At 38.0% G+C, this 278315-nt stretch overlaps 24 protein-coding genes across 56 annotated transcripts in view; 15 read left to right on the forward strand and 9 right to left on the reverse strand.

The window, feature by feature from the left end:
• Positions 1-351: 351 nt before the first annotated feature.
• si:dkey-12h9.6 (macoilin-1) lies at positions 352-18298 on the forward strand. Of its 2 annotated transcripts, XM_044107284.1 has the most exons (13): positions 352-561; positions 3689-3744; positions 3870-3989; positions 5803-5944; positions 6090-6216; positions 6705-6828; positions 8219-8400; positions 8815-9292; positions 9361-9519; positions 11542-11712; positions 12990-13116; positions 13698-13872; positions 15676-18298. In XM_044107284.1, exons 1-13 carry the CDS (start codon positions 427-429, stop codon positions 15864-15866), a joined length of 2187 nt encoding a protein of 728 aa, XP_043963219.1. In that variant the 5' UTR covers positions 352-426; the 3' UTR covers positions 15867-18298. The 2 variants fall into 2 exon arrangements, with proteins under 2 accessions (XP_043963219.1, XP_043963220.1); XM_044107285.1 differs by lacking the exon at positions 3689-3744 and having other exon boundaries at positions 15676-18297.
• Positions 18299-19208: 910 nt separating this feature from the next.
• Positions 19209-29818, reverse strand: nrbp1 (nuclear receptor binding protein 1). 3 transcript variants are annotated; one of them, XM_044107296.1, is made up of 18 exons: positions 29665-29818; positions 25601-25859; positions 25287-25409; positions 24649-24750; positions 24472-24561; positions 24266-24306; positions 23970-24064; positions 23770-23853; positions 23618-23676; positions 22914-23012; positions 22687-22819; positions 22291-22381; positions 22090-22140; positions 21308-21443; positions 20984-21037; positions 20826-20889; positions 20640-20695; positions 19209-20569 (listed from the first exon to the last, which is right to left on the reverse strand). In XM_044107296.1, the coding sequence occupies exons 2-18, from the start codon at positions 25829-25831 to the stop codon at positions 20474-20476; spliced, it is 1605 nt and encodes a 534-aa protein (XP_043963231.1). In that variant the 5' UTR covers positions 25832-25859; positions 29665-29818; the 3' UTR covers positions 19209-20473. The 3 variants fall into 3 exon arrangements, with proteins under 3 accessions (XP_043963231.1, XP_043963230.1, XP_043963229.1); XM_044107295.1 differs by lacking the exon at positions 29665-29818 and adding an exon at positions 26062-26676 and having other exon boundaries at positions 25601-25856; XM_044107294.1 differs by lacking the exon at positions 29665-29818 and adding an exon at positions 26062-26676.
• Positions 28289-39250, forward strand: capn3b (calpain 3b). 2 transcript variants are annotated; one of them, XM_044107293.1, is made up of 23 exons: positions 28289-28826; positions 30798-30867; positions 31905-32023; positions 32658-32791; positions 33066-33234; positions 33440-33523; positions 33614-33705; positions 33821-33898; positions 34114-34274; positions 34351-34520; positions 34607-34618; positions 35229-35437; positions 35548-35584; positions 36010-36033; positions 36687-36773; positions 36873-36947; positions 37032-37089; positions 37173-37237; positions 37834-37902; positions 37983-38061; positions 38170-38286; positions 38544-38602; positions 39134-39250. In XM_044107293.1, exons 1-23 carry the CDS (start codon positions 28509-28511, stop codon positions 39158-39160), a joined length of 2313 nt encoding a protein of 770 aa, XP_043963228.1. In that variant the 5' UTR covers positions 28289-28508; the 3' UTR covers positions 39161-39250. The 2 variants fall into 2 exon arrangements, with proteins under 2 accessions (XP_043963228.1, XP_043963227.1); XM_044107292.1 differs by having other exon boundaries at positions 28290-28826; positions 36870-36947.
• Positions 39251-39497: 247 nt separating this feature from the next.
• Positions 39498-51422, reverse strand: LOC122825754 (zinc finger protein 106-like). 6 transcript variants are annotated; one of them, XM_044107288.1, is made up of 22 exons: positions 51335-51422; positions 50872-51067; positions 50714-50775; positions 50046-50249; positions 48043-49233; positions 47646-47964; positions 47499-47565; positions 46763-46917; positions 46611-46671; positions 44461-45121; positions 43775-43824; positions 43564-43697; positions 43329-43463; positions 42781-42897; positions 42501-42692; positions 41495-41557; positions 41213-41332; positions 41042-41113; positions 40896-40967; positions 40652-40798; positions 40168-40268; positions 39498-40061 (listed from the first exon to the last, which is right to left on the reverse strand). In XM_044107288.1, exons 2-21 carry the CDS (start codon positions 51001-51003, stop codon positions 40212-40214), a joined length of 4011 nt encoding a protein of 1336 aa, XP_043963223.1. In that variant the 5' UTR covers positions 51004-51067; positions 51335-51422; the 3' UTR covers positions 39498-40061; positions 40168-40211. The 6 variants fall into 6 exon arrangements, with proteins under 6 accessions (XP_043963223.1, XP_043963221.1, XP_043963224.1 ...); XM_044107286.1 differs by lacking the exon at positions 39498-40061 and having other exon boundaries at positions 40092-40268; XM_044107289.1 differs by lacking the exon at positions 39498-40061 and having other exon boundaries at positions 40092-40268; positions 50872-51032; positions 51335-51392.
• churc1 (churchill domain containing 1) lies at positions 51174-53286 on the forward strand. 4 transcript variants are annotated; one of them, XM_044107299.1, is made up of 5 exons: positions 51174-51263; positions 51651-51700; positions 51776-51911; positions 52700-52770; positions 52860-53286. In XM_044107299.1, exons 2-5 carry the CDS (start codon positions 51662-51664, stop codon positions 52950-52952), a joined length of 339 nt encoding a protein of 112 aa, XP_043963234.1. In that variant the 5' UTR covers positions 51174-51263; positions 51651-51661; the 3' UTR covers positions 52953-53286. The 4 variants fall into 4 exon arrangements, with proteins under 4 accessions (XP_043963234.1, XP_043963233.1, XP_043963235.1 ...); XM_044107298.1 differs by having other exon boundaries at positions 51190-51263; positions 51635-51700; XM_044107300.1 differs by lacking the exon at positions 51174-51263 and adding an exon at positions 51433-51453.
• A 1459-nt stretch (positions 53287-54745) lies between these two features.
• Positions 54746-63180, reverse strand: ttbk2b (tau tubulin kinase 2b). The gene is made up of 16 exons (XM_044107301.1): positions 62934-63180; positions 62577-62699; positions 62381-62490; positions 62124-62271; positions 61418-61491; positions 61181-61321; positions 60986-61090; positions 60761-60826; positions 60344-60436; positions 60130-60255; positions 59872-60029; positions 59400-59589; positions 58282-58496; positions 57733-58192; positions 56097-56794; positions 54746-55486 (listed from the first exon to the last, which is right to left on the reverse strand). The coding sequence occupies exons 3-16, from the start codon at positions 62447-62449 to the stop codon at positions 55153-55155; spliced, it is 2877 nt and encodes a 958-aa protein (XP_043963236.1). The 5' UTR covers positions 62450-62490; positions 62577-62699; positions 62934-63180; the 3' UTR covers positions 54746-55152.
• Positions 63181-65546: 2366 nt separating this feature from the next.
• mideasa (mitotic deacetylase associated SANT domain protein a) lies at positions 65547-78327 on the forward strand. 2 transcript variants are annotated; one of them, XM_044107302.1, is made up of 13 exons: positions 65547-66047; positions 66494-68250; positions 71306-71509; positions 72775-73117; positions 73198-73264; positions 73354-73496; positions 73584-73687; positions 73780-73855; positions 73926-74014; positions 74517-74660; positions 75263-75397; positions 75506-75672; positions 77348-78327. In XM_044107302.1, exons 2-13 carry the CDS (start codon positions 66742-66744, stop codon positions 77616-77618), a joined length of 3252 nt encoding a protein of 1083 aa, XP_043963237.1. In that variant the 5' UTR covers positions 65547-66047; positions 66494-66741; the 3' UTR covers positions 77619-78327. The 2 variants fall into 2 exon arrangements, with proteins under 2 accessions (XP_043963237.1, XP_043963238.1); XM_044107303.1 differs by having other exon boundaries at positions 65687-66047; positions 73587-73687.
• Positions 78328-81530: 3203 nt separating this feature from the next.
• LOC122825762 (apolipoprotein B-100-like) lies at positions 81531-96164 on the forward strand. 2 transcript variants are annotated; one of them, XM_044107305.1, is made up of 26 exons: positions 81531-81675; positions 81960-82004; positions 82722-82834; positions 82935-83080; positions 83227-83374; positions 83732-83884; positions 83982-84106; positions 84269-84354; positions 84450-84897; positions 84980-85094; positions 85177-85323; positions 85415-85626; positions 85719-85938; positions 86030-86203; positions 86289-86486; positions 86592-86759; positions 87183-87385; positions 87531-87701; positions 87793-87923; positions 88012-88213; positions 88306-88478; positions 88568-88743; positions 88841-88956; positions 89470-89843; positions 89955-94654; positions 94775-96164. In XM_044107305.1, the coding sequence occupies exons 1-26, from the start codon at positions 81561-81563 to the stop codon at positions 95891-95893; spliced, it is 9978 nt and encodes a 3325-aa protein (XP_043963240.1). In that variant the 5' UTR covers positions 81531-81560; the 3' UTR covers positions 95894-96164. The 2 variants fall into 2 exon arrangements, with proteins under 2 accessions (XP_043963240.1, XP_043963239.1); XM_044107304.1 differs by having other exon boundaries at positions 81532-81675; positions 87180-87385.
• Positions 96165-97888: 1724 nt separating this feature from the next.
• LOC122825767 (rho-related GTP-binding protein RhoB-like) lies at positions 97889-102549 on the reverse strand. The gene has a single exon (XM_044107315.1). It carries the CDS (start codon positions 101993-101995, stop codon positions 101372-101374), a length of 624 nt encoding a protein of 207 aa, XP_043963250.1. The 5' UTR covers positions 101996-102549; the 3' UTR covers positions 97889-101371.
• Positions 102550-103056: 507 nt separating this feature from the next.
• On the forward strand, positions 103057-121936 carry pum2 (pumilio RNA-binding family member 2). 9 transcript variants are annotated; one of them, XM_044107311.1, is made up of 23 exons: positions 103057-103204; positions 105351-105714; positions 106395-106463; positions 106978-107083; positions 107646-107737; positions 107820-107992; positions 109057-109351; positions 109440-109563; positions 109676-109783; positions 109887-110032; positions 111501-111621; positions 111787-111927; positions 112027-112323; positions 112460-112687; positions 113425-113692; positions 113787-113916; positions 114019-114153; positions 114284-114421; positions 115564-115689; positions 115935-116006; positions 116843-116964; positions 118631-118823; positions 119399-121936. In XM_044107311.1, exons 2-23 carry the CDS (start codon positions 105364-105366, stop codon positions 119531-119533), a joined length of 3570 nt encoding a protein of 1189 aa, XP_043963246.1. In that variant the 5' UTR covers positions 103057-103204; positions 105351-105363; the 3' UTR covers positions 119534-121936. The 9 variants fall into 9 exon arrangements, with proteins under 9 accessions (XP_043963246.1, XP_043963242.1, XP_043963244.1 ...); XM_044107307.1 differs by having other exon boundaries at positions 103058-103204; positions 107550-107737; XM_044107309.1 differs by having other exon boundaries at positions 103069-103204; positions 107550-107737; positions 109440-109533; positions 112030-112323.
• A 1014-nt stretch (positions 121937-122950) lies between these two features.
• LOC122825768 (syndecan-2-like) lies at positions 122951-127262 on the forward strand. 4 transcript variants are annotated; one of them, XM_044107316.1, is made up of 6 exons: positions 122951-123054; positions 123156-123256; positions 125042-125120; positions 125254-125324; positions 125431-125545; positions 125624-127262. In XM_044107316.1, exons 2-6 carry the CDS (start codon positions 123191-123193, stop codon positions 125776-125778), a joined length of 486 nt encoding a protein of 161 aa, XP_043963251.1. In that variant the 5' UTR covers positions 122951-123054; positions 123156-123190; the 3' UTR covers positions 125779-127262. The 4 variants fall into 4 exon arrangements, with proteins under 4 accessions (XP_043963251.1, XP_043963253.1, XP_043963254.1 ...); XM_044107318.1 differs by lacking the exon at positions 122951-123054 and having other exon boundaries at positions 123070-123256; positions 125636-127262; XM_044107319.1 differs by lacking the exon at positions 122951-123054 and having other exon boundaries at positions 123070-123256; positions 125257-125324; positions 125636-127262.
• An 849-nt stretch (positions 127263-128111) lies between these two features.
• LOC122825770 lies at positions 128112-129388 on the forward strand. The gene is made up of 3 exons (XM_044107321.1): positions 128112-128476; positions 128569-128692; positions 128946-129388. The coding sequence occupies exons 1-3, from the start codon at positions 128266-128268 to the stop codon at positions 129268-129270; spliced, it is 660 nt and encodes a 219-aa protein (XP_043963256.1). The 5' UTR covers positions 128112-128265; the 3' UTR covers positions 129271-129388.
• Positions 129389-130418: 1030 nt separating this feature from the next.
• Positions 130419-137739, forward strand: laptm4a (lysosomal protein transmembrane 4 alpha). Its single transcript, XM_044107320.1, has 7 exons — positions 130419-130646; positions 131644-131764; positions 132707-132783; positions 133588-133710; positions 135590-135685; positions 135874-135972; positions 136821-137739. The coding sequence occupies exons 1-7, from the start codon at positions 130476-130478 to the stop codon at positions 136893-136895; spliced, it is 762 nt and encodes a 253-aa protein (XP_043963255.1). The 5' UTR covers positions 130419-130475; the 3' UTR covers positions 136896-137739.
• A 470-nt stretch (positions 137740-138209) lies between these two features.
• On the forward strand, positions 138210-143878 carry matn3a (matrilin 3a). The gene is made up of 7 exons (XM_044107322.1): positions 138210-138907; positions 139757-140236; positions 141116-141691; positions 142451-142576; positions 143107-143205; positions 143344-143413; positions 143499-143878. Exons 1-6 carry the CDS (start codon positions 138739-138741, stop codon positions 143397-143399), a joined length of 1506 nt encoding a protein of 501 aa, XP_043963257.1. The 5' UTR covers positions 138210-138738; the 3' UTR covers positions 143400-143413; positions 143499-143878.
• A 4099-nt stretch (positions 143879-147977) lies between these two features.
• ttc32 (tetratricopeptide repeat domain 32) lies at positions 147978-150300 on the forward strand. The gene is made up of 3 exons (XM_044107325.1): positions 147978-148137; positions 148327-148493; positions 149347-150300. Exons 1-3 carry the CDS (start codon positions 147989-147991, stop codon positions 149472-149474), a joined length of 444 nt encoding a protein of 147 aa, XP_043963260.1. The 5' UTR covers positions 147978-147988; the 3' UTR covers positions 149475-150300.
• A 606-nt stretch (positions 150301-150906) lies between these two features.
• zpax1 (zona pellucida protein AX 1) lies at positions 150907-155399 on the forward strand. 2 transcript variants are annotated; one of them, XM_044107323.1, is made up of 21 exons: positions 150907-151071; positions 151149-151222; positions 151293-151388; positions 151465-151589; positions 151668-151811; positions 151883-151942; positions 152025-152189; positions 152256-152352; positions 152423-152640; positions 152710-152866; positions 152933-153141; positions 153216-153333; positions 153405-153604; positions 153678-153792; positions 153860-154029; positions 154092-154189; positions 154249-154379; positions 154457-154646; positions 154714-154855; positions 155131-155245; positions 155313-155399. In XM_044107323.1, exons 1-21 carry the CDS (start codon positions 151052-151054, stop codon positions 155384-155386), a joined length of 2718 nt encoding a protein of 905 aa, XP_043963258.1. In that variant the 5' UTR covers positions 150907-151051; the 3' UTR covers positions 155387-155399. The 2 variants fall into 2 exon arrangements, with proteins under 2 accessions (XP_043963258.1, XP_043963259.1); XM_044107324.1 differs by having other exon boundaries at positions 150912-151071; positions 155131-155221.
• Positions 155400-157581: 2182 nt separating this feature from the next.
• LOC122825775 (zona pellucida sperm-binding protein 2-like) lies at positions 157582-162433 on the reverse strand. 2 transcript variants are annotated; one of them, XM_044107326.1, is made up of 21 exons: positions 162289-162433; positions 162152-162210; positions 161969-162055; positions 161766-161887; positions 161545-161688; positions 161366-161458; positions 161107-161280; positions 160793-160895; positions 160313-160533; positions 160013-160169; positions 159730-159941; positions 159549-159663; positions 159272-159471; positions 159086-159200; positions 158842-159011; positions 158681-158775; positions 158465-158595; positions 158199-158388; positions 157946-158087; positions 157775-157871; positions 157582-157679 (listed from the first exon to the last, which is right to left on the reverse strand). In XM_044107326.1, the coding sequence occupies exons 1-21, from the start codon at positions 162309-162311 to the stop codon at positions 157606-157608; spliced, it is 2724 nt and encodes a 907-aa protein (XP_043963261.1). In that variant the 5' UTR covers positions 162312-162433; the 3' UTR covers positions 157582-157605. The 2 variants fall into 2 exon arrangements, with proteins under 2 accessions (XP_043963261.1, XP_043963262.1); XM_044107327.1 differs by lacking the exons at positions 161766-161887; positions 161969-162055; positions 162289-162433 and having other exon boundaries at positions 157588-157679; positions 162152-162200.
• Positions 162434-163962: 1529 nt separating this feature from the next.
• Positions 163963-167971, forward strand: LOC122825776 (potassium voltage-gated channel subfamily S member 3-like). Its single transcript, XM_044107328.1, has 2 exons — positions 163963-164101; positions 165782-167971. The coding sequence occupies exon 2, from the start codon at positions 165786-165788 to the stop codon at positions 167280-167282; it is 1497 nt and encodes a 498-aa protein (XP_043963263.1). The 5' UTR covers positions 163963-164101; positions 165782-165785; the 3' UTR covers positions 167283-167971.
• A 20810-nt stretch (positions 167972-188781) lies between these two features.
• On the reverse strand, positions 188782-208130 carry apobb.1 (apolipoprotein Bb, tandem duplicate 1). The gene is made up of 30 exons (XM_044107329.1): positions 208025-208130; positions 206961-207174; positions 205880-205912; positions 205674-205786; positions 205440-205585; positions 205189-205336; positions 204632-204784; positions 204272-204396; positions 204090-204175; positions 202379-202823; positions 202158-202272; positions 200834-200980; positions 200533-200744; positions 200256-200451; positions 199981-200160; positions 199668-199871; positions 199396-199563; positions 199092-199297; positions 198818-199000; positions 198605-198735; positions 198321-198531; positions 198074-198246; positions 197651-197811; positions 197448-197560; positions 196985-197358; positions 190532-196465; positions 190309-190420; positions 190193-190216; positions 189920-190106; positions 188782-189840 (listed from the first exon to the last, which is right to left on the reverse strand). The coding sequence occupies exons 2-30, from the start codon at positions 207013-207015 to the stop codon at positions 189604-189606; spliced, it is 10572 nt and encodes a 3523-aa protein (XP_043963264.1). The 5' UTR covers positions 207016-207174; positions 208025-208130; the 3' UTR covers positions 188782-189603.
• Positions 208131-217797: 9667 nt separating this feature from the next.
• hpcal1 (hippocalcin-like 1) lies at positions 217798-229660 on the forward strand. 2 transcript variants are annotated; one of them, XM_044107333.1, is made up of 5 exons: positions 217803-218246; positions 221954-222046; positions 224754-225247; positions 227545-227650; positions 229060-229447. In XM_044107333.1, the coding sequence occupies exons 3-5, from the start codon at positions 224870-224872 to the stop codon at positions 229155-229157; spliced, it is 582 nt and encodes a 193-aa protein (XP_043963268.1). In that variant the 5' UTR covers positions 217803-218246; positions 221954-222046; positions 224754-224869; the 3' UTR covers positions 229158-229447. The 2 variants fall into 2 exon arrangements, with proteins under 2 accessions (XP_043963267.1, XP_043963268.1); XM_044107332.1 differs by lacking the exon at positions 221954-222046 and having other exon boundaries at positions 217798-218246; positions 229060-229660.
• On the reverse strand, positions 229578-236624 carry pdia6 (protein disulfide isomerase family A, member 6). 2 transcript variants are annotated; one of them, XM_044107331.1, is made up of 13 exons: positions 236484-236624; positions 236045-236186; positions 235324-235381; positions 234434-234560; positions 234211-234317; positions 233988-234112; positions 233626-233740; positions 232665-232805; positions 232087-232171; positions 231895-231967; positions 231650-231808; positions 231457-231553; positions 229578-230280 (listed from the first exon to the last, which is right to left on the reverse strand). In XM_044107331.1, the coding sequence occupies exons 1-13, from the start codon at positions 236500-236502 to the stop codon at positions 230209-230211; spliced, it is 1320 nt and encodes a 439-aa protein (XP_043963266.1). In that variant the 5' UTR covers positions 236503-236624; the 3' UTR covers positions 229578-230208. The 2 variants fall into 2 exon arrangements, with proteins under 2 accessions (XP_043963266.1, XP_043963265.1); XM_044107330.1 differs by having other exon boundaries at positions 233988-234115.
• Positions 236625-239187: 2563 nt separating this feature from the next.
• LOC122825781 (potassium voltage-gated channel subfamily F member 1-like) lies at positions 239188-253665 on the forward strand. Its single transcript, XM_044107334.1, has 2 exons — positions 239188-243189; positions 253525-253665. Exon 1 carries the CDS (start codon positions 239397-239399, stop codon positions 240894-240896), a length of 1500 nt encoding a protein of 499 aa, XP_043963269.1. The 5' UTR covers positions 239188-239396; the 3' UTR covers positions 240897-243189; positions 253525-253665.
• Positions 253666-257246: 3581 nt separating this feature from the next.
• Positions 257247-263107, reverse strand: si:dkey-90m5.4 (leucine-rich alpha-2-glycoprotein). 2 transcript variants are annotated; one of them, XM_044107339.1, is made up of 3 exons: positions 261476-263107; positions 258441-261336; positions 257247-258362 (listed from the first exon to the last, which is right to left on the reverse strand). In XM_044107339.1, exon 2 carries the CDS (start codon positions 261332-261334, stop codon positions 260330-260332), a length of 1005 nt encoding a protein of 334 aa, XP_043963274.1. In that variant the 5' UTR covers positions 261335-261336; positions 261476-263107; the 3' UTR covers positions 257247-258362; positions 258441-260329. The 2 variants fall into 2 exon arrangements, with proteins under 2 accessions (XP_043963274.1, XP_043963273.1); XM_044107338.1 differs by lacking the exon at positions 261476-263107 and having other exon boundaries at positions 258441-259757.
• Positions 263108-263251: 144 nt separating this feature from the next.
• The window catches only part of LOC122825782 (rho-associated protein kinase 2-like), a 36169-nt gene continuing 21105 nt past the window's right edge, over positions 263252-278315 (reverse strand). Inside the window, exons 15-33 of one of the 3 annotated variants that reach the window (XM_044107336.1) lie at positions 277024-277270; positions 276274-276380; positions 275996-276155; positions 274974-275134; positions 274233-274417; positions 274013-274082; positions 273729-273832; positions 272373-272559; positions 271522-271615; positions 270759-270853; positions 270277-270465; positions 269298-269466; positions 268110-268177; positions 267931-268019; positions 266444-266522; positions 266069-266333; positions 265610-265886; positions 264463-264553; positions 263252-263764 (exon numbers count right to left, since the gene is read on the reverse strand). In XM_044107336.1, the coding sequence (XP_043963271.1) occupies positions 264520-264553; positions 265610-265886; positions 266069-266333; positions 266444-266522; positions 267931-268019; positions 268110-268177; positions 269298-269466; positions 270277-270465; positions 270759-270853; positions 271522-271615; positions 272373-272559; positions 273729-273832; positions 274013-274082; positions 274233-274417; positions 274974-275134; positions 275996-276155; positions 276274-276380; positions 277024-277270 (2580 nt within the window). In that variant the 3' untranslated portion in view covers positions 263252-263764; positions 264463-264519. Of the gene's footprint in view, positions 264263-264462; positions 264554-265609; positions 265887-266068; positions 266334-266443; positions 266523-267930; positions 268020-268109; positions 268178-269297; positions 269467-270276; positions 270466-270758; positions 270854-271521; positions 271616-272372; positions 272560-273728; positions 273833-274012; positions 274083-274232; positions 274418-274973; positions 275135-275995; positions 276156-276273; positions 276381-277023; positions 277271-278315 lie in introns of all 3 variants that reach the window. The other 2 variants (XM_044107337.1, XM_044107335.1) reach the window with 2 other exon arrangements.

Below are 278315 nucleotides of genomic sequence, written 5' to 3' on the forward strand. Positions count from 1 at the left end.
CTGCCTGTGGAAATGCCTTCTTAGCGCTCCCACCAACTTATTATATTTCTTTTTGTTTGCCTCCATCTACTTTTTTTTATTCTGTCTTTCTTAAAATTAGTTTAATATAACTAGTCTACTTAGTATCTAGATCCCCTTGGGTGCAGTAGAGCTCCATCTTTACAGTTAGCTTGGCTTAACTGAGTTTAAATGGAGATACCTCAAAAATAAGCCTCTATTTGCTGCAGGAGTTAAATGGGTAACACTGTCGGTGTTATGAAAACTAAAATATTGAATAAACATGTCATTATTTTTGCAATTTTAAACAAAAACAGCAACAGAAAAAAAAACAGTTTGGAACCCCTGGCTGACGCCAGTCTCATAAACATTTTCTGGCTCTGGGACTAACTGTTGAGGATTGCTGCTGCACATGATAAGCCCCACAGGATGGCAAGACCGGCCTTATCGAGACCGACCAAACCAGAGGACCTTCGCTATCGCCGGACCCGCTGGCAGACGAAAAAACTCATCCCCCTTATCTCCCCTCTGCTCCAACTCGGCTACTCTGTCCACTCTCAACAGGTGCTGTTCTTATTAAGGCAGAAACAGGAACTTTGCATAATGTTTAACTGTAATAGGTGAAGAGAGACTGTTTTGGCAAGCATGGCGGTGCTGCAAAAACTCAGGGCAAGTGTTTATTTTAAATGGGAGACGTCTGTTATCGCATGGAAAGCGGGTTAATTTCAATACAATGGCAGTGTGTTTTACCATGTGGTAATAGGAAATATAATGTTGAAGTTTGGATGGATTATTTTATGAATGAAAATGAAAACAATTAAAATGCGGAGAGGAAACTTGAGATTTGCTTGTTGCTGAAAGAGACAAAAGAGTGGCATTGTTTCATTAATTAAATGTACTTGAATTAGAAGTTTTATTTTTCTCCATTTTTGAAGAGGATATTTATTTTACACATTTTGAGGTAACAAGTGGTCTCGATAACAGATCGTATCCAGCTTTATTTTCCTTTCCTGTGAAATAACCCTGTCATATCTGCTATCCTCCCTCTCTGTGAGTTTGCACCTCACATATTGTCAAAGGATACCTGGCCCTGCAGGCTGTGTTTGTTCAAAGGGTTATTGTGCCAAAGCATATATCCCTTTTGACCTCTGCTAATTACTGAGCATCTCCAACAGCCAGGAGTTACGAACCAGACTCTTCTCTTTCCGTCTCTAGCACAAAGAGGTCTCACCTTTTATGCCGGGTTAATAACCAGCAGAATAACAACACAGATTTATGCAGTTAGTGTCTTTATTGAAACTGACGGGTGAGTCAGAGTACATCTGTGACTTTAAGATAATCTGATCGGTGCATCTGTAGGAGGTGGGACTCCAGGAGGCCACATCGCTGTGGCTGCAGCCCCAACGCTGCTGAGTCTTGGGATGGCTGCTTTGCTAGTCATTACAGTTTGGCTGGGGGAAAAAAACCCAGCAAAAAATCAAAAAAATGAAACAATAAATTCTGCATTTTCCAAAATATTTCTTGCTATCATGGTTAAAAAAACCCCAAACATCTATGGCACAAATAGTTTGCTACATATATACCTCCATAAACAGCCTCAGCATATATTTTTGCACTTACTGCAGAGTTTGTTGTCACAGGCGCTGGGACAGTCACCGCAGGATGTTCCTGACTTGTAGGGATTAGTAAAATTGTAGTTTCCTCTGTTTTACGGACCCGAGGGTCGTAACACACTGCAAAGCAGGCAAAATGATTAAAATAAAAATAGTAAGATAAATAAATACTTAGATACAAACCTTACATTTGTAAGCTTGCTCTCTGGAGCTTGCAGGACTGTGTTTCATGGAGCAGGTTGCTGCCCATTTCTCAGCATTGGTTGCAGCCTGTTTGTTCCAGCTCTGCAGAAAAGGCAGAAATAAAACCTTAACAGATAAACAACACTTCTCCAATATTTAGATGACCAAGTTTCCCTATTTTTTATTATTATTACTTTTTTGTATTGCAGTGAAAAAATTTTATATTTAAAACTGAGAGTAATGTCATTCATTTTAGACATTCATTACAAATTCTTCACAGGAAAATTTTTTTGTCTTCCTGTGTGGGGAAATGATTTAACCAGAAAGCCTTAAAGACTAAGATGGCGATATCAGAAGCAATAAGCTCTTAATCATTTTCTGCTCTGTTTCATTTGTTTTACCATTTTCATCATGTTGCTGGCAGTAGGTTGGACACCTCTCCTCAGAGTATTATGCTTGTTCACAATCTCAGTCTGCTCTGTCGAAGTTGTGCGCGTAACGCCTAAATAAGAAAAACAAAATATGTAAAAGCAAAAAAGAGCTGAACATCACAGCAGAATTTCAAACAATACAACTTTATAAATTGTAGTAAGTACTCACCCTCTGTCGTTTGTAATTTTTAGAGACAAGGGAGAAAATGTAATTATTATTTGCGAGATTAATGAAAAAATGGCAATGCTTTAATATAAAATTAATATTCTATTTACTCACTTCTGCCAAGGTGCCAGGCACCTGAAGGACAGCCTCAAAACCAAGGATACACAAGAGGTAAAAAGAACGCATGGTTGTGGTTAATTTAGGAATTGTCCAAGTTGGAAACCTGCAGATGTGACTTTTATATGTGCAACACCAGGGTGACATGCGATGACTGAATGCATAAATTCAAGTTCATTCCAGTTTTTAAGAAAACAACTAGACATCAGATAACACAAGACCTGTGGTGATAAAGAGTCTAGTTTTCTACTTTGATATTGCAGAGGACCCACTGAACAGAATATATACAATAGCCTAAGATATCCAAACATGACACTGATAATGCCGTAGTTCATTAATATCCACAAAAATGCTGGAGCCAATCAGCAGTCAGTTTGTAAGAGCCAGGGAATGCCCTGAATAGTTGGCCAAGGTCACCACATTACGTAAAATATTTAAGTTTGATACCAGATAAATTTTTTCTGTGTTTTTCCTAATCCTAATTAATAAGTTTTCAGAAATCGTAAATGTTTATGACTGAAACGATTAATTGGATTCATCATGACGTATCTTGATGAATCAATTATTGAAATAATCATCAACAATTTTATTAATTATTATTTATTATATATATATAAATTCCAAACTTTTCAGACCAAAAGTTTGGACACACATTGAATTTAATTAGACGGTGTGTCCAAACTTTTGGTCTGTACTATATATATACACATTTTACATTTAAGATAACACCTTGTCAATATGTTTACCCAAAACCTCCTCAGGTGAGATAGTTTTAGCTTTACCTGATCCAAATTCACTAAAGGAATGCTATTCTGTTGCATTTTAGGCAATAAAATTATTATTTTTGTATTTAAAATAGGAATTGAATTATTTATTTGCATCATTATTGCATTGCTAATACTGTATTAAAAGGGTTTTAGTAGCTGAATAAAAAAATCTGTAGGAAATGACATTTAAAAAAAAAAAAATCTGATTAATTGATTATTACTGAAAGTTAAACCTAGCAAAAACTGGCCAAATTACACAATTTTGTTCACTCAAAATGAGGTAATATTGAATTTTACTCCATGCATTCAATAAAGCGCCCTTCTGTAATTCACTGATGCAGAGCTCAATGCTACAAAGCGGCTCCATGTGTGCTTTGTGTTGATCTGCTCCCCTCCTGTGATAAACACTTGTAGGTGCAACCTGCAGTGCGCATGCGCAGACATTCACAGACCTCATTGCAGGTTAGAGGGTGAGCATCATCATCCTCCATCCAAACACACGCACACACACCCAGAGGGAGGGATACCTTCGGTTTGTTTAATTTATTTCTGCCCTCTTTTTCCCCCCTGGCTGCTGCTGCCGCTGCTGTTGTAGCCGCAGCGTCAGACATCAGCGCGGAGGGAGCAGAAGCCATAAGATGAAGAAACGCTATGTGGACGCGAACAGGCTCCGGAAGATGAGAAGACTGAAAATCACGGAGAAGCTGTCTGAGAGGTAGCCGAACCGAGCCGAGCCGAGCCGAGCTGCTGCTGCTGCTTTTGTTGTGGCGCCACGTCTCCGTCTTTGTGTGCATTTCAGCCGTCGTCTTCCCGCCTGCTCACCTGGTCTGCTTCACATCTTCTTTCTCTGTCCGTGTTGTCGCATCTTTTCTTCTCAATGAGCCAGTCTCCTGCTGCAGGATTAACTGGAGCCTCTGCAGCTGAATTAAAAACAGGCGCTGGGGAATTACTGTTAACTCCAGCCTACATTGTTTACAGAAAGGCAGAAAGCAGCAGCTGTGTGATAGTTCATGTCGGCCTGCTTTCCCTCCAGGCTCCTTACATTTATTACATTACCTTATTTATGCATATTTTTATGAATGTGAAGTCAACATCTTTAGCTTAATCCTGCTAAAGGATTAAACTGTATTGGGCTAAAATTTGACATTTGAAACACATTTATAGGATTCCAGAAAAAATTTAAGAATCTTTTTTTTTCTTGACATCATTTTGAGTTCAGTTATAAATCTTCAAACATGGAGTTGTTTTGAAGTAGTTTTCTTTAGCTTTTTTTTTTGTTTTACTCTTATTGTGTTATATAGTATGCACGTTGGTAGAAAACATTAAACTAATATACAAAATAATAACAGAAAAATACAAATATTGTTAGTTTTATATCGAAATATAATAAAACATGTATAGCATAAATATGTAATGCATTATTTTAAAACATACAAGCAGAAATTTGAAGTTAATGAGATACTTTTGCATTAAAATACAAAACATTCATTTTAAGTAAGCGATAGTTTGGGTTTTACTGCTCCACTCAAAGGAAAAAGCAAAACTAAGTAAAGGAGAAAAAAGGAAGAAGATAGTTTGTGCAGTTAGTACATTAAAATGATAATGTTTATATTGTTTAAATATGTGTAAATGTCATACTGTTAGAGCTTTGTACAAACGGGAGGCTGTATGTTATTGTTCAATAGTTAATGCATAATTTACATAAAAGGTTTTGACTGTTGACGCATGCCCTTCAGAAAAAAACGCGATTTTAAAAGCACTTACTTCATTAAATATGTAAAGGATTTAAAAATATAAGCTAATAAGCTCTGTCTGTTTTTTAGAGCTGCTGTTGATTGAATAAAAAATGGTGCGAGTTCTTATTTTTGATACATTTATCCTTTAGGTAAACAATGAAAGTCAGATTTTTACGTATTTGCCGAACAAAAACAAGAGCCCATGCTAGTGTCTAAAAACAGGAATACACGTCATGCAGCTGTGGGGATAAGAAAATCAAAGCAACATTTATAAAAGCAATCTAAATTAACAAATCAAATGTTATAGCTATTTTTGTGAAATATCTGCATGTTTCTGATGCTTTTAAGCATGTAAGCACCTTCAGAAAGAGACGTATGTAGAGCAGCAGAAGGATGCTGTGGTGCTCCCTCTCTCCTCCAGATGAAATACTGCCATGGCAACCAAACAAAGAAGGGGTGATGTGACGGCAGTCTGGATGAGCAGAACAAAGGGCGGAAAGCCCCGCTTGTGTTTGGCTGCCTAATAAAAATGATCATCGGGGGACAGTGGTTGTTTTTTGTTGCCTCTACTTAAAGAAATAGACTGTATTGTTAAGAGGCAGCTGCTTAGTTGTTGTTTCTGGTCTGTTTTTCATTTCCAGTCTTATGTTTGTTTGTATGTAACGCTCTGACGTAAGCATGAGACTCCATAAACAGAAAGAAGAGCAGTCATTTGCTCATTTCTAAATATGTTTTAGTATGTATATAGTTGAATGTTAGGAGGTTTTTAATGGATTTCACATGTCTTTTCAGTGCGTACACCTTCCTGAAATTCATGGTGATGTGGACGCTGGTGCTGCTGGCAGACTTCATCCTTGAATTCAGATTGGAGTATTTGTGGCCATGCTGGCTGTTCTTTGGGAGTGTGTACACCACTTTCCACTGCCACGGGCTGGTGAGGACTCCCGCTGTGTGCTCTCATGTTCTGTAGCCCCAATAATGAATGGAGCTATAACAAGACACCATAACTTTTTTTCTGTATTAAAAAAAAACAAAAAAAAATGTCTGCAGCGAACTAAACTCACCTTGTTTGTTTTCAGGTTATTTGTGTTGTTTTTGTTTGTGCCGCCTTCACACTGGACATCTTTTGTTTAATTTTTGTTCCTTTGCACTGGCTGTTTTTTGTGGCGAGCACCTACGTTTTATTCAACTATATATGGCACACAGGTGAGTTTGTTCTATCTCTTTACCCACTGAAGTAACGCACACACACCCCTACACCCCCCCACACACGCCCACACACACACATATATATATATATTTGACATATATATGTCAAAGATATGAAATCTGCCATCCATCCATCGTCAGTTGCTCAATAAATGTAATTGAATTATTATGATGGAAGCATGTAAGTCATTCTGGCTGTTTTGCATAATGTTTTTCCACTCTGCTCTTGTATTGTGCTGCTATTAGACCAGATTCTCTTCCTGGACTCAAATGACACATTTTTTTCATCATTTCCTACAACAGTCACACATTCTAAATTGTGAGACAACAGAAAAGAAATAGGTTTTAGTTAATCCAAAAGAGAAGTTATCATAATCATTGATCTTATTTCATATTTTAATTGCATCATAGAGCTTTAACTTTTTAACACAGTGGTTTGAAAAGTGTCCCTGAACGCCTCCAGTAAATCCTGTTTTCCTTCCCAGAGAAAGGCATCTGTATATCAACGGTGTCCCTGTGGATCCTGCTTGTCTACACTGAGGCTTCACTTCGACTCAAAGATCTTAGTACCTCTCATCCCAACCTGTCTCATCTTTTTGCTGCACATTGGTATGCTGCTGTGATATAAATTTACCTTCTGGCTGATACAGTACCCGCCATATTTATTGGTAACTCTGGTAAAGATGTATGAATAGCCTTAAGATACTTCAGCATTTATTGCCGCTGCGTAATTTCTCTTGGTATTTTCACATAAGATCTGCTAGTCATTTGCATCCCGTTTATTAAACTTTCTTTAGTCAAAAATGCATCACCAGAGTCCTCTCCTATGCTGTCTTCTCTTCAGCTCACATGAAAGGTTTTCTTTCATGTGAGCTGAAAGGTGTTAATTTAGGTCTTGGTGCTGGGATGAAATAGGATTGATTTTACATCTAATGAATCATTTTAGTGTCAATTTGACCACCTTATCCTAATAAAAGACCTGAAATTCCAATTTTCTTGGAAAGGCCATCCAATTTGTATTTAAATAAGGCCTGATAGTTCAAAGGAGTGCCACCACTGTGTCATACTCTTGTGCAAATTTTGCCCAAACCGACATTTATAAAATTCTAGCTTCTTGAGCTGAAATTTAACATGGCCTGCAATCTCAGCAGAGCAACTTGGATGATGTAAAAAGATGGTTGTGAGTTTATTGTGGGACTATAATCTGAAAGAAGCTTTAATCTCACCTGACCCAAGTTCCTTTTAAAGCATTAGTAGCATTTAGCCGACTCTGCACAATTAGATTGGCGATGGTAGGACAAAAAATATCTTTTTCCTGGCATACTTCTCAACAAAGAGCGGCTTATAGACAGTGTCTACTGGTTGTTATGAAGATCTGCAGAAACCAAAACATGCAGGTAAGCACACAAGTATTCATATCCTTTGAAGATTTAGACGTAAAATAATTTTTAGTGAGCCAAGAAGTTGATTTCTGATAGATGAGGTAGGGATATCTAAAAAGATGATAAAATATTATAGATTGAGAATCAATCGCTATCGAATTTATTTAGATTTTTATTTAAAAGCTGAATATCAAATATAATTATTATAAGAATCTTCTAGTAAGAAGAGTCAATGCTATTCAATTAAAAGACAACTTTAAATATACATCCAATAAATATAAATAATATATTTTGTTGTCTTTTCTGTTTTCAACATTGACTAAGAAAAAATTACTTTTGTGTCATATTTATTCTCCAGTGCTGTCAATAAATGTGGTGGGTTCTGTACTGTTCATTACTTAAAAGTTGATCAGCAATAATTTTGTTATAATTTTGCATAGATCAAAAAGATTGTTTTTGCACCACTTGTTTTATGGTTAGTAAAGATTGAGGTGGTGCAAAATTTGACACAGTTATTGTCAATTTTGCACTTAGCCAAGCTGTGGCTCTACAGTCTCCTTTGAATTTACATTCTATTCTTCTAACTGCTTTGTTTTTCCTCGTTTATCTACTTTCAGTATTGGCTATCCTGTTGTTTATCTGGGTTTTGATGCCACCTGCTACTTCACCAACATTTTCAAGCTGCGCATACAGAAAGCCGTGCAAAGCGAGAATGACTTTCACATGCACCTCCTTCAGCACTCGCTCCCACCAGGTCTGCAGATTTACTCCAAAACCAGCACAGATGGCAGCAGCAGCAGTAAGTCTGGGCACCTGCAGCAGCACTTAAGCAACACTTCATGACCACCTTTGTAACCAGCTGCTTTCTGACTTTTTATTTGTTTCTTTCGCTCTGCACGAAATGCATATAAAACATTCATGCTTTTCCACCATGAAGGTTTGAGATGGCTCTATCAATGGTTTTGCCTTTTTATTCTTGGTTTCATTCTTTAAAATCTCTGGTACTCATGTAGGAAAACTGATTTAGACTAAATTAGTAATAAAAAAGTTATGTAATAAACCACTGTATTTGATTTACTTGATTTATTTCCTAGAATTTCCGGTTTTTAAATGCGTCTCACGAGTGTCATTATACAAATGTCACTACAAGCTGCAGTTTGCATTTGTAAAATCAGAGAAGAGACCTTTAGTTTTTCTTCCTGCTGTTTCACAGCCTCTAAGTGGAAGGTCAAGCCTGAGCCCGGTCAGTATCAGTGTCAGAACGGTGCCATGGTCGCCCATGATGACGCACACAGCGCCGACTGCCTGCAGATCCGCAGTGAGGAGCGAGCGGCCGAGAAGGCATCACAGGAGGTGAGGTCGGCCGAGCCGAGCCGACGACCGCCACCTCCGTCGTCATCTAAAAGCGTTGTGGCTGAGTCCAAAGATCAGCTTCACAGTGGGGAAGGAGGACCAGAGTTGTCCATTACCCCAGAAAATCTACCTCAAGAGGATCAGGGAAGCAAAGCCAACCGAGCTGCCAAGAGCGCCTCCCCAAAAGCCCGCAGAAGCAACACAAACACTCCTTCACCTCCTGCAGGGAGGCCTGAGAAAAAACAGAGGACAAACTCAAAAACAATCAGCCCCAACAGGGATGCAGCGGACAAGAGCGCTACAGCCTTACAGAATTATCACACTGATCAAATCAGCAAGTACGTAGCTGTTTATTGACACTAGATTGGGCTTAAATTGGTGCTGAGGTGTTTCTGCTTTTTATCAGACTTGAAGCAGAGCTGAGGAGGCTGAAAGGGGAGCTACAGACAAGCAGGCAGAGCGAACAGGAGCTGCGAAGTCACATCTGTAACCTGACCAACAACGAAAGGAGCCTGAGGCCAGAGGTCTCCCTCCTCAGACAGTCCAACATGCTGCTGCAGAGCAAGTGAGTGATCCACTGAGCTGCACAAAATATTAATTATAAACACGGAAAAGTATAAAATGATACCAAAACCTGTCATCCACCAGTGGATGACAGGTTAGATAATAGATAAGATTTTCAACAAATATAATCTGTTAATAGTTGATGAATTATTTAAATAAATAAGGTTGAAATTAGTGGAATTAAGGTGGAAATGGGTTGGAAGAACCCTAATTCCAATCCTCTTTCCAACTCTAATGCATAGAAAATACTTTATAAATCACTTAACGGTTTAGCACCACAATATATTAAAGATCGGCTGTTATTGTATCAACCTTCCAGACCCCTCTGGTCTTCTGGTACTGGTCTGCTCTACATCCCCAGAACCATAAATGGAGAAACAGCATTCAGCTTCTATGCACCACAAATCTGGAATAAACTTCCATAAAATTGCAAAATCTAGATTAATAACCCACACATGCTTTTGACACATAATCAATGAAACATTAATCAACAACTTATCGATGGTATTTGACTAAATGTAATCTTTCAACTGTTGACTCTGTGTTTTATAACTTTGTGTTTTATAATGTAAAGTACCTTGAAATGCCTTGTTGCTGAGAAATGCTATACAAATAAAATCTGATTTGATTTAGAGTAAGTTATTGTAGGCCAGCATGCTATTCCCAGATGCTATCAATAGTATTTCAGCTAGCTTTAGTTTTGTAGCTAATTTTTGTTTGTATGTTGTTTTTTCACTCTGCATGTAGTACTTTACTGTTGATTAATATGCTAGTGCTAGCCTACATCCTAGCTAGCTTTAGGTTTTTAGCTAGCCTTTGCTTATGCGTGGAGTATGTTTCTCTAAGTCAGCATGTTATTGATAGCCTAGATGTTATTAGTATTTTAGGTGGGTTTGTCTTTTTTAGCTAGTTTTAGTTTTTTACTCTTCATGGGATGTGCTATTGTAGGTCAATGATGTGCTATGCTAGCCTAGATGCTATAATTATTTGTTAAAGCTAATTTTAACTTTTAAACTAATTTTAGCTTGGACATATTTTATTTCACTCTGCATGGAGTAGGTTACTGTAGGTCAACATGTTAAATGTTACACAATTTGTTGAAAATTTGTTGAAATCTACTCATCTTGGTCATGACAATAAATTTTATACTTTTATACTTTAAAATTTTTCCAGTATCTAAAGGAAGCAGCACATGAGGGACTTGGTTATATAAAATTGCATTTATATCTTAGGTTATATATTAGGTTGGTTTATGGCTCGTGCTTTTTCTGAAAATTGCGTTCTTAGGTTTCTTTTGATGCTATTGGGGGAGACGTGCATTTCTGTAATTTGAGACAGTTTTCTTTGCCATCCTGAAATTTTTGTGGCATGCTACAAATACACATCATTATCGTACAATACCTCTTTTTTATGAGGCTTTTTTCAAAGGCCATGGTTGAAAACTTAATGCAAGCCAAGCTTTGCTTGACTTTGAAATGTTATTGTGAAGTCTTCAAAAACTTGGAATGTTAAAGTCTAATTTGAGATAAGTATAGAAAAATGTTGCATTTTGAAAACTTTATTCCTTTTCCAATATCTACAAGAAAAAAAAAATCTGAATATCTAAAAAGTAAAGTTTTGGTTAGCAGGCTCACACACAGAAAGCTAAAAGCATTTAATTGGCAACAAAGAAAAGTGATGTGTATGCATTGCTGTTGGTTCATTAATTTGTTTTTATTTAAATTTTACATGTTCAGGTGCTGTAAAAGCTTAAAACTGAGAGTGGAAAATAAAATTTGTTGAGTGTAAGATAGTAAACAAAAAGTTTAAAATTCTGTAAGTTATTTTCCTACAACTAATTCACAGTTAAAACTTACTTTAAGCTATAATTTGAGGACTCTGAATAAAACACATTTAAATAACTCAAGAAATGACATAATGCTGGTTGAAGTTTTAAGCATCCACAAACATGCTTTAATGCACATAAAATTTTATCCTTTGTGATCAACGCCTTTTTATGATCAGTCTCTGTTTCTGCCTTCAGGATTCTGTGCTTGACTAAAACCAAGCAGAGAGACAAACAGACTTCAGCGCTGCTGGAGAAAAAGACCAGAGCTGAAGCAGAGGGCCGACTCTCCGCTGAGAAGCAGCTGGCTGAGCTTCAGGCTCAGAAACTGGAGGAGGCGGCGAGTGCAGCACGGACCCTGACCAACAGGTAAACCCCTCTTGTCTGGCTTTTCATTGTCCAGAAGTGACTTGGCGCCTTAAAATCCTACCAACAGTTGGGGAGAGTTAAGAGGAAGTCTGACTTTTTTTGTTCAACAAACTAGGAATCTAAACACGGGGTTTGACACTTCTATGCTGTGCAGTGACAGTAACATCTGGATTATTAGCTGCAAAGCATTGAACTTATAATAAAAGCATAACTGAGGTCGTTACATTTGAGCCCAGTGGGGTTTCTGTAGTCACTGTGCTGGGCTTATGAAACAAACCTTAGTGAGGTCAGGCTTTCATCAACAACAAAAACGCTATTTTTATCCTTCATAGAAGGTTGTGCATGCCTTTATTGGAACTCATCTTGATAATAGTAATACCCTGAAAGCAGGCATCAGTCAGGCTTCATTACATCAACTTCCTGTTATCCAGAAAGCTGCTGCTGAGACCATACTAGCCCTGCTTCCGCCTCTGCAGCTCAAGATTGTTTTGAAAATTAGTGAGTGTTTGCTCACATTATGTAATTTTTATTTTCAACGGGATATTCAAGGATCAGTCCCTCCTTGAATATCCTTTTCAATTTGGTGCAGATCAGATGATATATATGGAAAGTAGAGTGTAATGTGCTAAGCCTAATTGTTTTTAAATGTGATTTATACAGACAAATTGTTGGCACCCTTTAGTAAAGATGTGTAAAATACTCAAAAGGAATTGTTTGTTCCAGTATCTCAAGAATTAGTAGCAATATGAATTCCTATATATTTTGAATTTAGCAGTTCTTTTTTAAAAGTTTTTATGTGTACTAGAAGCTTAATGGGGTCTAGGAACTTTAAATACCATTTATATAAATACCAGAAGATCAAAAGAACTGTAATTTTTCCAAATGTAGAGAATAGTGGACTGAAAAGAAAATCTTTAGTTTGCATAAATTGAAGTCAAAAGTAGCTGCACATTAAATTTTAATGTTCTTTTTCTCTTGGAAGAAGTAAACGTGTTTGGTTACCATTTTGCACACTGTCTACATGTTGAGTTCTGCTTTGCAAGTTACAAACTCTACCCAGTCAAAGCCTCTTTTTCTGCTCTTAAGTCTTGAAAAAACAAATTTTTGATTTTGTAACACTTCTGCTTGCTTTGGTTGTTTTGTTTTATATTCTTGTCTTTTATGAATACAACAAAAACTGCAAATGTTCTGTTTTCTTTCTGTGTGAACTGGTCTGCTGATAATCCCGCTCCTTTTTCTCCAATCCAAACTGATAATCTCTCCATCTCCTACACCAGGCAGGAACACTGTGAAACCCAAATGTTGAGGAAAAGAGTTAAAGATCTAGAAACAGAGTACAAACAACTGCAGCTGGAGTATCAAGTGAAAGAGAGCCGTGTGGTAGATCTAGAGAGAGAGATCGAGGTATCTTTTTCTTCTGTTTGGGAATGAATTGTGAGTTTAAGTGTCTGTGAGACCCAAATGATCGTGTACGTTGTTGTCCTGAATTTGCTCATGATCTGGTTTTTGCTTTTTGAGTTGTGTTTTTTGTTTGTTTGTTTATTTTTCTTTAGCAAACTGAAAGATTTTCATCTGAGATTTTTTTTATTTTATTTCATTTTGGCCTTCAGTCAACATGATGCACTTTGTCATTACATCAGTGAGCAGTGTTACTGAATGGATGTTTGGTGTGCACGTTGTGCCGTGTTGGGATTTGATCTCGTATTAGTGAACATACACTTCACCATGCATGCTGAGATCAAAGCCGGGTCTGTTGAGAAACCATTGCACCTACCTTTAAAAGGACTTTGCGACAGTCAAGTTAAAATTATTACAACTGTTTTCTTTTTGTGGTATAATGGTTCCCTGAGCAAAACCCCACATAAAAAAGAAAGAAAGAGGAAGAAAAGAAGTGGAAGAAGTTGGGAAGTCAAAGGAATGACTCCATCTGGTGGGCTTAGTTTAATTAATTTGTTTTTATCTGCTGTTTTGCGTTCTGTTTCCAGGCATTGGGGAAGTACCGGTGTGTGGAGAAAGAGACAGACATGCTGCTCTCCACGTTATCAGCCATGCAGGAAAAGGCTCAACATCTGGAGTACAACCTGAGTGCTGAGACACGCATCAAGCTGGACCTTTTTTCTGCTCTGGGTGACGCTCGCAGACAGCTGGAAATTGCTCAAGGTTTAAAAACATTTTTCATTTTTACATTTTAATACAGACCTGCGACAGACTGGTGACCTGTCCAGAGTGAACCCCGCCTCTCGCCTGAAATGTTTGCTGGAGATAGGCACCAGCACCCCTCCCAACCTCACAATCGACAATGGTGTACAGAAAATGGATGGATGGATGGATGGATGGACATTTTTTAGACATTTTCTCTAACAAGTGGTTTAAAATGTTAAATCTTTGATTAAAAATCTTTGCTTATTAGTCTACAAATTCATTCCTAATTCATTACTTAAAAACTTTATGAAACAAGCAGACTGAGAGCTTTTACCGTGCATCCACTGAAATGAGTCAGGCTTTTAGAAAACAAAAGAAAATCCCTCAAATGCAGACGATGTGACAAAGCCTAACCTCTTCAATATCTCATTAAAAGTTGCTATGAACTATTAATCGCATATCAATACATTAAAAGGGTTGGTACAACTGATCAAAGCTTAGCTAGATTACCAACAATCTAGAAATATGAAAATTTGTCTCTTCATATTTCATCCAATTTTTGTTTTGTAATATCTGTTATAAACTAAAACATAAGATTACAAAAAAGTAAGAAAGAAGCTGTTTTGGCTGCTAACCCGTAAACTAGTTAACAGACTTTTCATTCATTTATAATGAGCCACAGACAGCAAACTTACCAAAACTAAAAGTTTAAAAATTAGCATATTAAACTATCCATCCACCCATCCATCCATCCATCCATCCATCCATCCATCCCTCCCTCCATTTACTGCTGGTGTCTATCTCCAGCTAACATTCCAAATTTTATTTTTTAGATTTGGATCACAGCAGAGCATTTTACTTCAATGAAAACTCATATACAACCCAGCTTTCTTCATAATGAAACTGGTACAAAAATCACATCTGTATTATCATATTTAAACTAAAGTCTGCTCTGAGTGCTACCAACCATGTGCACAATTCGGAGGCGTGAGCACCGAAATAAGTAGCATTTATTTATTGCGTCATTTAATAGTCATAATAGTTGTACTATAAGTATCACATTTGACTTTAAGTTGTTTGAATTGTAGCCTGGAGAATTCACAATTTACTTTTCATACACGCAGTTTGGAGGTGTGTGTGGTTCTGTGCAGCTCTAAAGTGCGATAAATGAAAGAGCTTTGCCTCTTGGGAATAGACAACGTTTTTTTGTCTTATTTGGATTTAAGGAAATATAAGATTTAAACACATTTAACAGACCAGATGTCCTCAATCATCACAGATTGTAATGAATAATTTATGATCATAGCAATTTAGGATTTTAATTGAACAATTTAGAGCAAAGCAAAATACAAAAATTATTTTGGATTTAGAAAAGTATTCTACTTCTGCAGCATAATTTGTAGGAATGTTTTTTTTTTGCAAGGTTACATTTGGCTTTTTCTGTTTTCACTAGAAAGCTGTGAGAAGTTCATAAAGCAGGTTTGGGTTGGAAATTGTTGGAAATCTGTGTTGATATTTTTTTGTCTCATAAAATGCATCATATCTATTTGATTAAGTCTTTTAATGTGTCACCTGCTGCAACATGTGCAGAAACTCATGAAGTCATCGGCAGCAGCACCCGGATGACTCATGCAGCCAGACTTGCAGCCATTATTCACTTAGTGCTGTTTTTGTGTAAAGATGTATGACGAGTAGCAGATTGAAAATGACAAAGAAGGAATGTCATCCTTATGTGTTTATTGTCTTATAAAATCTTAGACTGTGGATATTTGCTGTCTCTTTCAATGTCCATGTTTTTATCCGTGTTTTTCTGTCTTGCAGATAAAGTGAAGAAGCAGGACAGGGAGATCCGCGAAATGAAGCAGAAGATTGCAGAGGTGATGGCGGTCAGCCCCGGCGTATCATACGTGGCTCCGCGGCCCCAGGTACCTCAGTATCTCACCAAGCTACTCAACTCTGAGCGCTACATGCTGAATCCACGAGCACTGATGTACCAGTGTTTGAAAAAATAAAATAAAAAAAAGGACCGAGTGGATCCCTGACGCATTCTCAGCCTTCCTTGCCAGGACCAGAAGAGTTTTTTCATGTTTTTTTTTTTTAAGTACAGAGCTAAAGCAGCGTGGTGAAAACGCATGCGTCCAATTACCAGTGGAAACAGCTACAAACCTCCTAAAGTCCAATGCCTTCTGCTGCACTGTTGGTGCTAACTTGGTGTTATTCATTATATTTCCTGTTCTCCTCCCATATCAGAAAGTTTCTCTTACAAAAGCGAGGTATTTTATATGCAGAGCTGCTAACGGCGGCATCGTATCCATCTTCATTAAATGAGAGAAGCACAACATCGTTGCTTTTTCAGGCCTTGCAGAAGAACAAAACTTTAGGTCTGGCGTTTGATGTGGATGTTCAATTGAAATGACAACAAAGGAGTAGAATACACATCAGAAAGTACATGTCTGAGAAAGAGATGCAAATTTTGTCATCTTTGGTAATTAAATTCAACAAAGTGAAGTATATAGAACAAAAACAATTCGGTAAAATTACATTTTTGGAGGTACCGTTTGTGAATAATAATAATTATTTGGTAAAATCAGAGGTTTTCCCCACTCAATAAATTGAACCCTTTTTCTCACACTTTCTGTGTGAGATTATGATGCTTCACAAAATATTTATTAAAAACCTTTTTAAACATCCATCAGGGGTCCTAATAAATGTGGAGGCACTGCTATCTGACAACAATTGTATGTTTTATGCTTTAAAGAGTGCAAAATCCAACATATTGCAACTCAATTTTTAATTCAACTGCACTATTAAATAGGCAAATTAAAGAAGTATTGAAAAGTGTATTCTTTCCTCTGAATAATTAATGAGAACTTTCCAATTTAAATTGTTTGAATAAAAGAAATAGTACAGATGTCAATATTTAAGCTAATTTTAACCTAAAGTCCTAATACGTGTGTGTTTTAGGACAGAGAAACTAAAGCAGCTGAATGGAAATTTAGCCATAATTTAACTTCAAGTTTACAGCTGTGCCACTCTGATGTAAACATACATATTTGATGTATTGGAAATTTTTAGCCGTAAACATTTTTTTGTAAATTAGTTTCAGTTATGAAAAGTAAAATTTAAAAAAAAGAAAAAAAAAAGAAAAAAAGATTTGTTGACTGAATAGTCTGAGTCCAAAATCGATTTAGTTGATGAACTTTATGTGAGTTTTGAATATAAAATGTCTTTATTGGATAAAATATAAATAACACGTCCAAACGATTTACTTTATATCTATGAGAACATAAATGTGATTGATGATTAATTATTTTTGAAAGCAAGCATGAAACAAGATGTTCTTGTCAGCTTGTGTTGACTGTAAATAGAGGATTATTTGGATTATGCTGAAATTCAGATCAAAGTTTTTGTTTTTTTAATCTAAAATTACTCAGTGTTTTGGAACGAGACCCTTCAGATTTGGAATATTTCTACATAACAGATGTTAGCTTTGTTATGAAGCTTCCTGGCTGCAGTCTGGGAGACTCTTTGGAGTATTTGATTGTCTCACTGTTGTAACACGGAAAAGGAGGAGCACTAAAAAGAAACTGCAACCCATGTTTCAGAAGACATTTTGACGCTGGAAGCTCGTGTTTGAACTGAACTGAACTGGCTTTTGAAGTTACAAATGAAAATGTGTTCACCAAACATGGCTCACGGATTTAATTACTGTGCCTATATACGTCACTTTCAAACTGGGAAGTAAAACAAGAGTTTAATGTGAATGAGTAATGTGTTTGAAGTGCTATGTACTGTTTTTGTTTGGATTTATTTTGTACTCACTGTACAGAACTGAAAATTCCCACGCAGCTGAGAAACTCATCGTTGAGACGTGGCCATTTTGGTAGCTTTTTATTTACAGTGTCTTTCTAGGGTGTTTTATATAAAAGCTATTTTTTAGTCTTCGCTGTTCTTCTATTTTAACTGCTGTAATTTTGTACGGCAATGTGTTTTGTCAGCATGAAATGTGTTTTATCCAAGTGTTGTTTGAGCACACATTGTGAACTTCTGTACATGAATATTCTTGTACAAGGGCTAACATTTGTAAACCATTTTGGATGAATAATTGTTGAATTCAAACAGTGATGCTCTGAGGTTAGAGGTCACACTCCTGATACGCCAGGATGGGGTTTTGTATAAATTATTTAAAATATTCAATTTTGTCCCTTTTGTGTTGTCTTTATGTAAATGATTTCTACTGGGGGCTTGAAGTTTTAATTTACACTTCAAAAATATATCATCAAAATTAGCTTTTTTTCTGTAGGATTTCTAATTCCTAAACATTTGTCAATATTTTTCTTATTGTAATTCTAAGTAATTTCACACTTCTCAGTTTTCCATTTATGGGCAAATGTTCTACAGTAGTCAGGCTTTTAATCCAAAAGTGAAAGGATGGTTGAAACTTGGATGGATGAAAAAACCAAGGGGGTATTGGATGACATACGAAAATGTGAATGGATATACAAATGGATGGACTTATGAGAAAATAGATGGATGGAGGATATAACCAGTTAATAGATGCACAGAACAATAAAATTGCAGTGCTCAAGTTTGCAGTATGTTTAAATAGATCTGTTAGCTTTGCTGTGTAGTAGGAATGATTTCTGTTTCTTCCTACTTTTGGACAGTTGTTATAATGCGTTACCATGGCAACAAAGTGGGGGGTTTTTTATTACTGGAAGCAGCTGATCTGTTTTTGAGATGCAAATAATAATTAAAATACGACCCAAAGTCTTAGAGAAGCTGATAATGAGGCTTCGATAATGCAGAGCAGCAACCAAAGAGTAGAGAAAGACAGGAAGTTTAAACTCTTTCATCGATCACAATGGGAAATGATCATATGGTCAACTTTTGTTACATGTTTTTTTAGATGTATATATATTTGATTCAAAATGTATATATTTTGTAGTTCTGGGTTAATTACTGCTCTGAGTGCGTTTTCTTTCAGGAAACACACTCCTTGATTAATAGGTTATTAAACTAGTTGACAATTATTTCAATAATGGATTAATCAAAAATAAATTCCAGCTATTTTTTTCACCCCTACTGGAGATCCATTCTGCATATCATACTTTCATTTGATTACATTTAATTTTCTTTTGGGATACATATTCTTGAATTGACACATAAGAACATGGCTGGATGGAATAACAAATAGCTTGACAGATAAAGGAGTCATTGATAGAGGGATAAAACTGACTTTAAATCCAGAACAGGACAGTAAATAAAGTCTGAGAAAACAAAGGAAAAACTCCATGTTGTGTTGGAACCCTGCTTTTTATACAGCTTTCAAAAATTGAGTCAAACACATCAGGTGGAGATAATGTGATTTTTTTTTTTTTTATTACCATTTTTAGTTGAGGAAGTGAAAAAGAGGGTAAAAGCGTTGTGGGAACAGAACAGTGTCCAGCATACAGAGTACATGATGGTTACAGGCATGCCAGGCAGTCCCACACTCGTATCTACAGACCCTGTCAGGAGGTGGTCACAGCGTGGAGGACGCAGCTCAGGCTCCCCGACATCTTTATGCTCCTCCCAGCGCCGCATGCAAGCCAGAGCCCACGGCTGGACAAGTTTACAAACAGAAAAAGAGCAAAACCATTTTCCACTTATCCAATAGAAGTGGATTGAGCCAGTAACTGAAGAGCAACAAAATCTACTTCCTGATGAGCGAAAACGGATTCCATGCATTGCTTTTCCTTTTGGACATGAAGCAAATGTGTATTCACTGGTGAAAATCCAGAACTTACGGAGGGAAAAATTAGACCTAAGGAGAACTGGTTGTTGAGTGCTGCAATGCTTGCACTTGGTAATTTTTCATAGAAACTAACAGATTGATTTAAAGAAAAACAGGGAATAAAATCATATAATCAGACCCCGTCTGTGCTGGAAGTGAAATAGATCAAAGAGAGATACACAAATAAATAGATTTCTATATATATCTTAACCTGCTGATCTGATTGTGTTGCAGCTGAAGGGTTTGACTACATGTGTGATAGTGGAACTATAAAGCAAAACTGAAACTGCTTGTGTTTCTTCCCTAGTTTTCCACCTGAAACTGATCCCAGGTCAGCAGGCACCTCAAAAGTTTAAACGACCAGATTTTAATCTCACAACACTATAAACACACGCTTCAGTTTGTCGGGACAGCAGACAGACACACAACTCCATTAAATGACTTGAGAAAAAAAAAAATTAAAAAGCAACTTCAACACTGACTTAAGGAAAATACTGCTGTTATCCATTTTATTTAGCTTTCTACTACCATTTCCTTACCACTGAAAGAAACAAAGCATTTGTACTTTCCATTAGGCTTCAATTACAATTTCCTCTTTCAGAAGAGAAGAAGATGGCTGTATGTGGTGGGAGAAATTAAAAATAAAAATAAAGAGAGACCAACAACCACTTAGTGGCAGCTTTTCCCGCTATAAGATACAAGAAGATGCTGCAGGATCTGCAGTCAGACCAAGGCTGCCCTCTCAATTCTCACTAAAGCTTTACAGCGATGTCAACGTGAAGCGAAAGCTAGTCCTGCTGCTGAGGACGAGGAGGGCTCAGAGAAGGCCTGGCGAGTCCTCGGCTACGATGAAACGGTCACCGGATTGAGAGAATCGTTCCGGCTGTAGAACTTGGAGAAGGCCTCTTCGAGAACGCACGCGAGCCGCGGCTGATCGCCCTGCAACGGCGAAAAGACGAAGTGAGAAGGATTCCACCGGGGATTTCTACAGAGAATCCTCTCTGCTCACCTCGCTGATGAATCCCAGCTGGACGAGCTCCACGGCCAGCTCCTGAACGTTCTCATCTGTGCAAAAGAATAAAAGATCACAAATTAAAGGTTTTTTTTTTTTTATGAAACATGACATGGGTGCACTCAAATTACTTTTAAACCGTGGAATAACCACATCTAGAAAATTTTCTCAAGTTTTACTTACTTGGTAATAAATCACAACTCAAGTGCCTGTTTAGTTTATCCTCAAGTTTTAACAACAACGTCAGCTGAAAGAAAAACAAAATAAGTCAATATAGTTTGAGTACAAAAAATTTTCCCAACATTCAGAAGGAGAAAATTTTCCCCTCAACTAAAACATACGTGGTGCTTGGTGCCTTCATCGACAGGCTCGATGTTACACTGCATCTGGAGGACCTGGCAGCGCAAATAAAAACATGTTTCAGACTTCTTGCATATTTCTGCCATGAAATAATTAGAGCTAAGTAAGACGGAAATCCATGCCCAGACAACTTGTTCTTCAAAGAATAATGTGGACACTTTTCATCGCCCTGAACAAACCGATTTGACACAGCGGCTCAGATATTTTCACTATACCCTAACTCTCTGACTTCTCCCTTTTAATGATGTCAAAACAACAATGTGAATTTGATGCATTAGAAGGTGCCTGAGGACTGCAGTTCCCACCTTTCTGGTCTCAACCTCTGCAGGTTCAGGTGTTGGGGATTTGACTGAAGGTGGGACAATGGGTGACTTAACAGCTTCCTGCTGAGGTTGCTGTGGACGGGGCATCCCGAAAGCAGTCAGTGGATAAATCCCATTCCTGAAAACATGAAGAGGGAAAGCAGTAAAATGTTAGAGCTTCAGAATTAACAATAAAAGTGACAAAAATAGAAAAACTCACAATTCCTTTGCTAATTCTTCAGGACACCAGTAACAAAGAAGTTTGATTTTAATCAGGAATCATCCAACAATAACTGTATTCAATCATGTTTTCCAGTTCATTGAACTTTTTTGATTGAACAGTGGAGAAGAGTCAAAGTAACACTCCGAAGAATAGTTTTAGTTTTCAGAAATCATTCCTTGAAATTTATTATCATAAATCAAAATATCACGCTAAGAATTTTTTTCATGTTGACAGTAAGTAATATCATGAGAAATATCACACTATGTGCCCTGCAACAAACTGGCGACCTGTCCAGGATGAACCCCGCCTCTCGCCCAGAACGTTAGTTGGGGATAGGCACCAGCAACCCTCCCGACCCCATTAGGGATAAAGGGTGTATAGAAAATAGATGGATGGATGGATATCACACTATGAACCCAGAGATGTAAATATGTTCACAAATGTTGATACTCAAATCCAAACGGTTGCTTTAAGACGTTGGAAGTAACTTCACCGTCACTTTTTCCAACCAAATGAAACCTAAAGTGTTTTAGAAATTAGATTAGCAAAATAAATCTATTACCTCACATCTTCCAGAAACTTGTCCAGTTCTAATGCAGGAAACTGGGAGAGCCTGATAAGAAGGTGGAAATAAACAAATAAAACTTGTGGTGGTTGTAGCTACATCTGTATTTATACACAAGATTGTTGGAGTCTGAAGCTGCTCAGCAAACCAAAATAGTCAAAAGTTGCAATCAATTAATCTCCAAAGTGAAAGACTTACTTCATCTGAACTCCGTTCTTGGCTTCAACAATGACCAGGTTGGGGTCCATGTTCTTCGTCATCTCCTCTAGAGCGTTTTCTGGAATCATATCTGCAGAAACAAAAATGGAAATCTGTCAATGCTTCCTCACAGAAAGAAAGCTGAAGATGGAAGAAGCTAAGATTGGTGAGAAAGCAGCAACAATACAGAATTTATTCCAACACTGAGCTAATCTTTGCCACAAATCCTGAAGCTTTAATTTCTGCTCAGCGCTATCAGATTTACAGCTGAGCAGCTTCAGACTCCAACAGCAGGTAATGTTTCTGTAACCCAGAAAATGCAAATAAGCGAAGCAACTTAAAAAAAACTTAACAAAATAAACAGATAACACAGTTTGAATGTGTGTGCTGACGTACGTTGGTGGCTGACGATGCAGTGTGCAGCTAGCAGCTTGAGTAAGGGCACCTCAAACAAGGCAGGGTGGAACAGCAGCTCTTTGGCTGTGGGTCTTTTGCTCGGGTCGACCTCCAAACACTTCTGGATGAATTCCTGAAAATGTGAAAATGACGGAAAATAATAAGACGCAGAGTTTGTGCTGCTATAGCTGACTGAGATCTTAAGCTAGGGCTTATTCTTCACTGACCCGCTGCAGCGGGTCTTCTAGGGACTGAATGGCACTGTTTATGGCTTCTTGGGACACATACGACGAATCTCCATTACTCTGGATTTCCAAAACAGCCATCTGACAAAAGGATTGGACAAAAAAGGAGTATAAATCAGCGTTCATATACTTTTCAAAGTAATCTTGTACAAGTGCACTAGTCTATTACTGGCACCAAGTAAGCTAAAATATAGCAACATTTTATGTTTTGAAATAGCTCTCTTACATACACAGTATAAACCTGACTGGTCTGAGAAAGTTACAAAAAAATCTCTAAAAACATTCTCGCCAAGTTTTCTGGCATTCGGCTAAATAGAAATAATTGTGGTAATTCTAACTAACCTAAAACAAAAAGAGTTTAGACTAACTTAACTTCTTTTAATTATCTTCATCTTTTTATTATCTTTAAGTATCTGGCCTAACCTGAAAACATTTTCCAAAATTCCATTAGATTTCACTTCATTACAAAACTGTGAGGTCTGAATGTTAGCATTTTTTATACAGAAACCTAGCAAAGCACTTTGAAAACATCTAATTGAAATTCAAGCTTTTAAAGATTTCAAGACCCGTACAAACCCAAAATACAAAACATGAGTGAAGAGTGTACTGCTCTCACTACTAGTGATTATTTAAAAAGAAAATACTGAAAAGAAATTGTCAAAAACATGAATCTCATTGCCTCTCACCTCTAAGGCGCACATTCCAAAGGAATAAATATCCACCGCTGTGGTAACATTGGCAACAGCTGGAAGCAGAAAAAGGTAAATTCATAAGAGAGAAAGAAACCAAAAACAGAACAGAGCTGCCTGACATTATTTTGAACTTGGCAGGATCTTGCCTCCATATTCTGGAGCAAAGAAGTGGAGGCTCTTCTGCTCCTCCCGGCAGGTTTTCACATGGTTATTGATGGTGTCGGGGGCAACTAAAAGAGAAAAAAGGAGGACACTCTGTAAACTGTGTCTGTAGAGATACACAGTTCTGAACTTGAGCTCATAAAACTGATCGTATTAATTCCAGAAAATGTGAGACGAGGCTCACCTGAGCCGATCTTGATGAGGCCGTTGTGCTGGATGAAGATGGTGTCACAGGTGAGGTTGCCGTGGATGATGGCAGGTTCACAGGAGTGCAGGTAACTGGAGGCCATCACACAATTGTTACAATGACTTCTATACAAGTTGCCACCTTAATAAACACCTAAACTTAGATTGAAATAAATATTCTATTCATGTTTATGTTGCACTGCATTAATAAATAGCTGAGCTGACTTATCAAAGTTGTAGCTCCTTGTAAAGATTTGTTCAGAAACAGTGTGCATCTAATTACAGCCAACTAACCTGAGGGCAGACAGTATCTGCGTACACCAGCGCTTCCAGGCCTGTCAGAAAGCAAACAGATTAGCAGAAATTAATTCTTGGCTAAAATATGTCTAAAAGAAAAACAAAAACAGGTTCGACGGGATTTGTATTTTAATCCGAGTTATAAAGCCAATTTCAAAGTTGAGGAATTTGAACATCTGGCGATGCAGTCGAACTTTTCAGACCTTTTCATTCATGGTTTTGTGGTTTTTCTTTGTCTTTTTCAGGAACTGCTTGAGACTGCCTGATGACATGTACTCAGTGATGAAAATGACCTGCCAAAAATATGTAACAATCAAAATGAAGACTAACATTTTGTCCATGTGATTTTTAAAAAAAGTAGTAGAGACATGTTTTCATACCCTGGCTCTGTTTTCCTTCACATCTGCCCAGTACTTGTGGAACTTCACAATGTTCAAGTGTTCCAGCTGGATTAAATTGTCAAACACAGCTTTCACCTTTTCCTGTGATATAAAAGAGAAAAAAAGATACTTTTAAGTACATAGTCAAGTTGGTTTAAAAAAAAAAAAGATAAGACGACAACACTCAATTTTATTCCCTGTAATTTTTCACTGAATCGGTCATGGCGCAAGAATAAAATGCAACTTCTGCCGCTCTTAGTGATGGTGCATTCAATTTGGAGTCCTATACTGAACACCCTCAAAGACAATATTCCAACTTTAAGTATCCGAGGTCTTCAACCCAATCTAAAAATTTACTGGAAATCAGCCCTAATGTGTGACCAGAAGGTTGGGAACCTAAACCTTTCAACTATTTTTTCCTGTCAGTGAACGCACCATAACTAGAGACCGGATCGTTCACTGGAAAAAATGTGACAGGTCCTCTGAAGGACAGAGTGCCTGTGTTAAGTGCAATTTCTAAAACGCTAACACATAACTGTCTGTATTTACAAAACCATACAGCAACGTCTTCCTTCCTAGTGTGTAAACAGTAACAAGTCTGACTATTTTAAACTTGGATGTCTTTCAACGCATTTTACCTCCTGCAGTTTGAAGTTCTTCCTTTCTGAGAACATGACTTCATTCCACACCACCTCAACACCTTCCTCTGTGTCCATGGCCAAGTAAGCATTATCGATCCCAGGCACATTACGCTGATTCACCTTTAATGAGCGAAAGAAAAACGATTAGAGATTAGAGATTCCAGTTAGTAATCAAAATGATGGTGATTACAAGAGACTATTTGAGCTGCTCTAACCCAAATTTAAAATGAACAGTAAAATCCCATCTCCGTTTGAAAGACAAATTTCCCAGTTTTGTGCAAACTTAAATGAAGATACTCAGTCACACACACCTCTTCCCTGCGTTTCTGCCAGCGTCCACACGGGCTTTCCTCCAAAATCTCTGACTCATCCTCGCTCTCCTCTTCCTCGTCCTCCGTGGCAGCAGTGGGAGGAGGCTGGGTCACCGTGGACACCGGCGGCGACACTGATGCCACCGCTTGGCCTGCGGGCGCAGCTGCCCCCGAGTCCGGCTTCGTCTCCTGGGCAGGATCCGGGCCCTGCCTGCTCTCTCCCTCAGACATCTTCTCCGCTGTCAGGCCCAATAGCCTGCTGCATGAAACAGAAACCATAACATAAACATATTAATTACCTTTAAAACGAGCTCTACACATTTTAAAACTAGCCTGCAGAAGAGAATGACAAGTAGTTTTTTAGGACAGCAGCGACAGAGGAAGTTAGCATTAATTCTCTGTCTTTAACAGTTAAACGTATCTCAAACAAAAGTGAACATACTTTATAAAGCAGTACTTGCCTGTAAAAAACGACAAAACTGACGATTGCAGCTCCAGTTTATCAGAGTCCCGCTGCTACAGACCAATCTTGGCAGAATGTTAAGTCCTATTAGCTTTAAATGCCAGTTTCCTCAACGGAGAGACGGCTAACCCTGGCGCTGCTAGATCCTTGGTTATGGTCAGTTACGAACTTAAGAGCAGAAAACCATCACTTAGTTTGCAGCAACGTTCAAAGCAGATTGTTTTTGTTTCCTGAAAACGTGTATTAACGATTTAACTTTCTTTAGCTACCAAGCAAGCTCGTTGCTAACCAGCAACGGTTTCAGCAGCCCACCGCCCCTTTGCTGCCTCTCAAGACTCCAGCCTGCTAATGTGTGCTCTGAAAATAGATCCTGTTGTTGGTTTTGAGAAAACGACACAACACTGCAACAGAACTAATCGCGTTTACTGGTTGTTGACATCATAACAGCTCACAAAACATCGATATGAAACACAGAAAAGGCGGTTAACTGTGTCAGATAGTGTTTCTTCGGACACAACGGCTGACGACTTGAGAGCTAGCTACAACATTTAGCTACTTATGATGGCGACAACTTCCAGATGCACACTGCACTAACGAACCGAGGCTGGTTGCCAGGTACAACTCTTACTATCCCCCTTTATGGCCTTCTAAGGAAGGTGGAACGAAAATTGGAGTCTACACGAGAAAAATTAATAATGACTTTTTCGGAAAAGTATTTTTAATCCTTTTTTGTACATATACCAACTTTTCGCATACAGATCCTTTCCCCATTTTTTGCAAAATAGCTCATGCTCAGTCAAATTGGATAGAAAACAGTCTTTGAATATTAATTTTCATTGCTGATCCTCTTCTGTTTTGTAACCTTGAGCAGGTTTTTTCCCAGAATTCCCCTATATTTATCGGACTCCATATTCACATCAATTCTAGCAGATCATCTTCCGTATTTTAGCTTAAAGAAAACATACCCACAGCATGATGCTTTCTCCCTAATGTTTTACTGTGGTGTTCAATGTTAGTTTTCTTTTTTGTATTTACATTTCCTTCTTTCACATGTTTGCTGGATTAAAAGATTCAAACAGATCTTCTTAGTGTACTCTTTAAACAGTGGTTCTCTCTTCTTGCCACTTTAATTAAGAAACATCTGAAATGCCATCTGAAGCCTTGATCTTTAATGGGCTATAAGAATACAAATGCAGGCCTGTCTTTTAGAGTTTAATTAGTTTTTTTAATTAATATACATATATTCCTTTCACTTCATCATCAGACACTGCATTTTGTGTGTTTTTAAAAATAAAATCTCCCCCCAAAACACATTGAAATTTGTGGTTGTAGCATATAAAATGGTCTCAAAGTTACAGACACCAACAACAGTCAGGAGAAAACTAAAATTTGCGCAACCAAAATAAAATGTAAACAGCTAAAATCTGGCATTAAATAACCGTAATTTGATCAGAAATTCTATGGTGCAGAACATTAATACTAATGAGAGAGACACATATAATGCAAACTCCAGCATCATCATGGCGTGGAAAAAGTGTGAAGATTGTATGGTAAACCTTTTGTCTTGATTTCTGCAACTTTCCTTAACTTTTAGGCCACAAGTTATTTAGGGTTTTTTGTTTGTTTGTTTGTTTTAGATTGTTTATAAAAACATAATCATACTTCAAATGATGACTGTGTAAAAATACAGATTTTTCTCAAATCTGGCAACCTTGTCCTCAACCGCCCTGTGTTTGTATTTGTTATGGACACTGGCTGAGCGCAAATTCAACCAATCAAAAAGAGATAAACCATGATTGGTTGGTTTTCTGGGACAGAAAAAGAAGCAAAATATATTTTATTCCACCAGGGGTCCCTATTGCTACCATTCATTTAATGTACCTTACCCACTTAGATTATTTTTTCACTGCGGAGAAGACTGATGGCAGCAGATATGTAATTTCAGATATCAAGATGTTAGTGTTTGTTGTAATTTTTATTTAGTCTGCAATACTTGCAGACTAAATAAAAATTCTTTATTAAAATCTAGCTACCAAACATGGCTTTGTGGGGGAATGTATGATTTCGAATATTTGTTTAACTATAAACAAATATTATAGTTATAGTATAGTTATAGATCAGCGTGTTTCATACCACGCTGATCATCTGACAACTACACTGTAAACTTTGGATATTGAGAACCTCTGAGAAGCCTCCTCCCCTTCTTAAAAAGGTTTATATTTAGGTGCAGCTACTCCAGGGGCACTGCTAGTGTGGGAGTGTGGCTCTTAGCCCATAGAAACAGTATGGGCTAAGAGGATAACTCTTGCTTTAGAAAAGAAAGGAACTAAAAGTGATTAGTTTGGGACAACACAGGAAGTTTCCCAGGGTTATTTTGCAACTTCACATGTTGTTTTAGCAAAGAAAAGTCCCCAACTTGCAGTAGTGACACTAGAGGGTTAGACGATGGAGGACGGGAACCATCCAGAGAAGAAACTTGTGGTTGAAAAGACTAAGGTGAAAGTGCTTCATGACACTGAGGCGTCACTGGAGGCTGATGGCAATGTGGACTACGGGATCACAGGAGCAAACTCCATCTACTCTGCCATCCTCAGCAGAAACGAGGCAGTCAAAGATGCAAAGCGCCTGAAGACCTTTTTGGAGCTGAGGGATAAATATGTGACAAAGCAAGTTCTTTTTGAGGACCCTCTCTTCCCTGCAAACGACTCCTCACTTTTTTACAGCCAGATGCCCAAAATGAAGTTTGAGTGGAAACGTCCCTCAGTGAGTACCCTTCTCTGTTTTTGTCAGAAGCGTCAGGATATGCTGCACATAATGGAGTAGAGGCTTTAAGTTGTTTTTAAAAAGCTCTCCACAACAAACCCTGTATATCTCAACACCTCCTCTGCAGCATATGGGTGAAGCATTTGGTTGATATGACAGCAATGAGAAGCAAGTGCATGCTTGTGGGTTATCACCTTCCAGTCATACTCTGCAGACTAACACTGGAAAATGTAAAGGCAAAGTTACACTTGTATAGTTTTCTGAGACACACATGAGTTTGAGATTTGTCTTTGATCACATGTAACCTTTTGTAGCAGGTGTGACAGGAGCATTTGGCAGTTACTAGCATCATTTGAGAAACTTACACCAATCCAGAGTACCGGCCAACACACTGACACGGATCTGCACACTAAAAACAAACAGACATTGCAGAATCCTTATCTAAGACCCAAGCTTACAGCATTAAACACCCTTATAAACTGTGGTTTAAAAAGAAAACATCCAAAACTTAAAGAGCGCTGCAACGGAAGGTCAAATACACTCACTGTAATAGAATAATCTAACACTGAAAGGAAATGTTACTGAAGCATTCTTCAATTTATGCTTTACTTTTGTATGCTGACCAGAATTTCTGGTTCTTTTTGTTAGTAATCATTAATTTTCTGTTTCCTGGGTGAATAAATACAAATTCACAGAAAGAAGGTAAAATAAGCTTTAATTCTGACTGTTAAATGTTGCAAAAAAGAGTATTATCTTGGGGTCATAAGTTCTCCATAGCAACCATAGGATGCAAATTAAAGTTAGCATGTGAAGTTCTCTGAATTCTGCTGTTACTCACAGTTAAGAGTGGTGGAGGATCTGTGATGCTGTGGGCCTGTTTCTCTTTCAAACATCCTGGAAATGTTGTTAAAATTAAATGAACAGCGTTTCCCAAACCTGGTCCTCAAGGCACACTGCCCTGCATGTTTTAGGTATTTCCTTGCTTCAGTCCAGCTGAACTCAATTGATGACTGATTAACAGGCGGTTGTTAAACTGCAATCAGTTGAATCTGGTACATTAAAGCAGGGAAACCTCTAAAACATGTAGGGCAGTGTGCCTTGAGGACCAGGGATGGGAAACACATAACAACTAATGTTAGATTTAAAAAAAAATGTCATGCCTACTTCTGGAAAAGTTAAAACGGGTCATAATTTGTTTCTTTTTTTTTTTTGTGAGAATGAAGATCCAAAACATTGACTAAATGATAAAACAGATCCAAAATAAACCTTCATCCCAGTTCCCCCTACACCTAATTCTACAGAAAACCTATGGAGTGAGTAGAAGAGAAGGATGATTTATTTCCTTAATAAATAAATAAACATAACCAGACTAAATGTTGGATTTTGAATATGAAGTATAAACATGAGTTTCAAAGAAATCATTTTTGAAGACTGGAAGATGAGAAAATTGACACCAACCTGCCCAGTTTACACAACTATCAGAAGTCAAACAGTGTCTTTCAAGGTCAATCAATCTTTTTTGGATAAAAGTAGTTCTCTGCATGGATGTTTGGTAATTTATGTAAAAGAAACGTTTCTCACATTGTCCCTCCTAACTTAATTTGGAGTGTGATTTCTGCACGATCACTGATAATTATTGCAGCTTGAGGCATTTGGCTGAGATTAGTGACACATGAATCCCTTCCAGGGGGGACAGCAGTGAAGCAAGCTCTAATTTAAGAACGTGACTCCAGCTTTTAAGGCCTCTGTGTTGGTAGCTCATGTGTACAGGATTTCAGAGTTTAATAAATCCCTTGTTTACTTTTGCATTTTCTTACCTTTAAATGCACCTTAAAGTGGTTTAAAGGAACAATTTTGAATCAAAATTGTTGGCAAAATCAATTAATTTAACATATTACATTGTTAAACTTTGGCTTTCTACAGTATTGCAGTTAAATCTAAGTTGATGTTTGATAAAACGTTGCCTTCCAGGAAATCTGTGAAGATCCCCAGTTCATCGTTGATGGAGCCAACAGAACCGACATCTGCCAAGGAACTCTGGGTAATTTTTAAGCTGGTCCTGCTTTTACAGGCAACGTTGCATTAGCTTACTGCTTTTCAAAACTGTAGCATAACCCCACTCCAGAGCAGTCTAGAAAATTATATAATCATAATTTATTTTAAACATATAAAATGCAAAAAAATATTATTTCTAAAAATGCAGATTTTTATCTTTGATTTATAATATTTTATCATTAGTTTTCCATATTTACAGCTTTTGTGGCTTATTGAGGTACTGGGAACCCATAAAAAAGCACACATAAATATAATAAAGAGGTCAGTTTCCTTCTTTTTTGTCTCTAACCAATTTTGTGTCAGCATTTTAAACTATGATTATTTAACTATGGGCATGGATAAAGTAGCAAACAAACTTCTACATTTTTAAAAATTACTGTCACAAACATATTATCAAAGTTGCTTTGAGAGTGGGATAATTCAGTTTAGTTTTGAGAAGACTTGTTTAAAAATGGTTGCACAGGTTGAAAAGCAGCAAAATGTTCCTTTACAACGATTCCTAAAGGAGACAAATGTGAAGCTTCTGATCTCGTCACCATCAAAATGTTGATTTTATACAGAGAAAATGACCCATCTACAACTAATGTTTTATTTATGCATAATTTATAATACCTGTATTTACCTATAAGTTTACATTAGGTTATTAGTTAAAAGTTATTAGTTTTTCTATAATTTGTGGGTCAATAGTGGCTTGACCCACAATTGTGGGTGTTCATAGCAGATAAATTTAACATTTTAAACATTTCGTCTGACTTGGATGAAAATGCAAAGTTAGACAAAATATTCTCTTACTGAATTGCATTTCTGAGCAAATTTTATTTATTTCTGATCTACTCATTTTATTTCTACTTCTGTTTAAAGAGTAATTGCAGCTGATGCTCAAGTGAAAGATGTTTGAGGACTTAAACACATGGAGCAACTTTCATTGTAACTGTGGATGAACACCTGCAGCAATGTGGCTCAAAGTCAAATGTTTGCTTGGAATAAACCCACAGTCCTCATAGATCATGAATCTGTTGGCAGGAGACTGCTGGCTGCTCGCCGCCATTGCCTGTCTGACTCTGAACGAGAAGCTGCTGTACAGAGTGATTCCTCCAGATCAGAGCTTCACTGAGAATTACGCCGGAATCTTCCACTTTCAGGTTTCATATCAGTGTTGATGCGAGGTGGAGCTGGAAATGAAAGTTTTTGGTACTGTTGTTAAACACTGTCACCTTCCTAAAGTAATGAGCTGTGTCAATGTTTGTACAGATGAGGACAAATACTGTTATTTGGCTGTAATACGCAGCAATTTTGGAGAAAACTGAATACGGTATATGAGACCAAACACCTCATACTATCAAGCAAGGTGGTGAAAGAGTATTAATTTGTAAAAACAGCACTAGTTAGTGTCAGTGGTAATGTTTTAAAATGCAAGGCCCTCAAATTCAGTGACCTGATAAACTAAATTTACATAAAATTTGTGCTTAGAAAGATCAGACCCATTAAAAAATAAATAAGGTAATGACATACCATAGATTACATGTTACTTTATCTAGTTTTCACAACTCACTGTAAAAAAAAAATAAAAAATAGTGCTAAGAATACTGATAAGAGAGTTGCATAACTCCATGCAAATATAATTCTTGATTTATTTTCCTAAGGAAACATTTTTAAATACACTATAGAGATATTTATTGGCAGTTTTAAGTGAAGATGTCTAAATATACTCTCACATAAAGGTGGTGGGAATTCATCTTTGACTGGTGATGGATTTCACATTTTTCTCTCACTTAGTTCTGGCGTTATGGTGAGTGGATCGATGTGGTTGTGGATGACCGCATCCCCACCTGCGACAACCAGCTGGTTTTCACCAAATCTTTCAGAAAGAACGAATTCTGGAGCGCTTTGTTGGAAAAAGCGTATGCCAAGTAAGGAGTGTCTGTCTACGAGGTTCAGCCACGACCTTCTTGTTTAAAAGCATATTTATAATATATTATTTCCTGGGGATCAGATGCAAATGCATGTCATAAAGAGCTTTTATAAAGGAAAGCAGGAAACCAAATGTCTAATCAAGATGTACACATTTTGGCATGTAACCACAAAACCTCTCATGTTTCCTGAGTTGGCTGCAGAAGCTGTGATGAAAGCCTTTGAGATCAGACACCTCAGCAATGCTCTGGGAATGATTGACCTCTCTCTCAGGTTGCATGGATCTTATGAGGCACTGAAAGGGGGAAACACTTTGGAAGCCATGGAGGATTTCACAGGTGGAGTCACTGAGTTTTTTGAGCTGTCCGAGGCACCTGCTGATCTCTTCACCATCATGAGGAAGGCGCTGGAGAGGGGCTCACTGATGGGCAGCTCCATAGATGTAAGTGTTGGAGAAAACACTCCATCTTTACTGCAAAAAGCAGTAAAAAATTCAGTAAATGTGTCTTTTTCTCCCTAAAGAAGCAAAAAAGTGGGCCTCCTGTCAGCTGAAGAACATTTCACAATTGGTCTAAATCACTTTGACCTACCTTGTTGCAAATAAACTTTACCAAAAAAGCACATCTTTGTTTTGATGTGTCTGCCAGGTTTCCTCCGCCAATGAAATGGAGTCCCGGACTGACCAAGGGCTGGTCAGGGGTCACGCCTACTCCATCATCAGCCTGGAAGAGGTGCAACAGAGATTTCCTTTGAATGCAGACTTATATGTCCTGGCAGTAGAAGACATTTCTAATGTGAAATGGGATGTGGTGTTTTCTCAGTGTGACGAAGTCTCAAAGGACTCCAGAATCCGCCTGATTCGTCTACGCAATCCATGGGGATTTGTGCTCTGGAAGGGTTGCTGGAGTGCTAAGTAAGATGCAAAACTGCCACATGGCTTCTGCGAACTAATTTAAAATCAAGTATGAAAGAGTAATTGCACATTAAATATGTAAAGTCTACTATTTTTCTGCTGATCTTTTTCATAGGTCAGATGAGTGGTTGACTATTTCTACTGCAGACAGGGAGAATTTGAAAAAACAGACGGTGGAGACAAGTGAGTTCTGGTGAGTGAAAATGCTGTAGCTGCATCGTTATCATAGCATTTCCTCTTTAAATGCAACCATAACATCTGGACTAGGCTGGATTTGTTGGTTTGATCCTACAAAGTAATGTTTCTTCACAATTGTTACAATGAAAGTCAGAGCAGAAATTGCTCTCATCTTATTATAATGTGATTAAGCTCTCCTTACAAGCTTTCGTTTTGGTCTTTTTTTACCAGGATGTCCTTTGATGAGTTCAAGAAGACTTTCACCAAACTTGAGATGTGTAACCTCACCCCCGACGGACTGCAGGATGACGTACGGATGACCTGGACGGTTTCGGTCAATGAAGGTCGCTGGGTGAGAGGCAGCTCTGCTGGTGGCTGCAGGAACTTCCCAGGTTTGCCCTTTCAATTAACAATTATTTTATTAAACTTAAAAAAAAAATCTAGTTTAATATCATAAATTCTCTGTAGACACATTTTGGACAAACCCTCAGTATCGGCTTCAGCTCTATGAGGAGGACGACGACCCAGAGGACGGGGAGGTGGCCTGCACTGTTGTTGTAGCCCTGATGCAAAAGGGTCGGAGGATGCAGCGCCATAAAGGAGCAAAATTCCTTACCATTGGATTTTCTATCTACAAGGTTGTGTTTACATGACAGATTTATTCTCAACATCAATTGAAAACACTAAAAACTCTTTCAAGTCTAAATTTTGGTTTGTTCTGCAGGTGCCAGAGAAGGTACAGTATATCCGTCTTCAAGAATGATCCAATCAGGCTACATGTGTTGACTGAAGTATGAGAGGAGAACCGGTAGTGGTCAAACATACACTGCATAGACCTTAAAAATGAAGCCATGGCAATTTCTCTTAATTTTTTTATGTTTTAGCCCTTAGAAAAATATTTGTAAACTTTCTTATGGTAGTTTGTCAAACCTTAACAGTAACTCCAGCAAATAAACATGTAAATTTCTTAGCAAACCCATAGATTACCAATGTAATTTATAAGAAAAAAAACAGGTTAAGATATTTCTTATTCACTGTTGCCATTTGCCATTGAGCTGGAATGTCAGACAAGTCAAATTTAAGCACTTTTTAAAAATAATTTATATTATTCATAACCTTAAAAGTTAACTTAAAACTTCATAGAAAAGGAAAAATGAGGGATTTGAAATAACTAATGCATCATCAGCATAATGAGAAACCACTACCAATTTTACCAGTTTTGCTAATGCTTGTGAGAATTTTATCTCATTTCAATATTATACGCTTTCAAATTTATTATCATTTTTTATTGTTACAACATTTGATGCAGAGTTCAGTCACATCTCAGGATTTTTTTAAATGTGCAGATGCAAGGCCAGAATCAACATCTGCAGAAGGACTTCTTCCTCTACACGGCCTCCACAGCTAAATGCAAGAGTTACATCAACCTGCGGGAGGTGTCGGAGCGCTTCCGACTGCCTCCGGGAGAGTATGCCATCATCCCCACGACCTTTGAACCCCATGAGGAGGGAGAGTTCATCCTCAGGGTCTTCTCTGAGAAGCAGAGCACATCTGAGTAAGTATCCCTGATGCTCCAGTTATTCTGAGGTCCAAAGTTAGAGATTCAAATTAAAAAACTAATTAAGAATGAACGTTGGTAATTAATGTCTGTTTTTCTTTCCATAGGGAAGTAGGGAGCACCATTGAACGTGATCAAATAGAGGTTTGCACACTGATGGTAGATTTACAGTGGCTCATGTTGTAGCAGCTGAATTTTTTTTACATGTTTACAGAACTGTGTAAGCTTCTATTTTACTAACTTTTCCAGTTTTTGAGGGATTGAAGGTTTAGAGATAGGTGACGGTTAAATGTTAAGGCCAATGACTTTAGTAAAATTCATTTCAGTCACAGGGACTGAAAATATGCTGCTAAATCTGTATCAGAAATGAATAGTATAAATAGACTGTATAATTAAAAAATAACCCAATAATAATAAATTGTGCTATGTAGGGACATTTCTGGGATACGATGAAATTTAACTGTTAGCTGTGTCTTACATTTATCATTGCTATTCATTTTCTTGCCATTAATTCATGTGTCTTCAAATCTATTTATCAATTTTTTTCTCTGTTCCTCCTTGTCCTTCAGCAAGACAAGAAAAAGAAAAAGAAGGTAATAAAATAAAGCTGAAATTCCTGGATTTTGAGCTAAATTTATTCTTAACATGCATGTCTGTGAATAAGTAGCCCCCACCCTCCTTCAGAACTTTTACTTTAATTTTTGCTTAAATGTTTTGTCATTAAAGAAATGTTAATTTTAGACAAAGATAACTTAAAACATACATAAAATGCAGATGACCATCAGTTTGTGACTGATGTTGTGTTTTTATTGTTGATTCTATGTTGCATTGTGTTTTTGTGTTTGATTTGATGTAAAGCACTTTGAAATGCCTTGCTGCTGAAATGTGCTATACAAATAAAGTTTGATTTGATTTGATTTGAATGGAGCACAGTAAAAATTCCTGATTGAGAAGCTTCAGAAATGCTTTACTCCAACTATTAATTAGGTTCTTGATGTTCAGCAGTAAGGAAGTGGCAAAAAGCTTACCATGTCAGTGAAAACTACAGCAAAGGAATTAATAACTCTCTGTTGTTCAGTGTGAGATGTTAGAACTGCAATGAAAGCTGAATTTATTTCAAGGTTTTCAGACATCTTTTTTCCAGAGGTGCCAGTATTTATTTAGGTCATCATTGTTATATTATGCAATTAAGTCTTTTGTATTTTTTTTATGTCCTCTTTCACACTGGGGGTGTCACACACGCCAGCCTATTGTATTTGTATCAGACATAGCTCACGCCAACAAAGAAATTGAGCACGACGGCATTCAGGGGGAAAAGAGGAAGAAACCAAAGGTAATAAACTTTAATGCTTTAATGCATCTACATGTGCAAAGGAAGTATACTTTAAAAAAATGCTTGTGAATTATTTTCTTCTCATCCATTTGCTAGAAGAAGCTGCTGCAAGCCGAGGAAGAGACTGAGGAAGAGAAAAAGTTCAGAGCCATTTACAAACAGATTGCAGGCGAGGTGTGCATGCAGGAATGAGGCAGATTTACAGAAACTATCATGTCTTGGCTGTTTAATCAGACAAATATCTCCTCCCTCCCTTAGGACATGGAGATCTGTGCAAATGAACTCAAGACGGTCATGAAGAACGTTCTTTCTAAACGTAAAGGGCTACAATTTGTTTACAGCATCCATGTAAAGTTTTTATATTCTGATCTTCGCTTTTTTTTTTAAATGATTTTATAGATAGTGAGATAAAGACAGAAGGCTTCAGTCTTGAGACGTGTCGAAGCATGATCGCCTTAATGGATGTATCCTTTAAAATGCTAATAGCAGGAAGTTGTAAAAAACATGGAGGGTGTTTTCCTGCTGACTCATGGATTCACAGTGCATGAATTCTCTATTTTAATAAAGATTTTGGGGAAATGTGGCACAACCGGTCAGAAGGTTGAACAAGAATAAGACTTCGCAACATGATAGCATTTCCAAGAATTGCTCAAAAACAGGAAACTGTTATGAAAGACGGATTTTAGTCCTTTAGTAATTTCAGTCAGGGAGAAGTTATTTTTTCTTTAAGTGGCTTCATAAACTCTGTTTTGTAAATTATTATTGTATTAATTTCAGGACTTTCTTTGGTTCAGTGTGTTTTAAACAACATAAATTGCTGGAAGAAACAGATAAAAATCTATTTTAAGCACTTGACTTATTGAAACACCAAGAACTGAACCTTTTAAGTTCTTTTGATTTTTACTTCTATAGGAACTTTTTATTTTAAAGAAATTGACTATGGATTGTTTTAGCATCTCAGCATTACTACAATTATTTCTAAAAATGGTCTTGCATTTCCTTCATTAGAGACAATATCTAGGTTTGTGAACTTATTTTTCTGTGACCAACTGTTTCTCAGACTGATGGATCGGGCAAACTGAATCTCCAGGAATTCAAACACTTGTGGAAAAAGATAAAAGCATGGCAGGTAGGACACATTCAGCTCTGGTTTAAGGTCTGGTGATATTGGCGGTTTTTTTGGTCCAAATATCTTCTATTTTTTTCCAGCTCATCTTCAAACAGTACAATCAAAACAAGTCCTGCTCCATCAGCAGCTTTGAGATGAGGAACGCTGTCAATGATGCAGGTGGAAAAGAAACCATTTAATCAGCTATAGATACCGATATTTGGTCTACATTCTAACTGATTTTAAACTTAAGTTCCTGGGCTTAAAAAAATGTTTCCGTCTCTGCAGGGTTTCACCTCAACAAACAGTTGTACGACATCATAGCCATGCGATACGCAGATGAACACCTCAACATTGACTTTGACAGCTACATCTGCTGTTTTGTGAGACTGGAGGGGATGTTCAGTGAGTCAAAATATTTCAACACTTAGTTTTTCATTCTACAGACACCAGAAGAAATAGAAAATCACTTTTTGCCTTTTTACTAAGGGACAAAGCGAAAAATAACAAAATGACAAGAATCAATATTTTTCATATTCCACATAGGAAGCCAAAGGTCCCATTAATGGATAAACTAGATCAGAATAAGTTGCAGGAATCACAGCACGAGTGGAAAGATGATAAAAAGAGATCTGATTTGGCTTCATCTGTTTGTTTTTCAGGGGCCTTTAACGCCTTCGATAAAGACGGAGATGGAATAATTAAACTAAATGTCCTGGAGGTAAGTTGCTTTGTTTATTTCTCTGGTTTAAGTTGTGTTTTGTGTTTCACCTCTTTAAAACTTAAATCTGCATTTTGTAGAAATCAGTGATTTTCTTTTGGCATAACCCTCAGAGGGTATTTGACTGCTGATAAAAAAATTACTTCTATTTAATAGCCTTAGCAAGTTAAATATACATCTTATAAGGTTCACAACAGGCATTCTGTTATCAAACTTTTGAAATACACACGATAATAAGTTGGGAGTGGATATTGCAGCAAGAATTTTTAATTTGTTTTGAATTGCTTAAACATTCAAATATTCAAAGAATCTGAAATATTTCTCACACAAAAAAAGTCTTTTCCACTGGGTTTGCTGGTTTCCCTTTAAGAGGTTTGTTGTTTGGTTACAAATTACAAAAACAATTGTAGGATGAATCTAAATCCAATTTACAACTAATAAGAGTTTTAAAATAACGATTAAATTGTTTGGATGGCTGTTAAATACCACAAAAAAAGGTAAAATAAAAATGTTTTTTGTGTTTTCTTCCAGTGGCTTCAGCTGACGATGTATTCCTAGATGAAGATTACCCGGCAATCTACTTGATCATTAGTCATTAAATCACGTTTCTGTACTGTTTATGCCATTAAAGTGAGGTTTTGACAGCAAGTTTAGTCTTCATTGTGGCTTAAGCCTTTAATTTTAGCTTATCAAAGTTTTAAATTTCATCTCGGGCTATGAAAATATTTTTAAAAATGTGAACGTAAATGTTATAAATATGAAAGAACCTGTTTGCTAAATCTTTCTGGAAAGAATATTTAAAAGAATGAGATAAAACATGTTTGTTTAGCTTTATTTCCATACACAAACAGCACATATAATTGTTGAGCAAAACGCATAAAGAAAGTGAAATGAATAATGGAGTACTTTCTTTATTCCTGCAAGAATTACATGGCAAAATACAGAATTTAAAGAAATTGTTGCTATAAACTAGTAAACGATTTACTCTTTCACCAAAAAAAAAAAGATCAATATCAGTCTGATGGATATGAAAGATAACTTCAATTCATTTTTAGTAAGTATTATAATCCTTAAAAACAGATCAGTATTGTTACACCAGTTGGGTTATATTAGTGTAATTCTTATGGATGACTAAATCTGCTGAATTCTGACACAATTATGTTTATGTTTACAGTGTAAACGGCCTCTAAACTATAAAATTGTGCTGGAGCATGTCAGCATAATTATTTGTGTACAAATAATAATGCTTAAAATTGTTTATTTGTAGAAATTATCTGAAGGATTTGCTTCATGTATGAAATAATGTCAACTCAATATTAACTAAAATTTTGTCAAGTAGCTGGTAAAAATAAAATAAAAATAAAAATAAAAAAAAGATTGATCCTTTCCACCATGTAGACATAAAAGTACAGAGGAAATACTGTCGAAACTGAATTGAGGTCGCTCTTTCCGTCTGATACTGCAAATGAATTCAGAAAAAAGTCAGATGTGATGATTTAAACCCTGAATTTATTCTACAATATCAGTAGCAGATGTGTTTCTACAAAGAAAAGAGAAAAATGCACAGATTCTTTGCACCGTCTTCTGCATAGCTTCAACTGCCCTCCAGTCAAGGCTGCTGCTTGCAGTCACTATCAATGTGGTTCTGCATGTGTTCGGGCAGCTCCTGCAGGAAAATCCCAAACATAACTTGGCAGCTTACAAAGTCAACATATTTATAGGAAATATGATGCCTAAATGTTAAGAAAAGCTGAATCCCTTTGAAGAGAAGAAAAGTCTGAAGCAGAAAACAAAACGTTTTAAAGCTCTGAGCAGATATTATAAGAAATGCAGTGGGTCCCATTATTAAAAAATCTACTCTTCCTATTTTATTAAATATTTATAAAGCTCATAAAATTACATCTAAAAGCTCTGCCAAAAGAATTATGCTGCTTGAACTTTTAATATTTTGTCTTTAATGTTACAACACAAAGTAGTGCTTTACTGTAAAGTGGGAGTTTTATAATTAAACGATTATATTATATAAACTAATTACCTGAAAACACTTACCTGTCTGACTGACTGCTGTGTGCTGAAAAAATGGTTGCACTCCTTCCAGCGACATTTGACCGTCTGCAAATTAGAGTTGCTGTGGTCTTGGATGAGGTGCTGAAAGAGATGCTCCTGAATGCCAAAAATCAGGGAGCAACTCTGCCACTGGACAGAGGACAAACAAAACCACATATTACACAGAGAAATGGGAAAAAAGCCACTGTGAGACGGTTAAAGCTTCCCGTCTGTCTGCAGTTCTTACCCAGCAGCGGTAGTTTTTCATCAAGTTGAGTTTTACAGCTTGAACGCTGCCGTCGTAGCAGCCTGTGTAGATCTGTGTGGAACAATTTATCAGTGCATCTGAAAATCCATAATTTTAATACTCAAGGCTCATTTTAATCCACCTACCACACTCTTGTGAACAGCCATGCACATCACCATGTCACTGTGACCCCCGTAGACCTGCAGACGATCATGGGACTACAAAAACAAACCAGGCAGCATGTTTGAAGTGGTTTCATCCCCACAAATCTGACTGACATAATTCACATAGAAGCAAATCTCAGGATTAAACGATACCTGCAGCTCATAAACACGAACTAATTTATCCAGGCAGGCCGTCACCATCACTTTCCCCAGAATGACGATGGATGTGACGGCGTGGCCGTGACCCTTGTAGATCCGAACCAACTCCCCCGTCTGTAAGGATCAACAACAAGAGAGAGCATGAAGCTGAAAAGAAATACAGATTGCCTTAACAAATTAAGGTTTATAAATCATCATCTTACTGGTTGGACCCTGGAGATAATAAATGTGAATGTGATTTATTCAGAATGTGGCCAGTTAATGTGGAGGACTTACATGGATGTTGTGGGCATGGACAGATGTGTCACTGGAACCACTAAAAACCAGATCATTCACCACCTGAAAAAACAGAAAAGTAAACTAAAACAAACAAAACAACAGATCTAGACAGCTAGAGAATAATACGGTGTAAAGAAGTTTAAAGGAATGCTGCAAATGTTCTCAACTCATGAATAACTCAGAAGTGGAAGAACAAACAAATTTTATTTAAAATACATTTTAAATATCCAAAACAAACAAACTACTGAAACAACAAATAAAATGAATACTGAAGTCTGTCCAAACAAAACTGCTGGTTGAAACCAATGTACCAGACAGAAGCTTTCTGTCACACAGTCTGACCTGAGAAAATCAAACAATCATGCAAATGGAAATCATGATGCGATTAGTTAATTTATTGCGACAGGTTATTCACAGACACACTTCATCCAATCTGACTGAGTCGAGCCATTTTTCAAAGGAGAACAATAAAATCATTTAGCCTCCACATATTGAAGGGAGGAGGCCCCGAGAAAGACCCAGGACCCGCTGGAGGGACGAAGTTTCTCAGCTGGCCTGGGAACACTGTGGGATTCCCCTGGAAGAGCGGGAACAAGTGGCTTGGGAGAAAGAAGTCTGGGCCTCCCTTCTGAAGCCGCTACCCCCGCGACCCGACCCCAGATAAAGCAGAAGAAAATGGATGGATGAAGTTGAAACATGTTGGTTTAATACATCAAAAGCAGTTTGTTATTACAAGATAAAATATGAAGAAGTTCAATTGGTATCAATTCCTTTGCAAGACATTATATTATAATGTCAAAGCCATTATGAGCGAAGATAAGGAAACAACAGGAAGCTGACTATTTAAACAACAATTTGCACTCTGAATCTTTCCCTGAAGAATACCATCTCTTTTTTTACTTTTTACTTGCTCTTTTTCATCTAAGTGCAACAAAAATGATCCTAATCTAGACCCAATAAGAGCAGAAACATGTTACAGCATTAGACGGCGTGCTCTCGTCACCTTCATACAAAGCACAGTCTTGGTGTGACCCTCCAGCGTCCGCAGCAGCAGGCCGCTCTTGGCGTCGCGGACGCTGATGGTGCTGTCGTACGACCCGACCAGCAGCAGGCGCCGCGCTCCCTCCTGAGACGTGCCGAGGCAGCTCACGCCGCGTGGGCCGTGGCACTCCAACACGTCCAGTTCCTTCAGCGTCTAAATGACAACATGCAGGAAACAATGAGGATTTCGCCTTTTTCTGCAGCCTCAAACGGTTCAGATTTGATGGAAAATGGCTGCTGACCTTCAGGTCACGGCTGATGACGCAACCGCTGGCGAGTCCAACATACAGAATATTCCAGGCGATGTGCAAACACAGCACTCTGTCTGGTAGAGTGATCTGGTCAAGGCACTTTTTAGACTACGAATAAAGAAAAATAAAGACATCAAAAGTATAAAAGAGTCACTACTGATAAATAATTTCTAATTTCTTTCAACTTTCAGGAGGCTAAGGGTTATCTGAGGAAAACTTAATAAACAGTCTTAATGTAATATAATGACTCAGTCATCCACCAATAAAGTAATCTTTTATATTAAAGATCTGAAGAACAAAAAGCTTTGCACATTAAACAGTCCTTCAGAACCTAACTTTAAGAATTTAAATAGTTTCCTACAAATGTATTGTAGGAAACTATTGGCAGAAAATCTAATTTTATATACATAAAACTGCTAAATCCATGAGATGGATGCATGCAAAGAGGATTGAAGATCGAACTAAAGAAAGAAGGCAAAGAAGGAAAGAAAGGAGAAAAGATTTACCTTGTTTTTAATGTTTTCAGAGACATTTCGTACCTTTATGCTGTAACAGCGGATAGTTTGGTCACTGGATCCGGTGTAGAGGCGTGCCAGCGTGTTCGGTAGAGACGACACCAGCAGACAGTTCACTTTGTTTGTGTGACCCTCAAACACCGCTTCACACTCTCTGGTCTGAATTAATAAAAACACATTTTTTAAGACTCCATTCACGTCTGAGACAATAAGGCTTCTCTGTCTCGTGAAGGCGGCTTTTGAATTTCCAACATCGTACCAGCAGGCTGTAGGCCCGGGCCGTGTTATCTCCTGAGCACGTGTATAACTGTCCGTTGTGGATCTGAAGGCCGTGGACGGGGCCGGAATGACTCAAAAAGTCCCCTAAATAAGGATCCTCTTCTTCCACAGACTCTGGAATGTCATCATGTTTAGACGCATCATTTTTTCAATGTGGCACATTTAGAAAGACAAAAAAGAGACACCCTTACCTGCAGGCTGACTGACATCTTTTTTCTGTTTAGCTGAAGTCACAGATTTCCTGAGGGATTGAAGAGACAGAAGTCGGCAAAACAGGCACATTCCAGAAAACAGGGGTGTCCACACTTTCTCTCACTTGGGCCAAAATGATTGAGTTAAAAGTATTAGCGAGCCAATGGAAAAAAAAAAAAAAAGAAAAAGAAAAAACAAATAAAGTAGCCAATTTTTTTCTCTTTTTTGATAGGAAAGGGATGTTATTTACTGTATCGTGATTCAAACACTTATAAAGAATTTTATGTTATCAAAAAAAGACTCGTACCTTCAGGCTTGGTTGATAAAATTCATTTTAGTTTTGAAAACAATTTGGGTGACTTTCTTTCAAAATGTTCGCTATATTTAACTGAGTTGAATAAATTAAATAAAAGCTGATTTGGGTCCAGCAAAGTCAGCTATTAAGTAAAAGTCTCTCAATAGATGTGGTTCCATTTATTATAAGAAGTTGGTGGTAAAAAGATTATTTTGTGTCTGACTTAACATTTTGCTTGGTAAGAAAATTATGTTGGAAATAATATTACAGAGATTAAAATGAAACAGTTCAAGGAACAAGTTTGCATCATTCCTGAACTGCATTTGTTGCGCTTTGGACGGCCCTGCCATAAAAGTTCCCGTTTCCTTCAGAGACTTGACCCCAGCTCACCTCTCTGTTTCACATTGCTGATACGTTTGCGTGCTCACACAGTTCAACTCCATGCTCACAGACTTCTGGGGATCTTCGGGTTGCTCTGGAGAAACTGTCTCTGTTGAGTCCTCACATTCTGATTCCTCAATGTGTATGACATCCAGTTTGGAGGCATTTACCACCTCCACCGAGTCGTCGCTCTCGTTGCCATCATCATCCTCATCGTCTATGAGTGACGCTTTCTTGTGCTCTTTTCCAGGCTCTTCTCCTACATCCTGTTCTGTGCTTTGATTTTCTTCTGCTCCTTCCACAACATCCAAAGATTGTATTTGTTTTTCCAAAACCTTGGTCTTTACACACGTCAACCTGTCCCTCGACTCCTGCTCTTGCTGCCTGGCAGAGGATTCAGGAGGAGGTCCGTGAGATGAAGTGGGGACCTCTGCGGTGGGTTGCAGAGCAGAGGGTACGAACAGCTGACTCGTCTGTCCCGTTGCGACTATATAATCCACCTCTTGCTTCAGCGACCCAGCCGGCCGGGTGAGGGGAGCCGGCTGCGGTAGAGTCATTAAAGAGGGCAGGGTTGCTGCAGGCTGCTGCAGGTTCAGTGAGGAAGGAAAAGAAGTTGATAGCACAGTGGATGCAGAACCAGGTGAGAGGATGGTGGCTCCAGAGTATCCTTCTGTTAGAGATAATTATTATCTTTTAGGAGTCATAATGATCAACTATTTCAATTTATTTGAATTGTTAGTGTGGAAGGCAATCTGAAATGAGCAAAGCAACTCATTGGAAGTATTGGCAGTAACTACTTATATTTACTTGAATAAGTATTTTTTTAAAAAATACTTTCGAAAGTATTTTTACTGAGATGTATGTTTTTTAATTTAACTTGTGCAATTTTATAATGAAAAATGCAGGCCTGGACAATAAATTAATAATAATAAATATTACGACAGATCAATATCAATAGATAATACAACTGATCCAGAACACCACAGCATTCTGGGAGATGGAGACAAAGAAAAGCTTTAACCACTCAACCTCGCTTAGAAAACTGGGTGGAATCAACCAATTCACTCACTCATGTTGACAAACCCCAAGACAGAGGGGTTAAAAAGCTCTCTAATATCTTGGAGACCTTTGGTCTAACACAACATGTCAAACAAGCAACACACACTCAAGGACATACACTGGACCTGGTTATCAGTAAGGGTGTGAATATTTCCAATGTCTCTGTAACTGATGTCGAATCACTTCGCTGTTATCTTTGAAAGTTGTTTATCTTTTAACCCACTGGGACAAACAGCGACCATCACAAAACGTTCTCTCACTGAAAGCACAGCAGAAACATTTAATCAAATTTACTCTTCTTCCTCACCCTTGAGCTGTAATGACATAGATAAGTTGGTAAATGATTTTCAGTCTAAAGTTTCAGATATCATTGATTCCGTTGCCCCAATTAAAATGAAGGTTGTGTCTGGTAAGAAGAAATCTCTGTGGAGAAATGCACAAACAGTTCGATCTGCAAGACAACTCTGCCGTAGGGCAGAACGAAAATGGCGTAAAACTCAACTTCACGTTCATTATGACATCTATAAAGAAAAACTACGTTACTATCATTTATCAAATGATTGATGTTTTGATCAGGACTTTGGTACATTTACTTTGGTAGCTTATCAAAGTAAATTACTCTTACTCCAGTAATTTCTTGGATGGCTACTTTTTACTTAATTAAAAATATGTTGAAGTAGTGCTACTCTAATTTGAGCATAATTTTTTTCTCCACCCACCTCTGAATGAAGGTGAAGTTTTTATGGAGAGGTGGAGCTCATTTATTCTTATCTCTAAAATGTTTTGTAAGTGTGTATTACAGATTTTTGACAAAACGTTATGAGCAAAACAAAATCAATAACTCTGCCTCTTGAGAGTTGAATAAAAATGCATCTTGAATAAAAATACAGATACTTCAAATATTTATGCTCTCCTTTTTAATGAATTTAAAGTGAATTTGTTTTTTAAAATCAATTTATGGAATGGCCAATGGCCAACATTTTTTCTTAAGTTGGTAAAAGAAGTTTCAAGTTTGCAATCTTTCATGTATCATTAGATGAATCAAATTACACGTTTCACTTTCGTGATTAAATTACTTCATATAAGGTGATTTATTTTACCTTGCATTCCTTGCAGGATCTCAATCCGTTGTGTTCTCAGGTTGTTGACCTCAGCTGTAATCTAAAGGAAAAGAAAAACAGAGGAAAACTTAAAGTTACTACCTCTGAAAGACAGAATAAAAGATGCTGCATTTTTCAACAGCTGGCAGGACCTGTTGTTTCAGAAGCAGCAGTCTTTGGACCTCTGCGTACGCAGTTTGCAGCGCATTGCGGGCCTGGATCATAGATTGTTCCAGTTCCTGCAGCGAGTGGCTCAGTTCATCCTCCCTGAGCGAGACAGCCAGCAGCTGGTCCATCTGACTCTGGTCTGCATGATGATACAAGACATTTAGAAATACAGCACAGTACAATCCGAACAAACATTATCAAGTGCTATCCACAGTTACTTATAAAATACACACATTTCCTTCAGATTGAAAGATGGAAAACATTTTTATTAAAATTCAAAACTAATCAGTCAGCACTAATGCATATTTTCCAAATTATCAAATTTTTCAGTTCATTTTTCAGTCAACAAACAATTTCTATGAAGGTCAGGCTCCAATTACAAGGCCTGCAAAAAAACCTGAAAGCATAGACAGAAGAAAAGATCAAGTCTATATTTTATCATGCTAATCTAAAAAGGACAATGCTTAGACCATATTTATTATTTTTTGTAGACTGTAGCAATCTGCAGTGTTTAAGAAAAACTTTTGTCTAACCTATATAAAACAAATAGGTAAAACAGTGATTTTCCATATTTTAGGCATTATGTTCCCTACCCTAAGAGAACCTGAGGAAACAGCAAATACAAGCTTTTTCCTGTCTGATTTGTAAATAAAAAACCTTTTGAATTATTTATGTCCCAACAGTTTATAGGAGACACATAAGCAAAAGATTTTCATGTACCTAAATTATCCTTTCTTGATTTTGTTTTCTTCTTTTTACAGCTTGGTCTGTTAGAAAGGCCGTCTTCCTGCAAAAATACCCAATAATGAACTTCCACCAATATAAAAGGTCATCAAATTGGATACCGCAATTTAAAGCCCAACTTACTTCCACCATACTGACTTTCCTCTTCCTGCTCACTTCTTCGTTCCCATCCTCCAGTTTTGGTTCCACTTTCACAGAAACCATTTTTGGCGTCTTGCTGCTGTAGCTTGCCTGGGGGACGTCGGGTTGCTCTGAAGAGTCCTGTGTCTGGGACTCTGACTGCGTTTCAAGCCGATTGCCTTGTGAACAGGGCAGAGCAGGAGACGGGACCAAAAGGCTGTCTGGAAATGATTCCCAATGGAAACCCTCAGATAGAGGCAGGTCACCTTCTTGCAGAGGGCGTTCAACGCCAGTCGGCTGGGTTCCAAACTTGATTCCGAACCTGAACAAGAAACGACGAGAGGTCATCAAGAGGTAAAGAGATCAAACTAAACACCTGGTGCCAGGAGAAGGTCCTCACCGAGGCAAGCCTTTTAAGCTTTTCCTTTTCATATCCCAGTTCAACCTGCTCTTGGCTCCAGATAGGTGACGCAGCTTGTCCAGGATTGGTTTATGAATGGTCTCTTTCGCTGCTTTAGCCTTACTGGACTTGTGGGCAACCCGGACTTTAGGAGATTTTGTAAAATTGAGCTCAGCGGGCATCACAGAGGTCGAAGCATTGCTGGCCTCCTGAGACGTTGCTTCATTGTCTTTTAGTTGCGGACTTAGTGTTTGTTTGGGTTTTTGTCTTTCTTTGTAAGTTGTCTGTTTCTGGTTAGGGGGAGCGATAGTAGAAGCATGGGTGCTGGCCAGTTCAGTCTTAGCCGGAGTTTTTGCCTGCTGGTCTGCAGCATCTTGCTTCTCTGCGCAGCGATCCTCAGTGTGGTTGTTCCCGTTCTGCCGCCGAGCTTCTCGATCCGCCCTGCATGGCTCCCTGACGCCCAGTGCTCTCCTGATTTGCTTCAGCATGGAGCCAACACCAACATCCCCTATAGGAGCCGGACTGCCGGATTTGTTTTCAGAATGCCCTGGAGCCAAACTGTTTGAACTTTCTAGCCGAACTGAGTCGGTTTTCGCATGTTTTGGTTGAGCAGAATTCCCCTTCTCTGATTGGTTCTGATCAAGCAAGTTGGCTCCATCTTGAGGGAGTGGCCTGCTGGTGATGGAACAGTTTCCCAGCGGTTTCTGCTGGTTAAAGTTGCTCTGGCTCACTGTAGGCATCATTTGTTTCGACGGGCCAGCTGAAGGACTAGGGTAGCTACATGGACTAGATTGGAACCTGTTCATTTTCCCTTGGTAATACTGGTTGTTGGCAAAGTAACCATTATGCCATTGGTGGTCCTCATGCCAGCCATATTGGTGATGAAAAGGTTGATGCACAGGAGCTCTTGGCAGATAAGGTGGTCTCCAGTTCTGATTAAGAATTGGTCTGTATAGAGGCGGGGTCTCCAAGAGGAACATTTTGTTCTCCTTATTTTGAATGACACCATAGTTGCTTCCTGGGAAGTTTGGTTGCTGCCACTGATTTGGAGTTCTCATTTGCATTTGTTTGGGTTGTATCGTTCTTTTGGAGTCCAGACTCTTGTTTTGGACACCAGATTGTTGCGTCTCTGCACACCTTTTCCTGGTTTTTTGTTTTTGTTTCTTTTTAGTCTTCCTATCTTCCTTCTTTCTGAAAATACAAAAACCATTTTTTATATAATCAATTTCCATTTAGCTACACTTTCCACAATTTAGTACAAGGCATGCTTTAAAAGGTTGCTTTTACATTTCTGTTGCTTTTCATGCAACAGGAATGCTGGACAAAACTTCTTTATAGAAGTATAAAAACATACCTCTAAAAATAAGTCAATTTCTTCCCATTTTAATTGGAAAAAACGCAAGAGTTTTTAAAAGAGCCCTGTTTAATTATTTTATTATATAAAGCAAGGTATCCCCCGGAAAACTTGCTAAGCCCGGTGGTTGGGCTCTAGGACAGTCATTCATCCAGTGGCCTGCTGTGTTTTTGAGTTAGAAAATGCTTAAAGTAGACAGGAAATTTGAAAATATCACTTGATAATTATGTGTTATTAAAAGATTGGAAGATTAATACCTGAACACCAACTATAAAGTCTTAAAAATGCAAACATTTAAAAAAAAAAAAAAAAGCTTAAATAAATAAGCAATACTTAGCCTGGTGGGGCACAAGTAAAGACTTATAATAGACTGAGGGAAACCCTGTAAAGTCTTCTAATTGTACATTTATGAATCAGTATGTTTTATCACATAACTAATGTTATGTTAAGTGTCGAATTGTTTTTGGAATAAATTTATTTTTTATGATGTGGATCCCAGGAAGAGCAGCCATTGTCACAGCAAGGACTTATGGGACTCCAAAATAAACAAAACAAACAAAAATTCAATCTTAGTATTTTATTTTTGTTTTACAAAATAAACTCACTTTTTTTCTGCAACAGCAAAGCATTAAGCAGATGAAATTCTTACTTCTGGTTCCTCAGTGTCTTGTTTCTTGCCAGGATGCTCTGTATAGTAGCTGAGCTGAGAGTCTTGACCAGAGAGACAGGCTTAACATTTTTGCTCTTCAGGTTCTTAAACCGAGTTTGGTGCTGAGATGTTAGGATATGACTGCCGTATTCGTTCAAACCCAATGAATGTATATTGCATGCCTGGCAATTGTGAAAGGCATCCCTATTGATATAAAGACAGAAATAACATCAGATATAAACAAAATACAGACGGACTTCTAGCTTTCAAACAATTTGAGATTTTTAAAGGATAATACTTTATGACAAAGACGCCATCAATACAATAATATAAAATTATAATCCCTGAATGTTGCAAGTTTGAGTTTTATAAAGGCTTGTTATAACATGCATGGGTACAACTTTAGAAACAGGTTAAAGAAAAGACCAGGAAATAAAAATATTTTTCCCTAATAATCCAGATGTGGAAAATGTCAAACACTAATTCCTACAACATGGGACCTGTTCCAATACTGATGAAATGCTACTGATTTCTGGGTAGGACTAGTGTGACAGGACCTTTCTGTTTTAGTGAAATCATCCATTATCAATGTTATGATAATAATAACCATAACAATAACATAACACATAGAATATTCATTTTTGCTGCTACAAAAAAATGGTACTTACTTGCCCAACACCTTCTCCAGCTCACTGTGATGATCCATGCTGTGCATATGATCATGTGCTTTCTGCAGTTGGGGAGACAAAAACAAAGTTAGATTTTTTTTAATGGGAAAAAAATTAAAATAAAAAAATCTAAATTTGTAATAACTACAGCCACTTACATCTTTTAAATATGAGTTGCGACATACAATGCAGTAGTTTTTCTTCTCCTTTTGGAGGGACTGTGCAGGTTTCTTCTTTATTGGCTTTTTTGGTGCTTTCTGCATCTTTTTTTTGTTCTGTACGTCTGCCATGTCTGAACAACTCCAATCCTGAGTCCAAACTGCAAATACTCACCGTCTCTACCTCGTTTTTGTACTGGTTTAAATACCAATAATGTTATTACAGAGAAAGACTAGTCAGGAGGAAAGCTTGGTAACATGTTTCAATTATTTTTAAACAAATAAATCCATGACAACGTGGTTTTAAACTGAAATCTCTGAGAATTTAGTTAGCAGTTGCACATTAACATTCGAAGCGATTCCAATACAACGGTACACTGATTTAAGAACATGTAAGTAATTTTTGATCGGATTTTCAAATGTAACAAAACAGTAAAGTTATTTAAACAAGTCTTGTAAATACCTGACAAATTTCACATGGCTCCAAAACCCTCCTTTACGCCACCGCCATGTTTGCTGACGTATTTTACGTCCAAATTTACGTCGACCAATAGTTCATTCTTGTTAGCACCGGAAATTCCAGTGAGTAGATCTACAAAATATAGGAATAAAATAGTTTAAAGTTATCCGTACCATGTTCTCACATTGGATGTTCTATAGATCTGATCAATGTCCTCCTGCGAAAGAGTGGATACTCCTGAAAAATTTTTAGCTAAATGTTAGCTGTTAGGGGCTTATTGTTGTAACTCTGTTTTTTGTTTTGTCTTATTTCATGATAGTTTAGGTCAACATGTGCAGTGGTTGTGTGCATAAAGAATACCCGGACCGGGTAAGTTAAAGCTGCCGATATATCTCAAAAGTTTAATTTAACGTGGTGGCGTACGGAAGAATTATGTTGTTTCAGGGTAACACTTGTCTGGAGAACGGCTCCTACTTGATGAACTATCTGGGCTGTGCGAACTGCCATCAGAGAGACTTTGTGCTGATCAGCAACAAGGCCACCGAGGATGATGATGGGGAGGAAATTGTCACATATGACCGTTAGTGTCCCTTGTTGTCCAATCACGAATACATTATATGGACTTTTTGAGCATTTTGTAACATTACAACTACAAACTTGATTGTTTTTTGTTAGGATTTCGTGTGATAGAAAGTGTGGAAAAGACATTTTTTAATTGCTTTAACGTATAATGATCTAAAAAGTGTGGTGTGCATTTTTTAGCCCCGGTCGGTATGTTGTACTACAATCTTTTTGCTGCAGTTTCAGTGTATTGGCAGAGAAAGTGTGATTTTCGATGTTAGTTCTCCACCAAACCTAACATTATGCACAGAGGTAATAGTTTTCCTTCAACACTTTTGCTACTCTTCCACAAAGAAACAGATTTCAGGCGAGCAAGCTGTTCCAGCTCCTCCAGAGGGACTCTGGGGCCCTCTTGGCTGCTTCTCATATTGTTTTCTTTGCTCACCTGTCAATTTAGGAGAACAACTATAGTTTGGTTGTTCCATTTTCTTAACATTTTAAAACAGTAGATTGAAAATCATATTATTTTATGCCCTAACCCTTGTAAAATTTTCTCTACATCTATCTTCTTGATGCTGTTTGTTGATAAACATTACTCAATATAAGCTCACTATAAAGGTGATTAAAGTTTTACTTAGGGGTATCAAGATAAAGGGGGCTTCAGGTTTTAATGCTTAAAACCTGAAAATTATTAAGTATTAATTAATGCATTACTTAATTAATGCCTTACTTGTCAGACTGTCTTTCCAGTAGTCGGTAGTCCATAACCAGCACTTTGAGGAAACATCCACTTATCTCTGTTTCCAGATGTCTGCAAAAACTGTGACCACGTCATCGCCAGACATGAGTACACGTTCTCTGTTGTAGACGAGTATCAGGTGAGTAATGACATCTGATTTATCTACAGTGCTCGCTTGGATCCACAGACTAACTCAGATGGTCTTGCATCCCTGTTCCGTCGGTGCAGGAGTACACGATGCTCTGCATGCTGTGTGGAAAAGCTGAGGACTCCATCAGTGTGTTACCAGATGACCCCAGGCAGTCTGCGCCTCTCTTCTAAATATGAGAAACAGAAAACTGCAATTTTCAGCTTCTTACCAACATGGAGGACACTGGCTGTCCTTTAAAAGGTTCCAATAGCCAATCATCACCCATTGAAAGTGAATACCAAGCTTTGCTGCTTGCTTTGAAATAGTTTTGAAATGCTCTTTGTGATGTTGGCAGTTGAGCAAAATTTTATTAGAGAAAAAAAATCCTCTTTATTTTAATTGATAATTGACTTTATATAAAGATTTTTGTATTGCTGCATTGGATTGAAATCATTTCAAAAGATGTGCTGCTTACCCTTTCTCACTTTGGATATATTGTAATTAAATGAAATCATTTAATGAAAACTGCTTTTTGTGCTCTTTGTCCAATATTAACATTTGGTTAAATAAGAACAGAAGCAATGATGAGTGGAATGCTATTTTTTAGCGCTATATAAATTAGTATATTATTGAAAATCTTATTTTAATGGTTCAGAAAAAACAATCAGATATATTTAACATCTAATACTAAAATGTTATATCCTTGTAATGGTTAATGGGGAAGACTTGCAAACAAAGCTGTACACAAGCATGTTAGTGGAATGTTGAGTGGAAGACCAAAAAATTAAGGTACAAACTTTACAGACTCATCGTTTCCAGTGGCCTCTGCTATCATAATGGGAGATACTTTACAGAAGGCAAACATTTCTGTATTAAAAATCTTTTATTATTTTGTAATATTTAAAATATCTATGAAGCTCAATTTCTGGTTTTCATAAACTAAGAGTTAATTGTCAAAATATATATAAAAAAATACTTACAATATAACTTGTATAGAAGATACAAGTTTCACTTTTTCAATTGAATTGCTGCAATAAATTTTTAAATATTCTGTTAGTTGCACCTTTATACGGCAATTTTTATTTCCTTTTTAAACTCAACTCCAACAAAAAATCTTGAAAAAACAATGTTCTGCACGTTGCTTGACAGAGGTAGAGTTAAATCTAACAGAAAAATTAAGGTTTTCAGGATTATCCCCCTTTTATGCATCAAAGCAAATGATGCTAAACCTTCAGCTGATTTTTCCTAAATACAAATTCATCAAAACATGTTTAGCTGGTGCATTTAAGGACTTAAAAAAAATTGGAATTTCCATTTTGATGTATTAAATCAACAGGGAAAAACATAGGACTAATCAGTATTTGAGCCTGCAATCAATGGCCAGAGCCACCTGTGGTAAAACTTAAGATTTCAATCACAGTTAAGGAATGGATACTAATTATTTTAAACATAATTAAAATCCAAGAGGTAAAAACTGAGTGGCCAGACTCTTCTTAGGCATTTCTTCCAACTCCCTCTGTTTAGAACAACAAATCAGCTGGATTGGTGTATTTTACCTTTATTGAAACATCTATTGTGGTTCTATTTTCTCTGACTTTCTGTCCTGCTATATAAGTGGTCAAATATTTTCACCAACCATCCGTCCCATCCACTCCCCCTGCAAGAATTACCCAGAAACAAATAAAAAACAAAAAAAAATCTTCCAACATTCACATTGTTTTGATCAGAACCAGTTCAATAAAACACAGATGCTTCAACAGATTGTACAAATAAATAAATTCAAAACAAAACAAAACAATGTTTGCAAGGAAGAAGCTCATGCATGTTTACAATAGTGCTCTTATCGTACATTCTTAGAAGCGGATGGCTACGTGACGTGACGTAAAAGCATACAACTACACTAAGATAAGTTAAATGAGCAGCTCATTATTAATTAGCAGTTTGACCAGAGTGAGGTCCGTATGCTGCATGCTCTGGCTCTGTACATGAATGCTGATCTATATATACTGATTGTGGGGTTCTTTAGTGTTTCTACAGTGAATACATGGTTTATATATTTAGTGTTTTTTTCCTAATAGTACATATCTACAGTTAGTTTTATTTTTTTTACATATCAAGTATTAAACATGATTATTTTGGTCTCATTAGGCCTAAATAGGGTTTTAATGGAGGAGTGAAATGAGAGGTAAAAGTTGGCAATCTCACAATTTTCTCCACTTTTTCAGTTTCATATCCGAATAAATAAATAAATACATTTTATCATACATTTTACATTACATACAGTACATTCCTTTCAGTAAATGTCATATTTACACATGCTATCAGGGCGTAGGCAGCCTTAACGCCACAGGTGCAACATTTTGGGACCAGTCAATTGTGTGGGGGATGCAGTCATCGAGTCACTTTCCCAAAGGCTTTCCCTCTGGGGCCGGGGCCCCAGAGCCCCGGCCCATACGAGGCCCTGTCCTGTGGCTGCGCGTGTCGCGGCGGGGGGGAGCCCGACAAGCTCGACGGCGAGCGGCTACGGCCTGGCAGAGCACCGCTTTCCCTGAGCTCCTGGCGGGAGGGGGAGGAGCTTAGCGAGCGCTGCAGGGAGGAGGAGGAGCTGCGGGGGCAGGGAGGCGGGCTGAAGAGCATCCCGCCGCGGTCTTGCATCAGCTGGGTCAGGCTGGCCAGGAAGTCGGCATCGCTGGTGCTGCTGGCACGCACCCTCAAACGCCGCCGTCTGCAGAGAAACAAAAAGTGAAGACAGTATTTGGACCAGGCAAACCTGAAACTATGCCACTTGAGGACTTCTGGGAAGAACATATTTACAGATAAATACTTTTTGTTTATCGTAAGTGCAAAATGTATATATTTCTTGCAAAGGCTTGGCTTGAATACTGCTTTGAGAGTGTTGTTTATTCAACAAGTGGCTTTTTTGGGGGGCTTTTAGACTCCACTTAACTATTAATTGATTATTATATTAGTTGATTATTTCAATAATCGTTTCAGTCTTACTGAAGTGTCAACAGAACAAAATTGCCCTTCAAAATGTATTAACTCATTAGGTTCATTCAGGAAAAACAATTAGGATTTTGCAAAATATAAAAATGTGTCAAATGTTTGCAGCATTTTTCAATATGGGACCACTTCAATAGGAAAGAGCAGCATCTGCTTAAAAATTAAGCAAATTACACAAACAACCATGCAAATGAAAATTATTGGGTTCATTTTAATTCATCATGCGATTACATTACTGGTTATTGTGACAGACATACATTCCTGCCTGACTCTAATCCCAGTTTGATGGCTATAGGAGTCATTGGGAAAGAGACGCAGTCTTTCCCACGTACCTGCTGTCCACAACTGGACGGACGGGGGGTTTCCCCGGAGGCGGCCGAGGCAAAAACCTTCCACTGAGCTGCTCCGGCAGAAATGTGGCGCTGACAGGGCGAGGGATTTTACTTTTGCTTCCGGATGAGGAGGACAGGGACAGGGGGTCTTCTCCCCCACAGTCAGACCTGGAGCCGCGCTCCGAGCACAGCCTGTCTCTTGGCAGAGCACAGGGCAGGTTATCACAGGACAGGGAGGGAGAGGGCGAGTGAGTGGGGGAGCCTAGGAGTGGGCTGCTCCAGCGGTGGCGTCGCTCTGCGTTCGGCTCCCGGCTCGGCGAGTCCAGGGGGTTGCTGGGATCTCGCACTGGGATCCGGCTCAGTCTCGGAGACGACGGGGAGTCTCTGCGCTTGAGCAGAGCGGGAGGAGCTGAGGAGGAGACTGTGACAGTGCTCTCCACGGCGCCCCCCACTGGATCAGCTGGAGGCTGATGATTGGGCTCTGAGGAGCGGTCAGGCAGGCCGGAGTCACTCTCAGGGTCTCTGTCGTTGGTCAGGTGGGATGCGGGACCTTTGGCAGGGATCAACTCTGGCACCGAGTCCAACCTCTTCCTGTCCTTTGAGGCGTCCTCAGCAAGTTCCTGAGATTTACAGCTTGGTGCGTCTAATGAAGCCGCATCGTTCTTCCTCACAGGAGACTGTGGGCCACTGCCGGAGGTCTGAAAGCAGGTACAGACATCATTAGACAGAAAGAAGAGCTTAAAAATCACAAATGTTCGAGTGCGTGAGATTTCAGTCAGGTTTTTAATTTTTGTACGCATTTATGAGCTCGTGAGCAAACTAATGTCTAAGTTTATGTACATGATCCCCTCTAAAGTATTCCTACATCTTAAACATCTTTATATTTTGTCACGTTTCAACCAGAACTTTCAATGGATTATCACATTCTATTTTATAATCCACCACAAATTTGTGAATAATTGCAAAGTTTTTGTACAAACAAAATTCCTAAAAGTTGCTACAGGCTCAGGAGGAGTGAACGTTGCAAGTCAGAGTTGATACAATCTGCTGGGCTTCGTTAGAAAACTTTTCAATCAATTTCAGAAACAAGCCGAACTTGAACGGATTGTTTAAAAACTACAATCAAATTGACTGACTTTGAATCTGTCTGTATGACAAATGAATTGACTTTTTTTCTAAAGTTCTTTGAGAGGACATCTGCTGTGAATTTGCACTATGTAAATTAACTACATGGAAATTTTAACTAAAAAGCTCAAGAATTGGACAAACAAAAGTGTGATGTGGCAAACCAAAACTAAAGGTTGGTTTTATATGTGTTAATTAAGCTATTTATTTTTCCAGAAATTCAGATTGAGATGTTTTAGATAATGGAATAAGTCTAATAAGTCTGAAAACTCAAACTTCTATACTTTTCCAAACTGCATAGAAATTCTGTTTAAAAACTCATTTATGAAAGTACTCCTTTTAATGTGTAGCTAAAGTCTAGAAAGAATAATGTGCTCTTAAATATTTGATGACATCTCCATTAAAGCTGAGCTTGCTCTGAGTGCAGCTGACCTTAGCTTCAGACTACATTGTTCAGAAAATGTTCCTGCTGCTGCAGCAGTTGTTTGTAGAAAATCTCTTTCAATCCTACCTGCTCCATCTGGGATCTCCCCATCAGGACTGAAGGTCCAAGCATCCCTGGCAGCCGGCGGTGGCCTAGCAACCAGGTTCCAGGCATGGCCATCTGCGACAGGATGGGGCTGCTAGGTACTGTAGAACCGGTCTGGCCGTCTTGCTGCTCAGCGGACTGATTCTCCGCTCTATCAGAAACGCACGGACCCGACTTGTCTTCGCATTGGGTTTCCGCCTGAGGTTTGCCTGCTCCTGAGCTGTTGGCCTGCTCCAGCTCCAGCATTACCCATTCCTGAGAGTCGGCCTCCTGAGGCACGGGGCTGAAGTTGACAGCGACGAAGCCGCTGCTTGCCGCTGCTTCCTCCGGGTCGGGGGTCGCCGTGCCGGACTGCTCCTCGTTGAAGGAAGACGTCTGCTGTACGTTCTCAGGAATGGGTTTTTCCCCAACGTGACAAAGGACCGGCCGCTGTTTGCCCAAGCTGACAGAAAGAAAAAAATAAGAGAATTGTGAGATTTTTTTTCTTTAGATTTTAGTTTGCTTATCTTGATTTGTAAAAAAAACTCTTACTAGGCTTCAAGGAAGCGTTCGATCGTGGGCTTTGGTTCAGGCGCCAGTCGCTTTTCGAACGCCAGGCTCTGGCTGTGCCTCATCCGGCGCAGGAGTGGCGCGGCTCGGTCCAGGAACATGGTCTCTGATCGGACCCGGCGTGGAGAACTCTGCACTGAACCGGTGTTGGGACTCTGGTTCCCCTGATTCTGACTGTGTTCATCTTCACTTACTACCTGAAGAACATAGACAAGAACACGACTCAAAGAAAAGAACTGCACCACAGAAAACTACAAGCATGGATTATGTTCTACAAATGAAAAGAAGAGCAATAGTTATATTCCTCAACAAAGAGGTCAGGCTCCTATGTGGAACATAGCAATGACTTCAGGAGTGCTGGACAATGACCGCACACTGTGACTGCATCTGTGAGAGTTCATACTACATGTTTGTTTTCTAGGCATAGTCTGTAAATCAGTCTGTCCAGAATTTCCCCATTGCAAACAAACAAAAAATTGGACCATTAAAACCATTAAAATTGCTAATTTTGTGTTGTTAATTTAGAAATGTTTGCAAAGAATTTTGAACTCCTTTAACAGTTGTTGAATAGATAAATTTATAGAATAATAGATGGAATAATCAGTTAAATGTTAGCTGCATTAGTAGTCAGACTTGTCTGATTATAAAGCTTTGCAGAAGTTGTTATTGGCTTATCAATGTGGGAAGCTACAAATTTCAGCTGAGATTGTAGCTGGTGATTTCAAAGCAACCTCTCAGTGACACTGCAGCTGTTTCCAGTTCAACATTAAGCTTATGGAATTGCATCAACATCAAATCTGTGGAAAGCTTAAGTTTATAAAAGTCGAGAATGTACCAGGACACCAACCAGTTTTCACGAGCTTTATCATTTCTGAGGAAAAGTGAACAAAGAAACGTATGAAGTTTGTTGACGGCTACAAACATTATACGGTTCATCTGCAACTTGCAAAGGAAATTTATGTGTTTGTAGTAGTCAGTAAGTGTAATTTTGACCCAGGGAGAACTACAGAAAATCCATAATAGATTCAAACTTATTGTAAGAAAACTGTTACAATGCATCAAAGCTTCATAGAGACCATGCACAAAACAACAACCCTGACCTTCCTGATCATCGGCTGAGGATGTTTAAGGTTGCGGTTGCGGTCCATCTCCTCCCACACATCTCCACCAGCGGTGGTCGGCGTGGGGATGGGGAGACAGTTGTCGGCGTCGCTGAGGCGTTCCCCTTGAAGCACATCCTCTGTGTTTTCTCTCTGCAGCTCGCCAGGCAGCACCGAAGCGTTGGCCATGCTGGGGAAGGATAAGAGCGAAGGTCACCCTGCAGCTCATTTCCACAACATCATTCAGAGTCGTAATTTTCTCAAGGATCTCCGAGTCTGCACATTTGTGCTCTAAAAACAGAGCTGCACACTGGAACCCGTTTTCAGCAGAGTGTGAAGGAGGACTGGATAACATGAAAACTGCAAAAAAGTAAAAAATAAAAACCTGCCTCAAGGGAATAAAAAAAAAAAAAAAAAGAGAGTTAAGGTTCAAATGTCAAATATGACAGGAGCCTTTTTTAGCATCCAGTACCCGAGGTAAGCTGGGGTGAGGCGAGTGAGCTGCTGAGCTGTGTTCGCTGCAGCAGTGATGGTCAGCACATCCTCTGAATCACATTTCTCCCAGTCATAGGGGTCGTTCTCCAGCACATTGTGGTTCTTCATGGCCTTCTCAAACACAGATGTTAGGAGCTGTCTCATAAAAAAAATTTAAACATAAAAACTTGTATCAGCATTTTAAGCATGGAAATGAATAAACAGAACATGCAAAAATATAACAAGCAAAAAGAACCTGATAGTCGGGTTTAGTGAAGTAATCCAAGGTTAAGATGTGATCCAAGAAAGTGCTGAATTCTGAAGGAAGGTGCTTCAGCATGAGACGGTGGTCGTACGTCTCCTTTAGGTTTCCTACTTGTTCCTGGGATGCGAGAGGGGTTAAAACAATGAGTGGATGGATGTATCAGTGCATCCTAATTCTACAACAAGATGGAAAAGTAAGCAAGTACTTTGTCCTTAATTTTTCTCCAGGGAAGCTGTCCGACCATGAACTCAACCAGCATGTAGAAGAGGGACCACAGGTCGTCATGGCGACCCATCTCCTACAAAGATGCACAGACAAGAATAAAGGAACAGAATAGATGCAGCTTTTACAATAGTATGAATCTAAAACATGTGCTATTTATGATCCAGCCAATATGGAGTATATTTTTTCAACCGGAAAAATTGTAAGCGGAGCATCTATTCCTGCTGAATTTGAATTAATAGCAACGGAATTCATTTTATTTCATTTACATCTGGTAACTGCCTCTCTTGCTCTAAGGCTATGGCACAGGTTTTTTGTTAGTCTCTAATAAAGACAACGATAAATAGCTGCAATTATGGGTGAAATTGGAGAATGCATAAGTAACTAGGACAAGTCTCACCTTATTCTTATGAGCATTGATTGAGGCATATCGCACCGTTCCTCTGAAACCAGCCACAGGACGAGGCTGAAAGAGAATTAATGCAAACTCATGCTGTAGTATCTATCAACAGTCAGTTTTTATTTTAAAATGCTAGAAAATCCCATTAATTAATTTATCAGCAGATTTTTAGTTTTTACTTTGAGAACCCAAAAAGTTATTTGATGAATCTATTAGAGCACTTACTGGACGGACTTCTTGGTTGGAGTTGGTAAACTGTCGAGCCAATCCAAAATCTAGCATATAGCAGCATCTGCAGGTACTGGCAAGTCGTCCCATTGCAAAGTTTGACTGCAAATCAAACAGAAAACTAAGTTTACAATCATATATAAGAATGTGTTTGCAATAAGCAAATGATATATTACACAGAATTAAACGTACAGGTTTAATGTCACGGTGCAGAAAGCCCACAGAATGGATGCTCTCAATGGCCTCTAAAATCTGCTTCCCCAGCCTCAAAGTCGTGGAAACGGAAAAGGTTCCGCGGGTCATTGTTCTGCGCAAATCTGCCAGATTTCTCCCCTTTGGACCAGATATTAATATTGATTGTATCATCATAGTTGGGATGCAGTAGGCGGACAAAAGGCATGGCAAATATTGGGACAACGAGGGTCTCACCTGCAGTTCCATCACTACATAGTTGAAGCGATCATTCCGACCGCAGCCCACGAAGCGACAGACATGGTCTTTTCCTGTTTATAAAGGGAAGATACAGTTTTACGTACGTCAGTTAAAAATACCTTACGCTAGTTTCAGTCTGCAAACACAAGCAGACGCTATTATTGTCCTAATAAACAAAAACTTGTATTAAATCCATTTTCAATCACATCTTTTCCAATTCTGCACTCCACTCCTCTGTTAAAAGCAATGGGACCAAATACAAAAAGAAACAATAATAAAAACAAAAAGGACTGCACTGTATAGAGCATTTATTAACAAAACTACACTTACCAAAATGTTCAGTCAACAAACAAATCAACAAACAGGTTTTCCATTATTTACAGAGAATGGTATAATTTTTAACAAACCATTTTTGTTAAAATATAAATATTTCTCTTGATAATAATACTGGAGCATGGCCTTATTTAAATTTGGGTGATGTCAGTGTTATTTCTAATCAGAAACAAAGACCTTGCTAGCAGGACCTTAATTTTAAATCTTCCATGGATGCAAATAATTTTGATCTTAATTTGTGTAAGGTATGGCTATAGTGTAATCTGAATTTGAGAGCTGAGTCAAGCTGAAAATTAAATAGTAATTTTCTCATTATTTTTTTTAACTCTCTGGGTTATTCTCCATGATGGTGTGATTTAGCATAACTTACCCTGCAGCTTCTTCAGCACAGCCACCTCCATCTTTAGCACCTGCTTGGGTTGCTGAGCGGACTCCACCTTCAAGGCAACAGTGGCCTGGCTCAGCTGATCCAGGACTTCATAGATCTCCCCAAAGCCGCCTCCTCCTATTTTCTTCACCTGAAATCAATATTGGCAAGTTAAGCCGTGATATTTTCTGAGTAAGAAATGAGGAATTCCGAAATTGAATTCATCCACTGAATTATGACTTCACATCAACGACACCCACCACTTTCCACCTGTCCCTGACCATATCTCCCACTGACAGGATGTCCGCGTGCTCTCCAACTCCACTCATCCTGATTGCTCTCTGCTGGCATCAGTGTCACAAGCACTTCACTGAAGGAACAAAGAGCACCCCTTAAAATTCACGTCAGTTTGTCCACACATAAAACTGCGTAATTTATAATGCAGCAAACACTGACCTGATAGCATTTTACTACACCCTGGTAGTCTTTATGGACTGCGCCTCACGTTTCCAGGGCAGACTATCAAAACGTTAGCTAGCTTGATAGTAGAAAGATCTCTCCTAGCAGGGTTTAGTTTATCTAAAGCAGTGGCAAAACACAGCATAGCTAACACAAAAGAGCCACAATTCACAGACCACAAAAAGACCCAAAAAGCCTGATACAGTAAAATCTCTAAAATTGTTTATTTCGGTTGTTTAACTGCCTCCGCTGGTGCTGAGAATAAGCTAATTAGCATGCCTCCTTATGGATAACCGTTAGGAGGCACACTTCTCCGGGTTATTTTTTTTTTTTTTTTTTTTTTTTTTTTTTTACCTCGCGTCAATGCACCTCTGCGACACCAGTTAAAGTGTACCATCCAAGCAGTCTCCATGCTTCCAGCCGGTCCAGAACCAGTCGAGTCATTCCAAGTGCCATCTTATTTACCAGATGAAACATCGGTAGTGGTGGACCATAGCTGAGATTAGCTGTCCGCGTTAGCCAGAGAGCTCCTAAGGAACGATGCCTTGTTGTTGACGCCACATGTCTTGAGGCTTCTGATTGGTCCGCAAACTCCTGCATCCGCGATGAGCTGGGAATCGGGAAATATAAGGGAGGGTATGGCAAGTTAATATGGCATAGAGTACCATTTCAGGAGCAGTGGCCATTTACTATGTAATTGTTCTCATGAAAATAAGAAGCTTAACTAAATTAAAACGCCAGTCTTGATAAGGTTAGGGTTAGACTGGCTGAAGGAGTCTGGATTGTAGACCGAAATCAACTTTAAGAAATAAATTTTAAAGCTGTCTTTAGACATTTTCACCTAAACAAATGGACAAAACAAGATGAATGAGAACATTTTTTCCCAAATTGTGGATGAGTTCAGACTGTTTTTTTTTTTTTTTTTTTACCTTGTTGTGTTTTAGGCTTCATTGAACTTTTAAAGACACATCTACACTTCTATTACATGTTACTGGGGGTTTTATGTCAGGCTAGCAAGAACTAGAACATAAGTGTGAAGTGTAAGAAAAATTATAAGAGGTTTACATTTGTCTATGAGTAAAAATGTGAAAAATGTGGATTGCATTTTTATATACTAATTTTTACACTGTTACGCCTCAATAAAATGTAGTGGAACTGCCTTCAGAAGACAATCAATTTGTGAAAGTTCACCTACTGTTAGTAGGGAAAAGAGCAAATGTGTGTAAGGGAGTGTATTGGTCAGAAAAGAACAAAAAAATAACTTGCTCACAGTGAAATCATGGCAGTAGCTGAATCATACTGTGGTGATGTCTTTATTCAGCAGGGACTGAGAATAAATTATGCATAAAATAAGGATACAGCAAAATACAGGGCAAATCTAGAGGTGCAAATATGTTAAATGCTTCAAAGGATTTAGGACTAGGACAGATTTTCATCTTCCAACATGACAAATAATATAAACATATCCAAAGCTAAAAGAAATAGTTTGGCTAAAGATATACTCATGTATTTTAAGGACCCAGTCAAAGTCTACCACTAAATGTACAGAGCCTATGAAGCCTAAAAATTGCAGTCGATGACGTTCTTCTTCCAATATGAGTAGAGATTAATCATTCGTCATAATAAAACTTTATAGATTAAATAATGTAATATAAGATGAAGAATTCAAGGAACATCAATCTTAATAGTTTTATTGAACTGTAACCCGCAGAGTGTAGGAGTCTCAAGAGCAGATTCCAGGAACAACCTCTGTGATCTCAGGCTGGAAGAGTGCAATCCTAGAGAACAGCTAAAATACAAAATAAATAAATAAATCTTCAGCTGCCTGTTCTCCTGCTCCTGGATCTGGGCAGGAAGTATCACTGCCCAAATGGAAAAAGTGAGGGGAAGTCAGTTTGTATATATATATATATATATAGACAGAAAAATTTAGTAATGTTGAAAAGTTTCTTTATTTAAGTAACTCAATTCAGTAAGTGAAACATAACATACAATATAAAAGCACACAGACTGATGTTTCCAAGACTTTATTTGTGTTAGTTATGATGATATTCTGCTCATGGCTAATGAAACATGACATTTAGTGATTACACATTTTCACTATGAAATTTCTTTCTGACTGGAATTAATATTAATATTTTGCTGAGGCCTAGCCAGAATCCCCATGAGCTGTAGAAGAGGGTGATTGTGAAGATGCCCCACAAACACAAAGGCTTGGAGCTCATTATAACACAGAAGTTGCTAAATTACACTTTCCACAACAAGTGTAATTTAGCAACACATTTTCAAATTTTCAAATTTGTTGTCATATAGACTGCTACAGGAGATCTTTCCTGTTCACAGTCATTACCATCTATGAAGATGTCTCAGTTAATATGAGCTACAAAAACATTTCATTTTCCTTTGGGATCAATAAAATCTTTTTGAATTTGAATTGTGTTTGATTACTGTAATCCATTTTTTGCAAAATAAATAAATAAATAAAAATAAATAAATAAAAACGTATTGAAGAAAAGTTTATGCTAATTTTACACTGATTTATTAACTTTTGACAGATGTTTTCTTAAACCTTTTGCTTGAATGAGATAGATAGATAGATAGATAGATAGATAGATAGATAGATAGATAGATAGATAGATAGATAGATAGATAGATAGATAGATAGATAGATAGATAGATAGATAGATAGATAGATAGATAGATAGATAGATAGATAGATAGATAGATAGATAGATAGATAGATAGATAGATAGATGCTTGAATTTGACCTCCGTAGTCTCCGTAGTTATGAAATCTTGACTGCGGCTCAACAACGACCTCTGTCAGCGTGACAATACTCCGCAACCGGGACAACCTGAGGGGAAAAACAAACGCACACTGATACATCGACGGGCCTGATCAGGCGATCGGATTGGACAACAGGATGTGAGTTGAGCTGTTTTGGGGTGAGGCGGTGCGTTCAAGGACATCACAATTTTTCCACATCTGCGCAGTTACACAGCGCTCCAAATGGTCCAGAAAAAAACCCTGGCAGCACGTTTTACCCTAAGCAGAAGTTTTTAAATCTGAGATAATACCCGCAACCGCCGCTGCACGGCAGCATTTTCACGCATGCACCCGTCTCATCTGTGTTTCACTCGGTGATGTGGTGTGTAGGCAGGAGGGGGGGAAAGTTGTGGACATGTTTTCCTGGAAGTGCACGGTTTTGCGGATACAGTGTGCAACAGTGTAACTACGGCGTTAAGAAGCCTCCCGTTGCCCCATCGGGACTTTGGAGCGTCTTTCCGTGTTGCTGTCAAACCGCCTGATCGCCATATTGTGCGCAGCGAAACTCGATGGAAACTTGTCAGAGTTGTGACATTTGCTGCGCACAAGCTGTCTATGGAGCTGCGTGGAGTCGGCTTTGATCGAAACCTTAAAGTGACTCCATGGAGCCGATCAGAGGGTCGTTTTTGCACCATTGATCAGGTAAATTGAACCCTCTGGGTTTTATAATAACGCTTGTTAGTCTGCGGTGTTGATCTAGAGAGCACGCAGCTCCTGAGTCGCTTCCTTATTGCTTGTTTGCAACAGAACATTACTGGCTATCGCTCGGGTGATTGCAAGAGCCCCTTCGTTTCCTGTATTTCTTGTTAAGCCAAATGGCAGCTCCGCTCCGGAGGCGCCTCCTTGTTTTCTGCTACCTTAAAACTTCGGTTTGCAAATGTCTTCCGTGCACGCACCTGATCGCATGAATCCAACCATGGACTAGTTTCCCCTCTGCTTTATAATTTCACTTTTCACACAAGGCCATTTGCTGGTGTAGGCCTCAGTTTCCTCTTTGCTGCTGGCGACTGTAAATCGGCTGTAAACTCGTAGTGTTCCCCCCTAATAGGAACTAATTCATGAATTTTATTCTCTCTGTGTTCTGTAAGGTCTAGCTCCCCTGAAGATGTTGAGAAGAATGGACAGCAGACCTCAGATTTAATTGCTGAAAGACGACTGCATGTTCCCCACCCTGCACTTTCCTTTGGGATTTTATGTTTCCTCCGAGATACCTCTGTATACACAATTAAAGAATTTCTCGACCGCGGGCAGCGGTAGCACACTAAGGAGGGATACACCAAGTTTTGCACGATTATAAATTCAGTCGAAAGCCATTTTCTAATCTTAGGAGACTGCTATGAGTCTTCCTTCTCAGGTTAATACTGACAAGAGCAAACACCGGACTCCAGTCATGAAAGATGGAGTGCAGCACCCGGGGGAGGTTTATTATGGTATGGGCTCTCCTGCTTTAAAAGGGAGCCATAGTGACTCAGCAAGCGGGTCTGGTGTTTACAACCCAGAGAAAGGCCACCAAAATCTGCCACACTATCAGCAGCCTTCTGCTGTGAAGTGGATGCAGGACCCCTTACAGACACCGGGGTGGAACCAGGAGGCTCCAGTGGCAGGTTGGGGCCAGAGCTTTGGCCCGTACACAAGTAGTGTGAACATCAGGGAACAGATAGCCTTCCATAAAGGAGTTCATGAAGGCCTAGCGATGCCGATGGCAGCGGAAAACCAGCTGACAGCCCCCGCTGAGGTTTACAGAGACGCCAGCCAAGCTCAAACTCAGGGAAGGGGGCTTGAATGGGAGCAGCACCCCACTGCTGCTGCTGTAATGCATCAGGCCCAGCTACAAGCCTATCAGCATGGCCACAAGGGTGTGGATCTCCAGGGGCAACCCCATGTGCCAGCTCACACCATGCAGGGGCCCATTCTGCAGCCTTTCCAGACCTCATTCAGATCCAACAAGCAGCAGTTTTCATCAGGTTACTACTCCATTTTCCCAGCAAACAAGGGAATAATCTACGGAGAGCAGCCTAAAACTCAGCAGCAGATCCTGCATCAGATGCAGCAGCAGCAAATGCATCACCATCAACAGCAGCAGCAACAACAGCAGCAGCAGCAACAACAACAACAACAGCAGCAACAGCAACAGCAGCAACACATTCACCAGCAGCTTCAGTTGCAGCAGCAGCACATGCAGCAACACCAAATGCAACAGCACCAAATTCAGCATCAGCAACAGCAAATGCAGCAAATACAGCAACAGTATCACCAGCAGCAGCTGCAGGAGCAGCAACTTCAGCAGATGCAGCAACAGATACAGCAACAGAATGTTCCACAGCCTGAAACAACACAACCTCAAGTCCAACCAAACCTGCAGCAGCAGACCCAAAGTTTTGGAGCTTATCCGCCTCCTGACCCTCTTCCACCAGACTCTGGAGCGAACAAAGAAGACACACAACCAATGGAGATGCATCCAGAAGCCCAAACCGGAGACGCATCTGCACTACCCGATCCGTCCTCTGAAAAGGTTGCCACCACAAATCCTTTAGACGCTGTGGACTCAGCCCCCGCTGCCCCTCGGCGCTCGCGACGCCTCTCCAGAGAGGGAGAGTCCCCGCTGGGTTCTCCTCCCGGAAACATGTGGTCCCAACCCTCCAAAGAGCCGCTGCTGCCTCCGCCGCCACCGCCCCAGAATGGAGTAGCAGGTGTCACAGCTGCAAAAGGAGCGGACAGCCAAGCAGCAACAGGAGGGGTCATACAGATCACCCGCAGGAGGAGGAGGGCGTCCAAAGAGATCAACTTGGAGACCCTTGCTCAAAAGGCTTCGGAAATGGAGTCCCTGCCTGCTAAAGCTGCCAAGGTTCTTTTTTTTTTTTTCAAAATTCAACATTTACACTCTTGTTGTATCTACTTTATTAATTTATGGTGTAAATCTATAGTTAGGATGCATCAGTGTTTTTCTTAAATATCTTATCTGGACTATTGACATGAAATACCCATTGGATGTCAATAACAACACATGCAATCCACAACCAATGAAATCTATGCAAATAAGCCCAGAAATCAGGTACTGTGAAACAGTAGAAGAAAAACTTACCGTCTTTATATTGGTAGTTACAGTTCAACACCTCTGCTGTGTTGTGTATTGCCCAGGTGGAATTTTACAGAATGTCTTCAACTGTTAAAGGTTCATTAGGTCTCTTCTAAAAACTGATCTTCAGTTTTATCTAGATTTACGGTTAGTGTTGTGTATTTGGGAAGAGATTAATTCTGTTCTCTTCTGAACACTCTTTATTCACCTAGTAAATCGAGCTTTAGCAGGCTTTTTCCTCAAGAGTGGAGTATTGCGCAGTGAGCGTTCCTTTAGGTTGTTTTGGTGAGTCCATTATTTATTGTTTTATTTGAAACAACAATAGTTCCAGGTCTTTGTACAGCTCTCTACACGTGGTCCTCATCTCTAGGACAATTCTTCTGATTATACTCTGACTAGCTAACAGGAATCATGTGAGTGGTACCTGGTCATCCTTGGTTTACTATGAAATGATGTTATTTCCACTCCTGGATCCCTTGCCCTAATGGAGTTCACTGGAACATGAAGAAGCTAAGAGAGGCATCTGTATCCAATTCTATCGTAGTAGTCTCCTACAGTAAGGTTGTAAAAGTTTTAAAAGAGAGAGCTTGTTGTCATTACCTATTGAGAAATTCTTGTACTTTTGCATTTTGAAACCTTTTTATAGGCCATCAATTAGGCCCAAACCACCTGGCATCAATCTGGAATTACAGAGGCAAGAATTTCTTTATAAATACTGTCAGATTTCAGGCATTTTCTTGGCTTTCTCTGCCAGTGTCATCTAGGTTTCTGCAGGATCTTAAAAAAAAATCTAAATAGCTGAAATTTAATCCCAACATTTCCCAGAATTTCCACCTTAAAACTTAAATTACTTTCAGTTGTGTTTCAACTTTTTTCTTCTATTTATTTAGATTTCCGTTTGAGAAAATATTTGTTTAGGGAATAGAAATCAAAAACAGTCTTTCTACCGTGTTCGTTGCTAACGGAGAGTGTATACTTCCAAAGGTCAGACTTTGAAAAAGACATCCATTATGGCAACTACAACAATACAGACAAGAACTGCAATAAAAATTTATGTAAGTTGTTCGGGGGAAAATAGAATTGAATAAAAATGCCAGAGCCAAAGACACCAACACAACAAAGTTAATGAATTTGCTGTTTTTTTAGTTATTCACATCCTAAGTTTTATTCTTAAATTTAATTTACTAACACTCACACAAGTCCTGTTTGCTACACATAATTTAAATTAGTGGGGTAATTTGATTTCTTTGTATGTGTGTAAAATAGAGTGGCGGCAAAGAGGGAAGTGTGGAAATCGATAGTACTGTAGCTCACAGTAGATTCATGATAGATGAACGGCACATAAAAAGAGTCTGAATTGTCTTGAGTCTGGTGTAGGAGCTGCTAGCCAACAATCCCTTGACAACTACAGTGACAGTCAGGTCGTCTATTTGAGTTCCAAAGCAGCCAAGCATACGCTCTCAGTTATAGCAGTAGTCTTGGCGATGGCGATGGACTGCATGTTGGATTTGGCACTAACTGGTTTTCATAACTGATTTGATCAAGTGATGGAAACAAAAGAAGTTGATGTGCATTATATCCTGCATTATACATGGAGGGAATAGCAAAGGTAGCTTATTTGGGCAAGTGAAAGCATATTTTCTCATTTGGCAAAGTTGGCACAGCTGTATAAAGAGGAACAGCCTTGTTTCTATGCAGAACTTCCCTACCGTTTATAAAACTTCTGCAGTCGTCTGGTTTCAGCTCTTTTAAAGAGATCTCCGCTATTTAATTTGTACTTTTCCACGGCGCTCTGCTATAAACTTCCAACAGCAAATGTAGCTCAAGATTTCCTGCTTTGGATTTATTCAACACTGAGGGTGTTATCTTTGTAAGACACATGATGCTGTCGCTGGTCAGGATTGATCATGTTTACACAGTAGGCGTTGCACTCTCTTAGACGTTGTTCCTTTAATGCAGACTGTCAATATATAAACACAAGCACACAGAGTTCTCTCCCCCAAAGGGGTTAAGAGACTCATTGCAGGTTTGAGCGCGGAACGTGCGCGCTCGATGTACAGTTGGAGCGGCTGCATGTCTGCACACCTCCACATTCCTCAGGCCTCTTTTCTGAAAGTTGCTCAGTGGCGGCAGGGAGGGGCCGAGCTGTCAACCTGCACGCTCCCGTTCTTCCCAAACTGGTTTTGTGCAGCCAGCTCACAAGCCGGAGCTGTTTGGCCGTGTTTTATTTTATAGTTGGGACATTTTTTGTTGTTGTTTCAGATTAGGAGAAACGGTGATCATGAATGCTCTGAGTATGCCTCAGATGTAAAACGGTGGAAGTTGTTTGTAGTTTTCACTTCCTACTTTTGAAATCCTGGATCAGTTCAACCAAAACAAAACAAAACAAAAAAAACTGTGTCAGTTCAAGCAGATATGCCAGGGTGCTGTTTTCTTAAACAGAAACATGTAGCTCTACAACAACATAGCAGAAAGCATAATGCCTGTTTTACATTTCACTTTTCAGTGAAAAAACGTACTGGTGAGATGCAACTATTTCTTCTTTGTTTCAACATTTAAAGCCTGTCTGACTGGCCAGTTTAATATTTAATCTGCTGAGAAAGTATGAATTAAACCTGAGAGATACTCATGTTTGGGAAAAAAATGAATCACTGTTCAAGTTTTTTTGTTATTGCACCACATTTTGAGATGACATGCACTCTCACCTTCTTCCTCTTTTTATTTGTTACTCACTTTTTTTTTTTTTGAATATTTCCCTCCACTTTTCTGACCTGGGTGTTTCTTATTCTCTTCTCTCTTTGTCTTCTTTCTATACCCTCTGCAGGAAGATGCCCCGTCCGCCATAGTGCCCTTGGTGATCCCAGTTTCTGTGCCTGTGCACAAGAGCCAGGCAGAGTCTCAGGGCGGCTGGACTCAAGGCCGGGTTGGCCAGGGCGAGCGCACCGCGGGTCAGGCGGATCGAAAACCCTCCGTGATCGTGGCTCGCCGCCGTTCGCTCAGAAACTCTGTGACCGAGAGTTTTGGCCAGGTTGGTTCCATGTTGCACAGTTTTCATCGTCTTAGTGTTTTTGTAACTATGTAAAAATATGGTGAGACTGGTTGCTTTACCGTGCAGTGCAGATTTTCTTTACCAGGTTGGTTTGTGTTTTCATGGTCTTTTCAGATCATGAAAGGACCATGGCATTTCAGATCATGAAAGACAAAATTATATGAGAAATTATGATTTGAAAGAAATCTGTCTAAACCAAATTAGCCAGATGTAACCAGTAATAGTCCCTGAAGCCTAATAAATGGTTGTGCTGCTGTTGGCAGCTATAAATGAGTAGCATTCATTCATTCAATTGCAATGAGTCTTTACATTGCTGTGGTGGAATCTTGGCACTCTCCACTTTGCAGAAAAGTTTTAATTCTACTACATTAGGGTTTGTTTGTTTTTTTAACCATGAAAAGCCTGACTAACTTCTTCCCGGAGCATTTTAGACAGAAGTTTGATTAGGCTACACCAAAATCCAACAGTTTTGTTCTGTGAACCATGCAGAACAAGTATGTTGATCTGAGTTTCAGATCAACGTTTTGCAGCGTGGCGGTCCCTCACCTTTATGTCACAAACTGATCGTCAGACATCCTCCAACAGGATTTTCTGGTAGAGCGTTATGGGGCTGGTATGCTCCCGAAGCAGCAATGCAACAGTAGAGTAACACAATACAAAAATAATTTTTGATTGTTTGTATGATGTTGTTTTCTTTTTTTCCTAAAATACACAACGAGACGCATAAGGTTTGAAAAGTTTCACTTTTGTCTCCTCACGCCACACATTGTTTTGCAAACAGTCTTGGGGATTAACAAGATGTTTTTTTTGGAAAATGTGAAATGAGCCTTTTTATTCTTTTTGTCCAACAGGGATTCTTTTATTGAAATTTTCCCCTTGATACTATTTTTTTTGTCCATTATGTCTTTGTTATCACTTTGATGAATCTTTAGATCAATATTGGATTTCAATTTCATGTACTTAGGGAAAGTTAACACATTTAATTCTTAATTATTTGAAGCCTTCCTGCTCCGGTTGGAGGTCTAGTGACTTGTGTAAATTATTTATTTATTTAAACTTTAAAAGTTTAGTTTTATAATAAAATATTTTATAAAGATGTGCATGTCCTTTATTTTAATTCATCCCTAATTTGTGCATATTATTGCATAGTTGTAGATACCATTGGCATCAGAGTTAGAAAACTTTAGGAGGAAAACTAAAGGATTTAAATTTAAAATGTTCCACTTTCAACCTCATTATTCCAGGATGCCGAAAGCGATTCAGGAATGGAAGAGGACGGAAAGGCTAAGTTCAAGCGCCGGACTCGTCCAGAGCCCCTCATCATCCCTCCCCACAAACCATCCACCTTCATCCCCCCATCCGTATACTCCAGCATCACCCATTACCAGAGCAACCTGCGCTCTCCGGTCCGCCTGCCAGATAACCTACACTCCCTCCCCCCCTATACGCCTCCTCCCATCCTGTCGCCTGTCCGAGGAGGAACGGGTCTCTACTTCTCCGCCTTCCTCACCAACATCGCCGTAAGCAACCAGATCCTGCCACCTCCAGCTACCCCAAAGTCCGCAGCTCGTAGCCTGCTGCGTTCCAGTAAGTCTTGGATGATTTCTGCACATCACCTTTTTTTAGAATAAGGTCTAACTTTTTATTTATTGATTTGTTTTTCTTAGCGAGTTCAGAGATCACACCTCCAGTCTTGCCCTTGATCACTGATGCCACACCAGTGTGCCTTGAACCGTAAGCTTCACATCACAGATTGAAACAAATTTCTGTCTTATTCTTCTCCCTTACATCTCTATTTCTCTTTGTTCTGTGTTGGGTTGCAGCCGTATCAATATCGGGCAGCAGTACCAAGCAGAAATACCCGATTTGCAAGATCAGCCATCTTCCCAGATGGACCAGCATAAAGCCGACTTGGTCTGGCATCCTCTGAATAACTCCAACCAGAAACAAAGCAACGAGGAGACCAGTGGGTTTCTCTCAAGAACTACTTTATCAATCTTTTATTAACTTCCCCTCCCCCTCCTAATTTTTTCTCTTGCTTCATTTTTTGCAGTAGAGCATTTTATGAACTTGGCTTGTTCAAGTGTTTTCAGTGGAGGAGGAACCAATCAGGAGCTGGCTTTACACTGTTTACATGAATGCGGAGGCAATATCCTTGTGAGTAAAGAGACCAGTTGAGACTGATGGGAGCTTTTATCCCAAGGTTTATCTGCAAAGTTTATTTTACATTAACTCTGCTTAATATTAAGGAAACAATGGAGTGTTTGATGCTTCAAGATCCAATTTTCCCCAAAGGCCATCACCTGGCAGATTATCACTACTCAGGTAAAAAAAAAAAAAAAGCCTTCATAACCTTTCAGTTTCTTTCTTAACACAAATTTTACTACCTTCCCAGGCTCTGACAGCTGGACAGCGGAGGAGAAGTGTTACTTCAACAAAGGGATCTCTGCCTACAGGAAGGACTTCTTCCTGGTGCAGAAACTGGTGAGGGTGACGCTGCTGTCATGCACGGGACGCAATTATTTTTATTATAACAAGAACACTAGTCACGCTTGTTAAAGCATTTTAGAAATAAAATGTAATGGAGAACATCCTTTTGCAGATAGGAAGATCTTTTTCCGTTTTTTTGTTTTTTTGTTTTTTTTTTAGTATTTTTGAGTTTCCTTAAAGTTCAAAGAGAAAAAAATCTGACTGAATAAATCACATCCTCTCTGCGGCAGGAAGTCTGTGTTTTAGTATCAGAACAATAACAGAGGCATGAGCCAGAGAGTTGGGGAGTTTGTGTTGCGTCTGGGAAAGGTCTACAACGTGACGTAATTATTTTCTGGTTTAGTCCAGAATTGGTATCCTGTCCTAAAAGTTCGTCCGTCCGCCCATGTTGACTTTCGCTGCCTAAGCCATCCTTCCTTCTTTACAGTCTGTTTGTTTTGCATTTAGTCTCCTCTAATTAATTACTTGGATTTGCTTGTGTCGTTGTCTTTTGTAGGTGCAGACTAAGACTGTTGCTCAGTGCGTGGAGTTCTACTATTCATATAAAAAGCAGGTGAAAGTCGGTCGAAACGGTATCTTAACTTTCGGCCCCCCAGATTCGCCTGTGGAGAAGCACTCTGAGGCTGTGGTGGACGTTAAGGTAGTGTTGAGTGTTTGGTTTCTATGTTTCCTTTTTCCATAAGATTTGGACAAGTGTGGCTAAAATATACAATATTATTAAGCACAAATTATCTGAATTCAAGGCACAGGATCATACAAGTGCTCCTGTTTTTTGATGCTACAGATGAAGTCTCCTGATATTTAAATATTAGCTAAAATAGGGGTTCACTTATAGTCTGGGTTATTCTGTAAAGCACAGGCAGAAAACACTGGCGAAAAATTCTTATTGTCCAACCTTACACCTCCTTTGGATCCCTTATAAAGCAAAAATATAAAACATTTTAAGGAGAGTTTCTTTTGTTCTTTTTAGAGAACTAGGAATACAGACTGACCTACTTGAGAACAAAGGCAGAAATGATATCCAAGTGGTAAAAGGGCACCAAAACTGATTAAGCAGGGTAATGAGGTGAAAAAGCAGAAGTGATAAAAGTCATAGAAAGTCAGGAAAAAACTACATATTTACTTACACACGAGTAAAAACCTAATTATAATCTCATGTTTGAACATCTACAATAACAACATCCCTGACCTTTTTCTTTTTTCCACCCATTAATTTATTGTGTATTGTGGGATTCATGGCAGAGCTCACATCAGCACAGATTAGCTCATGGGGAGGCAGAAGAAGAAGAAAAGAAGGAAGTTTCTTTTTATGACGATAGTCAAGAAACCAACCAGCAGGCGAGGGTGACTCAGTCACTACAAGCTCATGACTATGTAGTAAGTACTGTGCAATTGTCTTCATTCAATGAACACCCCTTTACGTTCAAAAAGAGGAAATCGTCAAACTCTCTTTGCATAGTCAAAACTCATACGTTGTCGCTTCAGACAGGGACAGTTCTGGTCATCAAAGAGCCAAACCCAATGAGTAAAGAGGCTCATCAGTCATCGGTGCCTCACAGGCCTCGGGCTGAAGCCGCCGCAAAGAAGCCCAAACCTCCACCAAAACCGCCGCAGGACCCCAATGAAGTGTTTCCATGCAAGAAATGTGGCAGGTGAGGTCAATTTTCAATCTGTTTTAGAAGTTTGTTAGATTTGCTGCTAAAAGTGATTAGTGTGACATTTGTATGTTAAAATTTGCTGGACTTCATTCAGCTTTAGAACCCCTTCACTCTAGATTAGTGCCATTCTGTAGTTTCGACGGTCTTTAAAACCATTTAAAATTTGGAAATTTATGAATATGAGCTCTGTGATCTACAGAACTTCCTTCTAGATATGAGGTTTCTGCACCCCCCACACTCAGTTTCAGTTTTAGTTTGGAGTAGAAGACCCTTTTTTTATCACTTTATTACTGTGAAAGGATGCAGGTGGGAGGGCTTCCTGTACAAGTTAGTGTAACCCTGAGGACGCTATCTCATCATCAGTCATTTTAAATCAGATTTTCACTGATCACACCTAAGCTCTGAAACCTGAAGTTGTCTTTTTAGAGTTGCGATGCAACTATTTAAAATTCATCAACCATCAGGAGGATTGAAGATTGATACCATTCAAAGTATTCCCTTTAAAAGTGCAACAGTTTCAATTTCCTCTGCTCAGTTAGCAACAACCTGCATGCATAATTTGGAGGTGTATACACACTTTTCCCCAGCTGGAAGCCCACTGGAGTCTACATCATGGTGTTGTTTTAGTTTGATATCAAGGAGTGCTTACATGCAAACCGCAAAATGAATTTTAATGTTTCACTTTGCAATTAAAAATGAGTGCAAAACTTTATAAACGTTTGTCTTTTGATGGTGCTTGAAAATATCGTTTTAAACAACAAAACAAATGTAGTTTGCTATAGTTTATCCTAATAAACAAGGTCTATGAGGATAGTCACAGTATGATTAAGAATAAAAGTAAACATTTGTTAACAAGGAGGTTAATCGTGTTTTAGTTTTGTCAGCTTATATTTATGCAAAAGAAAAAATATAATTTGGAGGGTCAGGAATGCAGATAATAGGGAAATCACCTATTAAGATGTGTAAATAAATTTGTGAAAGACATATCTATATTGCTTCTTCTGACAACCACTAGGTGTCACTCCAGAGCAGCAACCAGCTCGGATGAAACTCAAGTAATCAGAAAATTAAAACATTTTCAGGTCCAAGAACACAATACTAGTAGAATGAATTTGTAAAGTTTCTACATTAATTCTTCCTCTTTTATATTTTGATGTTACATGCTCCTTTACATACAAATGCATCACTTTAAAACAAAATAGATATAATTGAAAAGTTATATTATTAAGTCGGTTAAAGTAGTTTGACTACTATTTAAATTCATTACACACTGTGATGTATTTCAAGAGTTAATTTTGCTGATTAATTGCTACAGGTAATGAAAACCCAAAACTCTGTGTGTCAGAAAGTTGGAATATTTCAGAAGATCAATAAAGAATATATTTCAATGCAAAAATTTCATTATATTACTATCATAATCAGCAGAATTAACAGAAATAATTTTGACGGCTAGTAAGGCTTTTTTTATGCTTACAAAGTAAATTACTCTATAAGTTCACTTTATGCCACTCTATTAAATGTAAAGTACAAGCTAAGTAATGGAAGCCTTAATGTTTTGGTTTCTACCTGAAAAATCAGGACTTTTGTCTGCAAGTTGCGTTAAAGATGTTGATTGTCCAGCTTTTTATTGAACTAATACACAATTGTACGGGATCATGTTTCTATGTAGGGTGTTTCATAAAGTGAAGAGTAGAAGTGCCCACATGAAGAGCCACGCGGAGCAGGAGAAGAAGGCTGCGGCTCTGCGGCAGAAAGAGGAGGAGGAGAAAGCAGCAGCGCAGGCTCGAGCCAGGAAGGCGGCGGCGGCAGCAGCAGCAGCTGCAGCGGCGGCGGCGGCTCATCAGGGAGGAGAGGGGGGTGGAGCTGCACAGCAGGGGGAGAACAGCAGCCAGGAGGACTCATCCGAAGGCGAGGATGATGATGATGAAGACTGGCACTGAGTATGAACAAAACAGGGAAAAGAACCTCAAAGCAGGGGAATATTATGCAAACTGCATGCAAAGATGAACAAATGGATGAAAGGGTTAAAAAAAACAACCAAAGTGTTGCCTGCAAATGGGCAGAATAAGCACAAAAACTTTGGTTTTCATGTCTTCCTGTTAATCTTTACACTGTTTTTTTTTTTTTTTTGACCAAAACTGTCTCAGTTTGACTGTTTTCCAGCTTCACACCATCAGCCTGGCTGTCACACTCCACATGCTCAGATACAGCGTCTAAATACTCAAGAGTTTGTTTTTTGTAAGACGCACTTACAGAGTCTCTGTGCTTTTGCCAATATTGCCTTTTTATATCTTTTTATTTAATTTCAAATATATCAAATTATTTTGCGTTCTCATCTTGTGATCGAAACTATTAAGAGACAAGATCAGTTAAATCTGTCCTTTATCAGCTGGAGCCCGTTTGACTAAACTTTGAAGGGCTTGAATGTAAAAACTAAAATGGGCTCAATATCAAAATTTTCCCAGATTATTACGTTTGTTCTAGACTTTATTTTTAAAATTTCTATAATGGACCTTTTTGAAATAAAAATGTAAAAAAACTAAATATTTATGATACAGCATTTGCAATGATCTTGGTAATATAAAAAATAATCATGTTGGCTTTATTATGGTAAATTGAAAGTATATATTAAAAAGTCTATTGTTCAGAGAAGGCCATTTGTTTTCTGTCATAAATTGAGCACATTGTTACTGCAAGATCTTGTTGCTCCAGATGCGGACTGTGGTTTTTTTTCTTTATATATAATTGATCTGATGCATTTATTCCCAAGAAAGGAAGATGTGCACACATTGGTGCTGTTAAGTTTTGCACTTTTGGGAATATTTGGAAAAACTGCAAAAGAACAACCTAAATAGCCAAGATTTAAACGAAATTACAGGGAAAGTACACTGATAAAACAAATTTAAATTTCAACCAATAAGGGGCGCCACATGCAGAGGCTAAAGTCCTCAACTTAGTCGTCCCAGATTCCCTGCCCAAGGCCATTTCTGTATGACATATTGAGGGAGTTTCAAGACTCCCTCAATAAAGGAGTCTAGTACCTGGTTCTGCTGGTACTGACATCCCAATATGCCTCTCAGATGATCTTAGTCCATATTCTGGTGGGATAGACATATTTTAGCAGGAAAGTTTCCTTACTATCATATATAAACCCTGCCAATTAATGAATGGTCATGGGGCGAGTAATGCACAGAACAGGCTAAGTACTGAGGTACTTATTCTTTGAGAAAATTTGGCTGAGCTAACATGTAGATTTAGTCAAATCTATGTAACTAATGTACTCACCTTTCTCTTTTAGGGAATGCAAAACTTTAATGAATCCCTATTTTCAGTGGAATCCAACACTAATTTGCAGTGGGCACACAATGAAACCTCAATCAACTCAGTGAACTTTATCGATGTGAAGACATCTCACCCAAATACATTTGTTTACTCAAGCACAACTCTTGCAGGAATTTTAACGCCACTTTGAGGCTTAGTTGTGCGGGTTGGGTGGGATTGCGGCTGTTCTTATGAGCAGTGGATGCTTTTGTCTATACTCCACACTTAAAATAATCAACCAAACTTTATCTGTTTTTCAAAGTTTCAATGTTCTCAACATGGGCTTCCTTCTATGATGCATAGTGTAATCTGTTTTTACAGTGCTCAGTGCTGAAGTCACACTTGTGCAACAGCAGACAGACAGTCCTACTGTGCTGATTAACTTATCTTGGGTTCAGTTTTGCAGTAAACCTGATCTCAGATTTTTTTTTCTTTTGAGGTGAAAGTTCAATTATGCCCTTTTTAACCCGAAAGCCAAAAGTGTTGCTGTTGTTATTTTAAAGATTTGTTAATTTTATAATTTCTTAAAAAGTACTGACATCCCATGTCACGCAACAACCGTATGCTTTAGTGGTTTTTAATTGGGATTTTATGTAATAGATCAACACAAAATATTTCATAGCTATGAGGTGGAAGGAACCAGAATAAAGAAAAAGAAAGAAATCCCTACTATAATAACTTATGTTTCAACAATTGGATAAGTGATAACAGCAATCCAACTCCTAAAACTTTTACAATTTTAAATTGTAGCGGAAAAAGCGACAGAAGCATGAAGGCATGAATCCTTCAAAATCTCAAAGTTTTTCCCAGCTGTTGTGTTTTGCATCATTCTCCAGCAACCTGCTTAGACCATTACTTTGTAGATGTAAAACAGTTTTAACTGCTTAATAAACTAGGTTTAAACTAAATAAAAAGGGAAAAAAATGAGCATAGAAATATTTTCTAATTGAAGGTATGTCCTCTTTTCCTCTTTGTTTGGCTGAAAGTAATCTTATAACACAACTCTTTCATGCCTTTACTGTTTAAAAGTAACGATCTTGGTTTGTTGTTTGGGAGCCTTCTTATTTAACAAGGTTCTGCCATATTTCTACCCAGACACCAACCAATTTTCTCAGTGGTTGTTTTTCGGCTTTCAATCCAGCTTTTAAGTCGATTCCACGGTTTTTAGTCCGGTTGAAGTTCAGGCCATTCCAGGAGCTTAATCCTTTCCAAAACCAGTGTTGCTGGGTGTTTTGGATCGCACAGCTGTGTGCAAGTCTCAGCCAGTAAGCTGATGATTTCATAAGGTTCTGATAATGCAAGAGGGACCTCCTGAATTATAATTTATGATAAAATCTGGTACTTTTGAGCCAAATGGATAAAGGAGAAATATTTAATTAACACCCCAAATATAAGAAACTATTTATGTAAATGTCTTTTAAAGAGATTAAATATTTGCTTCTTTAATTATAAATGCAATGCTCTGCTATACAAGAGCAAAAAACTTGCATTGAATTCAGTGTATTGCAAAAGTCTTCAAACTCTAACGTTTTCCAAGTATGTCATTGGGATTTGCACATTTCCTGTGGTAAATCAACACAAAGTATTGCATAATTAGAAATTAGAATAATAATTAGAAAAATATATTGATTTAAGCATGTTAACAAATAAAAGCTGAAAATATAGCAGATATATGCAAAACCACCTTTAACCATTTAGAAACTCATTTTTTTTGCATTTTCTGCTTTGCCAAAACAAAAAAACTTAAGCTCAAATCAAATGTAATGGTTCTGCTACACTTTCACTGCTAATATAAAAATCCGTCAGGATGAATCCACAAAATGTGCTCTACTGAGTGCTAGAAACCCTCCGTCCGACAGATTATGACTCAGGTCTTGATTCTACGTCAGTGTGCTTCAGACTGTTTGACAGCTATAGGTCAAAGGTTATCATCCCTAAACCTTCTTTGTTGTTTTCGGAAATATCAACTATCAATACAATCACATTGTATTTTACCTATAAATCTTCAAGAAATAAATGTAAAGTGTGGTTAGTTTCAAGGTTTGCTGAAGGAGTTTCTTGAACATCTGCTTTGAAAAGTTCAAGACCTCTCTACCTGAAGACAACCTCTGTGACTTTAAAATGAAAAACAAAATTATAAAATTAATAACTGATAAATCTATTTGTGTGCTGCACTTTGAGGAAAACAAGCAATAAAAGTTAAGGATTGATAATAAATTAGCCATGATATGACACTGATCTGATTACATGATGTTCTGATTCCTTTTATTTAGTTTTACGGCAAATAGAAACGATTAACTAACACATTTCTAAGAAAATAGTATCTCCAGCATTCTCAATTAACAAGCCCTAAATAGTCCAGAACCAAACTTAATGAAAAAGGAGGGATTTCACACAATAATACTGAAAACCCCCACCCAATGCTGACAGACAAGTCTGTTTTACCTTTGGCCTGCCACAAGGACGGCTCAGACTTTGGAACCAGGGCAGCATATCTACAAGTCGCAACCAGTCATATACTGTAAGACTGTGGACTATAAAAGCCCACAGACACACACATAATGATTAGTCTTCAGAGAAAGAGGGAGACTCTCCACATCCTGTCGGAGCTAAAGCCCATCATGTGGGGTAACAGGCTCTGCCTTTTGCTGCTTCTGGGCACCTCTACCCTCGCCCGTAAGTACATCGCTTTCATGTTGCGTTTAATAATAATTTAAATGTATCATTCATCGGTAGATAAAATTGAAATCAAAAATATTGGCTAAATTTTATTATTGTGTTTTTAAAAATTTAATGACCAACAGGTCATTAAATTTTTGCTGCTAAATTGTTAGGGTCAATTTAACAATTAAACATGCATCTATTTTTCCAACAAACACATTAGTTAGTAAATAATTTTAGTGTTAAAAATTTTATTATTGACCTTGCTTGCCAAGCTGAACTCCTGTTTTTGTTTTCAGAGCAAGATGTAGGAGGTTTGGAAGAACAATCTCCAGTTTGCTTTTGTGAGTTGTCTTACTTTTTAAAAAAAATTTTATTTAATCAGTTTTGTGATGAGACGTAACCAACTTATTGAACAGAAAAAAGGGTGAAAGCTTTGATGGATGCATCTTTGTGTTTATTATTTATTTATTGTTTTGTTCTTATTAAACTTAAGCATCATATTATTTAACCATCGAGAAAATTATTAGGGGTAAAAATAAGTATACTTTTTGCTAAAAAGTCAAACTGATTATAATGTACTAAATAATATGTATTATAATTTAAATAACTGTCTGGTTTTTGCTGAATGCTTGCAAATAGAAATATAAAATTGTTTTATTACTCCACATAAGCTTGATTACAAAATTGTTGCAATGTTTTGCTGTCTGAAACTTTTGCAAAAATCCTAATTTAATACAGTTTTTAGGTCTATTTTTTTTACTGTAATTTATGAAGTTTACCTCTATGTGTAAAATTATTAAGAGCAAAAAAAGTAGATTTATACTTCACATGATTATAGTGTGTATATCAGAACATGCTACAATGTACTAAGATACAGATAAGAAGAGAGTATAAAAATACAGAATTTCATGTATACTTTTTCAAAACTTGTAATGTTGTAAGTTTGTTTTAATTTAATCAAATCCTAGTTTTAGAGAAGAACAAAATATGTTTATGAATGATTTTGTGTATGAAAGAACACTAACATCTTCTAACTGGGTCATTTGAACTGTTTTCAGTGGCCAAAAGATACAAGAACTTCGGACGGTTTGTGTACAACTATGAAGCTGAGACCCTGAACAGTGTAAATGGAGCATCAGATGACAAGAGTGGACCCAAAGTCTCCTGTACAGTAAGTCTTAAACCTGTAGTTATAATTGGGAAGTCCAAAAACTCATGTTACTTTTAACGTGTAGCAGAAGTAACAACAAAACGTTTCATTTGCTGCACAGGTTGAGATTGATGTGCCTCAGACGTGTCGCTTCATCGTCAAAACAACAGATTGTTCTCTGAGCGAAATCACTGGCGTGGACCATGAGGGGAACCCAGTGTATCGTCCCGCTGCTGGTTCAGAGGATTTCAAAGCTGCAATGGCAAAGTAAGTCAAGTTGTTGTCTCTCCAGGAAAGATTTCTTTTATTGTCTGTGTTCTTGGGTTCAACATCTTGGCACAGTCACCAAGAGATTAAAAAAAGCTGATGACCCAAATGCCAGGTTGGAACTTAAAACCTGTACCTGTTGCCAGGAACATCTTGAAGGTTGCAGTGGAGGGACACACTGATGTTAAGCTGTTCCCTGAAGAGGGTGAGCCTGTCAACATCCTGAACATCAAGAGGGGAATCATCTCCACTCTCATGGTGCCTGAAATTAACAAAGAGGAGACCAAAGAAATGGTACAGATTTCTTCTTTTTTTTTTCTTATTTAATATTTCACTCTTTATAGCTTCCAATTATTTCATGCCAAGTGGAGTTGATGAAGGTTGTGATGTTGAGTCACACAAAGATAAACAAGTTGCACAATGGGTTGATAAGACGCCCCAATAAATCCTGCCCTGTAATATCGTGTTCTTACAGTGACAATCTCCAAATGCAGGTCAAAGTCCGAGATAAGTTATCACCTTTTGGCAACACCTGCTTCCATAATCATTCATTTTCATTGATTATCTGATTTAGGGACAGAGGGAACAGTTGCAATCAAACTCTGGCAACTTTGTTTTTGAATCCTCACAAAGCCTCTTGTGGTTTTTCAGCCCACTGTACATGGAGTGTGCTCCTCCGACTTCACCATCAACCTCGGATCGGACGCCACAACCGAAGTGACCATCAACAGGGATCTGTCGAAATGTGATGGCTTTGTAGCCCGCAGACAGAACACCAGCCCTCTGGCCCTCATCTCTGGCATGGTGAGAGCTCCTGCTGCCTCTAGCTAATGTCTATATCACCTACATAAAATGTGCCTAAAGATCTAGTTTTGATCTATTTGATGTCTTTTGCTTTCAGAACTACCCTCTGTCCAAACTGATCAGCAGCACTCAGACTTGTAACTACAAATTTGACAACCAGAAAAAGCATGTGACCAGTGGATCCTGCACAGAGAAGCATATCTTCCTGCCCTTCTCTTACAAGTAGGTTTTCCTGTTGCCATGCTGCTTTTACTGTAATAGATGACAGATTTGAAAATACATATTTTTGGAAATTTTTCAAAAATACTTTTCACATTTGATTAAATACCTTTTTTTCTTCGTTTTTTTTTTTTTTTTTTCATTTTTACCAATTCCTGGAAAAAGGAAAGAATATGGAATTTCAGCAGTAGTGAGCCAGACTGTGACGTTGAGAGAAACCTCCAAGATCAACGACAGAATCTTTGACCACAGTAAGTGCTTCGTTGTCCAGAGCATTAATTTAAACAATTACCAACCATATTCACATTTCTGCAGTATTTTAATCAATTCGGTTAAACCTACGCAGATGAAGCTTTCAAACTCCTGTCCATGGATGTTACTGATGACAAGTCCCTGGTGCAGACCAAGGACGCCGTTATTGCCACAATGCAGAAGCTGAACACTCTGTCTGAGACCAATGAGGGTGAGGAGCGTGCCAGTCTCTTCCACAAGCTGGTGTCTGAACTGCGTGGCCTGAATGCCGATGTCCTGGCCTCCAATGTGGATGAGATGATGTCAGTCTCCAGTATTCTTACCTGGCAAGCTCTGGTTCAGTGTGGCACCCCAGAATGCACCAGCAGCATGCTGAAAATACTCAGAAACTTTGACCATGCTGCATATGACGTCGATGCTTTCGTCTATGCCCTGGGAATGCTTTCAAACCCCTCCCGCCTGATGGTGCTAGACATGCTGTCAATGGCTCAGTACAAACAGAGCAAACCCATCATGTATGCTCTGAGCAATGCAGTCAAAAGGTATGTGGGAGAAGTTGAACACTCAGTTGTAATTTATGCTTTGAATTAGTATCTAAACAGCTACTTCTTCATGTGTCTCTAGACTGTACAAAGCTGAGGGAGTCACCCCAGAGATCACAGCTGTTTATGAGTACATGGAGTCCCTCCTGGGCGCAGAATGCGCAGGCGAGAAAGAGCTGACCTTCCTAACCCTCAGGGTAGGTAACCATCTGTAGACATAACTGTCAAAATAAAATGGTAAATATAAAAACTAACATTTACTTATGCTATTCCATCCAGGTCGTTGGTAACATGGGAGATGCAATGGAGGCAGCTAACCCTGAAATTAAGAACATCCTGCTGAAGTGCATGAGACAGCCTGCTACCAGTTTGTCTGTGCAACTGGCAGCCATCCAGGCCTTCAGGCGCATGTCCGTGACAGATGAGGTAACAACATTTCTCAGCATTTCCAATTTTGTAGTGACTAAAAAAAATACAGCTACTTTGAAAATTAACCACCTGCTGTTGTTTTGTCCAGGTCCGCTCCAACATCCAAAGGGTCTGCCAGTACCCCAAGGGCGCCGTGCAGAAACGCCTGGCGGCTTACCTCATCCTGATGAGGGATCCTCAGGACAGCGACTTTGATATGGTGAAGAAGCTGCTAACCCAGGAGCAGAACACGCAGATCAAGGCTTTTGTGTCCTCCCACATCCACAACATTATTAGCTCAACTGAGTCAGAGACAAAAAAGTGAGATTTTCTTATTCTGTGCTTTATTTTACAGAGGCACCACGAAGTGCTTTACTAAGTAAATTAACTATAATGTAAATGCATTTTTTTAGACTTGGTGACAGAATCCTCCAAGCTTTGGGGAACACTGACATTTCCACGCACCATGACTACACCACAAAGTCTCGCAACTACAAACTGGGTATTGCACATGAGAACACGGAGGCCAGTATTCAGGGCAATGTAATTTTTGACCCCAACAACCAGTTGCCAAGAGAAGTACTGTTGGAAACAACGCTGAAAGCTTTTGGGTACAGCTTGGATATTTGGGAGGTAAGCATAGCTCCCTGGCCTGTGTTGGACATTTTTGAACAATCAATACCCATTCACCCTGACATATAAACTAAATTTGCATTTCACATAGTTTGGCATGGAGGGAAAAGGCTTTGAGCCGACCATCGAGGCTCTGTTTGGCGAGAACGGTTTCTTCCCTGACACCATTTCTAAAGCTCTGTACTGGGCTGAGGGCAAGATGCCACCAGAGGTTCAAGAAGTTCTGGAAAAATGGGTTGCCCCCTTGAAATCAGGAAAACAAAACGTATGTACTTATTTGTATTCAGCATTTGCTGCTAGCTCAGTTTGCCTGAAGCACAGTGTATAACAGAGTTGCTTTTCTTCCTAAGGTTCCTGAAAACCTTGTGGGAGAAATTGTTCGCAACTTCAACAAGCTGATGAGCAACCTGCAGAGTCAAGAGTCTCCAGAGGCTATGGCCTACCTGAACATCATGGGAACTGAACTGGGTTACATCAAGGGCAGTGATTTGAAGTTCATTATTGAAAATGTAATCATCAATGCAAGAACTTTCATGCACCATTCCAAGGTATTGATTTGTACAACAGTTTTCAATATTTTCCTAACATAGCTTTAGGTTTCTTCCTAAATACAACAATCCTAGAGCTCTAAAACTGTTTGTTCTTCCTTTCAGTTTAACCTTAATAGGTTCTCAAACTTTGACACAGAGATGTTTGCACACTACATCTTCATGGACAACAAATTCACCTTGCCAACAGCATCTGGTTTGCCCATGACATTCGCTCTGTCAGGCACATTTGCTCCTGGTGCCAAAGGAGGTCTTCACATCGCCCCAAACATGGTAATGCTTTTAATCCTTGTCCTCCAAAATAGACTTTCATCTCTTCTGATTTTCATTTAGTACCTGCCTACTTCAAATATAGCATTTTTGTTACATTTTTTTAATGAGTTGTCGACATAAATGTGTTCAAATCTAATAAAAAGGATCATTTATTAGAGTAGATTAGGACTAGACTCCAGGAAAGTAACTTTAAGTAATTGGTTTATTATGACACATTTCAAACTGGCACATGGTTGCAATGATGGTTGCAAGGACAGCGTTTCATTTCCAACATTGAAACGATACAAAATAGCAAAAGATGAAATACAGAATGAGAAACCCTCTCAAAAACATCTTAAACATACTCTGAAAGTTCACCATAGTTATGGTTCCAAACAAGCCCAGGCTAGGAAATGTTATGATGTCTGTTTTCATTCACAGAAGGAGCTGGTCTTCAGTCCCTCTGTTGGAGTTGAGTTCATGACCCAGATGGGAATCCACTTCCCTGAATATGTTGCCTCTGGTGTTGAGCTGCACACCAACATGTTCCACGAGAGTTCCCTCAAAGCCAAGATCACCATGGAGCAGAAAGAACTGAAGCTCTCCATTCCAGCTCCAAAGGAAACCACAAAGCTCTTCAGAATCAGGTGATCTTCATAGTTAATAAAATTGATGTTTTAAGCATTTTAAACTATGCAAGTTAGAATTACGTGTACTGTGTCACCAAGTGATACATTCCAGCTCATTGTTTTAGGTGATTAAACCTTTCCTGTTGATTTTCTTATTTTGTAGCAATAAAGTTGTGATTGTGGATGCTAAAAAGGCCACAAGGATTCCATACACACAGGGCGGATCAAAGTGCAGAACTCTCTTTTCTGGTATCAAATATTGCACCAACGTGCTTTACTCCAACGCCCGTGACAAGAACACTGCTCCCTACTTCCCCCTGAATGGAGAGACAGCGTAAGACACAGTTTGGACAACCCTTGTTTATCATTTGCATTCACATACCACAATACCTAAAATTAGTTTTTTATGATTGTTTCTGTTTTAGGTTTGCCCTTGATATTGAGCCTACTGAAGATATCTCTGAATACACAGCCAGCATTGCCTATGAACTTCTCCGTGAAGGAACGGATGGCAGGCAGAGTGTGGATTCCTTGAAGATGTCCCTGAGAGCTGAGGGTATGATTATTTTGTTGAAGACTTTACATAAGATTCCACATATTTGCACCAATCAAAAATAAAGAGAATATATCTTTTATAACTTTAGGTGCTAAGCCCACAGAGGCTACAGCTACTATGAAGTACAACCGGAACAGGAATGTCTTCACTACTCAAATCCAGATACCTGACATTGATGTTGAGGCTGGGATTAAGATTGGCTTGGCAGATAGCAGTGCAGAAGGCAAATCCCTCACCATCGAGTTCTCCAACAAGAATGTGCCACAGCTATCCCTGATTGGTCGTGCCAAGTGAGCAAACCCAACCTCCAAACATTCACAACATTGATTTTTATTTTGATGTGTACATGTGACAATTATTTTGTTTTTATTACTCTTTGCAGACTTCAGGCCATGGATGATGGGTTGCTCCAGGTTCAACTTCTTGTGCCATCGCTGAAGATTGATGCCACCCTTGGTGCTACTGTAACCAAAGCAGATGGGCTCACTTTGCAGATCAAGAGTGATGTAAAGCTCCCAGAGATTTCCTCCATGCAGGCGGTCACCTTCAAATATGGTAAAAAAATCAGCACTGGTCATATTCAGAGAAAGGTAATTTCAGATTGCAATCCCAAATTTAAATAGAAAACAATTTTTGTATTTTAGGTGCGAAGGAAACTGAGGCCTATCTGACATCCAATGTGAATGCTGACACAAAGATCCCAGTGCATTATGCTAAAGCCCTCCAGGCATGGCTCAGTTTGCTTGCTGAGGACCTCTTGGAAAAGAAGGTTGTGAAGACCGACATGAAACTCCGTCATATTGTCAACAAAGGAGTTGAGGTGAAAAGAATAAAATTCTACTATAGTTTGCTTGCTTCAAGTTTATGTAACGTCTACATATTGGCTTTAATCTTTGCTTTGTATGTGGTTTGAACAGGCCACCAACATCTGGATTGACAAAATCTCTGAGGATTGTATTTACATGAAGACTCTGATGAACAACATTGGCAATATGGAAATGCCATCAGTGCCTGAAGTCTTATTCATGAATTTGTAAGTAACTTTACATGACCATGTTCACAAATACAGTGTTATAAAAAAAAGTATTCTGTTCCTTTTGCATTTTTCTGGTTTTGCTCTTTTGTCACACCTATCAGTCTTAGATTATCAAAGCAGAAAAAACCTGACATGAATGATAAATGTAATTTTGAAATAATTTTATTTATTAAGAGATAAGAGGAGTTTTTTTTTTTGGTTCAGGTCTGATTACTACCAGAGCTGTAGAATCATTAAAACTTTTAAATAGAACATGTCTAACAAAAGGAGGAAGGCTCATTGTCCAGTTCAAGAAATTTAAGAACAAATGAGAATATTGTGGCACTGTGGCATTGTTAGCTTTTTTAGATTTACTGAGGTCATCTTTTTCTGATATTACAATTTACTTGATGATCAGAAACATTTAAGTGTAGCAGACGATACCTGCATCTGCATTGTCTTGAATAAATAAAAATAGCCTGCCTATGTATGCTTGTGGTTTAACGTATCCTGTTTTTAATGTTTCACCAGTGAAAGCAAACTCAGATACCAGTTCAACCAGAACCGTTTCATGATGACCGTCCCTCTGCCTCTTGGTGGAAAATCTTCTGAGGAATTAGGCCTTCCACTTGTTGTCAGAATCCCAGGCTTTTTTGTGCCTCAGCTGCAACTGGACGTTGACCCACGGGAAATCCAAATTCCAAGTTTCACCATCCCGTCTGAACATGATCTCACTCTACCTCTGATGGGACTGTTTGAAGCCTCTGCCAAGGTCAACAGCAACTATTATGACTGGGAGGGACTGATTACAGCTGGCAATAACACTTCTAAGTCTCCTGAATACGTGGCTAGGTTCAGTGTCATGGCTGAAAGTCCAATCAAACTGCTCTCCTTCTCAACTGACGGTAATTAAAATGTTTTCTTCTTAAATAAATAAAACATTGGCTAATTTTACAGAACCAGCATTAAAGGGGACTCTTAACTAACTACAACTTTACCAATTTGCTTCATTTTAGGTGCCACCAAAATCACAGACACAGAAAGGGAAACTATTGAAGTCACACTCGATGGATCCCTGACACACATGCTCATAAACACACGTTTCAGTGTACTGGAAAGCATTTCTGTCAAAGACAATGTACTGACAACAGGCCACTATAGCATCTCTGCCAGTGCTGCTCCAGTGGGTCTTGACACATCTTTGACTATTACCACCCAGTTCACTCTTGACTCTGACACTTTCTTTGGAGATGTTAACACAGATGGCAGTATCTCCATTGGGTCAAACATCGCCACCACAAGTTATCTCTACACCTTCTCTATTGAGCCAGCCAAGAAACAAGCAAAAATGGACAGTACACTGATGGTAAACTCTGGCCCAAGGAAGCTCTCTCACAAGATTAAATCAACTTATGAAAATGATGAATTTCTATTTGAATCAACCACCAGCATGGATTTTAACCTGGTTGAGCACACCACAAAAATCAATGTTAACTACAAGGATGTCAAACTTACCATCCAGTCTGACTCTGTGACCAGGGCTCATCAGAGGATGATTCGTAACCAGATTGCGTTCTCCATGTCTGACGGGCAAGCTTCCCTTAGAATTGAGAACCAAGCTGAAGACACACAGAACCGTTTGTACTCCTTGTTTACTGGAACAATGAACCCATCTGGTTTGGAGATCAATGCTGATGCCTCCATGAAGATCTTCTCTAGCCTCGCTTCTCACAAAGCAACCTTGTCATTGAACACAAATGGCTTGACCACCAGTTGCACAACAACCGCCCAGCACAGTCCATTCACATTTGAGAATATTTTCCATGCTGGAATTGGCGCACCAGGTGCCACGCTGTCTCTTAAAACAAAGGGTACCATTCAAGACAACATGGCTGAGCTCAATGTTGAGGGAAAGCTTTCAAGCACAGAAGTATATATCAACAGCATGTATGAAGGCAGCCTGTTTGACATCAGTGGGCGGAACAGAGTGAACCTCAGGCTGAACGAAGATGGGCTGGTCTTCTCTAACAACATGGTTGGATCTTTTAGGGAAATTAGGACAGAAAACACCCATTCTTTGTCTCTTACGTTAAGATCTTTCACCCTACAAACCAAAACAGACAACTTCCTTGACATGAGCAACTCCTACATGCATGACATCACAGTCAGCATGGAACGCTTTACAGCCTCAGCTATGGTAAAAAATGAACTAAAGGTGATGGGAGTCAACTTTGAGAATGATGCCACATTCAAGGCACAACCCTACAACGTGGAGCTGGCTGGGACACTGAAGGGGAGCTTCTCAGAAGAAGAACTCAAGCACGTCTATGAAATCCAGTTTGTTGACTTAGTCCTGTCTGCAAAGTGCAATACCAATGGAAAACTCCTGGGATCACACATGACACATAACACTGACATGGAAATTAATGGTCTGACTGTCAAGTTCAGTAATGTGGCCAATTTCAACTCACCATCTCTTCGTGTGGACAGCACAGTTAAAACCACTGCAGCACCCTTCACACTCAATATTGATGCTATTTTCAACTCAAATGGTGAGGTGTACCTCTTTGGAAAACATAGTGGTGAACTGTACAGCAAATTCCTCCTGAAAGCAGAACCAACAGAGTTTGCACAATCACTTGAGTACAGAGCCTCATCCAGCCATGAAGTGACGGACAGACCTACCGTGAAGACCAACATGAACAACAAACTCAACAGCGTACTAAACCTGGTACAACAAGTGGTCACATTGGAGCTGACCTCCACTGTAAACGAACATACCTTCAGACAGATGTTGAGTGCCTCTAACAATCCAGAGAGAATTGCTGTTGAGATGAAGGGAGAAGTCTCAACTCCCCTCTTCAGTGAGTCCAGCCAAGATTATGCCATCTCTGGATTTGTGAAGTATGACAAGAACAGTGACAGCCACTTCATTCAGATCCCATTTATTGAGCACCTTCCCACAGTTATTGAAAACATGAAAAGCACAATGATTAAGCTGATGGATCTCAGTACTGAGATGCTCACAGAGGTCAACACCAAGTATGAGATCAGTGCTAAGTTTCAGGCCAAAATTGAAGAACTAAAGGAAGCAGTTGACAGTTTTGACTTTAACCTCTTTGTCCAAGACCTGAAAGAGTTTATAACATCAGTGGGAAATTTAATCATCAGTGTAATAGACCAGCTCCCTACTGACAAATTTATTAATCTGCTGACATCTATCAAGGAGACTGTTGGTGCTAAACTGAAAAAATATGACATTCCAACAAGGGTTAATGCAATTTATAACAAAATAGAAGAGTTCCTCTCCAACTATGAAATTGAAAAAATAATTGGGACCATCATGGATGAGGTTGTAAAGATTATGAAGCAGTTTCAGATCAGAGAGAAGCTTCAACAAACATTTGATGTTCTCAGATCAGTTGACATCCAGCCTCTTTTTAACAAATTTATGGTGCCTGTAAAAGAACTTTTGAATGAGCTTTATTCCTTTGACTTCAAACTGTTTATTGATGATTTGAGTGACTTTTTCACAAGAACAATCAAGAAAATTAAGTCCTTTGATTATGATTCTCTTGTGGTGGAACTGAAAGACAAAGTGGCAGAGATGAGCAAGATTCCTTGCTTTGGGAAACTGTATGGTCAGTTCAAAGTTACTTCCCCTCATTACAACCTCATGACCACAGCTAAGCTGGAGAACACCACAACTGCACCAGCCACACCAGAGTTTAAAGTAAGCCTGAACTCATCGGCTGTTTCTACTCTTAAAGTGCTAGACTTCACTGCAGTTGCTTCTGCACATTTTGCCGCTCCCAAAATGAGCCGTCTGACCATCTCGGAATCCATTAATGTTCAGCAGTCATCTTTCACTCTTGACCACAAGGGCACAATGAATTTTCATGGCTTATCAGCTCAAGCCTCTAGTGAAACCACGGCAAAAGCAACAACAGAGCTCTATGTGGCACAACTTGTCAACAGTGGATTTTTGGCTCTGGAAAATGGATTTTCTGCCAAAATGGGCACTGCCTACAAACACGATTTCAAGTTTCCACCCCTCAACATCCTCAGTGAAATGATGATTGATCAAAAGACTGTCTTTGGACTTGAACATGGCAGCATTCATCTTACCTTTAATAACTTGGCCAATCAAAAATACAAAGTTTGGAATTTCGCAGATGAAGCAAGACACAAGAGTGACATCAAGATAGAAATGGATCTCCAGAATATCAAAGTGACTCTCACTGGTGACACCAGTAGCAGTCTTTTAAATATTAAGGAAAGTTTTGGTGCTGATATCAGTATTTTCCGCCATTTCCTGATTGATACCAAGTTGGAGACTGATACACCTTTCATTAAGGGCAGTGTGGCAGAGCTTAAGCTTCATGCTAAGACTGAAGACATGAAAATTTATTTCACTGCATCTCACAATGCAGAACTAGTTGGCAACATTGAAGGAACCCTTTCAAACTCTATACTCACTCTGCTCTCAGCCACAGAGTTTGAATTTGATACTAAGAACAAAGGAAAGGCCGAGATTGTTCTTCCATTCAAGCTCTCTGGAAAAGTTGACCTACAGAATGATATTGCTTTTACTTTGAGCTCTGAAATTCAGAGAGCAAGCTGGACCAGTCTGGGCAGGTTTAATCAGTACAAATACTCACATTTGTTCTCCATGGACAATGGTGACAGTGAACTTACTATCCAATCAGAAATCAGTGCCGAGGCAGATCTTGAAATGCTGAAGAAACCCATCACTATTCCTGAAATAACTCTGCCATTTGTTGACATGAGGACACAAAGAGTGGAGAGCTTTTCTCTGTGGGAAGACACTGGCTTGAGCAACATCCTTACCACAACTCAGCAGACACTGGACATCAACTCCAAACTCAGATATGTTAAGAACCCTGAGATGATCACAATTAACATTAATCTGGATCCAGTCATCCGGGCCATTAATTCCAACATGAGGACCCTGCACAAGAAAATGCTCATAGGCAAGGATAAGGCTGCCACCATTCTTGCTTCATCTTATGACAAAGCAATGTCAGAGTATGAAAAATACAGCATTGAGTTGCCAAAAACCATTTTAATCCCTGCCTACAAAGTTCCAGTGATGAATGTTGAGATGTCCTCCTTCACAATCCCCCTGCCTGATGTCACACTTGTCACAATGCCCTCGCTGCACATCCCATCTGCACTAAGCAAGCTGACTGTTCCAAAAATCACTCTGCCTAAGATTCCGAGCATCAAGATCCCAGTGATGGGTGATCTGACGTATGAGTTCTCAATGGTAACAGAAATGATCACACTTAAAACTGATGCCAGCATCCTCCACCAGGATGGCCTGAAGGCCAAATTTGATGCCTCTTCAATGTCTGGTTTTGAAATTCTGACTGGAAAGATTGAAGCCAACACCAATGTTAAAACAGAGGGAGAATTTAAGGTGGTCTCTCTCCTTTCTGTACAGCACTCAATGCTAGAAGGAAACCATGAGAGCACCATCATCTTGAGTTATGAAAATGTAGAAACATCTGTGAGCAACGCAGCAAAGATCAATTTGGCTTCACTCACTATGGAAATCAAACAGGAAATTAAGGGAAATCCAGTAGATGGCATTGTTGTCTCCATGTCCACACCTTCTGCAGGACTCATTGGTGTACAGATGCAGACCAAGCGGCCAGCACAAGTAAAAGCTAGACTCTACGGTCGCTACCCGGTAAGAGAACACATATACATTTGCTCATTAATAAAAGCTTATTTTCTGTTCATCTAAGATATATGTTTAATTTTTTATTCTCTAATTGTATGTTTTTATTTATGCTTGTCCTCTCAACAGAGTGAACCAACAACAGACATCAACATCTTGGGTCTCAAAATGTCTGTAATGGACTCTGAGAAGCTGAATCTTCAGACGACCTGGAATATGGAGATACCATATGAGATGATGCTGGGATTTAAGAAACAGGTGCCAGCATCCATGGAAATGGTCTCTGATGTCGCTGTGAAGATGAACAACAAGATCAACAGGCTTGTTAGGAGTCTCAAGGGGTCATTTGAAAAGTTAAGAAGGCAGGGTAAAGCAATGTTCAAGAAGGCTGTTGAAAAACTGTCTGATGTTACGTCTTCTGACTTTATGATAACTGTCACAGATAAGACCATTCTGATTCTCAAAGAGTCCCAGAAGAAGGTTGAGCTTGTTCTTGATGCTGTGATTAAATTCTTGAGACACACCAAGTTCCAGATCCCTGGCTATAAACAAAGGCTCTCTGGACTGGAGGTCTACCAGGAATTCAGCACTTTTGTTGCTGATGTATCTGAAGAGGCTCTTGAGAAGTTCCCTGAGTACTTTGTCACCATCTTTGCATCGGTCTTTGATCACATCCAAGCCGTAGAATTCACCATCCCTGGCTCTAACAGCATTGTCACTGGTCAAGAACTTTTCGATGACTTAATGATTGCTTTGAGAAAAATTCAGAAACAGCTGATTGTTAGCATAAGGAAACTTGGAGACATCCAACTGGATGACATCATTAGAAAATTCTCAGAATTCATGCAATTTATTGTTGAACAAAATGAAAAGTTTTTCCAAACTCTAAAAGCCCCAAATCTTGAGAACATCTCCAGCTTTGTGATGGATGCATACCATGATGCCAAGAACTCTGGTTTTCTGGCCAGTGTTGCCCAACGGGTTGATGAGATACACATAATCATTAAGGAATATCTCAAAACTGTGACTGATAAAATCCACAGCATCATGGCTGATGTGTCAACTTCACAGCTTAGAACAGACATCCAGTCCTGGATTGACTTATCCGTTAAACGCATCAATGCTTTCCACAACAGTGTCATTAGGATCCTCAAAGAAAAAAGCAAGAATGTTGAATCATATGTGAGAGTAAGTGACCGACAGATAGAGGTTGACATTCCTTTACCATTTGTTGCCAAATTCAACTAACTCACCAATACAACAAAATCTATAAGCAAGTATCTGAATTAACTACCTTTCTATCACAGCCAACCAACTTAATAGTTAATTTATTGTCATAAAAAAGCTAAACTCTACAGTCATATGGATGTCTGTTTTTAGTACGAGTCTTTGTGCTGTTTTTCTGCATAATTTTGTTTTTTTCATGGTGGACTAAAAAATTTTCTGATCCAACTGTCCATCCTTTGTGTCTTGTACTATTTAAACTCGATGTGGCCACCAATAAACTGTTTGTACTGCATATATCTCTGTGCATTTCTTAGACCATGCACTGCAAATAATCTTTTTAATTCAGTTCATGTCTGTAGCATTAAGTCATGTCTATCCAGTTTGATTCAATTTAAATTAATAATGCAGATAGATTCAAATCCACACACATTTCAATCAACTTTTAGAATAATAAAGTCCAATTCAGTTGATCATAAAAAGCCAGTGGATAAAAAAAAAATGCATACAGAAGCCCAGTTGATTACTCTGACACTGACTGTGTGGTCATACTAGACAACCATCTGAAGAGAAACTCCTGCATTTTAACAGGAAGAAACCTCCAGCAGAAGTAGCCTTGGTATCAGCATATGAAAACTGTCTGATGGTTAACAGAACAGGAAGTGATCACAGAAATAACTAAATCAGAGCTCGGTGTGCTTTTCCTAGGAAACAAAAATAAAACTCTTTTCAGGAAAGAAATCTATACACAGAAGCAGTGGGTCGGTAGTATCTTTTCTGACAATGGTGTGCATATCCCTTGAATCTTTTCATATTTAATCAATTTACAATCACAAACTGGGAAATATTCTGTAATAGGCCAACACATCGTTGCCTTTAATTGCAATAAAAAGAAGAAAGGATACATTGTTTCCTAAGCTTTTATTGTTAACTCAGATTCCACAACAAAAAAAATCTGTCACAATCTTTCACCTTAAAAAGTCACATTATGAATTATGTGGGAAATTCTGGAAGAAAAGCTGTAATAGGCTTTTAAAGACTTAACAGGGAGGTAGAGATTCAGCAGAATAATGGCCGTAACCATACAGCAAGAGCTACAAAGGACAGCTTTAAATTAAAGTATATTCAAGTGTTAAAAACCCCAGACCTATCCAACTGAGAATCTGTGTTAATAATTGAAAGACCTTTTGTCTGTGAACATCATTCAAACCTTTCTCTCTAGTAGTGCAAAACAGGTGAAGAAAACAGGGAAAAGTGTGGGTTCAGAAAACCATGTACCATTTTCTTTACACTTCATGGGTGTGTGCTACTTTGTGTATTGGCCTATGACATAACCTTATATTGAAATCACAAATATGTAGTTGCAACATGGTAAAATGTGCAATGCATGAAGACTTTTGCAAGACTTTTGTTGAGAGATTTTAACTTGTTTCAACTGTAAAACTAAAATTTTATTTTATTTTGGATATCAGAAATTGGAGTTTATAGTAGACTCCAGCCATTTGTCCTTTATGCTCCCCCTATGCTAAGATCTATATTTAGTCAAGACTAAAATAGTATCTGTGGCATTCATAGTTCTTCTTGTGAAACAAAGTGGAAGAAAGACTTGCACAGTGTCTGCTTGGAGGCTGCTAATAGAAAACAAGCAAAAGAATGAATTATTTGCACTATATTTGAAAGGTAAATTACATTATACTTGTATGTGTTTCACATTAGTAGTAATAGAATAAAACTATCATGAAACTATGTTTTGCTTCTCAGGTCTGTCTTGTTATGTAGATTGTGTAAGGGGTGTAACCATAAACAATAAAATACTTTTTTTTTTAAGTTTGAATTTTTTTTTCCTGAGTCATATTTGCAATGTTTAAGCTAATAATCCTAAATATGAAATTGTCAAAATATGTCAAAAGAGATATAAATTCAATAAATCAAACAGTTCTTTGTATGTTTCAGTATAGAAAACAATGTTGATATACTGTATGTGTAAGTAACACGATTCAAAGAAGTCAAATTAAACAGTTCATGAAAAATCACTTTATTTAGATTTCCACTCTTTCCTTCTCAACCTTTTTCTCTTCACAATATTTCTAACGTACCATTCTAGTACAACAAATACCCATAAATAGAAACGTCTTGCACATCCTTTGTTGTCCTTCTCCACATTTTAGTAAAAATAAAGATTAGAAAAACCTGCAGAATTTGATCTGTGTAACGCTGCTGTAACCCAGAGGCACATCAGGGGGGCCAGTGTGGGAAAATCAAGCAGTTCAGCACAATGCATTCCTGTTGTGTAAGTCAGCAGAAAGCCCAGCAACGGAAGACAGCGGGGAGTGCAACTTTTACACTATTGTGTCTCTGGGTAGATTCAGAAAACACTCACTGCTTAAACCTTCGAACATGCAGGTGATTTCTCAGCAGCAGAAATAGGAAGTTTCACAAACTTTCTCCGCCTAAATAGATCGTAAAAATCATGAAGGGAAATTTCCTGAATCACCAGAACAGCAACAGTGTCAGTAATCAATGTAAAAAAAGCTTCTATTTGAACAAGCAGTCCCACAACTACACAAGAGGACAATTACACAACAAGTGGAGCAACAGATGAGCTGAACTTATTTCACAACAACCAAAGGTTAACTCAGATACATTAAATTCTATCCCATGAGCTTTCAGACCAAGTAAATTTAAAGTACATTCATAGTCGCAATGGAAGATATTTAGATTTCCGTTTAAAATACTCCTGATGCAGTTTACGTGTTACAGCAGGTTTATCGATTCACATTTAATTTTGACACCTTTGTACAGGCTGGTGTTACCAGAGAAAATATCAGTCTTGAAAAACACAAACTTATACACTGAAGTGCTTTGTTAATGTAAAATACTATTTATCTGAACTCCACCACCACCCTCCACACACACACACACACACACACACACACACACACACACACACACAAAACAAAATCAAAACTGGATTTCTGTGACTATTAAAAGAAAACGCACCCTTACGAGATACCAAATCTTCATAGTAGTTTCTAAATAGGAAAGTAACAGAATAATATCTCTGAAAAGCTTAGCTTTAGCTACTGTATGTATAACTTGGTTTAATTGTGCTGTAAACTAACAGGATTATACACCGACTAATCAATATGACCAAATCTGAAGGTATTACTGTAAACTTGACACTAGCCCTTTACAGAAAAGACCTTGGAAAGAGTCAGGCATTTTGGCCTTCAGGAACATGATGGAATTGTTTTTTCCTACTATGTTGCATGAGAACTATTAGACAAACATGCCAGGGGCATCTATCGTACCTGCTTTGGCAACAAACAATTTAAAGTAGAGCTTCATGGAAATAGGTACGTCTGAAATCAAATTATCAATAAAGGAACACAGAAAAATTTTTCTCACTTTCCACAATGTTTCCCCATCATCACCTCCAACCTCTAAAGCTTTAGTGTCTGAATTATTAAGATCTTTGTGCAGTGCAAGAATAAAAAGTCAATTCAAGCTACCCAATAAAAAAAATGCTCATCAAAAAGCGCAACATAAATACTTGGCACCTGAAATAATACTGCCTGCCAAATCGTTTATCTGAACACTATCGCACACACTAGTAAGGTGATCACAATGGCAAAACAATATACTGTCAAGCTCTAATTAAAAGGTTTTGACACGCTGTTATGATTTACTTAAACAAAAGTTGGTTACTCAACCTAAATAAATTAATTCTACTCACATGAAGTCACTTTGTGGTATTTTGATCTGATCAAGGATCATAATCTGTCATATTTCATTAGTCAGTGAGAACAAATGCATATTAGAACCAGAATTAATGGAAACATGGTGTGACACAAAGTCCTTAGAAATATAACATTTAAGGTGTGCTGTGGTGGCGCAGGGGTTAAGCACAACCCATATATGGAGGCCTTAGTCCTTGACGTGGCTGTCGCAGGTTCAATTCCCGGTCTTGTGACCTTTGCTGCATGTCTTTCCCTTCTCTCATTACCCACTTTCCTGTCAATTAACTATCAAATAAAGGCCAACAAAACCTTTTTAAAAAATGTAACATTTGTCTAAATTAAATTGAAGTAGAATGGGACCAAACAGCAATGAATACAACATTATGGAGGAGCGAACAAACATGAAACCCTCTGAAGCAGCTCCTTTGTATACTGTATCTGCTTTAAAAGACCTTTGGTTAAGTATGCTGTAAGGCAACACTTGCTGAACTAAGCATGGGTCAGTTACTGATGTCCGGGTATTAAAAAATTAACAAAAAACTAACAAAAAGGAGAAAACCACAGACACACGCAAACCCACCAAAATTTATCAGTACTTTCCTATAATTCAAAGACTTGTTGAATTCATTTCAGACAAAGTTCACTGGCTGTTTGAAACCAAGAGTAATGCAAAGCTGTCCCCACCTTACAGGTTTTTATACAAACTCCTGCTCAGCTGGCTGAAAGCAGGTTCCTATATTTTTTCTCATACTTGCAGAAAAGACAAACTAGTTATGAGCTGGCTAGCAGGTACATTTTAGATTTTAGTTTGATAGTGTCAAACATTTCTGTTTATTTCAGAACCTGGCTATGCACTCTAATACACCCAAGAATAGTACAAACCGGTCAATTTGACCACTAAGGACCACAATTTTATGAAAAGTAAAAGAAATTTCTATTAACTCTTTAGAAAATTTTGGTGTTACTGTTGACCCCAAAGCTGCTTAAGACATGTGAAATAATCTAAATTCTGGGGCAAAATGCAATGTAATTCTGCGCAAATCACGTAAAACAGTCCATCTATTCTCAGCAGCAAGATATGCTAATCCTTCGTTAACATAAAAGCAACAGAAAACTTGTTCAAAGCTTTTATCTAGTGCTTGGGTGCCTCACCCACCCTGTCCTACACTCACCCTGGGCAACTGCCTACATCAAAAACACTGATTTTAATTGAAAAAAAAAAAAAAAAAAACCCAAACCAACATAAAAACACTATACAGAATACCATATGAATTTCTTTGAATTATAATGATTACCGTGATGTGCAATTTCACAAACTCGATGCAGATATGTTGCAACACAGTTCAAACTTAAATTACAGAGTGCAGATTTTTGGTAAAACAGTTAATGTAAAAAAAAATAAAATAATAAAAAAATACTTTAAACACAAAAATAGATCAGTTTTTGCAAGCCAAAGGTTTTGGCTTGTAAGCCAGCCTCAGGTAAGGCCACACTCAGTGAGCAGAGGATAAAGTTCTCCAAATATAATGAAACTATTTGTGGTTTGTTGTTTTTCGAACAGACTAGGATCAGGTGACCCAGAACGAAGATGCTCAAACCAGTGCATTACACACCAACACCCACATGCAATAGTGCTCTAAACAATGCTTTTGCAGTCACTGGTTTTGGTTCAGCTGAAGGCATGTCCAACCATAGACCCCCAGGGGAAGGAAACGTCTTGTATGCTGCAAAGGTCCTCCGGACCTTGTAAGCCACAATTGACTCACAGCATCACACAGCATTTGAAACAATCCCCCGGTGTGGAGCGTTTCTGGAGGGTAGCCCGTGTTGCGGTCTCGAACACCTCCCAGATGCCCTCTTTGGTCCTGGCGGAGCACTCCAAGTAGTCATACGCGCCTATGCGCATGGCCATTGCACGACCATCCTCCGCCTTCACAGGCTCTAGTTTCATCCGGGAGAGATCGTTCTTCGTGTTCTCATCGTTGCGCAGATCTTTCTTGTTGGCCACCAAAATGATTGGCACGTTCGGACAAAAGTGCTTGACCTCAGGGACCCACTTTTCAGAGATGTTCCCCAACGAGTCCGGGTTGTCCACGGAGTAGCACATGAGGATGACATCAGTGTCGGGGTAGGAGAGTGGGCGCAGTCGGTCGTAGTCCTCCTGTCCGGCCGTGTCCCACAGAGCCAGCTGGACCTGCTGGTTGTCAACCTCTATGTCGGCCACGTAGGTTTCAAACACAGTCGGGACGTAGACCTCGGGAAACTCGTCCTTGCTGAAAACGATCAGTAGACACGTTTTCCCACTAGCGCCGTCACCGACAACCACAAGTTTCTTTCTCTGGACAGCCATCTGGGTCGCTTCTTGGGTTTTCTTTAAACGCGGCATCCAAAATAACGTCTGGACAGAGCCGAACTCTGCTTTTAAACTCGTCCAGGAGACTTGTTAGGCTGTTTCTGCCAGTAAATGTCCTCTCCAAACTCCACAGCGTTTACAGAAACAACGGCCTTGTCTTTATAAAGCGGGGCTGGTTTCCTAAATATAACAATCCAATCGGAAATAGGGAGGTGAGATCATAGTTTGTAGAGGAAAATGTGATTGGATCTCATTGGTTTCTATTGAGGAGAGGAGGGACAGAATCCACAAGGACCCACCCAGGTGACCAAACTATATTATTAGGATGTCTTTTATTTATCAGTTAAGTTAGTCACAGTTTTGAAAAAAATTAAGACAAAATTCATAATATAATTTTTTTATTATTATTATTATTATTATTATTTATTTATTTTTTTACCCAGACTAAAAATAGAGTTTTCTCAAAGCAATATTATAAAGATTTTCAATTGAACATGTTGCATATTTATGGGATGCTGCTTTTCACATTATAACTTAGATTCATAATAAATTGCTATCTAGGGCAAACGTGACAATTAATACACAAAAAAGGTGCTAAACATAGAATTATATGTTCGAGTAGTAAAAATTAAATTGAACAAAAATAGACAATTAATGAACAAAAGCATTTACATGTTTGTTTATCTATACCTTTGTATAATTTATCAAATGCAGAATTAAAAATTGTGTTGTCATTTGATGTTAGTTCCTATTTAATCAAATTTTTATTTTAACTTTTCTCAAGAATACCATGATATTGATGAGGTGATTAGTTTGCAAATGCTTTATGGTCATCGATATGATTTACGATGTTTGATGAGGAAGTCAGTAAATTTTTTAAAATAACAAACCAGAACAAATTAAATATTAAATTAACTTAATCATATGCTAAAAAAACAATCCTGTATAATTTCAGCTCAAAATTTGGACACTTGACTGTTTAATTTTGTATGTAAAATGGTTCAACAAATTAGTTTTCGGATTGTAGCACTTTGGCCCCCGATTATGTTTGGGAAAGGACACTTTGATGTTAGACGTAGATCTACGTAGTTCACGCTATTTACAGGGAGGGGGCACCAGCGTAGGCAAACTCTTAGCTCTGAACAAGCCTTGCTAAAAATCACCGTTCTCTCCACGGCAACAAAACAATATAGAGTAGGGTTGACGGCCACAAGCACAGAGGCTCCATCGACACGACAAGGCGTGAGTATTTTATATATATTTTTTACCATATTTAAGTATAATTCAAGCAAAAATCTCGTAAATTAAGATAATCGATGGCGGTTCTAAGCCGCGGTGTGGGTATTTCTCTTTTGTTTAGCGGTTAAGGCCCCTCTGTTTGAGACTTGAAGGGGGGCCATGTTGTTGAGTGTTTGGCTGATGTTTAAGCTCAGACAACAGCAAGTTGGCAATTAGCTCTCTTGATAGCTGTCGTTGGTTTTAAATTGCTTGCCAATAACGCTAAATGTTACTGTACAATTACACCAACAACATTTTTTGTCGTCACTTGTGACAGTGTCAACGTTAACAATTGACCATTGTTGAATTCGCGATTTTAACCTAAAAATTTAGCGGTACAAACCAATAATAAACACAAGCAGGCCCGCGGCATTTAGCATTGGTTCGTTAGCCGTTTATGTTGCTAAAGCTAATACCCATTACTAACACAATGTAACGTCAGTCGTGCTCTATTTCGGATATTAAACATTCCTCTATTACGTTATTATATACAATAGAGATCTTAACAACTCGACATTTGGGCATTTTCCACGGAAATCCCCAATAAAACCGGTCAAAGCTACTAAGCTGGCTTGGATATTAGCAACGGGCTTGCTACCTAGCTTAATATAAGCTTTTGTTTTTATTTATCATATCAATAATAACTAAATGGTGAGTGTAATTAGACTTTTTGTGCATTAAAATTACATTTAAGTTAACATTTTCCATATATAATGTCTCCAACTGTTAGAATATTTAACCACTACCGCAATATAGTTGTAGCGCAATGTTAGCTTAGCACTAGCTAAATGGAAGATTGAATACATTATATAGTTTTTTTCCTGCTTTTGTTTCTTATGTTATTCATTCCATATGTCTGCCACATCACACTCCCAAAATAAAACTAGTTTCCTGTTATGCAGGAACCACAGTAAATGACATAAAAACTATCAACATCTATGGCTTAAAGTTAGCAGGTCAGGAATTAGTCTGAACCCAGCGAATACAATGAAATTACGCCGTATACTTAACCTTGTTTGGAGTGTATCATCCCCCAACAAACCATAGGTTGTCTAAAGTGATAATGAAGTGCTTACAAGTGATGATTGTAATGTTTCTAGAAAAAAAATTACATCTTTAACTTGTGAATGAGCATCAATATAGTCGGTCTTGTTTGTGCAATGGTTTCTGGAATATTATACAGTGCTATTGTATGTGAAGTTGATGCCACCATTTTTCCCATTTATAATTTTAAAGGACTTGATATTTTTCATATTAATTTATCGCTAGTTATTTCTTAATGTTATTACAACTTTTAAAATATCTTTCTGTGATCCTTCTTTATCGACTGTTACCATTTCCTCCTTATCAATAAGGTTAAAATGTACTTGCAGCAGTACTGTGGCTGTACAACTTAAGTGAAGCTAATACAAATTAGCAAAACATCAGACCCACTATAAGAACTTTGCTGTGTGATAACCGTATGTAAAAATGTTTGAATATTTATGACAACTCATTAACAAAACTGAAAATCGCAAAGTAAAAGTTGAGGTTTTTTCTGCTCCTGAAATGTGGAATATATTGATTAGTTGTTATAACGTTTATTTATTTTCTTACAAGCATTTAAGTAAAGAATAAACATTGTTTTGTAGCAAAATCTGGTTTGTCAAGCTATCTACTCTGTTAGCCAGACTACAACTTAACTGACTGCTTATAAATGCTTTAAAAACAGCTTTACCTTCATAAGAGAGATTGGTGGCACTCCTTTAATTTCCATACCATGCCTCTTCTCGCTCTTTTTTTTGTACGTGAGGGAGAAACAAAGTTGCTGCTGACTTATTTATGCTCCATAAAGTTCCTCTAACAATCTAAAAATAGTCACAAAATTAGTTGCATTGGGAACTTGCTTGTTCTTTTTTTCTAACCAGCATCTCAAAAATCTTGGTATATGATGGCAGCAGTAAATTTCCAATGTATTTTTCTTGTAGAATGTACAGTTAAACACATAACGGCAATAAATTGGAACAAGAAATTGTTTCCAATTTGGATAGTCAAATGCTTCCATTTGACTATCCAAGAACAAGAGGGTGCTCACAAGGGTCTGACCTTTTACATGTTGCATTTTTCTTAGGCTTTCCCGTGGAATGAGCATTCCATGCAGCATCCTAGGCATGAATGACGTGGGTTGGCAGGAGACGAGAGGTGGGATGCTGCATGCAAATGGTGCTCCTGAATCAGGGGGTGTTCGGGTTCATGGCGGCGGGCCCCTGACTGCGGTTGGGGGTGGTGGACAGGCTCCTGGGGGGCCACATTTACAGGGTATGGATAGAAGTTCTAACCTTACCCCAGGTACGCCACAGCCTCCGCTCAGTGGAAGATCTCAGGACGACGCCACAGTTGGATACTTCTTTCAGCGGCAACCAGGAGAGCAACTTGTGGGTTGCACTCCTAACAAGCACCGTTGGCCAACTGGAGATGCTAATCATGTTGATCAGGTAAATCGTGACTAGTAATGTACTGATCTACTCTTTATTATGTGGACATTTCTTTTTTAACTTCTAATCTGTGTTTTTATTTTTGAACTCAATATTTTTATATTAAATGCTTTTAAGTTTAGTTAAAAAAAACAATATGGATAAAAATAAATTAAATTGATGTTGTGGAACTGTAGATCTCGTATTTCTACTCATGAGTTTTTCCCTGGTTCCTTTTTACAGTTTGAATGAACACAGAATATTCATTGAAATACGAATGTCGTCGTATTTCAGGATTGTATTCTAGGATTGTATTAACTATTACAATCCTAGTAGTTAATATTGAATTAACTACTTATCAAACAAATCTGAACACACAATTTGGACATTTTACTAGGAACTAAGATCCTTGAATAAACGCTTGTAAAATTGGTCCTCTGTGATTGACTGCTAAATGAAAGAAGTTTATTAGAGTTCAACATAAATCACCCCTTTTATGACCAGAAAATATATGGCATTTAGTTTATTAAAAAAAAAAAAATTTTACATGCACTTCAATGCAACACAAAGATCTATTTTTTTTGTAACGGTTTCTTAAACTGATATGAAAAAACGAGTGGTAAAACTTGAAAAAATATTTTTTGTGATATTACAGGAAAATAAATATGTTTTTACAAAACTGTTTTTTTGTTTTACTTTAGATTCGAACCGTAGATGAAATGAATTATGACTTTCAAGCTCTTGCTCTTGAGTCAAGAGGAATGGGAGAGGTAAGGCATTTTAAATTGGATCTGTTATCCCTTCAGGATCATCTAATTGATTTTATCCCCAAAGAGAGAGTCTAACTTCTGATCCTCTACAGTGATCAAGAATACTTCCATAATTTAATCAGTATCACCTGGGAAAACAAATTGTTTTGGCCTCTATTCAAAATAAGAGTAAATTTCCCTATCCTCTATTGTAAAAACAATTTCTGCATATTCAGCCCAGCTCTACAGGTCGTTTTTTTTCTTCATCTTCGTGCTACAGCTGTTGCAGGGATTTGTGGTGTTGTTAAAACATTAATTGTTTTCAATTAAGCAAACGATGTGTAAAAAAAGTGGCTTGGTACACAAATTAATACAGAGGGTAACTCTATAATTGGATCAAAAGTTGTTCCAATGGAGGAAGCTATTAACCTTTTTGGGAGATCTGTGTATATATTCACACACATTGCCGATTCATTCTTGCTGTAGTTTTTTTATTAACGGTGGGAAAAAATGTTTTATTCCATCTTTCTTTAAGCTTTTGCCAACAAAAAAGATCTGGGATTCTGATGAGCTAGCCAAGGATGGGCGGAAAGGGATGCTCCTTGGTGAAGAATGGAGGGACAATGCATGGGGATCGTCTCGTAAGTGGCTTTTATATCTTTAATGATGCAAAAGTCATTCCAGCAGCAGCTAATTAATATCTTTGTTATTGTAGAAGTAGTTGTAACGATTAATGTATCTTTTTTCTTAAAAGCATAAACAGATCTCTGTTTTGCACAACCAGAAATATTTCCAAACAGCCATATTTGTTTGTGTTGTAACCAAGGTAAGAGTATCGGAGCCTCTCAGACATCTTACTGGCATTGTCTAGCAACAGTGGGAGGAGGGACAAAATATAAGCTGTTAAAACAAGACAACAACTCTGAAGAGCTAAAGTGGATTCATAAGGAATGATTTATAGTTACTCATTTATCATAAATGTGATACTGAAGGTTTAACATGAGTGTATTCTTTCTGGTTACCTGAAAGCAGATCAAAAAATTGATTTGCTCAGTTGTAGAAAATCAAATTTTCTCTACCGTTCTCATTTTTGGACCTTTATTCCAGATCATTCAGTGTCCCAGCCAATCATGGTACAGCGGCGGCCTGGCCAGGGTTTCCATGGGAACGGTGATACAAATTCTGTTCTTTCACCTCGCTCAGAAGGTGGAGGTCTGGGTGTGAGCATGGTGGAGTATGTCCTGAGCTCCTCCCCTGGTGACAAAATGGAAGGTCGCTACAGGAACGGCGGCTACGTAAGTTACCACTTGTGTTTCTTTAACTATCATTTTATTTTGTCTGTAAAATGATTCTAAACTGAATCTTGCTAAATCACAGGGTGGAGGAGATACTGATCAAGATGGAAGAGAGAAAGGCGATGTACAAGAGAAAGTGTCACCTTTTGAGGAAGACAAAAGCCCTGAGATGAAGGTGGGAGAGGATAAAGATCCAGCTAAATCCAACGGAAGAGGTCTGCTAAACGGCATGGATAGAGACTGCAAAGACTTCAAGTAGGTCTTCTTGCCTTAAAAGCATCCTACTGCAGTTTGTAGAAGTTGTTTTCCTTTTGAAAAATTTCAAAGCAATTATATTAGGAAAGCATCAATCTGATTTCTGTAGCTCATGTCTGATTCACAAAGTTTTGTTTTGCCAGCACAGATTTCAGCTCAATTTTTAAAACTAGCATTCAAGACATTAGAACATCAGTAGCATATTTTTTATCTTAGCCTCCCTGTCTTGAGCAGTCAATTATTTATATTGGAAGCAAAGCATTCAATATGCTTCTTTTACAAAGCATTGTAAAAGAAGTCTGTAAATAGAGGTTTTATTATTATTTTAAAAGGTGAGGTTATACTAATTAGATGAGAGCCTTTACTCAGTTCTTTTTACATCTATGCGACCTCAGTGAGGGTAAAATATCTAGCTCTGAGTCTTCTTCACTCAGTGCCAGTATTGTGGAGCTCAGTATGGCCCAGTCACAATAAAAAAATTGAAATCAGAACCTAGCTATTGTCAGAATACAACAATCCTAGAAACCAAAGTTCCATAACTTAAGTTGTTCCAAACTGTGTGATTACTCTTGATTCTGTATGATCTACTAATGGTGCACCAATTGATATCAAAATAACCCTGATGTCCTTGATGCTTTTATCTATTGTCTTTAACACTATTTAACTTTTTCTTCTGTTTGGGCCAAATGTTACAATTGGGGTTAGTACAACATCAGGATGTCTTAGTTGTCACTGCTTTGACACAGAACACGGAGCATAAAATCTTGATAAGTTTCTCTAGAACATAGACCCGTTTAGATATATTCAAGCCTGTTTGAGTTATCTGATTGTCTCTATTGTCTGGTGTGGGTTGTATCTCTCCACCCTCTTTCTCCTGTCTCTTCTAAAACAACATTTCACACCCAGACAACCTTCTTAAAGGAAAAGTTTCAAAGTAATTGTAGGTTTGTGAGGGTAAAAGAAAAAAGTTTAAAACAGTTTTTTGGCGAAATTACAGAACAATTTCTGTTTTCTACATAAAAATATCTTTAATATCATAGCAACTTTATGTTTTGCTTTCACAGTCCAACCCCTGGGAGCCGTCAATCTTCCCCTACCGAGGCCGTGGAGAGAATGGGTCCCACTCAGACAGGTTTGGAAATGATGGGACAGCATCATCCGCATGTCCTCCAACAACAAAACCCAGCCCAGAACAAGATCCCTACTGAGGACTTCCAGAGCCAGGAGGCCCAGAACATGGGCGGCATGGAGCATGGGTGTGGCGTCGAGTCTTTACAGTTTGATTACGCTGGGAACCAGATCCAGGTCGACTCGTCGGGAACTCCAGTGGGATTGTTCGACTACAGTTCTCAGCAGCAGGTCTGTCTCAGAGCAGAGTGGATTTCTAAGATGTGTCCAGCTGTGTGCTCCGCAGATAACAATCTGTACATGTCTGGGTTGTTTTCAGTTGTTCCAGAGATCAAATACCCTGACAGTTCAACAGCTTACTGCAGCTCAGCAACAACAATATGCCCTGGCTGCAGCTCAACAGCAGCATCTTGGTATGATGGGCTGCTCAGCTCAGTGTCTACGTAATTATGCACACTTCAGCTACTTTGTGCTCTAATTTGTCTCAGTTGCATAGTGTTCTAAATGAGGTTTTATGTGGAAACATCAGCAACATCACTCTTCTTTATCTCCCAGCTGGACTCGCTCCTGCATTTGTGCCAAATCCTTACATCATTAATGCTGCGCCGCCTGGAGCCGACCCATACACCGCCGCCGGTCTGGCTGCAGCAGCCACTTTAGCAGGTGATCAATCAGGCCCATATTAGCTTCAGCTTGTTTTAAAATTTCTCAGATATTTTCCATGGATGGAACTTTAATGCAAACTTTTTTTTTTTTTGCACATCAGGCCCCACAGTTGTCCCACCACAGTACTATGGTGTTCCTTGGGGTGTGTATCCAGCCAATCTTTTCCAGCAACAGGCAGCATCAAATGCCAATCACTCGGCTAATCAGCAAGCATCCAACCAGGGACCAGGACCAGGCCAGCCACAGGTAAGAGAGGAGTTCTACTTTCTGTTTTAAACATTTTTGATTGAAGGCACACTTTTTCTACTCAGAATTTGGATAGTAGGATAATTACAGCTTTTCATACGGAGTGTTTTAGTGTTTTGACCAAAAGAAACAGACAGATTTTGTTAAGAGCTTCAGGAAGATTTTTTTTTTTTTTTTTTTTTTTTTTGTAATTTTTTAAAATTTTTTTTAATTTTGTAATTTTTTTCAATTTTTTATAACCCCAATGAAGAGTAATTATGCACTATAGATGTATTCACCGTCTAAACCATAAATTTCTTGTTTTTATTTATAAAAAAACAGTTGTTATCTGAAGCGCAAAAAAATCTGAAATCTTTTATGGTATTTTTTCACATTGACTTTTGGCTTTCCTAATCAGTGCTTCTTGATACAAACAGTACTGCTGCAAAGTATTATCATTGGAATATTGACACAAATTCAAGATTTAAACTTTTAATTCTAACATTCTGAAGACTCATACGGGATTATTGTTGTATCCATTGCCTGCATGCAACCTTCACATGACAAACCATACCTACAGACTTATATATACAGTCTGTAGGTATATAAATATACATATATATTTAGTCTCGGCAATCTAGACTAAATATACATGCAACTGTTCTATGAAAACAAACAAAAGCAAAATAATCACAATAGGTTGTTAAATACTTGAGGCCTGGGCAGAGGTTGACCTAAAAAATATACACCCAGAGCCTCATTGGTTAGTGAGGTTAAAAGCATATCCATGCAAGAATTGCCTAGTCAAAGTATAATCACTGTCTATGGAAGGACTGTATTTTGCTGCTTAGCTGAACAAAGCCGGCAGAGAGATGTCCTTAAAAGACATAAGATTTTCTCCTGGGGCTCAAATAATAATAATAAAAACTTGTTGTTACAAGTAAAAACAGTTGTTGATTTTTTTCACATTTCACATAATTATGTGAAAGAAAATATACAAAGGGTTTGATGATGTTTAACCAACTGTTTCCTAGAGCTGTCTGAAAACCTGTTATTCCGGGTCATGCACACAGACTTCAACTCTGAAGTTGAAGTCTGTGTGCATGAACATGAAAGATGAATGTATTCATGTTTCAGATTAACACATTTTGAAATAACAAGTGCTTTAATGTTTGTTTTTTATGGGTATGACTTACCTCAATGTGGGTATCAATTGTTATTTCATTTTTTATTTTATTAAATTTTTTGGTCTGTTTGTTCTTTCTTTAACTACCAACCTGTTAGGGGAGCACAGATGAAAATTAGCTCTTGATTAATATACACTGTCCCTTATGAAATAATTTCAATTAAATTTTTCAACCACTTATGTGATTAAAATGGTTTAATTTAGTGTAAAAGGACAGAAAAGTGAAGATTTGCCTTTCAATGAGTACATGTCTGAGTTAGTGGGAGAAAAAATAATTTAAAATTTTTCTCTTATCTCCTTCAGGTGATGCGTACAGGAACCAACCAGCGACCTCTTACACCGGGACAAGGTCAACAAAGTCAGCAGGAGTCATTAGCTGCAGCTGCTGCTGCAAACCCGGCCCTGGCTTACGCAGGAATGCCTGGTTAGTACAGGGCTTTGTGCAGGCAGGCACAGTCTGGCCACCTTCAATAATCGTTTGTTCTCTCTTTGGGATTCCAAAAGGACAGTGCGGTTAAGACTTTAAACTTTATTCATGCCAACATTAATCTTTTATTTTTGTTAACATTTGTTTTTATTTTCTGCCTAGGCTACCAGGTGTTGGCCCATGCCGCCTATTACGACCAAACTGGAGCCTTGGTAATGGGTCCTGGAGCTCGGACTGGTCTGGGTGGCCCCGTTCGTCTTGTACAAACCCCCCTCCTCATTAACCCAGCAGCAGCACAGGCTGGTAAGAGTGTATCCTCTTCTGCTATAGATGTTGGTGGGCAGAGTTTTGGTGGTCCAGTTTCATGAAATAAATCCAACTAACACCACCGTTTATCGTCAGCAGCCGTGTCTGCATCCGGCTCCGGTAACAACATGTCTGGACCCCCAGCCAACGGTCTGTACCGCTCCATGCCTCAACCTCAGCCTCAGCCGCAGCAGCAGCAAGCCCCCCCACCCAGCAGCGGCCTGACCTCCAGCTCGTTCTACGGTTCTGGATCGGTCCCAAACACCTCCCAGAGCAGCTCTCTTTTCTCTCATACCTCTGGTGCGCCGCCCAGTTCCTCCCTGGGTTTCAGCAGCACAGGCGGCTCACTTGGTGTTGGTCTGGGCTCTGCTCTTGGAGGTTTTGGCTCTTCAGGTCAGTGGATGAATAAAAAGCACAAAAATCACCATCTTAATGATTTATCTGCAATTTATCAATGGCGTTGCTTTTAGTTTTGTTTTAGGTCAAAGTTTCTAACTTTGACCCTGTGTTTTTTTTTTTTTCTTTCCAGTGTCCAGTTCAACCAGTAGCAGTGTGTCTCGCAGGGACTCTCTGTTGGCGAGTTCTGACTTGTACAAGCGCGGTGGCAGCAGTTTAACCCCTATTGGTCAACCATTTTACAACAGCCTGGGTTACTCCTCTTCACCCAGTCCGATTGGCTTAACACCAGGTCACTCCCCGCTCACTCCTCCACCCTCCCTGCCCTCTTCTCATGGGTCATCCTCCAGCCTTCACCTAGGTAAGCATACAGATGCTCTGCAGATGTTTTTGTCTCAGATTTTTCTGAAGCTGAAACAATTAAACGTGGTTAATCAATTAAAATAATTTTCAACTAATTTAGTAATTGATTAATCATTAGCTGGACTATATTGGCTCAAAAAGGACCATTTGCTAAAGAAACAACAGACTCGGAACATTAATTGACTCAAAACTGTATGAAGCATACATACATTTTGCATTTCAGATAATAAAAAAAACGTTTTAAATATATTTTACCCAAAATTCCTCATTTGGTTCAAATTTAAATAAAAAAAAACTCCTATTAAATACCTTTTTATGTATCATTTTATTAATATTAACATCCCCAGTGTGAGGCTAATCTCTTCATTTTGTGTATATAGTCTAGCAGGAAGGGTTGAGCTTTTTACATGTTAATAAAAGTAGCTTACTACTTTTATACTTCTAGTATATTAAAAGTAGTGTGTGTATATATATATAATCAGGATGTGCCAATTTTTCTTTTATTCATTGATGAATCGATTAAAAAAATAATTAGTTGCAGCCCTAGATTTTTCTTTAATCAGTGTTGGGAAAACTAGGAAAGCTGCAAGTTTTAGTTGAAGTCTTATGCCAGACCAAACATCAGTTTTTTTCCTTCTGTTTGCAGGGAATGTCCAGTTACAGCATTCATGTACACAGAAGCAAAAACAGCTGTGCATAATTTAATAACTGGAGTGGTTTGTGTGTTTTTCTTAGGTGGCTTGACAAACGGCAGCGGGCGTTACATTTCTGCTGCTCCAGGAGCCGAGGCCAAATATCGCAGCGCTGGCGGCACGTCCAGCCTGTTCAACTCCAGCAGCCAGCTGTTCCCTCCCTCTCGACCCCGCTACAGCCGCTCTGATGTCATGCCTTCTGGACGCAGCCGCCTCCTCGAAGATTTCAGGAACAACCGTTTCCCGAACCTCCAGCTCCGTGACTTACCGGGACACATGGTGGAGTTCTCTCAAGACCAGCACGGATCCAGGTGACTGACAAATTTAAGCCAAACTAGATTTTTTTTTGTTAAAAAGAGAACCATACAACGTGACCATTACTTCTGATTATTGTGTTGCTACTAGGTTTATTCAGCAGAAGCTGGAGAGGGCCACACCCGCTGAGAGGCAGATGGTGTTTGGAGAGATTCTTCAAGCAGCATATCAACTAATGACTGATGTGTTTGGAAATTATGTCATCCAGAAATTTTTTGAGGTTTGGAAATATTGTCTCAGGGGTTTTCTTTTATCAATTCTACAATGAATCTTTATCTTTTTGCATAATATATCTATCGTAATGGTTTTTCATTCTTCACAGTTTGGAAGTGCAGACCAGAAGCTGGCTTTAGCAACACGCATTCGGGGGCATGTTCTCCCCCTGGCTCTGCAGATGTACGGCTGCAGAGTCATTCAGAAAGCCTTGGAGTCCATTTCCTCAGACCAGCAGGTAATTGTAAGTGAGCTTTTACTCTTCTAACAGTTTTTCTATTTAATTTGTATATCGTTTCACACACTTTAATTTCAATTTAACCACAATATTTCCTCCTCTTGGTTTGTGTATTTGTTTATTTTTCTCCCCTCAGAGTGACATTGTTCGGGAGTTGGACGGCCACGTGTTAAAATGTGTGAAGGACCAGAATGGGAACCATGTGGTGCAGAAATGCATTGAATGCGTCCAGCCTCAGGCTCTGCAGTTCATCATTGATGCCTTCCAGGGACAGGTAGCATTATTGCTATTTTATTACTATTACACAAGTTTATCAGCTTCAACAAAGGCTCTTCCTCCGTTGGGGATGTTCAATGTTTTTTAAAATCACTCTTTATGCCATTCTTTATATTTAATGTTATTTTAGAATTATGTTTAATTTAATTCGGCAAATAATCTCTGCCAGGAACTATCTGAAATGATCAATATCCTGCATGTTCAGCTTTACTTTTAGGTGGTCACTGATGAATGAGGAGTGAGAATATTTAGTCATTCAGATCCAATTAATAAAATCAGCCTTGGTCATGACCCCGCTCTTAATTAGGACATAAACAATTAATCAGATTCATTGTGATGAATAGAATTTTAAAATCATCGTTAGTAATTGATTAATTAACTGAAGTATAAAGACTGAAAAGGCCAGTTGCCAAAAATAACAGTGTGTTATGAGCAGTAATTTAGCAAAAACTGCAAAAATATATACATTTTGCATTTACAATATTAAAGAAAAGCCTTTGTAAATTTGTTCTACCCATAACTCCTCAGTTGGCTTAGTTTTATCTTCAGCCAATTCAAATCCTGTTTTTAAAAAAAATCTTACTGAGCAAAATTTGCTCTCCATTTATTAATCCATTAATCCAAAACTAGTCAACAATTAGCCCAATATGTATTGATAGCTTAGACAGAAAGGGCAGAGCTTTTTACATGTAGATTTTCATAGTATTACTGTTTTTTTAACTGCATTCTTTGCTATAATGAAGTGTACACTAAAGGAGTTATTACATTTTTGACAAACTGTCTTACTTTAAAAAGTAATTGAATTGTTTATTTGCATATAATGTATTTCTAATATTATATAAAACAGACTTAAATGAAAAATCTACAGAATGTGACAATTGTTATTTATGTGATTGTCAGAATAGTCAAAATAGTTGCAGCCCTACTATTAATACTTGTAGTCAGATTACTTTAGTCTGAAAATTTAGTGTATTTACAGCTGCTGAATATGATTAGGTTAAGTGCTATGTAGCTAACTCGAAATAGTTCAAAAAAGTATTTTGGCTTTATTTCACACAAATTTTAGCAATTTCGTTTATCATGCATATTCTTTGTTTTTGGCTGTAATGCTCTTTAAAAAGAAATCCCCTTGTTTTGAAGGTTTTTGTCCTTTCCACCCATCCTTATGGGTGCCGAGTGATCCAAAGGATTTTGGAGCACTGCACTCAGGAGCAAACTCTGCCCATCCTGGAAGAGCTGCATCAGCACTCTGAACAGCTGGGCCAGGTGAGCACACCCACTCCTTAGTTTCAGAATCACACCTGGAAGCTGTAACGTTTGTTTGCAAGGTTCGACGTCAGATGTGTCTTGTGGTCTCTGCATGTCTCCTCCATGTTTGAGCATTTCACTGTCATTGTGTTTTGATACGTGTAAAAGTCTAAAGATGAATGTAATTGAACTGTTAGCTGTCATGACATCTTGATGTGATTATTTAAACATCCACCCTGCCCCCCCTCACTTATTCCATCTAGAAATATCAAGGCGTTTCATTGGAGATGACACCCAAAACATATTATACAGTGTCCCGTGATGCACTGTTCAAGGTCAGAGCAATTTGCCTCTCTTGCGGATGTCCCCATTCTCCTCTCCCGTTTCCTCCTTTTTGTTTTTCCCATATATTCTCCAAAAATGTTAACATTTAGTTATCAAACTCTCAACTTTCACAAACCTCTTTTTAACCCACTGAACAGCATTTTTATTTTCTTTTGCTTCCTCCCTTCTTGCTCACATGTCTGTCTCCCCGCATTTTGCCCACAGCACATTCTGATCAATCTGTTTTCTTCTCTTTGCTTTATTTTGCTGAAATTACCCTATTGGAGCTACCTGAAAACATCAAAGCTCTAAATTTAAAAAAAGAAGCAACACAAATGTATTTAAACAGATTGATCTAGAAATTAATGTGAGGGCAAAAAAATTAAAAAAAATCAAGGTGAAAACTACAGTGGCTTCCCAGCAAATTACTGCTTTAATAAAACTGGTATTTGAGTCTTTGTTTATTGCTTGGTAAGGGTGAGTTTTTGTCTCCATCTTGCCACTAAAATCACACCCATAACTGTCTATCACCTATTTCTGAAGGGGCAAAGATGCTATTGGTTGCATTGTCTGGTTAGCAACCCTCCAAACCAGCAGCATCTATTTTGTCTGACCTTCCGCAGTGATGTAGTATTTGACATACTACAAATGGGGGTGTCACTCATTCATCAGCCTGTAGAAATGCATGATTATTTCTCACCAGTTGAAACCAGTGGTGAAACTATTTTTTTTGCATGATTGTCAATTGAAATTAAAATCATGTTTCTATGATTTTTCTGTTTCTTGTTTTGAGTAATTCTGTTTCAAACTGCTCTGCTTGTGCTTACGTCTCCGCTGCCTCCTGCAGGATCAGTATGGTAACTACGTCATTCAGCATGTGTTGGAGCATGGCAGACCAGAGGACAAGAGCAAGATAGTGGCAGAGGTTCGAGGAAAGGTTTTGGTTCTGAGCCAACATAAATTTGCGAGGTAAGTGGGGACAAAGAAAAACCCAGAGCCAATAGTTTAATATAAGCCATTTCTGGTTAAATTTTTAGCAATATCTAATTGATTTCACTGTAAAACAAAATACTATGAATGCTTGAAGTGGTTCTAGTTTATACTGTTGTAATTTTGCATTTGCACAACTCAATTGTTGTATCTGTGATTTTACTTTGGTAGTAAATGTTGATTTTTTTATTTTTATTTTTTTAATTCCAATAAACCTCCAACAAACCTGGCATTTCATTTAGACCATTTGGCTTTTTTTTCCATAGATAAACCTTATATTAGATTACATCTAGAGCTGGGCAAAATGATTTAAAAATAAAATCTCAAAATTTTATTTGATGTTTTCTGGTCCCTTTCATTTCTTAAAAAGAAATGACAAATAGCATAAAATATTTTCAGAAACTTTCTTTTATTTCAATCTTGCCTTCTGCCAGTTGACCGGAATTCAAAGTCAGAATAAATACAAGCTGTAAACACTCTGAACTGTGGAAACACAAGCAGATCACTGGTGGGGGAAAAAAATCCCAGTTTCTTAAAAATAAAATTTTCATAAACAAAAAATGTAATTGAATTGATAATAGATTTTTAACCCTGCCCTAAATACATCTGAGCATTTTACAGTGGACTCACTCACATCAAAAATAAACTAGGTCTCTGCAGACTCCTGATGAGGCCTTCTATGGTGCATCAAGAATTCATCCTGTCTTTTAGTTCTTTGACTATTTTTAGTTTCTGAAAACCTGCTGTGGTTAGATTGTGGTGGATAATTATGGTGGTGGCAACATATCTGGGTCAGATCAGCCTACACTTGGCCAAGAGCGCTCATAATAATTTAATGCAACATTCTTTGCAGTGTAAAAGGAATCTCCAAGCAGCTGAAATGAATCATATAAATAAGGTGCTACGAGCAGGACACATGGGATAGGTGGAGTAGCAACCACAGCTCCAAATTGCATATAGCCCTGTCCACCAAAGGAAATCATGCTCTTTAGGCTGCAATCAAAATGCAGCCTAAAAAGCTGCAAATCAGTTGTGGAGTTGGATTTATCAGACTAGTGGTGGTAGGGGGTGAGGGGGGTGAAATTGAGCCACTGCACTTTTAAGAGTCACGGCTCAACTCGGGATGATTGATGAAAAACAGATGTTGGCTTTTATGTGCATGGTTACATTTAACTGCACTTGCTGGAAGCTCTGCACAGGCTTCAGTGCTTGATTGCAATTATTTGTATGGAAACTCCATAATGAGGAAATGCACCACTACATGCAGATATGACGCATGTAGTGGTGGGACAGTCAGGAAGGGAGAGGGGAAGAAGTGATTTAGCGAGGGCCAAATACGGAAGAACATCGGAGTTTCTTACAGCCAAACTTTCTTGGAGGTTCTGAAGTTGGTAGAGGTGAAGTTTGTGTAAATGTTGGAGCGCACTCAGTAGTCCTACAAAAAGCAGTAATCATTTGCTAAGTAGGTTTATCTAATTGATAATCTGCAATAAGACAAAGGTGAAACACTTTGTTGGATCTCTGTAAATTGTATTGACCACAAATCGGGGAAGAAAAACATCCAGACCAGATTTCACCTTAACATATAAACTGTGCCCTTGCTCAGGCGTTGATTTGTGTGTAACAGTACCTCATGTGTCCCCAGTAACGTCGTGGAGAAGTGTGTGATCCACTCCTCGCGTGCAGAGAGGGCCCTTCTGATAGATGAGGTGTGCTGCCAGAAAGACGGGCCCCACAGCGCCTTGTACACCATGATGAAGGACCAGTACGCCAACTATGTTGTCCAGAGAATGATTGACATGGCAGAACCTGCTCAGCGGAAAATCATTATGCACAAGGTAAGCACAGCGTATGAACATGACAACGTGATGTCGGAGTCATCCAGAGCAGCTAGAGCCTCCACAGCTGGGCAGCAGCTCATGACTCAGTTCCCCTCTCCTTTTAAGCTACATTCTCAAAAGAGATCTTAACCATCTTTCACAATCTGCTGTTCTGTGCTGCTCTTTCCCCCCCCCCCCAACAAGTAAAGGGATAACATGACACCTTTTGATCCAATAGTCAAATTGTGGATAAAGTATAATAAATCCGTGTACATCAGCCAAGTTCACAAAGCTAATCTGTGGTTAATTTTTAGAGGTGAGAGAAGTTTGAAGATTTTTGTGAAATGTATGTCTGAAAATGATTCAGGGAAGTAGTAATTATGATTTATTTATTAAAGTTTTTTTTTCTAATTTAATATTCCATCTCAGTCTGTGTAAATAGAAATGAATAAGAAGAAAAAAAGTTATAATTTACAAAGCCAAAATGCTCTGATGTTTATCAGAAATGTCTTTGTTTTTCCCATTTCTGTCTTGTTTTGAAATTGATTAATAATTTTTTTTCTAATGCGTTTTCTTGTGTCTTCTTGTCTTAGATCCGGCCTCACATTGCCACTTTGCGCAAGTACACATATGGGAAGCACATTCTGGCTAAACTAGAAAAGTACTACATGAAGAGCGGCGGCTCTGAACTCGGCCCCATCGGCGGCCCCACAAACGGACTGATGTAATCGACACTCTGGGTCCCCTGAAGAAGTGGAGGAGTTTGAAGCCCAAACCCCCTGTCCTGTGAGACCTTGCTCCTTTAGCCATAGGCCTTTGATGCGATCGGTCATCCCTTTTCTTCTCTAGGTTGGGGGGCTATTTACCAAAAAACAAACAAACAAAAAGACAAGTCAATTTCACCTAAAAATGCTGTGACAACTGACCCCTGCCACTCTGCCACCCCTGAGAAAGTACCCAGGGGCCACATAGTCAGCAGGCTACCTTCTGATTTTTTTTGTTTAGTTTTTTTTTCCTGGGTAAAGCACAAGCCCGTTGTTAATGATGTAATCGATGTATTTGACTGGTTTTCATATTGTACATTTAATTTTTTTACCTTGTAAATTTTCTGTAGAAAAAAAAAAATGAAATTATTACACATTTGCTGAAATTTACAATTCTTACAATTAACACCAGCAAGTGACTTTATAAAGCAAAACTGAGTGATTCTTTTGAAACACAATTCCTATTGTTTTTCTAGCCAGAATTAATATGTCAGCTGTCCTGATGGAGTTCTAGGTGATTGAATTTTATATTTGTATAATATCCCACGCACAGTACAGGTGTTTTTTTTCACATGCCAAAGCAGCTAAATGAGTTAGTTTTCAAACGGCACTAAAGATTATGGATTTTTTTGGGTGAGCAGTGTGTGCCACAGTTGCCCTGAGGTCCTCCAGACCTTATTCCTTCAGCTCGCCGTTGGGGATTGGTGCTTTAGACTTGGGTTCATGTTCCACTTGTGGCTTTTTCTCGCCTCCAGACTTTGTCGGGGGAGCCGCGTGTTTACGCCAGCAGCTCTGAGTGGACCTCGCGTTCCGGTACTATGGGCAAGTCCGAGCTGCAGCATTCATGGAGCCCCCGTTCTTTTGAGCCGTTCATGCATTTTGTCGTTCTGGAGTTAATGAAAGTAAAAAAATAAAATAATAAAAAAAAAAAAGAGCTTCAAATAGATATAAAAAAAAAGAAGTGGAGCATGAGGTTGGGTTGTACAGCAGGTTTATTCTTAACTTGAGAGCTTTTACCTAGGGGATAGCAGGGTTGGGGGCAGGAAATGCGTTCGCATGCCTTGACGGGTTTTAATCCTTGGAATGATTATTTTGTTTTGTTGTTATTCCCCCCCCTTTTTATCATGTTTTGTGTAACATCTGTCTCGTAGTTGGAGATGATTACTGCCCTAGAAAACAGTATATTTACGTACTGAATAATCATCTCTTGCGTAGAAGTAGTTGAGCGACGTATAGCATCTTTATGTACGAGTAAAATTGTTGCTTATTAGGTGAGATGGAGGCGGCTTGCAGTGAGGATGAACCTCCCACCCATTAGAAGGTCAGAGCAGAGTCCAAAAGACAGGAATGGGATAAAAAGCGATGTGGAGCTCATCCCATCTTTTTGTCTGAGGTGAAATGAACTAGAAGTAGTGAGATGATTTAAGGAAAGGGATGTTTAAAGAACTTCTTGTATCTTTTTTTTTTCCATTTTAATATATAAATATATATAAATAGTTTCTTTTTCATTTGGTTGGGTTTGCAAGTGCAGCGGTGGAGGCCGGCAAAGGCCATCAAAACTTATACAATTCACCTGTAATGCTTGTAGTGATGGCTTCTTTGCTTCTTATGAATTGTAGATTACATGTAGTATATGTGCAGTTAATAAGTGTAAGATTATTAGTTAAATCAAAAATATGTTTAGCTGTGGTGTTTTTTGACAGGCCTTGCTCTAAATTTGTAGTGATGCTTTTATTTCGTCTGTACAGTTGTACATTTGTAAACGTTGATGCTGTAAATGGGATGTCTTTTACACTTTTTGAGGGGAGGAAAAAAAAGAAGAAGCAAAAATTGTGCATTTAGATACGTGTGTGTATATTCATCACTCCTTTCCCTTTGAATATAATGTATACAGTTTTTTTTTTTTTTTTGATTAAGTGGTATTTTAAAGAAAAAAAAATATGGCTTTGCAATCTGGCATGATATTTTTGTTTTGTTTTGTTTTTTAAATCTGTTATGGAAAGGCCAGCCTCTATTTGTACTGAAGCTGTAACATCAACCGTTTGTCTCTAATTTGTGACAGTCTACTAAAATTGAGATTGCATTTAGTCCTCTCTGCTACCATGGAAACTTCACAAGATATGACGAGAATTATTTTTGTACAGATGAGTGCTGTGTTTTGGAACAGCCACAACCTTGTAAGCAAAAGCAATGTAAAATATTGTCAATTATATAAATATGAACATATGAGTTTTTGTCACACTGTCAGTCATGTACATTTTCAGGTGGCCTTATGTACATTTCCAGATGTTAGATGAAGAAATCAAACTCATTTTTTGGAAGCAGAATTGTGACTATGTATGATTAAATTGTTCTTCTAACATTTCACTCCATTTGTTGTGGTTTTTCAATTTATGAGTTGGGGAAGAGGGGTTCAAAGTGCGGCATATGGGCCATTTGTGACCTTAATAAAATAACACGTCTTGGGACTACAATTAAAGACTGGTAATAAAAATTTATATGCCAGCAGAGGGAGCTGGTTTTCTTTGATACTTCTCATAAAAGGCACTGGCCATTTAAAAACTTTATAGAAAATGTTAGTTGCAACACAATGTATTTCTTTGTTTTTACAGTTTTAATTTGAATTTCATAGCCAACAGGACAAATATCCAGTGACTTTTTTTTTTTTTTTTGTCAAAAGGCAGACTATTCATTAAAGTTGTCTCAATGCAGCAAGCATTTCTTGACAATTTTTTAATATCCCATAAAGGAAAATGTTTCCATCCTCTTTGTAAAAGTTTTTTTTTATTTTGAAGCCTAAACATAAGAATGAAGTAGTTATATATAGGAGATAATGATCAAAAATATAAGTTGTAATCTTTCAAAAGACCATATTACATTTGCAACTCCAAACATTTCATTTAGGTGAACTGCCGGCGGAAATGGATCTTTGAATGGTAAAGCTTTCAGACCTCTATCCTAGGGCCATTTCTCAAAATTGGGAAGTCATGATTACGTAGCATTCAGGTAATGCAGATGATCTCATGTGGATCATACGGTGGCAGAACCTATGGAATAAAATAATTTAATCTAAAAAGTTTTGAATAACTGGAACATCTACCACACATCCAGAAAGGTAAAATAAAAACTTGGCTCTAGTGGAAAACACTTCATGCAGATCGTTTATTTACATATATATATATATAAGAAAATTATGAACTTAAAAAGGTTCTCATGCTTTTGAGCCAGATAATGATCCAAAACATACCGACAATTGCCCACAGCTTTTGTGCAAGTGATTTTAATCAAAGTTAATTACTTAATGCGGGATGCAACCAAAGTTCTTAGAATAAAGGGTGACTTTTTTTTTTGTTCCAAAAAGAAAATTTGAGTAATATGGTTCTGCTGACGTTATTTTAAACCTATCTGTGTGACAATAAATTCCACAAGGCGCTGTTTATTGGCTTACAAGCCAACCTTTATTAAAAACAGTCTCCTCCCATCAGGTACAGTGTGTGATAATTTTCACTGTGGGTGGGGTTTATGAGGTTGAAACCAGCTGGATCTGTAGATCCAGTTTGTTTTTTGCTATCATAATTCTTCTAAGAAAGGAGGAGAGAGACGCGTTAAGAAAGGCTAAAGATGCGGTTATCCCTGACAGTGTCCGTGGTTTTAGCACTGGGATTAATACTTCCTGAACGGGCGTCGGTAAGTCACTTTCTGCCTTTATATCTTATTAAACAGAGGAGACATGGTGGTTACCTTCGTCTCACGGTTACCTTTCTCACTTCCTGTTCAGCAATAACTTCGAGCCAAAAATGTCTCCGAGTTGAAACAGTTTGGAGATTTTAAACTTTCCAATTAAAGCTACATTTCGGTGACTGAAGGCACTCACTGGCTTATGTGCATTATTGATTTGTTTATTGGGTGTGGTACAATATGACAACGTTATGATAAAGGCAGCTATGCTTACAAATTTAACATATGCACTCATATATTTTTAGAACTCAAAAGAATGCTGTCCTGACACACCTTGATTTTTCTTTCACAGGTCTTGCAAAATGTAAACGCTAAACTATTGTTGGACACACATACACACACACACATACTTACATATATATATATATATATATATATATATATATATATATATATATATATATATATATATATATATATATATATATATATATATATATATATATATATATATTAATGTTTTGTTCCAAAACATATGATTAATGTTTTATTAATCATATGTTTTGAACTTAAATAGCACACTTCACTTTAAGATTTTAAGAAACTTTGAAGTGAGGAAATTCAAGGTTAATTTGTTTCGCTTTTTTGCTGTCACAATGCACCAGTTAGAAATAGCTGACATCTCACAAGTCATAAATTTGTTTCTTAAGTTATAGCCACAAAAGTAAAAGAAGATGTTTGATCACATTTTCTTTGCTATGCTTTGAATTGTAACTTAAAGCAAAATGGAAAAATGTGTGCTTCAGAGATTTTTTTTTCCATGTTTTGGCCTCAATCTTCAGTCTATTAGGATTTTATGTGACAGACCAGCACAAAGTAACATATGTTGAATGGAAAGCATATTTGATCATTTTTTTTTTCAGTATTGCCCCAGATTTTCAATTGCAATTACATCTGAATTTTAACTAGGCCATCCTAACATAAGAATGTGCTTTGATCTAAGCAGTTCTTTTGAAACTGTGGTTGTTTACGGCCATTCTCTTGTTTGCAGCCTCAAACCACTTTTACTTCCAAGATTGTCAATGTATTTAACTCCGTCCATCTACTCATCAATATTAACTAACTTGCAGCTCCTTTATTGCTGTTGAAGAAAAGTATCCCACAGCATGATGCTGCCATAACTCTGGTGTGTTCAGGTTGATGTGCAGGGTCAGTTTTCATTCTCCAAGATGCAATACTTAGTGTTGGTCTGTCACAGATAAATTCCAATAAAATATGTGTAAGTTTAGAAGATGTAAAGTGGTGTGAATAGTTTGAAACTGCACTATAATTATATGCAGTTACTGTAGCTTTCCTAGGTTTATTGTAGAGCTGTTAGTGGGTGTGGGAAGTCTGACACAGATCATGATGTGCTTTGATATTTTCCTGATAAGTATGTGCAGCTTTTGCAGTTTTATGATATGCATTTTTGCATTTATCAGTTCTTTACAGACCAATAATAAACAATATTTAAACATCTACATTTATGTTTGCTTCTGATTTACAAATGAATTTGCAAAACCCCAAAAATTGTTGCTATCTTAAATAGGTGGAGTTATGCAATCATCCACTGTTATTTGCTCATGAGTGTTTACTGGTGATGACTACCTGGATCATTATGGGATTGTCAGGGGAAGTTTGTCTCCTTGGCAATATTCATTTCCTTATTGCTTTGTTATCTTCCTTATAACCTTGTATTATTCAGTGACTTGTTTATATGCTAAAAATATTCATTTTTTCCCTCCATGAAATAAGCTTTATGGACCTCCAGAGGACTGGGAGGGATCTGGATATGACCTGGATGGTTCTGGTTCTGGAGATGATCCAGAACGAGGTATATTCAAGTGCTTCCTTTGACCACCTATTATAAAGAATAACTTTAATTTCTTTCCCTAAATATTCTCAAAACACTTTTGTCCTCGTTTCTCATTTGCTTTCTTGCCTGATGAAATTACAAATCTCCAAAGAAGGGAATAACAACAATCCTGACCCAGATATTGTACCAAACCCTGTAAATGGAAACACAAAATCTGCCAAAGTATGACCCATTTAAAACTATATATATATATATATATCCTGTTTCATTGCATTTGAAGTGGTTGATTATGCAGGAAATAATGCAATGTCTTTTTGTTTTGCTTTAGAGCTCTTCGGTGCTGAATGCGGGGAGATCACACAGGCATGACATAGATGCTGCAACGGAATTGGTTGTTATCTCAAACAGCAGCAAATTACTGGAAAACAAAGAGATTGTTGCAGGTACTGTGGGATGCATGCATACTGAAAGTGAAAAAGCTGAATTTGAATTTAGCTCAGTTGTTTGGTTTACGTCCACAGCTGTCATTGCAGGGGGACTACCTGGAGCAACAATAGGAGTTCTGCTATCAGTGATCCTGATTTACAAATGGAGGAAGAAACACAAAGAACATATTCAGAACAAGGCTTCAAATGAAGAATATCACAAACCCACTCGGGAAGTAGCTTTTATTTAACTGTCACATCCACGTTGGATTGAAATCTTTAAAATACCATGGGGTGTCTCCGTCTTCCTGATTGTATTGAGCTGCTATTAATGAATTTTCTCAACGGAGAAAATTATCAATGTTTTTATTTCTTGCACTTAATTCAAATTTTTCACTAGAAAGTGTTCACACCCATTCACTTTTCTCCTATATTAGCAGTTTTAGTTCTAAAATAGATTTTGAGTATTTTTTTTTTCCTTAAAGATCCTAGATTTTAACATTTTTTTCCCCGGATTTTTGGCTCAACACAAGGTCTACTGACCTTTTCTTTGACTTTGTTGGTGGAGTTCTGCTATATGAATTGTCAACCTTGAGACCTGTTTATGCGAGATTGTTCATTTCCAAATCATGTCCGTTATATTAAATTTAGCAGAGGTGAAGATGGATCTGAGTTCAGATTCAATTGTACTAGCAAAGTTTGTGCATACTTGTGAACCTATAATGTTAACATTTTTATATTTTCTTTTTGCAAAAACACCTTAACAATGTGTGCACTTTGTCATTATGAATTATTTTTGTACAAATTTTCCATAAAAACTCAAATCTATTTGGGATCAGACTGTACTGTAGCAAAATAAGTGAAAAAGAAGGGGTGTGAATACTTCCTGGAGGTACTGTATCTGTTAATGTAACGTTATGTCTGTGATAAAACGTGATAAAAATGTTTCAAGGACCTCATTCTGCCTGTGTTTTAGAAATATCTAATATGTGTATGTAGTATTAATTAATCTAGAAGTCTAAAGATCAATAACAGCTAAGCTAAGCTTTGACTTTATTTACCCTGGATATAACCCTTCACATTGGTTTGAAATGAGATGCAATGCACGATTTGACTTATCAGTCAGTAGCAATTTCCAATGTTTCTTTGTAGCACAATAAAAAGCATGAAGGAAAAATGGGGTGGGGGGGACTTGTGGCAGCTTGTATCTCTTTTTCAGAGCCTTTTAGGTTTTTACTACATTAAAATGTTGATAAGTTTGTGTTGTCTCTGAGATTCCTGAGAAATAATAATACTTAGATTTCTAGATTCCAGATGTTGGTTTTATGTATTTTGTTTGCTTTCTGGCACTTGCAAAAATAAAATTGTGGTGTCATTAAAGTCAGAACTGATGGCTAGTTGTTTCATTCTATGCAGTTTATGTACAGTTGTGTATGGGCTGATCCAGTGCTAAAAGGGCAGTGCGAAAATGCTCATCCTTCCCCTTTATTTTGCTAAATTGTACAATATGTTAAAAAGTCTTCAATATAACTAGATTTTTAGTGTTTTATAATGTACTACTTCCTGAATAATGTCTCTCATAGTGTGTATGATTTAATGACATGATACCTCTTAAGATATTGGATGAAAACTTATTAGAATTGGCAATTTGTGCAATATTAAAACTACATATGTCATATTTGTTTTCTCACATTTTTGTTTGCACATAAAGAAATTGGAACAAATCTTGTCTTAAGATGCTTAAAGTTGTTTTTGTGTGAATGCAATGCTGGTTCATCACTTGAATTGGGAACTCTTGAGGTTGACTGTGTGTTGTGGGTCCATGCAAACAAAAATGCAGCTTGCATTTTTGTTTGCATGAAATGAACCATTTCCATTGTCCAGAAATGGACCATTTCCATTTCTGGAAATGGTCAGAGACCTGGACTGAACTTTAAAAGAAAGAATAGTAAATATCTCCTGAGAAAACTGTTAAGACTTTCAAAAAAGGTTTGTGTAACTGTTTCCCAGGACCAAGCGTCGTTAGAATCAAGAAGATCATATCATACAATTAATATTGTTATATTTAATAAATCAAAATGTCAAAAGTGTATTAATTTTAGGTATTCCGTTCATAAAGTTAAACATATTTCATGTTTTCATACAGATAATAAAACCTGGCGATTATGACAGAGTATTGCAGCATACTAAAAAAGCAAACATTTTTAATGTGGGCTTAATGAACAAATATTTTCAATACCTTCTTAAAAGTTATTTTTCAAAAGATACTTTGCATCTGATTAAAGCATGGCAAGCAGCTGGCCACTAGTACTGAGCCTTTAGGCAAGATTTGTGAATTTGCACTTTATAAATAAAATTTTTTCTATTAGATCTACTTTAATTAAGTGTCCTGTTAAGTCTTTTTCCATCAAAAAAAAATTAACAGGACTTCTTTATTTTAATCTTTATTATTCAGAAGATCATTGTTCATCAAGCTTAGTATAAAGTTATTCGTCCTTATAAAGTTGGAACTACATGAGTCTGGCATAAGAACAACTAATCCCACAATGCACTACAGCAGGAAAAGGAGGAGCTTTACTACGTTTCCCATAACGTTACACACGGATACCCCGGCGCCATTGCGATAGTACGAAGAACCAGTAATCAGGATTCCACAACGTTTCTTTCCAACCGCTGATAAAAATCAAGAAGAAGAAGAAGAATCATTCCACTACATTGACCGCACGAAGAGAACCACGATGGTGGTGTATTGTTGGGTTAAAGGGTGTAAAAGCAGAGGCGACAAAAAAGTGAAGAGGAGTTTTCACTACATCCCCAAAGTCAGAACAACAGAAGGTGAGCAAACTTTGCGACTTAGCATCGAGCGTCGACAAGTGTGGCTAGCTAATATCCGGAGGAAAGAGCAACCTTCCAGTACATCACGGATTTGCTCCGATCACTTTATTAGCGGTAAGGACATTTTTAAAATGTTTTGGAAAATAACCATATTGTCAATACTGTCAGTCAGTATTCAACTGGTTGCTGTGAAAAAACTGTACCAGGCAGACCTGCAGATTTGTACGACAGATCCAACCCAGATTGGGCCCCTACCTTGAAGCTGACCAAAGAAGCAACTCCCGAGGAAATTGAGCTAAGAAGGAGACTCTCTGAAGCCAATTTGAAAAGGTACATGATTTGCTTTTGCAATCAGATTATGTAGTAATGGTAATTTGATTTACAATATATGGGAAAAAGTTTTTGCTCTGTGATTGTAATTATTAATACATAATTAATAAAATGTATAACACAAGTAAATACCCCCAAAATAAATCCAGATCACAGTGCCATGATTGTATTGCATTATTTTAGATACGTCACGCATTTATTGTTATTGTGCCTTAATATGAGAATTATTCCAGTTTCCTTGTTGTTACGACAGATATCAAAGAGCAAAGTACCGATCTCACAGAAAGAACAAGATCAATGCAGCCACTGCCTTGCTGGATCATCATTATGCGCAGGGAGCAAATTTCACTGCATCACCACTTCCTGGTTCAGCTTCAAAGCTTCCTGGTCCTACCTCAGATCTTCATTTTGTCAAAACATGGATAGTAATTCCTCATGAACGAATAGTAGCTTCCAATGATGATTGTATAAGGGGAGAGGTGGAGAAGACAAGGGCTGAAACAATTAATCACAGCGATGATGATGATAATGATGATGATGATGATGATGACTCGATTATTGAAGTAATCATTGACTAATTTTAGTCCAGTTAAAACTGTGAAAAATAATTTTTAACTGGATAATACAGACTCTGAAAATGTTATTTTCTGAAAAACAACACAATCGGAGTGGATAATGAGCTAAAACTGTACAAAAACATATATATATATATATATATATATATATATATATATATATATATATATATATATATATATATATATATATTTTGCATATAAGTTGAAAAACCTACTTCATCTGTAAATGTGTGCTACCTACAACCTAAAATAAAATTTTCTACATGTTTTGGGCTAATCCAAAGAATTGTCAACAGATTAGCTTTAAACTGAATGGATAAATCAAACAGACTGAGCTGAGCTTTTCACATGTTGACATTAAAAGTATTTTTGTAGTTACAAATGCATCCTTTGCAACAGTTGATCACATGTACACTAAAGGAATGGTACGTTATTGCACTTCAGGCAATAAAATGCTTATTTTCTTGTTTAAAAATTAATTTAATAAATTTGTTTATTTGCATTGTTTATGTATTTTTAATGTCACATAAACTACAAGAGCCTGCATTTTCAGATTTTCAATGTTAAATGTTTATAACCTTTTTCCATCTTAAATTTACTAGAAGTCAGATGATCCAAAACTGACCTCTTGTTATTACACTGTCAAGTAATAAAAAGTTTTCACATGCTTTTATTTAAGGAAGATCGACGTCAGCTGATACTTTTGTGGGTATTTTATTCAAAGCAGATAAGATGTGGGAACATAATCATACAAGGGTGCAGTTTCGGGGAGACAAGGCACTTATTTCACATAGAGAATATCATTAATACCATACAATGATATGCCAACACAATCACAACAGTTGTTTCATAAGGAGGACATATTCATTTATTCTCTCGAATATAAACTCTTCTACATGATCAATTAAAATGACCCCTTTTAAATGACAGTTTTTCCTGAACATTGTAAATATTACACTTGTGAAATTGATTTAGCCTCCTTTGTACCATTGGTGGCGTTTGTTCTTTAAATTTTGACATAAAATTCCGCTACACTTTGCATTGTATTATTTAAATGGTTATTGAAATTTAAAAGCTAAAAACATTGATGGGGGAATGTAGACTGACGTTACGACAGATGGTTTGTTTTTAATCTACCTTGTGCGCAGCCGCAGATCGTCGGGGGAAGTGGTGGGCGTTTCTCCGCGGTCGTTAGCTGACTGTTGATGCTGAGAAGATTTTTCCGACGTTTCCTGCCAACTCTCCAGATGTTTCTCCCTACACTCGTAGAGGACATGCATCACTTCAAGCCAAGCCGAGATAGACTGTACACCACCCGGTGCTGTGGATGTTGCCATGTTCGGACTGGGACTATCATCCTGGGAACATGGTATATGGTGCGTAAGATGGTTCTCAATAACGGTCAATACGCCAGCGTTAGCCTGCGTCGTTCGCCTGTTAAGTTTACATAATTAAGGAGTTACATTAACCTTGCAGTTTATTTAAGATTACTGCTCAGCTCTGATTAGATTTTGGCTGTTAATGTGTATTTAAATCATTTATGGCCTCAGGATTCGACCGTGAAAAGCCTGTTTTATGTCGAAGTGACGCTAATGGGATGCTAATGTTAGCTATAGCTAGCTAACTTATGTGGCGTTTCTCGTGGATGAACCTGCTCAAGTATAATATTAGACGTAACATTCAAGAACTTTTTTTTACAACAAATGCTGTCCGTGCATGGTTGTTGGAAGTATTTGTGTGAGATCTAAAAGTGTCAAACCTGTGACATTGGGCATAATTTGCCGATATTCCGCTAACTTCTGCATGACGATCGTCAGATAATAAGATAAGAATCAGCAGAAGCACATATTATAAGGAAGAATATTTGCATTTTTAGATACCGGAAAAATAGGCTTTCTTTTGGTCCATATATAGATATGTAGATGTTCAGTGGATTAACTGCTATAAGCAGGATGGCATGTTTACATTTTCAAACTTTAATATATGCTTACCAAACTGAACTAAAAATGTTTTCCAGGAGCTGCTGTGATGAAATATATTTTTTTAAACATGTAAAATTAATCCAGTTCCTTATATATTTCCCAGCATTCTAGAACCTCCTTCTTATTTAAAGTGCCAGTCAAGCATTACTTTTATATTGGATTAAATTCACATCTCATCATCAACACCCCCCCTCCAAAAAAAACAAAACAAAACACACAGTCTCCTGTGTGTCTTAAGTTCTTAGTGTCCTCTGGTTTTTTTTAAGTTCCTGTTTTTTCTTCATGCATTATCTGCAGCTTGTACTTCATGCAGCTTTGAAAGCGAATTCAGATTAATCCCAAGTTAATTTCAATTCAACTCATGCGTTATTCCCTGCTTACCTTTATTCAGGTGGTCAACCTGTTGATGGGAATCCTGCTGACCGTGGCTGTGACACACCCAGAGAACGTACCGACTATTGACCTACAGTATGAGGTCATTGACCATTACTTTGCTTCCGATAGGATGTCCGGTAAGCAAAAATATAATAATTTGATATCTGCTCTGTGTGCAAACTGGTGGATTTGAATTGGAATTTGACTATATGTTTCTGTATATAAGTTAGGATTTTTTTTTTGTAAAGTGCATTTAAACATGTTTTAAATTAGAGCTATTTAAATAAACTGAATTCATTAAATGTGGAAATATAAGTAGTAATTTGATAGTAAACATTTGCGTTTATTGTTTTGAGTGCTTTGGAATATTAGGACCTGGTAAAGAATGGACTTTGACCTGGAACCTTGTACTGAAGCTGCTTATATAACCACCATTGAGGTCACTGTCTGGAATTTTCCAAAAATACAGAATGTTCGCTAACCCTGCCGAGTAAACTTTGAATTTAAAACCAATTTAAAGTCATGTTTTGTTTTTCTCTCACATTCATGCTTGGTATTTCTAGTATAACACTTTGAAATGCTAGTTCTATTTATACAGTAGTTCCAAATGATCAGCTCCAGTAGATGGTGCTTTTTGTCCCTCAAAGCTGTAAGAAGTGTCAGATGGGGTCATACTGATGCCCAGATTGTTGCATCGCAGATTGTTTTATCTGAGCTACAGAATAACAAAGAGTTGATACAGACTGCAATACTGCAGCAGCTCTGGCACGAGCCACCCTAGTGCAAGAGTTAACAAAGTGAGAGGATGAGAGAAAAGAGGATATGAAAGGTAGACCATTTAATTATCTTAGATGGTGTCTTTCATATTTACTGACTCTGCTGAAAGAGATCGACTTAATGTTCCCTAGAGCTACTCTATTAAAGCTGAGTGAGTTGGCTGTCTTATCGAGTATGCAAACCCCAGCTGCCTCTTTAAAGCACAGGCAAATATACATTTAATCTCGACTCTAGGCCTCTACCATGCACTAAGGCTGTACTGTAACCAGGATTCACCGATTGTATCACTTGCTCTTTTGTAGAAAATGCCTGTGTTGGATTTGCCATCTCTCTGCTGATGCTCACTATCAGTGCTATGATGGTGTACGGAGCAATCACTGTAAGTCGTGGCAGAATTAACAACATTTTAAAAGGTTTGTCTTTTTTTTCTGTGGAAATATATAAACCGTGGAAGAAATTCAGCTTCATTTTTTTTTCTGTGAAAGTTAGCACAAAATAAAGCTTTTATAAATGGTTGTTGAAAGGAATTGTAATGTATCAGGTTTGTTCCACACCATGCTGTGTTTTCACTGCGTGTCATGTTTACCTCGCAGGCCTGCCTGATGGCAACAAGGAGGACAGGTTTGATAGCTTTGTCACATGAACCTTCATTAAACTGCTAGATTTGTTTTGCACAGTTAAAGTACGACTCCTATCTGTGTGCAGGAGGAATGCAGATTGTTCAAAAGTCGTACTTTAGCTGCCCTATGACACCTTTCCAATAAAGTGTTGTAGAAACCCTTCTGGTATAGTGTGGCAGCTGTCTCCAGATTTGAGAATTTTTTTTTAGGAATATAATGTTAATTCAAATGAAGTAGGTCCCATCCTAAGTGTTTTTTAAAATATTTTGAAGTAAAATCCAAACTGCTTAGTTACTAAAGGAAGGACCACCTTGCTTATTTTGATTTGATGTATTCTAGCATCATATGAACCTATCTTATACTCCTTTAGAAAAAAAACCCTCATAACCAAGAGACCTCAGAATGGAAATAAAGTTTGTTCATTTGAATAATTTCTCGAATTTTTATTTTATGATGTCTAGAGGTCGGATGAAATTAAGCATTCTGGTCCGTCCAAATTCAGTAAAGATGTGTCCAAGTTGTTGTTTAATCTTCTGTTTTCCAACTGTGTCCGCCTTCTTCAGCACCGTGATGGATGGCTCATCCCATTTTTCTGCTACCAGCTGTTTGACTTTGCTCTGAGCTGCCTGGTGGCCATCAGTTCTCTCACTTACCTTCCCAGGATCCGGGACTACCTGGAGCAGCTGGTCAGTCCCAACAGTTCACTGTCGGGTTCCACCTGTAGTCATCTTATGTTTACTTTCACTTTTTGGATTTTTATGATTTTGCTGTTGGACTGTTTGACTCATTCAGCATTTCCTGCTTTAGTGCTTTTCAGCATTTCCTGTTTACTAATGAGTGAAATAGGATGTTTCACTCATTAGTAAACAGGAAGTCAATTTTATTCTGCAGTGCTCACAGTTGATCACTTGTATTTCCTTTGAAAAAATGCCTGACTTGTATGAGAGAATCCATTTTCCTTGACTGGATGGTTCTCTTATTTATGGAAACCTTTTCAAATGTTGTGATATTACAGCTGGAGTTTTCATTGTGTTTTATTAGGATTATATAAAACAGCTTAGCACAAAGTCATGCATATCTTAAAGGATAAAGAAATATAGTTTTTAAATAATTTGTTACACATAAAAAGTTAGTCTTTCGTGCATTTATTTTAAGACCCTCTAAGTCAGCACTTTGTAGAATCTGACATAAGCTGCTGCTACTATTGCAAAGTTGTTTGATTATATCTCCACTAGATTTTCACATCTGCACACTGAAAGTTGTATATCTTTCTATAGCATAGCTATAGCTCAGTTATATTGGATGGAGAACATTTATGAACATCAATTTTAAAGTCTTGCTACAAGACTTTGACTGGGCCATTCTAAGACAAAGATTTTGTATCTAAACTTGACGTGCGTATGTCCAGTCATCAAGAGCTACTATTCTGTAACATCGAGGCTACATTCACATAGCGGGCAAATGTGACCCTAATCAGCTTTTTTGCTCACATGTGACCGATATCTGACCTCAATTCGGATCTTTTCACCAGTTTGTGCCTTTGTGCCACTTGCGTACTAAATCTGATATGGTTCCATTTGATTCTCCACAAAAAAAAAAAAAGGTTTCAGCAAAAAAACATTGGATTTGAGCATCAAGATCTGGTATGTAAACGTAGCTACTGATGCCTCCCTGCTGAATCACACCTGAGTAAAATGGCTGAATTGTCTCATTAGGATGTCATCCAAACCGTTCAATGGAATCAGGTGTGCTGGAGACAAGAAGCATCTTAAAGCTGAAGCTCTGTCCCAGTGTCAAGGTCTTGGCAACCTTTTAAAAGTTTCTCCATCTGTCTTCTGAGGAGCTCTGACTAGATTACTTGTCCCATAGTATTATGATGCAACCACCATTTTTTAAAAAGTGGAGATAGGTGAGAGTTTCTGGTATTCACTAATGTGCAAACCTCTTTGTTCTTCACCGAACAGCTGCATTTATACTGAGATATTAAATGACTCCTGAAGTCAAATGATTACACCAGATTGTATTTTGGGGGTATTAAGGTAAATGGGGTAAGAAACAAATGCATGGCACACTTCTACATTTGAGTCTAACATCACAAAATGTTTTTTAAAAAACCCAAAAAAAAACCTTCACGGTTTCAATATTTTTACAAGGCATTGTGAAGGATGCTTTAATAAATCTGGCAATTTCACATTGTTATTGTTGACAAATAGATAAGTATGAGATCTAGGTGCACCCAGCAACTGTTTTTAATTGAAATCAGTTCATGTAATCAGGCCTTGGGGTCATTAAAAGCAGAATTATTTAAACGACCTGAGCAATCTTAGCTTCCATGCACACAAACTGTACTCCTGAAGGAACACACTGTTGAAAGGAATATTTATGATTCTGCAATATTACACCAACAGAAAGATAATCTTCAATTATTAGCTTTGTATTTATTCAATTTGTCTGCAAATAAGTACCATCCACCTGTCACAACAGAAGTTACTGTTTTTACTGTGCAAATTAAATTCATATTGCACAACTTCAATTGTTTGTTCTTTTTTTTTTTCTGGTCCTCAGCCGGATTTCCCGTACAAGGATTATCTTCTGTCTCTGAACTCAAGCTGCCTCCTCCTCTTTGTGCTGGTCTTCTTCGCCTTCCTGATCATTCTCAAGGTAAAGCAGTCAGCCTGCTTGTCAAGATTTAATCCAGATTATATCTTCAGTATATCCTACAACCAATCAGCATGTTGACGAGTGTTGTGTGGCTGTTGAAGTGAATAGGTTTTAGGTTTTTGTATTTACAAGCATAAAAAAACTGATGATGTACATGTGTAAGTGTAGCTCTTTGTAATGGCTTCCAGGCTTACTTGATCAACTGTGTGTGGAACTGCTACAAGTACATCAACAACAGGAACATGCCAGAGGTTGCTGTGTACCCGGCTTTTGAGACCCCTCCCCAGGTATGTGTGAGTCGCAGTCAATATTTATGGACACTAATTTGCTGATATGATGCCATCCTGGTACGAGATTTCATAGGTGTAATGTCAAAGTCGAGCCAGCAGGTGGCTCACTAAACACATTCAGGAAGTTTGTCATGTTGAAAAACAGTTTGTGTTGTCACAAATAATGCTTTTGAAAGGCTGCTCTGGCTGTCAATGTTACTATTAATTCAAAATAATATAAATGTTCATGTTAATGGTGTTATGGCAGCTACATAGGTCCTCAGGTTTTGGAAAAAGCAAATATATTTATACTTTTCTACACTTAAAGACAATAAAAGCACCAGTTAGTTTTGGAAAGTTTGAATGTATGTACGAATGCATGCGGAGTATAAGTAACTGCACACATCTTCGAATCATGTTAAATACTCTCAATAGATGGAAAGATCTTTTTTGTTGTTGTTTTTAATTTCCAAATATGTGAAATTCCCCAGGTAAATAAAAGCAACAATTTTCAGTCTTATAATGCATTACAAAGGCAGTCATGTTTTTACCTGAAATTATAACTACATTTGAAAAGTTATTATATAGTTCAGGAGCCAGATGCACATTCTAGCTCAAGAGACAAAACATCCATGTTTTTTTTTTTTGTTTTTTTTGTTTTTTTTTTTTACTTTAGCTTAAAATGTTGAAAGTTGGATGTTTTATTGTATTTTCTTGAATCCATATTTATTGGTTGTACATGTTTAGCTACTACATTTAGAAAGTTAATCAGGTTTTCTAGCGTATACATTAATATTTTTAAAATAGTTACTGTTTTTTGTGGAGACTTAATGAATCTAACGACTTCCTTTGCTTTTCCTGTACAGTACATTCTGCCCACCTATGAGATGGCAATGAAGATGCCAGAGAAGGACCCTCCTCCCCCTTACATGCCAGCCTAGTCACCAGCCGTGTCACCAGGACATGCACATGCACACCCAGCCATCATATGCATTCCTACATGCCCCCCCCATCTAAACACCATGAAGCCCTTATCCTTCTCTGAACCCTCTGTGTCTGTGTGAATCCTTTAAAAAAGTTCTGTTCAATCTCTCCGCCGTATTTCTTTTAGTGTTTATAGAGCATCCTGGAGATGTGATGGGGGAAAAAATGTGGGAAAATTAAAATGTATGCGATAATGAATGGATGAATGTGGTGTTTGAAAAAGCATTGGAAGGAACCCCCTTTACCTTTTCTACCCTAAGCCCTCAGCCCTTTTTTAAGTCTTAGTAAAAGGGATATGTGAAAAAAAAATTGCTTGAAATTTGCTCATCAATCCAGCACCATTTTATTGATAGATCAATATATGAACTACTAAAGAATTGTTAAACTATGACAATCTGCTTCTTAGAGCTCTTATTGTTCAGTTGTATTGCAGTTTTCTGCTGTATAAGACCTAAAATATTCCACTTCTATTCTGATTTGAATCTTTAGCACATTTTTTTGTCTGTATTTATTTAGCTTCGCAGTAGTACGGTTCACAGTGCCATCACCGCTTTGCTGCAGTAGCGTTTGAGCAAAGCTGCTGAGTTTTTGTTTTTTTTTCAGCTGGAATTGAAGGTGAGAAGAACACTGATCGTTTTTTTTCTCTCCCTCTTTCTCGCCTGATGTGTGGAGATTAACGGCTAGTCTTGTGAACATTAGTTGTTGCATGCTTATCAACGTGATCCTCCCATTGCTTTATTGGTAATGATTTAAATCCCTGTGAAAAAAACAGTTGACTAAAATAAATATGTCAGAACAATGTGAAGATCTTTTGACTTTTCTTTCCCCCACTTATGTCCCAAAGGCTCATCTTTTACACCTTAGACTTTTATAGTTTTCTTTTATGCTATTCCCTTAAATTTCTCTTAAACTGGCATGAAACAATCTTCTGTTTAATCTCAACTTGCACATACACTCCTCAAATCTGTTTTTTATGGAAAACTGTCTAATTGAGACATAAGAAGTGGTAGAAGATGATCCGGTCGGAAAAGACCAAAATTCTACTTCTTAGCATCCAGTCAAACAAATACTAATCCTCATTATGAACAAGGATGGTCATGCTTTTGGGCTGTTTTTTTTTTTTTTTTTTTTTTTTTACTTTTGAGCAAATACAAGAAAATTGGTAAAAGTCCAACCCCAGCTAATGACTGGTAAAGAGAGTCCAATCTGTTGGACTCTCCATGCAGTTCAACATATGCAGATTTTTCTCATTGATGTTTGGGATTATTTTTTGCTCAACTGGAAAATCAGATATTTAGAAATGCATGCTGTATTTCCAGATGCCACATTGACCTACCTTAGTTTTTTTTTTGGAAGGATTTTAAACTAAGATGAAAACTTCTAAAGACCAAATATAAAAACCATATGAAAGTATGAACATGATGTTTATTATAAAACTACACAGATTCCTACTGTTTATTGTAAAATTGAAAAGAAAAAAAAATGAACGGCTTTCCTTCACAGGAAATATTTTAAAAGAAAATATCCATGAGAAAGGGAAAAAAATAAAAGGATGAGCAAATGCATTAAACATGGCTTAAAGGAATCACACTTGAGGAAAAACAGCCTTTTAGACCCTCCTTGACAAATATGTGTTCTCCCTATCCTGCAAGCCCTTTGGATTGGGTGGGCAGTCTGACGCGTCCCTCTTCAGATCCTCTCATATGTGGAAGTGGGCGATCCTCTGCAGAGCGGAGCAGGATACTCCAGAATCCCTGACCTTGAAAAGACACAGACCTGGCTCTGCTAAATGATTTAAAGATGAAGCCTTTTCCCTGCAGCCTTCTCTTTTGTGTTTCGCTGCTGTTTTCTGACGTTGCACATGCAACCTACCACCTCAAAGCAGGAAATCACCAGCTGAAAACCGCACAAAGTTATGCTCAGACCAGACACAATGCTCAACCACTACTCAGGACCCTGAATCCAGCAAGTAAGTAAATTATAAATCCAGTTTCTTCTTCAGAAAATATGCTTTTAGATGGTAGAGATTTTGTTTTGTCATAAAGCATAAGTTGTGTTTATGTTACTTCTAAAGCTTTAGCAGGAGAAAATATTGTGCTTCTGCAACATATATAAATTTTAATAGCAATGTAGTTTTACATAGTTAAAAAAATGTAGTCAACTATCCACTCATCTTATTGAACATTTTTATTCTGTCACATTTTTCAGATTTTATTTCTAAAAAGCTTCACAAAATTATGTCCTATTTTGTGATGCTCTACAACATAAAATGCTAATAAAATGAGATTTTTAAATATGACTTGACAAAAATGTGAAAAGATGAGCTTAATTGAATTCAAATTTATCTAATCAACGGCAGCATATAAAATAGCATTTTGTTTTCTAGCCACAGGTTCATTTGCAAACCCAGTCCTTGGTTAGATCCTTCTTAAAAGACGACAAAATTAATGGTGTGAATATTTCTGTAAAGTAAAGCGTGTTAAAAGGCTACAATAGATGAATATTTCACCCACTATTAAGTGTTTAAACAACTGCATTTTATACTTTTTGTGAGGCCTTTGCATGGTGATAAGTCTTCACTGGAGGGTTTCACAAGCATTTTACCATAAAAATCCCTGCTTGTTTGAAACATCTGCAATTATCAAATATTTAATTTTTACTAATCATGTGTCTGTGTTCCTGTGGACAATAAAACAATGTCTGATTGTCGTTAATGTAACTAGCGTTAACTAAAATGTCAACTTACAAAACCTTCATGTTTGCCTTCCTTCATCTTTCTAATGTTCTCTATCACTTGTCCTTTCTGGTGGGCCTGTAGATCACAGAAGTGATTACACGTATAGAGGAAGGTATCACTACCACTACCAGCCACCAAGGATCCCTCCACCGGTAGTGTATCGACCTCTTCCTCTATCTCCACCAGTGACTTACCACAGGCCCCCGGTCCCCATGCTGCCCTATCACCACAGGTTCAATGGGCCAGCAGCACCACACCTGCATCACACATACAGAGGTTTATCTCCACCAGTTGCTCAACCACATCCCCAACATAGAGTCAAAGGCCCATGGCGGTACAAACCAAAAGGTCCATGCCCTACAAAGTCAGCACCAGCAGCAGCTATTTTAATCCTCCCCACTTTTCCAAGACATACAGTGAGGCCAACTTTCCCTGCAACCACAGAGGCACCAGTGACATTCGTCATGACCAATGCGTCACCAGTGGAGACCCCTGCTCTTTGGAAGCAACCGGTCAGTACCCAAAGCGGCCTCATCACCACCATCAGTCCTGTGGAGACAGGTAGAATATTACCAGTCAGGATTGCTTTCCAACTCAACCAATTCTCCTCCATACTTTCAAGGTCAGATGTACTTTTGCAACTTTGGTCAGCGGTAGACTTGTCCTCTTCCCTAGGAGTTGGAGAACAACACTGGTGCCGCTGTCTCAAGGACACACACATACTGAGACGATAACTGACAATATCTCCTAAACACATACAGTGCTGTATTTTAATTAAAACAAAAATGTCTTTGCCCCTTACTAATTTTTGCAACCCTTTTTGTACACTTTTCTACAGTTTTTAAGTTAATATGCTGAAATCCTAATTTGAAGTTCTTCTATCTCGTCAGGGTATGTCTTGTTTTCAAATTTGTTCGGTGGTCTGAAACATTAAAGTATAACAAAACTAGAAAAAAGCAGAAGAAATCTGTAAAGGGGCAAATACTTTTTTCATAGCACTGTATTCGAAAAATGTGAAGAGATCTTCCATTGACTTCCAGGTTAGCTAAAATGAAAAGCAGAGAGGATCTGACTGATGAGCTGCACATAGTTTGTTGTATAACGTGCATGATGTTGTTCAGAAAGGAATGCTAACACTTATGTCTTCTTGTTCAGGTGTGATGTCTCTTTTAATGTTGTGCATATTTTCCTTAAAGGAAAGTGAGATGGGTTGTTGCAACTCTGAAATGATACATTGTATGTTATTCAGCATACATGTCATTTTTGTTCAACCAAACAAGAGATGCACTATCGTTTCATTTAGTTCCTTTGGGAACATGCTGTACATCTGAAACTGTTATGTTTTAGATGATTTTTTTTTTCACCACTTAAGCCAAACTTTAGTGTTTTTTATTTATTATTAAATGGACTTATTCTTGCCATGGTTTGGTTGATCACCAGACACAGACTCTCCGTGCAGGAGTCGCCCCCTGGACCTGGTTTTCATCATTGACAGCTCTCGCAGTGTTCGTCCTGCTGAGTTTGAGAAAGTCAGAATCTTCCTGGCCAACATGGCGGACACCCTCGATGTGGGCTCAGATGCGACAAGAGTGGCTGTGGTCAACTATGCCAGTACAGTCAAGATAGAGTTCCTGCTCAAGGATCACTTCAACAAAGTTAACTTGAAGAAAGCCATCGCTCGAATTGAGCCCCTTGCGACTGGCACCATGACCGGCCTCGCCATCAAGACAGCAATGAAAGAAGCCTTCACCGAGCAGTCTGGAGCTCGACCTCGCTCCGGGAACATCTCTAAGGTGGCCATCATCGTGACTGATGGGAGGCCTCAAGACCAGGTGGAAGAAGTGTCCGCTGAGGCCCGGGCCTCAGGCGTAGAGATCTACGCTGTGGGCGTGGACCGTGCAGACATGCAGTCCCTACAGCTGATGGCCAGTCTCCCTCTGGAGGAACACGTCTTCTACGTGGAGACCTACGGCGTTATCGAGAAGCTCACCTCCAAGTTCAGGGAAACCCTGTGCGGTAGGACTAAGAAGGGCCTTCAGGACCTTTCCCTACGTTAACCCTGGTCTAGTTCTTCAATCAGGGCACCTACAGTCTACAGGGGTGGTTGCTGTAGAATATGAATTATTTACAATGTTATTAGTGACCTCTGAAATCATGAGGGAAAAATCAAGCTGCAGATGCTCAACCCCCACATGGACTGCAGATGTCAGCACTAGAATGTGCTTGTTGAGGAATTAATTGCCTGTAAAGTTTTGGGGCTATTCAGTCCCAAACTTTCGGCTTCAACTTAAAAAAAATAATCAAAGAAAAGTCAGAATGTTTAGATTTTTGCAACCAAAGTGTCCTTATGTTTTTAAATGTTTTTATCTGTGTTTAAAATGACTAATGTACAGGGAAATCTTGATAAGGTTAAGAAATTTACAATGTCTGTTGAATAGTTGAGGTTCTGCTGTGAAGTCGAGATGTTTTGTCTCAGTGTTGCTGTTCGTCCCTCTTTCAGGTAACATGTCTGTGTGCTTTCAGTGTTTTTGTGATTTCTACCTGTATTGTCTAACACACAGCAAGTGGCTGAGATGTGGTGAAAGTGTTTGAGTGATGGTGTTTCCCACCAAATGCAAACCTGAAAGAAAATATCTGTCAATGCATTTAACTATTAAACTATGAAGATTCATTTTCTAGAAAATTCCAGCACAAGTTAGCATATCTCAGCACAAAACAAGTAAAATACTTTATGCCAGCTTTTGGATCTGTACTGATAATATCTCTCAAACCCAGGTCTGGACCCCTGTGCCATGGGACATGACTGTGAGCACATTTGCATCAACAGCAATACATCCTTTTACTGCAAGTGCCAGATCGGTTACGTCTTGAATGCAGACAAGAAAACATGTTCTCCAAAACGTAAGAACATACTGAATCTTTGCTTCCCTTAATCTTTGGTTTTTGTAGCGATATTATCGGTACTCTAAAGGTTAGAGAGTCCATATAAAACAGTGCATGGGTTCACAACATACCAACCAAGTGCTCCTGACACTGCCTTGCAAAAATGTTTATAACTCGTTAGGCTGTTTACGTTTTGTCATGTTGCTGTTACTGATTTCATCTGAATTTTATGACAGACCAACAGAAAGTAGTAATAATACTAATTCCACACACATACTAATACTAATCATAAATAATAATAGTCAAGCCTACATTTGTGTTCAAACCACCATGTTTTTATTTCTGCTTTAGCAAAGCACCCCCTATATGTCACAATGAGGATATTTTTTCCATTTGTTACTGCTGTGAAAATGTGCTCTCATTTCTTTTTGCTCTGCTATTTTCTTACTGGTTAAAAAACAGTGTGGGTGGTTCTTTCTGTACTGCTTTGTATTTTTGCTGGACATATGTTGCTATGCTGATGTGAAATCTCCTCTCTTCTGGTGAAGAGGCGAGGGCGGAGGTGGTGGAGGATCCCTGCAAATGTGAGGCCATGCTGGTTTTCCAGAGGCAGACTCAGACAACCATCCAGCAGCTCACAGCCAAGCATATCCTTCCTGTTGTTTCAAGTGGCAGACAGTATTTTAAACAGTCTGCTGCACGTGTGACCTGAGCTGACCTCAATAGCCTAGTGACGTGTCCAGCCACTTTTATTGTTTTTTTTCTTTTTCCTTGACTGGTCAAACTAGCTGACATATCCGGGAGAGTAGAGCATCTGGAGAACATGTTGGGCCGCGCTTGAAACTTTGCACACTGGTAAGAGTGACTGCCTTCTTTGCTTGAATCATTGGTTAAATTCATCCACTTTGTGTTCATTTTCAACTTTTACTTCTTTCTCCAGGAGCAGACGACTTCTGTGGGCTCCTGTGTTCACAGACATCATCTGCAACTTCATCAGAACAGATTTTGTCCATCAACTAAAGCTGTGACTCACAATTCAGCAATTTGCATCACATGTGATGTTTAAAAACTATTGTTTATGGAACTAATATTAAGCCTTATGATTGTTTAAGTTTGACTAAAGATCTCATCTTTTTTATATATATATTTTTGTGCAAACGTATATGTACAAAAAATATGTACATAGAACACTTTATGCTTACTCAGTGAAGGATGAAATATTTTTTAAGAAAAGTAACCCATTATATGTTAAAATAGCATTAATCTAGGTTTATATATAAAACATTACCAAGCATTCCTGTTTTATAAATTATGAATATTATTAAGGGACATGTTTAGCAAAATATATATGTAAAATTAACAAGAAATAAATGTATTTTATAACTGGCTTTGTTATTTTTATTCTTGAGTTTATTTTTCAAAGCATTCAAGAGCAGATAATGACATATTGCATAAGATTTATACATTTAAGAAGGTTTTAATGTGATTGAGCATCAGCTGTACACAAGTCTTCAAGAAACAAGACAGTAAAAATTTGCTATCCAATGCTGGTAGCAAGATTGAAAGCTAAACGTTTTATGCTAAAGATCCAGCTTGACAAATATTTTGAACAGGTTGAAAACAAAAATAATCAAAGTTACCAGTTAAAACTTTTTGAGACCCACAACTCCAATAAAAGGCTGTAATTGTTATTGTTTTTTGGGATGTATTGATACAATACATTTTGAAGGGATTCAAAATAAAAGATACAGTTTAGTAAATATTTTGTGAACTTACTCTGAACTAAGTGTCAGATTAAAACTTAATATAATTCATGCTGACATGTCCATAGGTTCACTGCTCCTTAGTAAACTATACCTTTACAAAATACTTTTTAGTTGCTATCAACAAGTCTGGCTGAATTTTTGACCTTTTTTATTGACAGAATTTGTGCAGTTCATCGAAAGGGGTTGGCTTCTTAACATAAACTCAACTTTTTAACATATCCCAAGCATTTTTAACAAGGTTACGGTCAGGACCAATCAAGACTCTTAAGTTAAACCTCATTTGTTCAGACCAAAATTAATTTTATGGGTTCAATCAAGCAATATAGAAGATCAGCTTTTTAGCTATTCAATCCAACTTGCACGATGATCAAGTATTGATAGCAGCGTTAGTACTATTAGTACAGTGTTTCTAAGTTTGAAAGCTATTCCTTGATTCCTCCAAACATCTGCTGCTACAAATTTTAGTTGAGCAGAAAAAGATGACTTTTGCCTGCCTGTGTTGGCAGTCAGGTCTCAGGATCATGCAAGGTTTGAGCTTTAGTGGTTCCAAGTAAATATAGGCACCTACAATTGATGAGTTCCTGCACAAAATTGCTCCAAAGAATCTCCAAAATTTTCTTTTATTGTTTATTTTTAGAGAATTTATATTTGAATATAAATAAAGGATACAAAATATTATTTATATTAGAAGGGAATATGTAAAATACACTTGATACACCAATATTGACAAGTCAGGATGTTTTGGCAAGTTTATAATATGTAATTTATACTCAATTGGAATACAGTGAAAGATCAAATAGCTACTCCGAGATCAGTAGTAAAGAGCTAGAAGTCAATTTTATAGAAGAGTCTGCTTTTGCTGCATGCTGCAGCAAACCTTATGTATCCACAGACAGAATGAAAATATCTGACTATTTCTATGTCAGTATGGAAAAATAAGATAGTAGAGCTCTGACATTTCTGTTACCAAAGTGCCATAGTTCACTCTAATATCTGATGCCAGGAGACTTCTTCAAAAATGTTCATGCATTTGACTCTGCAACCCACACACAGAAAATGCAATACAACTAGACTAACATGATATATTTATTACAACTTGTTACAAAATCCTCTTTTTAAGATTGGCTGTGTCCAGGAAAACAACCGGTACAGGTCATTGTGGGAATGTTCCTAGAACAGCCCAGTGGACAGAGCGTCTCCTGTCTGCGGCGACTGAACGAGGCAGAGTCAACAGTCCCGGGTTGGTTTGGATCATCTTCCCTCTTTTGACCAGACAGCTGTTTTGTGTTTGTTTGCTGTTTCGCATCATAGTTACCATACACACACACACGCACACAGACACACACACACACACACACACCCCCACGCACACACAGTGTGGCTTTAAGTGTGTTCATCTTTTCAGGAGAAAAGATAAATGGGACTCACAGTTGTCTGAGAAGTGGAGAAGACGCACAAAGCTTTTCTGTTTAGGAGGTTTATCAGAAGCTGTGCCTCAACCTGAATCTTCAGCAGGTGTTAGCTTTTATAATCTTGTACATTAGTCACGATTTCTGATTTGAAAATTATAATAGCAAATCTTTATGAAAGTAGCTACACCGTCCTAAACCTTACAGTAGATGTTTTGATTATGCACAAAAACTTTCATGTAGTGTTTAAGATCAATCCAGGTGGTTTTCAACTTGAAAACCACTTGTAAACGACTTGGCTTGGCTTGAAATGAAGCATTTCTTCTGTTCAACACTTCAATGGAACCAGCCGACTAAACAAGACAAAAACAACAATCCAACTGAGAATACTCTGTAATGTCAAAAATACTGGCAGTGGTTTGCGCTATTCGTTTGTTAGTGAGGCAGACCTAACTGGTCTGAATGAAAGATAGATGCCAGTCCAGCATGGATTTGGACACCTTTGTGTCAACTCTCTCAGCAAACAGCAACTTTTATGTTGTGCAAGTGCTGAACATAATATTTGCTTCAAATCTCACTGATAAATTACATATTTTTGAACTGATCTGTAATAAAAAAATAAAAAAATAAATCAAAACTTACTGACTGACATGGAGAGGTAACTTTTGAGGAGCAACTTAAATTTATTTATTTTTTGTCAAAATCCTATTAATACTCAGTGTGTTTTCTGTATTTAGATTTTGTAAAACGGTCCACCAGTTGAGGCTGTGCCATTGTTAAGCTTTCATAAAACTTAGCAGCAAAAGTTATATGTTATTTCCATTTCCCCAAAGGCAGCCTGCTTGTAGCCTCTCTTTCTCAGTCTGCATGTTCTGTTTGATCTGTGTCAACTCGTCGACACGGTCCGGAGATAAATGAGCTGCTCAGGGAAGCACTCAGCTGCTGACTGACCTCTTACTCCATAAGGTGTAATTTTTCTCCATGACAGGCGACTTCTTTGCCTGAGAAATTGTCTGAGAATTTCTCCCTGCTATATGTTTACTTGTTGTTGTACAGATGACCAAAAAATATCTCATGACCAATTTAACAGATGCTTTACTGTTTTTATTGCAGTATTTTTTATTTAGTGGGAATCATCATTATTTTGAAGTTATTTATATAAAATAACTCCTTACTTGAACAATATCCTTTGCTTGCATTGTATTTTCACATGCAGTGGTTATATTTGACATGGTGATATGACTCAACATGAAGACAGCCAATCCATCAGGGCATTTGAAAAGTAAAGAGGGAAAATGAACTGAATTGCACCTGATATGTCCAGGAATCAGGTTCCAAGTGCTGTTAAAATCTAAGGGCTGTAGGAAAAACACAAACCAGCAGGCTAAAATGCTAAAGATGGTATCAAAGTTTAAAACAAAGAGAAATGCAATAAACCGGGCCAAATCTATACTGAAATATTCTTTACTAATCAGATTCTTTTAAGCACACTTCTGATTCATGAACTTTGGTAACATTTGTAAGAACAATTGCCACAAATTTCACAATTGTGTTTTGACTCAAAGTTTCAGAGGAATTGGCTCACTGATAGTGTCATTCATGAAAAGAAAAACTACCACTGCACATGTGATTGTATTTTCATTATGTCAATTTTTTGCCATCTGCTGACTGAATAATCAAGGCATAATTCATATTTAATTTACACAACACCACCATAATGTGGTAGTAGAATTTTTGTAAAAAAATATTTCAATCTCAGATGACATTCCACCCAAATTAATCATGATAAACAGTGAAAAAACAGTTTGGAATTTGACTGAGAATGAAGTAGGTTGAATTCAAAACTTTAAATAACACTAATATCAATCCTAAAATTGATTGTAGGGAGGAACTAACTCTACACACCTGACTCTAAACAAAACCTGACACAGACCGCAAAAGACGACCACAAAAGACTACTACTTTTTCATTTTTTCTAATTAATTGCACTGAATATAATAACAATAGTGCCATTATTATTATTATTATTATTATTATTATTATTATTATTATTATTATTATTATTATTATTATTATTATTATTATTATTATTATTAGTATTAGTAGTAGTAGTAGTAGTAGTAGTAGTAGTAGTAGTAGTAGTAGTAAAACGTGACAATTGGTCTGATTATATTGATATTTGGTCACTTTTCCGTACTCAGTTATGTTACGGCATGTCTTTAGACGCTCAAGAATTTGATTGGACTGTCTGTTTCATGACGTCACATCCTCAACAACCTTTTACCTTTATGGAGGACGAAAATTGTCAGCTACTTGAAAATGCGCATTCTGAGTTTAACAAACGCAATTTTGACAAGGCAGAGGAGTTGTATGCAAGGTTTATCTCTTCCTGTTTAAAGTCCAGGTATTATTTTGCCTTTCAAGACATGTTAAACAAGCTAACAGCTGACAAGAAAAGGAGTAGTGTTTTGTAACTTTTACCTGTCAAATTTTGTACCATTAATTTCATTGACCGAAAGCCAGTTTATATCTATCTATCTTGTGTTTAGTATTCATCACCATAACGAGTTTCGTCTCTGTTTTATCTGCGCAGGAACTGTGAAGCCTCCAAACTAGCTACCGCTTACAACAATCGTGGTCAGATAAAGTACTTCCGGGTGGATTTTTATGAAGCCATGGAGGACTACACCTCCGCTATACAGACTGACTGCCAGTTTCCAATCCCTTTCTACAACAGAGGACTCATCCGCTATAGATTAGGTAACATAAACCACCCCTGTCGATCAGCAAATGATCTAAAATGGACAAAATAAATAAATAAAAATACTTAAGACAATCGCCTTAATCCGGTCGGACTCTTTAAATTAAAAGCCCGATTTGCTAAAAAAAATTGTTCGTCCAGATATTTCATTTGTCTTTTAAAGAACTCATTATAAGAGCAAAACATATAAATAAAGAATGTCATTAAAGCGTTAATTTATTTCAGTAATTTAGTTCAATTGGTGAAACTTAGACTTCAAGGGTTTATTTCTATCAATTCTGATGTTTATGACTTACAGCATCATCATGCATACAGATCCTTCCACATCTCTTCTTCAGCTAGTCTAGAGGAGAGGTGACAAAGATCCCCCACAAAGATCTACAAGTATGAAACTGAAAATGTAAATGATTTTGGAACAGTGAACTGAATCAAAGAAATAACGAAACACAGAAAGCAGTTTCATAGAAATTCTAAACATTCAATTAAAATTTCCTAAAATAATGACTTAATCTATGACATAACAGGCAAAAACAGAGTACTGTTTTTAAAATAAAAACAGCAATCTAAAAATATTTATTTTATACAGGCGCAGTACACATGCATATAATTTACATGTCTTTTGGATAATAAGCATTGTCTATCTAGAAGATACTTTTCAAAAGAGCAAAAAATCAATCATGAAGACTTTGGAAGCGTGATCACTTTGCCTTATGCCTTTAATGGGCACTAGATGGAGCTGTGTGTTTACAGTCATTAGATGGTGCCTTGAACTTTGGTAAATGCAACACTATATTGCACTATACTAGTTTTTAACTTATCATGTGTTAATGCTGTTTTCATGTATTCTTCCAGGATTTTTTGAAGATGCCAAAAGTGACTTCCAACAAGCACTCAAGCTAGATGCTAATTTTGAAGATGCTAAAATCAGCCTGCAACAGACACTTCTGGACCAACAGGAAAAATTAAGCAGAGGATTCTGATGATTTTACACAAGCATCTGTGTATAACTTCTTGAAAACCTGATTTCTCTTATACTTAGTGAATGTCCTTTCAGATATTTGAGAACATTTGGACAGGCACATTTCATGTAGACACTCTTTCTACATTGTCACACTGAAGATGATAAAATATGAATTTTTTACAAGCAGTGAATGATAGTGAAAAAATCAGATCATTAATCTTTTTTTCAGACTTGGGGAATCCTTTTCTGATTGTACATCATACTTGATTTCTGAGTTTTATTATTGTTGATTTTTAAAAAATCTTATCTGAGATCTGATTGTTTTAGTTAGGTATAATATTTTCATTGTAAGGCTTCCTGTACAAGTTGTTAAAGAAACACTGAGGAGTAGATGCCTTAATTTTGGGCAAATTTGGGCAATATATAAATAGAAACAGTCTTACCCTTGACTTAACCTCAATCGATCACAGAAGATGACTGATCAAACTGAACATAGCACTGCTGTATGGTTCTTCTTGCTGAAAGAGAGTTCTTTCTTTCAACTATTGTTGCACGAGGGATTTCTGCAAAGTCAGCATCATAATGCAGTCAGCTAGGCATCAATAAATAGAAAGCTGTCACCAACTTTCATAACATGATCAACTGAATTTGACTGTATTTTTATAGATGTAGGATAGAACTGGCTGTTACTGGATCTGAGACGATATATGATTACCTTGAATTAGCATGAATGACACTGAAATGAAAACATGTATTTATTGATACAGATTGAATGTGTTTGTCCTGTAAAGTGCATTGTGATGTTACATACCGTGATCTATTGATAAATCAAATTGAAAACCTGAGTGGAAAATGTGTTTTTTCTTTCTCTTTTAAAACCATCTTTCTATCTTCTGACAACAATAGATTTTTAGTGGTAACATCAACACTAATAAGGCAGGTTTTCAAATCAATAATCAAATTCAATGGAAAGATAAAGTTCTAATTGAATAATTCAGGCATTTCTTGAGTAAATCCATGCAATGTACATTATGCTAAAAAAATCATAACAAATAAGTAGACTAATGATGCGATCAAAACGTGAAGCTTTGGTTTACCACACTGGTAAACTGGGTCATTATTTTGGTTGGGGATGAAAATATTGTAACATAACAGGCCTCAAATGCGTAGAGGATAACTGCTTCTGTCCACTCCACAAAGCATTTGCAGTAAAATGTGTCACTAAAATTCACAATAAAATCCAAATGTTCATTCTGAAAGATAAGTCTGCACAACATCCACTTTTGATAATCAGATTATGGTGTTAGAAATGAAACACTCATTTTATGGAAAGCAGTCAATTCAAAACAACAAACAGTGAATAATTTTTGTCAGAATTGCTTGTCTTTGGGGGGAAAGGCTTAGGCGTAAGGAACTCCCACTAATTAGGTCAACAGGTGTGGCTGTGACCAGCACCTGTAAATCAGCTGCTGGGGATCTTCAGAACACATTCAGCTCCTCTCCCTCAGAGCTGCTTTGTCCTTTGGGCTTATTGTGCTTACAGTAAACCAACTGTGGCTGTAGTTGCTTTTTGTTTGGCTTCTGTTACATTGCTTCATGCAGCAACCCATGCGACAGTAAGTATGTTTTTCCTTTGTTTTTTCTCTTTAAATGTGTAGAATTCATTTTATCTTTGGAATTCCTTTAATTCCAGGTTGCTCTGGAACTTGATTGTGGCACTTTTTGCCTTGGGTCAAGCATGGCGAAACATGATCAGTCCTCAGCCAAGTAAGCTTGACTTTCATCTGTTCAATCTCATGAGCTTTTTAACAAGTGGTTTAACTAGCCCTCTCAACAGGCAGTGGTTTAAAGGCAGACTGTGTTGGTAATCTGATGAGACTGACCCTAGATGAGGCTCTCGCATTGGGGAATCAGCTTGAAGTAGAAGCACTCAGTAAGTTTCAAGTTTTATCAGATGTAATGACTCTAGCCAAGGTACAAGTTACTCATATGCTGTCTCTGCCATCCAGATGGCACCCAGTACATCTTGTTGACACCCAGTCTAGCTGCTCAGTGTGGCTACAGCATGGAGTCAGATCCCTGGGGCAACACTAGAATCTACACCTCTCTGCTAGGGTGCTTTGTTCAGAATAAGGTTTGTTTTAGTGCAGTGCTAAAGACTGTGGCTTCAGCATAACTGGGCTTGGTGTAATATAACTCTCTGGACCTTTAGGATGACATGATGTTCGGTGTTGGACTGAAACTCAAAATCTACCGCCAAAGTCCTTCTGATGTGGTTAGTCACGATGTGGCGCAGACCTGCAGCTATATTCACCGGGCTCCCCGAGAGATCCTTTGTGACAGGAACTACATGGAAGTGGGTCACAATCTTTAAAATGACTTCACAGCTAATGTAGAGGATAGTTTTGAAGTTATTTTGTCTTGTAGGTTTCAAGATACATGGCTCCCCATGCTGAAGAGGATTCCAAAATCAACACAATCCCTGGTGTAAGTATAAATGGCTGGTAAGATTTTCCTAAAGCCTAGCTTTCCAGCCAAAATGGTAACTTTTTCTTTTTTTCCTCCCCAGACTTCTGAAGAAGTGTCTGGAATCTGGAAGATGACATTTTTCACTCCTGAACCTATATCAATGGTCTTGAAGGAAGCCCAACAAGCTGGTTACAGTGCCATGACTACAACTACCCGTGTGGTTGTACGAAGTCCTTACAACACAGCTGAGACTTATTCAGAGGCTGTAAGTAGAGTTGAACTGTATGACATTAGCTGCTTGAGCTGTAAGTGACCCTAAATATAATCATAGGTTGCTGGAGTTCCCATGGAAGTGTTGAAGGTGAGCATTTACCACAAGGCTCAAGATGGACTGAGTGTCTTCAACTTGGCAGCTGCTTGTCCCACAGGTAAGTCTCTAAATAATCTGGCTTTACATGACATTTGACTATCAATAGCCTGACTTATTGTTATGACTAGGTGGCCTCCTGTTCACTGAGGACCTAATCTCTTGGCATGTACCTCGCCGTGTGACTCCTTTGTTGGATGGAAGCATTAGACTTGTAGAAATGAACATGGGAATCAATGGACTGAGGTTGGATAAAGCTCAGATGGCTGCAAGGGGGTACTATCTGTATATTACAGATTTCTATATTATTGTGGAGATCCCAATTGGCTCGCCTGATGGCTACTACAAGGTTTGTTGAGGGCTCTTGATAAATGTATATTGTAACTTTCCAATATTAAATCTGCATGTTCAATTGCAGAGCCATGCACCAGACTTCCAGTACCACATCACCTATACTATTGAGCCAATGCTAGAAATCTTTTGGAGGGCAGACCAAACTCAACAAGACACAAGATATAAGATCTTGTTCCCCATTACCACCCCACCAATGCCTCGTCCTCCCTACACCGATGACCGTAAGTTTCACTAAAAGGAACCTGAAAGTGGTATGCTGCAAATTTTTAACATGTTTGGTCTCTCAGGTACTGTGCCAGAAATGAGGGAATTCAACCTTTACATTGGAACATTCCTTCATGATGTGGAGCTGAGAAACATCACTTTTGCTACTGGAGTCCTTACTGTAGAAGGAAGCAATACCAGAGGGTTCACTGTTCAGCAGCATGTATTTGACAATGGAACATCAGTCTTCTCTATCAAAGTTCCTTTTGATACTGATGTCATCTTCAAGCATGTATGTTGGCTATTGCAGGTATTCTTGGCTTATTGATCCACTTTTAGTTAATCCTAAACTCTCCTCCTCTAAAGAATCCAGAGGTCTTGGTGACTACCTACACCCTCAGTGTAGTCTTTGGCTTTGTCATTCTGCCTGAGGAAAGTTCATTTGCCCATGCAGTGGAATTGCAGGCATCTCTTCAGGATGTTGGTAAGACTTGTAAAACCTGCAAACTTCCCTCTGCTCTAATTGGAAAAACTAATTGACTTTACTACTTCCAGTGTTGCCTACACTCACTGGCACTTGTGACCAGGAGCAGTTCTACATTACAGTGAAATATGGCAGCCAAGGGACCAACTTCAACACAATGGTTGGTGGGTTGAACTTGACACCAGAGTTGGCAGAAGCCTACAATTTTAAAGGCAATGCCACACATGGCAGCATTGAAGTGCCATATACAGCTGCTAGCTCAGCTTTTGAGGTGAGACTGCAAATCTGAACTGTGCGGTGAGCAGAAACTAGGGACAGCAACACTGAATAGCTTCTCCTTCCAGTTGATCACAACAAATTCAATCCGAGCCAGATTGGATGTGCTTGTGTGGGACCCAATTACCAACTGGATTCTTTCTGACTTGTTCCTGGCCTGCTACTTCCCTTTGACAACCACCAGTACGTACATGCATATAGCTACTAAATTCTATTGCATTGCATCTAAAACTTCCTCTTTTCCTTGAAGGGTGCTACCCCAATGGAACAATCAGTGCTTTGGCTGTGAAAGTGCAATCTGTGCCCAATCTTGACCCGAGCTGGCTGACTCTAAAGGACCAGTCCTGCACACCAGTCTCTAGCAATGATCGCTTTGCTCAGTTTACCTTCAGTGCTGACTCCTGTGGAACAACTAGAACAGTAAGTCAATATTTAACTACTCAGTACTTAGACCAAGACTTAACATGTATATTTTTCTTTAGTTCTTCGACCACTACATGATGTACGAAAATGAAATTGGCCTGTACTACAACACTGAGAAGGACCTTACTCACACATCACCTGTTGACCCTGAATACAGGTAAGGCCAACTGACTTTTAATATGCTGTGGGATTTTTGCTGACTTCATCTTTCTGTAGGCAAACTATCTCCTGCTACTACGTGGTTAATGACACACAAAAAATTGCCTTCCATGCAAAGTCAAGACTATATCAGCCAAAGGCAGAGATCGGTTCTGGACAAATGATTGTCCAAATGAGGCTAGCAACAGGTAAGGCTGCTTCATGATCTAAATATCATGACTACTTGCTGTTAATCATAACTATATATGGACACTCTCCTCTCTAGATTCTTCATATAAGGACTTCTATGAAGCTGAAGACTACCCAGTGGAGAAATATTTGAGGGAGCCACTGTACTTTGAAGTTGAGTTGGTGCAGTCAACTGATCCTCACTTGGTGTTGATCTTGGATAACTGCTGGGCTACGCTCCAGAAAGAGAGGACCTCGCTCCCCAGCTGGGACATTATTGTAGCCAGGTAAAATCTTAAGCAACTTCAAATCCTTAAACTTGTGGTCAAGTAACTTATTTACTTTCTGCTCCAGTTGTGCATATTCCGGCGACAGCTACACAACAGTGTTCAACACCGTCTCAGTGGATGACAGAGTTTCTGTCCCTTCCTGCTACAAACGCTTTTCAATGAAGATGTTTGCCTTCATTCAGGAAGAGCAGGTTCTGAAGCATGAGGTAAGTGTCTAAATCAATGGTACCCAAAGTCGGTCCTCAAGGGTAGGCGGCCTGCACGTTTTAATTTGCTCCCTGGTTTAATGCGCCTGGATCAAATGATGGCACATTATAAGGCCTAAGATCCTTAACATGCTGACAAGGTTGTTGCTACCACCAAGGAGAGAACTAAAACATGTAGGATGCTAGCCCTCCAGGACCAACATGGGGAACCACTAGTTTAATTTGACTGTAGGATTAAAAATCTGAGTAATGGAAAATAACACTCTAATTTACAGGTTTATGTCCACTGTGACTTGGAAATTTGTGACACAACCAGCCCTGCACAGGGTATCTGCCAAGGCCAATGTGCTAATCTTGCTGTGAAGGGTACTCTAAAACAAATGAGAAGGGGTAAGTTTGTCTAGTTAAAACATACTCTTAAAATTGCAACTTCATCCAATCCTGATGTCTATTGCAGGACAAAGAAGCACAACCTCAACCCACCAAAAGCAGATTTCCTCTGGACCTATTACAATGAACAGTTTTCAATAAACTCCAAAATATATTCTTGCCTTTGATAATGTGATCTATTCTTGTAGTTAATCTTGGAAGCTTTTAACGGTTTGGCCACTAGATGGCAATTCTTCTATAGACATTTAAATCTGGCACTTATAAAAACTTCATGAGCTGAAGAACTCTCCAAACTAGATGAACAGAACTACTAAAATCTTCAGGCAAATGAGCCACATTTTGTCCTGAGAACTAAATTGCCAAGGGTTAAACATCTCTAGCTAAACTCAACTGGTCTAAATCTTGTTGGATCTCCAGGGAAAAACTACTAGTAGGCCCTAGAGTGAAGTTTTTTTTTTTTTTTTTTTCCAAATACATCAACCATTAGGTAAATATTTTGAGAATCAAGTTTTCTAGAAAAAAGTTACCAAACATTTTCTGGTCATCCAAACTGGAGTAAAAAGAATAAACTTAAAAGATGCAACTGCAGGTGAAATATTTGACCTGAAAATCCCTTAACTCTTGTCTATAGAGTTGTGGTGCTTGGAAGCTGAATGTTGCTTCTCCATGGTTGGTTCTGGGGATCCAGACTGGAAAATCTGATGGGTGTGGAAGGTATTTTAATCTGTTTTCTGTGGGAACATAAGTGTGTTCCCACACATTGTGCCACATTTTTAGACAAACTGATGGGGGGGGGAGAGAGAGAGGATGCAATTGACAGAAGGGGCAGCATTCTGGATCAGCTTTTTTTTTTTTTTTTTTTTTTTTGGTCCGAAGACACTTTCATTAATCAATGCAACTAAAGAAATGCATGGATGAGTTTCTCTAAATCTTGCTGAGACATTAGTCCTCCAACCCTGGAAATGTTCAGGTGATTGGCAAACTTTGACCTGAATTTTCAAAGCGAGTCCATTGCTACACCCAGAATTCAGGCCTGATTGCTAGTTTCTAGCTGTAATAACTGAAGCTGTGTGCCAACTCTAGATTGTTCTTCTTTAGGTCCAAAGAACTTCAGTTTTGTATCAGGACTTTAGCAAATATTTGCAATGTAAATTTACTCCAGTTTATGAGCACAATATTTCACACAGTCCATGCAAGACCACTGGAGTTGATGCAGTCAAACCTAATAGCTGGAAATGATTCATATTAAAGTGATTTAGAGCTGCAGCATGTTTCAGATTCAGTTCAGTCACTGCAGCCATTTACCAGAAAACTTTAACCCTAGAGATCTTTACATTCGGTTTACTCCCCTTGTCCTATAGTTAAAAAATGACCTGCCCTACCAAAGCAGATTAATTGAACTTTAAATAGATTAAATATTTTGTTACACAATACAAAATGTTACACTTTTTTTTTTTTAAACCACAAACCAAGTATTGTAAAGGTTTATTGTAATTCTATACATTTTCAGTAATTACTTCTGAATCAATTATACTGAAAGGGGGGAAAAAAGGTCAATTTGGAACTTTTTTTCAACAGTTCATTCTTTTGTTTTTAAGGAAGCAAATTAGAAAAATACCTCATTATAAAATGTTGCTTGATTCTGTTAACTTTCAACATCAGCTGTTAATGTTGAACAAAACATTTAACATTCTGCAAAATTATGAGATCAACACAAGACAGAACATATTCTGCTCAGTATAAGGTATTGAAGATGAGATAAACTTCAGGAGATGTTCATCTGCTAAACATCCTCAGTTCAATATAAGGTGTTAAACTTATGAAGAACATCCCTGTGAGTGGATATTTGTCTTAAGATGTTACGGTGAACAAAAGACATTTAATGTTCAACATGGAATCTTCAAGAAAATCGTCATAGCATGAAGATGTTCTTCACTGTATGAAGCCGCTCCTACATTGAACATATTCAGCACAACAATATGTCCAACAGATGTTCATCTTATCAAAACTTAAGTGTCAACATCTCAGGCACTGATTCAATCTGAGAAGTAAGTATAACTGTACATACCTTTAGATACAAGTGTTACAAGATCTTTCCTAATAAACTAGTCTAAACCATGAACAAACCTATAGCACCAGTAACATTAAAGGCATAGTCGAATTAAAAACAATTTCTCAGCTTTGCAGTCAAGTTTAAGGTGATTAAATTCAACTTCACCATCTCTGCTTGTTGGTATGTAAAGTAACTTGTTAGGCTAAACAATAGTGTTCACAAAAAGAAAGCAAATATTGAGTTTGCAGCTTAACCTGTGGTAGATTAAAAAGTCCAAATCCAGTTTTAATTTCAAAAGTGTTTATTTTTAAAGATTCAATTGTATTGGGCCAAGAGACGTATATTCAAAGCCATAGACATGTGAAACATCACGTTTTTGACCTGCGAAGAGGAGACATGGTAAGATTAATCTTTCCTCAAACAGGTTAAGTCTTCAGAGTGCTGTAGCACACTAAAGCTGAAATCATCCATCTCACCTTTTGTTGTCTGCTTTGGGTTTGAACATTGGCCTCCACAAATGCCACCAAGGGGATTTTTGGAGTCACAGATCACAATATCACAATGCACAAAAAGCTGCAAGATTAAGATGTCATTTGGCTATGCAAATGTAACAAGATTTATACACCCAACCCAAATTTGTAAGCTACCTTGGTACTCATGTCATCTTTGCCATCAGCAAAGGCAAACTTCTGGATCTCAAACCGTTTGAAGTGGGAGGGATACCTAACCCTGGCATCAGTCCAAACAGGATGAAAGACTACCTGGTAAGTGTCAGCTGGGTTTGGACAGCTGCAGAAGGTGTCAAGTTAGTTTTGAATGAATCTTAAAGAAACTAGTCTAGATATTTCATTTTGCAACAGCTTCACCTTGACAAACTGTCAAGTGTCACTGTAAAAATACCCATTAATTATCAGATCCCATCTGGGTTGGGATGTTCTGTCTTTGCCTTGTGTTGCCCAGCAGTTTTCCAACTCAAGTGAAACCAGAGGGTTAGTAGATTTCAGCAGCTCCACCTCAAAGCACAGTGGCTGTTGTTGATATTTTGCTAAGGGATACTCTTCAAAGTTTTGAAATGCGCTGTAGGAGTCATCTAAGAGATTATGATATTTAGTCACTTAAATCAGGTACCTTCTCAAATCTGAGGTTGCGTTTTAGTCCATCCTTACCCAAAGCAAGCCTCATTACAACTTGCAACTGGCCTTTAGCGTTTTCAGCATAAGGTTCACTCCTGCGAGGTCTTGTGTTAAAGGCCACAGTCTGGCTTGTGTTGATGTCGTAGAAACAGGAAATCTTTAAACTGAGAATTTAAAGCAAAATTTTAGTACAATTCCCCAACCTTCAAGTTGTCAATCAGTTTTTAAGAGTTTAAAGCTGAAGCCTACTGATACTCTGGTTCCTCTGATGTTGGACTCTTTTTCATTAGAAGTTCATCTGGCAGTGAGATCTCATTTTCGTAGAGCATGGCATTTGTCATGAACTGAAAAAAAGTTACAAGTTCAGCTGTGTAGGAAAGACACCATTTAATCATTGAGTGACAATGTACCTTCCTTGTTGTACCACATGAATTCACTGTGAAGACAAAGAAAGCAGAACGGTCATCACTGTGGACAGGGCCACAGGAAGGATCCGCAAGGGTGAGATGGCTGGGGTTCAGCAAGGGCACTGATTCCAGTTTTAAAGCCAGAGCAGTCATTGTGCCATTTGGAAAGCATGCTAGAAGAGAACATGTTTACCATTAGTATTTAACAAGGTTACCAAATGTTAGGGTGGTTATAAAGGCAACTTACTTGTAAGTGTTGAAGGAAAATTGCAAGCTACAGATAATTCTTGAATTTGAAAATTAGTCTCTGGATTACTCAAAACTATATCAAGCCTGCTTCTAGTGGAAGAAGGTTCAATGGCCTGAAAGGAGGAATTTTGCTTGAAATTAGACAGTGTGTCCCTTTAAAGATTAAAATACTTCAGAGTCATACCTCCACTGCAACATCAAGAGCTGAAAATGGCACAACAAAACTGAAGTGTGTCCCGTTCTCCATATAGTCATAATGCTGAGCCAAACTGGGGGTCATGTAGCGCTTCCCCACCATTGTCTGAAAGTTGTAGCCCGGGCTTCCATATTTTACAAGGATATAGAAGTTATAGTTGTCACAGCCGCCAGAGACAAAAGGCGGGACTGTCAAAAAAAACAAAAAAATTCATGAGTGTTCAACTAGTGCAATTTGAATTATTCAAGTCTTTATAAATGCAGACCAATATCCTGGACGACAGCTTCCAAGTAGGCTTTGTGAGAGAATGCAACAAGCTCATCCAGGATCAGCAGACCAAAAGTCAGGTGAAGGGAATAGACTGTCACTCCCTCTCCAGTCTGATCAAGAGACAATATTAGAAGACATGCCAAACAAGACATTTCTCACCCATCTAAAATGTTTACCTGTTGCAAGACTGCAGGGTCTGCAAAGGGCACTTGGAGGGTAAAGACCTTCAAGCTGGTGTTAGGAGACATGTGCTCCAAGATGTTAAAGCCTCGGGCACTGCAGTCTGGCATTGTTAGAACTTCAGCAGGGAAGGTAATGTTCATTAGAGCCACATCAGCAGCAAAATGTCCAAGCGTCATCCTGAACATCTTCTCCCCTGGAACTGTATCTGCAAGAAGATAAAGGCATGAGATAAGCTTGCAAACAAATGGTCAAGGAAATACATAGCCAGTTACTCACTGTCAATAAGTTCTAAGGGTCGTGGTAGCAGATGTGTTGTGATATGAAAAAAGACTTTGTATCTCGTTTGTTCACGAGTGGCACCTTCGGTCCAAAGCAGCTCAAGCATTGGCTCAATCATGTAAGAGACGTAGTACAGATCACCTTGAGTGTGGCTCTGCAGGAGTGTTTCAGTTCATGCAAAGGCCAAGAAAGACAGGTTAGCCAGCATTGCCTATCAGAGTACATTTTGCAAGCCTAAAGATATTTGAAACTTGCCAACAGCATGCTTCACAGATTAAATGTCATAAACCAGGTTACCTTGTAGTAGCCACCAACACCCCCAATGGGAAGTTCAGTGACAATGTAGAAGTCATTGAGTGCTACAGAGTATCCTTTGGCCTGCATCTCCACAGCGTCAAGCCTTTGGCCATTTATGCCGAAGTGCACCTCCAACAGATTAAACTGTCCAGAAGAAGTCATTGGGTCCATCTGCCAGGGCAGGTACCAGGTGATTGTGCTTTGAGTGAAGAAGACACTACCTGCAAGTCAGGCACAAGACCAATTAAGAACATAAACAGATAACAGTTTAAATTTTGTGATGTACAAAGTTGTGCTCAAGTCTTTGCTTTGTTAGCAGAAGCTTGTCATTTACTGCCAGGTTATCATTTGAGTCTGTGGAAATGTATTCAAAGAATGTAGCTCTGTGGCATATATTTCGAAGCCATAGAGCAGCTCCTCAACACCAAAAAATGTCAAGACTCCTTAGCCAAAGCAAATGGTTCTTGAAAATGTGCTTACCCTCCTGGATTGGACAAGCAGCTACAGCATCAATTTGTGTTGCAAGCCACTTCTTTTCAAAGATTGTTGACGTTTTGAAAATTTTCATGGGAACCCCTACTACCTGGACGTCAAAAATATAGAAATTTTATGAGTGACGAGCAAATATGAACCACATCATGGAACAAGAGTACAATTATTGCACACAAGTCAAGATGTGCCAACTGAATCTTTGACAATGAGAGGCCTTAGTCATTGTCACTTGTCAATAGATATGAATATCTATTGATAAGTCAGATTAAGCAGTTCTCAGGCAACAATTGCCTTTTACTCACTGTCTGCATAAAAGTTTCTGGTGCAATCATTGGACTTCTCAAAACCAGCCTTGTAGGAGTATTTCCAATGCCATATCCACATTGCTGTGCTGCAAGCAAACTCATAGGTTTCTCTCCCTCCGGTGTGAAAAACACAACGGTTGTAGCTTTGAATCCTGCATCCATAGACCGTTTCTGCAAATCAGATACAAGAGGGCAACTTTTATTCAGGCATCCAGAAGTTAACTCCACTCAGAGTCAAGCAATCTCTAGAGTTCACCTCTGCAGCATGACGAGGGTTTGAAGGCTTTGAGCCGTGGATAGGATGTTCAGGCAGAGGAAAGTCATCCTGAGTTGCACGTTTTATTGACACCTACAGGGGATAAAAAAATAAAACATTCTATTAGCTGTGAGGAACAACAGTTATTCGGATCAGGACCTAGATTTCAGTTCACTCACTTCCATGTAGTTATAGTCACAGATGACTTCTCTGGAGGCCCAGACATCATACTGGCAGGTTTCAGCCACCTGATACACCTCTTCTTGAGAAAACTGATTCCCTTGAATGCGAAGTTGTAGTGCAGTTGTGAACAGTTCATCATCCTGCAAATAAAGGAGTGTCTTATCAGGTAACAAGGCTTAAGGAAATATTTTTGATTAGAGAGTTTTAGTCTTGTTACCACATTTTGTGCAAAACAGTTTTGGAGGGAGATATAAATTAAGGCATTCCCAAATGAGTCACTCTTCATACTGAAGCCACACTGCGCTGCAATACTTGGTGTAACAACAATTGCCGTGTTATCTAGGGTAAGAAAATTTACACATTTTCAGCTTTGGGTATAAAATTTTGATTTAGCAAGAGCCAAAGCAAGCAGGAGCTTACTAATGATAACACCAACATCCAAAAGGCTTCCTCCAAGTGGCCCAACATCCACACGCATAATATTCCCCAAGCATTTTGCTCTGATATCTGCATTTAAAGAAGAAAAAAAGCTACATATGCAAGAAAACCCTGCAGAATTGGCAAATCTCTGAAAATACGCCACTTCAAGACAGATAGCCTTACTTATAGGGGGCTTCTGTTGAGCCTCTATGTTTGCAGCCACTAGCAAGAAAAGAATCCATCTAGGAATAAGAATTAAAAACATGAAACACCAAATCAGGAACTGGAATCAAGTTTGATTCAATGAAAAACCATGACACCTCAATAAAGGCAGATGCCCCATTGTAAAGTCTGTGGGAGACTGGTAACCTCAGAGTTCCTATGTCTGCCACTTCTTATAAAACTTGTCAAGAGAAAGGAACTCTGCAGGTCAACCCTTTGGATGTCTAGGGAGAATGTCCCTGTCCCTGGAATATAGCCACTCACAGGTGGATCCAATTACAGCCTTTTGGAGATAATTGTGTGGAGACCCTGAGCTAATGTTGATTTCCTGCCAACTGGTTTCTGCGTTTTGTCTTGATCTATAAGATGTATGGAATGCTGCCAAGAAAAGACTATGCTTATACAACAAAGCTTAAACAAGTAGTTTGACAGAAATTGAATTGGGAATAAAAATGCTTAGATATTTGTAGTGCATCAGCTTTTTAAAAATGCTAAAAAAGTGTTTATTTTATTTTAAACTCTGGATCTTTGGGATTCTAATTTTACATTTTATGCAATAAATGCATTTATTTGGCTCAGTATGTGCAAATAAAAAACAGATTTGCTCATCTGGAAACTGAAAATGATTGCTATTTTGGCAATATGTTTTTTGCCAAATAGCTAATGATTAGTCAGACTGAAGGATGAGTGTCTATGGAGTCCTTGCCTGTTTTAGGCGTAACAATTGATTAACTTGATCTGGAATTCTGCTGGGTCATGCAAGCAAAAAGAGTATGTTTTGATCTAAGTCTTTCCGGTGTAGCTGTATGCGTCGTGAACCTCCACCCCAGTCTCAAATCCTCTGCATTATTTGACAAATTAAATTTTTTAGGATAAACCTTAATTTAGTTCAGAACATCATTCACCATTAACTCTGGGCAGCTTATCCTGTTCCCACTAAAGAAAATCAACCTGAAACTTGATGCTGTCACCATCATGGGGATAATATTTTTAGGGTCATGTGGAGTGTTAGTTTTAAATTGTGCATGCTGGCCAAATTTTCTTATTTTGGTTTCTTATCATCAGATCACTCTCTTCTGTTTAGTTCTTAAGCTCCTTCTAGTTGACTGTAATTCAGTGACATCAACATAAAAAGTGGCTGAATGTGTATGCTACACTTTTTATGTTGATGTCACTGAATTACAGTCAACTAGAAGAACTAAACAGAAGATATATTTTACATATATCAAAGTTTTTGGTTGTGGAAAGAATGTTTTCAAATGTCAATGCTTCTGGAAGTAACTTTAAAGCTACTCTTTCTCAGGGAGAGTGCTGTAATTCCTTTTTGCGGTTTTGCTTGGCGGTCAGCCTGACAGCAGTACCTTCTCAGAGAGGATTAAAATGTCTGATGTTACTACTTCACTCTGTTCTTTATGCACAAGCTGATTCAGCTCCTTCAAGCTACAGAGCATTCAAGCAAAAGCCAAGACACATTTTTAAACAATAAAACATTAAGGAGTTGCAGGTGCAGTCTTATCAGATGGAATAAAATGTGCTGTTATGATAAAAAAAAACCGGCAGTAGAGTGCTGCAACAGTCAACATTCAGGAACATCAAAAGCCTATTGGTAATAAAGCCACAAAGATTGTTCGGTTCTGCATCGCTACATCTTTGCAGGCTCTCTCTCTCTCTCCCTTGTCCTCTCGCCCCTCCCTGTTCCTTGTAAAAGGCAACAAAGTGCTGCCGCTTGGCTGTCCCAGCTCCAGCTCCTCCTGTCCCGTCTGTGAGGCTGCGGCAGCTCACTGTCCAGCTGCTTCTCCTCATGTTGCTCCTCTCACCCCACATGGTCTTGATGGCAGCATATCAGTGGAACATGGGAACAAAACCAGTTGCATAAAAGTTATTTAATGGAAAGAAAGGCTCAAACTACAGGTAGGGTTTATGTTTTTGTTTTGTATTTTGTTCAAGTGAAAAGTGTTGGAAAACCTGTTAAATTATATATATATATATTTAGCAAAAGCTTATCATGGATAGAAGCAAGATGAACTGTTGGAGGATAATATTTAATGTAAAAATGTAGAAAAGTGATTAATTTTAACCTGTTGCCTGAGATTATTTTTTTCCCTTTGTCTCATTATAATCCAGTAACCCGGTAAAGAAACATTCTGTCAAATTATTATTATTTTTTTCTTAAAGTTAAATGCTTCAATCATAAAACATATTTTATCATCAGTCCAAGAAAAGCTGATTAACACAAAGGTAATAATTCTCTTCTTAGGGTAAGGAAGCTACCAAAACTAACCTGGCCCCTATGTGAACATGTCATTGCCACTTAAACCTAGTTACTTGTGGCAATAACTGTCATTAAATTGTGAATGAGTGTCTTACAGGACAGGTTTAATTAAACTACTTTGTAAGATTTTTGAGCATTAATACCCTTTTTAGGGTCCTGCAGAAGTGTCTTAATTTGATTTAAGTCTAGACTTTAGCTTTCTTAGTTATTTTTAGTCAGCTATTTAGGGAAGTACTTTCTAGAGTGTCATGGATTATTATTGTGCTGCATAATCCAAGTGGTCTTAAACTGAGCACTGCTGCAGACAATCACACCACTGCCAAAAACTTTGACTTTTTGTGATGTTCATTCTCTGAAATACTACTAGTTTGATGTTAAAATGTAACGGATGACCATTTCTTTCTTTTATCACATAACAGAAAATTTAAATAAATGTCTTTGGGGTTATCATATTGCTTTTTGGCAAATGTGGAGTGGGACAATTTGTTCTTTTTCGACAGTGTAGGGTTTTGCCTTGGCTCTCTCCAATGCAGGTATTTGTCTCTATTTTCTTACTTATTGATGAATCATGAACTGTGGTTAAAAAAAAAAGACCTGTGGTGCTTTGGACATATTTCTGTGTTGTTTTGTGATTTTATGAATGAGTCACTAATGCACCCCTTGGAGTAATTTTGCTGGCCAAATTGGCCAATTTCGCCATTTGAAAACAATGGTCCTTTCAGACCAGAAGTCCCCTCTAGAGTGACTGATAATCAATAACTTTGTTTCAGCTCTTTTCTTGACTTTTAGCTTATTTCTTTTTGTCAGACAGGTTCTGTTAAGGAATTCCTTGGTTCTATAGGTCTGGCAGAAATCATGCCTGGGTGTGTCGAATGAAACCAAATAATGTGGTTAATGAGGTGGAAAGAAATATTTTCACAAAGGAGCCAGGTTTGTTTGGATCACATGCGCCAAACTCAAGAGCAAGGGACCAAATCTGGTCTACCATAGTTTTTTATATGGCTCTCTAAACTCTAGAGGGAATCTTCATAAAAGCAGTTACATGCTTTAATATTATTTTATCAATAAAATCAAACCAGTTTTTTTCTGGCACAACCACATTCATAGTCTTGATATGGCCCAAAATAAAAATGAGTTTAATACCCTTGGAGGATTCTTTTCCCCTAAATATGTGTATAACATTATTATTTTAAATCTTCTGAAATTATGTTTACCTGATACTAAGATGAGATGACAAACAAAAGAAATGTCTACTAACAGGGCAAATACTTTTACCACTTCCGGGTTTTACTGCAAATACTTTGCTCATAATGTTTTAGGACCATGGGGTATGGCCAAATCCTCCACCAACATGGAAAAGAGGAGGACCAAGTCAACCTCAACGTGGGAGGCGTATGCCACAAAGTGGACCCAGACATGTTGCTCCGCTTCCCTCAGACACGCCTGGCACGTCTGCTGCGTTGCCCGAGTGAGGCCGCCATCTTGGAGCTATGCGATGACTACAGCCCAACCGAGAGAGAGTATTACTTCGACAGGAATCCTCGCGTTTTTCTCTGTGTGCTCAACTTCTATCACACGGGTCGCATCCACATGATGGAGGAGTTCTGCATTTTTTCCTTCAGTCAAGAAATTGAGTACTGGGGCATCCATGAGGTGCACCTCAGCCCCTGCTGCAACACCTGGTACCATGGGAGAAAGGAGTACATCGAGGACAAAGACTGGGACATCCAGAGTGAAGAACAGGAGCCGAGCTTTGATTCCTCCTTTGAGGAGCTCTCCGCTCTTGATCAGGACCTGGCTAAGTTCAAAGGGGCATGGTGTGGAGAAGTGAGAAGCTACATCTGGCTCAGACTGGAGGATCCCGCTCACTCCAAAGCTTCAAAGATTATTGCCATTGCCTCCCTCAGTGTGGTGTTGACCTCTATCATTGCCATGTGCGTCCACAGCATGCCGGAGTTTCAGCAGGTGGACGATAATGATCGTCCCATCGAGGACCCTGTCCTCGCCATCCTTGAGGAGATTTGCATTGCCTGCTTTTCCGCAGAGTTCATTATCAGGTTCGTTGTTGCTCCATCCAGAAGAAAGTTCCTTGGAAACCCTCTGAACATCATCGATGTTGCTTCCATTTTGCCGTTTTACTTCACTTTAGCTCTTGAGAAATCTGACGAAGAGAGCATGGAGGAGAGCGAAGACCTGGAAAACGTGGGGCGGGTAGTCCAGGTTCTTCGACTCATGAGGGTTCTCAGAATCCTCAAACTGGCACGCCACTCCATCGGACTGCGAGCTCTGGGTGCAACCGTCCGCCACAGCTACCAAGAGGTGGGTCTGCTCATTCTCTTCCTCTCAGTGGGAATCTCAGTGTTTTCTGCCCTCATCTACTTTGCGGAGAAGGAGGAGAAGGACACTGATTTGGGGACCATCCCTTCAGGTTGGTGGTGGGCAATGATCACGATGACTACAGTTGGTTATGGTGACACATGTCCTGTGACGGCAGCAGGGAAGGTGGTGGCCACCTTATGCATCATCTGTGGCCTGTTGGTGGTGGCGCTGCCCATATCTGTGATCTTTAATAAGTTTTCAAAGTACTACCAGAGGAACAAAGCCATGGATGTACAGTGTATCACCAAGCCTGAAAGACAAGACCCTGAACTCCCGCATTATAATATCAAAGAGCTGTTCACAGGTAGTGTGTACCCCTTCATTGGAAGCCTTGCATTCAGGAACAGTGTGAGCAGCAGAGAGGACGACACTGATGCCTCCAGCTTCCAGGACATTGAGATGTGTGATAATGACACTTGTGAAAATGGGCCAGCAAAATGAGATTTCTGCCATTACACACAGCATCACTCCCTTTATGACAGCAAGTCAGCCTGTGCCTCTGGGGCCAGTACCATCACTTACCTTACCGCCTTCCTTCTTCATGAGGTTCGACAGAGAAATATGTTGGGCCACAACTTTTTTGTTCCGTGTCTGTATGTGTGCCCGTAAAATACACTGTGTCACTAAAACCAGAAAATCTAAAGGGAATTATCTGCAACCTCCTCAGAGGTTTGAAAGCCCATTTTCTGCTAGAGAAAACTGTAATGATGCATGTAGGAGCCCATAATGTTAATGTTTTTCAAAGTAATGTCGTTTATTGATTTCCTCTGCTTGCTGAAAGTTCAGACAGAGACGTTGCCAGATGCGAGAGGAGTACAGTTTGCAGTTTGCATGGCCCGATTTGAAATGCATTTTTGGAAAGCAAAATATTACAATGTTTGTATGAAAAAGTAAGATAAAGCTGATTGGAAGAAAATGCACATCTCTCTCAGAGCACTGTTAGAGCACAGGTTGTTATTTTGCTCCTGTGAGCATGAAATAAAACTTTATTCTTATGTGGATTCAGATTTTTACCTTCATTTGTTTTCCCTCAGACAAAAAATGTGCTCTCAAATCTAAGTTAAAGTATTCCATTTAACTGAAAATACAATTAAGATGCACATGAATCTCCATTTATCTGCTCACCCTTCTCTGCTCTTCAGAGTATTGATCTCCTGTCCTCTGTTGTAATTTCCACTTGGATGATCTGCTGCACCACAAAAGGAAATTTACAAAACTCTGGTCTCTGCAGGGGCTTCAGTGCAGTCATGCAGTTGATTTGAAGCATCTTCTGACACAGCAAGATGTTACCTGAAACCTTTATTTTCTGTCTGAAATTAAAGTTCAATTTGTTTCCTTTTTATTGCAAAATAACATAAAAACTGTAAAAGGAAACGATCATAAATGTCCGTTATAAGCAGCTGGCATCTTGCACACTATTTTTCATATTGATACTAATATAAACAGATAAATCCAATTACTCTCAGGTGATTCAGTGAGTTTAGTAAATGAGTTTCGATCCTTAGTGTTTCTATCAGATGTGCATCACTTTGTAGATTAGCATATTGCTTGATTCGCATTTTGTGTTCAGTTTTCTTAGCTTGACTTTAGTTATATTGACAGACCAAAACAAATCCACATACTTTTTGGTTATCTATAAATTGGCATGCAGGGATTAACAGTATACACAGCCATGCAAAAATATTCACAGCAATTTTGTAGCTATTAACCTCAGTGTGAGAGTTTGACATTCCTGTTAGAAAGTGATTAATGGTTTTTAATAGCTAGAAAACTGACATGTATTTTTCAGTATCTAACAGGTTTTCTTCAGACAGGCCAGCTGACTGCTTTGACTGTTCCCAGGACAGGACAATCTTAGATGCCCCTATGACCCTCCCCCACGTGAGTTATTGCTCAACCATTGTTTCTATGATTTCATTTGGTGAGAAACACATTTTTTTTAAATATTGGAAAGCCTCTTGCATTACCCCAATCTTTAACTCAGACCATAAATTCTCTGCTCTTGGTCAATCAGCACTAAGGAAAATAAATTGTGCTCTTGTCAGGTGCCATTGTGCCTAGATACTTTAGCATTCCAAGAGGCATTTTAGATGTGTTTTATGTAAAAAAAGAAAAAAAACTAAAACTTGCAAATAGGCAAATTTGGAGTTATGTTCCAGAGAAAAATCTGTGGCGGAAGTTCGGTGTATACATTTTGACACAAAATATCTAGTTTAAAATTACATTAAAAATGGTGACAAAAAGTTATCAAATTACATAAAAGCTATTATGTAGGGTGGATGCTTGTAGATGAAACTTAACAATAAAAGCACAACTCAGATTTAGTTTTCCCAGTAGGCATACCTGATCTTGTAATAATTAATCACTATACAAAGCCCTGTGAGCTGGTTGCTTACAGATGTGGTGTTGTTAAAATATATTAGAAAAATACCAATTACGTGTAAAGGTCACAGCAAGTGTGTCTGCAGAAATGCTGCTGCGGAGAGAATGCATAGGTAAAGCACTATTTCATGTGCTTTACCTTTAGGCCTTTTTTATAACCCATGAAATGAAACCTCTTTTAATACATTACAGCCAAAGCGAAGCTGCTTACCCCAATAGTTTTATGGAAAAAATGAAGCCGTAAAGCTCACCGACTGGACGTGGTGGAGCACTAAAGCACCAGGATATAAGGTGTCACTGGACAATTGGATTCCTGTCAGAAATATTGGGATCACTTTTATAAGGGGAAAAGAAAACAGTAAAAAAAAAAAAAAAAAAAAAAATCAATACATTTATTTAAGCTGTATTTTAGATTTGTTAGTCCAATGTGAGAAATTGTGCTTCAATCCATTTCACATTTGTTTAATGGGAAATGTTTGAACACAGAAAAGAGACAGTAATTACATCTAAGTTACAGAGATGTCATGAAGAAGCTGCACAGCCTCCAGACAATTTTGACATAAAGTCCCCATAGTTAATAACAGTAAAACTGGAGTTGTTTTTTTTTTTTTTTTTTTTTTTTTACTTATTTTTTATACCAACAGCATCTTGCAAAAGCACTCATACACCTTTCTCACCTGTGTTTTACAAATGTAAACATATATTAGAAATATATCTATGTTTCTCTTCAGAAGTCACTAATTGTTACAAATAAATAGAATCCACACAAACTTGTTTAAAATGTATTAACACCTTTGCAGGGCACTTTATTCACGTGCCACATGTCAAGTGTTTGAGGAGAAAACAATTTTTTCTGTTAAGCTTCTGACATTTGTTTTGTAGGTAAGGTTTATGAACTTGTACAGTCCAAAATGCCCAAGGGTCCCTGAACGTCACACAAAATAAAAGGTCACTGTGAGCAATGATGAATGTGCATATGAGGAAAACAGGGTCTTGTAAGGCATAGTTTAAACTTTTTGGTTAATTTCTGCATCCTCCAGATTTGCTTCTGGTTTCCTTGCTACAAGTTGCTATTAGTTTAGAGTAGCAGCCACTGAATCTCACAAAAAACAATGAAATGGAATAAAAAAAATAAAAAAATAAATCACATTTTGCTGTATCCACAAATTTCTTTCCAACAGTTTAATTTGGTACATTTTTTTTCTTCTCACCTCATTCATAGAATTGATGGGCTTCAGTAAATTAAAAGCTGAGTTGTTATTATCACCAATTTAAAGATGTGCTTTCCCAGGGATAAGTGGAAGCTATTAAGCATGTGAATCTATATGGAGAGATATGTTAGAAGATATGTTTTTCCAGACCTTACTTGTGAAAAACAGCCCGGACATGTCCTGTAGCTTCAGCTCTTAAAACACAGTGTGCTGGATCAGAGCTGGTACATGGTGTTCCTCCCCGCAGAGTGTTGCCAGGTCACATCCACTCAGCTTTAACCAGCAAGTTTGTGGTTTTAGCTTGTGTCACACAGAACAAGGAAACCACTTTGAATACATTTGCATTCTGGTTTTTTTTTTAAATCATGTGGCTTTAATCCAGACTGGGTTTTTTTTTTTCTTCATTTTATTTAGAGTTGTCCAACCCTTTCCATGTTAAGAGCAGCAAATGCACTTGTTCACCCAACTTTGTAGTTCCAGATCTTAGAGGATAAATACTGCCTATAATTTTATTGTACGCATTACAATAATGTGCACAATTAAGTGTATTAGCACTTAAGTAAAGATATGGGGGTTAAAATTTATAAACAATTGTACATTAATCAGATTAGTATACTGACTTCTGAATATTTATAGCCTTTTGTGAAAAAGAAATAACCTCTGCTAGGTGAGGAATAGTCTTAATTTTGGCATTAATATTGTGCCATACTACTGAGGTATGTTGTTATAATTGAATAAAATGTTCAATTATATGTTGTGTTTCTGCAAATTTTGACCATTCAAACATGGTACCAAACAGCAGCCAATAGCTAGATAAGATGTCGGTGCTTCCCAGAGAAGACTTTAAGAATATTGAATTTGTTGTTATAGTTTCTGTAGTCTAAGCTTAAAAACTGCATCATTAAAAACTGCAGTTTTTTAAAAACAGTCTAGTCAAAGCACAATGTTCTCATAAAGGCTTATACAGAAACAAGGAATTGTCAAATAGATTTCCATCACACTGTAAAAACAACATAAATCACCTTCACCTCATCTTGGACACTGCAGTGTGACTTATTCAATTGTGAACACTTCAGCACTGAAGCGTTTCAGTAAGGTTTTCTGGGTATGGGTATGGTCTATTCTTGTATTAATGCCTAGAAACAGTCATTATAGAGGGCGAGGTAGTCAGATAATCCAGAGTCCCTTGTGTGGTATTGTGTCTGCCTCAGGGGGACCAGAACTCAGCTCAGCTTACTGCACACTGCAGCATCAGCTCCACTGTGACCTCTTTGCCTTTGTCTACAGATTCAATTCTGTTTGGGCAGTTTATATGGTAAAACACAAAAGGCTGATTCAAGCTTCCGGCATGCAACAATTGATTGTTCTTGGGATAGGTAAATGATCTGCATACATATTCTACCTTATAGCTACAAATTTAAGATTAAATGCTGGAGAGCAGGTGGGCAAGATTAGTGGTTTTAATACTTCCTTACTTCTTGTTCTTGGTATATATCAAAATATTTCTGACAAAATCTTTTAAATACTTTACACACTCACCTGGAGTATATATTCATTTCAATCTGGATAGACTCACACAGAGAAAGAGAAGCAGTTAGAAGATTTAATGATACAGAAACTTTGGCGCTCGAACCCGGCGGAAGACTTGTGAGCTGAGGATCACCAGGCAGGTGATCGGTCCAGGTTTAGCTCAGGGTAGTCTTCCCCCCGGTCCGAATACTGGTGGTGGAACGGAGCCTTGAACGAAGGAGCAGAGAGGGAGCTAGGAAGATGTCCCTGGGATGATGGTGGAGATGGGGAGGAGGTGGGTCGAAGCACGGCTGACGAGCAAGAAGATCCGGGGAAGCTTGTCCTTTGAAGGGATCCGTGAACGACGATTGGCTGAAGTGTCCTGATTGGCTGCGGCGGGAGCGTGGTGAGTGTCTGATGTGTGACGGCTGTGTTTTGTCTCCCAGCTTGAATTTTCGCCTAGGCTTCATTTGTTGCTCTCAGAGGCAAAAATCAATCAATGTTTTTATACAGCTTTCAAGCATTTGTAAGTCCAAAGGGCTGCATGACATTATATATATATAAAAATACTAGCACAATGACATAGTTCAATATTGCAGTCACTTCAAGAATTTCCCATTACTGCTTACTCAACAAGTGAAAATAAATCACTAAGAACACAAAACTTTATAATTTGTAACTTTGCTCCATTATTTACTTTAATGTCTCTGTACAGTAATCCAGCAGTACAAGTGAAGCACACATCATATATCAGTTTCACTTTCTGAATCTGTCCAACACAGTCTGATTGGCTTCATACAAGCAGAATTTACATTTATCTGACATATTTCAGAGTTGGACAGGTCTGTGCCAGACAACAAATAAAGGGAAGGGTGAAAAAATGTCTGCTACATGGTTCTCGGTTGGATGAACTAACAGACTCATTATCCATGCATGGAGAGCTATAATAAAAAGAGCATAATGGAGTCAGTAAAGGGCAAAGAGGACTCAGAGTCCTGCTAATGAATCAGAAGAGGATCAGATGAGTATGGTAGTAAAATAGGACAAAAAAATGGTGAAGAATAAAATTACCTGTATGTACGTGCAGAAATGCATAGCTGTGAGCTAGATATTGATATAAGCACCAAAGACTTTCATTAGGTTGTAGTATTAAATGCACATCAACACTGAGCGCATTGTTATAAAACAAAACAAAACTAAACTAAATAAATAAATAAATAAAATCTAAAAAGCGTATCAAATATCACGTTTACTGCCAAAATTGGGGTTAATGCCGACCGTACTCAGCAAATCTAATTCAATGTCTGCCTGTTTTCCACAAAAGTATTGTATTACATTGTAAACAACTGCAGTCCAAATTGTTGTTTCTGTCTCCATTATTAAATGAACTTTCCAGGTCAGAGCATCTTGGGGTGTGGAGAAACATGGCGTCAGCCTGAGATCTGAATCAGTGCAAAAAGTTAACTCTAAAACCCTGTTGATTCACATCAGTGCATAGATTATTAAGCTATGAAGCCAGACATAAGAATGTTTCTTGGATTTTGTTTTATTGGACAGTTTTTGTACAAATCCACTTGACGCAAAAATCAATGCCCAAAAAGTTGTAATAAAAATAAAAGTTTTTAGTTTATGGATGCAGCGGATGGTATGATTGATTTTCTGTACAGCAAAAGTAAACGGAACTTGTAAAGTGGAGATGCTGGGGATGTATTGTCTGAGTGAGATCCTTTTATACTTAGTAGTGTATAAAACTCTATAATGTTTTAAACAAACAGGTAGGGCCCAGGCACCTTTAACTGAAGGAGGCCACCAGGTTAAATTCAGGTTAAATAATGCAGAACTGAACAAACTTACAAGAAAATATCCGCATTTGCACAGAAATATAAAGATAGAACCACAGGTAACATATTTGAACACTTTATCAGAAAAAACAGAAAGTTGATTTAGTGGCTAGTTAAACTTTGAAAACTTTAAAAACCACATACATTTTTCATTATATCATTCCTACAATTCAAGATCTTTTGATTCGATGCTGGAAATAGATCAAGAGTGACCTAAGACCTGAGACATGGTCGCATGCAGATTACGGTAAGGCTCCATGTATTGCTGCGCACTGCCGATCAGCTGCTGAAAGTTCCGACATCTTTCCATTGTTAAAAGACAGATAAAATCAGCAGTTAAACTGTTTTAATATAACAACTAAAGACACATCACAGTCAAATCGATCCATTACTTTTCAGATAACATTGTTTCAACTAGTTATGAGCAATATGTTCATAAACAAATAAATATGTATAAGTATAAACTAGTTAAATTGTATAAATTTTAGTTTTAATTTTACCATGGAACTGTTGTTCATATTTGCCAGAGTCCTTCATTCCTTCTGCAGATTATTGGATTTTTACAACATTTAAATGCAATGTTAGAAAATGGCACACAGAAATCAATAACTCAATATTAAGTGCATGTTGTGTGTGTAAAACATGCATTTTAGATGATGTCTCTACTGAAATGATCTGTCGTCTAGATTTCCTGGAAAAGAAAGATTATCTCTTGATCTGACTGACTGTGACAAACCCATTTTAGCCGAGTGGTTGAGTTTAATGGCCCCACCGCTTTGTTTCTTGTTTACAGCTCCCGTTATTCTTCCAGCTCTGACAAATTACCTGTCCAGCTCTAAATGGCAATGAAAGCTTTTGTTGTGTACAACTGGATCAGCATTTAGACACTGCAGCAACTGATTATATTAATAAGAATAACAAACTTTCTCCAACTACACTCCAAATTCCACCTGTAAATAACATTCAACTCTTATTTTTTTGGGGTTTATGAAAGAACAACTGTGTGAAAGCGATTCCATAAGCAAGGAGGAAAAACACAGAAAGCTTTCATGCATCCACTTAGACTTGTCATTTCATTTCTTTCAACATAAAATGCATCCATTCAGTCATTAAATCTAGCAGAACTGTGAGTAGTTAAAGAATTTGCTGCTCCATCTGGATTTTTCCTGCAGTTAACGTTAACAACTGGCTCTATGAATTGCAGATAAGTAATAATAACAATTCAGCCTTTCAATGTATCAATAAACGGCACCTATTTGAAAATCAAATAGAATCCATACCTTCTGTGCTGTTATTTCAGCTCCAATTGAGTTATGAGAAAAAAAGAATTATGAGGATTTTGATATATTCATTACTGTAGCCCATATAATGAGTGACTGCATAGACTTTTTGTGGTGATGTGTTAGGCATGGAGAGGCAATAAATTGGACGGATTCTTACATCCAGCTAATAAACTCAGCATAGATTGGATGGACTCTGCAAAAACTGCCCTCAAGCCTAAATGAATTGCTTTAAAGACGGAGTTACCAAAGGCAAAGTCCCAGAATTTGCCTAGTAGAAGGTGAGAGTGAAAAATGTGGAGATTTAGTTTATATTGAAGCAAATGTTTACGCATGGAAACAAACAACACGCAGTAGTAATTCCAGAGTGATTCAATCTGTCTGCAGATATGAAGATAAATTACCAGACGCATCTGTTGCACCGCCCAATAAACCACGGTAATAACAGTAAATGAGGTGAAATACTGCATCATTCCAGAAAAGTTTCTTTTATATTGAGTTGAAGAGCAGTTCGGATCCCACCTCTTCATCTCTCTCTCTTATTTCCTCCCGGTTGTAGTGACAAGGCAGGTCAGGTTTCTATGCTTCACCATCAGTTATTCTGTGATGTCCATTGACATTAAAATGGAAATCGACTCTGCTGCAGTGTGAGCCCAAAAGCACTTAACAAAGCCTTAATGACATTATTCAGTGAGTAACTGGCCACTACATTGCTTAGTAGCAATGCAATTACTTTGATTAGCCCAAAATGACCCAATTGATTTGAGAATTACATTTCCTATAGGATGATTAACATCATGTAAAGGCCTTCATGCAGAACAACCGTTACTTTTGTGCAGCTTGGATCCTCTTAATGCCCTTCTGGTCATGCTGATGCTTTTAAAATCTAATTCTGACTTTAATGTGATAATATTTGTCCCTCTTAAAGGACAGAAAAGCAGACAAGAGCAATTCCACTTGAAATAAAACAGTCATGCTCCAGACCTTCTGGTTCCACTCTGATGAGCCATAAAATTATTCACCAGGATTCTGTCAGAGTGATTAATTAAGATGATCTTGTCTTAATCTTTTTTGCCTAAATGTAACTGCCATCTTTTTGATTAATATAATCAATTTGTCAAAAAGTCATCTTAAATTCCAAACAAGCCTAAGTGAAATTCAACATCAGTCACGAGAAAGTGAAGAGCAAACAAACAAACAAACAAACAAACAAACAAACTAACTAACTAACTAACTAACTAACTAGTTTTAACTTGCATAAATAGTGAAATAAAATAGTATATAATAATTGTGAGCTTCAATATTTATAATTAAAAAATTATCATGTCTCTACTATAAAAACTCTTGAACTACCACACGTTTCTTTATAGTTTTCTTGTAACAAATCATATTTTCTTATTATTTGTTGACCTTTATGTTGAAAAGAGTGAAAAAAGTCAGCCAAAAATACAAGTTACCAAACATTAATGATATTGCATTATATATATATATATATAGCACAGTGAATATCCATTACAAAAATTGTAATTGCAAAGCCTCCAGCTAGATTTTAAGTTTACAAGCTGTAGATTTGTCTGATGATTTGTCCAGTAAGAAGACAAACGTCTCCGATGCAGGCCAATTTAAACAGTCTTCAAAACATGATGAGAGCAGGATGAGGATGCCTCTTATTATCCTAGATGAGGTTCTTCCAAAAGCTCTTCCTTTAAGATGTTCTCCTCCATCATCATCATTTGGAGTACAGTTCCCCACTCACCTTCACAGGCAACACAAAACCTCATTAGGATCAGATTTCCCTTCTCCTGTAAGCAACTGAAACCATTCACCAATCATAATTCACCTTGATTATGATTATAAAGTCACTAATTAATGGCATCTTCCCCCTATAACTCTAGTAGATCAGTTTAAAATATCTCAGCTCTTGCTGCATTCCTTGTTAAATCACTAAACTTTTTCTGCTTTTTCTTTGTTGCTGTCTGACTAAAGAAAATGATAGAGTGTACTTGCATGATGGTCTGCAAAGCTTCTTGAGAGCACAAGTACAAAAAAAGCCACAAAGGAGAGACTAAAACAGCAGCAGTCAGCCTGGTCATTAAGAGATGGTAATGGTCTGATTTAGATTGTTCCTCTGCGCCAGAGAAGATGTACCAACAGATTGATTGCACAATAAAGTGTTACCAAAACACAATTTATTTAAGGTTCTCTTTGCATATAAAGGTCTCAACACAAAATCGATAAATAGAAAATAACTCAGTGATTTATTGTCTTGTCTGCATAATTTCACATAACATTTTAAGCTAACAACCGAGGCTACTAAGCTATAAGAAAGTCTGTTTTCTCCAGACTTTGCAGCAGCACAGCGACAGATTTCTCTGGTAAGGACATTACTTGATTATGTGTAACTACACAAAACAGTTGATTTTACCTGACAGCTGTATTTTTGCATTTAAAACAGCATGATTGAGATTCAACAGCCTTGATTCAGTTTTAATTGCTGGGTCACATTAAGGTAGAACATAGAATCAGGTAATAAAAACCTCTACCTCAGTAAAGTGTGAGGTCAGTCACTTCAGAGCAGGAATATTGGCACAGCTCAAGAAAAAATGGGTTAATCAATATACAGTGCCAATGAGCTAATTTTCTAACGCCAGTACATTGTAAATGTATTTCCATAAAACATGCTTGTTCCAAAGATAATTAAACACAGTTCTTGATGAGTAGTTACTGTTTCTCTATGATAGACTTTTATTACCAGGACGTATATCATAGCAAGACTTCCTGGTAGTAAAATCTGAAGGAAAAACAGATAAACTATGATCAATATAAAAAGACAGAATAAACTAATTAACTTTTACACTGCATTAGTTAGAAAAAGCTAGTTATGAATTTTGTTTTTACATTTGTTGAACTGCACTTCAAGCTTGTTCTTTGAAAATTTTTTAAATGTTTTACCTTTTTTGAATTTTTATTTTTCATTTTGACTCTTTTCTTAGTTTTTCTAAAGTTAAAACAACAACAAAGGAAATACAACAAAATGAGCAAGTTAAAGTTCTGAAACTTTTAAACAAAATGGATTTGTTTAAAATCCAATTTGATTTTTTCAGAGTTTAGGTCACAAATGGTACTTTTAAACAAAACCACAGTTGTTACTATTTATCACACTTCAATCTAATACAAGTTTGGAAAAATCTGAAATTTTAAAATGGAAATTGTAAGAAACGATATACAAATACTTACCAATATCTTGAATTTAATACAAACACATTGAAAACTGTTTTAATTGGTTTCAAATCCAGAGTATTTTTGTGCTTTTGATTCTACTAGCAAAATTATGAGATTAGGAATTAGTTCTGCACTCGTTAGACTAAAATATATTGCATAAAACAAGACAGCTATTCGTTCTGCACTTTGATCTATTCAGTGAAATGGTAAAAGAGCTCATACATAATCTAAATAATGCATAGTTGATTTCATTCTAACTCTTGCCTGTAGTGCTATAAAAAAGTAACAATATCAGGGGAAATCCCTTATGAGGATCTGCAGTGGTTTTTCATTAAGGCTCTCAGTGTGCAGCATGTTCACTAATGGACCTCTGGCTTCCCGCCTGGATCGATCATCTGGCCATAATGCACAAGAGGTTCTGATTTCAACAAATCAAGAGCCTTCCTCTTGATTACACACTAGTTGAGACTGACACCGCATCATTCGTCTGGACGCAGGAGAGATGCTTAATCATAGTGGTGGCGGAAGGGTGGAGCAGGTGGAGGTGTGACAAAGAGAGCAGCCAAACCCTGAGTGAACAGAGAAACAGTGAATGAAAGACATAAATCTGACCATCCTGACTAATACATCACCTGCTGGCTGAGAGGAGAAGGCTCCCTGTTGATGACTTTTTGATGGATGACTGATTCAATACCTTTCACATCTAGTGATGGATCACAGCAGGATTTAAGAGGATGTTGACTGAGCCAAAACTGTCGGCTAAGGGATTTTGTGAGATGAGCTATCACAGAAGAAGGAAACATGCTGATGCTGTTTATGGATAGCAGTTGTAGATTCATCTATATTTCCCTAAACATATAAAAACGTATTTCTTCAAATAAAACTTTGCTTTGTCATAGATTCAACATGTGCAAAACCGTTCATACCCCTCAAAGTTTGTGCTTTTACCAAAAACACATCCAACAATTCATCCATTAATTGTCTGCTTGTCCTTGCAGGATTGTTATCTGTGTCCAGCAGTGATTGGATGAAAAGCATGTACACCCCAGAGAGGTCGCCAGTCCATTGCAGGGCAACAAACTTCGGTGTGTTTTATTATGCTGTCTAGATGTGAATAAACCTGCTCTTTGTGGGCTTCTGGGGTTGGTGGAGATAATTCAGTGCTAAGAAAGTCACTGCACAGGTCAGGGGTAAAGTTGTAGAGAGGTAGGATATAAAACACTGTCCTGAGTTTTGGACATCCCAGAGCACACAAATTGATCCATCACTTAAAAATGAAAGGAATATGACAAGCTAGTTATATAATACATTGAAATAAGCTGTTGTAAAGACTGGCGACCTGTCCAGGGTGAACCCCGCCTCTTGCCCGGAACGCAGGTGGAGATTGACACCAGCAACTCTCCCGACCCCATTAGGGACAAGGGTGACCAGAAAATGGATGGATGGATGGATGTTGTAAAGTCACCAAATGTGAAAGAGTTAAAAGATGAATAATATATTTTTGTTTTTCATTTTAGTTGGTTGTTTTCAATGAAAGATGACAAGGTAACCAGAGTGACTCATCCACATTTTAAACACCACCCAGAAAAAAAAGTATTCATCAGTTTATTTAGGAAAAAGTTCACATCAGCACTTTGAAGGTGAAATTACTTCAGCTGCTTATGCTCTAAATGTCCCCATTTAATATCAAAAGATACAATGTCAAAGTACAACATTAATGGTGCTATAATGACTTTGAAAGTCGTTCTGGGTGTTTTTACACATCATGGTGACTCTGATTAATATGATATTCAAATTGCCTACAGCAACAAACCCTATAAAATCCCTTTATACAAGGTTAGTACTAAATGAAAGTGTGCTTTTGAGTGTCCTTGTTACAGTTTCCCTAGTGGAAATCCTGCCTCACTGCAGTGTCAGCAATAAACATGTCCTTGTATATGAAAGTGTCTTTGTTAAGAATCAGGCAGGGTGGGCCAAAAGCTCCTGTTTTCTCATGAGGAGATGGGCACGAGCCAGGAAATGAGTCTGAAATTGAGAGCACTTATCATGAGTGAGTTTGTTTGGCAGGACTGCAGCCACAACCTTTTACAGTCACGGGTTATTTCAAGTTTCTGCTATGTGGCATTTCAAGACGCTTTATTTTTGCCAAGTCAGAGCAGAGGGAAGGATCCGGTAACTTATGAGCCACGTCTGCTGGATGCAGGTTGTTCTGATGCTGTTGCTGTGGCAGCTTCAATACCAGCTCATATTAGAGATCAGTTACATCACTTTTTGAAATACTTGCTTCTTCTCTTATAAAGTCTCTGAAAAGAAAGCACTTTTACCTTATTATAATCCAATGAGAAAGGTTTTGGATTAGCTATTGGCAAGTCGTTTTCTTGTTAATTAAGTATAACTTCCTTTTCCTAGCTCATCCTTATTCCTATCTTTGATTGCACATTTTCATCCATATTAAGGCCAAAGCCAATAGCTATGATAAAAAAATGAAGCCTTCTCTTCACCAGTGGAAAGGTTTGTTTCATGTTTTTGTCATCTCAGCTGAAGAACTGGTCAGAATCTGGCACTAAATGTTAAATAGCAAGTTATTGATTCAGGAACTGACTGATATAGTTCCACCCCATGCTGCTCAAATCTGCACAGTTAGCAGATTACGCTTCTGATTTGCAATGCTTCTTACACTTCTTCACATATTATTGTCACAAAGTTGCATTTAACCCTCCTGTTGTCCTAAAATAACATTTAGTGGATCTTTTAGTGAAACTCCCCAAAGATCCACTAAAAGTTAATGGATCTTTACACAGTGGCGGGTCATTTTGACCTGAGGACAACAGGACGGTTAAATGGCTATTTTGTGATGCACCAACACAAAGTAGGGCGCAATTGTGAAGTACCGGTAGTAGAAAAAGATTAAACATTTATAAAGTGTGTCATTTTTCTGTTTCGCCTACATGGTTTATTGAGAAAATACATTTAAACTTGATTGAGAGAATTGAAAAGATTTTAACTTGGTTAAAATTCAAGATTTAAACAGTACAAAATAATTTTGAGTGTTAATGTACACCTCTGATGCCACAAATTGAATCTTGCCTTTGTGTTTCAGCTCAATTAAATGGTTGCAGTAGAGTTTGATTAACGACATCAGAGCCAATGGGACTCAAAACAAATTCAGTTAAGCTTTTCGAATAAGAAATACTTTTTAATTTACACTCACTTTATTGGTCTGTAACATACAGTGACGTTTGTGGTTGAAATATGATAAAAATGCAAGTGAAAGATCACTGTTATTTGAGTGCTGTGAACCTGTACTGTGCTGTGTTAAATCTGTACTTAAATTTTGTCAGGCCTAAAACAAATATTCTCCAAGCATATAGAGAGTGAATTCTTATAACATAATCAGCCCAGCAACTTATGTTGGAGTAATAGTTGCTTCAATTTTAGCAACTGTGAATTTTAAGTTGTTGTGTTCCAACAATTCAACTTCCTTGAATCCTAAATAATTGGTTATCCAGAAAAACTTTTGTACCGATTTGCAACATGCAGTTTCTCCAAGGGATGAGTATGAAACCATAACAAAAAAGTCTCTCCCACCTCTGGCTGGATGTCCTCGATGTGGAGGTCAGGAGTTCATGTTTGTCCTTCCAGCTCACAATTTCTGCCTGATTTGGCAAAAAGAGTAAAAGCATGGTCAAACAACTAGCGTGGTTCATTTAAAAAAGACTGACCAGTGAACCTGTGAAGGTTTACACTTTTGAAGACGACACTTGATCATGTGTTCATTTAAGATGTTACAAATCTTTTCATTTTTTGCTTTACAGTTAATCCATAGAAACACAAAGCATTATCTCTTGATCAATACTCCAGATATGTGTTTGATAAGGCAATAACACTATAACATAATCTAAAGCTAAGAAAAGTCAAACTCATACTCATCAAAAACATAAGCAAAGATAGAAGAAATTTGTAAGAGTGCAAATATTTCGTCACAGTGCATATGTTTAAGCTTTTCAAGGAAGATTTCGGGGGATATGAGGCTCTGATTAAGATAAAAATATTGCCCTTCTTACAGATGACAGGAGGAGTGACTTCATTATGCGGTTCAAAGACTATATCTAGAGGCCTTAAATTGAGATGTAGAACATGCAAGTGTGAGTCACACACAACTAACACCTTTGAGACATCATATCCTGGTTCAGTGGAGGTGAATGATTTCCCGTCAGGGCTATTTGCATTATAAGGAGGAGGAAAATCTCTGCTGACTTCGGCTGAAATACAGACAGATTGATTTAATTCCATTAAGTGAGTTACAGCATGGATGAGGCAGCAGCTGATCTGTAACAGAGGACAGGACTGTTTAATGTTCCCCTGGTAGGACGTGATAGTGGAACCCTGCAGTGTGTGTGTCTGAATATCACATCACATTACAAGTCATAGTGAGACTAGTATGTTTGAGGAAAGGGGGTTGGCCTAATTTCATCTCCAAGAGCCAATGGCTGCCTTGTAGAACTTAGCAGGGTTTTTCCAGCCTTATGTCCAATATACTCATTATAGTTTTTTACTCATTTTGTTTCAGAATAAAGGACAGATAGGTTAAAGCAACACTGAATGAGATTGTGTGCATTATGCAAAGTATATGCACCCTATTTTCTTCACATAAAGTAAATGATTCATATTGCCAGGCAAAGCTAAGCAAATTTTATTCAGTTGATGTCTGAATTTTATTGGCTTCTGATTGCAGCATGTAACTACAGGGATCACTTAATCAAATCCATGAAAGGAAAAGTTTACTTTCCCTGGTGAAATTTTTTATCATAAATCTCAAATCTGCAAAAAAAATAGAACGGTAAGATTTTCATAATTTTGCATTTTTAAAAAAAGACTGACATTATTAAGTATCACAATGTAACCAAAAATTTTGTAACCTTGTTTTGTATATTTAAGACTCACTTTAAAAATCTTTTTTGATTTTCTGACCGCATAAAATAATGGATTAAGAACACGTTGCTTCTCAGAATGTACCTGTATTCTTCCATGACTTAAATCTTCCACCAGAGGGCAGAAGATACATTTATCAGTACAGCAGATTTTTTTAAGAAAAATTTTGTTAGGTTCATATAGATCTTAGAAATAGATTGGGTTTTTTTTTCTACTATTGAAGAAGAAATAACCAAATAATGAGCGCACTATGCTGCACTGATCATCCTAGCATTAAAGAAGTGTTTTTAACAGATAATTTATTGATCAAAAAGCGGTGAGCAGCTGTCATGTCAGTCTTTACAATATCACTACCTCATCAAAAGGAAACCTGTCCATGTGGGAAGACCACTTTGGCAACTAACCAGTTCAGATTATTTACAAAGAACTGCGGCTCAACAGGGGCTGCACAGTGGTGCAGTTGGTAGCACTGCTGCCTTGCAGCAAGAAGGATTTGCTGGGTTTGATTCCAGGCCCGGGGTCTTTCTGCATGGAGTTTGCATGTCCTTCCTGTGCATATGTGGGTTCTCTCCGGGTTCTCTGGCTTCCTCCCACAGTCCAAAAACATGTCAGGTTAATTGGTCTCTCTAAATTCTTCCTAGGTGTGTGTGTGTGTGTGTGTGTGTGTGGGCATGTGCATGGTTGTTTGCCCTGTGACAGACTGGCAACCTGTCCAGGGTGAACCCGGCCTCGTGCCCGGAACGTTAGCTGGAGATAGACACCAGCACCCTTACACCCCTCTAAGGGACAAGGGCGTACAGAAAATGGATGGATGGATGGATGGATGGATGCGGCTCAACAGCAGTAGTTGTTATTCTTAAAACAACAACACAACATTTAGACTGTAGAAGAGATAAACCTAAAAAGTTGGATATTATAGAGATAAGCATAGATTTGTGTTTAATTCAATTATTTTCAGGCATCAAAGAGCATTGTAAAGATATATTTTTATTTCTTTCAGTAACTAACTGTTGCATTAACTCCATGTAGACATATATTTAATAAGTACGTATCTCCAGAGATCATGATTTCCCTTTCTTTTTCTATATTATTTCTTTTTCTATATTAGTGCCAAGAACGAAAATTATTATTTTTCTCCCCCAATTATTTTGTCTCAGTTTATAGATTTAACTTGTGGGGAACTTTATATATATATATTTTTTTTCTAGTAAGTGTTAAGTAGGAACGTGGCTCACTTAATGGATACAAATTACAAATTTACTACGCTAATGAGTTAACGTAGGATGTATACTTGAATGCACCACGCTTAAGGTAATTAAATATCGTAGCAGTACTACAGAACGTGTTGGAAACTCCTCTTCACGTTGGATTGGAAACAACGCCGTCCTCCCTGCGAGTGATTCAGGTTTGAAAAGTTATAATCACAACAAATTGATTCCCCATTCAACCTTTCTTGTGGCGCAACATCGTTGTTCTCAAGTCCATCCATCCATCCATCCATCCATTTTCTTACACCTTTCTTCCCTAATGGGGTCGGGAGGGTTGCTGGTGCCTATCTCCAGCTGCGTTCCGGGCGAGAGGCGGGGTACACCCTGGACAGGTCGCCAGTCTGTCGCAGGGCAACACAAAGACTTACAAGACAAACAACCATTCACACACACACTCACACCTAGGGAGAATTTAGAGAGACCAATTAACCTGACAGTCATGTTTTTTGGACTGTGGGAGGAAGCCGGAGAACCCGGAGAGAACCCACGCATGCACAGGGAGAACATGCAAACTCCATGCAGAAAGATCCCCGGCCGGGAATCGAACCCAGGACCTTCTTGCTGCAAGGCAACAGCTCTACCAACTGCGCCACTGTGCAGCCCTGTTCTCAAGTCTACTTCTTAAAATGAGGCTAAAGACAGTGGGAATGTTCCTTTAAGTCCATACGTTCTCTAGTGGTTTGCCACGTGTTGCTACCAATCGAATACTTTCCCAGAGTTCCATGCGGTGTGACGACTCCTGGGCTTTGCTGGTATTCATGTCTTTGCTTTGTTGTTTGCGAAGGTGAACAAATCCGTCACCTGCTACTATGACGTAATAAAGCGCTTATGTTCTAAAGTTTCCTCAGATAAGATCCACTTTGGAAACGGTGCGCCAGGATTAGACGGTACATTTCTTATGGAAAATGACGTTTTTTAGGACAAAAACCCCAAAGCTTGGAGCTCCTCCAGACAATCTAAAAATATTTGTAACATCTGTAGTATATCAAATATTTAAAGAGCTCAAAAGGACTTATAAATGTGAGATTCTCTGTGAGGATGAAAAGAAATTAATGACCCATACAGTGGACCTAACAGTTCAAAATCTTGATTTAGGATGTAAAATTATTTTGGATGTCAAAGTAGTTCAGAGGATCCAAAAAGCCTTTGTGAAATGGTTTCACAGTGAGTACAAATGTAGCTTAACAGAAGTCATTGAAAATGATGAATTTTGTAGTACAGTTGTATTTATGCTAAAACACTACATAGAGTACTATTCCTATTTAGAGCACTTTAAAAGAACTCTAAAAAATAGAATAATTTATACATTGGAAACCTTGGCTGTCTTTGCTCTTGCCTTCTTAATACCATTTATTTTTTTCTAGGCTGCAAATTTACTCTACACAGGGGAAATATCAATAACCCCTGGATTGTAAACAATATGATTAAGCACTCCCCTAGAACAAAAATCATTGGTATCATCTGCAAACATTTCAGTATTTTTGAGGCATTATAGGTCATTTAGGACCTAAACCAGATCCTTTAAAAACATCATAATTTATGTTCATGTAATCTAATCTACTGTTGAAAACAGCTATTTACATACACTTCATAAAAAAACACAAACACATTTTTTTCTATCACTGAAGTTATATCCGACTAAACCTTTCTTGTTCCAGTTTAGTTAGAATTTCAAAAATTATTTCTATTTTCTAGAAAACATAACGAGAACATTTTTCAGAGACTGATTTGTAATTTTTCTCAAATTCATAAGTTCTTGGATTGTATTCCAGAAACCTCTGATAGGTTACCTGACACATTTCTGGAGACTTACCTGAAGCACACAGTATAAACATGAAGGGAATGCACAGCCGTCATACTTCTCGGAAAGGAGATTGGTTCTGTGTCCCAGAGACGAACAGGTTCTGGTCCAGAATAAGCAGATTGTCTCCAGCCAAAGACCTCGTGTGACTGCAGCTGGTAAGAGTCAAACTGTTCTGCACCGACATGGGTTGAAACTCACTCAGCAAGGAAGACACACTCACATAAAACATAAAAAGCCAGATTGCAGTTTGCAATTGCAGACAGGGATAAATAACTTAATTTTTGTCACTGTTTTGGTGTGGCCATCACAAAATCCTGATCTCAATCCCATAAAGAAGTGGGAAGATCTTAAAAGGTGTGTGCAAGTGAGGCGACCTGCAAATGGACTCATTTACACCAGTTCTTTCAGCAGGAACGATCCAAAACTCTAGCAAACTATTGTGAGAAGCTTGTGGAAGGATACCCAAATCATACAGTTTAAAAACTAGATGCTGGTGCTAGCCAACTGTAAATAAACGTTTGAATTTGAGAAAACAAAAAGTAGTTGCTAAGATTTCTACCATTTAAAAAATGGAAACAATTTTATTCTAACATAAAACAAGGAACATTTGGTCTGACTTCACTTCAGACAGTGAGAAAAAAATTGTTTTTGTGTTTTTATTTGGTGCTTTCTAAAAGGGATGTCATGTTTGAAAAGAAAAAATACAAAAGTGTGAAAATGTTTTTTTATACTTTTTCTACATCATGTCAGTGTTTACAGAAACTATTTTATGAGGGACTGTTTAGGGAAAAAAACAATATTTTCTTTCACACACACTACTACGGACTCACCCACACACACACACACACACCCACACACACACACTTGTAATACTAAAACTGCACATATACGCTGTTAACATATCACACACAAACACAATTTTTCTCTCTCACACACTACTACAGACACACACACACTTATAAGACTTAAACTTGCACATATATATTTTAACATTTCACACACACAAACACAATTTTTCTCTCTCACACACTACTATAGACACACACACTTATAAGACTTAAACTTGCACATATATATTTTAACATTTCACACACACAAACACAATTTTTCTCTCACACACACTACTACAGACACACAAAACTTATAAGACTTAAACTTGCACATGTATATTTTAACATTTCACACACACAAACACAATTTTTCTCTCTCACACACTACTACAGACACACACACTTATAAGACTTAAACTTGCACATATATATTTTAACATATCACACACAATTTTTCTCTCATACGCTGAGAGAAAAAATGTGTGCGTGTGTGATATTTTAATAGTGTATGTGTGCAATTTTAGTGGTGTAAGTGAGTGTGTAGGCGTGTAGTAGTGTGTGTGAGCAAAAACTTAGTTTTGTCCTAAACGGCCCACCATGGTTTGGACCTACAGTCTACGTGACTAAATTAAGTTCACTTTACTTGTATTTTATGTTTCATGTGAAGAAATGAGTAAGTCCTGCTTCTTCAAAATTAATAAATTATGCAAATTCTTGCCCTATGATTTGACTATATAGAGCAGAATATTTTTTATCAGTGTATATTAAATGTCAACAAAGAATTAAAAACAGCAGACCTGATGCACATTAATAACTATCACTGTAAATATAAACTCAGGATTTTCACTTCTTGTGCTACGCTTTACTTCATAGAGAGGGTTTGAACCCTCGGCTATTGAGAAACGATTGCTTACTGGAGACTTGAACTCTGCTGAAGTCTTAAATTTTACCCTATCGCTAAGATTTGGCTATGACATATGTAATGCATCAGTTAATTCGACCCCACAAAGCTTACCGGATATTGCCTGCGGTGTAAACAACCATCCTCCACTGAGAAGTGCCAAGTCAAATGACCTAGCTATTATTGTTAATGTAATACTTGGAAGCGTGGAAATATCATTAGAATTACTCAGTGAGCTCAAATGTTCACTTGAAGGTTTCTTTTCAACATCCTTTCTTGTCCAGTTTCATATCAGCAGAATGATGCAGCAAATTCACATTTGATGTTTACGGAAACATCAGTTTTTGCATCACATATGTAATGCATATGTAAATAGTAATACACTTGTTGAATAAACAATTTTAATCTGATTGTTCATTTGAAAATAGTAATGTGATAGATTACTTGTTATTAAAAAGTGCTGTATATTGAATTTGTGCGTTTTGACATCACTGCTGAACAGTCATTGATATAACCAGCTTTAAAAGTCCTAACAACTCTACTACTACTTCACCTGTTGAAGGGAGTTCTGCTAACTTCCTTCAACATCTTTCATTAATGACAAGCATTTTCGGAGACTCCAATCAATGAACTGTCAAACAGGGTGTGAAGCCCAAAACACTGTGTAAAGTTCAGCCCAAAATTATATTAAAAAAATAGTCTTTTCCTAGGGTTTTATTGGCCTTTATGCAAGTACAAACAAATGGAGTAAATCAGTCACTTAAAGTTTGTAATACTGGCTTTTATTTTTTGTTTGAGTTCCAGTAAAATGCTACAAGGTCAGAATTTATACAGTAGAAACCAATTACAATTAAAAGAATGTGACAGGTGTTGTATAAAACACACCTATAAATACAATTGAGTTGTTCACACTCTTTCCAAACATGTGTGGTGAACAGATTGTAACATGCAGACTTAGGTTTTCAGTCTAGGTGGGTTATTTAATCCTGAAAATGAAATAGAAGGTCAATCTCAAACTTGCCATTGCTTGTCCTCGCTTGTACTTCCTCTGAAGTTTGCTGCACAAGACCATAAATTGCATTGTTTAACTGATGTGTTAGTTCAATGATCCTGTCCATAATGGGCTCAGACAGTTTGCTGATTCCATCCAAGTTGAAAGGAGGAATCTGGTCAACTATTTTCTTAACTGCTGTAACAACCTCCCAGTAGACCTGTTTGAAGTTGATGAACACTACATCTAAATATTCAGACTTGATAGAATCGACAAACTCCTGTGTTTTCTCAATCACTGCCTTCAGGGTTGTCTTTTTACTTTTCCAGCATCATGTCAAAACTCTCAATATTTTTCACAAAGTCTATGATGTCATCAAAGATCTTTTTGATACTTACTTTGACCTCAATTATCTGCCTTCCAGTAATCACCTCACCACTTGTCTATTCCACTTCAAGATTGCTAAATTTCTCAAGAAAATAGTCATAGTACTCCTCCATGTTTGCATAGATGAACTGATTGATTGCCTACACCTTACTAGCAAGGCTGCCGGTTAGCTTCTTTAGGAGTTCGGGAAGAGTGGTCAACTCATCATTCAGTGTTCCTCAAGAAAATGGATATCTGGGTCATTTGAACATCATAACTGATTGCGATATTATAGGCTTCACTGACATGGTTAGTAACAGAATGCTGGAGCATCTCCATGCTGCTTGTGATTTGGTATTTGTCAGACAATTCTTTAACCAGATCCTCAGGTGCCATCATGTACAAAATGTTCATGTTGGTCGTAGAGATCAGCAAGATGTCAAAATCAATTTCTGAGGACATCTGCATAGAGAAAAGGGATGTTAAAGCAGTCAGTTTTTTTAAATCTCGAAATGGTAGTTATTTTGTAAAAAAAACTTACAGGAGAACGACCATAGAACCTAGCACTCATTTGGGATGGGTCTCTGCAATCAAGTTGAAGGCCAAAGAAGCCAGACGATGGAGTAGAAACAGAGACATTAACATGGTCTCTTTGTGCATCATAGAGTAGCCTCAGATCAGTGAACATAGGACTGGTGATACCAAGATTCAACTTATGTTGGACATCACTGTCAGAGAAAACAAGCATTTTGATAAAAAAGAATTATGAACAAATTATCAAATACCAGCATGAATATCTATGGATAATATTTACCTTTCATCAGCTTGGTGGTTCCTCCTTAAACAGGACAGAAAAGCACTTTAACATCTGTTGCTTATATTGAATGTTATTCTCAATCATCTAAAATGTGTCAAAATGTAAAATATTACCCCCAAGCTTGAACAATGACATGTTCGACATCCATGTTGAGGTGAGATTTAGTCAGGACAAAATTGCTGGCCATTTTCAGGAGGTCATTCTCAAACGTTACAGTGGTGGAACCTTGAAGAAGGAATATAAATATTTACTTCTGAGGTCAGCAGTATGTTAGTTAGGGTAGGGTTAGGGTTATGGATGGTAATGGATATATTAGAACTATTTTAATCAACTCACCTTCCATATCATATTGCAAAACCACAATAGGAGAAGTGGTAATGGATCTAAACGTGATCTTGAGGGCAGGGGAACTCCATTCCACTTCAGTGAACATGTTTGTGTTGTACACTGGACTAGCAAGCTTAGCATTTGTGGTCAACTTTTGCTTGGATGGGTTCAGTTCAACAACAGTCTTTTCAAAGTAAGCAAGGTCTCCCAGGCTGTTAGGCTGTTGTATATCAATCTCAATATCAGCTTTCAATAATAAAGGTTCAAAGTCAATAATTGCCTTTGCACTGTGTTTTCCCTCAGTTTTGAAACTTAACAAGTTTGCTCCATTGTTGCTTGAATGGGCAAGCTCTACAAAAAGACGGCCCATTGAGGCTTCCGCAGCCAACTGGTGGTTTACATCTATGGCAAGGACTTTGGTGGTGCCATGATTAAGCTTGGCATCAGTAATAAACTTGCAAGTTGAGCGGACAGTGTTTGTATTTAGGTACACAACAGCCTGATTGTCCAGAACACCTAAAACTAGATAGTTTTCCAGTGCTGTGCTGTCCATATTTGACTTAAGGGATGACTCCACTGAAAGGTACTCTTCATCTATTTCCACTTTCACAGTGTGCTCTGCCTCAACCTTTCCAATAGCATTTATAATGGGAATGTTGAAATCACCCTTTAGCCTTAGAGTGGACAGGGCTTTGGGTTTGGAATGTGGATTTGCAATCAGATTTTGGCTTGCTTCCAGATTGAGTATAGGTAGGGCAATAATTGATGATGTCGATACAGAGACAGTGTTCATGGTATAGGTACTGTCATGTGTGCCTTTAATGTAACAATTTTCCAGGGAGAGAGAATTGGCTATCTTAATTCCTCTCTTGGTGCTCAGATTGGTGGTTCCTTTGAGTTTTGTGTTCAGACCTTCAAACACAGATGTAGTGGTAGCTCCTAGGCGGAACACAAGATCATCTTCAGCAAAAAGCAAAGTCTCAGCATTAAGGTTTATAATTGCAGACTTAAAAGAATACTCTGAGTTCAGTTTACCCATCTTGGGTATCTGAATCAGACCCATCACATCAGTTATTGGGGCAGTGGTGCTTTTCGTGTAAATGATCTTGGCATCCATATTGAAAGTCTGCTCAGTAGAAGACAGGATATTTTTGAGTCCAGTCTTCTCAAACAAGTTCAAATCATCAATAGGTGGAGAATTGAAATTCACTAAGGGTAGGTCAAGTTCAGGAATGCTAATTGGATATTCCAGGAAGGACAGATCAGTCTGACCATTCACTTCAATTAAGACACCAGCATAATTTCTGGTATTATCTGCAGTGAAGTTGGAGAAAATTTTGTACTGATTGAGGCGAGCCCGGAAGGCTGCATTCAGCTTCTGAAAGTCAGATCTCATGATGACCAAGAAATCATTCTGCAGGTCTATCTTGGCATTCAGAGATTTGAAAATGTTGACCTTGGCATTTGCTTTGTTTTGTATTTCAAAGAAAGCTTCAAGAGGGTAGACTTTGAAATTGGCTGTGTTAGAGACTACTATGCTATCCGCACCATACAGTTCAGTGTCATGTTTTGCTTTAATCTCAAACTTCCTATCATAAAGATTGGCAAGTCCTGATGCCTCAAGGTTACTCTTGATGAATGGTGCCTCTCCCTCATTCTGAACACTAAACTTAAAGTATCTAAAAGTGCCAGATTCAGCTGTAATGAGCTGTTTCATTTTTAGGATTTCAGAGTCTGTGTCACCGGTGAAGGATAGACGGACAGTGCTGGGGTCGAGAGAAAGCTCAAACTTGCTCTTGTGATTGCAATCATGACTGTTAATTTTCCCTTTTCCTGTACTATCTACCTCAAAATTTAGAGTTAAGCCATTTTGCAGCACAACTGACTTCTGAGTTGCAGTAATGTCGCTTGAAATATCAGCAAATGGTATATTTACTACATGATTGTAAGTTGTATCAACAGTAGAGGTCATTCCTCCTGTCACCGCAATAAAGGCTCTGTTCATCAAGTTGGCCGAGTAGGGTGCCGTATCAACCTTAACTGTGGTTTTTGCTTGTGCTTGGGCTGAAAGACCATACAGAGTCACAGATGCCTGATGGTCAACACCTAGATAAGTGTGATTGAATGTTAAAGTTTCTGCAAGGACAAGACGTCTCATCTTTGGGATTGCGATGCGAGCATTGCTGTCAAGCTTATAATTAAGAATTTCCGAAGTGGGAGATGTGCCCTGAGAACTAAAGGATCCAGTGAATAAAGGTGACATGTTGTTCACAGTGGAGTTCTCAAACTCGGCAGATGTCTTTATAGTGTACATGGGAGATTGGAATCTAATCTCACCGTGAAGTTTACCAAAGCATGGAAGCATAATCTCCTTTGGAATTGTTGGCAGCTTTATTTCTGGAATCTCAAGAGCTTTAGCAAACTTTTCTGTATTTACTTGCGGAATACTGGGAAATGTGACTTCTAAAAGAGGGATTTCTGGCAAGGTGATCTGAGGAAGTGTTGGGAGGTAATTCAAAGTCAATTCTCCAAAGAAAGCATCTGGATTTGGCATTTTGATTTCAATGTTTACAATGAAATCAATAAATTCAATGATCTTCTGATTGATATCATCAAATGAAACACTGAAAGCTTTCACAGTGTACATGCCCAAGATGGTAAACTCAGGCATGTTGATTTCTGGTGGAATATCAAGCCTCCAATAGAGCTTTAGCTTTGTGGAAGGCACAACAAGATCTGTGAGAGGAATGGTGAAAGACGGCACATTGATTTCAGCTGATCTCACTTCTTCCAGAAGACTTTTAACGATCTGCGAAACCTCATCAACAATTTTCTCATTAGGCAACACTTCTTTTATTATACTAATAACATGACGTATGTTGTTTGCAGTAATATCTATTCCAATTCTGAAGAAGAAATTGACCCCATTCAAAAATTCGACAAGTATTTCTCTGATGTCAAGATTTCTTATTTTCTCTTTTATGAATTCAGCAAATGTCTTGATGACATGTTCATAGATGTCTGTTGCAGAATTAACTACGTTTGCAGCTTTTATCTCTCTCAGATGCTCTATGAAGTCTCGAATAGATGATAGTATTACATTGGCAAATTCTCGTGCCGCCTCAAGTTTCTCCGAAATTTTGAGAGTCCTGATGATCTCATTTAAGTAATTTCTATACTCTTCAATAATTTGATTAGTGTTGGCCACAATGTCATTGTAGTTAATGGACTTTAACTCTTGGAGCATGGTTTCAATATACAAATTAAACTGTTCAATTATATCGTTAACCTCAGTTGTTTTAAAGTAGTCAGTAGTGTCTTGAAAGATTTCTATAAAACTGCTGAAGATGTCTGAATCCTTCACAATTTTTACAGCAGCCTGGATAGTTTCCTGAATTCTCAGTTGTTTAATAAGGTCTTCTGCTTTTTCCAAGACAACCTGAGCCTTTTGATCAACTTGAAGATATACAACTAACTCTTTCATCTTATTAATAATTACATTAATTTTGCCAACAAGGTCAAAGTCATGAATCTCACGCTTAATGTTATCTATTGTACTACTCACTATGTTTTCTGGAATAGAATAAACAAAGAACTCAATTAGCTGTTTTATGTCTTCAGATGATGTCATTAGGTCTGAGAAGTCATAGTAGTTAATTGTATCTTTAACTTTAGTCATGGTGGCCTGTACTATAGTTTTGATCTGAAATTGGGCTTCAATATCAGACAGAAATTCAATACTGCTGCCTTTAAGTTTTTCTAGGTCAATTTGTTGGATCAGTTCACTTATAGTTTCAATCACATTAACAACTTTATCTTTGAGGTCATTCAAGTTTTCCAGAACCTTTTCTATCTCCTGACTGAAATTGTGGTAGAGGAAGTCAGCGAAGGTTTGGATATAAGATGAGAGATTGGTGAAAAATGTCTTTATGGCTCTCTTAAGGCTATTCAAAGCTGCATCCACATTCTCGCTGGTGATAACAAAATTTTGGCTAAAATCACTGAATAGCTGTTTCAACTGATTCACTTTGTCTTCTAAGTTAATTTGAGCAATAAGTTCACTTATTTCCTTGGGAAGAGTCTCAAGTCTTGCCCTCACCTCACTTTTGTTGAGGAAATTTTGCAGAGATTCTGCTACAACCACAATTAATTGCTTGATGCGCTCCATGAAGACAGGCAGACTTTCAATCAGGGGGACATGAATAATATGACTTAGTGTGCTCTTGTCATATTTGAGGAAGCCAGAGATGGTGAAATCTTGGTTCTCTGTGGAGGCTGTGTTAATGATGTTTGTAAGGACTGTGCCTCGAAACTCAATTCCAACCCTCTCCTGAATATTATAAATCTCTACGCCTTGACTAAGTTCATGCTGATTCATTTTAGATTTAACTTTAAAACTTGTTTTTTGCTCCTGGGGTGTTAGGACAATATTTATGTTGTTAACATATGTGGTCTCAAAGGAAAGGCCGTTATCTAGCTTCTGGGTCATTGATGCTCTACATTCATGGGAGCTGACTAAAACAAGGGGTTGTGCTCTCAGAGAGGACTTGCCGTAAAGTTGGGCACTGTGCTGTCCATAGAAGGTAATATCTCCGTCTCCACTGAACATGGCATCAAGGTTGAAATCAAAAGGAACAAAATTGCAGCGCATGGTGTGGTCAAAGCGAATAGGCTTTGAGTTAAAGCGGACATCGTTACTAAACCTTGCAGCAAGGCCAACAATTTCAAGCTCAGTGTTATGGATCATGTGAGTGCCAAATACCTTTCCAGTGGTGCTGTATTTTGCATTTGCACTTAGATCTGCATAATTAATCTGGTATGTGTGCTTTATTTCGTCTACTCCATATAGGGCTGTCAGTTTTCCAGTCAAGTCAATCTTGTAAAATTCTGCCAGTAACTGTGCATCATTATCAAAACTGGCATCCAACAGTTTCAGGTGGTTGTTAATGCTTGCAGAGGCAGTATGAGGTTTCAGGCCAAATATGATATTGTGATTATAAGAGGCATATTCACTTGCACCAGCTTCCACCTTTGAGCTGAAGTCCAGACTAGAAAGAGTGATTGTCAGAATGTTGGAATTATCCACTTTGATATCATGAATTGCAGCCTTGTTGGTAATGGATAGAATTGCTCTTGAAGCATCTATTCCAGCACTGAAGCTGTTTTCTAAAGAGAGTGGGCTTTGGAGAGTAGTTGTTCCACTTGTGCTTAAGCCATCTTTGTTCATTTTCAGTTTGGCCTCATGTGTAACTTCATTCTCAAAAAGCTTTATGTTGGCATTGCAGCTTACTGTCAGACCATTGTCATCAAAGGTGGACATAAGTATGGAGTAAACACGATTGTCAGAGTAGTCTCCATTCGTCTCTATTCTTATAGTGGCTCTACCAGCACCAGCAGAGGCTTCAGCCTGGTTGTTAATCTTGAGACCAAGAGCATGAGCACTTGCATCACATTTCATTGTCAGCTGACTCTCTTTGAAAGAAATTTCTGCGACATGTGTGAAGATGTCCTCCAAGGCTTTGGTGTTTGATTTAACCAAAAATTCACCATTGCTAAGGGACCCTAAAATTTGGTTCTCAGCTTTAAAAATGGTTGAATTAAGTTGGATTTTAGAATCGATCTTTGCCTCTGACCTGAATGGGAACACAGAAATTGCCTGGACTGAAGAGGTTGTGCCATAAATTGGTCCAGCCTTGAACAATCCCTCAAAGTTGTTGTCGACATCAATTCCTTGAGTGTTGATTTCAGTCATGATAGTGTGCTGTAGTTTTGCATTAATACCAAATGGACTTGTGGCTTCGATTTTGGTGCTCGATTTCAAAGTGAATTTGTCTGAGATAATTCCATCTTCTTCAGTACTGAAACTAGCTTCGAATAATTTATGGGTTAAAGAGCTTCTCAAATGAGCCTTGATGGATTCGGTTACGGACACCATCCCAGAACCTAAACATAAAAGAAAAGAGAAAAACATATGTGAAGAATAGCTAGATGACCTACTAATTATGATGCCCTAATAATTATGTACGACCAATCAAATGAAATTTCTAAAATTTTTCCCATGAAATGTATAGCATAGTGTCTCTACTTTTCCAAAAACATGTCAGCAACTGGTCAGGCTTTTATACAAGCACACTTAAGGTTATGAGCTGGTTTTAATCAGGCTACTTAGCCTGCTATACATTTCATGGGAAAACTTTTTGTTATTTTTAAAAAAGGTTTTCTGGGAAACCTCCATTAGTTATTCTAAAAGGAAGCTCTTTTGTTATTGACAGTTTAAATACATATTGGTGACACCTAGAGGAAAAAGCAATCTTATGCAAAGTGGCCAAATGATTTCAGAACTGTATTAATAGTTGTAATAAAAAAAACTAGCTAGAATATTTTGACAAAAGAGACCAAAGTATCTCTTCACTGAATGAAAGATGATGGAAATGATTAACGTGTTTATCAATCATAAAATACCTTCAACTGCTACGGAGAGGATGTCAATTGGGGAAGTTCCTTTTGCATCAAACCTTGCAGAATAGCTAGGTGGTTCTACAACATCTTTTCCAGCTGCAAATGTTGCCTCCACATCATAGAGATTGCTGTTTATCAAAGTTGAAAGTTCAACTTTGCTAAAGAGAGGAACAGACTTAGTGAAACTCTTGGGAACAGTAAAGTCGGGCATCGGGATTTCTCTGGCAGCAATTTCCAATCCAAGCTGGGGTATAGACAGCCTAGGAATGGTTAGAGCTGGTGGGAAATTTAGGTCTGCCCGTGTCTTTCCTCCTAGAGGCAGGGGGATTACAAATGTGAAGCAATCATCGTTGAAGTAGAAGATGGCCTTTGTGTCACTGTTAAAAAAAAAGCAAGTCCCATATATAGATGTTTTTGATTATGTAAACACGTACTATTAAAATTAGCTTTGATTTACTAATCTTACGTATTCAGGAAGAGGTTCTCTGGCAAGGAAATATCTGGTATGTCGGGCAATCTGAAGTTTTCCATGAAAGGGAGCATTTCAGCACCATACTTTTCCATGTAGCTGTTTGCTGCCTAAAGAAATCACAGGCATGTTTTTATTGTTATTGTTGTTTTTGCTTTGTTCACATCTCTGACAAATAAATTCTGATGAAGGACATATACCTCCACAAACTTTCTGAAGATATGACGAACTTTCATGTCGGTCTGTGCCACTTGCATGTCAAGAATCTTATTGCCATACTGCCGAATGATGTCACCATTAGGCAAGGAGGTGGTTTTTGTGTCCATGTCAGTCTTGAACTCCAGCTCAATCTTTCTGCCATCTGAAAACGTAATTCAATATCTGCATTATATACTTAAAAAGATCTGTCATTTATTAATGAATCAGTTTTAAAAAGAGTTTGGAAAAGGGAGGTAAGTTCAAAGAGATTTTGGTGACTAGTTCAATGAATCAATTATTTGGTGCACTCTACCACAAACTAGTTGCTGTCAATGTATTTCCAATTAGACAACTACCAAAGTAGAATTAGTTGCAGTCAAACTTTCTTACACATAAGAAAAATAGATGACAGTAAAATGGATTACCGTATTTCATTTTAATTTTTTGCTCAGAGGATACATCCATGACCTTAATTTCATTCTCAAGCTCCAGTTTCAGTATATCATTGCGTTTCAAACTAGCAGTGACAGTGGATTCAGCGCTGATAGAGGGCACCAGGAGCTGGACTTGCAGCATGCCTTTCTTTGTTTCCATCAAACTGAAAAAATATATCAGCCAGTTAATCTAGGACCCCATTATTGTTATTTTATGAATTCATATTGCATTTCTTACTTAGCACGTGCAATCAGGGAAAGCTGAGGGACGTTCTGGTTGATGAAATCAAGAAAGATGGAATGAGTTCCTTTGACTTGAGTATTCCCATCAATGACACCGAGCCTGAGTCCGACTTCCACATCAAAGTCAGGAATCTGAACGTCTGCTGTGATGAGATTCTTTTCTCTGTTGTATTTCATCTCCAGTTGGGCTTCAGTTGGCGCTGCTCCTGTTGATCATGCAATGATGACTTAATCCTTCTTGATTTATCCAATTAAAGCAACATTTATTTTGATTCCTACCTTCAGCTCTCAAGATAAACTTCAAAACATCAACCTTCTCCCGGCCCTCTTCTCCCTCCTGGAGGACCTTGTATGTAACAGTGGCTGTGTACTCTGTAACTTCTCCTGTGGTTTGGAGCTCCACAACGAATCTGTGTTGTTCAGTTAACAGAACCTGTTAGTTAATGACATGCTATTTTTGACATTACTGGTAGTAAGGAATTTCAAACTTACTTGCTGTCACCGGTCAGGGGGAAGTAGGGTGCTGTTTCATGAGAGAATGCATCAGTGTACTGCAGAGAAGAGCAGTATTTCATGCCAAAGAAGGCAGGTGTGCACTTATTTAATTCAACTTTATCTTTCACCACTGGAGGTAACATTTTCACGTCTGATCCGATTACTGCCACAAAGGAGTTTCTAAATTGGAAAAGTAGCAAGAATTTAAGTATGCCTGAAAGCTATACTTAAAAATAAAAACTGTTTGAGCATTTTTTTTTGTATAGCTTACGTTATTTGGATTAGCTTGGTAGGGTTTGTTGGAGCTGGAATAGTCAGCTTAACGTGGTCACTTCCCATTGAGACCTTGGCTCTGATCCCACTTTCATGGAAGATGTTAGTGTGCATCTCTAGTCCAGAATTGACATATTCAGGGATGTGGGATCCAAACTGAGTGACAAACTCAATGGCACCAAATGGCATGAATGTGGCTGTGCTCTGTAGGGAAACACAGTAGAAAGATTGATGCAATAAGACTTGAGTTGATGCTGTGAAAATGTTATAAGCATCCTGTTACCACAGCCACAAATAATCACCATGTCGCGAGCTATCTGAAGTCCACCTTTGAAGCCTGGGGTGAAAGTACCAGACAGTGCGATCCTTAGAGGTACTCCAGTAACAGTTGGAAGGAAGAATTCATTGTCCATGAAGATGTAGTGGGCAAAGATTGTGTTGTCAGGGCTAGTCATCAGGGATCTTAGTATCTGTGCCAAAAAAGTCCACAAAGGACATTTAGCAAATAAATTATGGATTTTTAGCAAAAACTAACTTTCAACAAGGACTGATAGGTTCTGCTTTTTGAACTCACTTCATGTGGAAACATCTTGAGCATCTTGTCAATCACCATGCCAGCAGAGTAGGTCATATCCTTGATGTCATTAGTCCTGAGATATCCCAGCTCATTTCCCAACAGTTTCAGGTAAACCATTGCTTCCGGAGTCTGTGCAGTCTTCAGTTCATTGACCAGCTTCACAAGGTTTTGTCTGACCTCGCTCACCAGGTTGTTAGAGGTCTACATAAAAACATACAAAATTTTTTAAAACGGCCTGCTCTGCAACCACCTGACCTCCCCAACAAACATGAGATGAATATATGTGAGTAAAGAATGCTGCTTGAAGTACCTCCCTCTTCATCCTATTTCTCTTCAATGCAGGTATGGCATTCTCCAGGATCTCATTGACTGCTTGTGGCATATTTTCAGAGACAAAGTACATTGTCTTTAGGGCAGTATCGGGGAAAAAACCATCCTCTCCAAACAGGGCCTCAATTGTTGGTTCAAATCCTTCACCTGTCATACCAATCTGCAAAGATTGAGTTTTTTTATCCCAAAGAAACTGTTTTAGCTTAACAAAATTCCTTAGGGCACAAAAGATGTCAAATAGTTTAAAGTGTTTACCTCCATCATGTCAAACTCAAAGCCGAAAGCCCTCAGAGTCATTTCAAGCATAACCTCCTTGGGCAAGTAGCTGACACCCTCAAAAATCATATTGCCCTGCACTGATCCAATCTTATAGTTGCGTGAAAACTTGATTGGGTCCATTGTGGGTCCGATTTCATTGCCTTGCAGGGCATCCTGAATTTTCTGTCTCAGGCTGTAGAAAGAAAACACACTCTACTAAAAGAATAACAATAAATGTGGCGGCATTTTATTCTGTGGCATTGCTCGATCTTACTCTTCGGTTTCTGGTTCAGTCGAGGACAGAATGTTGGTTATGTGGGAGATTACGAAGCTCCTGAATTGTTGGTTAGCCTCACTGGACAAAGTATTGATCAGCTGTGTGAGCTCACTCGGCTGTGGGTCCTTCATAATTATAAGATATGCAGCAATGCGTTCTTGGACAGGGTTGTTGTTCTCCAAAAGCACCTGCATAAACACGTCTCTTGTCTGCAATCGACAGACATCAATCAAAAAATAAGATTAGTAAAGAAATACTGACAAAAAATAAAAACACTGGCTAGAGTTGTTTTGCTTACCTCATCTGGGATTGGAATCTGCCTGTATACTTGAATAGCAGCCTGCTGCACTATTTGGGAGGCTGCAGGCTCCTTCACACACTGGATCACAGCAGTCCGTAGTGCAGGACTAATAGGAATCACAGCTGGAGCCATATTTCCAATCACCTGAAAACAAATTCAAGCCAATTTTCAATTGGGATTACTTCACCTTGGAGATTCTTAAAAACACATTCAGATGAAGAAGCATTGAAGTTTGACAGCTCAGACTTTTATCCCCAAAATTTACGCGATGCAGATTTAAACTTAGGAATTTAGCACCTGAACATTTTTCTCAATAAACATATTTTGAATGATTCTTGCTGATGGAAATTCATACTGAATATCAGTAACTACAGACATAATCCACACATTAAAAATCTGCACCAATACCAATATAAATGTATGTGTAAGTACAATGACACGTGGAGAAAGTATTGAGTGCATGGAGAAAATATGCAAAAAGCCAAAAACACCTAAAATCTGTCAGCGTTTGGAAAGCAATCCTGCTACCAGTCAGTGCCAGTTAATGGTTTTGTCCTAATAATACAACTAATAGTGTATGAAAAGTTTTCTAATAACTAAGGTATAGCATAAGATGCGTCTTTGTAGTGTTATTGTTGCAAATACGATGGATTGTGTAGACTTTGATGCAAATGAATTATTTTATATAAAAATATTAGTTTTTTTGACAACCTAAATACCAAAAGGAGAATTTTGGAGTCAGGAGCATCACATTGTGGGATGTTTGTTACTTTTCTGCAAAACTCCTACAGTTAAAGGAGCAACAATGGGAACATTTTTGCTGAACATTCCTTATACAAATGTGAAAAACTGAGGTGTATTTTTCAACAAGATAAAGTTCCCAAACATGTAACACCAAAACCTCTCAGAGACATCAAGATGATGCAATCAATAAGTCAACCAGTATGCAACTGAAAACATATTAAAGAACTGTAGAGCTGATGAGTTTTCCCATTACGGAAACATCTTGAAGTTGTCACCAAAACAATTTTCTACTATTGAACACATTTAGGTTAATATGTTTGATCCTTATTTCCTACGTCTTCCACTTTGTGCAAAAATTACTGGACTGTGAATGTGTTAGTTAAGTTTCTGTATGTGAGTTACATATATCATTACAAAATCCAGTATAAATATCACATCACAGAACTCATTAGAAATATATTTACCAGTGAAATGTGGATGTTTTCAATACACTCAATACTTATATGTTACTTTCATTACATATTCGGTACATTCTGGATTTTTGTTTGTATTTTGTGGTAGCAGGTGTGATACTTGCCCTGAGTGTCATGAATGTGTGGTCCTTCGCCCCGGTACAGTCGCCCAACTGGGAAGCCATGAACTCAGCAACAGAGTGGATCTCTGGAATAGTTTTTTTCTCAACTTTGTAAAATCTGTAAAGAAGACACAATGATAAATGCAAAAGAGTAAAATTATGCACATGGTAGAATAGTAGTATTTCTGATTAACTTTACACAAAACAAAGAAAAGGTCACCTACCGTTTGACAACATTGCTCAGGGCATACATGATGGGCTTACTAGGTTTGTATTTGGCCATTTCGAGCAAATCATTGATCAGGAGCGCAGAGGGATTGGACATGAGTCCCAACGCGAAAACAGCAGCATCAACCTCAATGTCTGAGGTGTCAAATGTCCTGAGGATATGCATGATTGCACTGCTGCACTCGGGGGTTCCACACTGGGCCAGAACCTGGTAGGTCAGGAAGCGGGACAAGACAACGGCCTCGGGAAGGGCAGCTTTCAGGGTTTCAATCTTCATTCCACGGACTGTGGAGATGAGGGTGTGGAAGAGGTGTGCCCTCCTCTCTCCTTCGATCTCAGGCAAATTGATCAGTTGCCTCATGAGATTCACAGCTGCATCTTTATCCTGGATGCTGCTCTTGTCCTCGACAATCTCCATGGTGAGATCCTTTACATTGTTATCTTAATATAAAACAATCAGACACCTGTGTTAATTGTTAGAATCTGCAATTTGAAATGTTTAATAACATCCTCAAAACTTTCCACAGCATTATTCAAAATAACACTACATACAATACAAGAAAGATATTTTCTTCTTGCAGATTTCCACTCCTTTTGTTGTCTTTCACACTTAAGGATTTTCATATCATCAGAATAATATCAACAAGACCAAATATAGACAGAGTGAATACAAAATGATGCTTTCGTGTCCAAATCCACTGTGCTCTATATGTCAAAGTAAAATTTCCACATATTTGTCTTTCTTTCTTTTTTTTTTTACTTCTACTTAGCAACCATTCCACTCACATTGTTCTATTTTCAGTCTCTTTCTTGTTTTATAAATCTAATATGTTTTGTAGATGTTATTCAGGCTTCTTTGTTGACATGCTGAATGAATCCTCAAAGCACTTTAGGAGTCATTTTAGTGGGCCAGTCACCACTGGGAAAGTCACTGTTACAATATTGTTTCCATTTGTGGAGAATAAAACTCACTGCAGTTCTCTGGAGTCTCAAAAGATCTGGATCCTTTTCCAGACTGATCGATGTTAATGGCTTGTTTCCTTTATATCAAAATATGAGGTTTTGTCTTCTGAGACTTTTTGACATTCATGTTGTCAGACTGATGACTTTCTTGATTCTACAAGTGCAGTAGTAGTGAAAACCACTAAGACTGAACTCAGCCGTTCAAAGAATGTCTTTAATCATACTTGATTTATCATGTAAAAGCTCCATTTTGTATTTACTCATGGCCTTTTTTAAGCACATTTGCAAGTAGGCAAATACATTTTCACATCACAGGTTAAGTAACCTTTTCGGCCAACTACGTGACTTTCAGAAAAAGCACTACGTTTTACTTAAATTGAACAACAGATATTTTTGAAGTCACATTTTGGTTGGACGAAGTGCTGGTTCAAAAACATATCCCTTAAACATCTTTAAAATGTCAAATAGTCACATCATGCTACTATTACATAGATTCAAATGGTTAATTTATTCTAGCGTGCCCCCATTTCCTACCCTTCATAATTAAATATCCTTTGTCTATTTAATTATGCTGGTAGTTTATGCATATAAGTAATCACAAATATGCTAACATAACTTCAATTCTGTTCTTACTGTTCACCAATATGATTTCTATTTACTATTTATATATGATAAAACTAATCTTATTGGCTGACTGAAAATATTTTATGATTTCTGAAAAGTGACCTTTAAGAGAGGACTTACCACGTTCAAATACTCGGTCATTGTGAGAAGAAACCTGGACCAGAGTCAACTCCTGCTTTCCAACATTGGTAAATCCATATTTTCCCCTGCAAAATTAAACAACATATAAACATAAGTGAACAGAAATCTAAGCATAAATCTTTGTTCATTAAATGATAAGACTCTTGAAGGATTTGGCTTACTTGTGGGAGAAAGGTATGACGAGGTGTTCTTCAGTGCAGGAACCGGAAGTCATGTGTTTTTTCTCATTATCAAATTTGTAGTTACATGTTTGGGAGCTTCTGAGCAGCTGAGCCAATGGATAGTGCTACAAATTAGGACAGCGTGAAGTCAGTACTGTAGACCACTTAAAAAGACATAGGTGAACTGTTTGTGTCGTCACATAACAACACAGTTTTATAAATTGCATTGCTAAATCTCACATTTAAGCACAGATTCAACACAGAAAAATAAATACGATCAAATCTGCCTAGAATAAAAAGATTATTTGTGCAAAAGCATTTCCTGTGATCTCCTTGCAGCATGACTTTAGGAAGTCTTACCATGCCAGTAATAAGTGCCAGAGGGCTGCTGTGATCTCTTATGGGCACAAACTTGTCACATGAGGACAGATCCCTGTGCAGGCTGATGTCAGTGTCAATGTCCTCTCTGGCATTGCTCGTGTAGGAAGTCATGCACTTGCCATGGATGGTGGGCTAACATAAAGATGGAGAATTAGAGAAGATAAATGCATGATGGAAATTGGAAACATACATTTAAAGAGCTCCCCATGCTTAATGGCAGCTTCAGTAAAGCCTTAAAAATAAGTAAAAACTTTAATAAATAGTTATTAATTAATAGTTATATTAACAAGATCACAGTTACAGCAACGTCCGGTTCTGTAAAGTTATGTATCTGATGGAAATAATAAAAAATCTCTAAAAGGAAGTTGCTGCAGGAGAGCCAGCAATGTTGGCACAGAGGAATTCCTGAAAAAAATTGCATTTTTATTTATTTTTTTTGTGTGCTTTATTTTTTTATTTTAAGGCTTTTTGCACATCTTTTCCAGGGGTCCCATTAAATTTAGCCATTAAGCATTTTTCTTAATAAATCTCTCTACCATGTTCCTGTTCTTCTCTTCCTCCAGCAGAGGCACAGCCAGGGCGGAGACGATGCCTCTCTTGAAGTTCAGAATAGTTGTTGTTTCGCCGTCCGCAGGGAACAGCTTCACGTCATACTCACCCTCAACAACAAACTTCAGAGGATGCCTTTAAGAAAAATGTGTAATACTTTTTATTTATGAATCAATTCTTCTTCAGAAGTTTTTTATTTCTTCCTTTTAACAGCCATACTTCAGGTGGATTATCTTACCGTTCCATTTCGGCGGCAAAGCCGTCAGAGCCGGCGGCTGGAAGGAACACGGGGTTGCCATTTGCATCCGTGTCCACCACCTCTCTCAGACTGCAGTCTGTGGTGTGCAAGATGAAACTGCACATCTGTGGAACTTCAATCTCAACCTGTGTAACAAATCAAAAGCTCTTTATTCTGTCTTATGAACAGAAAAAGAACAAAAAAGTAAATCTGATGATCATAAAACAATGCTACCTTGCAGGAGGCCTTGGGTCCATTCTTGAGCTCAGAGGCCCCACTGACGGCATTCAAAGATTCAGCTTCATATTGGTATTCATATTTGTGCAGGGGCTTGTATCTTTGGGCCACTAGAGGAGATCAAACAAAGATTTGAAGCATCTTGATTCTGTATTATGAGTGTTTGATCATTGTAAAGGAACAAAATGCCAGAAGCAACTTACGCAGACAGGTTGAAAATATTTCATCTTGGGCAACTGTTAATGGAAAATCAGATTATTTAGCGTTTTGTCAAAGGGTAACAAAATAACAATGCATACTTGACTTGTACTAGTGCAGTTATAAATTATTATGCTTAAGTGTTTCTTAATTCACTGGTTGTTTGTGTTCAAAAAGTCAGCAAATGCAGAAAGACGTCATCACAGTTCCCCTGATCCAAAGTGACACCTTCAATTTTTGAACAGTTTTAACCTCAAATTGATTTGGTATTTTTGTGGCCTTAAGCAGAATTTTTTATATATATAAACAACTAGACTGTATCATAAATACTGTAAACCATTTAATATAATTAATATCTAGTTTTGGTAACACTTTATTTGACGGGTTGTGAATAAGAATGTCATGGCACCATTATAAACATGACATAACACCTGTCATGAACATGAGAACATGAGTAAGCCTTCATGAATATTTATGACTGTTGTCATAAAGTCTCATTTGGTAAATTATGACACTTTTAATACAAAGTTGAAATTATTCAAAATGTTTTCGTCATGACAACTTGACATTAACCAAGAAATCATAATCTGACATAAATTTGTTATAAAAGTATTACTAATTAAACTTAATCCTTAATAATATAAGTACTTACATAAATGTAAAAGTTTATTAAATAAAGTGTTACTCCAGTTTTATTGTATATCAAAATATGCCATCAAATATCAAGTTATTTTCATCCTAGGCATGGATACATGCCTATTCTAGAAAATAAATAGGCAGCAAGCTTTCAGAGTTGTTGCTATTTTGAAAGTGTTATTATTAGTATATTTAAATTGTATATTTAAATTACGTTGAGTTACTTAAGACGTTGAAATCAAAGATTTTACTTTGAAAGACATGCAATCTGCAAAATAGTGGCTTTTTGCCATTTCTAAATTGCACACATAAGTTTATAGTAACTCTGAGCTACATTTAAAAACACATTAAATAGTTGCAATTCATGTTAAAGTACTTTACATTTACTTTTTAAATATGAGCATATTTAATCATAGACCTGTGATGTTAGATGTGTTGAAAGGTACTCACGGGCCAAGGCTGATATACTGAGGAGCAGCAAAAGGCAGAGCTTAGAGACCCCCATGGCGGGCTCTTTGTAGCTCTCTCCTCCCGGGTTGGCGAGTTCTCAGTCAAGACTGATGTCTCCGTCTCAGCTCGGCTGTTTTATACTGACACCTGGACTCTGCCAGAGGGCCGCGAAGCACAGACAGTGCTTTGAACGCTCAAAGTCCACTGCACACTCCTGTGTGGAGGAACAAAGGCAAAAGGTTTGAGAATGTAGATCGAAGCATGCTTACAAAAACTTGTACTTTATTTTAGATATCAATTTTTGGCAAACAGTATTTGAGTTAAATGAGAGATATATTTTTTTCTTTGTAAGGTCATTAAAAATTACTGATTTGCTCTAATTTTATTTGTTTCTTTCAACAGGAATCTGATGTGTTGTCAGCAATTAAGCACTTTTGTTGTCGCCTTTGAAATTATGCTTAGTGTTCACTACACTACTAATGTGCATCCACAAAAAGATAAATATGCTTCTTGTCAATAAAAGTAATTTAACTATTGTATTCTTTAGATTAAAATAATTTAATTTGATTTAGTCAAATATTCTAGTGCAACACTGCAGAGATTAGATTTAGTCCACAGATCATTTCAAAAAACAAAAAATGTCATTCTTGCTACAGAACTCAAAGTTCACTCTTACCAGCTTGATGCTGCAGTCTGAATTAGGTCACATATGAGTGATCACTGAGTGTTCAAAACATGATTTAGATGCAAAGTCCCTGCAGTCTTTATTGGGAAAAGATAATTGTACCAAAAACTTTATAACTTGATACCTCTGATCTGAAGAATAACTATTACTCTAGATTTATTTTCTTAATTCTGTTACGTTCAGTTGGTCATTTAATGTTCTTTTTTTTTTTTTATTGATCTACCTAATCAGTGTTGCTGTTAGTATATTAAACACTAACATTTGTGACCTGTTTAACATGCATTTTTTAAAAGGACATTTAAGAACTTATCACACATGGACTTTCAAATGTAATTATTGCTTATCAAGTCAAAAAAGAAGTTATTTTAGATGTACTTACTGCGTTTGTCTCTGGTACAAGAGTCAGCTGCTTGTTGTTCCTTTTCCACTGTCAACAGTGAAGACAGAGAAAACATTTACCAAACTTTTTTGGGGGTAAGAAGATGAACTTTGAGACTTTGATCAACAAATACCCAGAGGTCCGTGCATGCATCGATTTGCTGTTAGAATTTGGGAAGGCAGTTTTATTTGCGTCAGCTTTTTTACAAAACTGTTCAGTTGTTCCTTTTATTCTGTCTTATAATACACATTTCAAATGGCCACACAATGTTTGAGATATCACAGAGTTCTTTACTTCTTTTAGTTCTTTTTGTAACTTTTTTTTCTGTTTCTGAAACTGAATGTTATGCAATGATCAGTTGCATTTTGATCTTTAAATGTCTGTACAAAAGAGTGATGCGGTGGCTGCAGTCACAATCTTTACTAAATACTCAATTTTTAGCCTTTAGCAGACACGGAAAAATATCCAGTATTTGTAAACAAAGAGGATTTTTTTTTTTCTCATAATAAAATTAGTTCTTAGTAGCAAAATGACAAACTATCAAAGGGGAAAAACAAGAAAGACTTTTAAATCTAGGATTTTACTTTATCAGGACACAATAAGGTACAAATAGTGTATAATAGAAAAAGACCCTCATGACTCAAAGACTTATTAAATCCAATTTCATCAGTAATAACCAAAAAATGTGATTTTTTTTTTGTCTAACTATTTCTGACATAGTTGTGGAGAAACTTCTATTTTATAACTTTTCATCTGCTCTCAATGTCCAAACAGATGTGTTCACATTTGCTTTTCCACCAGCAAAAGGCTTGTTGTTCATTCAGATACAGCTTTGTAAAGCCAAGCAATTTTGCAAATGTCTTTGCAGTGAAAGGAAGCTCTTAATTGCAATTCTTGCACAGGCTGATATTAGACTGCCTGGGGGAATTAGCAACTATGCTTAAAATTTTCCACATCAGCTGTATGATCACTGCAGGATGATCTGCCTCAGTGTGTTTGGAAATGATCTTATGTCACTTCTCCATTAGAATGGCAGCAACAGCTGCTTCTCTGATGTCTTTTTACATTGCCTTGGTGTTAACACATCCTTGTACGCTATAGATAGATAAACTGCAAAGGCTGATAAATAGCAGCATTGTGATGTGGAAAGGTTCGGTGTAAGGTACTGCACACTTAACACTGACAGGTTTAAGTCCTGACACATGAGCCCTATATTAGAAAGAGGATGTACTTTTCTCTTTAGCTATGACTGTGCCCAAGACTAAGGCTGCTTACTGGATAAATAATTCAGTGAGCAATAAGCTCTCCTCTATTGGGAATTCACAATGTGGATGATATTCTAATGTTGTGCAGGCCTGTTTACTCCTCCTACTGATTGTTCTGAGAGAACATAGTCTTTTCTCTGCTATATATCCTAAACTTACTCAAAGCATTCACATTATAACTAACAGATTTTTTTTTTCATCAAGGGCTGCATATATTTTGTAAACAAGCTTGTTTATGAGACATGACTATGGATTCGCAATCAATCTTTCTTTCTCTGCTGACCCAAATTGAGTTCAGTTGAACTTACTTGAGGTTTGGATTTGTCCTGGTAAACAAAGAACAGTTTGGGACTGAGAAAAACCACAGGGGTCAACAGGAAACAGGCCTGGGTACGGCTCTGCCGGTAAATAGTTATTCAAAAATATGCAAGTGCCTTCTCTGAAATATCGTCATAGTGGAATTTGTGCCCATATAAGTAATGGGGCAAAAATGACTGCTTGACTGAAAAGAACACAAAGTCAGTCTGAAATTTGCACACACACACAAAAAAATGATCTCCAAAAGTTTGGAAAATACTCTGTGGACTGGTGAGACAAAGATCACCTTTTCGCTGTTTGTCTATCTCAGTTCATCTGGCACAAAACATGAAATCATTTCACAAGCTGAGAACATCCGACATCTAACCAAACATGATGGATGTTCATGTCTGGAGCTGCTTTGATGAAATTGATCAGATCATAGATTTCACAATTTTACTTAAAAAAAACAAACAAACCTTGGTGAATGAATATGTTTAAGAGTGACTAAAAGCAAAAGTAGAGGAAAACTGTAAAGGTATTCTAAAATAATAGTATTAACTGCGTATTAATATTGGAATATATGGACAGAAACACTGCATTCATTTTCCGTAAACACCTATTTTCATGAAATTTGGACTTATTTCGGCATTTGACTTTTTTTTCCCTTGTTGTGATTTCAAAGGCTGCAGTGAACCTGCTATTTGCTCCTGCTTTTTTTTTTAAATCAGGGCATAGGGATTTTATGAACAACCGATCTATTTGCTCACATCTTTTGCAATCAGCTTGTGAAATCTGGCAGCAGCTCCAGATGAAAATGAAATAAGCAGAAAATGAAAATGGAAGAGCTGAGAAATAAAACAAGCACTAGGAAATTATTCATAACCATGGAAAAACGAATGATGAAATTAATTTGTGATACCAAAAAAGAAAACTTGCACAAAACCTGCCTGGCAGCAATGGTAGCTCTTACATAATCAGCTATTAAGTTCAAAGGTCAGAGCTTTAATCAGATGGAAAAACTGGAATTTAAACCTGTCATTTTTAACAATTATTTTCTTCATATTATAAGCATAAAATACATCAGTCTCCTGATTGTGATATTTTCAGATGGAACATGACATGAGGATCTGTGGAAGACAGTAGTTTTAGCGTTATCAGCTGTGTGCTTTGCTCAGTATAATCAGGGCTTATCTCGAGACTTCTTAGTCACATTTCTCAACCTGCAGTACAGCTTGTTGCTCTCAGCGGTTTTACAAAGAGCGCTGAAAACTGCTATTTCAAATTAGAGTCTCAGCATGATTCAATTGCAGATTCATATCCAAACTGTCCACGTGTTTATGTTTACCTCCTCCAGTGGGTAATTAGACGAGGTTTATTTGGAAACTGAATGATTAGAATTTGGTGCAAAAATGTAAATGGTTGAAACAAATAAGGAAACATATCTTATGTGAAATATTTCTACATATAACAATTATCTAAGTCTTGAAAATGCTTACATGGAAATTAATAGTAGTTGTCCCTCAGAAAAGCAATTTGGTCAAAAAACCTAAAGACATATTTTATTGAATTTACAATTAAAATTGTTATAAGTTTATCTATACAATTAGACAAATGCAATTGAACAACTGATTGCTAACATGTGTCCATCTAGTCATCTGTCCATACCCGTTTGCTCTTGTAGGGTCATGTCCCCAGCGGTTGTTGGGCAAGAGACAGTATAAACCCTGTAGAGGCTACCAGTCCATCAAAAGCCACTGATAACACTTATTTATTTATTTATTTATTTATTTAAGTTTTGCCTTGTGGCACTCCTCCACTCCGTTCACAGAGGACAGAAACTCATGCCACCCATATCAAAAATAATTATTTTTCATGTTATCTTCCACGTACATACCCCGCCCTCCCATCCCATAATGTCTTCAGTCTGCTGGGATGCTATGAAACCTCTGAGCTACAATCATTCTCATCCACCATGGGTGGAAGTTCAACTGTGACTGTGCTCTCTCTCTCTCTCTCTCTCTCTCTCTATATATATATATATATATATATATATATATATATATATATATATATATATAATTTATTTTTGCCAGTTTGTTCAGTTGCACTCCCAGAAAGTGTTCATAGGGGTGGCCAGATAAGGCCAGTAAAATTTTCAGGGAGGCCCAACTAAAATTTTATTTATTTATTTATTTTAGTAAAAATAGCAATACATGACATGTTTTGTCTTAAATGAAGAAGATAAATTGGTATGCCTTGCTATGTTGGGAACACCCTTGCATTTTTTGTTCTAGTTCTTTCTTTTAGATGCATGTTGCTCTGTGACTCCATGAGGAGCAAAATTTCAATTTGTCTGTGTGTCTCCAGCAAGGTGACACTAAAGCTGACTTTGATTTATGCTTTCTCTCTAAGTTCTGCTGTCTTTTCCTGTTTGCCATATTTATTCTTGCATTCAGTTGTTAGTAGGCATATCCTTTCAGAGAGATTTTTTTTTTCTGTTTGTTCACTTTTGCTGAAATATCTAAGAGCAACGTTGGATCCAGTTCTTGAAGTGATGTTAGCTGTTAGACGAAGATGCATCTCAAAGTAACGACACAACGAAAGCTTCAAAAATCACCATAGACAAATAATCTGCATCACTTCATGCTGCTTTCTCCTGCAGTTTGCTCACCTATTAGTCAGTCAGGTTGAGCAAACATTGGCTGAAAGTCCAGACAAAATTAAATCATGCACCGGGTATCACTGTGTCATAAACTGGTTTGCCATATTGTTCTCCTGCTTTATCAACAGATGATAAACACTTTAAACCAGACATGACAGCTCTGATACAACCTTTCCACAGAAGGAGGTCAAAGTTCATTCATTACAGATAGAATATCCCCTAATTAACCATTTTAAAAAGCTCATTTAACTAGACGGAAAGAGAGTTTGTTGTCCAGTTTTAGAATTGTACATTTTACTTCCTGGTACTTTCATTCATTGTAATGTGTCATTCTGACTAACGTTTAAATTTAATCAACAATTTTAGAACTTTTTTTTTCTGTTCTCATGAACAGCTTTATTTGCAGACTTCTAACAGTGCAGTCGATCGAGTGCAATAAAAAGTGCAGAAGAGCAATTATGATAAGATAGGAGAAGGTTTTATGTCGCTTATCAGCATCAAATAGTTCTACTGTTTGGACTCTAATTATATAATTTCACGTTCTACCTTAAATTGAACAAATCTGGACTTTTAAGAGAGCCTTTACCCTGAGACAAAAGTTAATTAAAGCAGTAAAAATGTAGATAAATTGATTATTTCTCCACTGCCAGTCAAAAAGTCTTGTTTGATAGTTTTTTCCCCCAAAACTTTATTGATAAAGATCTATAGTTGCTAAATGTTTAATGTATTTGTGTTACGAGTGTTTTACCAAATACCTTCAGGACATTTCTACTGTTTGCACTGGTAGAGTTAAACTGGTGCACCAGTCATCAGCAGTGGGCCTTGGATCAGACACAAGTGATTAGAGTGCCCTTTACACTCACCTGAACCCCTTTATAATGTGTAAAAAGGCTTCAAACATATTCTTGTTTAATTGCTGTTGCAAAAGCTCACACAGATTTGTGTTCTTCCAATGTTGGTATTACATTAACATAATATGTATGTCTGCAAAGCTGTCAAAGGAATTTAAAGGGACACTATCACACCACAGTCAAGTTCAATCATGAATCCAGCAGAATCATTTGTTAAAGCTAAAGTTGGGGGCAATGCCCCCCAGTCTGTTTAATGTAAAGAAGGTCAGTTCAATAACTAAACAAGGTCTTGTTGAAAATGAAGCGGACGAGTAAATTGACTTTACTGTCCCAGACGAAGGACAAAGGGTCAGAGAGATATATAAAGATGTACAAAGGATTTAATAATGAGACATTTAGAGACTTAATAAAAACATAAACACCTTGAATGTAAAACAGTGTAGTATGTAGATATTATTATTATTGTTATTATTATTATTATTATTATTATTATTATTATTATTATTATTATTATTATTATTATTATTATTATTATTATTATTATATTGTCTTCTTCTGAAAATCACATTTTGGTAAAAAAATAAAAAAATGTCCATTACTTTAGAAATGTTGGGAATGTACCTGTTAATGTGAAAGTTTTTTTTTTTTTTTTTTTTTTTTTTTTTGGGTGGGGGGGTTAAAAGGTCATGTAACAAACTATTAGTGATCAATAGGATGGTATGACACAGCATGGCACCACTGCATCCTAACAAGGTAAACTTCTTTATAATTGGCTGAAGGGAAATTGTCCCTATGACCCCCCCACCTCCCCACCGAGTCCAAGCCAGCCTCAGGCTCACTCGTCCCATGAAGCCCACCTATGAGACGAGCTTCAAATGTGACCTACTTAATATCCAGTAATAATTATCTTAAAGCAGAATGGAGAGCATCTAGTGCCCTCTACTGGAGGAACACATCGCCGCTGATTTGCACTCTTTAGTTTAGTATTTCATCATGACTTTTTTGGGGGGATTTTTTTATTTTTTTTTTTTGTATGTGTGTAGCTTGTGTTTTAATGTGCGTCTGAGTTTACTGTATCATGCATTTAATGCTGATTATTCTGTCATTAACCATTTTAACTTGCAGGGCTTAATTTACAGTACATTAATTTCATCAGCACCATTATTCATTAAACAAACATGAATTGAAAAGCTTTGAGTGATAAGTACACGTCATAATTTGATAATATAGGACAGAATAAAACAGAATAAACTAGTCACTTTATTATTTTATGTAGGACTAATATCTTAAAGTAATCATTTTCTACATGATTCAATACTCTATCATCTAGGGAAGGATTTTTTTCCAACTCTTGATGCAATATTGATTTTGTATTTCCTGGATGCTCTAATTTTGGTCAAGCTTCAGCTTGCAGACGGATGATAAACAAGTGACTGCACAAAAAGCCCAAACATGGCTCTGTAGATTATCCAGACCTCTCCACTTTGGTTTAATCTTTTCAACTGAAGCTATTAAAAAAAAGAAAGGTTCTTGTTTATAAAGTTATCACATAATGTCACTTAACATAAAATTATCCCATGAAAACAGAAAGCAGGTGATCCAGTTTTTTTTAAAAAAAGAGACTTCATTTGTTACAAGTAATTAAATTTAGTTTAACCAAGTAAATATATTAAGTTGTCATGCTGACCTCAGTAGGCACCAGCACTCCTGGCGACCCCACTAGGAATAAGGGTGTAAGATAATGGATGAAAGGAAATTGTCATGTTAAACAAATGTAAATACATTAAGTTTGATAAACTTAATTTGGCTACACGTAACAAAGTAGCAAATTTTTTTTCAAGTTGACTAACATATTTTTTAACCCTCTTGTTATGTTGCTGGTCAAATTGACCCGTTTTAAAGTTTAAGTTTGCATGAAACTTTTTCTATTTGTCTTAATAGGTGCACTCTACATATAAATTGAAAATGTATTTATCATTTTACACATCCAGCAGTCAAGTTGAAGGGTAAAAAAAATAAACAAATATCCAATTCTATGTTTCCTTGCAGCTATGAACCATATTTCACCATACACACACACACAAGCCACCACACACATACACACACACACACACACACACAAGCCACCACACACATACATGCAAACGTGCATGGACACAAGCCCACTTTCTCACTTTTCTCTTTAGTTCACTAGGAAACTGCAAGAAAGCAGGTGTTCATACATCTTTTGACGGGAACCTCTTCTTTTCCCGTGGGCAAAGTCCACCCACACCGAGTGACACTCAGCAGAAGAGGGGAAAAACATAAATATACTCTCTGCATGACTCATTTGTCTTGATTTTAATCAGTGGGTCAATTTGACCCAGAACAGAGTATGTGTCTCAAGTTCAGTTATAAAGATCACACCTTGAAAAAAAAAAATTCAAAATGTAATATTAAAACATCTACAAAAAATCTATTTCAATGATAATTATTGTGTTTTGGTTGTTTTTTTGTCTGCTGGTTTTTTTAGTACATTCGTCATTAGTACACTTCATGTGTACTAATGAGTAAATTAGTAAATTGTGAGAAAAAAAAAAAAAACATTGCACAAATATTGATTGAAATTGTTTGTGTTGGAGTTAATAATCAGATACAAAACTGTTTTGGAGGATATTTTTGGTGTCTGACACTGTTGCATGATTAAACACTCCACAGGTCAAATTGACCCAGAAACATTTTTTGCTGTATCTCAGAAACGAACATAACAGGAGGGTTAAGTTAGTCATGTTGACCTATTGCCAGAGTTCACCATGACATTCTCTTTACAATACCATGCTTTTAGAAGGTAATGAATTAGTTTTTTTGTTTTTGTAAATTTAATCTATTTGTGATTATAGACTTGGACATTTATACTTGTCCACAGTAACTGCTGATTTTGTTAATGCACATCTACAGACTCCCGATCAGCAATCTCATCCCCTTTGTGCTTAGGAGAATATTTAATTTTAAACATTATTTTAGCAATGCCAGACTGTCAATATCAGGTGTCAAACTGTGTCCAGCAACAAAAGTAACTTTTATTACTGTTTGTTTATTACTACCTCTGATCCCCTCCTCCATCTGTATTGTACTCATGCTGAGGTCTAGATAAACACTCTATGTGCTTACAGAAACAGGTGTCAGGCTTCAGCAGGTTGTACTCACACGCATACACACGCACACTCACGCCAACACACGTACATACACTCATGGTTAATTATTTATCCACCCACTGTACTGCTGACATACACACCATCCTGCCTGCAGTGTCACCAGAGAAGTTTCTGATGGAGGATCAAGAGAAAAGCCCTGAAAGAAGGCTCATAATAAATTAGAATAACATTATAAAAGTAATTTATTTTCATGACTAAGTTTAAACCAGGGGTGGGCACTCCTGGTCCTCGAGGGCCGGTGTCCTGCAACTTTTAGATGTGTCTCTACTTCAACACAGCTGAGTCAAATAATGAGGTCATTAGCAGGACTCTGGAGAACCTGACTGCACTTGGGAGGTGATTCAGCTATTAGATTCAGGTGTGTTGGACCAGGGAGACGTCTAAGAGTTGCACTGCACCGGCCCTTGAGGACCAAGAGTGCCCACCCCTGGTTTAAACAGTTGAAATCAAATACTGGCTGATGACATGGATCCCCAAACCTTGAGGAAACATCATGTGAATTGTGTGCCGTTCTGTCCGCTTAATGCTCCTGACTCTGAGAGCTTAATCTCCAAATGAAATGAAAAATATACTTTAATATTTTAAAAAGATGATTTTTAATCACTGAGCAAAAGTCTAGCCATTTTTCTCTTTGGCTACAATGAGATGCTTCTAATGTCGTCCCTGTTTTAGGAGTGGTTTAAAAGCAGAAATGTGTGTGTGAAGGATTTGCAGCTCTGACTTCAGCTGAAGTCTCAAAGTCAGCAATGACTTTGCTTCACAATCACTTCAAGGTTGTTTTCATCCCTCCTATTTGTGCATTTAATTTTTTACAAGACTTTTCCCTTCCACTAAATTTTTCTTTGAAACTTTTAGTCTGTGCAATGTATTTGCTCTGGAATCAGTTCAGTCCATAATATCACATTTATATATGAAACTAACTTTGGCATTGACTTCATATTCCAAATATTTAAATTTTCTGACAAAATAAACTCTAGGTTCTCCTTGGCTGTACGTTAAGAAAAATTAGAGCTTGAACTATAGTACTACATGTGTAATTTTCTGTATGAGTTCCACTTTTTGAACTGAACTACTGAAATACGTTTGTTATGTGACACATCAATTTATGGAGATGGACATTTCTGATCAAATATGAGAAGCTGATTGTAAATGTTTGAAAACTAGGAACTGGTTATCAAATATGCTGTATATTGTCAACTTCCCACTACTGACAGAACTGTTCAGACTGAGCGAGGAGTGAAGAACATATTCCAATTTTTTCCTATAACTCGCATCTTTGGTGCACTTGTGCAACGTTTGCGTAACTGTCACGATTTTGCCCTAAAATGCGTACGGTTTATTTTAGATATTGCGCTAATAATAGTCCTCGGAGATATTTTTCCACAGTGTGTGTTTTTGATGGTGTGGAAGCAGCGAGTTTGGGCGGATCCATTCAGCGCGCGGGGGCGTTTAGGAGCAACATCGATAAATTGTAAATATTTTCCTCCACACACGATGGGCTTCGAGCGGGATTTTTTCTCTGTGTGCTTTTTCCTAAGGCTTCTATGTGTTGTAAAATATTTACACAGTTTCAGTAGCCATTGGGAATCGGTTTTAATTGTTTTCTGAAAGAAAAAAGCCTCCCCTTTGAGTTGATTTGGTGGAGTCGGATGAAAACCGAGCTGTGTGTGTGCCACATCTTCCACTAAATGATAAAGCCACTTCAAACTGCCGAGACCGAGCTTGAACAGAGACGCTCAAGTCCATGCTGATCAAACACGGATTTTCTTTGTTACTTTCACTTGAGGCCGCTCAGAGTCAGTGGAGCATCGTATATTTTTTGCTTTTTGCTTTTTCTTTAAACCGCTATAAGTTGACGCGTAAGTTAGGCTGCCTGCAACGGAATAAAGTGGGAAAGTGGAGCTGAATAAAGTGGACTGTCTTCTAACCAGGAGCCAAACCTGTAAAGAGGTAAGTTTTAGTTGAGTTTAATGTATTATTTTTCTACTGTAACGTCCAGTGTGTCACAGTCTGGTCAGTTGAACTTCTGATGCAAGCCAAGACCCGACAGAGGCGGGTTTTACAGACGGACAACACCCATTCTGGACTCGCACACATCACACCTCCTCTGAAAAGTTTATTCAGACACTATATGTCACAGAGAGGAGAGTTCATCCCAAAGATTGATACAACCACGCAAAAATATTTAAAAATTTTGTGAATGGCTTTTAATGTGCCTGAACAATTAAAAATAATTTGAATAACAGTAATAATAGAGTTTCTTCATCCTCATTAGACTGTGAAAAACGCAATTGGACAATAAAAGCAATATGGTTTCACTAGCTCCATCTTTGCTTTTATTATAGTGAAATGGTAAAAATATATATTGTACTTGCAGACTCTTCTTTGTGTCTAATAGTGAAATCAACGTGCCCCCAACTTAAATAGATCTACTATTTACCAGCTTCTAGCATCAGTGGCCATAAGTTGTAATTTATTCTACAGGACTTTCACAGTTTCCCAGCTTTCTAACCTCAGGATTGCTTTTCTGGTTGCATGACCTGATTTTGGCCAACCTCCTGCTGCTAAACAGATGGCGTCACATTTGACTCCATAAAATATTTGGCATAAAAAGAAGCTTATGCTCAACTTAATAACCACAAGATGCCCATGTTGTTGGGTTGCAAGACAATCCCCAAACCATGACGTATCCACCTCGGTGCTGCGAAAACCCCACAGTTTGCAGAAGTTACACGATGAAGTCTTGTTATTCCTTATTATTTCCCCAAATGCAACTTTGGAAACCTAAGTTATGCTGTGCTTTTTTTCAAAAGAGGATTCATCTTCCAGACAACAAAAAAATGATGGGCTTGGCCTTGTTTAGAAAACGTCTGGAAACCCTTCTCAGATTGATGAGTAGCAATTGTTGATGTCTTTTCACATTACAATTGTATTAACACACAACTGGACGCTCTGGATGCTCCAGCTGCCATAATAGAGTTGGTCACACTTCCTGATGACCTGAATCCACATGAAGGAATCGGTGCATTTGATTAGCACAACCTGGTTGCTACTTTCCCTGTGAACTCCCATGGAAACAGCAAGAGCATGGATAGTTTTACAAACTCAGATTGTCCATTTTGCCTTTGTTTGTGTTTATAATAGACAGACCATGTAGAATTTGTTTAGATTTTTTTGTACACCTGATGGTAGACTGGCAATAATGATAATATTTAAAAAGGTTTGCTTTCAGTTGAGTATGACTTGTGTTTAAGACCATTTTTTTCATCCTGGTCTCAGTGAATTCTTGGTTGCATTTGTACTGCACAGGTTAAATGTTGAAATTTACAAACTAAAATGTAAGTTCCATACATTCAGATGTTTATGAAATCAATACATTCAAAATGTATTCATTTGACATTTTAAAACTGAAAATGGTAGCTGCATATGTTGCCTAAAATGTTCGTTTTGATAAAGAAGAAAAAAAAAAAGACAGAGCTAGAACAAATGGAAGCAGAACAAGGGGTCTACTTCCAATTTGGCAGCTCTTAAAGTTGAACATTTTAAAAGCACACTTGAGAAAACATGCTTTGTTTTCTTTGGTACCAATGTACCGTATTTGGTTTTACTACACTGTTGCCTTGACTACCGGTGTGTGTCAGGGGACATCATCCTGATCTGCTGCCCGATTTTCACTGACACGGGTAAAGAAGCGAGAATTTTCCGGAGGCTCAGTTTTCTCATTTTCTTCCTTATGTTCTGGCTCCTCACCCACCTGCTGCAGTATTGACTGCAGGAGCCAGAAATATTTCAAGATGAACTTTTGTTCATCTACACAAAACATGAGTACAATATGGTCTGTGCTTCATATTGGTTAATTTTTTTGTCTCTTTAAAACAAATAGTCAAAAAGCTTTGCCTAAATCGAGGGTTTTTAAAATATATTAGAACTATTTTGTAAATAAAAGTAGAAATTTTATGAATTATTTCTGTCAGGTAATTGAAAAGGCTCTGGGTGTAATAACTGTTGCTACTGTTTGATTTATGATTAGTTAAACAATATCGGCTGTGAGTTGGATACATAGTTTTTATTTGGATAACAAATCTGAGAGGAATAGATTTTATAGTCTGAAGTCTATTGGATTATGTCTCCACCTGTTTTACATATCCAGAAACAGACATTTTGAACCCTACACTCAGTCATAGATGGATGGAAATCCTTTTCAAGAGTTGCTGTATAATCTCAGGCCTGGACTTTGACTGGGCCATTCTAACTTTTAATTTGTAGCTCTGGCTGCTTGTTATAGCGTTATCTTGCTGAAAGATGAGCCTCTAGCTTCTACAAGGCTTGTCTTATATTAAACTCTATCAGTCTGAGGAAAGACATACATGCTGCATGATGCTGTCATAAACCTGTTCCACAGGGTGGATGGTGATTTCACGATGATCTGCAGTTAATTCTGTCTCACTTATCCTTTTGAATGTAGGCCAAAAAGTACAATTTTGATCACATCACACCAGAAGGCCCTTTTTCTCATGTTTGCTTTGGCTGAACTCTGAAATCAATTGATTGCACTAGGCTTAATTTAGGAGTATCAGAGTAAAAGGGGCAGGATTCATATTCACATCATTTGTTTAGTGTTTAAAAGTGACAAAATGTGAATATGTAAACTAGATCCTCCTAAACATGTCACCAAGACGCCAAATCACACTCTGCACATTGCGGTAAGATGGTCCAAGTGGCTTACTTACAGCCCAGTCTCTTTCTCCTCTGAAAACAAAGAAATAATTGCGTCGTGCAGCACTTTGAAGAAGAGATCTGCTTGATCATTAAAAAGCTTGTTTATCCTCTCACTTCCAAAACACTCAGAGTGTTATTTAAACACAGAGTAAATCATACTTGAGAGTTTATATATGTAGAATCATTTCTCATCTCTCTTTTAGGCAACCTTGTGCATAAAGCTTAAAACAGAAAATAAGGTGAGCCTAAAAATGGAAAACACCAGTAAAAAAAAATTCCAGGGGTTTACAGGAAGCCTACACAGGGCTCGTGGAGCGGTTAAATGCTGCTCTGGAGCTTCTGTGAAGCAGTCTCATTAGGCAAGGCAAACCAATGGAAATGGTGGACCACGCAGGCCAGAGATTGGGGGTTGGGGACAGGGAGAGAGGCTGTTGCTGTGTAATTGAGGAGAATTGCAAACATAGAGCGTAGAAAGGCGATCTCCAGGGGCTGCTGTGTATCAAGGTCCGGTCACAAAATCAGAATGTTCAGTTTTCCATGACAGTGAGCGTATGATTTCATCTGCGAAAGGATGTCTTGAGGACAGTGTCTGTATCTATCAGCCTTTCCTGTTCCATTTCTCTGTAAGAGCAAAAACAGAGGAGCATATGTCAAATTATAAGCAGAAGGAAAATAAACGCCCCTGCAGGAGGTAAAAAAGAAAAAGAAAAGAAAAGCAAGCCAGGGACTTAGAATAATCTATTAAGTTGTTTGCCTAAGATTATTTTTGCTACAATACACCCCTTTTTCAATGAAGACTTCCTCTGGGAAGTTAATGTTTAATTTCCGAGCTTGGTATCTGTAAAACACTTCAGTTTTCCAGTTTGGGCCCTGCTGGGTTTCTTGTGGCTTTGTGGGGATAAACAGTAACGCCCATATTTATGTCTGTTTCTGCTCAGCCTGCACACTGAGCTGTCTTGGAAAAGTCCACTCTCTGCCGCTTCCTCATCCTGTTGCATGTGCGAGAGGAAGTCAAACGCTCAGGCTCACAGGCGAGTGCGTTATTTATGCTGCAGTCTAGGTAACACCAAATCGACAGAAATGACATTATGTTCTCAATTTTAGAATCACTGAGTCTGTCTTCATTTTTTCTTGTCTTAATACTAAGTTAAGCACTCAAAAATTAACACACGATAAAATAATAAGCACTGGGGGTTATTTGTATAAACATGTTCATTTTTAGTTTATCATAATCTTCCTAAAAGAAAAAACATTTTCATAAACTTCCATTGTGAACTGAAGAAGGTTGAAAATTAAAGCAGGAACCAACACTAGAGGCAACATTCAATGATATGAAAGAAAAAGTAAAATTCAATATTGATGTCTAATCATATTTTTAAAACTTGTTTTAGTTATCAAACAAAATACATAAACCAAAATGTGCTTTGTTGCTGAGTAGGATTTCAGGACAACTTTTGAATCAACAGTAACAGGAGTCTGCTCAAGGTCTTGTGAGGAGACTTTATGGTTACAGCACTTTTACTAGCATCTAATCAAACTGAATTGACCAGAAGGATGGTGTGATGGAAAACCTTTGTTCAGATTGGTAACAATGAGCAGTCTGAGAGAAGATAAAAAAATTAAGAAAAAACTAGGATATGAGGAGATTTATTTATTTTATTTTATTTTTTTTAGCAAAAAAGGCCTTAAAAACTGAGACATATACATTACAGACATACACTGCAACACTTTGCAACCGTGCGTATCTATTCCTTTTTCATTTAAGAGCCCCTGCTGCATTGTTAAGATCAAATCCTCACATCTGCTTCTCTCGTCACATTGTGACTCTGGTTCATTGAAGCGCAGGAAATTAAACTTGTGAGACAATTAAAAGAAATGACAGCGCCTGTGTGCATTCAGATTCACACTGTCCTCATCTGTTATTCAAAAAGAATCAGTCTGCTGGCAGCGAAGAGCGGAGCGGTGAGATCTAATATCTTTCAGCAAAAAAAAATAAAAAATTAAAAATCATTAGAGGGAGTAAGAAGTGGAGGTGTTGCATAGAAAGGTTATTATGTAATAGAACCTCTGGTATTAGCAAAGCGACTCATACTGTATGGCTGGAAATAGTTTTTCTTCTATGTGTCATACTTTTTCCATTCTTCCCTACACCCACACACCCCTGTTTTCCATCCTTCCCACTCACACTTAAACAGATACAAGTAAAAGATTAGCTCAGTTTTTATCAATTTTTGCCTCCACAGTTTAGCAGAAATGCCATTTGCTTAAATTTTGCTCGGAAGTTTTGTGTTTTTACTAATCTGGAAACATTTACTTTTTTTTTCACAAGTAACCAAAAAGTGCCTTTATATACTATTAGCCCTTTGCCATGTTCCAACCACGAATTTCTATGTACTTTATAAAATATGATGGACCATTACACAGGGTAGTATAATTGCAAGGCAGAATGGAAATAATAATTTTTTTAAAATACAAATAAAAAAAATGTGAAATTGTCTTAAAAATGCATTGCAACAAGAAGTTATATAACTAGTAAAAATAATCTGAAGAGAGTCCAGAGGTGTTTATTTTTAATATCAGTTGAAATCCAATTTTGTATGAGCATAGTGGAAGAAAAAGAAAGATTCAGGATAATGCTGTAGAAATGTTTAAAGCAGGGTTGGTTTATTTAAAAAGAAATCTGAAGGTTAAATATCTCTGTTCAACCCATAATCAGAAAATATAAAACGTTTAAAATCTGGTCCTGCTTTTATACTCAGACATAAGTAGAGCATGAACACTCGAGTTTGTGCTTGAAACATGATAACGTGTAAAAACAGTCTGTATTGAAAAGGTTTTCTGACCATTCTTTGGTGTGTTGTTTTCAAGGTCAGCTTCAAAGCTGCCATCGTCTTTTTTCTTATTTGATACAATAAAATCAATTTCCTTATATTTGGAATAAAAACAAATCCGCCTTCACAAATTTCTCTTGCCAGATGACTTTTTTTGTGTGTTTGCTTACCAAAACAAACCTTTATCTTTACATCATCATGCAAGGTGTCACTTTCAAAAATTTGATTTTGTTCTGGATGCGCGATATTAATGCGTCTTATAATATCACCAATCATGAATACCCCTGCATACATGAATAAACTGATTTTGCAGAGTATACGTAACCATGGGAGCTGAATTTGGACAAACCACAGAAACCAGAGGTGAATAGGCCCAGGTGGTCAGACGTGTTTTAGCCATCATTTGTGTGTGCTTTTTATTCAGTATATAAATTCCACCTGCTTGAATTAAATTAGATTACCCATTTTCCCAGGATGGAGGGGATTGTTATCGAGGTGAACGTCTAATTCTCTCTCGGCTACAGCAGGCTGTCAACCTGACCTTTTACAAAGTTGCTTTATTAAGAGTTACAATGGCCCCCCAGGATAGTTGTCCCCTTTCCAGTGGAGAGCAAGGTTAACAAATTAACCCTACCACACACACACACGCACACACCCACACACACACACACACACTTACTTATTCTCTCCCAAACATATGCAGAATACTTTCCCAATGACAACATTGTAGAAATCTGATGTTTTGGTGTTGAACAATCCACCTTCTCTTCTTCTGCTTGATTGAGAAAAATCACTAGCACATGTTTAAGAATGAAATTCTGTTGAAAACTGAGAAGAATAATTGATCCAATGAATCATTTATGAAATTCACACAAGGTTGTTAATGAGGTTTGTTGGTCCCCTGCAGGAGCAGAGGAAGCGGAGCAGTCTTCGACGTGGGGAGCAGTAGTGCGGCTTGAGTAGAGATACCGAGAAGAGAAGGTAGAAACGCCAGCTCGGCCGTCCACCTCGGAGCGCTGCGTCATGGGGAAGCAGAACAGTAAACTGCGACCTGAGGTCCTGAACGACCTGAGGGAGAACACAGAGTTCACCGACCACGAGCTTCAGGAGTGGTACAGAGGCTTCCTGAAGGACTGTCCCACCGGCCACCTGACGGTGGAGGAGTTCAAGAAGATCTACGCCAACTTCTTCCCGTATGGCGACGCCTCGAAGTTTGCGGAGCACGTGTTTCGCACGTTTGACACAAACGGCGACGCCACCATTGACTTCCGGGAGTTCATCATAGCTTTGAGTGTGACGTCGCGTGGTGGGCTGGAGCAGAAACTGCGCTGGGCCTTCAGCATGTATGATCTGGACGGGAACGGTTACATCAGTCGGGCAGAAATGCTAGAGATAGTTCAGGTGAGGATAACGTGTTCGGCATTATAATTGATTGCATATTAAATGTGTCAGATTGCATGAAGAGTTAGGAAAGGTTTAACATCCACAGATGAGAAAGACAATAGAGGCTGTCAGAACCAGCTGGTTCTTTACTATCAATTACCCTAAACTTTTAATCCCTTCTTGGTTGTTTGTTGTGTGAATTTCTAATATCTAAGGTGTTTTAATTAAATAATTTCCATTGATGCTAAGAGAGCATCACAGCTTACTCCTCCTTTATTACAGCCTGCAGCTTGCAGGAGGGTTTCTAAAAATGTGAAGGAGATCAAGAGAAAATAGCCTTTTCTGGAATAAATCTAAAACCAATAACTGTATCGTAGCTTCTTCACTTATAATTTTATTGTCCTACAAATGTATGTACACCTCTTAAAATGTTTCAGGTTACAAACAGCTCAGGAAGGGAAATTCATTTGACTTTTACATATAATAACTGCAATACACAAATTTGACTTTTATTCTAAAGTGGCAAGAAGAAATCTATTTTTGAAGGAAAGCCTTAAGAAGCCTTGCTTTTAGTTTGCCACAAGTCATGTAAGGGTCAGAGCACTGACTGCACAAGTAAGCGAGAAATATCGCACGTTTACGAGGCAACTGACAGATCATCTGGTGCTTGTGTACTCCCCTTTGTAATGGCTTGCAGTAGATCTATCACATTTTAATCTCTTACAATGAGGGGTAAGAGAAAACACTAACTTTCTATTGGGAAGACTAAATATCCTTCCAATCTAAAAATGCTTAGCTGCCATTGTCTGCAAACCTCTATCTACCAAGTACAGGTTTACAAGGTTTTCTGGGGAAACAGTTTTTTTTTTTTTTGGCCTGCTAGTTTCAGAGGATAGAAAACGAATGACCTCGTAAAACTAGCCTTGTGTGTCACTACCATATATGATGCTGAAGTGCATTCTCATGCTCTTTTAGGGAAACGTGCTAGCATCGTTGTCTAGGTAATTTTCCCGTCAGGAGCCTGCCATGTCTTTAATGCAGATGCATTCCCTGATGAAGATTTATTGTAAAATTTTAATGATTACAATTAGATGACTACAACCAGGGACTGATGAGCAGATTCTTGTAATTAATATGATTCCTTTATTAAAGCTTTGTTGCCTTTTTCCTAAATATTTTTTCATTTCATGTATCCAGCTGAGATGCTGAATATTCCAAACCTTGAAAAATGGAAAGTCTATTGTTATTAAATTGTACAGGTTTTCAGGGAATGGAAACTAAACCAAACATTTTTTTGGAAATGATAAATCCAGCTGCCTGTGGCGTTCAGCCAGCCCCACATGCCTTGGGAGAGGAGTCTGTGATTTGGAGGGGTTTTTCTTCCACAGTGCTTTCAAGTACAGCTCATTCAATAGATTCTCTCTGTATCAGAATAACTCCCAAATACTTTAAACAGTTTAAATAATAATTCCACACAATTATATTCAGAAATTCCCACAATATTCTGACAATTTTTAACTGGTTTTATGTTTATTTAGTCCATCTATCCATCAGCTCTATCTGCTTATTTTTCATTAATTGACCAAATCTCCAGTCGGTTCTATGCTCATCACTTTTTGTAAAATGCTGGAGCATACCATTAAAATTACATTGTTTTCTAAATATTTATATGCTTTCACTTTTAAATAAAGTAAAGGAAAAGTATTTTATTTTTTTTTATTTTTGTTGGTTCCTCTTAATTGAAATTTACCAAACTGTGACTTTAAAACTGAGGTACTTTTCAAAAAGTTCATAATGGACCAAAATCGAATAGTTAATGAATAATTATATTAACCAAGTAGCAACAGTAGCTGTATTGGTTGTTTTATCTACATTTTGATACATTTTTAAGATTCATTACATCAATGAATCTTAACATTCTTGGTTGTCATTTTAAGATGTGAATTCATAAGGAACATCTTAAAATGACATACTCTTTGTTATGCATGCAGGTTTTACTTGCTGTCTGTCTTACTGCTGCAGATATATTTACTCTTCCAGAACGGAGAGCAGAGCAGAATGCAGGGACATATCAGTATTAGCTCTGTTGTGTTTACTGATAGAAGTGAATGTGGGAAAAACCAAAGTTGGACCATGAAGCTGCTTTTTGTACTGTAGAAATCTGTCTGATTTAGTTCTCTGAGCAACAGAAACAGGTTTGAGCATCAGTAAGCGTAAGGCTAATCTCGCATAAGAATAGATGTTTTTTCCACTTAAGATATAATTAGAAAAGTCCTCGTATACATAACTGCAATCCCAATTATCTTAATTTGTAGGCCATCTACAAGATGGTGTCATCAGTAATGAAGATGCCAGAGGATGAGTCGACGCCAGAGAAAAGAACGGATAAGATCTTCAGACAGATGGACATTGACAATGATGGTAAGACTGGTGTGATGTGTGTGTGTGTTTTGTCTTAGAGTTACTACACAACCTATAAAATTGTTTCCAGAGAGCAGTTATTGATTTAATGGCATTACCTATAGTTTTGTAAGTTGTAAACTTACACCTTCCCTTAAGTTCATGTTTTATTGTTTTTGAAGTAAATACCTCTCTGTTTTCAACAGAGAGGTATTTACTTTAGCAGAGCTTAACCACATTTCCTGCACAGAGGATCTTTGTAGCAAAAGTTCTCACAGTACATTTTATTTTCACTAAAAATGTGCCTTGTCAAGAAAATGGTTCATTATAGGTCAGAGGTCTCATTATGGCTGCAGCGTCATCATCTATATATGGAAGCAACTTCCTCTCAGAGGGATTTTTTAGTATGAGAGATGTGCTTTTACTACAGACCGGCTCACAAACAAGTTGATGAAACAGGGGGCCTAACAATAATTACTCCATACACAATACAGAGAACTGGGAACAAAAGTATGGAGAATCAGGAAGAGAATTATTAGTTTCCTGGATGGGTTTGTCAACCATTTCCTCTCCATTGAAAGGGAACTGAAGCAGTGGGGATAAACTAAACCTGTATTTACATTCTAAAACAATTCTGCCTGGAAAAGTTGTTAATTTATTAGTTTTCCTAATAATATTTTTAAAATAAATGTTACTGAGGCCTTTCTTTATCTATAAATTACAAAACATCCTTTTTAGAAACTCCTAATCAGGAAGCTGTAACTTTCCACTTCCTTTGAGTGAGTGGGACAAAACAGAGAGGTCAGTTTCTCTTTGCTGGGGGCTAAAAGGCAGGACAAGTAATAGTCTTGCCTGCATAAACAATGAACAGGATATTAAAGGTTGAAAAACAAATCTTGAAAGCTCATTGCAGCTGAGGGCAGTTTTTTGGGGTCACTGAAATCTCTATAACAATAATTTGATGCCATCTATATGGCAACCAGTGGATTGGTAGTGATGCGAGAACAAAAACCTTTTTTCTAACCTGTCATCACAAATGTAAACGTTGAGTTTGCTAAACGCTATTCAGATTTAAAATGGAACTGTGCGGCTTGTTTAGATAAAACAAAAATGTATGTAGATGTAAGTATGAAGTTACTTTTTTTTTGTTTTAGGAAAACAGTTAATATTCTTTAAAGCTTAAATGAGGCGTGTTCCTTAAATCAGTGTGTTGAATCCATTTTTAAACTGATTGGAATGAAATTAGTCATGTAAGAAATTTCACAAAACTTCGTGCAAGTAAACACGACGTGTTCTTTGAAAGGATTTTGTGGATTTCACACGGTAACTGGGGCAGAAGTGATTGTGTTGCAACACTGAAAGATCAGATGCTTGTTTTTTTGTTCGTTAGATAACTCGCATCGCGCTTCGTGTCTGTTTGTGCTCTGCAGGTAGATTGTCTTTGGAGGAGTTCATTAAAGGTGCCAAAAGCGACCCGTCCATCGTCAGACTGCTGCAGTCGGATCAGGGAACCTCCCGCCAGTTCTGAGGACAGAGAAACCCACTCTGCTGCATGAGGAAACCTACCGCATAAATCCAGCTTTATAACGATCCTTACCTCCCCCTTTTAGCTAACACTCGTTTACATTGATGTGTCGTCTCTCTGGAGCTCTTTTAGTTGAAAGTATTATTTTTGTGCTTTTCCCAAAACTCTTTCCCATTTAGCCGTTTTAATTTAAGTGCCATATGTTTATATTGACTGGATTCAAAGCTTAAAGTGTTATGGCTACCATTATGTTACAAAAGGAAACTAATTGAATGACTTCGAATTTGATTCAACTGTGGCTTATTGTGGTTTAAGATAACAGATGCTTACGAAGCTCTGTATGCCTTCATATAGCATGGCTCAGTTATTTGTATTTTTGGATATTGTGAGTACAATGTATGTGAATAAGGAGGCAGGGACTGGTTGTTTTTATTCCTTTTTATTTTTGTAACAAAAATGTCATTTTGTTTTCACACAATTGAAATAAAGTCGTGTAAGAAAATCTACACAAGTCGTCCCACAGATTCTCCCCCCTCCCCTGTCCTGGACAGACATGACGCAAACCCACCCAGAGTCTTGTTCACCGTTTTTTGTTTTTCTTTTTTTAAAAAAAGGGAAAATATGCCAAGTCAGGTTGAATCATCACCTTTCACAAGTTCACATCTTAAAATAGTAATTTTAAGGCGGCTGAAGAAGGGAGAGGGAGTCGCATTTGACAAAAAAGAAAAAACCCTTAAATGAACCTTCCCCCCTCCTCTCTTCAGCTGGCGGCAGCTTTATAAATATTCAGCCTTAAACATTCAGCAGGTTTGTGAAAAAGAGTTCACCTCAGGGACAAACACACAGGTACACACAGGTACACACACTCCCCTCCCTCTTGGGTGACAGACAAGATGGTGTGAAAAACCGTAGGTGACTCTCATGCACCTTTTCTGGAGTATTTCAGTAAGTGGTTGGTGTGGCCTCCCATTCGTCCACAGGAAGGGGGAGGCAGGGGACAGGACCAGAGAAGACCAAACCCAAATCAGTCTGGGTCCGATCCTTACGTTTGGACTCATAACTCATCCTTATCAAGGTCCTCGTCCAGGTCGACGTCACTGAGGTCGTATTCCTCCTCCACAGGAAGCTGAAAAAAAAAAGAAAAAGGGGATTGTTATAATCAATGATGGATTGTGGTCCAAATCTGAATTCAGCTTTATTGTAATGGAATATTTTGTTTTAACCACAGGTGACTTTGAAAGATAAATGACGAAAACTTCAAAGAAACAAAACAAAAACTAGGGATGTTTAAATGTTTCCCTTAAGTTCAAAACAGTGACAGCTAAATTATAACTGCACTCAATCATTGTTGAGCTACATTAGAAAAACAAAAAACTACGTATTTATTAATTTAGCAACAGATTTTCTTTCAGTAAATTTCCTCCACAAAAGCCATTTAGTTTATAAGTTCAGCAATAATGTTTGCACTCATATGTACATAACAGACTTTACACATTATTCAGACTTTAAAGTTCAACATTAAGCATGTTAAATATTTAATGCAGCCAAATATATAAATAAAAAGTAGGCTTCAGTTCAGTTATAGACTAATAATACATATATCAAATATAGGTATTTTGAGTTCATCTAGCTTATTTAGATGTTAACGTCAGCACATTATTACTACACGATAATTCAGAGCCAATTAGTGAGCCAAACGTACCAGAACAAAATAAAAAAAACAAACAGAGCTTTAATCTTTAATCAGAACCCACTGTGTTTCATCTCCTCAGCTGCTTCTTATGCAGGCAGTTGTGTTGTGGTTCCCTTATTATCCAAATGCCATTATGCTAACCAACTTGAGCAATTTTCAACCTTTGAAATTTAACGATCTGACTATATTTTTGCAAATTGCCTCAAGATGATGTGTTGTGAATTGGAGCTATATAAATAAACAAATTAAAGTCATTGGACATGAAAGCAGGCACTTTGGTCAGACAAACAGTACTTAATAATGAACACTGCAGCGATAGTATGGAGCCCTCTGCACAGTAGTCTGGATGAAAACTGAATTTTGTTTGAAACATTTGAGTTAATGACTCTGTTGACTAATTGCAGATAACACAATTAGAAGCCAATTTCAAAAAGCTCTTTTTAAGACGCAATGTCAGTGTTATTCTAAATAATGTTAATAAATGAAACCCACTTTATTTTCTGTTAAGATATTAAAGTTTAGGCTTGTTCATTTGAAAATCGAATCTTTATAATGTTCCTTTCAGAGCATCAGCGCCTCACATTAGGAAACTGATGCAGCCACACTCACCTGTCCATCTTTCCCATCCCAGGCTTCTACAGCATTAATCTTCGGCATGACTCCTCCCCCCAGTGTGGCGGTGGAGCCTCGGCCCACGGAAAGCTCCCTGAAAACATCAGCGACACCAGGTCCTCCATTTAGTCTGCCTTTTGCTTTCTTTTACTAAAGAAAACTAGAAAAGCAGGAAAAGTGCGCCCTCTACCTGAGGAACTCGTGTATGCCAGTCTCACTGAAGGAGCCTCTGAGGAGAGCGAATTTCATCTTGCGTGCGTTGATGGCGGCCATGGCCGGGTAACCAAATCCGCCGATTCCTAGAGAGGCCTCCAGCTCCATCTGAGCGCCTGCCTCCGTCCAGAGCCAACTGGAAATAAAACAACAACAAAAAAAAGATCAGAAAACTGTAACTTTGATTGACACAAAGTAATATTCCATAGCATTAATCCTCACCCCCACAGCTTCTTCTTATACTTTTCTGCCATCTTTACCATCACATCCAGATAACCATTTCTACCAGATGCACCTGTTTGGAAACAACAGAATCGTATTAGGATTTCTGTATGAAATCTGTTTTAGATTTTTGATGTAATTTGGAAACAAATTTTTAACATGGGGGCTGGGAGGGAAGACGCATTTCAGCACCTGTATCCAGGATGTGTGGAAGGACGGCAATTATACACAGCTGACTGTCTTCACAGGTCTTCTTCAAAACGTCTTCATTAAGGATCTGAGAGAGACAGTTCATTTTAAACTCAAAGTATTTTCTGTAAAAAAAACAGGGTTCATACAAGTGTCTTTTACTTCTTAAATGTGATTTTACATATTTTCAGATCAACATTTGTCAAATTAAATTTGCTAAATTATTACATTCCTGTGTATTTGTAAAATACAAAGAAAATCTCTATAGTATCAATGTTTTAGATACGAGGCCAGAAACACTGACAGACTGCTGGATGCATAGACCAACTAATTTAAAAAACAAAAATCACAAAAAAGGACAAATAAATATTTAAATCCTATTAATACATCTTAAAACCTTAATTTTTTTAAATAATACAAACCAGTATTTTTTTCATTCCAATGCTCCTTAAGGACAGAATGAACATTGATTAAAGCTTCTATTTTAGTCGTAGCTTTAGCTTTAATTGTACAACACCTGAAGCAGTCATACCATAGCAACCAACCAAAGTGATCAGTACATGGTGGATGACCACACTGACCTCCAGCAGCTCAGGAGCAGGAGCGTTGTCAGAGAACAAATCCATGGCCTTCTCGATGATGTCTCCTCGGGTGCGGCCTCCTTGGTAGTCCTCAGGCTCCTCCCCTTTACGGAAAATTTTGATTGTGGGAAATCCACGGACCTAAAACATACAAAAACATTCCTTTAATACCAGTATCAGCTGTCTGATGTGGGAAAAATAAAAACAAAAGGAAAGCCATTGTTTATGCGTTATGCTTAAAATTATACCATAACATCCATGCTGGGGATTTCAGGACAGAGGTTTAGGCCACCAAAGTCAAAAAAGACTGAATCACAAATATGCATGTACTATTTGGTTAAATATCTGAGCAGTTTTTTCTTAATAGAAAAATAATTTTAAAACCCAACAAACTGGCAAAATGTATTTATCTCTTTTAGAGAACACAGGAGACATTTTCTTGAGTTTTCTCTTTCCCAATATTTTAATCACTCTTTTAAGTTTCAGCCACTGAAGATAAACATCCAATGAATGCTTAACACCAGATAGGTGTGTGATATTTCACACACCTAGTTTCCAATGATATATTTAAATCATTTTGCAGCTCTAAATCACCAGCACCAAAACATCTGCAGTTGATCACTGAAAAGCCAAGGCTCTGATTTTAGATGCTGAAATATTTAAAGCTCTCTCCCCTCTGCTTTTCCTTATAGATGTGAAAGCACTCAATCAATCCTTCACTAAGCAGCTTTCTAAAGATATTAAACCTCAGCATCCAGCACTGGAGAAAAGATGCAAACCAAATAACTGTTCCCTCACACTAGTGTTTTGTTTTTCAAGCAGACCAAAGCTCTGTATATGTAAAGCTAAAACCACTGGAAATGAGATGCACTGGTAGAAAATACACAGCCCAGTTTTGCACAAATATCAGGGCTGTTTTGCATTTGGAGAAATTATGACACAGCATTGAGTTTTTACTCACCCCATAGCGGCTGGACACAACCTGATGGACGGTAGCGTCCACAGCCCCAAGGCGAACTTTGCCCTTGGTCTGCTCCTTAACAGCTGTGGCTGCAGCTGCCCACTCAGGCTCCAGGCTGTGGAGGAGGACACAGTGGCCGTTACACACACACACAAAAAATCACCTCGAATTAAATTTTTGGGCAGGCTCATGGTTTCTAGTTGTGAAGTTGACAAATTTCACAACTTCTGGGAAAATGCAACTAAAAATCTGTGCTTTATTCTAGTGGCAGAACAAATCTGAGTGACTTAAGGTCTACATGTTGCTTAGTAAGAGGGTTTATCTTGTTTGATGAGACAAGACTGTTAGCTACTGAATCTTACTTCTTGCAGTGTCCACACCAAGGGGCAAAAAACTCCACCAGCCACACGTCGTCACTGTTCAGGACGGTCTCATCAAAGTTGTCGTCGGTGAGTTCCACCACATCCTTCTTGCTGCCACCGCTACTCTGCTGGAAGGCAGCGGAAAGTAAAAGTAAAAACCTTTCATCTCCATCACTTCCATTAAGAGAGTGAAAGCTTCAACGGTTTCCAGTGGTTTACTTACCTGCTTGTTGTAGCTGGAGCCACCAGACTTTCCACCCAACCTCTCTTTGACGAGCGTTCTCAAAGCATTCATTGCGCCATCGACAATCGCCTGACTACTGCGTCCTCCTAGTGGCATCAAAGATTTATTCATTGCATTATACATCTTTAAACGTGTGGTTATTAAATCAGCCACAAATCATTTTATGATAGCATCAAATAAAAGATGCACTTCTAATACTCACCTTGGTATTCCTCTGGTTTATGTTTATTTGCTCCAAAGACCTTGATGGTGGGGAACCCTCTGACGCCATATTGGCCTCCCAATGATTTGTGCTGGTCAGCATCTACAGCCCCAACCTTCACAATACCCTGAAAGATTGATACAGACACATTGGCTATGTTTAGTGTAATTAGACTACATTTAGTCTAATTAAAAGCATCAATGTTTGCAGGTCAAACATGAACATTTTATGTGAATCTACACAAAATGTATTTCTTTCGTAAAATGTAGATAAAGCAGCACTTAAAAATGAGCTGCAAGCCACAATTTTATCTGCATCTTTAGCATCTCATTTGTAGTTATATTACCATAGTAGAGTACAATGTTTCAATTGCAGTGACCTGAGTTTTACATTTATGTTTTTGCTCTCTAGTGAAACTGATCAAATCAGAAGATGTGGGTCTGTGTGTGTAACTGTGTATACCTCAAAATGTAACCACCAGAAAACTTATCTGGACCTTAGTTAATTCACCATTACCGTATCCAGCAGTTAAAAATAAAGGGAATGCTTAATCTGTGCTGCATACTGACAATTTCATTTTTGATTTGGCAACATAACTTTACTTTTGCCACATAATAACTTAATTGTCATTAACTTTTTGTTTTGTGAAGAAGGTTTCTGCTGCCGAGCCGTTACAAGGAGTACGTTGTGGTATTAGAACGAAACATTTTGTGTTTCAGTTATTCTACTGCAACAAGAAGCAGGATTGCCAATTTTGAAGCTTTGGATAAAAATACATCACCCAGGCCCTTCTTTTTCTTGGACACATATCAGTATAACTCTACTTGTCTAGTCTGTTCAAAATAAATGCAGAAGGAAGAAAAATGACGTGACGGCCTGTGTTTGATTACCTTGAGGGCTGTTGCTGCTTTCTTCCACTCTGGAGCGAGATTTTGACAGTGACCACACCTATGAGAGAAAATGGAAGAAAAAAAGCAACAAACGATTAACCAAATGAGCATAAATTTCTGCAATTAGAGATGCACAAACTGGTCAGCAAAAGACTGGAATCAGACAAAGTCTAAAAGCTTAATGGTAGTTCAGATACTGAATATCTGCTTATTCTTTTCACATTCAATAAATTCATCAAAACTAAACATTTTCCCTCTGTATTTGTAACAGGCACAGAAAAGCAAAATGAATAAAAAATTCCTTGAACTGCTCTGAGACTCGTACATCAAAACACTGTAAAGTCTGAATCTTCCTCACCTTTTGTTTTTATTGGGGGTCATAATCAGGACAATTTCTAAGAATGTGCTGCTCTAAAACTTTTAATGCCGACAAAGGACAAAAATCAACTCAACAGTTGTATTGTATTGTTCTTTCAAATGAAAACGCAAACTTGTTCACCTCATTGTTTTGTGAGGGTTGAGCTCTTCACAGCTAAAAAGTGGAAAGCAAATTTTGCATACAAGCCTTGTTTTGTTTTTCTGATTCATATGTAAATGTTTAAAAGGGAAGGAAATGCCTCAAACAGGCGACTGTCACTGAACCACAAATCCTTTCTTATAAAAACTATTACAGCTGCATCATTATTGTGATCAATGAATGCGTACATCTGTATGAACTCACCAGGGAGCATAGAACTCCACCAGCCACAGACTGTCACTCTGGATCACCTCCCTGTTGAAGTTGGACGGTGTGAGCTCAATAACATCATCACTGGAGGAATACATGGCTTGGACCGACAGGACCAGCGAGCAGCCCAGCATTCCTAAGATACAAGGTGAACAACCAGCAGGTTTATCTCAGCGACTAGTTATGTTAAATCAATTAAATAAAACACTAATTGCAGAAGGTTGCTAGAGAACAGCAGAGGACTGTTTATACAGGGCTGAAGATTTGATTTTGAATCATTACATAAAATATAAAAGGCCTACTCCTGCACCGAAACTTAGCCCTGCAAGCTAACAATAGTAGCTAAAACGCACTAAAATACTTAAAACACTAGCGCCTCCTCGTTACTACTATAGCATAATCATATTATAACATTCTCTAACTTATAACTTACCCAATAAAAGCGAACTCATGGTTTTAACTTCTCTCTGCTCGTCTCCTCGATTGAAACAACACACAGACTACCGCCGCTGCTCACTCTCACAAAAGTCTATTGCAGAGGGAGGAAAAAAAAAAAAAAAAAAAATCTCACCGTGGCCCACGCTGATTGGTCCATTATCGGAGACGGTGAGATTAGACCAATCAGCGTGCGCCGTGTAGTTTTGAGGAGAGACGCATGAAGGAAAGGAGGATGGGAGCCGTATACTATCTGCACCAGGATATGTTAAAATATGACTAGGCTGACTCATTCTTAAAATTATATGACTTCAGGATACGTGTGAATTTGTGTTGAACCATTTTTTTAAAACTTATTTTAGCACTAAAAAATACAATGAAGAACAAAATCATTAATACCTTTTGAACTTTTGCCATTTTTTTCCACATCAGACCCCAAAACTTTAGTGTATTTTGTTTGGATTTTAAATGATAGGTTAATGTAAAGTCGTGCATAAATTTGACGTGGGATAGAAAATGACAGCCAATAATATTCTGAATTAAACGTATGTTTGTTGGGCACTTGTGTTCAGTTAATTTTAATTTAATAACACAAAATATAATCATGTGAAACCAATTTAAATATAGTTACCAATTAGAATTTGTCTCTAATCATGAATGAACAAGCTTGTTCATTGATTATTTGGGAACAAACAACATCTTGAAGATCAAGGCAGGCGGAGAACACAGCAAGTATAAAGTTTCTAGCTATAATTACATTGAAAGGTGTTCAACAAGGTGTGCAATGTTCAGATTATCTCAAAAAAGTTGTGAAAACAGTCCATCTTCTTGCACTTTACAATTAAGCACTGCTTTTCTTCATCACATAAACTTTATGGAGATTACTTACTTTATGGAAAAATTAATAAAAAAAAATTTCAAGTCGCACAGGGGACAGATTTAAGTTAATATATGCTACTTATTGTAATAAGCTGTCTTTAAAAACAATACAATATGTCTTAAATTAAAAATAATTAGCCAAAATAGCATTTTCAACTAAATTTATTCTACAATAACAAACAGAAAAATAACTGAAAACACAGCATTTAAGTTAAGGTAAAACATATCCATATATTCATCAGTTTTCTCTATTTTTTCCTATTTTTTCTTTATTTTTATTTTTAACGTTTATCTCTTGAAACCCACAACTTTCGCAGAAATGTAATTTCTCTTTACAATGCAATTTCAAAACAATAAATGTTAAACAAACTAAGAAGGGAAAAATACTCCATAAAAGCACAAAAGGCACACTATTAAGTGATAAGTAAAACAGATCAGATTGGTTGTGATCAGTGCAACAAAAGATGAGCTGCATTGGAACGATAGGACCACTAGATGGAGACAAAGTCCAATACTCACTGTACACCAAGTCAGTAGTAAAAAAGTGTTCATTTGTAAAATATAAAGTTTGATTGATAAATAAATAAATACATAAATAAATAAATAAATAGAGTTATTTGTCACAAATTTTTACAACCATTGTAATACGTTCTTTTCTCAGACACAATCACAAATGTGTTGTTAGTAGCGCGCGCGCGTGTGTGTGCGTGTAAATGTTATTTGTCTTTGTTATTCGTGTTATTTATCTGAAATAAATTATCCCTCCATTCATTCACGTCCTTCTTATGAGCCTTCCATCAATTTATCAGATCAGCTGTCAGGTCATCATTATCGTCTTGAAGGCCAAATGACTCACTGGTCTGTGTTACTGGTAAAAAATTAAATACTCCCCACTGTAAAAGCTCTTCATCTTCCTAAAGCTGTTAAAACTGCAACTGAGAAGCTTTCAGTTAGAGTTTTATGATGATGAATCCAGTGTGGATGACAGGTTGGCCACATTTTGGGCTGATAGAGAAAGTCTTGTGGATATTTCTTCTCAACAGGTTGCTCTCATGTTGCGAATGAAAGCTGCAGTTCTCATCTGTAATTTCGTCAAGCTAACACATCACAATGTTTTCCATGAAGCGCGGAAAATTGCGATCCGCAGCGCCTGGCTGCACTGCGCTGAGTCCAGACAGTAAACAGCAAAACACGCAGCAATCTCACGTCGCAACCGGAAATTAAGAAATCAGCTTTGGAAATAAATGCAAGTACATACAAACTCCATGCAGAAAGACCCCGGGTCGGGAATCGAACCCAGGACCTTCTTGCTGCAATTCAACAGTGCTACCAACTGCGTCACTGTGCAGCCCTTAAATGTTGAAATACAGTCCTTAATTTTGGTATAATTTCAATGTTAAAAGTGATAAATTTGAGAAAACGGAAGTCCTAATTTTGATATAGAAAGTAATAATTTTGGGTTTAATGTTTGGATTATGACTTTGAATTTAACAAGTTAAGAGAACAAGAGAACCTTGATTTCAGGGAGAAATTTAAAAATTCTGACTTTAAAAGTCAGAATTGTAACTCAAAACTATTGAACTAATAATCATTATATTGAATCTCGTACTTATTACTAGAATCGTGACTCTATTTGGCATTTTTATCCTGTAAGTAATTCCACGTTATTCCACACCCGTGTTAGTTAAAACCTACAAGAAACCCCTTCTTAGCTCTTGAGTGTTTTATTTTTGAAATCTCTCCCGGAAGTTTGGATTTCAATTGCTCCGACTTGACAACAGGCGCTCTTCAATGCCAACTTTTGCAGCGCGCACAGGCGCACTGTTCACTGCCAAACAAGGCTGCATGGAACTGACAGGACTTAATGCTGCAGTCAGGTCGAAGAAAACAGATTTTCTTTTTCATAACTAATATATATATACACATATATATAATTTAGAGGAGTTTAACGGCTACATAAAGCGCGCCAGGGCGCCTGGTGACATTTCTGTGGAAATTTCATTCAGTTTTGAAGCGGGCAATCTTCGGAATAATGTGGGGAATCCAGAGAAGTCGGTACGCGGACTGCAACGGCTCTGAAGCGAGTGAGGAGGCGGAGATCGTGGTGAACATCGGCGGAGTGAAACAGGTGTTGTATGGCGACGTGTTGAATCGGTTCCCGGAGACCCGGCTGGCAGAGCTGGTTGACTGTTCTCTGAAGTCTCCCGAAGAGATATCCTCACTGTGTGACGATTATGACCCAGACACCGGGGAATTTTATTTTGACAGGGACCCTGAGGCATTTAAGTGTATAGTAGAGCTGTATTATTACGGAGAGATACACATGAAAAGGGGAATCTGCCCGATTTGTTTCATGAAGGAGATGGACTTCTGGAAAATCGGAGCCGATTTTCTGGATGAATGCTGCAAAAGCAACCTTAAAGAGGTTCAGGATGAACTTGCAGAGATCGCAGAGAGAGTGAGAACTATCTTGGTGGACAGAGATGGAGACCCGTCAGCTGGAGGCTGCCAGCGCTTCCAGTCGTCCCTCTGGAGGCTGATGGAGAAGCCGGACTCCTCAGTGCCTGCGCACGTCATTGCCATACTTTCTTTCATCTTCATCCTCGTCTCCTCTGTGGTGATGTGCGTCGGGACAATCCCCGAGCTTCAGGTGGAGGACTCCGAAGGCAACCTCACTGAGCACCCCACTCTGGAGGTCATCGAGACGGTGTGCATCGGTTGGTTCACCATCGAATACCTCCTCCGTCTGATCTCCTCTCCAAACAAGATCAAATTCGTCTTGTCCTTCATGAACATCATCGACTTCATGGCGATCATGCCCTTCTTCGTGGTGCTGATTCTGACCTCCTTCGGCGCCGGTGTGATGGAGCTGGCCAATGTGCAGCAGGCGGTGCAAGCTTTGCGCATAATGCGCATTGCGCGCATCTTCAAGCTGGCGCGCCATTCATCCGGTCTCCAGACGCTCACATCTGCTCTGAAGAGCAGCCTGAAAGAACTAGGTCTGCTCCTCATGTACATGGGGGTGGGGGTGTTCCTCTTCTCAGCGCTGGGCTACACCATGGAGCAGAACCACCCGGAGACGCTGTTTACCAGCATCCCGCAGTCGTTCTGGTGGGCTGTTATCACCATGACCACTGTGGGCTACGGGGACGTGTACCCTAAGACCACTTTAGGCCGGTGTAACGCGGCCATCAGTTTTCTGTGCGGGGTCATCGCCATAGCGCTGCCCATACACCCCATCATTAACAACTTTGTGCTGTTTTACAACAAGCAACAGGTGCTGGATACCGCAGCCAAGCATGAGATTGAACTGATGGCGCTGCGCTCTACTGAAGGCGAACTGAGGGCTGCACCCGAGCACCCTGAACAAGTTTGCGGTACCCGGGTTTGGGACTCCTCCATGAGCTCCTGTCACAGCGATACCTTCCTACCACTGCTGAAGGACACCAGGGGAGGGCCGAGTATGCAGACCCCGAGCATGGAGACTAGCTTTGAGAGCACAGCAGAGGCCTCAGAATATTTCATCTCATGAATTTGGAAAAACTTGTCTTATCTGATAAGAAAAAGCACCCACAAGATGATCTAATCAGTTTTTTCTTTGAAGCACTATATATGTCTGGGAGATTGGTTAAGGATTTGAAAATATCCCTGCTCTCAAAATAAGATTAAACAGAAAAATGCATTAGCTTTAGACTTGACAGACTCGCAGCGAACCCAGATTTGCATATGGCCTCCACTTGAACACCCATATGGGCATCTTACTTCAGCCAACATTTACATATGCTGCCCAAATAAAAATTACCTGACAAAGGGGTCCCAGTAAGGACTGTATGGTCACATTAGGCTCAATGACTACATTATTTGCCACTAAGGGGTTCTGGCAGCTTTTTCTATCCAGGCAGCAAAAATTTCCAAATTGTACCAAACATGTAGGGAAAAGTAATATTTACAAGACCTTTTTAAAGTGAATCTATTTTTGCTGAGTGGGATTGTTACAACATTTGTTTTCATGTTGGTATGTTAGAAGGCAACATTGGATCCATTATGCATATATTATAAGGGTAGGAAATGGGCTGAAAATACCCCCCACATGTATTTTACCGCAAGTTGAATAATTGCCCCATGTTATTTGCCTATACTTTGCCTATTGCAGGGAATCCATGTTTCCTGAAAGGTTTTCCCTATATCAGCATCTAATGCCTGCTACCATTTACATATGTGGCCCACAAGGATTGGAAATATTGAAGCTTTTGCTCAGTTGCAATTGATTCACTGTGAAAAGGAAATTTAACTATATTCTTACTTTGCCTTTTTCAGTAAGTACATATTTGAAGAAGGTTTTTGTTCGAAAAGCCACTTTTCCCATTTAGGCAACTTATCAAAGTTAACATTTACACATAATGTCAGTAAAACATGGGGTTTAAAATGGGTCTCAGCTGTGCTAAATGCCACCATGTCATTTGCCTATGTATCAATCCTTTCATAGATAGCAGTGGGTTTATGTTTGTTCAGCTGTTCTATTCCAGCAATTAGATTTTCTCTTTTAATCATCGCATGAATGCCAATATTTAAGAAATGGGGGACATTTTGGTAGGACAAGTGCTGAAAACAGGTCCTACATGGGCAGGTTGTATGAATGCAGGTTATATGTTATCTGATTGTACTTCTTTGACACAACTCAAATGCGGGCACAAAGATTACCCATATTCATCTATTTCATCGATTTTGAATGTATATTCATTATACCCAAGTGAGACCCCACAAGGACATTTTTAGGATGTCCTGGTTTTGCTGAAATGAGGTTTGTCTAGTAAACCCAAGTTGGACCCATACATGAAGCACATTGTGAGCTCTCACCCACCTATTACAGTAGCCATCAAGTCTGAGCAAAATCCACAAACACATACTGGTTGTGATTTAACACTCCCATACAACTAAATTTCACTTATACTGTAGATTGCTCTGTAGCTTTTTTTGATGTGAGGCAGCTTGTTCAGGAGAAAATTAAGAAAAGTCAAATACCTTCATGATAACTGTTTAAGCATAATGAAAACAAATCAGATTGTACTGTGAGATTGTGATTTAATTATGTACATTTCACTGTTGCTGGAAGCATGGAATTGGAGATGCAAGCCTTCAAGGACTCTTAAATGTTTATCACCCGTGATTTACATCAGCGTGATTATTGTTTCTATGTCAGTGTAGGGTGAAATCAGATGAAAAATGCACAAGAGTTTTTGCAGCAGCTGTGTCATTTGCCTGACTTTTTGTTAAGCAGATTTTAGGGGTTTTGAATGTTCCTCTTTCTCCAGGGTTGCCGTCTTTCTGCTGATAAAAGAAGCAAAAATTGTGAGGTGAAGAAATCCCAACCCACATGACTATACTCCAACAAAATCATCAGTAAAAAGAAACATGAAAAAATGAGGAGCTGTGTGGAATATGTATTTTATTGTGATTAAAGTGGAATGCAGCATTTTTGTGCTTCATGCTCCAGGTTTCTAAATTATCCTGACAGGTGCCAGTTTTAAAAGGAACATTTTCACATTTTTGAAATGCCTCAACTCCTACACTGACAAGTTTGAATGATGTTGAGTTTGCTACACAAATAGAACAGTCACTTTAACAATTAGCTGGCACAGCAGGGATACTGCAATGCCTGACATGTCACTGCATGATTCAAGCAAAGGCTTTATATCTTTGCAGAGCATTTTGTGACATTAGGGTCATTAAATCACTAAATGCACAATCTTTTCACAGGAAGCATGAGCAGGAAAAAGAAGAAGAAGAGAAAAAAAGGAATTGATGAGGACTTAAGAGGCCTGATTGTAAGTAGACTGATAAGTTGATTTTTTTTAAAGCAGCTGAATTTGGAGTATGTTCATGAATATGTGCTGGTTAACAATTTTTGTACATTAAGAACATTTTATTCAGTGATTGCCCAATGAATACTAGTCAGAGTCAAAAAGGGAAACATTGGTTAGTTTCAATGACTATTTGACTGGTGAATTACCAAAATGATTCCCATAAACAAATAAATATATGCATATACTTAAAGCTATATGGATTCTTATTAAGAATTGACACATTGACATGATCAATATGTGTGCACAAAAATGGCACAAAAATACTGCTTAACATTTTTAGTGGAATTGCTATCAATTTTCTTAAAGACAAAAAGACAATGCAAATAAGAATCTATCCATCTATTTTCTTACACCCTTGTCCCTAGTGGGGTCAGGAGGTGCTGGTGCCTCTCCAGCTAACGTTCCGGGTGAGAGGCGGGTTACACCCTAGACAAGTTGCCAGTCTGTCGCAAGGCAACACAGAGACAGACAGAACACACAACCATGCGCGCACACACCCACACACACACACACACGCACACACACTCACACCTAGGGAGAATTTGAAGAGACCAATTAACCTGACAGTCATGTTTTTGGACTGTGGGAGGAAGCCGGAGTACCTGGAGAGAACCTACGCATGCAGAGGGAGAAAATGCAAACTCCATGTGGAAAAACCCCGAGCCAGGAATTGAACCCAGGACCTTCTTGCTGCAAGGCAACAGTACCAACTGCGCCACTGTGCAGCCCGCAAATAAAAATGTTTTTTATTTTAAATAATTGTTCCTTCAAGAAAGATCGATCTATCCATCATTTATGTTAAACTCCACCTGATCTTAGTTCCTGGATTCCTCTTTGCTTTCTTGACTTTTTATTTTATCCATGGTCTAATGCATCCAGTTGCATAATTATTTCTTGACAATAATTAGATTAAACTAACATTAGCTCCTTTGAGAAAAGTCACTGCCTTTTAACAGTGTATGTAGCGTCACATGCACATACATGACAATGTGAAACTCCCCAAGCTTCCAACTAAAGTAAATAACATATTTAAGATCAATTTATTATTATTTAGAGCACAAGATACAGGACACTGCTGTTCTCCCAGTAACGAGGTTTGTGAATATGTCACTTCTATAACATGTCAGTTTGGAAAAGAGAAACTTCTCCACCACCTCCTCCACAGTGATGTTCTCAACTGAGCTCTAAGTCGTCCGTTCTGCAGCCTGAAAGCGAGAACATGAAGGTAGTCAGAAGGGAAGGGGACTGTTCAGACTGTCCACCCACTCACATCTTTTACTCCATAGCTATCTCCTCTGGCCAGCAGTAGATTCATACATGTCAGACAGAGAAGAGGGCCTTTGTTGGCTCTGACAGGTGAAGGGAGGAATGTGAAAAGCATCCATTGTGTAACAGCACAATGCTCCCCTCACAGTAGATGCACATGCAAATACACACGTGTACCATCAAGTTCAAATTTAGATCCACAATCGCATGTGAGTCCAAACATCACTCCTCTCCTGTCCGCCACCTACCCACATCAGCAGACAAATGATTGCACTCACCCAAATCCAGCTATGTTTCGTCTTTACACTTGCAGTCACGTGTGATGTACTCTATAGTGACCTGCTGTGATCTGCCAGCTATTCACAAGTTTTAACACCCACATGTTGCTCATTTGTTGCATTCTGTGGGTGTTTGAGACAAGCAACAACAGACAAAAATGCTCATTATCCCCTCACCAAAAAACAGATATATTAACTTGACAACCAACTGCTTTCCTCTTAAAAACAGTTGATTTAAAAGAAAACTTGTCTAAAAATAAAATCTAGCAGAAAAGACTCCAATAATTTTTTTTAGCATTTCTGTTTGTATAAATGGAGTCAATATGGTTCCTTTTCTGAATTACTTTATTATATTATGACATTTAATGTGATACTTTTCTTCACAATGGGTAAAACTGACATGCTAGTAAATTATTCTTTTTAATAAAGTCACGTGTCATAATTATTGCCACTTTGGCTGCTATTGCTTCTTGCAACCCTGTACTGCCATGACACCACTTCTTTTTCCCCTATTGAACTTCACAAGGTTGGAGAATACATTTAAAATGTCTCGGTGTTTCAAATAGCAAATGATGCCAAGTGACTAGAATGTTCCCAAGGCCCGCAGTAGCACAGTTCCTCTACCATGCCGCTGCCCAAGGAGCTTTTCTACAAATTTATTGTTTGATTCATGTAAAAACAATATTATGTGTTTGTTGCCATAAAGCTCATCCTTAGTCTCATCTGAATTTGATTATCAGCTGTCTTGGCAAAAATATTGAAAAGTGAAAAGAAAGCAGTTGTGAGCTTGATCCAATGTTGTTGTCCATCAGAAAGAGAGAGCCACAGCCAAAGACAACTTGAGGCCACAGGAGCTTCCACTGTTGTCTGAATCCTCCCACTTTCCCTGATTTCAGCATCCAACTCTAATAATAAGCACGTCAACGCTTGTAACTTGCTGTCAGGTTAATTGATGGACTGATATGTCTGTTAGATCTGTTGGACAACATTCTGCGGAGGCAACAAGTCATACTGATTGACATCTTCTATTGTGGAGTGTCAGGGAAGTTGCTGTCATATCGAGCTCACACAGTGAGACGTTCATGTGCTGTATGAATTTTTAGAATCGTTCTAGAGTGTGTGCAAGGCTTAAGGTTCCAGTTTTACACTGACAATAAGCATCTGGAAAATACTGACTGAAATAAGGTGGTTATACTGAAGGGAGGAAAATACTGGAAAGCAAAACAGGCTTAGCGAATAATAATAGAACATGGCAGCATGAAGCTGGAGTGAGGAAAGGCTTTGGAAATTATACCAACTGACTATGCAGGAAATGGGGAAACTGATTAAACACAAGTAAATACCATGAAAACAAAGTTAAATATAAAACACTTAACTCCAAACATAATAATCAGAACATTGAACTCAAACAAAACTAAACTCGTAAGTCTTTGCGTGTTTTCCACTTTTCTCTAACAGTTAACAATGAGGTAAAGGTAAAGGTAATTTTATTTATATAGCACATTTTCAGCAACAAGGCAGTTCAGAGAGCTTATGAGCAACATAAAAACATTGCATGAGTCCAAAAAGAGATGAATTGCATTTACTTTTCAAGGTTTTGTGTTTTTTGTAAAATCAAAAACAATAATTTCTCAATGCGTGTTTTCTTCCCTTCTGAATAAGTTAGCTCAACTTAAAGGTTTACAAAAATATTTTCAGTGTGAGATTATACACACCGTCCTAAAAAGGCAGTTTAAGAAGTATATAATAATACAGGTGGTGAATTTGTATACATTTATGACTGTTATTGTTATATCTTGCAATAATGCCAGCAAAAATATTATTTTTGCAAAAATACACAGAATTATTCTGATTCCCCTGCTTTTTTGTAGCCCACAATGGGTTCCTGACTCCCTGCTTTGAACGTCTATTTTAGTGTTTACTGTCACAGTGTTTACATTAGCCCACCTCAGATTTTCATCAACAGCTGCATGCAGAGAAGGCTGATAGCCGTCATCTGCAGTGCATGCATGTCATGTTTATTCGGTTCGACGCAGCTGTGGGAACAATCCTGCATTAGTGCCCCGCGTCATACCTGTATGATTTTTTATATAAACACCCAGACTGAACCTTTTGTATGCTTTCAGAGCAGATTTACTGTATTCTCCAAGCAGATGGGGTGTCACCAGGAGAGCTGGTATTGGTTGGCTTTCAGGAAATCAGTGCGATTCCTGAAATGTCACATTATGTCCAGTCGAGCCTCGGGGCTGATTGTTGAGTGTTGACGTGGCTGGTTTTGAGTGTCACCCAACAGTTTCGATGACAGCGCGGAAGCACAGACTTGTCTCCCTCTTTCCTTCTCCCTCGACCTTTAGTAGGGGGAGATTGTCAACACCTGTTCCCCTTCTAAAAATAGGGAAACCTCTGTGTACAAATGAACGAACGGACACAGACAAACTCAGACAAATCATATTGTAGAGTGGTGCTTTTTTGTGGTATAGGGGAAAGATTCATCTCAATACTTTATTTCAACAAACTTGAATATTATCATATCGACAAACGATAAAACCTGCATCTATATTCTGCTGGAGTAAGAATGCTTGTGGATAATGCCATGGCTTAACAGCCTGCCTCTCTGAGAGATTTCTTCAGTCAAGAGATATTTGCAGCTGCCAGAGAGGGAAAAGGTAATCTCCCTGATGTCAGATTCTGAAGACGACAAAAAATAAAAAAAATTGTATTCTGGAGATGTTGTTGCCTTAACGAGGAGTGTTTTAAATGCTGCGTAGGAGCACCCCCGAAGCACTTCAATTCAGAAGGCGAGCTACATCAAAATTGCCTGAAAATAATTGTACAGATTAAATATGACCTTCTGTAAAGTGGTAGGAGGAGATGCACCTAACTCAGAAAAACACATCTCTCCAAAGTGGATTCACATTTCTCTCTTCGCCTTTTACCCGATCAATTTTAGAGCTCCTACCTTTCAAAATGTTCTCTTGGAAAATCTTCCGCTTATCTGCCTGTAGGGTTTCAAATGTGCAGATGAAAAATGCATTTTAACCTAATGCATCTGCTGGTGGAAGCTCTAATATTTTGGATCCCTTGCTACTTATACTTCAAGATGTTGTTTAATCTCTCTGAAGGATTAAACATTGCAACAAAAGAGATGTAATAAATTGATCCTTGCCAAAAGGTTTATACCCTTTTGACTATTGCATATTTTGCCAAACCACAAACACGATTCAATTAATGTTTTGGGGATTAAATCACAATTAATGCATAACTGTGACGTTGAAGGAAAATGAGCCATTGTTTTCCATTTTTATGACAAATAAAACCATTTGGCATGGATATGTGTTCAGCCCCTTTAATCGAATACCCCTGAGTTAAATCCAGTGTGAGCAATAGCCTTGTCATTGAACTTTTTGATCTACTTTTAATAAGCTTAGTTAACTTCTGCATGTAATCTTTTGTACTTGGATTTTATTTGAGGACATCAAAATGAGGGGGCGGCAAAGGTAAATACAAACCACACAGACAGATTTTATTTGTGCTCAACTTTTTTTTGCCCAATCACAAGCAAATAACTAAACTGATTTGAATATGTTAAAGTTTTTGCTTCTAATGTGAATTTATGTCAATTTTAAGGAGTACGTTTGCAAGGCTGACAGACCAATGTTAGTTAGCAGCAGAGTTTTACTTTTTGAGGGGGGGAAATTTCATAACCTACCTGGATTAACTATGGAGCCAATACAACTGAATGATAGATAAAACTTTCTATGTGAGAATGATTTGCATGCAGAGTTGCTCCGGCATGTATTTTTCATTTTAGGCAATAACTCAGTTCCGCAGAGAGCTGAATGTGGCTGTAAGAACATTTAAATTCAACATGTTAACACTTTGAGTAATACTTAGGAGTGCACTGAGATTATTCCAGTGGTAGTGTATCATATTGTCAGATTTTTTATTACATGGTAATTTACATTAATACTTAAGAGAATATTGCTGCTAGGAAACATGTAATGCAGAAAGCAGAGAAGGATAATGTCAGGAGTTGCTCTTGGTCTGAGTCTAGTCTCAGTATCCTGAGGTTTACTGGGGAAGTTATGGTCTCATTTGTTCTGGTTGTTAACCGCTTTTGTGGGGATTTTTACATGAAAAACAAGCTGAGTGCATGTCTCTGGGCCGTCACAGCGAATGCTAGTGAGTCTTAAGGTGGTGATGTGGTCTTATCACTGTGAAAACATCCTGACGCTTAACGACACTTGTTCTCTGCTGATAATGTCAAGTGAAAGCTGAGCAGATTCACGCCAGAATGTTTCTTCTGATGCATGTAAATCAAATCATAGGTAGCAATGTAGCTGTTATGAACTAATCATTTTAATCTGTTATCTTCCTCCGTGGTATTTAATCGGTTTTGTAAATTTATAAAGTCTAACATGGAAGGATTTGTTTTCAAGTCAGGGGTCTTAAAATGATCATTACGGCTTATTGTTTATGATTATATTAGTTTGATTCAGTACATTGAATAACTATAAAAATGAAACATTGAAAATGTAATAGTTTTCTCATTCTAATGGAACCATATTGCATTTCATGTTGGGGGGCTTATGGAGGCTCAAAACTAATCTATCCAGAAACATTTTAAAACTTTTATTACTTTACATGTCTTTTGGTGAATGTAGCTACACAGAGTCACTAATATGTAAAATTGCTACATGTTTTAAGTGCTGCAGCTTCAAGCAGGTTTTCTTTGAGAATCACTCTGTCTTCAACCCTATCATGCCCAACAAGCTTCTATGTCACTGTTGAATCTCCACAGCATGATGCTGCCACCATCATGCTCCACAGTGGAGGTAGTGGGTTTGAATAGATGTGCAATATCAGCTCCTCAATACACACATTGTTTTGCATGCATGCATGCCACACTTCAGATTTTTACTTTCAAAACCTTCTCTTTTCTCTTCACAATGCAAAATTCCAAAATGTTCATGTTTGTGGTTATAATGTGTCAAGTTGTAGAAAAAAAATCAAGAGGTATGACTAGTTTTGCAAGGCATCATATGTGAAGACCCTGAACCCAGAGCTCACTGAAGAGATAATAAATTATAACTGCCTCGGGATCGAGGGGCTGCACAGTGGCGCAGTTGGTAGAGCTGTTGCCTTGCAGCAAGAAGGTCCTGGGTTCGATTCCCGGCCCGGGGTCTTTCTGCATGGAGTTTGCATGTTCTCCCTGTGCATGCGTGGGTTCTCTCCGGGTTCTCCAGCTTCCTCCCACAGTCCAATAACATGACTGTCAGGTTAATTGGGCTCTCTAAATTCTCCCTAGGTGTGAGTGTGTGTGTGCATGGTTGTTTGTCTTGTATGTCTTTGTGTTGCCCTGCGACAGACTGTTGCCCTGTCCAGGGTGAACCCCGCCTCTCGCCCGGTACGCTGCTAGAGATAGGCACCAGCAACCCTCCCGACCCCATTAGGGAAGAAGGGTGTACAGAAAATGGATGGATGGATGGATGCCTCGGGATCGACTGTGATTTCTCCAAAGGACAAGAATGTTCCTGGGGAACAGACAGTAAAAAGTCAGACCTTGAAATGAACTGAACAGTCTGGAAGCAGTCTGCATTAACAATGAGAAGATGAAGAGTCCTCCAGAGTTATATCTAGTTATGCTTAATTCCCAGCTCCTCCTCTCGTTGGCAGTTTCATACAGAAAACTCCCAGTGGGTATTTCTTTATCTTTTCCCTCAGCAAAATGGTCCCTTTGAAAGTAGAAATTGGAGAAATAAAGTAAAAACCATTTTAATTCAACTCACTATTAGCTTCACATTGACGTGTAATCTCTTCTTTGCATTCCATTCCCTTGGCTGACATTGCAGAGTCCTCTGAAAATATACCAAACTCCAATCTAGCAAGTATGCATACGCAACGTCTGATTTAAATTCAGAACCTTTAAATATTTATTCTCGTTGTTCCTCTCTTTTTGGTGCATCGCTCAGGGTTTGGCTTGTCAGTCTTGTGATTTGTGTTCTATGCATTGCTGTTGTGCAGAGCTCCTTTGATCAAGCCTTGCGAGGACAGGTCGCTTTAAATAACTTTTTCAAAGCCAAAGCTGGTTAAAGCTGCCTGAGTTTATTTAAAAATCAATCCGTCCTTTGCTGGGTTTTCTTAGCAAATGGATTTAATTAGCGTTATAAACAGCAGCATAAAAGGCAGGGCTTCCCAGCTTTGTAGAGCTTGTATTGTGAGGAGCTAAAACAGCTGTCTGTTGTTTAAGTCGTGGTGTATGCCCTTCACTGAAAGACTTTAAAAACAGCTACAGAGGGCATATTTTAATTCATCTTCCATGCAGTAATGGCCCTGTGCCACTTTGTTTAAAAAAATATGGACATCCAATTATTGAAACTGATCTTGCAAGACCAAACCTGATGGAACTGATACGTTCACTTACGACCCCTGTTCTTCAGAGACAAAATACTTTGATAAAGTAGATCATTGTCCTGATTCAAAAATTACAATTAGTTCAGTACTGAATTATATAAAAATCAGATTTAGTGACAGCAATACCTGAATTACCTGTCCTCTGAGACTCATCTTTCTCACAGAGAGTTCACACATGCATTTTTTATGTGTGAAAACATGATGGTTGGCAGTATGGAAATGTGCAGCCCTGGGCTCAAAACTACTCAAGCTAATGTGGAGAAATGTTTTAAAACTAGATGCAAATGTGCTATATTCGTCTCATAATAAATGAAGCCCTCTCAGCTCAGGAGACCGATTCTTACATCAACTCCTCACATTTAAGAGTTACATAAGAGAGGAGTGGAAATGCATGCAAAAATAGAAGTTGTGAAATTAGGTCACTTGCTATGGAAAAATAATTTCATGAAATGAATAAGTACATTTTCACAGAAACGTGTTGCATGCAGTCTCTTTAGGACATGCATTTGTTTGCACTCTTGCTGAGACGTAACAGGAGGAACATTTGTCTGAAAATTTCATCTTCACGTTCCTCCAGTTTGAGGTTGATCAAAAGGATAATCCTGCACACATAGAATCATTAAACAGGTGTTTAATGTTGTTTTCTATGAATTACTGGTGCTCTAAATTTATGTTCAAATACTGGTAAATAAAAATTTGCTTGCTATAATTATTGCTTTTAAAAATCCTAATGATCAAGAGAACAACCTTCAAACAAGCGACTGAAATTAGCTTTCTCTGGACTCAGCTTTAGAGACAGAAGTGTACTCATTGAAGCTGGAAGTGCTTCACACTGAATGGATTCACTTGACATGGTTCAGGCATTTGTTAAGGACTCCTCCTTTTAGAGTTTAAACTAGTGGGTCCTAAAAGGAGAGGGAGACTCAGAACCCACTAGAGGAGCTATTGACCTGGGAATGGGATCCCCCAAAATCAGCTGAGGTGTTGTCATTTGGAGAGGGATGTCTGGATTTTCCTTAAGTACCTGTTAACCCCAATAGTGGATGGACGTACAGATGGATGAACTTCCTGTTCCAAGCTAAAGTAAAGACATCCTTGGCATACAGAAGCTTATCCTTGCCTTGAACCTTCATAAGTTGTTTATAAAATCTTCCAGCAGTTGTTTGTTTCTTTCTATTTTATTCCAGCTTGACCTCGTAAACTGCTGTACTGACACATGATATCTGTTAGTAGCCCTGACCTTACTGAACATGCTGCGAACACGTTTCAGTAGCTATCCAGAACCTCAGCATGACTTTACACCAGGCACAACAATAACAGGTGAAAGTCCTGTTACAAACACTACAGAAAGCCTCTTGGGATGTAAAGAAAAAAGTAGAAGCAGACATGACAATTTATGGTAGCGGATTCAACAAGTCACAGTGGATATACAAAACCTCAAACAGTGATGAAATGTGTTGTCTGGGTGGTAATAAAATCCTTTGGAACATTTGTCTCTTGTGTGGGTCACTGCATTTGATCACAGATGAAAACCAACGGAGAAGTAAATCTCCCACAGCTTGGAAAAATAACAAGTGGCACAAAAAAAGTAGTGAAAGAATTCCTTGGACAAATTTCAGCGGGACTTATTTCACTCACCACAGGAGGAGGTACTTATTTACAAAAGCATCTCCAGTCAGGGAAAACAGAAGGACCTGGAGGAGGAGTAGAAAGTCTGACATTTTTAAACAGGTAATAAACTCATCAGTCAAAGAGATTTACAGTTTTTCAAGGTGAACTTAGAGGTGGATGGTGTAGTCTGAAATTATCACTGAGCAAAATTAACAATATAGTTTTATTTATATAGTAGCAAAAAATATATTCTTCAATACTTTGATGACATAATCTTTTGACCTTCTCATTCTGAACATTGACAAGGAGAAAGAGTCTGTGATATTTCAAAAAGTAAATCACAAATTAAATAACAGACCTAATATTTTCGATAACAATATTTAGGAGATGTTTTTTTTTTTTCTGAGCAAAACATTTTTTGTATGATATGCTAATATAATTTTGTTTTCAGATTTTGCACACATTGTTTCCAGTGTGGTAAACATTTTCAGAAGTTGGTGCCCTGAGGTTTTTCTTTCAGAAAAGAAACCCAGTTTGACTGAACTAATCCTCTAAACAAAACTGGGTCACTGTTTTTTGTTTAAAATTAGCACTTTAAGCTCTCTCTACATTTTCCAAAAAATAAAAAGAAATTGAGTGCACCTGCATTGAATTGTTGTCATAAATTGCATGTCTAAATATATGTTCTAGTCTGTAAACATCTGTCTGTTTGAATTTTGCCTCTCAGGTTTCAACAACACTTTATTCCATCAGGAAAATGGCCTCAGTTTGTGGTAAACTATTAAGCTTAACGTCCATCAACAGAAAGCCAGCTAATAGCCTATTTCCTTGGAGATCTGGAGAGGCCATTTACAAGAACGAGTTTTAATGGCAGGGTAAGTGACCTCTGTTCTCCTTGCCTATAACAAGATAAAGCACAGAGGCATTGCCGCATGTCTACCTCAAGTGTGTTGTTATGTGGAGTGGAGATTTATGAGCCAGGGAATAAGATTTAGACCATTTCTGGAAGATTATGATAAATGAAAATGCATTTGAAAGCATGTGATCATCCCTGCCCCACACTGACCTTTAACTATATATTGATTAGTGTGCAAGCAGCAAAATCTGTGGGATAAGCCTGTGTGTGTTTGCAGGCGTGGGCGAAAAGCTATTGAAGATTGATAAAAGGCTTTGCTGGAATGTTTTACAGGGCATTAAGTTTCATGATAATAGCCACAAATTTCTCAAAGCAGAAGCAGTGTGACTTTTTTCACCCACCATGACAAGAGCTTTTAATGAGTCTAACAATCCCTTTTCTTATTGTAGACTTAGCCAAACGTTAAAAGGTTAGTCTGACTAAAGAAATGTCAAAGATGAAGAGAAAAATGGGCGATGCAGCAGATAAAAAAAGGCCTTTTATTCTTGTAGGTGTTCTATTTTAATATATGTTATAGCTTGGGATTTTCTTTTAAACTGTTATCCAATGAAGTACATAGAGTTTGCAGAGACCAATTAGTGTGTTACACCTGTCCATAACAGCATCAATAACCCCTAATGTGAGAGCTTAGGCAAAAGGGGCCTAAGCTTTAAAATCACAAGAGGTTGCTTAAAATATTTAACCACAAAGCCTGATATTCAGTAAAGAAGCTGCATCATCTTTAATTTTAAATTATTCTGTTCACATAAACCAATGTTTTGACATCTGATATACTTTTGATGTAACATATAAAGCCCCTGTAGCAATGTGTCTTATTTTGCCTTGCTGGTGTCTAAAGATCCCTTTTTTTGCTCTGCACTCAGTGTATGAGCGTCCTCTAGTGGTTGAGTTGTTATAATCTGAATTAGTCAATAAATAGTTCTAACCCCCCCATGTCAGACTATTTAGAAATTTATTGAAGCAAAACTGAATCTAATTTCATCAGTGTAGACTGAGACTCTGCAAGGCGTTATGTGTCATTCAGTAATATTTCCAGTTGAGGTTGCCGCATTGAGTAACTTTGTGCAAATTTCAGTGGAAGTCACTGGATGTGAGTTATGAGTTGGGTCAGTAAGTGGCAATGCAGCTCTCCTCTCCCCCTCGCTCTCTACTGGGCTACAGCTAGTTCTTCACATCAGAATTCTGTAACTGTAGGTTTCTTCTCCACCATAAAAACATTGAGCAGCGTGTAAATGAAGGTGACTGACAGTGCTAAGACCTTCCTCCTGGCTCTGATTGGTTGTTTCTGACCAGAAGTTGATGGTGACAGTTTTAACAAATATGTAAAAAGAAAACCAAACAACCAAAAAAAAAACATACTGTTAAATACAGCAGCTTTGAGCAGCCCTAGTCAATTGATCCAACATTCACATTCCCAGTATTAAACTCTCTTTAAACACTCTTTAATCGCTATATTCTCCTGTTATGCTCCATTATACTCCATGTACCAAGTTCCTGTTTGTAAGTTCTTGTTCAGTTATTTTTTTTATTAAAGTCTGCTCTACATTTGGGTCTTATGATCAGACCAAAAATTATGATGCAAATTGGTTTAAATATAATTAAAGCCAAACATCTGACTTTAGAAAAGGCATTTCATTTTACCGATGATTTGTCATCTTGTGGAGAGGAAACCTAATATACTGACTAAAATTAATAAAGAAAAAACTGGCAACATCAATGTTGTGTAGTAAATTGTCTAATATACCCTAATCAGCAGCTATCATAAATAATAATATCTATGTTATTACAACTTGAAACCAGAAAATGCCTGAAAACCATTTCCGTGACCTCTTAGTTTTCACTATCATTCAATCATCAGTAGTAAACACCAAACAGCAGCACACCATCCAGAAAACACTATACCTACTAATCATTGCCATTTCTCCAAGAAACACACTGTTGTCCACTTAAATATGTCCAAGCCTGGGGGTTTGGAGAAGCACAAACAGATTAAATGTCCCACCTAAGAGGAAGCAGGAGTTTTAAGGAAAGAGGAGAAGACTCACTTTCCTCAAAACAGATGCTCAAGTCCTGAGGCGGTTCTAATAAAAGAGAATTAGGATTCGAACCATTCAGCCCACTTCCTTTACCTTTAACCTTCAGGATGCAATTCAAACAAACATAAAGAAAGACATACATCAAACGTCTTAAGTTTTGTTTTCCGCCTTTTGGGGAACCCCTGTGAGCGAGGTTTAATTTTCATAAGTACCAGCATCCAGAGACTGCTATGAATCATGTTTTATCAGAGTTATAAATTAGAGCCCAGCACGCCTCAGTGTGATCGAGGCTCCAAGACCGGAATGTGTGGGCACACCGATGGTACACACAAATACAACACGATAAAGAAAATAGCCAAAGAAAAAAAAAAGATGTAGATATTTAAACACATCCAGCAGAGGTCAGTTTCAAGACTCAGCCATTTTTATTGCCCACACACCCATGCCCACGTACTGAACATCATTAAAAACAAAAGGGCATCACTGAAACAATGTAGCAATCTGTGATGCAGCCAACCGAGACAGATTTATTGCTGTAAGGCTGCGCTGCATGAATCTTACAAGAGAAAAGCCTTAATTTTCCCGCAATTCTTCACCCATAAAAATATGGGATTTGATTGCAGCTGTCTGTTTCTGTCCAGTATTTTTAGTTCTTGTGTTTGAACAGTGCAGTCACTTAATTGGTTTTAGCAGGCATAGAATAAACGGAAAGTTTTTGAACGTTGTTTTACAACCAGATCGATTCTGTAAATGGAAGGCAACAGATAAGTGGTTTTTGAAAATATTTGAAATAAAATTGGAAAAAAGTAGAAACAAACCTAACAGATCAGGGATAAGGTTGGACATTATTCTGAAGACACAATCCAGCAGCATCATACTGTTGATGTTATTTTTTCCAAGCTGGATAAATAATCCTTTTCAGAGCAGATGGAACAATTTTTAGAGCTTAAAAAAGGAAAAAAGCAGCCATCCTGGAAGAAAACCTGTAAGAAGCTGCAAAAAACCTGAGATGACTGAAGTTCACATTCCTGTGTAGGACAACAACCCTAAACGTAAAACCAGAGCTTCATTTTTAAAAATATTATCAGATATTTAATGGATAATTTGTGCAAAGACTTGAAAATTGGTCACAGACACCGTTTCTTGTCAAACTAGACCAGAACAGTTTTGCAAAGAAAGTGGAACCACATTAGTCTCTAGACATGCAACTCTGATCAAGACACATCACTAAAGACTTGTAGCAGCAACTCAGGTGGAAAATCATTCTACAGAGACTCAGGGGAGACAACCTTCACTTCACAATGACAATTAGCTTTTTTGCCTACTGCATAGAATCCAAATAAAATACACTGACGGTTTTGGTTGTAGCATAACAAAATGTGAAACAGTCTGAATATGTTTGCAAAAGCATTGTAGATTGATTCATGGCAGCCACTTTACGGGTTCTAGAGAATTTGAAAATATTGGAAATTAACAAAACACCTCAGAACACAGCGATGTTTATCATTTTTTTTATTTACTTGACATGCAACCAAAAAGGGAGCAAAAGTCAAATATTTACTTTTCTGCATTTTCTCACCACACCATTCATTGTAATCTTACACCAAACTGACTGTCAGTTAGAGATGAAACTTGCTGATTTTTCAGTGTGTTTGGGTTATCACAAGTCACCTCCGTCTCAAAGAGAACATTTTCCCGATGGTTGGTGAGCCACCTCCACAAGTATTCCATCTTCCCATCACACTCCCAGGGGTTCCCTGTCAGGATTATCTGCATGGAGGGATTAACCCCATCCAGCAGGCCGGCGGGGAGGTGGCGAAGCTGATTCTGATTCAGCAGCAGAAGCTCAAGGTTTTGAAGTTTGTGTAGGAGATTCACTGGCAGATCCTGAAGCTGATTCTCCTGCAGGTATAGGTATTTTAGTTTTAGATTATGAGCAAATAATTGAGGCTTTAGGGTTATTAATTTGTTCCCAGCCAGATTTAGCGTCTCCAGGTGATGCAGGTTTCTGAACACGTCAGCGTGTAACTCTTGAAGACTGTTACCGTCCAGATCCAGGGTCTGCAGAAGGGGGAGTTTGTGAAGCAGAGCAGCCGAGACACTGGTCAGATGGTTACCGGACAAATCCAGATAGAGAAGGCTGCTGTTGCCAGAAAACCATGCTGGGTCTGCTTCCAGCAGCTGGTTATTTTTCACTACCAGGTTGCGAAGCGAGCTGTGACTGAACACGTTAGCAGGCAATTTAACTAGCTTGTTTCCTGTGAGATCCAATGTGTCCAAGTGGGATACGGAGACCAATAGATCTGAGGAAAGATTTGCTAGATTGGTGTGATAAAGCTGCAACAGGTTTAGGAACGGCACAGCACTCAGATCGCCAGCAGTGATGTTGCCGAGGTGTGTGTTCTGGATGGATAATAGTGTGGTGTTGGTAGGAAAGCCAGTTCTAGGAAAAACTGTGAGGCCACCTTTGCTGCACACCACCTCAGCAGATGAAGGCTGAAAAGAGCACGAGCATCGATCGGGACACGAGTGAGCACTTTTTCTTTTGTAGTCAAATTCAGATAGTGCAATGAAAGTGACAAGGAGCAACAACTTCATCTCTGCAGCAAAACACTGGGGGGGGAAAAAAACTCACTTTAAGAATAAATCAACACTTTGTTGTATAGATGGTTCTTGTTAATGTATGCCTACCTGAAAAGAGCAGCAGGAACTTGTCTCCTTCCAAGTCTGGACTGTTTTTCACACAAGGATGAGCATGTTATGGTAGCGAATCAGGATGAAATGTTGCAAAAGGCAAACAGAGCAGAGCAAATAAAGTGGTCACTGTTTTCCTGTACTTTGTAACAGCAACAATGTTGCCATGCAAATCAATATCTTCTCTTCTGCCTCGCAAAAACCTTTTTAATGCAGATATTATTGCAAAGGATTTCTTTAAGCATGCATATAACTGAAAGCAAAAATCCAAAACACATCCAAGGTTGATTCATATATATGCTTATTATAAGAGATGTGTGGGAAGAGGTGATAAAGACATGTCACTTAAAGCCTTGCTACTATATTCACATTCAATCCTGGTTGAAATTCAACAACAAAAGACAAAATGATCATATTCCTATCTTTTTATATTGTCAACATGGGAAATGCAATTTATTAATTGAAGCAGAAACAGGTGGGATTTTTTTTGTTAGATTTCAGTACCACTGTCAAACACTTAGTGTTGATAAAAACCCATCTAATACCATTTTATGATCTTTGAAAAGACTGAAAGAAAAAAATTCTCTCATAAAAAGGTTTTAAATGGGACCAATCAACACCTAATTATGGCATGCTGAAACAATTGCTCCAAATTTTAATAGAAAAGGAACATGGCTAGATTATTTATCTTGCAGTAAATAAGTAGCTGCAAACTATCCTAAGCTATCACTGCAAATTTCAGTCTAGTCCTGTCAAGCTTTACAGAGAAGAGTCAAAGTCCAAAACGACCTGACAACTCTCTAGAGTAAAGGTAAATGTAAAACGCAAACATTCAAATGCCTGCAAAAATTGGTTTTTTTGGAAAGAACTTTAAAAATGTCCACAAGTCATCGTATTGCTTTGGTTGCATCTTTATCCATTTCCTTTAAAAACAATTTATCTTCAGTACTTGAATTAATGAATGATTAATGAATACATGTCCCTGCCTTAACAAAAACAAGGAAACAGGGAATCTTAAACATTTATTTTGTATTAAATCTTATTGATATAAAATATTTCTTAAAGGATAGCTTCAGAACTAACAGTAAGTTTTTTTTTTACTGAAATGTCAGGATGAACCAAAATCTGGTTTGCAGCAGATAACTTCTTGTCCAGATTAGGAAGCCCCAGTAGCTAGAGCTAATTGCTAATCCAAGAGGAAAAAAGACCAAACCAATCTTCTGAATATCATAATTGTCATTGTTAATTTAGTATGTTTTAAATAACTGTTATATTTGCATTTAAAGCTAAAAGGATATTATGGTTGGTCAACAAGAATTCGGTGCAATTTTATACTGAAAACAGTTATTTAGTCCAGAAAAGAAAGTTGGTGGTGTGCCACCAATGACCTTCCAGTGTTGAAACATGCATGAAGAAAAAAAAACATAAAATGGTTCCAGAGGACATACAAAAAAAAATCTGGCAGATTTTTAAGATCAATGAAAGTGGTCACTTGAACAACTGTTAACTTTTTACATCTTTTTATTCTTATATTACAGATACAACATAACTGTAATCTACAAAAAAAAAAAAAAACAACCCCCAACACATTATGCTTTCATACAAAAAGACCAATGGATTAGCACAACACTTTACTTCTATTTCCAAAGTAATCATTTTTTATATGACCAACCAATCAAACATGCTTTGATTGCATTATCAAACCACAATCAAAGCCTGTTTCTGCGATTAGAGACATGTTAAGGACGTAGAACTTCACTTCAGATCTTCAGCTTCTGTGAAAGTTGCAGGCAAGAAATCAACAGCTTATACAATTTAATAGGATCTCATCAAGAAAAAAAAAAAATCATGAATTAGCCCTTTTATACACCTAATCACAGTCAGACTCAGGAAAGTTGAGATCTGATGTTCAGATCGTTTTCTGTAAGGGAAATTACTGAGCGCCCTGCAAGAGACTCAGGCAATGCACAGGTGATGCTGTCTGCCAACAAAACCTTCTTGTTGTTCCTCTGAAGCCACTGCCACAGGTACTCTACTTCCCTGTCACAAAGTAAAGGGTTGCCAGACAGGTCCAGTCCACCTTCCTCAAGGGAGCTCAGTGAGTCAAGGAAACCTTTGGCGATGTGACTGAGCTGGTTGTCATCCAGACTGAGATGTGCGAGTCTGGTGAGTCCCTGGAGGAGGTTCTGGGGGAGTTTGGCGAGTTTGTTTTGAGAGAGAAACAGAGAAGTGAGGTTGTGTGTGAACTGGAAAACAGATGGATCCAAAGTCTCAAGCTTGTTGTTTTGCAGGTTTAGCCTCTCAAGTTTAGTCAGATGGTCCAGGGAGTTTGGAGGTATCTTTTCCAGTCGGTTGTTGGACAAGTCAATATTCTCTAGGTGAGGGAGTCTCTGAAACAAACCAACTGGGATCTCTGTTAGATGATTTTCAGAGAGGTCCAACCAGGTCAGGCTGCTGTTATTAGGAAGCCACTTTGGATCTGCCCGCTTAATCTGATTGTTCTTAAGAACCAAGTTTCGAAGTGGAGCATAGCTGAAGACGTCTACAGGCAGATCACTCAGCTCGTTTCCGGTCAGATCCAATGTATGCAGCTGAGGAACGCCTCTGAGTAAATGAGACGAGAGGCTCTGAAGCTGGTTCCCATACAGATGGAGCTCCTTCAGAAGCGGCGTTGCTTTGAGGTGGTGTTCTGAGATGGAGGTAATGTTTGTCAGCTGAATTGTCAGCATGGTGGTGTTCTCTGGAAGACCTGCTGATGGATACTCCGTCAGAGGAACTTCATTACAAACGACCTCCATACTTGTGGGGTAGCATTTGCACAAAGCTGGACAGGAAAAACTGCTGTGGCAGAAGAATGCCAGGAAGAGAAAAGCAGCAACACAGAACTTCATCGCTAAAATAAAACAGAATGAAAACATGAAGGTTTAAATACCTGGAGAGATTGCAAAATGAGTGACAGCAAATAAAACTGTTAAGAAATCTATTCTATTTTTAACAAGCAATGCTCAGAAACAGAAAAAAAAAAGACTTACTGTGGTATTCCAGTTAAGGATCAACTAGACTGTTCCAGTAATGGTCACTTGCAAATTACTGTCATTTAAGGGGTCAAATCCTGTGATCTAATCATTACTTATTGTGTAAATAATGAAATGTCCCTGCACAGTCACTTTTCAAGGCCATGCGCAGTTGCAACAGAATTGCAGGGAAAGTCCAAAACCTTAAAAGGGAGTATTTTTACACAGCGGGGGGGAGGGGGAAGAATTTAAAATTAATCTATGTCGGAAAAGTTGTCGTAATTGAGTCTTTAGGCAGGATAATGATCCAAAACACAAACTGTTAATCAGAATCAAATTGAAGCCCCTTTCATGTCCCAAGAAAGCCTGAGAAGACCACATGAGGGAAGATGCAGGAATCTGCAGAATCCCTCTACATCGTCCAAATAGTAATTGTCAGAAGTACATTCCAGACTTTTCCAACATTGTGAAATCTAATAGAAGAACTGCTACATTATTGGATACAAGGTGGTGGGTTCAACAAATATTTCTCAATGTGGGATTTTCCCCCTTATCTGAATAAGATAAAATTGTGTAATTCCGTAGAATAATGTGAGATTATTTTACTCCTTTAAGACAGTCTTTAACTTTAAGGCTTTAATTTGCCCTGGAAGGTTAAAATATTCAGGGAGGTTGTAGTTTAAAAACAGTATCACTAGCAAGTTCTGCAGCTCTTATTTGTATTTTTTTTTTTTGCCAATATTGCTTTCTACTTCTGAATGTTCTAACATACGGTAACTGAGGTTCTTTGTGTTTTTTAAGCCTTTTACATAAAAGAGTTGAAATATTTGAATAGCTAATTGGATTCCATTTATTGCTCAGTAATGCAATCAAATTCAAATTTTTATTTATAAATCTGCAGTTTTTAGGTAAAACAAAAATGTGTCCTGCTGCATGTAGAGAAACACCAAAACCAACAAAATGCAGAATTGATCTCAGTTGAATAGAAACTGATTGGTTTAAAAATATAGCTGAAGAGAATTCACAGTCGGAGACAGGAGACAGTCGGCAGGTCGAGCAGGTTTCATCTGCTGGTAAGTTATCCAAATTGTGGAGTCACGCTCATATTTAAAGCCTTTGACATGGGATAGGATTTTAGCATTTGGAAGCATGGAAAACCATTACATTATAGATAGTGGGAGCCACTTGGCTTTAGGGGTTCTGAAAGATTTATTTCAGACCAGCCCACTCAGTACGCATGCACTTGAGAGATACAGGCAGAAGTATCCTAGAAAATTTCACAATTAAAACAGTTGCTTTAAAATACATGATCAGATATCACTTAATGATTTAATTTTATTTTCTTATAAAATTGGATGGAAATATTTTAAAGCATCTAAAGCAGAAGAAGGGCACCACATCTTTCTAACTTATAAAATTGAAGTAAAAAACTGACAGATGCATCATCCCTCTGCAGATCAACTGTCTGCCAAGTTTCCAACTAATGGCGATCTGGGATCAACAAAGATTTTTCTGTTGTTTTTTAGATTAAGCAAAATAAATAGGGACAAACTGTCTGTGACAGGCTAGTAGTAGACTACTGTTAAAAAAAGCACAACACTGGAATTTATCATACATTTTTCTCAAATAACCATATGGCTCAAATTTTCATACACACTCACTATTATCTGACGGAATATTTGACCACTATTCACATCAGAAATGTCTGGGCTCATTTAAAGTGCCAAAGATACTCCATGAGATATTCAAATATAAGTCAGCAGGCTTTGAAGTAAGACACAAAATGCATCCTTGTACGTTGTATGTTTTCCTTTTAATGTCCTGAATATTGAACTAAAAGAAGAAATACATTTCACATTATTCCGTAAAACTGTGATGGCTATATTTAGTGTGATAAAACAAGTCCAGGACATTAAAGCTCAAAAGGGTAAGTCCTCCCTCTCTAAAACTCTGTTCATACATTTACAGGACGCCCTGTATAATGTGCCACTACAATACCCATAAAAATGTAACAATCATGTAATGTCAGCTCTGCTTTTAGTGTTCATAAAGAAGCAGAACATTTCAAACGATTTTGAATGAGTCCATCGGTGAATATAAAAAAGCAGTCTCATTATGAAGATGTGGTTGAGTTTCCCCTCATCAAAAATGACAAAAAGCATCCCAGTTCTCATGACAACAGTCAGCTAATCTGAATCTCTGTCATGTGTTTTGCTACTATTTTCAGGTTTTTTTTTTTCTGTACTTTTCACATGCAGGCAACTGGGTCCAGACAATCCACGCGGATGAAAACACAGCCGGGATTAACTGGAAAAGAGAGATGTAGAAAAAACAAAACAAAACAGAATAATGTGAGAAAAACTTGAGATGCAACCAGCAGAGTGGCAAGAATTCAAAGGCAACGCCCACACAAAATCCACACATACAAAAACAAGGAAGCTAAACCCACTAGGGCTGCAAAACACACAAGAAAACAGAGAAATCCAGGGATAGACTGTCTACATGTTTGCAATTGTGAGGATGTTGTCCTTTGGTGAAGACTTGAAACATGCAGAAAATGCCGCCTACAAGGCTTGAATAAATTCTCTAAGCTAAAAGTTACACACCATAATGCTTGTTTTGTACTCAGCTGTTTAATTTAGAGCTTACACAAAAACATGCTTGAAATAATAAATATGCCTCCTGGACAGTTTGCACACGGTTCTCATGCAGAGTTGGAGTTACCCTCTGACTCTCCGATTTCAGAAGAAAATATCATCATCATCAATCGACCAACTCCAGTCTTTCAGGTCTAACTCAAGCAGCCTGAAACAATGAGGGTTCAGGGAATGACATTTTTGTTGGTAGCAATACCTGCCACAGTCACCAGGGGGCAGTGTGGAGCAAGGACTAGCTTCTGGGTTACTGTGCATGTACATGCTGCATGGTATGAGGCAAGTGTTAATTGGCACGGCAGCACAGCAACAAAGCAGGTGGTTGGGGCTCACCAGGCTTCTCCTACTTACAGTCTCCAAGTGGGAGAGATTTTAGAAATGTGGGGTCAAAGGTGAGGAGTTCAGGGGTCAGTGGAGGATGATGCGGAGCATAGGGCCAGTGCTGCAGGATGAAAGCCAGTTAGGGCATGGCTGAGATGATGAAGCTTTAATACAGTACCCAATAAATGTGATTAGTGACTATGCTAATAGGTCAGGAATAAGTGCGTTTTAGTGTCGCGTTCAGCATGTGAAAATGACTCAGGAAGCCTGCTGAAAGCAAAAACACTCTGTCCCAGCAGCAGCTTTTTATGGCACAATAAAAGAAGAAAAAAAAAAACTGCCACATTTTAACTACACAGAAGGAATGTTTGGACATATAATGTGTTTGCAAACCAAGATATTCATTGTTCTTACACAGCTTGGAAATGTTTGGAATTTTATTTCAGTAGAACCAGGATGGTTCTACTGAAATAAAATAAAGTAGTTCCATACTTTATTCCCTTTCTCGTTGTGTCCTTTATTTCACCCTTGCTCCCTTCTTAATGTCCTATATTTATTCTTTTAGTCCAGTTTTGTGACCTTTTCTTATTATATACTTCCTATATTTTCCTTCTTCTGCGCTTTTATCCTTGAGCCCTACATGTCTGTTTTCTATATTCTTTATCTTTCTTGTATCAAATCTTATTCAATGTTGCCCTTAATTCCTTCCTCCCTTCTTTCCTTTGCTCATTGCATTCCTTGCATTCTTCCAAACTTTTTTTTCTCCTTACATTGTTCTAACCTTTTTTTATATCCTGCTCTTGAGTCCAAAATTTTCTTTATTCTTTTCCGTGTATTATTTCCATCCTCAATTGTGTTCTTCCTTCTTTCATTGTGTCTTACCTACCTCCCTTCATCCTTCATTCCGTCTCTTCCCCCTCAATTTTTTATTTAATTTCAATTTTTTTTCATGTTGTATATCCAGAAATATCTGCCATGAGTTCATAATTTACTTAAGTTCTTCTTATTCTAAAACTATGTGCTACTCTGGGGTGGTCATTCACATAATTCCAGTCAATCACATCGAAGTTGATGGCTGTAATGTTTGACAGGTAGGATTACTTCTCTGGTTACGACTTGTGAAGATCAAAGCTTTGACGCTTATGAGTTGATGTGACCTGTTTCCTGTGCCCCTCACCTGGACTTGTCGGACGTCTGTGGCTGTCTGGTGGACGGGATTTTCATGGCACGGCGGTGGGACAGGCGAGGAGAGTCCTTGGGGGAAGACTCCGGCGACATGTGAGGAGAGGAGTATGGCAGGGATTCAGTTGGGCTGTTCCGTGCTACCGGCGGAGGACTTAGTGTTGGGTTTTTCTTCGGGATGCGCTTGATGAGGTGATTGACCCAACGCTGCTGTTCCGTCTGGGAGCTGGTCAGCAGTAGCAGCTCTTTGGCAGTGGACATGTCGTAGTTCACTAGGGAAGATTGATGAAATGAAAAGAATCAAATTAAGATCAAGATTTGAACTTCTAAGTATTTTTGCTCTAAGATTTGAAATTAATGGTCCTCTTTACTGTTTGTAACAAGTTCAATGGGGATAACTACATGAAGATTTTCAGAAACTCGAAAAGAGCTTGTTAAAGGAGAGGAATGACACCTTTGCATGGAGGAATAACATCTTCTTTCTTCTCCAGATGGTCTTTGTGGTACTTTGTATGGCAGCAGCGGCACTCAAGGGCCGCCGGAGGCTTGAAGACATTCCACAGGGGTCGCACGCAAGCCTCACAGCTGCAGGGCAAGTGGTACAGGGTGGTGATGAACTCATGACCTTTGTGCAGGATGTAATTGGAACGTTCACAAGGTGCGGGCTCCTCCACGGTCTCTTGGTTGCGTTTGCTCTCGCCCTCCTTGGCATACAAGATCTGAAGGAAAACAGGAAGGCCATGAAATGTGGTGCAAAAAGAGAATTTACTCGATGATAATATTATGCACAATATGAACCTGGATAGAAAGTTAAGAAATCAGAGAATACCTGGAATATTCTAGGGATTTCTTTGACGTCTGCTCGGTAACAGTCAGTTTGAGTGATGGGTCGAACGTGGAACAGCTTTCTGAAAGGGGGAAAAGAATCGGACAGTTACAGAAAGTCTAAAAAATTATCTGTCTTAATATTTTGGCACTTATTAAGCAGAAATGGGTTTGGGAGCCAAAAACGACACAACAGTGTAGACTGATTGAATGTCAGACAATAAAGATAAAGTAGTATCAGTCAACTTGTTAATGACCACTTTCATAAAAGTGATCTATTTTAGTGGAGATCAAGCAGTTCTGGTCAATGTTTTTTCTGTCCTCAAGACATAAAAGTTTAAAATTTGCCAAGTGTCAGCATCTCCTTAAGTAATTGTAAGTCACAGTTTCACCGTTAATGTGAAAAAGTTAAGACACCATTCCCCTTTTGCGGAATGATTTCCCCAGGTCCTGGGGAAGCTAAGCATCTCAAAATCATGACACTTCCCCCTCCATGCTTCAAATCATGAGATTCTTTTCCTTGAATTGTGTGTCTGGATCATCTGTACTGCTGTCTAACCAGTTTATTTTTGATTAATCTGTTCAAAGAACACTAATCAAAAAGCCTTGGATTTAGTCTGTATTCCATGTGGTAATTTTAATCTGCCCTTCATGTGTTTCTTATGTTTTCCTCCCTGCTCATCTCCTTTGAAAGTTAAACCTGTGCAGTCTCTGATTCTACAGAGAGCAATTCCTGTAGAACCAGAATCTGCACAAGAAACTTGCCAGAGCCTACTATAAGTCATATGATGCCATTTTGGAGAACATTTTACAGTTTGCTTTCGAAGTGAACCCGAGTGGACAGCAAGACCTGAGTATAATGCCAGATGTATTATTTTTTTTAGTGCACCGCGATCTGATATCATCTTAAGAACTCACTGTTCTTAAGAACATTGAATCCCTCACCAAATCCCTTAACAGACCGATGAGGTGCTAACCACTGTGTTCCCTCTGACTCAAACAGGCAGCAGCGCGCCAAACTCAATGTCTGAGGACTAGACAGAGCAGAACCTATTAAAAATGCTGTGTGAAGATATTCTAATCAAGTGTGCATAATGTGTCAGCCTATCAATTTGCAAGATATTATTATTGTTAAGATTTTATATATTTGTACTACGCATTTCTGAAGATTTTTGGGTATCAGTTTTTATTGTTTATCTATAATCATTGAATGTCTCGATATTGGTAGTAAAAATAAATAAATAAATGTTTTTGGCACCATTTGTCTTTTACTGACACTTGCCAGACAGGACATGGGGAGAGTCCCGGTATTGATAATAGTGATATCAAGTATCCTTATCTAGAAATGTGTTCAAAAGACACACAGGCTGGCATTGGGTGTGGTCATTTTATCATGATTTTTTCCAGCGTTTTACCACCGTCCCTATTAGATTTTGTTAATAATCCTTGTTTAATAAGAGCGAGTTAGATGTTCAGCTTTCAGTGACTTACTCAATGTCCAGGGTCATGAACGGGTTAGCTTGTTCTTGGTCCAATTGACTGTTGTAAAACAAGATTTTCTTACTGCTTACGACCACATACTGCAAAAGAAAAGAAAACAAGGATCTAAGATTGCTAAAACTTAAGAAAACACAACCCTTAAATGCAAGAAACACTGTTGGACTAATTACTTTTTTGTCCCAGCCAAATCGCTTTGTGTTCTTGGAAGGAAGTGAGATCCAGTCCTCCAGCCTGGAATCTAAAGAGTAAGAAAAAAACAACAACAAAAAAAAAAAAAAAAACAGGAAGATACTGGCATTAAAAGGACAGCCTTCAGTCATCTGAATCACTTAAAAGAACACCTTGACATTTTTAAGCATTTATGGCATTTTCTTCAAGCAAGACACTCATTACTCTGGGAGTAAATGATTCATTGCCAAGACAAAGGACCTAGAGACAGGAAATCCTGCTTCCTTGCTGTCACGGAGCACAACAGCTTGATAAGTAATGATGGCAATATTTACAAATAAATGTGCACACAATGCAAGGACAGGATTTTGGTAGAGAAAGAAGAATTAATCCTGAGTCTGGAAAAATCTCAACATTAATTCACTGACATGCTGTGAGTTTTAATGTGTTCCACAAACATTGAAAGTCAAACGAGGGAGCGGATTAGCTGCATTGAAGTAGTGACAAGCCTGAGGACAAAAATTGCAAAAAACAATTTTAGCAAAAATAGGGTTGCGTTTCAGTCTTCCACGCCATGCAGGGTCACCTCCAGCTTCTGGCTCACGGGACTGCAGATAAGTCAGAGCCAGAGGGCGCTGGCAATGCTCCTTAGGTTCTTCGTCTTCTTCCTCATCCTCGGAGTCAAACAGAGCCCGGGCTGAGTGAAGGTTGGGCCGAGTGTCAACGCGGACAGATTTGTGAGTGCGCTGGTAGGTGAAGGACATTGACTCGGAGGTGCTAGAGTGAGTAATGCTCACTGTACAAGAGCACGAAAGCAAGGATGTGGTAAGGAAAAATAGAGGCATTGAGAAAGAAGTGGTAGTAACTAATAAAAAGAGGAGGAATCCATGCAGAGGTTTGTCTAAGGCAGGGGCCTCAAACTCCAGTCCTCGAGGGCCGCAGTCCTGCAACTTTTAGATATGCCTCTGCTGCACCACACCTGAATAGAATAAGTAAGGCTCTGGAGAACTGGTCTACACAAGGTGGAGGTAATCAAGCCATTTCATTCCAGTGTTGTACCTGTGGCACATCTAAAAAACTGCAGGACTGTGGCCCTCAAGGACTGGAGTTCGAGACCCCTGGTCTAAGGGTTCAATAATGCAGTTTAAAACAATGAAATATGTAGCGACGATTTCAGTTTGAAGGCCTACCTGGGAATCCGTCCCCCATTTCCAAATCATTGATGCTGCTGATGCTGGTGGAGTCCAGAGAGTGAACACTAAGGGACGTGATCTGACACCGAAGCCGCTCGATGTCGCTGTCTTTACTGTCCAAAGCCATCTGCAGCTCCTGGCGCATGTGGGTCTCTTCGACCATCATCTGTGCACGCAAACACTCAAAACTGAGTTGGGTACATATAAAGTTGACTTGCATATTATTCGGAATTTAGATTTTTTTCTTGCGCTCAATTGATCCAGAACAAACAAATAGTGGTGTAAACAAAGTTTCTTTTAAAATTTACTCTTTATCGTTGGCTCAGAATTTAAATTTGTCTGCTACAATAATTTGAGTTAGTTACTCTCGACTTTGGCAATTTTTTTGGATGAACTGATAAAAAATTTTTTTTACCTCTATAATTTTTGAACAATTGGGTTCAAAAGGTTTTCTTTAATTCACACAGGTACAAATGTCATATGGGATCAAATATACTCGTATACCCCCACTTAAACTTAGATGATTGTCTATTAGGAAGATTTGTGCACAGCCTTGAGCTTACATGACTACATTTTGAAAAATTTCTGGCTTAAAAAAAAACCAAAACAAAAAAAAATAAAAAATAAAAAAATCACTCAAGCTTTATATTTTATTATAAATCAGTCCTGGAAAATAACTGCTGAGACGCATGACCAAAATTAATAAGTTAAGCATGAGTATGATGTGTGCATTTAAACTTCTGACCTAATCTGTACATATAGTCATGGGTTCTACAAACCTAGTTTGTTCCTCTCTTGTCTGCTTTGCATTCTACCTTCCTTGCTAATAAAGCAATGTCAGTCTACATCCAGCTCTGCAGAACAAGCTGACCAGTAAAAAGAAAATGCATCTCTGTTTGACGTGTCAAAACAGCAGATGTTTTCTGGTAACAAGTATATATTCTGGGTGTATTTTGGGCATCGTGGGTGCACTGACCGCCTGCATGTCATCCAGCTCCTTCTGGTGTTTGAAGATGATGCTGTTAAGGTTCTGCCTCTCTGTTTTCAGCTCCAGCTGCAGCTTCCTGTTCTCCTTCTCCTTCTTGTGCACCTCGGAGTCGACAGCTCGGCCGCCCCCTCGCCCCTTTTGCTTCTGGTTCATCACCTCGGCCAGCTTGTTCACAGCCTGGGAGCAAAAAAAAAAAAAAAAAAAACAAAAAAAAAACAAGCTGCAGTAAAACAAAGCTCTTTTTTATGGTAAATATAAACCCGGGGAATAAGCGGGGAGGGCTGCAGGAATCGATGCTGCTGTGAGAAAGGGAATTTTTATGCTTCTTTGCAGATGTCCAGAGTTCAATACAAGCCTGTAGCATTGAGCTATTCTTAACAAAAGATGGCATAACATGGAGGTCATCTGTTTTTAACTTGAAAAGTGTAGGAAATATGCATATGTTTTCAGACCTGTGTAGGTCCACACACCTGAATTTTCAGAGTCCTTTCAGTCTGTACTTGTCTTTCAAAAGACACTTTTAGATTATCCAGCTCCTTCTTCAACTCTTTGGCTTTTTGCAGTTCTATAAAGACAAACATACATATAATTTTAGTAGTTATAAAGATATATTTTCTTCGTTACATATTAAATCACATAAAAGAAAATCAGATGGTGACAAAATAGGATGATTTTTATCTGGGCAAACTGGTCTCAAAAATAAATAAAAAAAACATCAATAATAACAGAAAGCCTACATAAGGTTCCTGTACATTTTCAATAAGTTAGTGAATAATAACTGTTGAATGCTTAAATATAAATCAGCTTTTTTCTCTCAAATATTAAGATTGATGAAACTTATGTTTGACAGATGATGGGGAAAAAAAAAAAAATTGTAATATGGTGCCCATAACCTTTTCAGCAACTGAAATCTTTCTTGTAACAAGCAAAGGAAATTGTAAGGCAATTTGTTTTATTGTCTGAAGGATTTTTGAGGTGTTTGAGGCTAAAAGAGACTAATCAGGAACTGTTGTTTTATTTTACTATATTACCTCCATTTTGTCATAAATTTGATTAAACAAGTAAAATTGTAATCAGTGCAGAAAGTAGAAAAGGTGTTTTATTATTTGTAGTTTTGAAATAGACGTTATAGTGTTTGAAGTAGACTAAGACAGCTTTACACCCGTCAGCTCAAATTGTCCTTTTGTGGAGATTTATTCTGCCCGGTGCTCCTCAGCCCAATGGGAGCCTCACCTTGCTGCAGGTCTTTGAGCTGGTTGTTCAGCTCTTCTTTCTCACTGGCCAGGTTGGCCACATCCACTGTCAAAGTTCGGTTGGACTCCTCCAGCTGAGAAAGAAGACAGGGGAGACGTGAGCTGATTCTGGCTACAGACAACTAATCTGTTGCAGTTATTCAAAAACAGAAGCCTACAGGAAGCAGGAAAAGTGAAGGTGACAAAGACATGTTGGTGCTTGCTGCTGATCATATTGTACTGATTTTAGATTGAAACGCCAGGTATTTCATACACAATGTGTAAATGTAACTATTTAGCGTCTTTTCCTTTCATGCCATCACTTTTTATGTTACTGATATGACTGTCAGCACTCTGTAGTTGAAACTAAGCGGAATATTTAACATGTAAATAAGAAATGCGAGTCATGAATGCAAACATGAGTCAGAGCATTCAAGTCTCTTATCTGAGAGTTGCAGATACCAGAGTGTTACGTTAAAAATGTAAACAGACTTTGTTTTAACTCAATGGAAAAAAATACCTTTCGAGATAAATCTCCAAACATTTTCCAAAATAAATCATTAAAAAAAACAAAAAAACTATGCTGATTATAAGGTTGACATTAAGGGTAGCAGAATAAAAAAGTGATGAATAAAAAAAAATATTCTCCAATAATCTGCCATAGTTAGCATTTTCATTAATGGAGTATGTTTGTGAAACTATTGGAATTTATTTTAAAAGAATAAATAAATTAGCATTTGTTTTAAGAAAAAGGTTTATTTGGTGTAAATATTTTCTGTGTGTGCTGAGGCCAAATAAAACATTATTCTACTTGATTACTGCCAAAGTCCAGGCCAAGTGACCATTTCTCACCGAGCCGATGGTGGCCTCCTTCTCACTCAACTCCTGTTTGTGTCTCGCCATCATGTCCTTGATCTCCAGCTCCTTCATGATCTTCTCCTTCTCCAGTAGCGAGTATTGCTCCTCGGCGATGGAGCGAGCCAGTTGTTCAGAATCCGCTTTGGTCAAACTGCTTTCCAGCTGTGTTGCCAGAGAATCCCTGATCAGGGGGGAGAAACACATGTACCCATATTAAGCTGCTGGAGCTGGATAAATCTTTGAACAGAACTAAATCCCTGGCATCAATATGCCAGTTATAAATCCTCTGCCTGTGGTGAGTTGGAACATAATTAATCAATGACATTTTTGTAATTGACAGATCTTCGAAAGAATAGTGAACCAGCTACTTTGACAGTAAACTTTTTATATTTGGGACATCTCTAAACTTCCATAATGGCTTAAAAAAAAAAAAAATCATGTTCTGTTTTTTTTTGGCTGCAAGATGAATTCACTGGGAAGCAAAGACACTAATCTGGGAAGTCTGCTCCATTGTCAAACGCTAGATAATACAAGCTCTAGTTTTGAGACACAGCAACTCACACTAACAGTACAAGACAAACATCCATAACAGCTGGACTCTTTCACATTTTGCCACATTGCTACCCCAAATTTTAATGTGTTTTATGAGATAAACCAACACAAAGGAACTAATAACTGTCAAGTTCAGGGAAAATTAAACTACTTCAAAAAGATGTTGGCAAAAATGGTAAATTGGAGTAAAATTTACAAATGTGATAGGCCTGCCACAATAAAAATATTGCATGATGATAAATTGTCCCAGAAGATATTTCAATAAACGTTATTGAATTGAGACGATTTTCAAGCAACAATGGTAATGGCATAATAATGCAAGGATAACCTTTCAAGGGTCAATAATCTTTCATTTCTAATTAATATTTAACACTGGTACTGGAAGACATTTTAAATATCCAAAATAAATAAACAATAAAATGGATACTGAAGATTCTCTGAACAAAATTGTCCTTCAAAAAAGGGGCTAGTTCAGGCCAGTGCACCAGACATCAAGGTTTTGGTAGAAAGAAAGAGACACGAAAAACAATCAATCATGCAAATGGAAGATGGAATATATAATTTTACTTCCATTTCACACATATTTCTTTGGTTTGTTCAGAAGTTTGTGTCTCAGCTTGATAAAGACTGATACTTTCACAGGGGATCGTAGTTTTTGTGTTTGCCATTTGCTTTTTCCCCCCCATCCTTTCTCCAGACATCTTAATGTTTCTTACTGAATCACAATTTTTTTCTGTTGGAACAGCTAGATTATTATGTGAATGTTGAAAGCAGTTGAATCTCGACAGGTACAGTTACCTTTCCTCCTGGTATTCTGCCAGCTGCTGCAGCACCTCTTTATACATCTTATTCTTCTCATTGCATTCATCCTTCAGCTCACGAATCTGTGTCTTGTAAAGGGTCTATGGGAGGGGAAAAAAAAAAAACAGCAGACAAGTTGCAGTTTTTACATCACACAGTAGTGCTTAATGATGCAGATTTCTGATATTTTTCCCTCTATGCTGAACATTCATGCTGTTGCTGACTGTAAAATATTCGGCTGTCGCTACTGTTTGACAGATGCACTAGAAAAGGAGAGTTACTGTGAAATACTGCTCTGCCTCCAGCTGGTCCTTCAGTTCCTTCAGCTGGCCATCAGCCTCTTGCTTTTCCCTGAAACGGTACCAAAAATCTGTCAATCACAGGCGGAGGCAAAGCTGCACACGAGAGCCAAAGCAGCCAAAAAAACATGACAGACATCAAAGCTGGAGCACTGAGTGCGGTTGCAAATTGGGCTCATTCTGAAATGCTTTTGAGCCTGACCTCTGTAGCTCCAGGTTCTGCTTCTCCAGGCTCTGCTTCATGTCCAGCAGTTGGTTGAGTTTCTGTTTGAGCTGTTTCTCCGAGGAGGTGAGCGCCGACACCTGCTGTTTCTGCGCTTTCAGATCGGATTGGCTCAGACTTCGCTTGCGGGTCTCCTGCTCCAGGCGGAGGGTGAGGTCCATCACCTGGACACATGAGCAAACAGAACAGGCCGGTAGGTAGAGAGCCATGTGGGGAGAAACTTCAGCTGCAGAAGAAAAAGTTCAGTTGTATTCTTATCTAAAAAAATATTTGCTGTAAATAAATGGGCCAGAAAAAGTACAACTTTAATGATGGGACTCTGTGAGGGTTATTTTATACACGTTTATTTAATCCCAGCTGCTACAGCAACCAAAAAGTCACGTGATGGAAAATGTGCCCTGAATACAGTTTAAGAATTGATGCAAAATTATTAATAAATACAAATATATTTACAATAAATTCCTTAATACAATTTGAATTCATCAGAGGATAAAATAGTTTCATTTAAAAAATAGATTTTTCAAGTTATTTTAGTATTTACAGACACAAACTTCAATGTACCATAACATTTTTCAAATAAAATATTTCATTATGTTAATTACAGCATATAAATATGCACTCTTTTTGTATAAAGGAACAGGAATTTTTCCAACATTTAACTCCTGTTGTCACAGGCAGAGTTTGAACAGCTCATGCATTTCTACATCTCAGAAAAGTCACCTCTTCAGAAAGTTTCTCCTTTTGTGCCTGCAACTCCTCCAGCTTTTGTTCTGCTTGCTTGTGATCACAGTCTAGCATGGAGTGCTCCTTCCTTAGTTGCAGCAGTTGTTCTTCCACCTGCAGCTTCAAGTTGCGCTCCTCCTGCAAGGTGCTCTCCATCCCTGGAACAAAGGAAACAAAACCAAAAAAAGAAAAAAATTGTTCATAGGATCCGTAAAATGTTTGTGACTTTGCTTGTACTTGTATGCAACACTAGCAGGGGTCTTAAACTCCAGTCCTAGAGGGCCGCAGTCCTGCAGTTTTTAGATGTGCCACAGGTACAAAACACTGGAATAAATTGCTTTATTACCTCCTCCTTGTGTAGATCAGTTCTCCAGAGCCTTGCTAATGACCTAATTATTCTATTCAGGTGTGGTGCAGCAGAGGCACATCTAAAAGTTTCAGGACTGTGGCCCTCGAGGACTGGAGTTTGAGACCCCTGCTAAGGGTTCTTGATATGCAAAGTAGTAGAAGATCAAACTGAATCTTATGTCACTTTTTTGTAGACAGTATTTGAATAGTGTTGCTAAACTATAGATTTTATCTGCATAAAACAAAGTTTAAACCTACAGACAAAAGTAAATGTCTAAAAGCTCTAAAATGCATTCATTCCACACCCAAACACAATTTCTAATTGAATGCATTTATTGCTTTTTGAATACATTAGCTTTTGGAAATAGCAGGATGTTTCTCAACAGAAACTAGGTGGTTAGAGATTAAAAATTATAATATAAATAATAAAAAAATCTCGGTTTTACTGGCAAAACTGATCAGTAGAAATAGTTACAGGAAGAAAGAAAAACAATTATAATCAATACATTTTTAAGGTGATAAGTTTTTTTGTAACAAAAATTTCATAGGGTGACATTTTGCTCCTGCAATAAAAGATCTATTAATCTTAAGGCTTTAAATGTGCTGGCAGTCTTACCAGGGCTGCCAGCACATTTATCAGCATCTGTATAGCTATTGATCTTTCTGCTCACCTTTTAAGGCCTCAGATTTGGTCTCCTCGATGGATTTGTAGGTTTCCCTTTTATCTGCGAGTTTAGCTTTAGTAGCCTTATGTTCTGCCTCCTCCTGCTCCAGACTCTGCTGGAGCGACTTGAGCTGGAACATTAGGTCAATGGCTTGGTTGTTTTTTTCCTGCAATCAAAGCATATATGCTAAGTTTTTGGATTATGTCTTTTACATATTAAAGTCTTTGATGGAGGAATACTTTACACTTAAGTACAGTAAAAGTGATTGGGAGAGAAGGAAATACCTTTTCGAGAATATTTAGCTTTGTCAGTAGTTCCGTTTTTTCACTGTTGACTTTGGAAAGAGAAGATTTCACCTCCTTCACTTCGTCTTCTAGGCGTGAAATTGTTCCTGATGGGGAGGAATGTAAAAACAACTATAAAATTAGAGGGAAGTAACTTTTTTTGACACAAACATGCAATAATTTAACACCTAATCCATTTATTTTTGGACATTCCCTATGCGACACCTCATGTTTGGCCTAAAACACACAAAATACAGCACTTTAAGTTTGTTTTCCTTTTCTTTTCCATGAATCAACCCTAAAGGAGACTTTGACCAATGGAACAAAATAGCATGAATAATCACAGCAAACAGGTAAAACCTTGACCTAACAAATTCCCCTCTGACCTCAGAGGGCGGCGTCTCTGTGTTACAGACACCGTGAAATTTAAAGCCACCTCTCAAGAAAATAAAATACAAAAAAAACCAAAAACATAATGTTCTGGCATCTTGCTTTACTCTCCGCCTCTTTCAGCAGATGTTTCCACCTATGATCCAATATTTCCCAGGGCTGAATCCAAAAAGCAATTCACATCTAATTCTCAGTTCAACTGCACACTCCAAGTTATGTAATGTCTTTCTTTTTACAAAACTGAAGAGATGTTTACTTCAGGAACACACAAAAATCTGATTACTCTTGAATGTCTGGATCATAATTAGCGCGATGAACGATGAGTTAAAATGTCTGTTTTCAGCTGTTTTTTTGTCTCACCCTGCAGGTCAGCGAGGGTCTCCGTCCTGAGGAATTGTTCTCTCCTCTCCTCCTCCAGCTCAACTTGCAGCCCCCTCATCTGCTTCTCCTGCTCCGCCTTGCTCTCTTCCAGTCCGCTGCACTTTTTCTCCATCTCCCTGAGGCTGACTTCGAGGCTTTGGGCTTGTTTCTGTGCCTCCGCCTGGCTCCTCTTCAGCCGAGCCACCGCCTCCTGCTCAGCCTGCAGGGCATCATTGGCCTCAACGAGCTACAGGTGAGAAACAGATCAAGTTAGTTCTCTGTGTGACAGCAGGGACAGAGTTGGTAATGATTTTCTGTTCTTCCTTAATGTTATTTTACATATCAATTAGTGCTTAGTTTAGATTTATCTTTATCTTTGAAATTATTTTTATTAGTCTGACTTTTTAGTTAACTATGTGGTGTGCACACATTTAGTTAACTTTATTTGTCAGTTCTTTGTATTTTTTGTTAAAGACAACCAATTAATTTCTTCTTCTTGAGTTCTTAGTTTCTTTTGGACCAGCCCCTGGAAATTGCAGATGAGCTCCAGCTGATTGAGGTCCATTCATGGCTGTCAAACGTCCTTAGTGGGCTGTTTCATTTGTTCACCAGGGCAAGGGGACATTTGGTTTATAGTTTATTTTGACCATTTATTTAATGTTTCTTCTTTTTGAAAGTTAGTTTAAATTTGATATTTATTTAATTTACAGATTTAATAATACTCTCACCAGTATTTGTTAGGTTCTTGTGTGTTTAGTTACCCCCTTGTGTGTTAGCAGTGGTCTGAGCAGCCACTATTTAACCCTCCTATTGTCCTAAAATAACATTTAGTGGATCTTTGGGGAGTTTTAACACAGTGGTGGGTCATTTTGACCCAAGGACAACAGGATGGTTAAGTTCCCCTCATGTCTTGTTAGTCAGGTCAGTTTGTGCTTGAGTTCCTTTTGTTACCACCTGAGTTATACTTTGTTATGTTGACCTCAGTTTGGGCCCAATTTGTCATTTTTTAATTATTTTTGGACATTTTTTGTAATAAATTAAGATTATTTTTTGAAATTCTTTTACGTCTCTCTGGCTGGTCTATGCAAAACCCTCACATTCTCATTTAGCCTAAAAGGCAAAACTTTGCTACTTTGTAGCAGCAGATTTAGTAACATAACAGGAAAACATCTGTTGTTTCAGAACATAAGAGAACACAAATACCCTTCAATGTGTGATGAAATAAAAGTGAAGCAGCAGCAAAGGGACAGGAAAAATAGAAGAAGGCAAAATCACACAAAGGTAAAAATATA

This window comes from Gambusia affinis, linkage group LG22 (assembly GCF_019740435.1).
Source record: "Gambusia affinis linkage group LG22, SWU_Gaff_1.0, whole genome shotgun sequence".
In the NCBI taxonomy this organism is placed as follows: Eukaryota; Metazoa; Chordata; class Actinopteri; order Cyprinodontiformes; family Poeciliidae; genus Gambusia; species Gambusia affinis.

Bases quoted from the DNA above. Each gene is read 5' to 3' on its own strand.
- si:dkey-12h9.6 (XM_044107284.1), top strand. From the start codon at position 427: ATGGCAAGACCGGCCTTATCGAGACCGACCAAACCAGAGGACCTTCGC. The intron at 3,745-3,869 runs GTGAGCATCATC...CTGCTGTTGTAG, and splicing joins ACCTCATTGCAGGTTAGAGG to CCGCAGCGTCAGACATCAGC. The intron at 9,520-11,541 runs GTGAGTGATCCA...TTCTGCCTTCAG, and splicing joins AACATGCTGCTGCAGAGCAA to GATTCTGTGCTTGACTAAAA.
- nrbp1 (XM_044107296.1), bottom strand. From the start codon at position 25,831: ATGTCTGAGGGAGAGAGCAGGCAGGGCCCGGATCCTGCCCAGGAGACG. The intron at 25,410-25,600 runs GTGTGTGTGACT...CGCTCATTAAAG, and splicing joins GGCAGAAACGCAGGGAAGAG to GTGAATCAGCGTAATGTGCC. The intron at 21,444-22,089 runs GTAATAGATTTA...TCATGTTTTCAG, and splicing joins AAGTTTCTGGAAGATGTGAG to GAATGGGATTTATCCACTGA.
- capn3b (XM_044107292.1), top strand. From the start codon at position 28,509: ATGGAGGACGGGAACCATCCAGAGAAGAAACTTGTGGTTGAAAAGACT. The intron at 32,792-33,065 runs GTAAGGAGTGTC...CCTCTCTCTCAG, and splicing joins TTGGAAAAAGCGTATGCCAA to GTTGCATGGATCTTATGAGG. The intron at 33,235-33,439 runs GTAAGTGTTGGA...TGTGTCTGCCAG, and splicing joins TGATGGGCAGCTCCATAGAT to GTTTCCTCCGCCAATGAAAT.
- LOC122825754 (XM_044107288.1), bottom strand. From the start codon at position 51,003: ATGGCAGACGTACAGAACAAAAAAAAGATGCAGAAAGCACCAAAAAAG. The intron at 46,918-47,498 runs GTACATGAAAAT...ATCATCATGCAG, and splicing joins ATCAAGAAAGGATAATTTAG to ACCAGAGTCAGATGGACCAG. The intron at 40,968-41,041 runs GTAGGTGGATTA...TGTTCCACACAG, and splicing joins TGGCTGTTCACAAGAGTGTG to ATCTACACAGGCTGCTACGA.
- churc1 (XM_044107299.1), top strand. From the start codon at position 51,662: ATGTGCAGTGGTTGTGTGCATAAAGAATACCCGGACCGG. The intron at 51,701-51,775 runs GTAAGTTAAAGC...ATGTTGTTTCAG, and splicing joins ATAAAGAATACCCGGACCGG to GGTAACACTTGTCTGGAGAA. The intron at 52,771-52,859 runs GTGAGTAATGAC...CCGTCGGTGCAG, and splicing joins CTGTTGTAGACGAGTATCAG to GAGTACACGATGCTCTGCAT.
- ttbk2b (XM_044107301.1), bottom strand. From the start codon at position 62,449: ATGAGTGGAGTTGGAGAGCACGCGGACATCCTGTCAGTGGGAGATATG. The intron at 61,322-61,417 runs GTGAGACCCTCG...TCTGGTCCAAAG, and splicing joins ATGTAGTGATGGAACTGCAG to GGGAGAAATCTGGCAGATTT. The intron at 58,497-59,399 runs GTCAGGGTTGTT...TATGTTCTTCAG, and splicing joins CTCAGCCGATGATCAGGAAG to GTAGTAAGTGAAGATGAACA.
- mideasa (XM_044107302.1), top strand. From the start codon at position 66,742: ATGAGTCTTCCTTCTCAGGTTAATACTGACAAGAGCAAACACCGGACT. The intron at 71,510-72,774 runs GTTGGTTCCATG...TCATTATTCCAG, and splicing joins TGACCGAGAGTTTTGGCCAG to GATGCCGAAAGCGATTCAGG. The intron at 75,673-77,347 runs GTGAGGTCAATT...GTTTCTATGTAG, and splicing joins CCATGCAAGAAATGTGGCAG to GGTGTTTCATAAAGTGAAGA.
- LOC122825762 (XM_044107304.1), top strand. From the start codon at position 81,561: ATGATTAGTCTTCAGAGAAAGAGGGAGACTCTCCACATCCTGTCGGAG. The intron at 83,885-83,981 runs GTGAGAGCTCCT...TTTTGCTTTCAG, and splicing joins TGGCCCTCATCTCTGGCATG to AACTACCCTCTGTCCAAACT. The intron at 87,386-87,530 runs GTGATCTTCATA...CTTATTTTGTAG, and splicing joins ACAAAGCTCTTCAGAATCAG to CAATAAAGTTGTGATTGTGG.
- LOC122825767 (XM_044107315.1), bottom strand. From the start codon at position 101,995: ATGCCGCGTTTAAAGAAAACCCAAGAAGCGACCCAGATGGCTGTCCAG.
- pum2 (XM_044107307.1), top strand. From the start codon at position 105,364: ATGAGCATTCCATGCAGCATCCTAGGCATGAATGACGTGGGTTGGCAG. The intron at 114,422-115,563 runs GTAGCATTATTG...CTTGTTTTGAAG, and splicing joins TTGATGCCTTCCAGGGACAG to GTTTTTGTCCTTTCCACCCA. The intron at 116,965-118,630 runs GTAAGTGGGGAC...ATGTGTCCCCAG, and splicing joins AGCCAACATAAATTTGCGAG to TAACGTCGTGGAGAAGTGTG.
- LOC122825768 (XM_044107316.1), top strand. From the start codon at position 123,191: ATGCGGTTATCCCTGACAGTGTCCGTGGTTTTAGCACTGGGATTAATA. The intron at 123,257-125,041 runs GTAAGTCACTTT...CCATGAAATAAG, and splicing joins TACTTCCTGAACGGGCGTCG to CTTTATGGACCTCCAGAGGA. The intron at 125,546-125,623 runs GTACTGTGGGAT...TTACGTCCACAG, and splicing joins AAACAAAGAGATTGTTGCAG to CTGTCATTGCAGGGGGACTA.
- LOC122825770 (XM_044107321.1), top strand. From the start codon at position 128,266: ATGGTGGTGTATTGTTGGGTTAAAGGGTGTAAAAGCAGAGGCGACAAA. The intron at 128,477-128,568 runs GTAAGGACATTT...AAACTGTACCAG, and splicing joins CTCCGATCACTTTATTAGCG to GCAGACCTGCAGATTTGTAC. The intron at 128,693-128,945 runs GTACATGATTTG...TTGTTACGACAG, and splicing joins TCTGAAGCCAATTTGAAAAG to ATATCAAAGAGCAAAGTACC.
- laptm4a (XM_044107320.1), top strand. From the start codon at position 130,476: ATGCTGAGAAGATTTTTCCGACGTTTCCTGCCAACTCTCCAGATGTTT. The intron at 130,647-131,643 runs GTGCGTAAGATG...ACCTTTATTCAG, and splicing joins TCCTGGGAACATGGTATATG to GTGGTCAACCTGTTGATGGG. The intron at 135,686-135,873 runs GTAAAGCAGTCA...AATGGCTTCCAG, and splicing joins CCTTCCTGATCATTCTCAAG to GCTTACTTGATCAACTGTGT.
- matn3a (XM_044107322.1), top strand. From the start codon at position 138,739: ATGAAGCCTTTTCCCTGCAGCCTTCTCTTTTGTGTTTCGCTGCTGTTT. The intron at 138,908-139,756 runs GTAAGTAAATTA...GTGGGCCTGTAG, and splicing joins CAGGACCCTGAATCCAGCAA to ATCACAGAAGTGATTACACG. The intron at 140,237-141,115 runs GTAGAATATTAC...GTTGATCACCAG, and splicing joins CATCAGTCCTGTGGAGACAG to ACACAGACTCTCCGTGCAGG.
- ttc32 (XM_044107325.1), top strand. From the start codon at position 147,989: ATGACGTCACATCCTCAACAACCTTTTACCTTTATGGAGGACGAAAAT. The intron at 148,138-148,326 runs GTATTATTTTGC...TTATCTGCGCAG, and splicing joins TCTTCCTGTTTAAAGTCCAG to GAACTGTGAAGCCTCCAAAC. The intron at 148,494-149,346 runs GTAACATAAACC...GTATTCTTCCAG, and splicing joins ACTCATCCGCTATAGATTAG to GATTTTTTGAAGATGCCAAA.
- zpax1 (XM_044107323.1), top strand. From the start codon at position 151,052: ATGCAGCAACCCATGCGACA. The intron at 151,812-151,882 runs GTGGGTCACAAT...TTTGTCTTGTAG, and splicing joins GTGACAGGAACTACATGGAA to GTTTCAAGATACATGGCTCC. The intron at 151,943-152,024 runs GTAAGTATAAAT...TTTCCTCCCCAG, and splicing joins AAATCAACACAATCCCTGGT to ACTTCTGAAGAAGTGTCTGG.
- LOC122825775 (XM_044107326.1), bottom strand. From the start codon at position 162,311: ATGGGGCATCTGCCTTTATTGAG. The intron at 159,664-159,729 runs GTAAACATTTTA...TCTCTTGATCAG, and splicing joins ACCCTGCAGTCTTGCAACAG to ACTGGAGAGGGAGTGACAGT. The intron at 158,088-158,198 runs GTATTTTTACAG...CACCTTCTGCAG, and splicing joins TGGGATCTGATAATTAATGG to CTGTCCAAACCCAGCTGACA.
- LOC122825776 (XM_044107328.1), top strand. From the start codon at position 165,786: ATGGGGTATGGCCAAATCCTCCACCAACATGGAAAAGAGGAGGACCAA.
- apobb.1 (XM_044107329.1), bottom strand. From the start codon at position 207,015: ATGGGGGTCTCTAAGCTCTGCCTTTTGCTGCTCCTCAGTATATCAGCC. The intron at 200,452-200,532 runs GTAAGATCGAGC...TTCTTTCTACAG, and splicing joins ACTGAACCAGAAACCGAAGA to CCTGAGACAGAAAATTCAGG. The intron at 190,217-190,308 runs GTAATATTTTAC...GTCCTGTTTAAG, and splicing joins GTCATTGTTCAAGCTTGGGG to GAGGAACCACCAAGCTGATG.
- hpcal1 (XM_044107332.1), top strand. From the start codon at position 224,870: ATGGGGAAGCAGAACAGTAAACTGCGACCTGAGGTCCTGAACGACCTG. The intron at 225,248-227,544 runs GTGAGGATAACG...CTTAATTTGTAG, and splicing joins AAATGCTAGAGATAGTTCAG to GCCATCTACAAGATGGTGTC. The intron at 227,651-229,059 runs GTAAGACTGGTG...TGTGCTCTGCAG, and splicing joins GATGGACATTGACAATGATG to GTAGATTGTCTTTGGAGGAG.
- pdia6 (XM_044107330.1), bottom strand. The intron at 234,561-235,323 runs GTAATCAAACAC...TCAATCTTTCAG, and splicing joins AAGCAGCAACAGCCCTCAAG to GGTATTGTGAAGGTTGGGGC. The intron at 234,318-234,433 runs GTGAGTATTAGA...TGATGCCACTAG, and splicing joins TAAACCAGAGGAATACCAAG to GAGGACGCAGTAGTCAGGCG.
- LOC122825781 (XM_044107334.1), top strand. From the start codon at position 239,397: ATGTGGGGAATCCAGAGAAGTCGGTACGCGGACTGCAACGGCTCTGAA.
- si:dkey-90m5.4 (XM_044107338.1), bottom strand. From the start codon at position 258,347: ATGAAGTTGTTGCTCCTTGTCACTTTCATTGCACTATCTGAATTTGAC.